This window comes from Pinus tabuliformis, chromosome 1_2 (genome assembly GCF_031772625.1).
Source record: "Pinus tabuliformis cultivar Carrire ecotype Pingquan chromosome 1_2, CPIR1, whole genome shotgun sequence".
NCBI lineage: Eukaryota > Viridiplantae > Streptophyta > Pinopsida > Pinales > Pinaceae > Pinus > Pinus tabuliformis.
The window spans coordinates 168,808,136-169,096,493 of NC_142298.1; the positions used below are offsets into that span (position 1 = coordinate 168,808,136).

General features: G+C 39.2%; 1 protein-coding gene across 7 annotated transcripts; it reads right to left on the bottom strand.

Annotated features, from left to right (window-relative positions):
- Nucleotides 1-64,594: 64,594 nt before the first annotated feature.
- On the bottom strand, nt 64,595-205,812 carry LOC149205025 (protein LATERAL ROOT PRIMORDIUM 1-like). Of its 7 annotated transcripts, none has more exons than XR_016252403.1 (6): nt 204,185-205,812; nt 203,344-203,637; nt 115,114-115,282; nt 113,194-113,339; nt 112,887-112,935; nt 64,595-65,349 (listed from the first exon to the last, which is right to left on the bottom strand). XR_016252403.1 is itself a non-coding variant. In XM_089394866.1 (3 exons), the coding sequence occupies exons 1-3, from the start codon at nt 204,735-204,737 to the stop codon at nt 113,335-113,337; spliced, it is 852 nt and encodes a 283-aa protein (XP_089250992.1). In that variant the 5' UTR covers nt 204,738-205,798; the 3' UTR covers nt 113,075-113,334. The 7 variants fall into 7 exon arrangements, 1 of the variants encoding a protein (XP_089250992.1); XR_016252404.1 differs by having other exon boundaries at nt 112,887-112,951; XR_016252402.1 differs by lacking the exon at nt 112,887-112,935.
- Between the last annotated feature and the right edge of the window lie 82,546 nt (nt 205,813-288,358).

A 288,358-nucleotide genomic window follows, 5' to 3' on the forward strand; every position in this document is an offset into this window, starting at 1 on the left:
TCCTCTTGTAGGATTACTCCTAGTTCATCTCAACCACATTTTACTGATTCCCTTTCATGGCATGAAGTACACTACTTTTATAAGGACAAGAATTATGGATTCTATTGAAGCGAGTTAATATCATTCACGTTATGATATTTAACAGGACAACTCCTTGATGATAGCTTATTTTCAAAAGGGACACAATTATTTATATACTACTTTACTGCATTGTTTTCTGTTGAACATGATATTGATTGATCATCTTAAGTTGGTTCCACCCTTCCTGGTTATAATCTTCTTTGTCTGTAACAAATGAGATTATGGGTATATTTTTCTATTGACATGTTCAACTTCTTCCACCATCTCTACTCTTAAGGAGTACTGAGCCTCCCTCATTTTATCATAAAAATATGTAATAACAACAAAATTTTGTTCACAGATGGAGGATAGGGGGTCTCATTACGAGCCAGCCTACCATGTTCATAAGGTTGTAACAAAGTGACATTCCTATTATGGCCACCACACCAGGGTTATGATCCATTGGATAGCCAAATTATCCTTGGAACAGGAGGTCTCATCACGAGCCGGCCTGATCACTTTTGCTACATCCCAGTGAATGGCAGTGTGATCATCTGGTTACCACGCCAGCACACTGATCTCTTCTGTAGAACAGCACTGTAACTCTCCATTTATAAATTGAGGATCCTGGCTCATATGGGTTAAAAAGCAACCTTGCCGAAGCTATGGACGCCTGCTGGCAGCAGCGGCTCTGCTTATGGTATTGAAGTTATATCTTATCGTCAATTATTATTATAATACCCTTTTCTTATTTTTTTCTTTTTATCAGAGAAGTTACTTCCTTAACTTTTTCCCTGATTTGAACCTTTATGCGTGAGAAATTGTTTTATGATCAATCACATCATTTTCAACTAGAATACCGTCAGCAAAGCATCTTTTTAGCATATTGTTGTCCTTTTTCGTTTTGCATAAACTATCATCAATCCAAAGCGTCCTATCTCTTATTCATAACTATCTTTACACACTTTGCTCTCAATATAACCATAATTTTCACCGTCCTATCATTGATAAATGTACTCTGCTTCATTTACTATTGTATTGTTCATTCCCTTGCCTTGTCATCAACACAACACCTTTCATATGCTTTATGGTCATGGGATCCCTTTTCCAATTGGAGGGGGGAATGTATGCATTATGGGATAGCATGCGATATAATTACTGCACTCTGCCATAACTTGTTGATCTGACAAAATATTAGTCTTGCATGAATAGAAAAGTTTTCTGATTGAAATTTTTGCATGCATCTTAATCTATTTGCTATTCAAAACTAACATTATGGATTCAAGAACATTGTGTGCAACATAGTGCTTTGTTTACAGGAAAACAAGAAGTATGGGGAATTCTATTCACAGCATGACCACACTATTGCAACTAACAAAAGAGGCTCGCGAACGTGAACAATTCTTCAAACATGATGTGCTTACCTGGATTCCACCTTTTGCATCACTTTCAGCACCAACTCAGCTTCAACAACTGCCAATCCATATATGTCATTTCACATTTTTCTTTTTGGAGGTAAAACTCGAGGTCAAATAGCATAATTTTCTAATTTATTACGAATTTAGGAGAATTTAATGAAAATCCATTTTGAGCATTATTCATTCCACATCTTTACCACTTCCCCTTTTTCAGCAGCATATCATTTTCGAGTGTGGGGGAGTGTTCCTTCATTTCTTTCTTATGACCACGTCATTCATATTCTTTATCATCCATTGCTATTCTTATTCATTCTCAACACCTCCCTTATTCCATGTTGTTTTACACCAAGCATAGAATTCAACAGATAGTAGCAACCACCTCTATTTGTTTTCTAGCATCGCATGAGGGCATGCTATTTTTTCAAAGAGGGGGAGGAATTGCTACGCATGATGGATGTTTTCTATTTTTTTTCTCATTTAAGGCATACAATTTCAGTGTAGAAATTGATTTCCATAATATTTTTAAAACTATGAACTCAATTCTTGTGATCTCTAGGAAACACAAACATACTATTAAAATACACATACCTAGATAATTTCAAGATAAATTGGTTCATAAAATTTCGGAAATCATGCACTCTCACCTACAGCCATTTTGTTTATATCTCATGATCCGTGCATCAAAACAATCCGATTTTTGGATCATAGAGGCATTCATATATTGTAAATTTACTTAATCTGGTTTGTAGTTTTTGAGAAAATGGTTAATGAAGTTTGTTGTTATCTATATCATATTTTGCTGCAACTTCATACATATAAGTTGAATGTCAATGTAAAGATTGTTATGCCTTCATCAAGATTGCTAAAATTGAATATTCATTAATTAAAGAAGCATTCATTTGTTCTCAAATTTTTATTGCTTGGTTAACACATGGGTTTTGTCTTGGGGTTGCATGAGGACATGCAATATATTCAGTTTTTTGTTGCATGAGGACATGCAATATATTGAGTGTGGGGGTATGTTGGGCCATTAATATGTCATTATTATTATCACTTGTGAATGCTTATTCCACCCATTTCTACCATTCTTCATCACGTCATTTGTCATAATTTATCATATAATTCTATTTTACAATGATTTATGCTCTTATGAATGAATATTATTTATTCTCCTTTATTTCTAATAAATTGATGATTATGCGTGATTTTATCAATGATAGTTTTAATAAATCAGTTGTAACATTATTCACCATTTTTAGCCTCCAAGATAATTTCCAGATTGAAGACTTGATCATTAAAAGTGTCAACTCAGAAATTCGTTGGAATAAGAAGTGACGGTTTTGCGGTTGAGATTCTGAGCAAATGAAGCAGAATCTGGAAAATCTGGAACATGGGTTTTGTTCAGAACGGACCCAATTAACTTTAACATAGAACGGTTTGCCCAAATTCAGCTTGCACTGAGAGAAACGCAGGGTTCTTTGAGCACGATTTTCCCAGATTCGTTGTGTGGTCGTTTTCCAAATCTCAGCTGCAAAGCCAAATTCGTCTTATTCTTGTTGAAAGCTGGATGGAAATATATCTTCTTGTTTATCAATTGGTTGGAAAAAATCTAATTTTGTAATAGAAATCATGTTGTACTTATCTTGATTGTAACTGCTCTCTGATCTCTCTTTATTTAAATCACAATAGAGATCAGAGAGGGGTGTGATTTCAGAGGGATTCAAATGATGAAATTGAGGATGAATTAGAGATTCAAAATTGAGGATGGCAGAGAGAATGGATAATGGCTGAGAGATTGAGAGATTTCTTGTTGTAATCCACTGTAACTCTGCTTTGATATTTTAATATAAATCAAGTTGTCATTTCATCTTTGATCCTGAAGTAACCCAGCAGCATCCGCTGGCGGCTAAGAGCCCAGCCTCCGGTGGAGTACGCTGCTGCTGTATTATATATTTATGCTTCATGTGTGGTTTGATTTCTTTCTTTTACTCTGTTCAGTAATCTGATGCACTTTATTGTTTTACATATCAGCGCTATTAGATATACTTGATTGGATACTATCGTTATCTGCAACAAGAATGCTATGTTATCATTTTAACTTTGTATCGCATTGTTGTTCCTTTTGATAATTGATATAACATTGCTGTTCCTTACAGATTGTCATTCGATTACAGATTAACTGCGCTGTATGTTCCTAAATCGGTACAACTGTATGATGTATTCTTAAATTGTGACTATTGTTTATTCGGGATTGTTGTTCCGTTACAATTGCTGTTACTTTATAACTGTGATTCATGCATATTGTATCGAAGCTCGGATTACTGTCCCTTTTAATGATAAGTGTGTTGCGTGCTTGATTTGGATTGTTGTACATTCATATTTAGTTGCTGTTCCATTTCTGAATTGTTGTTTCATTTCAATTGTTGGTCTATTTCAAGATTGCTGATTTGTTGTTTCATTTACTTGCCATTTCTTAAGGACAGACTCAGGTTGTAGTGAGTGTCAGCTTCTGCTATTTGGCTCCCAGACCTCTGATCTACTCCCATCAGTTATGAAAGGGATAGGTTATTGCCACCAAACCCTTGGCTGATGTGCTGTTCTATTTCATTGTTATTTCCTTTACTTGCCATTTCATTTACATTCATCAAGGACGATCTCAGGCTGTAGTGAGCCCCAGCATCTGCTACCTAGCTCCCAGACCTCAGATTTGTTCTCATCAGTTATGGAAAGAATGGGTTATTGCTACCGAACCTTCGACTGATGCAATGCTTGGCGTGATTTAGCCTTTTGAAGTAGTTAAGTTGTAGACATGCACCCATTTACTTTGTTGTTCATTTATATTGATTAATTGCACTAGTTTGCTTTTAAAGAGTTTTCCTAGTTTACTTTCAATGGCAGCTTTAGTTCAAGTTCGATTTCCTTTTGATTGCTTTAAAGCAGGACTGTCAACTGTAGAGAACATTGGTTATCGCTTCCTCGTTCCCAGATTGATTGTCTTGTTCCGGTTTGATTTCAATTGCATCAATCTCTAGAGGAATGAGTTATTGCTACTGTATCCTCAATTGATGTTTGCTGAGTGAATAGTTGGATTTCAGAGCATTTGAGTTTATGTTATTTTTAGATTTCTTCTTCAAGCATTCATTTACTTTTGTAGCTTTTAAGCACTATACTACAAAACATTACTCTTGAGTAAATAGCCGCCTCAGACTGAGTACACTCTTGAAATAAAAAGTCATCCCTGGGTTGATAATTAATGTGAAGGTAATTAGGAGTTTAAAAGACACCTTTTTATCGCTCCACAGTCACCAATACTACTGGCTGCTCATGTTTTCACCACATGATGTAATTATGTATTCATTGTGAATACCAAGATGTGTAATTCCAAGAGTCATATATGGACAAAAGAGCCACATGGAGAATTCAAAAATACATGTAATTCCAAAACTCACAAAGAAGTACAAAGGTCATCTAGAAGTCCAAGAGTTGTATAGAATTTTAAAGGTCATCAAGAGTTTAAAAGTCATATGAGAAACTCAAGAGTCATGGGGATATGAAAAGGAACACCTCTAGTTATATAAGAGCCTCATTTCTCAAGCAAGGGACTTTTCACCTTGGCTTCTCCCTTAAGGAATTAGAGAGATAAAGATAGTTATTTTGGAGAGAAAGTAGTGTCTCTAATGCTCCATTGTTGGAGCTAGCGGTTTTCAGTGTACTCATGTATCTTGGAACTTTTGCTTAATACTTGAAGCCATTTAGCGAGCACATTTTCATGCATAGATCATGGATGTTTCAAGAATATTCTTCAAATGTTTGTGGTTTATGTTGCCACGTATATGTACTAAATAAATTGAACTATTTTGGTGGCTTTGGTGCTTAACTTGTTGGAAATGTGTTGCAATTGTCATAACAATTGTTGCATCTATGTGAACTATTTTGCTTGATGACTAATGATTCTTCCATATTATGTGTGTGGGTCTTTACTATACTAGTACTATTACTTTTCTTTTAGAGGCTCATGTTTGTTCTTTGTAGTGAAAGAACTTTGATACATTTACAATTGAACATTTCACAAGGCATGCTCACTTTTTCATTCAAAAGCATGTGCATGCTACTCTCTTATGCTAATTATTTAAGCCAAGGAAAATCTTTAAGTAAATGGCAGTCGGGCCATATTTTGGATGGGACTCCTATACCAAATAGTGTGAGGTCTAAATGGGACTTCACATTGAGGAGATCCACTATATGGTGGCAGGATCCAGCATCGTCATCACCTTCATATATGACTACTCCAGGAAGACTTGGATCTATCTTTTGAAGACTAAGGATGTGCTCTTTAGTCATTCTCAAAAGTTCAAGGCTCTAGTGGAAACCGTGATACGGAAGAAGATCAAGGTACTCGCATGGATAACGAGGGAGAGTACACAGATAGTGAATTCACAAGATTTTGTGTGAAGGAGGGAATGATGAGGGAGTGGACAACTCCATACAATCCACAATGAAATGGAGTAGCAGAGCAGAAAAACAAGTCTATAGTTGGGGCCACCAAATCTATGTTATATGATTAGGATATGCTTGGGTTTCTTTGGGCAGAGGCATGTAGCACAACAATATATATACAGAACAGGATTCCTCACAGGCCGTTGGGGAAGATAACGCCAGAGGAGGTCTTCTTAGGAAAGAAACTATAGGTCAATCACTTCAGAGTCTTTCACATAATAGTTTATTGTCATGTACCAGATGAAAAAAACAATAAGCTAGATCAGACTACAAAGAAGGGGTTCTTCATTGGGTATAACTAGACCTCAAAGGCATAAAGGATCTATATTCCTAGCACCAAGAAGATTATCATGCGACAAGAAGTGAATTTCATGGAGGATAGAGCCTTTAGGAGGTCTTATGAGATGCTAGCAAGTGATCAGAGTGAGCCAGCGTAAGCTCCATTAGTCGAGTAGCAAGGACAATCACAGGGTTCTAGTACAATTACTAATAACAACACCAAATTAGATGTAAAGAATCCAACTAGTTCGTAGCAAATGGAGCAACAGAAGCAAGAGAAGGAGTTGGTCGAACGACCAATCACTAGCGGTCGCACCAACAAAGAAGTTCATCACATGTTAAGGGATGCGTAGGAGTTCATGGGGATTATAGGACAAGCAGGAGAGAATGCAGACATCCAAACAGGTACCAGGAATTGGTGGCATAGGTTGTTGAACCTTCCAAATATCATGAGGTTGCAAAATATCAAGTGGGGTGGGATGCCATGGTGGAAGAGTATAGCTCCATCATGACGAATGATGTTTGAGAAGCAGTGTTGAGACTTGTGGAGAGGTCAATTGTGGGCTCCCAGTGGACCTATAAGATCAAATACACTACAGACAGGAGAAGTACAAGGCTAAGATCATGGAAAAGGGGTATGCATAGAAGGCAGGCATAGACTATAAGGATACCTTCGCCCTGGTTTCCAGGTATACTTCCATCCAATCAGTTATATCTCTAGCAACGCAAATGAGAAGGCAGATTCACTAGATGGGTGTTAAGACAACATTCTTGAACAAGGTGATAAAGTAGGAGGTATACGTCAAACAGCCAAAGGACTTCGAGACACATGAGAGGGGCACACATGTGTGCAGACTAAAGAGAGCGCTATATGGGCTCCAAAATGCTCGTAGGGCATGGTATGGTCAGATTAACAGCTACTTATAACAGATGGTATTTCTCAAGAGTGATGCAAATCCAAACCTTTACTATCTTATGATAGAGGGTGAGCCACTCATCCCCGTGTTGTATGTGGATGACCTCTTTTTGACAAGGTCACCGGGGTTCATAAGGGACTACAAGAGGAACCTGGTAGGAGAGTTTGACATGAAGGATATGGGATTAATGCATTACTTCCTAGGCCTGGAGGTATAACATAGGGATGAAGATAACTTCCTTGGTCAAGGGAGATATACTACAGATATCTTGAAGAAATTCAAGATGAAGAATTGTAGGCCTATGTCCACATCTATGATTACTAACTACAAAAAAATAGATGCATCAAAGGAAAATTACATGGACCCAACCTTATATAGATAGCTCATTGGTTCACTCGTGTATATGGTCAACACCAGGGCAGACATTTGCTCCTCTCTTCGCAGTCAACACTCTCAATCAGTTTATGGTGGGGCCTAAGAGAGTGCACTAGACAACAGCGAGCCATATATTGAAATACATATACATATTATGTGTTTATACAGATATAGATTGGGCAAGCAGTTCAATGGATCGGAAAATTACATCAGGATGTTTCTTCAGTGTTGGATCAAGGTTTGTGTCTTGGTACGATGGGAAGAAAAATTTTGTAGCACTAAGCTCTATAAACGCAAAGTACACAGCAGCTAGCATGGCTACATGTGAAGTTATTTCACTTTGGAAGTTGCTAGTGAGTTTGTTCAAATAGAGCATGGAAGTGATTAGTATCTATTGCGATAATCAGAGTTGCATCAGGCTCTTCGAGAATTCAGTGTTCCATAATAGGTCGAAACATATAGACATATGATACCACTTCATCAGGGATTGTGTACAACATGGATTGTTCAACCACAACATCTTCCCACAGACCAGCAGGTGGCTAATATATTCACGAAATCTCTAGTGAGAGTTAAGTTCATCTACTTTAAAGAACATATAAGTATAATGGATAACACTCTCCTCGCTAAGAGGAAGTGTTAGTTTTTAATGGATTTGGCAGCAGCAGACAAGAGTTATAGTCTCAAATGATGCTAAGAGGTTGACGAACACGAGATCTCCAAAACCTAGAAAAGTTTTTGCAAGATAATCTTGGGAAACACCTTAATTAAATTAATTTGCCATAATTAAATATTTCATAAGTGTAACTTAGGAAAAATGGTAAATTAAAGTTAATTAATTAAGGTGGCTTGATTTTGCTATAGAGACTTCTATTAATGGATTCAAAGTTATCTAAGCCATTTATCGAGATTAGATCTTGGTCATTGGTTTTCCAACAAGAGGTTATAAGAGAAAGTCGAGGGCTTAGAGATGAGACATCAGTTGTGGGTGAACAGTTCGACTAACCCAATTTGCAGCATTCAGCAAGGGCACAGTTGAAGCTAGGGAAGAGAATCAAAGAGAGGGAGCAGCAGATATTTTGGAGTGGAGATTCTGGAGGAAGGTTTCCTTAGTATTTCCAGTGTCCGGGAGACAGGAAAAAGGAAGTCGTGTTATCCACAGAGGAGGTTGTACAAAGCAGTGCAAGTTGATAGGAGAAGCTAATTTCATTTGCCAAGAACCAGATCAAGGTCCAAAGAGTAGAGTGATTCAGTTCCAAAGGTAGAGGGAGACTAGATGTCTAACCTAGAGGCAAATCCAAAGTTGTACGAATCTCCAGAAACTAGATCTGCACATTTCCATACCAGTAGTGCGAGTAGCTAGGAAGTGCGAGTGGTTGGAGGGAGGACAAGTTGAGATGTTGAGGGAGATATTTTATCTTTAGTGTATTTTGCCAGTTGTGATCAGTATTTGCAGGAGGATTGCTAGTAAAAGGCATCCACTTTATTGTACTCCCAAATTGTTGCATAATAATAATAACGATAAAGCCCTCGTTTGTTGCACTGGTTTTCCCTTCAAGCTTTTTACAGAGTCAATTATCCAAAAAAAATGGTGTCATTTTTTGTGTGCATCTATTTCTCAATTCCATATTTTTTATTTTGTGACGTTTTTTATTTGTAAAGAATGGATGAGTGAATTATTCGTTATTTGTCATTAATAATTAACAAAAGACAAATAAACTGCATTAAATTAGGAGAACAATTTCCAATTGTTGCATTCACAAATTTTCATATCACATGCAAGGGTTCCTTATTATAATTTAGTGGAGTAACAAGTGCTCAAGAACCGAGTGATGGCCATAATGAGTAAGGTAGAGCGCATGCTAGGCCTTTCCCCACATGCTAATGTGTATGTCCCCGATCATCCTCTGTATTTTGATATTCTTTCATTAGTTTTTTTGTGGCCATGATATACTCTTTCTATTTCTTTTAGTTGCATCAACCTCCCAAGGCAAAGTTTACGAACTGTACCCAGGTATGTGGATGCATGGGTGACAAATCCCAATGAATCAATGGTCAGTTGAACCCAAATAATGGAGGTCAAATATGGCTTGTAATGCATGATGGAAAGTGTTAAGTATGACATAGGGATATATGGAACTATACTATCTTAAACAGTGATTCCCAAATAGAGCCCCTCTTACACCCATTGGGCAATTAGGTGAGGTCCCACTAGACTAGGATCAAAGATTAACCCCCCGTTTAAAGTGAGAGAGAAAGATCATAGTCAAAGCCCATTCTTCTTCTGGATCACCCCATAATCCATATCAAATGCCCAAATACAAACAAGCATAAACATCTTATTGCAAAACAATTAAAGTACCTTGTGAGTGGAAACCCACCTTCATCCATTTCCTCATGTTAGATGGGTGACAAGCGTATTGTTAATGCAAGTGGCAGAGATATAATGGTGTTTCATCAGCTAGTGGTGTTTGTGAGGGGCTTTTGGCTATGTGGTTGGTCAGCTCGTTGTCAAGAATAGGAGAAATGTTTTCTCGTATAGGGTTACCCATTTCGTTGGGTAAAATTTGGCTCCAACTTAGGGACATGAGCTCACCATAGAGCACATGATCCATATGCTTGAATGGGGATTTCATGATAACTCTAGCAATCCCTAGACTTGCAAACCTATAACCTACACATTGCAATCAACTTGTTTGGGTGCACGTACATTGGATGTAGGGTACCACCCATGTTTTATATGAAGATAAAACATCCATACAAAAATAAAATTTATTCTAAATTAAATCTATTCTAGCATGAAACATAATATGAATGATCTTAGAATGTTCAACCAATATGCAATGCAATTAACTACTATGCAATATTAAGATATGTCAGTGTCCATCAAAGAAAGTAAGGCAACTCTCTTTCACTGAAGAAGGAAAAAGTTCACCATCAAGCTTAGCAATGCAAAGGTATCCCACACCAACTTTCCCATGGATTCTAATAGGAATAAGGTCTTTATCAACCAAAACGAGATTTCTTACTTGGTATTCCCTTTTTGGTTTTTGGACCCATTGTTTCTTAGGAATCATTGGCTCTGGATTTGACTTCTTGATGTGGTAGACCTCTTGGGAAGCAGGAGGCTTAGTTGATTGTGAATGTCCACAAGGGTGCCTTTAATTCATAACTTTTAGGGCTTTGGTTATGTCCTCATGGACATTAGGAGCTAGCTCATGGAAAATTTTAGGGGCTAATATTCGCAGGCAGGCTAATTTTCCATGATTTTTCAAAGAAAAAGATTCGTTAATTCCCATTTTTTATAAAAACGTTTCACCCAAATTTTACAATATAAAATTATTTTACCTTAAAAATCACAAACATTATATATAAAGTATCTATAAAATCATTATAAATTTGAATAATTTTACAAATACATCAATAAATGTTTTCTAGTTTGCATATTAGGGACTACTAAGATTCACCAATGTTTTTAAACTTCAAGATAATTTTCCATCCTTAAAATTTTCCCTAGGATGGATAAGAGAACAATTCTATGCCTCCAACATGATCAGGAAACTAAGGATCCCTATAGAGGAAAAATGGGGTCCCATCAAATTCAAGAATGGTGGCATATAATAGATCCATTTGCACTTGTCCACCTACTGAAGCACACCGTTTCTATGATAACAACAAACCCTAGGAATATGGCACATCAATGACCATAATATCCATCAATATTGAAATGTCTTTGTTAGTTTCCAGGCATGTCTTCCCTTATTTAATGATACCACATACAAAAATAGCCTTGGAATATAAACCACATATTCTTATATGGCCTAGTGATGATGATTTCTAATTGATGCATGGATTTCAATGACATAATGTTAGCAGACGCACCTGAATCAAGCATGCAATTGTGAAGGATGAAATTATTAATCACTAAGGACAATAAGAACGACACATGACATCCATTTGTCCTATCATGGTACATGTTTGTCATTAATCAATGGTTGTCATTGATGTCAACCCAAGCAACACAAGGGGCTATCCCGATCTTGCATGGGCATTTTGACTTCACAACTTACTATATTCTAAGTCAAGGATCTTCTAAATGGATTATATTCGTTGAGAAGTTTTCATTGATATATGGCACGCCACGTAATTCTTCACGGTTTGAGAGATATTCATGTTTGAAGTTAGTAACCCCACTTAGTGGGCTAAAACCCTATGGGGTTGTGGCATGGCACTCGTAATTGGTTGTGGTCATTGAATAGTCAATAATTAATAATAATAAAAAATTGCTCCTAAATTCCCTCCAACGTTCACTTGTTGAGGACCCTCTCAACTCAAGACATTCATATAAATAGTGACCCTCATATCCTCCTCTAGTAGGGATTTTGTGGCTTCAAATAGGACATCATGGCATTTGTGCTATAAAACTTTTTTTGCGAAGCTTCAAAAGTTGAAATTACAACTCATTTGAGCTGAAATCTTTATGAACCGCGTGACCAAATTTCAGATCTTCATTCGTTATATTTTCAGGGATATGATATGAGAAAATTAGGGTTTTTGCAGGCTCCTGAATTCCATGTCAAACAAGTGACATTGGGAAAATCAGCATAACATTCTCTCTGAGCATTGGATTCAAATTTCATAAATAGTGACAGAAAGAGGATGGATTGTAGTTTTTTGAGTATCATTTTCAAGGTCGAAGGTCGCAACAGTGACATGTGGCACTTCGTACAAATTCTCTCTACTGAACCAGTTTATAACTAGGTCATCGTGGGAGATTGGGCATAACGCTTTCTTGTAGAATCCAATCTTCACCAGACCTATGGGGTTGCAAAAAGGGCGCTGGGGCGTCTTTCCAATGGGAGCTGGACAAGAATGCTTTTCTAGAATTCTAGGAGGTTGTTGCTTTCATTTCAATTAGGGCTGAAGATTGAAGAATTTATTAGAAAATATTTTGGTGGTTTTTGATCAAGAGGGGGTTTTCCACCTAAAATTTTTGTGCCTACTGTGTTCTTTTAATTACTCTTATTACTGCATAAACATTATTAATAATTGAAGATTAACTAATTCTCTGAAAATATTTAAAAGTGCTAATTGCTAAGGATTATTGATTCACCCCCCCTTCTCCCTCAATATTTCCAACACGTCAATGACCACAATATCCATCAATATACAGGGATATCTTCACATCTTTAATGATACCACATACAAAAAAATAGCCTTGGAATACAAACCACATATTATTATATGGCCTAGTGATGATGATTTCTAATTGATGCATGGCTTTCAATGACATAATGTTAACAGACGCACCTGAATCAAGCATGCAATTGTGAAGGATGAAATTATTAATCACTAAGGACAATAAGAAGGGCTCATGACCTCCCTTTGTCCTATCAAGGAACATGTTTTAGAAGATAACAGGAAGGTCATAAGGTTCATATTCAAAACCAAAAGCCTTACTAATTTGCTTCCTTTGGGTAAGAAACTTAGCCATATCTATAAGGTGGACTTGCACATTAAACTTGGCCAAAACATTACCCATATGAACATCCAATGCACTATCATTACCTTTGGGTTTTGACTTATGCTTACCTTCAAGCTGCACCTGGGGATTATCCTTCCCTTGAGATGGATTCCCATCAAAAGAGCTTGCTTGGGCTTGGTCATTATTCCTTCTAGAATATTAAATACCTTTAAATCTTCCACCATTTTCAACAACTAACATAGGTTCAACTTGATTATTATTAGTGACATTTTTTATTTAGCTAGGATCTAGGTGGAAATAGGTATCCCCAAGCAAGAAGTTAAAAGGAGCACTATCATTAACTATATTCAAGTGCTCAGGGTTTTCCTTCGTTTCCTAATTATAAGGACTATCTTCCTGGGAGGGAGGTTCTCCAAAAAGTTGGCACCAAGGGGACCCCCCTTGTCGACCCAAGTTGGTTGGGGCAAGGATCTTGGGAACACTTTGTTGAGTGGCGTGGTCATGCTCAATAGTCTTTCTATTTAAGGACTTGTCTTCATTGAATTGATTGTTTGGAGGAAAATTAGGCCTAGACCCCCTCACCCTCTCTATCATGGAAATTCTATTCATCAGAGTCTTTAGACCTTGAATGATTTCATTAGTGAACTTACCAAAAATTTTAGCAAAGGCTTGCATAACTAGGCCAACCTGAGAGTTAGTTTTCATCTTAGAATCAATATTCACCCTAGGATAATTGAATAGATCAATTCTAACAACATTCAAATTGTGTTCAATCTCAATAGTGATCTTCCTAGCCTCTACCAAGTTATTGGGGTTCTTATCTTTAACCACCCTCCAACATTTACCCGCTTTTACAAGCTCTCCATGGTAGACATGAGTAGAGTGCTACTATGACATGACCTGACCTCCAAGTTCCAATTATGGAAGTGGGGCCTACAATCTGAAAACACATCGATACCTCTTAGGAGCACTAGATCACCCAGAAGTCAATCCACAACATATGATGATCAGATCTTGAGTTGGATTTGTTTTTCCACAAGCCTAACACCCCAAATACACCCACAACATAGCATGCATGCGGTTATGGCACTCCAACCACACCCGTAAGCTTGTATCCATGCGGTTATGGGGCTTCGACCACACCCATAAGCCTATCTCCATGCAGTTATGACCCAAATCTTATAGTTTTGGGCATGCAGTTCGAAGATATGTGCCACATTTTCAGACCAACCTCCAAAACACTGCCTATAACTTTCCAGAATCATTATTAAGATGATAACAATGCCAAACAATCAAACTTGAACAGGATCTTGACCTAGACATGCCTAGTACACAATAGACATTTCGTCAAACATATATTAAACTTGTATGCTACAGGGGATGAATACATATATGATCATAAACCTTTGAACTTCATCTGATAATCACTAAGAAGGCCTAATGCCCTCTCAAGTAGTTGCAATGACACTTGGTAGCCCATGAATTCATCAACAATTCAAATACTTATCAAATCATAGACAAGAGCCATATCTAGATCATATCATAGAACCATACTTATAACTAGCATATAACCAGAATATCAACCATGAAATATCTACCATAAAATCATCATAATAACAAGTAAATCTGCTCATTAATTACATTAGAAGAATAGCTGATATTAACTTATGAAAAATCCAACCAAGTCAAGGACTTCCACATACCATTCAACCATAGATTGGGTTGAACCGAATCTTTCTTTCAGTCAATCACCCCCATGCCATATTCCAAGCATGAATGTGGGATCTCATGGGATAAAAAAAGACATAATAAACCAAGGACTCCAGAGGTCAGGCCACCACCATCCTCAAGTTACAGTGATCTCACCTAAATCGATCATGAGATCACAAAACCAAACCAAGATTTGATGCCTCAGAATTTTTTCACCATACCTTGAGGAATTTGCATGTCTACACCCATATACCAAGGGCTTCTTGGAGAAAACCATCTACACCTCAAACCCTTGGGATTTTCCTGAGACCACCTCACCCGATTCCAAAACCTTCTGGCAATCCAAAGCTCTACCAAGAATGAACCTTATCACACCATGGCTATCAAGTAAATGGCAAGGAAACGCTGAAACCACTATCACTCTAGGAAAAACCCATGTCAATGATAGCAAATGAACCAAATAAACAAATGCATGTACCATGCATTCACATCCCAACAAGGAAATCACACATGCAACCTGTTATCTGCAAGATATTCCTGTTGAAGTTGTTGATTCAACCTTCTCCTTTATTTCCTTCGCTTTTCTTTGTTTGTCATTTTCCTTCCTTTGCTCATTTGTCCAAGTGCTTGTTATCTTTCCTTTGTTACACATGCTCCAAAGATAGGCAAAAGCTGTGAATTGATTCTTTGATGCCTTTTTATTATTAATGTATCTTTTTTCTTCATTTTTCCTCTAATATACCTTGCATGCAAATTTGTCTCTTCGCCTCCATTTTCTCATATTTTCCTTATTTCTCGTAATTAAATGTCAAGTATTGCATCTTTACCTTTTCCAATGCATTTGCCAATTTCCCTAGTCATTATTAAACCACAAGTGATGTACACTACAGTGTTTACCCAACATTTAGCTTGGAATACATGCCCAGTGACCTTGATCTTATTTTTATTCACATGAAAAATCCATCAGGGGCTATTACAACACCTCCCCCACCCCCCCCCTTGGGGGAACACCATCCTCGGTGTTCTATGACACCTATGACTAGCAAACCGCTAAAAGCAAAACATATTGCCTATGGAGCTTTATAACATAGCTTGATTCAATATTTACAATGACAACTGTTGAAACAAAACAAGATACAGGTTATGGAGCTTTATATACCCAACTCGATGTAGTATTTTCAATCATATACACATACATATACTTATACACATTTTCTTCAACCAACAAATAAACATATTGTCCATGGAGCTTTATAAACACAGCTTGACACAACACTTACAATAATATACACATATACACATACACACATTTGTTTTAACAAGCAAATAAATGGAAATGATGTTTGCATTTCCAACAAGGGAATCTAGGGGCTCACACCTCCACCCTCAAATTAATACCAGGATTCACCTCCTTCCTAGGAAGTCCAGAATCCACTGCCAAAATCAAAGTTTGCTTCCAATGTCTAGTGTTTCAATCCTTGCGCTACTTGTTCTCCCAGTGAACAGTCACCAGCTCATTGCTTTAAGGTACACTCCCAGTGTGCTTCTAATTCCATCTGGCAAAGTTAATGACCAAAACAAATTTATTCCCCGACCTTCCCTTCTCAGCTTCTCAGTCCCTCTGGCAATCCGGTCACCCACTGCTGTGCAGTTACTCACCTTCCAAGTTCTCTAGCATCCCCTTCTCTGCTACATAGTGCCTTGGGTGATCCATCTCTTGGCAAGGTTTCCTCGCATCAAAAGGTCCAACGACCAAGGCATATATTTGCCTTGAAACCATCATACCGGTCATAGCATGCTCATGGAAATCAATGGAGATTATTGGGTACCAGTGCCCCATAATGGCCCTTCTCCTAAATGTTTTACCAGCACACTATTGCATGTTCCAATTCATTTTATTGTTGCTACTAATTCTTTGGCATCCAATTCCAACAACCAAACCTAAGCATTTCCATGCTTTCCTATACCAAGCACATAATTTCCTTTAGGCTCAAAATAAATTAGAATAATTCAAATCATACCTCATTCGTGGCCCGAAAATAAGGTACACTTGCAATTTTGTTTACTTCTTACACTAGTAAGTCAACTTAGATCTTTGATCAAATCCTCATGTATAAACATACCACATTCGGTTAGAGCAAAACTAAACCATTATAAATCAAAATCATATATCATGTGCATAATTAAAAACAGAAATAAAATATCGATACTTATCTTTCAAATGGTTCTTTTCTTTTGCCTTTGTTCTTTGTCCTTTTCGTACACACACTGAATTGGTTTCCAAACCCGGAAAGCACCAAGTGCTTCTCTTCTATTTGATCACATATACACACTAGATGGGTTTCCAAACCCAACAAGCAACTAGTGTCTTCTCTTCCAAATGAACAAGGGAATTTGGGGACTATATTGTTGCCTCCATGTATATCAGCAAGAAGGGCATCCAGAGATTAAATCACCTATACCCTCAATATCATCAACAAAGGCATCCAAAGACTAAACCACCTCTACCCTCAATATTAGCAACAAGGGCATCCAGAGACTAAATTTCCTCTACCCTTAATACAACAACTCAATATTGATCTCTTTCCAAAGCTATCCATTGTTCCAGGAACTAGTAACTCAACCCATAGCCACCAGGGAACCCAAGTTGTTAAAGGCTCCAAAGAATTTGTACTAACCGACGAGCTCCAGAGACTAGTAACTCAACCCACAACCTTCAGGGACTAGTAACTCAACCCATAGCCTCCAGGGAACACAAGTTGTTCCAGGGCTCCAAAGAATTTGTTCCAACCCACAGTCATAGGGAACCCCAGAACTAATCCCATTCACAAAACATACACGTACACAGAGTACAAAACGACACATACACCTACACTCGGTGTTCAACACCACACATACACCTACACCTAGTGTATAATCACAACACATACGTACATATTATAATACAATGAATACACATGTAACTATACAATGACTACACAATACACATGACACAACACCACATGTACACAACACAACACGTATGACATGTACACAACGCTGCATGTACAACATGTACACAACAATAGTATTGCACCTCCAAAGACCACACCGTCTCTACTAGGCAAATTTGCCTCTAGTTCTTTCCCATGCCTTGTTGCATGCATCCACAATCCAAATCCAAGATCTGTGGCTCTTTCCACTATCCATGTTTGTCCCAACATGTCATAGATCACACTACCTTCATTACGTTGATGTATCCTTTAGTATTGTCTGTCATAGCATAAACATAGGCATAGTTATAAACAAACAATATCAAATCATATTCACATGATAGTAACCTCATAGGTCTTCCAGGGATACCCTGCCCACTTGATTCCTTATAGAACGAGGAACCTTTTCATCCCATTCACCTGCACAAAACCATCATTCTTCCACAAGAATGATCCCTAATGACCATGTTAGATAATGGCATTCATATATTCACACATATATATATAGACATTAGCATAATCATGATCACAACACAATTACCAATGTTCATAAGGTCAAGGTTAAGAGAACTCCCTTTATCTGTGCAACGAATGTGCAACATTCAGAACAACAGTGCCCAACATAGCCAAGGCATCTGACACCTCAAATCCATTCATCTTACCTTTCATGGTTACCAATCTTATAACTGTCTTGCCATTGTCCATTTACCCCAATCGACCCAACCAGTACAACTGGTTGTCATATTCTTGCCTTCAGCTGCCCTTATACATGCACTTGGCATCATCTGGGTCTTACATTACCTGTTGGGTTTCATTCAACTCTCCTTGAGCTCCATTAACTTTCATCTTCCTCCAACCAATTCCCAAGACCCTAAAAACATAAAAGGAAAGAACAAGAATCAAACAAGACGAAAACCATGAAAATCCAATAACAATACAACACCACAAACAAAGTGGCATGGCCATGCACCAAACACATTCAAAACCGAAAATCAACCGCAAACAAATCATAAAACACCGAAAGCACAAAACTTTCAACAGACACCATCACTCAACCCCCACAATTCCCAGTGCTTCCAAGGGAAAGTTCAACCCGACCCTACTTCAAGATTTCATGGCAATCCCTTTTGCCATTCAATTCTCTACATCATATTGTCATAAACACATAATTGACAGTGCATTAATAAATATAACAATATACCAGTTACCTTACCTTGTACCCAACACATTCTCCTGCAATTGAACACCTATACATATCATCTCTGAAGGGATTCCAATTCCCTTGACGAATCCAGTCATAACTAAAAACTTGTTATTATGCTTGCACCTTGTTATCACTTAGAACTACAAACATATGTATATAATCTTTTGTCCAAGTTCACTGTCAAAAAGTTGGTGTCAAATGGTTTTTGTCCTATGTTTCTTACTTAGGGTTGAAGTTTTAAAGGGATTTGATGTAAATCGTTCTCTAATCCTATTGGTCATCCTCCATCATGAGTGCAAAAGCCATGTCTTGTCTTGTCCATGTCACCGATCCTTTCCGTAATTTCGCAGCGCAGTCTCATTGGTTAATTTTGCAGCGTAATCATTGTTTAGCCATTTTGCAGCGCGTCAGCATCAAGCCGTTTCGCAGTGCATTATGCCAATTTATAACTAACTGCGCTACGAAATCGCGGATTCGTGCGTTTTGCAGCGTATATTCCTAAAAGGGTCAAGTCTGTTGATGAGTCACCACTTCCGTCCATTCATGTCAGTGGGCGTACCTCCCAAACACTCATTAACCATCACTCCACCAATAGATTTGTAGGCATGCACATAAATATTATTCAAATGGGTTTTACCGTGCAAGGATTTTTTATGATGATCGTAGATGATGCATAAGTGACCAGCCTGTGTGATGAGATATTTGAATTGCAAGCGAGCCCGAGTTTTTTCAAGTGAGCCTGATTGCAAGCGAGCCCGCGTTAAAAAGAATTGAATTACCATTTGAGTTGAAGCTGTTGGCCATTCTCTGTGTGAAAATTTCAAAAGCGAAATGGAGAGGAAAGAACATAGGTCTAGAAAATGTCAGAGAACAGAGCCTGAAGGTTTGGACCTTGCATTCAGAGATGAAGGCGTGAAGAAAGCCTTCAAGGATGCTAGCTGTTGGAATTTCTGTAAGAAGCTGCAGGGTGGCCATGCTCAGGTAACAAAGGATTTTGCCTTAAACTTTACGGGTTTGAATTCTAAAATAGCTATGTTAGAAGTTCAAGTGTCTCCGGAGGCAATTGCTACTGTAACTGAGATTCCAAGAGGGGGGCAAGAATGGTTTAAGAACTTTAAATTTGATATGAACCCCTGCAAAGAGTTTTTAAAAGAGGCATATGTGAATGAAGACCTAACAAAAGCTGTGCCTAGAAACTATGTTAAGGAGCACTATGCCCTTCTTCTCACCTGTATTCAAAAGTACTTAACCTGTGAGGGAAGATATAACAAGGTCTACTCCTATCACTTTAAGTTGTTGTTGCATTTTACGGGTAAAGCATCTATAGATATTCCATTTTACTTGTTTCGCAGTCTCAGCAAAATGTGTGACAAAGTGCAATTAAGAAAGGATGACTGTGAAACATCGTTATTTCACCATGGTTTGGTTAAATTGTTAGTGCTGGATGGTCTTCAGAAAATTGGTAGAGACTGGAACTCTTTCATCTTCATGGCTGGTTTCCAGAGTAAAACAGGTCTTACTCCACAGCCGGTTAGAGAAAAAGAAGAATCAGTTGAGGAACCCACGATAGCTGAGCTTCGAAAGGAGGCAAAAGATAAAAAGATGGCCAAGTCACAGTTGAGAAAATCAGTGAAGCCCTTGATTATTAAAGAGCAACCTCAGCCATCATCAAAAGAAGAAGCTAAGCATAAGAAAGATGCACCTGGACCAAGTGGATCTGAAACAGTGTCAAGAGTTAGGACAAGGAGTCAAATAAGCAAAGAAAAAGGCAAAGCATTAGCTGTTGAGGAAAGCCCGATATCTAAGGCCAGCTTGAGTGATTTTCTTGAGGCCATTGAGTTTGAGCAGGTTGAACCGGTGCATATTGAACCAATGCACATTGATTTGACTCAATCATCACCAGAAAGCACTAAAAAATCTAAAGCTTCAAAAAGACTGAGGTTTGATGAACCAGGTGATGAATTTATCTTCAAACCACGAAGACCTGTTACAAGGAAACAAGTAAGGGAAGCTGAGAAACTGCATAGAGCAGAGGAAGTTGAAAAATTGCCCAGAACAGAGGTAGTTGAAGAATTGTCCAGAACAGAGGAGGCAGAGCAAATCAAGCAAAAAGACAAGAATAGAACAGTCATTATTTCCCAAGGAGGTAATATTATAGCCATAAAGAACCAGTTGGAGGCAGCAAAAAATGAAATTGCCAAGGTGAAGAATGCCACTAGGGAGTTTGCAGTCAGGTATGCAAATTATCGAAGAGCTGTGTTGAAAGGAAGTAAAAACCTAGTAGGTCAGGTGGATTCAGTAGCTGATGTTTATACATGGACAGTTCCAGCTCTCAAACAAGCCAAATTCATCAGAAAAATAAACATGCATCTAAGAGCTGAAAACAAAGCCTTGAGGAGGGAGGTTGCAGACTTAAAAGCACAGCTAGGTCAATTAGCTGCTCATTGATGGTGAGAAAGGTCTTGTTCTAAGTTTTGTCAAATTTTGTTTAGTTTCATTATTTTGAGGACATATAGATCTCTGCCACATGTAAAGGAGGTTTAAAGAATTAAAGGTCCAAGCAGCAAATACCTCAGGGCAAATACACATTGTTTTAGCAAATTCAGCAGTTTCGTAGCGCGCTACGAAACTGCTGTAGGTGTTGTTTTTTAATGAAGACAAACAGTTTGATGGGAGGATCAGAAAATTTTCAAAGGAAACATCTAAGGGACATTTAGGAGACCACATGAAGCTAGCATAGCCATTCAAATGATGACAGGTGTACCTTTTTTGTAAAGTGAAGTGTTTTGTCTCAAGTTAAAGTTTTTATTATAAAGGCACTTTATTACCGGTCATTAGGGTTTGGAAGGAGTTGCATACGAGGAGTTTTGGCTTGCACACCTGTTCATCAACGAAGCCTCCAACACATTTGGAAATATGGTGATGCTCATCATTTTTGGGATATTAAAGAGCTGGAGACATGCTGCTACATTTTCGAAGAGGTAGTGGAAGACTGGAACCGGAAAAACAGGGGTTTTATCCTAATATTATTGAACCATCAACGCATTCAGCATCCAAAGCTAGCCTGGAACATTGAATCCTCTTCTCAGCTATCTCGGCCAAACTGAAAGGAGACAGGTGTCAAAGAACAAAGAAGAATCATTCTACGAGGAGGATAGAATTAGAATTATAGTTTAATTAGGACTCTTTAAAATTCCAGTTTAGCACTTATTGTATTTAATGAGTCAGTTAAATAGTAGATAGGGGTAATTAGTAGCAGTCATCGAGCTCCCCTCATGCTGGAGGAGGAAGTTCAAAGTAGTTAAAGATATGTTTCTATATATAGATGAAACTTTGATGTAATGGAGGTTGGATATTTGAGAAAACAGAGCTTATTTTGGCTTGTGTACAAACTTATTTTCAGTAATACAAGTGACTGCTTTTCTTCTCAGGATTCATACAGTGTTTCAAATGCTCAAGATATATGTGGTTTTGTTTTATCCTTTATGTTTTACAGCTGTATAGATACACAATCACTCAGAATTCACTTTGCTGCTCTGATTTCCTGTGTGTATTTGTAAGCTGAGGTTTTTATGAGAGGTATTTTGAGTGTTTAAACATTACATGCCCTGACTTCTATGAATAAGTAGTATTATAGTTTGCTGAAGTGATGATTAACTCCATGAGCCCAATGGAAGTCTTTGTAATGTCTGTCCAGCCAACATATGTGTTAAATTTACTTTGCAAGAGTTAGCCATCTCATTAATAGTTAAAATCAATAACCCTTTTGAGAGAGCCCTCTCAGGCTAAGGAGGCTAAGCCTTAGTCAAAAGTCTGGTTTGAAATAGTTACACAGAGTCTTACTGATTAGCAGCCTTCAGTGCTTGATTTTGTGATAACACACCTGATCAATTATCTACTATTCAACTTACTCGACCCCAAAGTGCTTCTATGCACTTTACTTTCTCTATTGCTTCGTCCCGAAGCATGAGCTTATTTCGCTGCAAGATGCATTGAAGCTTTGCATGGAACTCTACTCGTGGTTCCACCTCCACCTCAATGATGGATACCTAGTGACCTGTCTGGTTGTTATCCACTGTTGCATAGATCTGAGGAATGCTCTGACCTACATCCCCAATTGTCTAGATCTCTTGTGCAGTGTATATTTGAGGCCTACCACACATCCATTCCACACTTTAATACAAAGAGAAATCCTTCCTATGATGATCTCCATCACAGGTTCAACACCACTATTGTTTTACATCTTCTGACATCAAACCATCAGACCATAGATTAGGCTGAACCAAATCTTTCTTCCAACCAATCACCCCCGTGACATATTCCAAGCATGAATGTGGGATCTCACGAGATAAACCAAGACATAATCAACTAGGGACTCCAAAGGCTAAATTGCCTCCACCCTCAAGCTATCGTGATCTCACCTAAACCAGTCCTGAGATCACAAAACCAAACCAAGCTTGGATGCCTCAAGATTTCTTCACCATACCTTGAGGAATTTGTCTATCTCCATCCACCTGTCGAGGGATTCTCGGAGAAACCCATATTCAACCCCAACCCTTTGGATTTTCTTGAGACCACCTCACCCGATTCTAAAATATTCTGGCAATTCAAAGCTCAACCAAGAATGAACCCCATCACACCATGGTTATCCAGGAAATGGCAAGGAAATGATCAGATCACTGTCACTCCAGGAAAAACCCATGCCAGTGACAACAAATGAACCAAATAAACAAATGCATGTACCATGCATTCACATCCCAGCAAAGAGATAACACATGCAACTTGTTACCTGCAAGATCTTCCTACTGAAGTTGTTGATCCAACCTACTCCTTGTTCTCCTTTGCTTTTCTTTTCTTGTCTTTTTTCTTCCTTTACTTGCTTGTCCAAGTGTTTGTTCTCTTTCCTTTGCTACACTTGCTCCAAATATGGGAAATGGTTATGAACTGATTCTCTAATATCTCTTTATTATTGATATCTCATTTTTCTTCATTTTCCTCTAATTTTCTTTGCATGCAAATTTGTGCCTCTTCACCTTCCTTTTTCTCCTATTTTCCTTATTTCTCATAATTAAATGTCAATTATTTCCACTTTCGCTTTTCCAATGTCTGTCAATTTCCATAGCCATTATTAAACCACAAGTGATGCCCACTATAGTGGTTATTTATATGGAAAATCAACCAGGGATTGTCACATTATCTCTAAGGGCATAGGAAAATGTCCATGGAGCGGCCTAATGTATCTATCAAGAATGGCATCCTCATAGGGTTTAAATCCACCAGGGATCTCTCTAAGGAAGTTATCAAGTCTTTGAGTAAATTCCTTCACAATTTCCTTCTCATCCTTGGTCACTGCAAGGAATATCAAAAGGAGGATACCTCCATCCATTGTTGAGGCCCATCTCTTCTTAAATGTTTCATGAAAGATACCAATTAGGAATGTTTCCTTGTGGCAAGCTAAGGTACCAATCTCTAGAATTCCATCTAATGAGAGGGAAAACAAAATTATAATGACATCGTCTTGCATTATAATCCTAACACTAATTGCCTAATAGAAATCATGTATATGTGTTTTAATAGTGATTGCATCAGTCCCATTGAATCTAGATATCCACTCAGGATACCTATCAAGTAAAGGATGAGGAGTGTCAATATGGCCACTCAAATCCAAGGGCCTAAAGGTAGCAATAATCTAGGGTCTACCATTGTTATGGTAGAGGTAGAATTATTGTCGAAAATATTCCAAACAACAAGATTCTCAGGATTAACTAAGTGATATTTAGCCTTGGGAGTCTTCTTTGTAGTCCTTATCTTTGTTGGAGTTATGGTTATGTTGGAAGAACTCTTAGGGGATGAGGTAGGGTTCGTTTGAGCAATCACCATAAGAGAATCTATACTATTGATTGAGATATTCTCTTCAAAGGGGTGAAGCTAAAATCTTCATATTAGGAGAGGTTGACTGAATTCCTCCTTGGCAACAATGCCAAAAATGTTGTCTCAAAATCTAGTAGATATTGTGGAGGGGTACCCTAAAAGGCAAGCACTAAACCAAGTGAAAACAATGAGGTAATGGCCCACTGTCACCACAACTAACATCCCCTACTCTTGATCCAGGTCTGGGTGCGACAAAGGACCCTTCCAAGACCTTTTACTTTCATGATCTATTAAATTGCAATTTTTTTTAAAAGAACATATATGAACACATCTGCATGCTGTAAAGAAGAGGAACATGACAAAAATCAACACATGAAAACATAAGCAGTTGATAACGGAGTTCGTCCAGGAGGGACTATGTCTCCAGGCCCGGTGTCATGATGGTGTAGGACACTACATTAAGTGTTGTCAATAGTGATGATGTACATAAGAGGTGATGTAGCTATTATACAAGGAAAATTCCCTCACGCAGGAGTGCTTCCAAGAGATGTTCCGCTACAAGAACTCTCAGTCAAAAGGATTCCTATCAATATGACACAAACTCATGCATGATGATCATGAGCATCTTGCCAACATGGCATAAAAAGGATCTCAATGAAAACATGCATGACGACAACATGAGTATCCCATCAATATACAACAAAGGGATCTCAAAACACAACATGATGAATCATGACAAAAAGTACATCACAGAGACGATTCCACCTCACATCAAGTAGGAATCATGAAAACGAGTAAGAAACAAGATCCCACATCAAGCATCAATAGGGATTTGTGTAGCACAATGCATAGCAAAATAAGTACATGAACACACTGCATATACCTCACATCCAGGGGCCATCTGAAGAAGCGGATGTCAAATTGCTGCAGTTGTTCGTGCCATCAATCTCACAGCATCAATCACATCGAAATGGCTTCTTGCACATAAATGCTGACACTTGCATTCCACTTAGAAAAGTGGTTGAAAAATAGAATGAGCAAATGGAAAATATGAACGCACCATCAGATTTGTGGCGTCGAATAGTGCAAGATCAACTGTCAAATTTCTGGATTCTGAGAAAATGAAAATCTGGGGCTCAATGAATCTTTTAGATTCCCCCTAGATTCCTCAAAGATTCTGCTCCATGGGTGGACTGGAAATCTTCAACTCAAAAGGCGAATCCAACCTCGCCATTGCGATCTCTGCAGAAAATCATGAAAAACGACTGTAAACTTGACTATGTTCCGACAAAATTAATTTTTACCTCCCGGGAGAATCTTTGAGCATCAAAGAATATTTTGCCTCCTCTATCTCAAAATTCGTGCCTGCTCCTGGTTCCTCCATCTCTCCCATGCACTAAGAAAACTGGGTTTATGTACATTTCTTTGGGCGAATATTCCAATGTAATCAGTTTGGCATGTTGGTAAAGATGGAAAATGGTTGAGGAGGGGTCGGGGGATCAAAACTCGCCCCTCCCTATTTTTATTAAATTATTGTTTTATTGTTTGAACTGACACAATTTTCGGGGTCGGGCCTGCATTGGGCAGCCCGCCCCATGCCTCCCGCACTTAAAAAGGCACATTAATTATTTTATTGGCGCATTGTATGGTTTAACTCACGACATTTAATGGAGTATCGTTGGTATGGTACGTGATTTGTTCATGGCACTGCTCGGTGGGGGCCGGCCCACGTGGGCCAGGCGGGTTTAATCCCCGCGAGCCTCCTCATTAATGTATCGCATATATGTTAGTTTGTTTAAGGGTGTGGGGTGGTGGGGGTGGTGGCCCACCACCTCCCGTTATTTTATTTTTTTTAAATATAATAAGGCCACTTTGAAAAATTAAGATTTTAGGCCGAAGAAGCAAATTAATCGGGCCACAAATTCGCCCGAAATCTAGCCCAGTTTGGATGGAATCTGGTGGCCGGGTTCTGTTCAAATTGTGGCCTCCTTAAGCCTGTCCAATCAGTAAAAAGTCAACCAAACTTTGACTGCTTCTAACTCTTGCATACGGACTTGGTTTGGTGAACCGTTCACACTGTCGTGATCAGGATGACGAGATCTACGCTCTGGCCATAGTTCGAAATCATTCTGATTGATTTGATTTTCGAGCTTCCATCAGCCTTGTTTGCCATGTGTGTGCCTCTGGAGCCACTTGGGTCAATCCTCCCCACTGAAGAGATTTTGGTCCTCCAAAAGCATGAAAAATAATCTACAACTTCTTTATACCTTGTCTACATCACAAGCGTCCTGAAAGGCCTCGCTTCCATCTCCTTCACCTTTGTTCTTCAGAGCCTTAAATGATGAGCCGACACCTGCTACTTCTGCAACCTATAGTACATTGTTTTCACAAATTACATGCTTGACTCTCATGACCAACTAATGACCCAAGCGTCCCACACTTGCCAGGAGTTTATAACACATACTCAGTGGTCAAGTTTACAACAATATGGACGCAATACCCCATGTACGAAAACAAGGCCAACATATCATTATTGCTTCAACAAGTGATGGAAAACACATCATCACTGCAACACATGATTTACAATAATAAGGCCAAACACTATTTTTTGCTCTGACAAGTGATGGAAACACGACATTACTTTCATAGTTTATCATGCAACACAAAACAAGACCAGACATCATTGTTGCTTAACAAGTGATGGAAAACACATCATCACTTTTACATTTTAAAATGCAACAAATGATTTACAAAAGTACGACCATGAAACGCTAACATATTTAGCAACCATTTTTCACTTATCAAGGTGAACGGCTCATCACCCTGTGATGGTTTTTCTTGTAGAACAATTGTTTCATTTGGTTCATGCATCGACACTTTGTCTTTAAGGCACTGCTCTAGATGGATCCTCCAACAGGTGGCTCTTTGATGGCCACTTCTATCGCAATGACTGCAATCAGTTTTCTTCCTCCAGATCTGCTTAACATGTTTATTTACCTGCTGTTGAGAGGGTATTTCATGCCTTATCCTTTTTTGTGTTGCGATTCTTTTCCAACATTTAGAAAATGTATGGTTATGTAATCCACAAAAGGTACATGTTTTTCGATGCCATGTTTTACGTTCATCGTTAACAACATGATTATAATCAAAATGAACATTCGAATGTCGAGAGTGGTTATACCTTCCCTTGCTATCTCTGGTGTCATTATCACGATGAGATCTCGCCTCAACTCTTTCCCTGCAATGGAAACTGCCATGGGATGATGGGGATGTGTCCCCATCATTCTCTTTCCTCGAAAATTTCGACAATGTCTTAGACGAATCTGACACCTTCGAGCATTCTCCTTAGGTGAATCTCAAGCCTGCAAATTGAGGTCTTTGCACAACCTCCAACGGTTGAGTTATGCATTGGTTATTAATACCAAGTTTTTCTTCCTTCTCGTGCCTCGTCCTGGTAAGGAGCCTCATGTTTGTCCCTGTAATTGGGATCTCCAAATCTCCAACAAAAATCATACTATATGACAATGAAACTGAAAGGAAATCAACATCTTTTACCTCCTCTGTCGATTTGGAAAGAACTGTTGATGGCTTCTCATCATCTGTTGTTGGTGATTCACTAGCTGTCTCAGCGCATTCCCCAACTTCCTTTCTGACATACCCAAGTCCTGCTTGACAGGGTAATTCTTCTACTTTGATGGGGTTGATAATGCCTTGGCCATTAACGCCCAAGCCTTTTCCTTCATACCCCATTTTCTTCAACAGTTTGGAGCCAATTCCTGTTGTGTTATTTTCAAAAACAGCAAAATCATCATCAAGACAAATACATGAATTTGGGGAATTACATTTTACCTCACATGGGTCACGTTGTAGCTTTTCCAAGGCCTCGTCCTTAGCTTATAGCTGTCATAGCAAACTATGTTTCTCCTCTTTCTCTTCATGTAGATGCATCTTCAATTCAACGTTCTCTATTTGAAGGTTGTGGTTGTTGTGCTTCAGTTCTTCCAGGGCCTCTTCCGTGGCTTGCAATTGAAGCTACAATCGCTCCTTTTCCTCTATCCCTTTCTGTAGAGTTTCATACATTATTTCCACTCGTTTGGAAATTTTGAGCATGGTCTCGTACATCGCTTTTTCATCCTCTATCGCTGCACGTTCCATTGTTCATGTTGCAATTCACATCAATGCAAAGACCGTTCTAATACCACCTGATCCAGGTCCAGGTGTGACAAAGGACCCTTCCAAGACCTTTTACTTTCGTGATGCATTAAATTGAATTTTTTTTAAAAGAACATAAATGAATACATCTGCATGCTGTAAAGAAGAGGAACATGACAAGAATCAGCACATGAAAACATAAGCCGTTGATAACGAAGTTCGTCCAATAGGGACTACGTCTCCCGGCCCCGGTGTCAAGATGGGGTAGGCCACTGCATTAAGTGTTGTCAATAGTGATGATGTACATAAGAGGTGATGTCGCTATTATACAAGGAAAACACCCTCACGCGGGAGTGGCTCGAAGAGATATTCCACTACAGGAACTCTCAGTCAAAAGGATTCCTATCAGTATGACACAAACTCATGCATGATGATCATGAGCATCCTGCCAACACGGCATAAAAGGGATCTCAATGCAAACATGCATGGCGTCAACATGAGTATCCCATCAACATACAACAAAGGGATCTCAAAACACAACATGACGAATCATGACAACAAGTACATCACACAGATGATTCCACCTGACATCAAGCAGGGATCATGAAAACAAGTAAGAAACAAGATCTCACATCAAGCATCAACAGGGATTTGTGTAGCACAATGCATAGCAAAAGAAGTACATGAACACACTGCATATACCTCACATACAGGGGCCATCTGAAGAAGCGGATGTCAAACTGCTCAAGTTTTTTTGTGCCATCAATCTCACAACATCAATCACATGGAAATGACTACTCGCACATAAATGTTGACACTTGCATTCCACTTAGAAAAGTGGCTGAAAAGTAGAATGAGCAAATGGAAAATCTAAACGCACCATCAGATTTGTGGTGGCGAATAGTGCAAGATCGACCGTCGAATTTCTGGATTCTGAGAAAATGAAAGTCTGGGGCTCAAGGAATCTTTTAGATTCCCCCTAGATTCCTCAAAGATTCTACTCCATGGGTGGACTAGAAATATGCAACTCAAAAGGCAAAACCGACCTCGCCATTGCAATCCCTGCGGAAAACCATGAAAAACGACTGTAAACTTGACTATGTTCCGACAAAAATAATTTTCACCTCCCCAGAGAGTCTTTGGGCATCAAAGAATATTCTGCCTCCTTTGTCTCAAAATCCGTGCCCGCTCCTAGTTCCTCCACCTCTCCCATGCACTGAGAAAACTGGGTTTATATACATTTCTTCGGGAGGATATTCCAATGTAATCAATTTGGCATGTTGGTAAAAATGGAAAATGGTTGAGGAGGGGTCGGGGGATCAAATGTTGCCCCTCCCTATTTTTATTAAATTATTGTTTTACTGTTTGCACTGACACAATTTTCGGGGTCGAGCCCGCATTGGGCGGCCCACCCCATGCCTCCCGCACTTAAAAAGGCACATTAATTATTTTGTTGGCGCGTTGTATGGTTTAATTCACGACATTTAATGGAGTACTGTTGGTATGGTACATGGTTTGTTCATGGGGCTGACCCATGTGGGTCGGGCGGCTTCAATCCCCGCCGGCCTCCTCTTTACGTATGGCATATACGTTAGTTTGTTTAACGGTGTGGGGTGGTGGCCCACCACCTCCCGTTATTTTATTTTTTTTAATTTTTTTTTAATATAATAAGGCCACTTTGAAAAATTTGGATTTTAGGCCGAAGGAGACAAATTAACCGGGCCACAAATTCGCCTAGAATCTGGCCCAAGTTGGCTGAAATCTAGTGGCCAGGTTCTATCCAAATTGTGGCCTCCTTAAGCCTGCCCAGTCAACAAAAAGTCAACCGAACTTTGATTGCTTCTAACTCTCGCTCACGGACTCGGTTTGACGAACCGTTCACACTGCCGCGATTAGGACGACAAGATCTACGCTTTGGTCCTGGTTCAAAAACATTCTAATTACTTTGATTTTCGAGCTTCCATCAACCCTCTTTGTCCTGTGTGTGTCTCTGGAGCCACCTGGATCACTATATGGATTTTTACCAATGGGAAGAGTCCCAGTATAAGGTCACCTACAAGAGAGATTCTAGGCTTAGACGTTTAAGGTGACACAAAAGGCTTCGAAAGGATGGCTCAACTTAAGTACATGGTTCAAACAATGATGAAGAGGTAATTCACATCCCTTAGAGAGGCCAATTTAGGGCATGCTAGACCTAGGGCTTGATTGATAGCATGAAAAATGGAATATACGAAGTCAAGGTACCAAGGAAATGTTTTTCTAAAAATGAGTATTAGAAATCCAATGGAATATGAAACCTTCAAGAAGCCCTCATGTTGAAGCTTAACCAAACTAGGGTTTCTCCTAGGGAAAAATAACTAGTTCAAGAGAGATCAAGGTGAGATATAAATGGATTAGCCACCAAAGAGGTTGATTTCGAGGCAACCAAGTAATGATCTTAATGTTGAATCCTCCACCACCAAAAATTCCTCTCCTATAAAAATTCGCGCCAAGCCCTAGATGACTCCACTTATCCTTGAGAGGGCTGAAAATAGAGAGATAAGGAGATTGAAATTGAATTTATATATGAAATAAGGCTTGATCACAAAATTCCTTGGTTTGATGAGTCTATGGAAGTTAAATATTAGCTAAATCTTGCAGAATAAGGACGTTTTGATACCCTAACACCAAAACCCTAGCTATTAGCTTTGTGATCAATCAAAGATACCTGGGATTACTATTCACATGAACCATACATGAAAAATGCATACAATTAGGATATCTAGATTATATATAATTAATCTTATATAATCAATGGTGCAATAGAAAAACCCTAGATAACCATTAAATTCCACACAATAGACATTGAAAAAAAAATCTATAACAAACCTCACTTATAAGATGAAATGCATGTATGCTCCAATATTGATCCAAGATAACTACTCCAAAGACAAGAACGTAGCTCCAATATGCAAAGTAATTCATAGATCACATCTCTGCAAATATATAAGAGGCCAAAATTTTCCTAAGAAGAGTTAAAATAGTCCCTATGATGATGATCCAAATGAAATGATCCTCTCCTCTATTCATATGAGGAGGACAAGCACTAATATTAGCCTAAAAGCCCCTAAAAACAAGTTTGATTACCAAGCATGCTTAGGTACAAGCCAACCCACTATATCTCATCATAATGGTCAAACAATCCCACATGTGTGAGCCGCTAGGCTTCTAGGATTGACATAGGGCATAAAATAACCTCCAAATGCCATGTTCAAGTGCTACGATGTGCCAAATGTGATGTTGAAGCATGTTGAAATCATGATTTTACGGCTGGCCATAGAGTCCACCTCCAAAATCCAGTTGGCGCACTACAAAGTGGTCTCTATGGGTCACCAAATATGAAAAGTGTTCATCTCTACTCCAGCGTTGAGGGATTTCTAGGTGCTCCTAGCCCTCTCATGTCTCTGAAGGTGAGACCATCCCCATCTAAGCCATGATTCAACGACCATCCATCAATTGGCACTAAGGTCAGCCTGGGGGCATGTTGGGTTCAGGTGTGTCATCCTTAAGAATCATCAATTCCAGCGTAAAGTTGCACATCGTCCTAGGTGTAAGGGGTACTCTAGACATGTGTGATATGTTGGTGCTGCTAGGAGGCCCAAGAGTCTCAATGGTTCACTTAATAAGGCCAATATGTCTCTCTAATCGCTTGGGAACCTATAGGTAAGGTGCCCAAGACATGGGTTGTTGAACCACCTAAAAATCACAACGCAAATTCTAGTGAAAGCAACCAATCATTATTAACAAAAATCATTATTGCATTTAAGCGAACTAAGATTGAGTGTCATGGGATATTTAATACTTCATACAAAGATTCCCTTCCAAATCAGGGCCTTCAACTCATAATGGTGTTTTCTACCTAGGTAGGAATGCATAAAGGACAACCCTATTAGCTATTTCCAACCCCCAATTGGAAGTGACATTTCCTCAGTCCACCCTTCAATTGATAGGTGTTTGTGAATAATAATGATGATCACGAAAGGGATAAGCCTTCATGGACAAGTGTCATGGTAATAGGGACAAGTTGATGGGGGATCCACACTTTGAGTGTAGAGATGTGACGAAGGAGCAACTGTGGATGAATGAGTTACCAACTTGGCCTTTGTTTTTACACGCCTCTTATGTGCCTTTTAATTTTTCTTGATTTTTCATTGTATTACTATTCATAGCTCAAGGGTTAGAGCTTATTTTGAATGATATAACAGTTGTATTACCCCTTAATGATGAGTTAGTTTATCACTCATTGGGGTTGGGTCATGCAATGGTTCCTTCTTATGATGTCATAGAGAAACATGTGCTCATGAACTAGGTGATGGCCATAATGAGTGAGGTAGAGCTCATGTTAGGATTTTTCCCACATGTTATTGTGTATGGCCCTGACCATCCTTTGCATATTCCTTTAGTCTTGTTGTGGACATGATATAGCTTCATCAACCACCAAGGGAAAAATTTGCAGGCCCTCCCCACGTATGTAGATGCATGGGTGTCAAATCCCAATCATGGAAAATGTTAAGTATGACATAAGGATAGATGGAACTATGTTATCTCAATGAGGGCTTCCTAAGTAGAATCCATCCTATAACCATTGGGCCATTAAGGGAGGTCCCACTAAACTAGGATCAAAGATTAACCCCCCATTTAAGGTGACAGAATAAGATCATAGTCAAAGCAATGCTATCAGAACCAGACAGGTCATCGAACCAAAAATCCGAACCAAAAAACCAGTCAACCAAAAACACATAAAATATTCAAATTTTAAAGAAAACCACATATATCATTTGCATCTCTATGAATCCAAACCTTTTATACATAAATAAGCAAAAGTTCTTATTTATAAAGCATGTAAGGGTACAAATAACCAAAATAACATCGAGTCAATCCATATTTGAACCAAAAATACATCAAAAAACAAGACCTAGATGCCTTCTAGCATCCAAAAAAATTCATTCCACAACAAATAACTACATATCATCAAAACTTTTGCCTATATTGGGATATTTGTCAACAATATCACCCTCTAAGTATTAAAATAAGATATAAAAAATGCTTAGAATGTCAATTCAATATTTGGTTTGAGTGATGAGTACATTTTTAGTAGAATCATGATAGAGGAGTTCAACAAGCAATGCCACTAACATCAAGGTACATAGAGGGATTGGTGCTCTTGATTAAATGCTAGTTTGATACCCTCATGCATGACAAAATCCAATGGAAACATAATAGGAAATTATTATATAAATAATGGGAACCCTTTAAATTTTTAAAACATAGAAAACTAAAACATTTTAGTGTTTTAAAACTACAAATTTGAACTTATTTGAAAAAAAAATCCAAATTTCATTAGCATGAACAGCTAGAATAAGCCTGCCTTAAACAAATCCCGACGTTTTCACATTTTGCAAATACTAATGAGTAACTCCCCGTGATATCATTTTGAGATTTGCGATGTGATAAAGTATAGCCCCCGAGAAAAAAACATGCTTAAACTTTAAAAGGCTTAGGTATTGTAAAAAAACCACTTTATATCGGAGCTTGCCTACATCGCAAAACTTAGAACGAGCGCGATATATAAAAGCCCCAAGGACCACTTCGATTGCGACATGTGATCAACCATCTAGACCCGATATATAAATTAACGCAACCTATAAATATGTCCCATCTGGATGAATCGCAATCTAGCAAAAGGCACACTGCTCCCTTCACTTTCGATCATCTGATTGCGATAAAGCTCTTTGTTAAAAAGCGTGACTTTAATAAAATCATGTGAATGAATAACTCAAAGGAAAAGCACGCTTATTAAATCATCAGTCGGGCCCGCTCCACTGCCACATCATTCCCCGCGATTTCACAATCACAAAAGGCCTTTGGTTATATCCATTCCCCTCTACTCCAAAACCTTTGATTGTGATATTGCAATCATCGCACCGCAGACTTCCGATACCCAAAAGGTTGATATAATGATATCACTATTGCATATCGACAAAACACATGGAAACAGGTTTTAGATTACCATTTGAAAGGTTTTTTATGATACGATCTATTAATGAGATAATAAATTATCACTCGAAGCCATGATTTCAGTTATTAAAGACTTCTAATGGTATTTATGATTTAAAGCCCCAAGGTGATTTGATGGCCTATATATACATATTCAAAATTTGCTCGCATTTAAACTCTATTTGCCATCATTTCAGACATTGTATGTTCAAATTCTCCCGCATTTCAAATCTATTGCTCTTGATTCCTCTGTGTTTCCGATTGTAGGTTAAACCCGAGAAGAAGCATTGTAACAGGACAACCAAATCAAAGAAAGGAAAGAAAGCCATGGAAAGGTCACAATCCGCACCTTTTGCTTCCGATGTAGCAGAAATGCCCCTGCTTTTCTCAAACACTACATACACGATAGATAGTGGAACATCCTCATAGGAATCCATGTACCAATTACTTGAAAGTGAAGGACCTAAGGTAATTCAGAGAGTGGTAACAGTGGAGGCTGCTTCAGCTTCTGAAGCATCCAACTATGAAGCCACCAACTCTTTTCTTCACAACATTGCTGCTCGACCCAAGATCCTTCCTTATACCGATAGGGTAAAATGGATAATTGAGAATATAAATATCACCGAGAGGACATTCTTAACTTCAAGAAAAACAGTCATCGAGTCTTTTATAGTTGAATATTTGAAGAAAATGTACCGTATACCCCACCCACAGAAGGTGTATGACAAAGCTTTCCTCAAACATTTTGCAAGCGAGAATGAGGTAGAATCAGATCCAATTAAACGATGGAGATCCTACCCAAAAAAACACAAGCATGAAAAACAGGTATGTACTCTATATCTTCTCTCACCGCTCCCTATTCTTATATTGCACCTATGATGTGTAGGCTATTCGGGCACCCTAATACAACTAAATTCTCAGTCGAATGTGTTCCTCTTATTGAGGCAACAGTCGATTCTTATATAATGGATTGGGGTACTATCCTTTCAAATAATATTGTCTCCCAAATCTGAGAATTTAGGCAACATCGATATGTTACTACCAGAGTATTTCCACCATTCTTTATGAGTGCATATACCATGGATCCAGTCTATTTTACTTCAGATTTTCCAACAATGGGATGGAAATGGACCATTCAAAACCCCACACCTATCCATATATATCATAAAATCTTGTGGGAAGCTAGTTTCCACACCCATTTCTATTAAATTTCCTAAGGAGTCATGCTGCCAATACACCAAGCCACTTTTGACAAAAGAGCCCCAAGACTGTCTGAAGAGACCAAAACTGATTTCATACCAATAGGCAAGTTGTTTGGTGAAAAGCTAATTACCTATGTTAGAGTCTATGAAGTCTAGCACCTCCTCATGTTCTCCCATTATATGTCCCTGATAAACTATTGACTAGGCAAATTGCCTATCAAACAATAAGGGATGGATTGACAAAGACCCTAAAGGAAGCTAAGAAATCTCTTTGGCCTTCATTCCCTATCCAATATGGTGTGTATGCTCTACACGATTTCAAGCATGATTCACTTGAAATTGATAATATTACATGTTTAAATCTTTCTACTATGTCTAGCAGACAATTTGATCATAACAAAGTTGCATAGAATTTCGTTGTCCAACTAAAAATCAAGCAATTCAGTCATGAAGATGATGACTATGATGACCTATTTGAATCTATCGAGGTATTTTCACAAGTACAACATCTAGCTACGTTGAAACTGAATCCAGGAAGGGTAACACAATTCAAAGAATACATGAAAATAAGACTGCAAAACATCCCTTTGGATCTATTGAAGATTCCTCAACTGATTGCCCAAGAAGCGCAGGATTTGATAAAGGTTAAGAGAATAATTCAGAACAGAATTTGGAACATGACTTAGAGCAGGTTTCTAAGGATGTTGATGTGGAAGATAAATCCACATAAATACATACTAATAAAACACCCTTCAATAATGAGTTGGATGAAGCCTGGAAACAGTTTGATCAGTAGCTTAAAGGACAGGAAGGGGCAAAGAATATTGAGATGGAGAAAACATTCAGCACACCCTAGAACACTGGACAGAGCTCATTTACTAACAAGGCTTTTGATAAAGTTGTCACTACCGAAGAAATTGAAATCAACCTGGGATTCCCTTCATCCAAAATTATCGTTAAAGTTGAAGAAATCCCTCCTCTTGGCGTCTTTTACAGTCCTAAACATCGAGCTATGGTTAAAAGACAGAGGAAAAGGAGAAGAACAAAGCCATCATCAGCAGTCATTCCTAGTGATATACTAATGGACATAGTATGGAAGGATACACAAACTGATCCTTCAGAAAATTTGATAAAGTTGTCATAGTTTGCAAGTGCCTATGCATCTGCTACAATTGATAAAGCAGTAAAAGTTCGACAACTAGTCAGGGAAAAGGAAGAGAGAATTCAATAGTTGGAGCAGCAGTTGGCAGAGGAAAGACAAAGTATTGATCAACAAGTGAAGACACAATTGTCTCAACTCCAGCAGAGCTTTGATCAATTAAAGCTCCAACATCAAGCAAAGACCAGTACTAAGGATGCTCAAATCTGACAGCTCCAGTTTTCACTTGATCAGCTGAAGGACAATCCTAAAGTGGAGGACTTTATAAAGGAAGCATTGGAGCTAAACACTCTGTTATCAAAGCAACAAGCAATGTTCTGTCAAAAGTTATCTATCATCAATCCACTATGTGTTAAAAGTGATTCACTGATGAATCAATCATTCGATCTGAGGGTGACTTTCAATGACATTGATGATAAAATCTCAAGATTTATAACATGGCAAGATACACCAGAAGGCAGAGCAGCAGACCTTCCCATAATAGAGGAATCTCACAAGGAAATCCTCTTTACTGATTGGGACATTCAGTTGAAACAAACAAAAAGAGCAGTCTCTAGGGCAACCGATGTTTCCAATAACATCATTGAAACTATGAATGATAACCTGCATAATGCAAACTTGATTCAATAATACCCACCTAGTAATCTTCCTGATATCAATGTACTGGAAAGGCAATGGCAAGAAACTTCAAAAGCAAAGGAAGAAGCAATTAAAAAGTTGACGAAACTTGAAAGGGAGATGTATTGGAAATATCTTGTGAAGCCACATAGTCAGTGGTTAATGCTCTGTTGCCTTGTTGACTCATCCACTCATATGCTTCCTACGCTTTCAGATGCAATGTACACTAGACAACTACGCATGAGGACAGGTCAACCCCCTAAAGTTAAGCCAATGATGGATATTTACGAGCTCAAGCAGCAAATGAAAGAATAGACACAATTGCATTCATGAGCTCGCCATTTCAACAACTTATATTTCTATATTATTGTCTCTTATTTTAAGGAGAGTTGTTTCAACCTCCTTAGCACTATTATCTATTGTCTATTTTTATATTTTATTTTTTCTATATAAACCCTTTCATGTATACAAAGAAAGGGTCCCCAATTTTTTTAAGGAAAGGCTTTGGAAATTTATCTTAGTAGAACCACCAGATCAGGGTCCTAAAGTTTTGTAGAGAAGGGTTTGGAAGCTTGCACTTTTGTACTTTTGAAACCATCTTAATGATAAAGAGTGGACCAGAACTATTTCTTTCATGAGCGTAGTAATATACATCGAGTACTTGTATCATTGTATTTCTGCTTTGTTTATGAATTGATAGTCATTCCTATTTATAAATTTTATTATATGTATCTTTTCTAACGCAGTTCTGTATTAATTCACTTCTGAACATGCTAGAATTGTCATCTTTAATACACATATAAGCGATTTTTGAACATTATTTCACTGCCATATGAGTTTCATCAATTATTTTGATTAATTATTTAATCAAAATAATTATCTTAAAAGTTTTTCATTTCTGTAAGTGTTTGATTAATCTTTATTATCATGCACTAAGAAAAAATATTTTAGAGCACGATAACACAAGTAACCCCGGTTAATAGATAGATTAATATACATGTATTTCAGTTTATAAACCACTTCATCTATCACTTAGTTTTTGGTTATAAACACTCTATCCATTCTATCACATTTTTATTGGGAAACTTGTCCCATTATATCCAGTCAGAGCCACTATTCCAAACAGAAAAGGGACGGTATTAAAGTCCCTCGCCGAGTGGTTTTCCCCCATGTTTTTGCAATGATTTTCGAGGCATCAACACCCCTCAATCTTGAAATCCTGAAAAAACATTAAGTCTACTGGATTTTTAGTGAGATCTAAAAATCTAGTTTCTCCATATGAAATCCAATGATGTTGGAACCACTTTTTAATTTGGCACCTCAATGACAAATTCCAACCATAGTACTTGATTCCTATTTTCGAGAGGACCAATTTTGAAGTGCTCAATTTGGACAAGGGAAAATGTATTTTTGAATGGAAGCCCACAATGTCACATTTGATCAGGTTGGCCCTAGCAAGAAAAAGGACACCCTTGGAAGCCTATAAATACAAGTGGCCTCAAGCTCATTTGGACAACACCAAGAATTTTCTTCTTCTCTTCATTGATTGGTTTGCACAGGTTTGAGGTTGAGTTGAGAAATTTGGTTTGTATAGGTAAAGAGATTGCATGGTCTGAAGCTCGCACATGTTCCAAGGTTTTGGGTCACAACGTAGGGGAGTGACAAGCAAATTGTAATATTCCTAATTAGCCATGGCTAATTAGAATATTCGATTTTGCTCAATTTTGCCTTCTATAGTTATTTGTAAATAAAAAGGTGAGGAAAAGGGGACATAGCTCACTTTTAGATAAAATTCACTTCCTAGTAGCATAACATTGTGACTTAAAGGGGAGTCAGGGGGGGCCAAAGGACCACGCAGAGATGGGGCCGATGCAGACACTTGGAGGGACTACGCAGATGGAAAGGGAACACGTGGCAAGAGGGGATTACGTTGGAGGAGGTGAGCCTTGGGATTGGGAGAGGCCAATGCTATAAAGGAGAGACGAGCCCCATCATTTTGTCATTCGATTATGAGCATTTGAGCTAGTCACTTCGACTTGGAGCACGCTGGCTGTTTAGCCTATCTGTAGCACTGTTTAGTGCACTGAGTGTCTCTGTTCGGAGATCTCACCCTTAGCCCCGGGGGACTTTGAGTGCTTGCTAGGGCAAGGTATTTTCATCAGTCTTTTTGTAGTAGTTTTGATCTTTGGCATTGAGGTGGAGCTGAGCATTGAAAACTGTGCAGTCTTGAGAGAGAGGGACGCAATTCTTCTCAGAGCAGTTCCGGATTGAGGATTTGTGGAGTTGAGCTGGGATATTGAGCAAGGCATCAGCTCTTGCATATTGGAGTGTATTGGTTGCGTTTCAGGCAGTATTTTGGAGGATTCTACTCGGTGGCAGCGCAGGGCCTTGAGGGATTGCGTGATTCCCCAAGGGGGCGATTTTTGGGGGTCGGCTAATTCAGAAAATCTTTCTGGGTTTTTCTGGGTTTTTCTGGGTTTTCTGAGTAGGGGCGGATTCCAGAGTTTCAGCATCTTCTGAGGAGGGGAACAACCCCAAATTCACATTTGATTTCTAGCGGTAGCAGCGGCACGACAATTTTCCAGCAACATCCACGCAGAGGCCATTCCTTGTTATTCTGCGTGTATTCTTCACTCACCTGGTGCAAGTCGAGGTGCCATCCTTCTGATCACCTCCTGTACTCATTCCATTACTCAGTATAATAAAATGGCTTAACATTTCTCTCTGCATTTCTCGAGTATCTGCTTTTCATGCTTATATTATTATATGTTACACCACTGTTATTTTTATCACTTTGAGTTTCCCGATTATTATATTATTTGTGTGTATTTGGTTGGAGTTTACTGGGATTTTGGGAAAAATCTCAGAAACGGGATATTACAGTGGTATCAGAGCATAGATCTGGCTCAGCCTGTGAAGCTAGCAATCTATGACACTGGGGGAAAAGCCCTACATCTGTTACAGAGGTAGGAGATACAGAGACGTTGGGCGTAGGTTAGGGAACACCTATGGAGAGGGAGACTGTGTTCCAATAGTGGACGTAGGACAGGAGGAGCCTGTGGTGGACGCAGGATAGGAGGAGCCTGTGGTGGACGCAGAGCAGGAGGATCCGATGGCAGATGATGATGGGAAGAAATTTGCGGACATGCTCCTCAAATCAGTGCAGGATCTGTCGAGGCAGATCGAGGTGATGGGGCAGAGATTCACGGCAGTGGAGGCTAGACAGTGTGAGAGCCCATGAGTTTTCCAGGTTAGAGAGGGATCTGGTGCATCTCACCATTTGCCAGAGCAGGGTGCCACTCAGTGTGATACTACTCAGCAAGTGGCCTCACATGCCCCTATATGCTCTACCATGCCCACTTTCCTAGGAGCAGATACGGGGGCCGAAGCACAGCAGGAGGCAGAGCCCGGTCATATGGGCGATTATTTTGCGGAGTACCAGGCCTCTGGGCAGGAGTTCAGGGATGCTCTCTCATTCAGAGACTTTGTTCAGCTCCAACAGGATAGTAGACCCCACAACCATCACAGAGGATATCGGCATTATCATGATGGAGACACCCACTACACTACTACTAGATTTCACTTGCCTACATGTGATGGCTAATTAAACAGTTCAGCAAGGTCTTGGGTGGAGAAGCTGGACATCTATTTCCAGCTTAACCATATGTTGGAGACAGAGGCCATCAAGGTGGCGACATTACATTTGGATGGTGAGGCCCAGGATTGGTGGTTCCATGGGATGGTTACACTCAGGCATTCCACAGTGACGACGTATGCCGAGTTCACCAGGGGATTGATGGAGAGGCTTGACCGGAGGAATACGGAACAGCACTTTGTTGAGCTGACGAGGCTCAAATAGGCAGGGAGCCCAGAGACCTACATTGCGGACTTTTTGAGGGTTTCATTGATGGTGCCAAATCTATCCACGGCACGGAGGATCTACATGTATGTTGAGGGGTTAGCAGAGCCACTTCGAGGTCTAGTCAAATCCGCTAGACCAACCACCCTTCAGGATGCTATTATCAGGACCCGGGACTTGCAGGATGTCTTACCCAACACCTGGACACCTTACCCCCAGCGACAGGCTTTTCAGCCTAAGGGGAAGGATGTGAGGATTCCGCCTCCGAAGGGGAATCCAGGACGAGTACAGATTGATGATGTTGCCAAGAGAGAGTTGAAGAAGAAGTGGTTGTGCTTCACCTGTCAAGAGCCATGGGCACCAGGACATAGATGTGCTACTGGCAAAGCACATTTTATTGAGGTCTTCTCCGAGAGCAGCGGGGAAGAGGATGAGGAGGATGATGTGGAGGTAGGAGATAGTCATGCCATGCAGGGTCCCTTGCCGCCTCCACCACCAGCAGCAAGTGGTGCAGCTTTTGCACCTACCGGAGGAGCCCTTGCAGCATTGCGAGGAGTTCCCAAGTATTTGACGCTGCGCGTACGGGGGACAGTATGTGGCTAGCGAGTATCAGTTTTGGTTAACAGTGGGGCCACCCACAACTTCATCGATGCACAGATGGTTGAGCAGAGAGGTATACCGATAGAGAGCTTCAATGGATTTTCAGTTTTGGTCCCAAGAGATCAGACCATGGTGTGTGCTCGTTATGTTCCAGAGTTATCAGTGACAATGGGCACCTACACACTGACTGGCCACTTCTTCGTGGTCAATATTCCGGACACCAACATAGTACTGGGTGTTCAGTGGCTCATCACTCTAGGGAAGGTCACTACAGATTGGAAGGCGCTAGAGATGGAGTGGAATGATGAGAAGACAGGGAGGCATGAGAAGATATGAGGGCAGCACAGATACCCGCCTCAGACTATTTCAGCTCATCGGATGGAGGCAGTCTTCCAGAAGGGAGACGTAGAGTGGGCAGTGGAGCTACATGCATCAGAGGCAGGGACTACAGGGCAGACGGTGCACCCAGAGATACAGGCCATCCTTGACCAGTATGCCATAGTGTTTGGGGAGATTCCATCAAGACAGCCACCGGACCGGGGGTTTGAGCACACCATTGAGCTTGATTACTACACCCTATAGGCATCCCAAGGCCTATCGGGATGAGATTGAGTGGGCCATTCAGGAGTTGCTGGCTCTTGGGCACATTCGGCCAAGCACGAGTCCTTTTGCTTCTTCTGTGGTGTTGGTGAAGAAGAAGGACAGTACATTCAGGATGTGCATTGACTACAGGGCCCTGAACAAGAAGACCCTAAAGAACAGATACCCCATACCAGGATCGATGAGTTGATGGACAAGTTGAGAGGAGCACGGTTCTTCTCAAAGATTGATTTGAGATCTGGGTACCATCAGATTCGCGTGAGGGAGCAGGACATTCCCAAGACCACCTTTAGGTGTCACTATGGACACTTTGAGTTTTTGGTGATGCCCTTCCAGCTAACCAACTCCCCAGCTACATTTCAGTCTTGCATGAATCACATCTTCCGCAGTCACTTAAGGAAGTTTTTGTTGGTGTTCTTTGATGATATCCTCATTTACAGCAGGACTTGGGAGGAGCATCTCCAGCACATTGAGACAGTATTACGCATCTTGGAGGAGAAGCAATTCTATGCCAAGCTCTCCAAATGTCAGTTTAGGTTGACAGAGATGTTATAGTTGGGACACATTATAGGAGTGGATGGAGTGAGGGTCCATGAGGAGAAGATCAGGGTCATTAGAGATTGGATGGAGCCGAGAAACGTGACGGAACTTCAAGGATTCATTGGCATTTGTACTTACTACCGGAAGTTCGTGAAGGGTTTCTCACAGCTTACTGCACCCTTGACAGATTTGATGAGGAAGGGGGCATTCAGTTGGTCAGATACAGCGCAACAAGCCTTCGACAGGCTCAAGGAGGTTATGAGCAGCTGCCTAGTGCTTGTGTTGCCAGATTTTACGCAACCATTTGTTTTGGAATGTGATGCGCCGGGAGAGGGGATCAACGCAGTGTTGATGCAGGGAGGTCACCCTATAGTCTTTGAGAGCCGGAAGCTCCTTCCGCACGAGAGGTTGTATTCTATATACGACAAGGAGATGCTGGCCATCATGCATGCATTGGCTAAGTACCAACAATATTTGGTGGGTAACAGGTTTAGGGTGAGGACTGATCACAACAGGCTTAAGTTCTTTTTGGAGCAGAAGCAGCTACAGGAGAGGCAGCAGAGGTGGATCAGCAAGATCCAAGCATATGAATTTGACATTGAGTATGTCAAGGGTAAGAACAACGTGGTAGCAGATGCCCTTTCACGTAGGCCAGCCATGTTGTCTCTTATGAGCTTGGACGCAGACTGGAGGGCTCGACTCTTAGTAGAGTACTCCAAGGACAGATTTGCATGTGAGGTTCTAGATGGACAGGTGGCGGATGACAGGTACAGGGTGGTTGATGAGATCATCTACTACAGGGACCAGATCTTCTTGACTGAGGGGTCTCAGCTCAAGAAGAAGATACTTCAGGCGTCACATGATTCACCATTGGCAGGTCATCAGGGGTTTACCAAAACCTACAAGGCCATGTTATAGACATTTTTGTGCCTTACAGCATGAAGCATGAAATGTCGATAATCCGAGGGATCCAAAGTCCCTAAACATGTTGTTCCTACCCCTAGAGGAACAAGGTCAACAAACCACAGCACTGAAAATCAGTTCTCCACCTGAAAACACTCAAAAACAAGCTAATTCTGGATCATGTCAACTGCTCCACTGAGCATCTGCGCTGAATGTCAACTGCTCCACTCTGTACCTGCGCTGAATGTCAAAAGCAATGAAGGCTACCTGCGCTGGGCGAGATTGGCCAAGTGGCACAGTCATTCTGCAAGGTGTCAAATGCCCAGGAAGCTTCCAAAATGACACTTGGATCAGGGAATTCGCCTTGTGATGAGTAAGAGGATCTAGATCTCCAAGTGGAAGCAAGAAACTCCAAGTGGACTCAAGAACTGAAGTATAACTGAAGTGGGAGAGGACACTAGTCAGCTTCATGCCAAGCTCAAGCTGACTCATCCTTTCTCCAAATCTCCTATATATAGAGCTCTCTCATGAGGTCTAAGGAGGCTGGAATTTTGTGAATGTAAGGAAGTGTTGTTGGTTTGTGCATAGAACTATTGGGTGATTGCTTTGAAGGAGGTGAAGAGGAGATTTCTTTCTGCTGGGAGGTGTTGCTGGATTGGGCCTCTTATGGTTGTAACACTCTCAGAACTTTACTTCTTCCATTAATAAAGCATTTGAGGTTCTTCTATATGCATGTGTCTCTGTGGCGTATTGATGCTTGTATATTTGATTTATTCTAATCCTTGAATCAGTTATGGATGTATGCTTCTTGTAGTTTCCCTTTCTTGTGCTTTTGCAGGATCTCTGTGTAGCTGGGCCAGTGAAAGAGCAAGGAGTTGGGAGCAAGCAGCAAAGAGGGAAGATTGGATCAACCATTAGCGGAAAATAACGGTTAGTGGATCTCTTTCTCCTCTCTCTTACATCTCATAAAGAAGTAATCTTGAATAGCTTTGCATTCGGTTGTTGTTGAGGTACTATCACCCTTAGAGTGGGATAGGGTCATTCCGTATTGGATACTTTTCCCAACAACAAATTGGCGACTTCGCTGGGGATCGTATCTTGTTGGTTGTTTGTGTTTTTGCTATTCATTTCATAAACACAGGGAGTACCGAATCGAACTGCATTTGAATCTCTCAAATGCAAAGTAGAGGGCAGCTACTCTAGCTCAGTTTCTGGGCATGTTTATGATTTGAAGAGCTGATCCACAAGGACTCTAATAAGCTCTTAGTGATAGCTTTTCATCCTCCTTGTCATCCCTTAGTGTGTCCTTGACTGATAGCTTCTGATTTGAGCAAAAACTGTGAATTTTTTAGCAATCTGTGACCCGGAAACCAAGAGAAACAAAAGTTTCGTTCTTCAGTGCAGGCTGTACAAAGGCTGTCTACATTTCAGCGCAGTTCCCGAAGGGGCTACCTGCGCTGAAGGTCAAACAGACAGTGTCCCACCTGCGCTGGACCAGTCTTGCCTTGTGCTACTGGGGTTTCCTGTTGTTTCTTGCCCTGTTTTCACTCTTGTTTTTGCTGCCTGTTACCAATCAATGTGCCTATCTGAAACCAACTTTCCTTGTCACTATTCCGCCTCGGTTGTATAAAGAAACTGTGTTTGTTCTTTCTGTATTTCTTGTATCATTTACAGTTTCCCATAACGAAAGTGAACCAGTCTTGCTGTGGCCTCTTAGATCTAGACCTGTGATAAAGTGTCGTTTTGATCTTAAGAGTTAGTTTGTTTGCTGTTCATAGCTGATTGAGCTTTTGCTTTCGTCATATGGTTTGAATTTATACATTTCTAGTGTCGAAACAAGTAAATCTTAAGGTGTCTTTCGATTTTGGACAAGCTTGTTTGTTTTCACTTGAAATTGAATTCAAAGTTATACAACAGCTTTCTTTTTGTGTCGCACAAACATTAAGAAAGAGAAAAGAAATACCTGCATTGTGCATGTGCATTATGACAGCTTGTATGATGATTTAGGAAAAAGTGCATTAGTGTGTGCTCTATGATCTGTGTGAAAAGGTGTTATCTTTCTTTTCCCTCAGTAGTTAAGATTTTCAAAGTTGAAAGATTGAAAAGCTTGCTTATCATCTTAGACTGCATTTAGGAGTGTTACTATACATCTCGTGGTGATCCATAAAGGCAAACTGCTAAACAAGATCAACATTAAAATGAATTGAATTTACATAACAACGCATTGAAACATAACGCAAACACATAGAGGTCTAAGCTAGAGACGTGTTCCGGCGTCGTTAAACGTGATATCTTAGCGTTGAGTGGTTGGGTGATTCCTCCACGGTGAAGCGATAAGTATCAATACGGACTTGTGCTCCCACGTACCGTCGCGTATATATTGGGAGACCCCTATAGGAACAAAGCCTTTATCCAATAGGAAACCGTGTCAGCCGCCCTACTGATCGCAATGCAGTGAACACAGCATTCACGAAGATCGACCACTCGTACCGTAAAACGTATTCTGTGGTTTTGCGAAAAGTTTGGCACACCCTCTGCCTAGAACTCCAGAGCAGTTTCTTTTGGCCTTTTTCAAACTCTATAACTGAAAAAGTCCATCCGAGCATTTGTCACTTCGGGCTCGTTAAAACATCGAAGGAGACTAGAGTCATCTTTAGCTTTTTCTCGACTCTTAAAAAGTGAAAAAGCAAGTTGTGTCTAAAGCGTCGTTATAAAATTCATTTTAAACGGAACATAATCACCTCCTATTCCTACGTTGATCTTTAGGTTGAGAACATGGAACGCCCCAACCAAGGAACTCCACATGATGGAAATCCTAGTCCTTTCTCCTCTTGGGGAGAAGTTGGTGCGCCCCACATGGCCACATTGTCGCTTCCAGGACTGACAATTGGCCTGCCTATTTGGCTATTCTCAACCAATGTAGTTCAGAACACCATGGTTCCTAAACAGTCGAGTCAACAGTTAGATCAGTCTAGAGCTGCCCACCAGCCTTCAATTTCCTATAACTCTTCCTCCAATCCTTCATCTTCGCAAGGTAGAGCCGGCAAAAGCCAAGCTCCCATGGAGAAGAAGGAGAAGAAGAAGAAGGAGCCTAAGGCGACTGGGGGCAAGCAAAAGACATCTAACAAAAATCCACACACAGCACAGACCGGGCCTAAATCGCCATGTGTCATATGTAGAGGAGACCACTTCCATAGAGATTGTCCCTATATTCCCCGGATACTAAGGGACTGGTCCCCTCGGTTGCACAATTCGGGAGCATCAACCTCTGAGAGCCATGTTGATTGCTTACCGTCAACCAGCGAAAGTGAAGGTTCAAGACAAAGAGGGGGATCAAGATCCCCCTGCAGACTGTGTGAAGGCAATCATGCCATCCACCGTTGTCCCTTCTTAGACGAAGCGAAGAGAGTTTTGGAAGATCGCCCGGTTTCACCGTTGAGACTTCCTCCTGGATACAAAAAACTCGTGCCAAGTCCTTCGTTGGTTGAAAATACAGCTGGCCCGCTCAAGTGGTCAGCTGAAGCGTCAGTCATTGAAAATGAACCTACTGAATCCAGACCAGACGAAAGTCTAAAGGTCGATACGGCAGTTGACCCGGTTCCGCCTTCAGAGGTTTCATCTTCAAATGACACCGTCACTGAAGATTCATCTTCAAATGACACCCTCACTGAAGAGAGTAAGGATGACACCATCCAGATTCTTTTCATCAACACCGACTCTGATGAGCATCAGGGCAATGCGCCCATTCCTTTATCGCAGGAAGGAACATCGTCAGGGTCATATCCGGCCGTGTATTCGGTCCCACCGCCAAGCAACCTGGTTGTGTCCTTTGATTGGAACCAACTAGGCAGACCCCGGTTACCAGCCAGTGTACCATTCAGAATCATAGTCCAAATTTACAGAATGGTAATGGCTGGAACTATCATTGATGAAGGGGCATCTGTGAGTATCCTTTCCTCTATTGCTTGGAAAGCACTGGGTTCCCCAGAGCTTTTGACTGAGATAAGAAATCTCTCGGGTTTTGATAAAGGAACCAGTCGACCATTAGGGATCCTCCCCAATGTACCTGTTACGTTGAAAGGAAAGACCGTTCAGATGAACGTGATGGTCGTTCAAGGACCCTTGGATTATAACCTACTCCTTGGACGAGACTATATATATTGCATGGGAGCTATAGTCTCCTCACTCTTTAGAGTAATGTGTTTTCCACACGAAGGAAGAATGGTCAAGCTCGTAGACCAACTTTCATTTTCGGGATCACGCATCGCAAATAGTCACATACCAACCCTCAATGGTCTATTCACTCAAGAAATGTCTCCACCCCCAGTCCTCCTTCCCAATGAGTGCGAGTGATTCGGAAAGATGGGACTGGAACCTAGGGGGCATGCATCCTGGTCTGCTTTGGGCAGAGGAAACCTTGGGTATAAGGTAGAATTTCCGCGAAAGAATATGACTAGTCCGTACCCCGTCCGTGGAAGGAAGAGGGGTTGTTCTAGAACAAGATTCTTTTGTCAAGGTTACTTGTTTGACAAAGAGTCATTCATCCTTGTCTATTTCGGTAGACATTGCCAAAGAAAGAGATTGATTTGCGGCAGCAAATAGAACCGTCTTTGGGTAACCAGAAAGAGGCAAGCCTCCCTCAATAACATTAATGTTTTATCTTTGAGTAGTGTTCTTCTCTTGTCGCAAGTAGCTGTTTCTCTTGCAATCTTGCAAAAGAGCTGTCAAAAGTTAGGCTGACGGGAAGACAAGTACCGCATAAGACCTGTTAAAAATAACGAGAAGACAAGTATCGTTAACATTAGACTAGCAAGACGACAAGTAGCTGTGAACACCCAAAGAAAAGCAGAGATGGAGGAGAGGAGGGGCAGCCTTGAAATTGTATTTTATACCTGGGGGCATGCAAACCTTTTGGAGTGCAAGCTAGGAGCGGTTATTTATCTGTTTTTGGGATTAGCCGTTTCTGAACTTGCATAAAGAAAGGATGAGAAGGAGCATAGCTTATGTGAGGTGCAAGCTCTATAAAAATTGGAATCTTGCAGGAGACATTTCTTATCTTATGACTGGTATATCGAGCAGTTTTACCGCGGAATCTATGCTCGTTAAAAAATAGAAAAGCGAGATTCGAGCAGTTTTACCGCGGAATTTATGCTCGTTAAAAAATAGAAAAGCGAGATCCGAGCAGTTTTAGCGTCATAGTTCATGCTCGTTAAAAAATAAACATAAGCTTTTGAGCAAGTTTAAGCTCGTTAAAAAATGAACTTCCCGGTAAATAACCATTAAGAATGTACCCTGATCAACCGTAAAAAGACCTTGGTCGTGTTTTGCTGCAGCCATCACCTCCACCGTTCATTTGGCCGATCGTTTACCTCCATATGATTGTTTACCCATTTTGAGGAACAGCTGCGAAGAGTGATTTCATTTAGCCATCCTTGTGACACTGCCGTGATTGGAATATTCCAACCTGTACCTGGAATCTGCTTCTATCCCTGTTTATCACTCGTTCCTCAAAAGACGAGTCTTCTTTGAGCTCTTTTCATCTGACTCGTAAAATATGAAAAGTTTGCCGAGTTTTGGCCTTCCAGCTCGTTAAAAGGACCGGAAGAGCTATCCCTCCTCTAGATTTTAATCTTTTTGGACCTGAGGGATTATTACACAAAAAGGTCGAGCGCTCGTTTTATTCGGCTCGTTAAAATTATCGAAAATTCATCCCTTCTGTAGTGTTTTATACTTTTTCGGACTTAAGGGATTAGATGACGAAAAAGGAATTTTGGAGTTAACTTTCTGTACCTTTTTCAGACTCTCTAAAATTGAAAAGGACCGAGTTTTCCTTGTCGTTAGACTCGTTAAAATGATTAAATAGCGACAAACTTGTCTTTAGACGAGAACGAGTTTCCCTATCGCTAGGCTCGTTAAAACATAACGATGGGCTTGCCCGAAGGGCAGGTTATAGAACAAGCATATGTTATCCTCCTCAAGCTTGACAAAAATAAAGAGGTACTGGTCAGAAATGACTGGGGAAAAATTGGGAGAACCTCAAAGCTTTAATGGTAGCAAGTCGCTCTTGAACATGACACTTTGTCCTCCGTATCACATCGGGTTGGGTTGTTTCATTCACCGGTCTCATCACCATGGTCCTCGCCAAACCATCCGCATTTGGGGTAATGCTACCGATCCATCACATCAGTGTCGTTATATGTTCAAGAGATGTTGTTCAGAAAGAGTCAACCGTGTCCCATCCACTGCCATACATTATCCTTCATCCACCCATGATCGCCACCCTGAATCATATTTCACAGATTGTTTTCACCTCCACTAAAATCATTAGCTCCGTTCCGTGTCATTGATGTGGGATTCATTAAGGCCCTCCTTTGACGGATCGCTTCTTGTCGACTTCAGCTCATTATCCAAGAAGTTCATCTAGGAACAACCCCCTCAGTACTTTGAAGCTTGCATGCCTCAATGGCAAGTTTCTCACTTCCGGCGACAGGTATACATCAATGACCTTCGACCAGAAGATTTTGCGTGGTGTTCGACGCCAAGTCCTTTATTCACACCACGTGAATTGTACTGCAGTACCTTGAGGGTCATTGTCATTATTGGTGATTCCTCTCGCGCTTGTTAACGGTTTACATTATTGACCGGTAATCAAGCGATGTCTTTCCATGTTCGACTTCAGCGCAATTCTCACATGGATCGACTTGTACTTAGAGTGAAGGTCGAACGAGTTTGAAGACCCCGGATCTAGTTTCATCCATCCGGGCTGCGACATATATTCAGGAAATATAAAGACATTTGTTATGTACATCATTGCAGCAGATGATCATCCTACTCAAAGGATGATAATTTCAGCTGAGAATTATCAGTCTACCATCAGACGATCGTCTGTTCTATGTACTAAAATGAATTTATAAAGCTGAGCATGGGAATGCCCGCCTCAGCTAGATCATGAAAGTAGAATGAAAAATAATGTATTGTATTGTATTTTATTACAGGGCACCTCTCAGCGATTGAATGAACTTCGGATCCTCCTGATAAAGCATTTCACCCGATAAACGACCTCATACTTTAGGGGGCAACTGTTATAGACATTTTTGTGCCTTACAGCATGAAGCATGAAATGTCGATAATCTGAGGGATCCAAAGTCCCTAAACATGTTGTTCCTACCCCTAGAGGAACAAGGTCAGCAAACCACAGCACTGAAAATCAGTTCTCCACCTGAAAACACTCAAAAACAAGCTAATTCTGGATCATGTCAACTGCTCCACTGAGCATCTGCGCTGAATGTCAACTGCTCCACTCTGTACCTGCGTTGAATGTCAAAAGCAATGAAGGCTACCTGCGCTGGGCGAGATTGGCCAAGTGGCACAGTCATTCTGCAAGGTGTCAAATGCCCAGGAAGCTTCCAAAATGACACTTGGATCAGGGAATTCGCCTTGTGATGAGTAAGAGGATCTAGATCTCCAAGTGGAAGCAAGAAACTCCAAGTGGACTCAAGAACTAAAGTATAACTGAAGTGGGAGAGGACACTAGTCAGCTTCATGCCAAGCTCAAGCTGACTCATCCTTTCTCCAAATCTCCTATATATAGAGCTCTCTCATGAGGTCTAAGGAGGCTGGAATTTTGTGAATGTAAGGAAGTGTTGTTGGTTTGTGCATAGAACTATTGGGTGATTGCTTTGAAGGAGGTGAAGAGGAGATTTCTTTCTGCTGGGAGGTGTTGCTGGATTGGGCCTCTTATGGTTGTAACACTCTCAGAACTTTACTTCTTCCATTAATAAAGCATTTGAGGTTCTTCTATATGCATGTGTCTCTGTGGCGTATTGATGCTTGTATATTTGATTTATTCTAATCCTTGAATCAGTTATGGATGTATGCTTCTTGTAGTTTCCCTTTCTTGTGCTTTTGCAGGATCTCTGTGTAGCTGGGCCAGTGAAAGAGCAAGGAGTTGGGAGCAAGCAGCAAAGAGGGAAGATTGGATCAACCATTAGCGGAAGATAACGGTTAGTGGATCTCTTTCTCCTCTCTCTTACATCTCATAAAGAAGTAATCTTGAATAGCTTTGCATTCGGTTGTTGCTGAGGTACTATCACCCTTAGAGTGGGATAGGGTCATTCCGTATTGGATACTTTTCCCAACAACAGGCCATTAGAGAGAGGTTCTCATGGAAGGGCCTCAAGGAGGACATACTCTAGCATGTCCAAGAGTGCGATGTTTGCCAGAGGAACAAGGGGGAGATGAAACATTCAACAGGACTATTACAGCCTCTTCCCATTCCGGAGGGGAAATGGGAGTGTATTTTGATGGACTTCATCACAGGGTTGCCCATGATACAAGGCAAGGATTACATCTTTGTCGTCGTTGATCGACTAACAAAGTACTCACACTTTTTCACCATATCCGCACACTACACAGCAGTGTAGGTGGCCGAGCTGTTCTTCAGAGAGATTTTCAACTTACATGGTCTTCCCAAAACCATCACTAGTGACAGGGACAGTCGTTTCATGGGCGGATTTTGGCAAGAGCTTTTCCGGTTGGTGGGGACGGAGTTGACACCGAGTACTAGTTATCACCCACAGACAGACGGGCAAACAGAGATAGTTAACAAGTGGCTGGAGGGCTACTTGCGTAACTATGTCAGTGGACAGCAGCGAGCATGGCTGAAGTAGTTGCATCTGGGGGAGTACTGCTACAACACTACACATCACATGTCCATCGGTATGTCACCATTATATGCTTTGTATGGATATCATCCTTTATCTTTTGCTGACGTGATGTTTGGTGCTAGCAAGGCTCCGAGAGCCAAGATTTGGATCCAAGAGAGTCAGGATATTCTCCAAGCTCTCAAGGATAACATGGCTACAGCACAGAACCAGCAGAAGTTGTATGCTGACAGGGGTCGGGTGGAGAGACAGTTTGAGGTAGGGGACTTGGTCTACCTACGATTACAGCCATACTGACAGTCATCACTGAAGCAGAAGGGGGCTGAGAAGCTCAAGCCCCGCTTTTATGGGCCATACAGGGTGATACACAGGATTGGACAGGTAGCATATGAGTTGGAGCTGCCCCAAGGCAGCAAGATTCATAACGTTTTCCACGTATCATGCCTGAAGAAGGCATTGGGACAACATGTGACAGTGACAGATGAGCTACCACCCACAGATGATGAGGGGCATTGGTGTTGCGGCCAGAGGCTATTATTGATACCAGGGAGAGGCAGTTACAGAGCAGGACGGTCCGGGTATTCTTGGTGAGGTGGAAGAAATTACCGGATGAGGATGCCACTTCAAAGAGTGAGAAAATTTTGCAGCATCCATCACTTTAGTTGCTTGAGGACAAGCAACATTTTTCCGGGGGAGACTATAGTATTCCTAATTAGCCATGGATAATTAGAATATTCAAATTTGCTCAATTTTGCCTTCTATAGTTATTTGTAAATAAAAAGGTGAGGAAAAGGGGACATAACTCACTTTTAGAATAAAAGTCACTTCCTAGTAGCACAACGTTGTGACTTAAAGGGGAGCCAAGGGGGGGCCAAAGGACCATGCAGAGATGGGGCCCATGCAGACACTTGGAGGGACTGCGTAGATGGAAAGGGAACACATGGCAAGAGGGGATTACATTGGAGGAGGTGAGCCTTGGGATTCGGAGAGGCCAATGCTATAAAGGAGAGAGGAGCCCCCTCATTTTGTCATTCAATTATGAGCATTTGAGCTAGTCACTTCGACTTGGAGCACGCTGGCTGTTTAGCCTGTCTGCAGCACTGTTTAGTGCACTGAGTGTCTCCGTTCGGAGATCTCACCCTTAGCCCCGGGGGACTTCGAGTGCCTACTCGGGCAAGGTATTTTCAGCAGTATTTTTGCAGTAGTTTTGATCTTTGGCATTGAGGTGGAGCTGAGCATTGGAAGACTGCACAATCTTGAGAGAGAGGGACGCAGTTCTTCTCAGAGCAGTTCCGGATTGAGGATTTGTGGAGGAGTTGAGCAGGGATATTGAGCAAGGGCTCAACTCTTGCATATTGGAGTGGTTTGGCAGAGTTTCAAGCAATATTTTGGAGGATTCTACTCGGTGGCAGCGCATGGCCTTGAGGGATTGCGTGAATCCCCGAGGGGGCGATTTTCAGGGGTCGGCCATTTCAGAAAAGCTTTCTGGGTTTTCTGGGTTTTCTAAGTAGGGGCGAATTCTAGAGTTTCAGCATTTTCTAAGGAGGGGAACAGCCCCAAATTCACTTTTGATTTCCAGCAGTAGCAGCAACATGACATTTTTCCAACAACATCCACGTAGAGGCCATTCCTTGTTATTCTAAGTGTATTTCTTCACTTGCCTGGTGCAAGTCGAGGTGCCATCCTTCTGATCACCTCCTGTACTCATTCAATTACTCAGTGTAATAAAATGTCTTAGCATTTCTCTCTGCATTTCTCGGGTATCTGCTTATATTTCATGCTTATATTATTATATGTTACACCACTGTTATTTTTATCCCTTTGAGTTTCCCGGTTATTATATTATTTGTGCGTATTTGGTTGGAGTTTACTAGGGTTTTGGGGAAAATCTTTGAAACGGGATATTACACAAATTTTGGCTATAACTACAAGCTTGCAGGCTCAACAGTGCGAGTGGAAACTTTCAATTGCATGCACACCTCTTCTTCTGTGTGATTGGGCTTTAAGGCTAAATTTTGACATTTGACCACAGAAAAGAAAAGTTGTCTCTGATTTGGATTGATGATGGGAACATATTTCTAAATGTTGTTGGGTTAATTTTGTTGGATGATTTTCTATTGACTTCATTGTACTCTCTGGTGAACATTTTATGACAATCTAATAAAAGAAGAATTTCAAAGGGTTTTCCTCGTAGTGGGATTTTCCCTGGTCTTTAACCAAATCTGATGTCTCTTATTGATTTGTAGATTGTCTCCTTTGTCATTGCATTTATTGTTCTATCTTCAATTACTATTGATTAGAAATATTGCAAAAATATTAATTATTGATGAAAGATTGCTAATTGAATTGGGCTAAAAGTAATTGAAACATCATAGAGCAAGTGTGAAATTTAACATGGTATCAGAGCTAAGGTGAAGGACAAGCCCAAAAGGAGACAAGCCTTGAAGCAATCATCTTTGGAAAGTTGAAGAAGCCTATCTAATCAAATCAAGATGTCTTCATCTTTCTTCGACCATGATAAATTCGTTGATTCATCTAACTTTGTTGCATGGTAGATAACGTTGGAGATCATTGCTAATAACAATGATGTTTTGGAATACATTCATGAAAATTACCCAAGCCTCCAGAGAATGCTTACGTTGCTTCCAAGAACAAGTACACGAAAGGTGAGTTAAAAGCAAAGCAAATTATAGTTGATGGTTTACAAGATAGTTTACTTGCATATGTTGGAAATTTAAGGAAGTCTATGTACATGTATGATAAGATATTGGCATGTATGAAGTCAACAATTTGAATGAAATCATCTCCTTGAAAGATCAACTCAAAGACATGAAGATGAACAAACGAGAGTTTATGCAATCCTACTTTATGAGGATATCTCATCTTAGAGATCAATTGCAAAGAGTTGGGGAAATTGTGTCTGACAGGGAATTGGTGATTGTAACTCTTAAAGGTCTCCCTCCCATTTGGGAAACCTTCATTACTACCATAAGCAACAACAACACCTTCCCATCATTTGATTAGATTGTTGGAAATTTCACTCAAGAAGAATCAAGGATGATATCAAGAGGAAGGATTCAAAAATATGAAGAGGGAGAGCATGTTGCATTCATCACTCAAAACAAGAAGAAGAAAGAAAAATGATGTCCATCAAATTCAAGAAAGCCTCCTCCTCGGAATACAAAGAGAAGGAATGATAAGGCATCATCTTACATTGAATGTTACAATTGTCGCAAGAAAGGTCATTATGCTCGAGATTGCCCTGAGAAGAACAATAGTCCATGCTACAACACTAGAAGCAATAGTAACATGTTTGATGGTTGAAGAAGAAGAGATGACCGAAGGAATGATCGCAATGGAAGAGATAAAAGAAGAAGAAGAGATGTTCCAAGTGATCATGAAGAAGATCATCATCCTCAAAAGAAGTCAAGATACTCCAGTATTAAAGTAATGTTGCCAATCAATTTGAACATATTCTTATTTATGCACTCACGAGTTCTTTTCCTCGAGATTTGTGGGATAGTTGGTTGGTTGATAGTGGGGTCACTCATCATTTCTCTGGGTTTAAGGAAGTTCTCTCTAATTTGGTAAAGATGGAGTCAAATTTGAATATTATTTTTGGAGACAACTCCACTCATCCCATTATAGGCTTTGGGTCCATCAAATTTCATTTGGATTCAAGGGAATCTGTTTTGCTCCATGATGTGATGTATGTGCTAGGATTGAAGTTTGGTATCAATATCTACTTTGGAAGACAAAGGGATGAGAGTTGCCTTCATCAAGAGAAAGGTTCTTACTTGGCCTGTTGGATCTCTTATAGGAGATGTATTTACATTGTGATCCAGATTTGAAGGACTCTATAGAGTCACTAGAATACCTCCTCTAGCATTGATCCATGATACTAATCATCAAAGTGATCTATGGCACCAAAGCTTGGACCATTTACATTATGATGCTCTTCTAAAATTGAAGAAATTGGTCTCTAGTATTCCCAATGTTCAATCCCAACATGATGGAGTATGTCCAGGATGTGCCAGTGCAAAGAAGACAAGGGAACCATTCCCCTCTGGTGAGAATAAGATGAATGACATCTTCCAAATCATTCATTATGATATATGTGGTATGATGCCCGTACATTCTATTGGTGGCCATATCTATTACATCACCTTCATTGATGACTTCTGAAGAAAGACATGGATATATTATTTCAAGCACAAGGACAAAGCCTTCGAAATGTTCAAGGAGTTCAAAGCTCTGGTCGAAAATTAAACAGGGAAGAAAATCAAGATATTCAGATTTGACAATGGTGGAGAGTACATTTCGAATTAGTTCATCATTTTTTGCAAGAAGGAAGGTATCAAGAAAGAGACGATTGTGCCCTATACTCCCAAAAAAATGAAGTAGTTGAAAGAAAGAGCAGGGCTATTATCGAAGCGGCTCGTGCCATGCTCCATGATCAAAAGTTGACAAACTTCCTATGGGTAGAAGCAATGAATGTTATTGTATATGTTCAAAATAGGGTGCCTCATCAAACATTAGACTAGAAGACCCCCAAAGAAGTGTTCATGGGTGCAAAGCCTGATGTTGGCCATCTCCATATCTTTGGTTGCCCCATATATTTCCATGTGTCGAAGGACAAAAGAAACAAGCTGGAAGCCAAGGGAAGAAACGATACATTTGTTGGGTATTCTAAGAAATCTAAAGCATTTAGAATATATATTTTTGTTCAAAGGAAGGTTAAAAGTAGCAGGTATGTAACGTTTGATGAAGTTGTTGCCCTTAGGATAGAAAGAGACCTTCCTCCACCTCCTCCTCCTTAAAAGAAGAATGATGATATGGATATTTTAGATGGTCCTTTCGTACCTAAATTTGAGACAGATTGTTGATGATCCCGTGGAGCCCATGGACCCCTTAGATCCTCCTCCATGTGATCCTCCTGCCAGGAAGAGGCCACTTTGGCTTCGTGACACATTACAGGATGACGAGAAATGCATCCCCATTCGAAGATCATTTAAAAAAGAAAGCGGCCATGCAGGTACCAAGGATATGTCGCAGCCATGAGCACTATGATTCAAGCCAAACCTACCACCTTTGAAGAAGTTGTAAAAGAGCAAGTTTGGAAGGATGTTATGGTCAAAGAATATGAATCGATTATGAAGAATGATGTATGGGTTGTTGTGTCAATACCAAAGGAGAAATTTGTGGTGACTTCAAAGTGACTATTTAAGATCAAACATGGAGTTGATTGTAGCATTGAGAAATATAAAGCAAGGTTCGTGGACCAAGGATTCTCCCAAAATGAGGGAGAACATTACGACGATATACTTTCACATGTGGCTCGATATACAACCATTTGTTCGATAGTTGCTCTTGCCACAAGTCAAGGATGGAGCCTTCATCAGATGAACGTGAAGACATCATTCCTCCATGGCATGTTACAAGAAGAAGTGTATGTTAAGCGACGAAAGGGATTTGAAGTAGAGGATCAAAAGACACATGTTTGCAAGTTGAAGAAGGTATTGTATGGTTTGAAGCATGTCCTGAGAGCTTGGTACGTCCACATAGACAGTTATCTGGTGAAGTTAGGATTCACAAGAAGCAATGTTGATCCCAACCTCTACTTCAAGGTAGTCTAAGGTATGCCATTGATTTTGGTTTTATATGTTGATGATCTATTCCTGACAGATATTGAGCCCCTAATGATCGAGTGTAAGAGGGAGAGATGAAGGACCTTGAACTCATGCACCACTTTCTAAGCCTTGAGGTATGGCAAAGGCACTGTGATATTTTCCTTTCACAAGGAAAACAATTCGTGAAGTTGTTGGAGAAATTTGGAATGAAATAATGAAAGTACCTACCCACAGTGATGGAAATGAATTTCGAGAAGTTATGTGGAGAAGTTGCAGGAACCGATTTGGCTAATCATAGGACTATAAATAGTTAATTAGGGCTCTGATGTTCTTAGTGAACACCCATCCTGACATATGCTTTGTAGTGAACACATTGAGTCAATTCATGACCGCTCCTCTCCATGGACATTGGATTGCTGCCTAACACATTTTGAGATATTTGCATGGGACGATCACCCTCGGTCTGAGATATTCTATTAGAGATGTTCAACTTCATGGATATACCGATGTTGACTAGGCAAGAACTGTTGTCAACAAGAAGAGTACGTCTAGATTTTGTTTTAGTCTTGGATCTGCCATGATATATTGGATGAGCAGGAAGCAAAAGTTCGTAGCGTTGAGTACCATCGAAGAAGATTACATTATCGCTAGCATTGTTAGCTGCAAAGCAGTTTGGTTGAGGAATCTCTTTGGAGAGTTATTTGAGCAGAGCTTAGACACTACAGTGATATATTGTGACAACAAGAGTGGAGTCCGTCTGGCATAGAATCTCGTATTTCATAATAAGTCTAAGCACATGGATATTCAATATCATTACATTCGAGACATAATGAAGAGAGGAGCCGTTAGACTCCACCATATATCAATAGATGAACAAATTGCAGATATTATCACCAAGGCTTTGTCGAAAGGGAATTTCTTGGTCTTTAGAGAGCAGCTTGGACTGATGGATGTGAATCCGTTCTTCCCCCCTATCTAGCCTCCTAGGGTGAGGAATTGATATGGAGGGCTCTTGTGGTTGAGGGATCTTTGGATAATAGGGTCCTAAATGTTGCTCTGCTATTTGTCACCCATAGGGTCAGAGATGTTAGCTCCCCTATCTCGGTCTCTTGGGGTTGAGGGATCTCTGGACAATAGGGTTGTAAATGTTGCTCCCTTATCTGTCACCCATAGGGTTGGAGATGTTAGCTCCCCTATCTTGGTCTATGCAGAGTACACCTCAATTGTTATCATACCCACAAGCTGGGCTTGTTGGGAATATTGTTCCCTGTCTGGCCAATGCGTTGAGAGAGTGCTTGGAGGTGTATAACAAAAGATGATTATGATCAGGTGTTCTACCACATGACTCTTGAAGGTCATTGTTGGGAAGATCAGTGGGAAATAGGATGGGTTGAGATGTTCTCCCGTATAACTCTTATTTCTTGATATGGGGTAGAAGATGTTTTTCTCGTCCATGACATTTCAGGTTGAGATGTGCTCCCTGATGTAGTTTCAGGTTGAGATGTGCTTCCTTATATTGTTTCAGATTGAGATGTACTCTTCGACGTTATAGAGGGTGGTAGCTAATGCTCCCTAATGATTCTTCTTCTTTATATTCGAGAATGCTTCAACAGATAGACTTGAGTAGAGATGGGACATGATATGATGACAAGATACACATGATTATTACATGATGCGGTTAGAATTTCTCCTTAGCTGAGGGAGCGTTAATTTGGCAGCTCAATGACACTTTCCAACCATGGGACTAGATTCCTCTTTTCAAGAGGACTAATTTTGAAGCGCTCAATTTGGACAAGGGAAAGTGTATTTTTGAATGGAAGCCCACAATGTCACATTTGATTAGTTCGACCCTAACAAGAAAATGGACACCCTTGGAAGGCTATAAATACAAGTGACCTCAAGTTCATTTGGAAATCACCAAGCATCTTCTTTTTCTCTTCTTCATTGATTGGTTCGCATATGCTTGAAGTTCGGTAGAGAAATTTGGTCCGTACAAGTCCGAGATAATCGGGTTCGAAGCTCACACGTGTTCTATGGTTTTGGATCACAACTGGAAGCTTGTCACACAGATTTTGGCTATAACTGCACGCTTGCAAGCTCAACAGTGCGGTGCAAACTCTCAACTGCACACAGACCTCTTCTTCCTTGTGGTTGGGCCCTAAGGCTAAATTTTGACATTTGACCGCAATTGACCACAAACAAAAAAGTTGTCTCTTATTTGGATTGATGTTGGGAACATATTTCTGAATGTTATTGGGTTAATTTTGCTAGATGATTTTGTATTGAGCTCATTGTACTCTCTTTTGAAAATTTTATGACAACCTAATAAAAGAAGAATTTCAAAGGGTTTTCCTCGTAATGGGTTTTTCCCTGGCCTTTAACCAAATTCAGTGTCTCTTGTTGATGTGTAGATTGTTTCCTTTTTCATTGCATTTATTGTTCTATCTTCAATTACTGTTGAATGAAAATATTGCAATTATTAATTATTGATGAAAGATTATTAATTAAATTGAGCTAAAAGTAATTGAAACAACATAGAGAAAGTGTGAAATTTAACACCTCTCAAACATCCTGAGTCATTTCTTGGTAATGTTAAAAATTTAAGTAAATGGATGAAAATAAAAAATAAAGCAAAATGTCACTTTTACTTTAAGAATTTAATATTACCATGAATTGCATACCAATAGTAGGGCCATAAGCTTGAATATTAGGCACCTATTGTGGGCTATTGCCCAGCCAAGACAAAAATTGAAAGATTAAAAAGGAAAAACAAGTCCCACTTGCTATGTTCTATGCAAGTTTATTGGACTAGGACTAAACCAACCGGTTTGGTGAAAATGGTCAGTTTTGTACCAAGTCAATTGGTTCTATCACAAAATCGGTAGGTTCAAAACGGTACAAATCACCTGTTTGAACAAGTTTTGGGCTTAAAATGGTCAAATTGGCTGATTCAAACCAGTTCAATTTGATCCTGATAACACTAGGTCAAAGTCTATCCTTCTTCCAGATCACCGCATAATCCATATCAAATGCCCAATTACAAACAAGCATAAGCACCCCATTGCAAAATGATTAATGTACCTTTTGGGGGGAATCCCACCTTTGTCCATGTTCTCATGTCGGATGGGTGAGAAGCATATGGCTGATGTAAGTGACAGAGATATAATGATGTATCATCAACGAGTGGTGGTTGTTATGGGCTGCTAGTTATGTGGCTGGCCAGCTAGTTGTCAAGAATAGGAGAAAAGTTTTCTGCTATAGGTTTTACCCATTTAGGTGGGTAATAGGCACCAACAAATTTGAAGCCAATCTAAGATCCTTAAGAAATAACACATTTATTAGGTCGTTCATTATTCACCACTACTGCCAAAGGAAAGTTGTTGGGTTTGCGTTTAAGTAGACTATATTCTAGAAAATTTACAAGAATAAGATGGCACAGGTGTCACCTAAGGGAGCACCCTCGCTGTTTCACTTCTTTAGGCTTGTCTTTCAAAGCTTCACCAAACATGTCCCTATGCCTATAAGCAACACAATCTCTTGGATGGGGTTCATATGCTGTTACATTACTATCCCAATTGATTAGCTCGAGTAGTGTTGTGAATTATAAGAAGGAGAATGTGGGGTCAAGTCCCCAAGTTGTCTGCCTTTGTGAGTATTGTGAGACTCATTCAATATTCCTACTGGGTTAGTTCAGAAAAAAATGTGACCAGCCAATTTACCCTATGTACCATCCTTGGAATGAGGGGAAGTGTCCAATGGGTTTCCCCAAAATATGCATTTCATTGGTAGAGAAAAGCCTCTGACATTACTAAATATCCTGAATTAAACTGTCATAGACTCAATGGTAATAAGCTCAAAACTTAAAACCTCAATAATCAAAGTAAAGTACAAAAACCAATTTCAAAGTTGTTGAGCAACCACTCAATTTATTATCTATAACCAACTATAACAGGAATCGATCCAAATGTGAAACAATACACATTTAGAACTTCCCTAACAGTAGGAAAATCTCATTTACCAACCATCTATGGGAAATCATGGATAAATTTGTAGCAAATCTCCTATAGGAAATGTTGTGGACCAACTCCTAAATAAAATCAGAATATTTACCTGAGGTTAAAGAAACTTTTTGAAAATCTCTTTTGTGGCCGTCAGCCAATACAAATAATATGAGTTTCCAACTTGTGCAAAACGCTTCCTTGAACCGGTACTTAATCTGGTACACGGATCAAATTGAATTGCAGTTTCATTCATTTCAAACCTCTTGTTAGACTGTCGAGGAGTGAAAGACAAAAGGTCAGTCTTGGTGTGGGGAATATACAATAAACCGGCTCTTTAATATATAATACTAGCTCCATTTTTTTTAAATCTTTGTGTGCCGTGTTAGTTAAAACTGTTCAACTAAACTTTGTTTATACAACAGTTTACTCATGCTTCGTTCTAAGAACGAGAAAAGGCATCTCAAGACAACATGCATCACACAATTATTTATAGCAGATAGCACAGGTTTCACTAGAACTTGCAAAGCATTTCCCAGTCGACACTACAACAATAAGTGTCAGGCACAATAAGTAGCCATTGAACACATGAAGTTTTAAAAGAAGAGATAAAGGATGCAGCATATCCTGTCCTTTCTAATGACTAAAGGAAAAAGTAATGTCAAAGAACCCCGTCCATCAAATCTGCAACTATTTTACAGAGGTCTTCTGCTTTCAACAAATTGCCATGCTCTGGTCCTGTAAGCCTTACATAAACTGATTATAGATGAATCATGTTAAATGGTAAATTATGCCAAATAAGGTCATTCAAGTTACAAAACAGCGCTTCTAAGTTTGAAACCCATGAAATTTTTTCCGCAATGACACCCTAAAAAAGGGATTTGGGTACTATCAATATATGAATCTAACAATCTTGCTAAGAGTTGCTGCAGCCTCAAGGTAGCTTCTTATCAAAGCACTGCCATGAACAAAATATGTTATCCATGTTAGGAGATACAAGTTCAACCAGAGAGACAAACTAAATGCCACCAGTATCAAAAGTAACAGGGCATTTCCTTATCAAATGATAAACTTAGAAAGATGATTCTATTTCCATAATCATCCTGAAGTGTAATGTTGACATATTTCTTTGATGAGCAGCTGTTACACTGCATAAATCGTTCAGTCTTTAAAGTCATACAGTAATGTCCACCACCTATAACTTCCTAAATGAGAGATACGATTGCCGCAGAAATAACAGAAGAGTCAAAAAGTACAGCTCACTAATGTTAGAGATATAATATGCAGCAAGGAGGGCTATCAAAAGAATACCAGACAAGGACAAAATCTGGGAAGGAATATGATCAGCATAGGCACCAGATTAAAATCGGACTATTAGAATTTATGCCAGGAAAGTAACGCAAATACATGGGGTTATTTACATTTTTGGACATGTAGATCTATGGCCAGGTCACCTGGAACAGGATAAAAAAACGTAACTATCAGTGAGAAAGTTACCTTGTTTCCTGTATTTTCTACATCTAGGTCTCTGTGTTCTATCATCTGGTTTATATTCTCTATATAATATTCAGAATGAATGACTTCATCAAATTACACTAATACTTGTGCGCATAAGAGGCATGTTAATCATCTTTTTCTCTTCTCTCTCTTTCTACTTTTTATTCGAAAAAAGAAAAACATTTTTCAAGAGACCAATCAGAAAATCTAGAGTTGATTTTAATCAGCAGATAGACACAAACAATCCAATAAAAATTGCCATAAATGATCAATAAAAGACTGGAAAACATTTAAGGAGACAGTCGAATCAATATCAAATGATTCCTACTTGTGCCAATGGAAATGGGAATGTGTTTGAATGGGTATTACCTTTTATATCTTAAAAGAAAGTTTATACAAAAGTCAATCCTGGTCTACAAAAGGCAATGCTAACTACTCTGTTAACAGTAGCCTTACCAGACACAGTGAGATAACTCATCTATCACGCATAAAACCAGTGGGTTTTCCCTACAATTGACTTTTATATAACATAGCTTGGCTCTAGTTAGAATTTGGAACCACTGAGGCTAGGGAAGCATGACCATCCAGAGCTCTACCAATTGGATTTTCCGATGAAAACTGGCTTTAGAAGGTTGCAGATCTGTGGTACAGCATTTCAACATAGAACATGTTTTGCCTCGTATAAAATGTTTTTGAACCTAGAAATAGCCTGAAGCATTCCACGCCAAACTCTTTGTAACTTAGGGGCTCTATGGACCTGTATTCCAGCATTTATTATGCAGAAAATTTTCCGTTCACGGTTTGAACTGCTGCAGCAGAACATAGTGAGAAGTCTTAACTTACAGATACAGCCTAAATCAATTTGGAAAACTTCGAATGCATTAGAGATTTATTACATTCTTGTTTTCCTGAAACCGAGGCATCATAGCCATTGGCAACCACTGGAAGGGTCGGCGGCAATGCATCCCATATGCTCCCTATGCTCCCTGGGCTTCGATACTACACTGGAAACGTCCCTTGCCATTGTAGCTGCAGAAGTGGATTTCACAGGGGAAAATCCCTATAGAGATAGGGCATCCCAGCAACTCCAAGATGCCCTGATGGCTGCATCTTCATAGAAACACACATAAAAAAACTTCTTAAATATAGCAATCAAAAGATCTATTAACTGTTATGTTGTTGCCTCTTTTTGAATTTAAATAGTTCCATGAAAAGATTTAATAAAAGAGAGTTCTGATTCTTTTAGTCAAAATTGTGCAACATTCTTGCTAATAAGCACCTTTCACAGCTTTACTCTGTTGGTCCACCGGACTCGGTAGATGATTCTCTGATAAGATTTACTGTTCCAACTTACATTGATAATCACCATCATGAATTTTTCATATAAAGGTATAAACTCATGAAAAGGATGTCGTAAATTAGTTTAAAGCTTTACAATGTTGTATGACAGGTTTCCACCCCTGCAGTTTTATACAATTGTTTTACTGATTTGATCCTATGATGTAAAAAGAACACTTGAAAATGTATACTTGCTATTGAAATGACTCAACGCTCACAAAATTATTTAAATAAGATAATTAAATTACAGAACCAACCTAACATTTGATATAAGTATAAAACAAACATCTCCAAAACTTTGTGGAAGTGATATTCTATGACAACTGCCATATTTTTTGTGCCTGGAAATTGTTGTCACTTAACGAAGATTAAATTTTGTTCATTAAAGATTACAAGGGTTTTGCTTTCTTTTTATGAAATCTTTTCAGCTATTAAATATTGGAACTATGTAATATCTTCACAAAGAATGGGAAAACACATAACTAAACTAAAGCAATTGGATGTCGTCTCAGTTGTTCAAGAGAATAATAACAACAAATAATTCTAATACCAAAATTAATGTGGTTATTTAATCAAGCACTCAAAAGCTGGGGTAAAAACTGTAACATATGGCATTACTTTCATTGGATCATTTTACATATTTAATAGCTGACTTGCTGAGACAGGATACCCTAATCCTAAGACTCCAAATCCCTTCCAACATCCCTAAAAAAGGGAGTCTCTCGCACATCTCTGAAAATTTGGAATACATCCCCACTCCCAGCATCATCAAAATTTGGTGGAACATCTATTGTCAGTAAGTCAAATCCATGATGTGCTACTTCATCCATGGTCTAGACTCCTAAGGTAGTGATTAAATTTGACTATGGCAACACTCATCAAAGAAGGACAAATTCAAAGTTTCAACTCAACATAGGAACGAGCTAGTGTTGTAGCAAACTTCCCTCCAACTGCCAGAATCAGGCAATACAGAAAGGCAATGTTCCTATAAATTCAAAACTCTGATCAAATTTTTTATGATTTGGGTTGATTCAGAATCCAGCAAAACTCCAAAGGGAATCACTCCACTATGCACAGATCTTGGATTATAGTACCACTTTGCTCATGTGTGCAAGTTCTGCTACATTCCTATCCATTTGTGACTAGAAAGGTGGATTTGCTGCACGTTTAGCTGATTCTGGCATAGAAAGGGTAAGAAAAGTTGCACAAGATATGTTCTCTCAATGACATTAGTGTTTAAATTCATTGAGTGAAAGTCCAAATAAATAAAAATTTAAATATATCCAACGAATATTTATTTTGTATAATCATGAGAACCAGACCGCCTAAGTTTTTCTCAGCTTGTCAACAATGGGTACGACTTGGAATTTCTTAGAACAATAAGTGTACTCAACTTGAATACATGACAGCAATGCAATTGGTTAATAGTTGTTATTAAGTTCAACCTAGAGTGCAATTTGATTTGTCGGATCTGTACTAAGAAATTTCCAGATGAGAGATGAAGGTTTTCAATTGATAATCCTTAGCCATCTCCTGCTCATATCTGGCAGTCTCAAATATGTAGAGATCTTTTGCATTCGGGCATAACTTCTATAGCCAAATCCCCTAGCCCTTCTACATTTCTTGAACTAATCGAAGAAATGTAGATCATAGTCTTAAATACATGGCTGCAACTTAATCCTTTCGATGTGCCTAAGAATTGATTCCTCCATTTTTTCAAGGAAAACAAACTTATTCTAGGTTTATACATCTTTAACTTTACTTAATGAAATAACAACAAAACAAAAAGTTCTTTTGTTGCACCAATGGCTAGTCCTGTGTTGACTGCTACTTAAGTTGGGACAGGTTGAGAGAACAGAAGCACATGTACAAATGCATTTGATAAAATTGTAGCTGATAAAATTGTAGCTGATTAGTAAGTTCAGTGTATATTCAAATTGATCCGAAATTAGTGCTTCAACTTAAAACTACTAATTCAGATAAATTTTAACAATTTTTCATTTTCCCGCATTTGCATAAGAACCACTTCATCAATTCCCCTTAAAAAGGGCTTATTTGTAATATCCCTTTTCTAATCCTTGAGCTTTATAAATATAATTAAAGGATCATAATGATGGATGGCCAACATGGATATCATGCCAAAGCTATTTGATGTAAATATACTGTTAAAATTAATAATAAATTACAAAACCTAAAGAAGTGGACAACCCTATACGGATCCCAATGTTTGAAAGGATAGCTTGCTTGAGCAAGACTACAACACCGATTGGGAAGTTTCCTATCTTTCATGAAATTAACAGTTTTGACCCTTGATGCTCAAGCTACCCTACTTGATTACCAAGCAATTATAAGAGAGATGTCGGAGGTACCAAATTGCCCCAAGCATGGGTTGTGTACCATGCAGCAGGGCCTCGTTGATTACATAACTTGAGGAGATACCCCAGACCTCTCAAATGTAACGCAACGCTAATGAGCGTGTCAGGTAGATTGTAGCCATTAGAGACAAGAGAAGTGTGTGTAGCCAATTGGAGGTCGAGCATTGGGGAGACGATGATTGACTGTGGACTTGAATCATGGTGAATGTATAGTGTTCCATAGAGTGGTAGCAATTTGTGAACCACCATGCACAGACGACCTATAAACCTATGTTTGAAAGTTGGACCACAAAGTCCATGCTTGAATTGTGTTAGCTAAGGAAACCAGTGAGGAGACCCTCATAATGTCGGTTAGACTGAGAGGAACTCGATTATTTAGTTATTTTCATGCATATGAAGCACTAAAGAAAAGGAAAATTGCCAAGGGACCTGTTACCACAAAATCTAGCAGGCCTTGGAGAGGGAAGCCCTACAAGACAAGGAGCTAAACTAAATGTTAACAATGGGACAATAGCCCATTGCCACCACAGGCAAGGTCCTATTAAAATTGGCAACTAGGGCCAAATTCCACTTTGGACAGCTCATTTGATGGAGATGATGATAGCATTGAATTCTTCTTTTTGAAAGGACCAAAATCGACCTAAAGATCATCAAATTTGGACAAGGGAAAGTGCATTTTTGAATTATAAGCCCACATGCGCATATTTGATCACGCTGACCCTAAAGCAAATTGGACACCCTTGGAAGGCTATAAATACAAGTGACCTCAACCTCTTCTGGACATCATCATGAGACATTCTTCTATTCTCTTTCTTGTTTTTTTTGGATTGCACAAGTTTGAGATAGATCTGCGGAGGAATGGGTTTGCACGAAGGTGAAATTGCAGGGTTTGAAGCTTGCATCACTAATTTAGGGTTTTTGGGCCTCAGGGAGATCTCAGTGGAAATTGCTCACACAACATGTCCTCCATGCGACTGAAAGTTAGGGTTTGGTTTTTCAATTATCCAAAGTTTTTGCTCATTGACCGCAGTGTTTGAAAGTTGACCTTAGACAGTGACAATTCATTACAGGGTTCAGAATCAAAGTTTTGAGTATGAGCATGATTGGGTTCATCTCATGGATATTGTTTAGTTGATTTTTGTTTTGATAGTTGTATGGATAAAGATATGGATTATTGTACTCCCTTTTCTTAAATCATTCAATGACAATCGAATAAGAAGAAGAATTTGACAGGATTTTCCTGTAGTGATCCTAAATAGGAAATACAAGTGATATAAAACAAAAATCTGTGCAGCAATTTATAAAAACGAAATACTCATTAGACATTCATAGAAAAGCTGCAAATATAGAACTGTTGAACCATTTTATTAATTTTCTAAAGGCCAAATACAATGGATGACAAGATAGTGCACCTGGGCTTGTCTCAATGGACAAGCATGACCAAACCCAAGTGAGAAAATGGTTTAACTGAAGGCTTTCCAGCTGCTGCACCAATCTGCACTGCACTGCCCCAGAAAACCGCCTTCCTCCTAAAGTTCTAATGGCTTGAAGGTGCATTTTTACTGCCCGGAAAATTATGTGCTTTTAACCCCCAACTCCTTGGCCTAAACACAGAAAAACCCACGAAGGATTTTGGTTGGTTTAGACTTCTGAAATTCGACCCCCTTGGAGCCCAAGTTTAACTGCAACCGCAAAACTCGGCCTGCTGGAAACTTCTTGTATTCTGGAAATGCCCCCAAAGTGCTGAGCTGACCCTTTATCAAATCCTTGACTTCCCGGATGAGCTCTTAGCCTAAGACACCTACTCCTAATCTCCACGAAAAACTGTTGAGTGGCCTCTGCGCAGTCCCCTAACCCAGCAAATCGCACTGCTGGAGTGTTGGCTCTATTGGCTGTAAAACACAGCAAGAATGTTTGCCTATTGTTGCTTCCTCAACTCTCTAACTCCCTCGGCAAACATCTAATCTCTGTTGGCTTCTATCTCCCTCTATGTATTCTCTGGCTGCCCAGAAATATGCACTCCCAACTCTGCGCTGGATGGTGATGCTATCTCACTGCCCCGGAACTTTTGAAATCCTTGTGGAACTGACTCTCTAGAGCAGGCACGTATGGTCCCCCGAAGTAGAGGCTAAATCTCCCGCTTGAGAGATTCATGGCTAAACTGCTAGTTGACTCGACGAAACAGCAAAGTGAACAGTCAAGTGATTTTGTTTGCAAGATGTAAGAATGAATCCAAAATGAGAGTTGCTCCCTCCTTATAACTCCTTGGGCCTCCCTTGCCTCATGTGGGCCCCCCCATCCACCCATTCAACTTTCACTCCAAGCTATTCGAATTCCCATGTGGGTGGCCCCCACATTCCACTAGCAACCAAATTAAGTTGAATTGCCTCCTAAGTCCCTAAGTCGAAATTGGTGGGTCCTCTTCCTTAGCCAAAAATGTGCAAAATTGTGTAGCAACACCCTATTACAAATGTGTTTGTCAAAGGACATTACATTTCCCCATAGTGGGTTTTGCTCTTGTCTTCGACCAATCTTGGTGTCTCTATGTGTGAATGCTTTTCTTCTATTGTTCCTTTATGTTTCATTGCATTGATGATGATGATATTGTTCTTTCTACATAGTTGCATATGTTGTTGAATAATGATGTAAATATGAATAATGTTATGATGTTATGGGGTGAATTTAATGTGTTAATGAAGAAATGCAATCATCAAAGAAAAGAACAATATAGCCCTAAGAAAAAGTAACAAGTCCCCTTTTCTTTATGGACTTTCACTGATGGGAGGAGTCCCGATAGGGTATAATCACCTATGAAAGGTATTCTAATGATTTAGGGTGTAAGGTAATAGGCTAGATCCTCTCAAGAAAGACTCAAAGTTATGATATGATACTTCAAAAGGCATTTCACTTTCTCTGCGAGAGCTAGGAATAAGAGACACGAGATCTAGTGTTTCATGAATTCTTTGGGTTTGAGGCACTCTTGAGATCAAGGCATTGATGAGAAAAGGCTTCTTATCATATACTTCAACGAGTAATAAACACATACAACCTTCAAAGGCATCCCCAAGTTGAGGAAGAATAGCTAGGGTTTCCTTATTAGGGCAACATCTAGGGCAAGAGATTTTATGGGCAAAATATAAGTGGATGCCCACCAAACTTGGAGGTCAAGTAGCCAAGACCCTAGGGTTGATGTTTAGGCTCTTAGATTCCCACGACATCTCTCCCAAGGCAATTTGCTCTAAGCCTTACTTAGACATCCTACCTTAAGAGAACCAAAATTTAAGAGAGGAAAGTCAAGAGGTAAGGTTGACCATCAAGGACTTGGATTAGTACCTTTTCCTTTGGGTATATCGAGTCTAGAAGGCTCAAGATGAGCTAAATTGTTGCTAAGGAGGCAAAAAATTGATTCCCTAGGTATCAATTTCTAGCATTTACCCACTTCAAAGGAAAATGGAGTTTTATGGAGAGTTTAAGGAAATCCTCCACTAGGAGCATTCATTACATGTCATACAATGAATAATATATGCAATACTCAACTAGATAGCCTTTCAAGAATTAATTTTCAACAATTAGGGCACAATTTAGCATATTCTAAAAGCAACAATTCCATACATTAGACAATTTCAAAGAAAATTTCATCAACATTAAGCACTTACAACACAACATGTAGTATATCCATCCATTATCCAAAGAAATATCTCCAAAGGTGAGTTGAATTAGCTTCCAAACATCGAAATGCATCCAAAATATCTCTAATAACCAAGAAGGAACAAGTATGGAATTCTCACAAGAGGTCAAATTGTCAAAGTGATGATGATGAGAGAGTCAAATGAGCTTCGTTGATTTATACATGTCATATGATCTCTAATTTAGCCTAAAATCCCCTCTAATTGTAAAATAATAGGCTTGAAACTAAGTGAGGTTACAAGCCAACCTCCTAGCCAATGAAAAACACAAGAATAAGCCCACAAAGGAGGTCGAGATGTTGACGCCATGCCTACATAGGCCCTTTTAGACAAGCGTTGTGCTCCTCCAATGCCAAGTCGAGTGTAGAGGGCTCCATAAATCACATTATAAGGGTTGACCCCTCAATCTCCATGCAAATCATCCTGTGGGCCCTAGTTTTGTGTTTGGGGCACAAAATGGGTTTCATGGGTCTCCTGGTGATAGAATAGGCAAGTTTTGCTCCAACTTTGAGGGCTTAGAGTATGGTCTTAGCTCTCCCATGTCTCAAGGGGTGAGACAAACCTCATTTGGGCCTCAGATCAGCTGCCACGACAAGTACATACTAATAAGTTAGTTGGGGGCATGCCGGCCCAAGTGCATCATCTCATGAATAATGTGGGGCAAAGTGCAGATTGTTGAGGTACTATAGGTGCCCATGGAATGGAATGATGCTCTGCAAGTGATGAGAGTCCCGTGGCTCTCAATGCTTCACATGTAGGGTGTCATATGCACCTCTAGTGGACTTAGGCCCCAATTAAGTTGCCCAGGTCATCATTGAAACCACCTGCCAATCACACACAATGTCTATCATTGCATCTTCACCATTAGGTACAATTAATCATTAATGCATCTAAGTGAACGAAGCTTGTTAATCAAGGGGCAATTGAGACTTCATACAGGGCTTCTCTTCCAAATTTCGGGCTTTGATCATGTAATAATGTTACCTCCCTAGGTAGGAGTGGCTAATATACAACCCTATTAGGCGTTTGCAAATCCTAAGGGGAAATACATGTCCCTGGTACATCCTTAAATCTATAGGTGGCATATGAATAATGATGGAATGGATGGGGGTAAGGGTCGCTCAGAGCCAAATGCCATGGGCCAAGGGGTAGCAATAATGAGGAAGTCCACATATTGGGTATACAAATGTGAGGAGGGAGCAATCGTGGTTGCATGAGTTATACCAGCCTTTGTTTTTCCACCCCTCTTTATTTGTCTTCTTCTTTTTCTTATTTTTTACTTGTATTATTTGCTCAAATCTCTAGGAAATGTGAACATGATGTGAATGATGTATAACAGTTATTACCCTATTAAAGGTGGGGCATTTCATCGCCCACCAGGGGTTGGGACGTGCATGGGTTTCCTTAATGATGTGATGGGGCAATCAATGACCCTAGGACATGGGTAAAGTTCATGCTTGGCTTTTTCCCATGTGTTATTATTAATGTCCCGACCATCTTCTGCATTTTATGATTTCCTTTTCCTTTTGTTTCCTACTTGTGGGCATGATATGCTTTTAACTTTCTTTTCGTTGCATCAACCTTTGGGGAAACGTTTGCAAGCCCGACCCAGATATGTGGACACGGGGAGGGGATGTGCCAATTCCCTATGGACCCAGAGAAGGGAAATGGTGGAATAGGGCTTGTAATGTGTGGAGGGTAGTGAAAAATATGGAACATGAAAAAGGGACTACGCTACCAAAATTGGGGTTTTCTAGGTAGTGCACTTCCTAAAGTAATAGGCCAATAGGGGAGATCACATGGGACTAGGATTGAAGATTAGCCCCACATTTAAGGTGAGGAAACAAAACCATGGTCAAAACCCTTCCTTCTTCCAAGTCACCCAATAATCCATGCCAAAATGCCCAAATGAAAAACAACCATAAGTACCTGATTTCACCATGAAAAACATACCTTTTTCATAAGAGTGCTCATCTTCTAACGTGTGCTCTTGACAAATGGGTGAGGAAGCGTATGACTGATGCAGGTGGAGGAGATAAAGTAACACATTGCATCGACTTCAAAGTGGTTATCTAGGGTTGTTGGCCACCGACTGGAAGAAGATGAATAGGAGAAAAACTCTCCCAGGGGTACCCACTTTTGGTTGTTAACATCTAGCGCCAACTGGGACATGAGCTCACTGTAGAGTGCATGATCCATGTATTCAAATGGGGAGAGATCATGAGAACTCCAACAATCTCTTGGAACAAAAACCTATATCCTACACATCGCCAAACAACTATTGGAAGTATGTGCATTGGGCGTACTTTTATTGCCCATGTTTTTCATCAAATAATAAACCCATATAGAAAAGTAAATGTATTCTAAGATGCAAGACTAATATACCATGCAACATACACTAACATGAGAACATAATATGATGATAGTACATGTTAGTGTCCTATGTCTAGGGATCTTGGTCATGTTAGTATTGCTATGTATCTAAGGTCAAAAATTGTAAATATTAGTCATAATCACTTGACTATTATTGTTCCAAGAGGTCTAGGTCTAGATTGGGTATCATGTAAAGTTTTTCATTTTGATTAAGAGTCCAATGTCTAAAGTCATGTTTTTCCTTACAAAGGGAAATCATGGAAAGTCTTTGGTCGTTTGGAAAAAGCTACAAAAATCATGTTTTACAAACCCTTTATTATTGTGAGTTGGTTGGTCCCATTCTAAGTCATAGTTAGTAGGTCTCCTAAGTCTAGAAATAATGTCTTCATCAAAGAAATCATGTAATGATCTTGACACAAATTTGGAGGCTCTTTGATGTCAATTTGGATGTCATTTCAAAAGGACAAACTACTGATCTCAGCAGGGAATAATGATCAAGAGGACAGTCCCTTCTTTTCCCGATGCGCTGCGTTTTCAGAAAAGCATTGCGCTTTCATGATGTTCTTTCCAAATCACGATCAACACGTTCACTCTCGCTCCAGGCCATTCAAGGTGATCATTTGAACCTGCCTCTTTATCCCTTAGCGCTCAGCTCTTCATTATCTGCATCGAAAAGCTCGGGTGGTTCGTTTCTTTCATTGCAAAAGGGAGGCAAGGGCACTGCAAGTCCACACAGTGCTCAATTTCTCGCATGTCGACGGTCAAAATTCCCTCACAGGTGCAAATTTGGTTTTATCTTTGTCCTTCAGTCATGAAAGAACTCTGAAATTGCATTTAGAAGCTAGCGTAAATTGTTTAGAGCTTGCAAATAAGATAAAATTGTCGTCGTTGCTCTTCTGGAGTTCATTGCATTTTTCTTCCTCTATGCTACGTTTTTATCCCAAGACGTTGTGATTCCACACAATGGGTCTTTTCCCTCTTTTCTCGTTGCCAATTTCCTTTTTCGCTGTGAGAGCCTTTGCATGCAAATTGTTGCCTTGGTCTAAAGATTGTAACAAAGTTTTTCCCTTAAAATTTATGCCCAAAGGTTTTGTAGAGGTCAAATTTCTTTAGCACTGCATTTTTGGCTTGTGCACTGTGACTGTCCCTAGTTTAATTTCTTGCCAACAGTTACAAAGTTTTGAGGTCTTTAGGGTTTTCCTGAGAAGTTTGCAGTTGTGAGTCTTGGTGTAATTGTTGTGTTGTATCTTAAGACATTGTCACAAGATTTGAATACCTTGGTATCTAATTCTTCACTTTTTTCATGTGAGTCCTTGTCTTCATCAGAAACTTGATTAGGGGATTCTCACTATCTTACCATGTTGGTGGAGGCAAGGGTGTTTGGAAAATTTAGTTGGACAACACATTTTCCTTCATCAATTTTCTGAGGAAAGGACTTACCTTTGTTAAATTAATTCCTTGGATAATAGTCATCCCTCCTCTCCTTTTCAACAACTGCTACCTTATTCATGGCATCTTTTTTACTAGCAGACATGTCATTGACTTTCTTTGCTAAGGTCGTGATCACCTCCTTTATATTTGAATCACGTGTATTCTTTGTAGCTTTGAGCTTAGCCCTTGGCTAATTCAATAGATCAATATGAGTTGAATAGATGTTGTGCTCTAATTGTGATAATGCTCTTTGCATCTTCCAAAGTGGCGGGTTCCTTATCTCTTATCACATATGTGAAATGCCCATGGATACCTTGGATAAACCTTCCAACACAATGTCATTAGATGGTTTCAATCTGTCAAAGATTTCCACAAAATTTGTGGCAAACCTTTAGACATAATTTTTCATACTTCCATTCTCCATCTTATCGGTTTGGAGAAATTTGCCTAGAGCCATACCTCCATCAAGATGGCTGGCCCATATTTTCTTGAAGACATATTTAAATTGATCAAAGCTAGTGATGCTTCCTTGAGGTAAGTGAGCATACCACTCCCTAACATTTGTTTCAAATGTTAAAGAAAATAACATCATGACAACATCTTCTTCATCTTCATCAATATTCTTGGGGAAAATTGACCACATGCAATTATCCACATGCTTTTCAACACTAATGACAACTCTTCCATCAAACTTAGGAAACCACTCATGATGTTTATGAGGAAATTGGTGAGGGGCACCAGGGAATGCATCAAAGTTTAATGGTTTGAATGAAGCAGGATGCCATTTCTTAGCCCTATGGTTATTATTATTGGCATTCTTATTATTGTTGTTGCTAGGGCCAACATTGGCATTAGTGTTTGTGTTGTTATCCATATCAACAAATATGTTTTGTCTAATAGGGGATGAAGTACGCTCTCCTCCCTTGGTAGTAGTTGTAGTTCTTGAAGCTATGTTGCCTTCAAAAGATTCGTATTCAAGCAATGTAGGTGTCGCTAGAAGGGTATCTATTTTGTTGTTAGAGAAACCTCCTCTTCAAATGATTTGATAAACAGAAGGTAGACACGATTCCTCCCCAGCAACAACACCAAAAATATTACCACAAAATATAGCAAGATTTAGAGAGGGAGACCCTACAAGACAAAGAGTTAGACTAAGTGTTAACAATGGGACAACGGCCCATTGTAACCATAGCCAAGGTCCCCTACCCTTTACGAACTATCAACGATGGGAGGAGTCTCGGTCGGGTATAATCATCTATGAAAGGTATTCTAAGGGTTTAGAGAGTAAGGTGATAAGCTAGATCCTCTCAAGAAAGACTCAAAGTTATGATTTGATGCTTCAAAAGGCAATTCACATTCTCTAAGAAACCTAGGAAAAAGAGGCACAAGATCTAGGGTTTCGTGAATTCTTGTGGTTTGAGGCACTCCCAAGATTAAGGCAACGATGAGAAAAGGCTTCTTATGATATGCTTCAACAAGTACTAAGCACATACAACCTTGAAAGAAGTCCCCAGGTTGAGGAAGAATAACTAGGGTTTCCCTCTTAGGGCAACACCTACGGCAAGAGATTTTATGCACAAAATCTATATCGATGCACAATGTTACCCACCAAAAGTGGGTGACCCCATAGGAGAATTTTTCTTCTATATTTCTCTTTAGTTGGCAGCCAATAGCCCATGACAACCACTAGTGTAGCCGATATATTGTGCCATTTGATCTCAACTCCGTGAGTCAGTCGTATGTGCCATGGTGGGTGACCCCATAGGAGAATTTTTCTCCTATATTTGTCTTCAGTTGGCAGCAACAACCACTAGTGTAGCCGATATATTATGCCATTTGATCTCAGCTCCCCAAGTCAATAGTATGTCCCCTTGCCCATCTGTCAAAAGAAATATGTTTGAAGGTGGGCAATCCAATCCTAAAGGTATGTTTTTCATTGTGCAATTGGGTGCTTATGCTTGTTGTTCCTTAGGCAATTTGGGCACATATTATTTGGTGAAGCATTCTCCCCTCCATTCCCACATTATTATTCACTAACACCTATAAATTGAAGGGTGAACCAAGGAACGGTTATCTCCCCTTAAGGGCTGCAAGCACCTAATAGGGTTGACCTTTAATGACCCCTACCTAGGGAGAAACCACCTTTGCAAGATCTTGGTTGTGATTTTGGAAAGGGATCCTTGTTATAAGTATTAGATTGCCCTTAACATTCAATTTTGGTACACTTACATGCATTATTTATCTTAGTGCCTAATGACTGGTTGCTTTCACTAGAATCCATGTTGTTCTCTTCACGTGGTTCAACAACCTAGGCTTTGTGCACCCACTCCATAGGTACCCAAGCCATTCAAAGAAGTACATTGGCAAAAACAAGTGCAACATTGAGAGTTGGAGCCTCTTAGCAACACTAGTAGATGACATGTATCGCAAAACACCTCCAGGATCCAGGAAGTTGGTTGACTTTGATATGGTTTTAAGGATTCATCAGAATGACACAGTTGGACTCAGCATGTCCCCAAGCTGGCCTTCACACAACTTGATGGGTAGGAGTTGATTCATAGCCCAGATGAGGATGATCTCACATTGAGAGCCTAGTGAGGGCTTGTTTCACAAGAAGAAGCCCTAATGCTGGAAATAAGGAGGCCTTATTTGATAGATGGATACCCATGAAGACCACTTGATGGCACCCTAGATGGATCTTCGAACCCCATAGGAGATATTGAGGTGAAATTGAGGGCCAACCCTCACATCTTGGACCCCGCAGGCATCTATACCTTCTTAGACACTTCATGATCCTTGGACATGGCATTCAAGCATTCATGATGGACGACATCATCTTTTTGGAGGCTACAGCTCACACATGTGGGAAAACTAGCCTTAATTTCATGTTAGTTAAGGGGTTGCGTTGTAACCCAAGGACTTTTAGTGATCAAACTTGCTTTTAAGGGCTTTATAGAGATAATTAGGTGACCTAATACTCATATAAGTAGAAGATAGGCTCACTTCATTTATTCATCATCACTTGTGACATTTTAGGCTCTCTTAGAGAACCTAACCTAGCTAATTTGTGATATTAATCTTGTGGAGATGTGATCTATGGTGGTGTGATATTCCCACTTAGCAACATTACTAAGGGAAATATCAATTTTTGGCCAGTTTTGAATTAATCCACATTAACCCTTAGGAAGTGTGGGTTTAGAGGCCCCACATGTATTTTTGATCAAATGCGAGCCCAAACATTAGAGGATGGAGGAGAAAATCGAGCCACTAGTGGTACATGGGGGCCACTCATAGTAAATTGTGGTCCACATGGGCAACACACTCTTAATGGAGCAAAGTTGGTGGGGGGAAGTCGAGTTGGGCCCACATGGGCATCTTGGAGGCTCTTTGATAAATAGAGCAAGAGGCACTCATTTTGGTCATTCATTCATCTATCATTTCAGAATTTGTCTCTTGACATAGCAGTGAGCCAAGTCTGCATGTGTTGTTCAGCACATGGGGGTTTCCATGCGGAGATCCCAGCCCTTTCTTCGGTGGACTTCGAATCCTAGCCCAAGGAGGGAGTTTTACTTAGTCCCAAATCATAGCAGCAGCAATAAGGTCATACTACAGCAGAGGGGAAGATGCAACAGCACAGGGACTGCGCTGTGTTGGGTAGAGTCACTCTGAGAGGTTGAGGAGTGAGTGGATTTTGAGGTGGAAACTTGGAGAGAAGGCCTAGGGATCCTTCTAACAGGGATTGCAGGCTTTTTGGGAGCATTTAGCAGCAGATTCTACAGGTGGGTCGATTTTCCCAGCAGAACCACTCAAGCCAAAGATGGTCGAAATTTTGGTGTCAAGTTTTGGCCAAACCCTTCATGGGTTATTCTGGGTTTTTTTAGGAAAGGTCGGGATTAATTTCCCGTAATTTTATGAGCAGTGGGGAGGGCCCTAGCAGCAGATCCTTTCAGGCAACATCACATTTCTGGGGCATCTACAACGCAGTACTTGGGAAGCATAGCAGGAGTTTGGAGGACGGTGTTTCACTGTCATTTTGGGGCTTTGCAAGCTTGCCTAGAGCAAGCCCAGATGCACTCATTCCAACACCTTATTGTACACCTCTTTCCATTAATAAAAAGAGTATACAATGCACTTTTTGGTACCAAATTTGTGGTTTGATTTCTTATTATTATCTCATGGTGTTTTTGTCTGTTTTTCTTTGCATATTTACTGTTAATTTTCCCTTAGGGATATTACAAGTGCATTTTTGTTAATGGAGCTATTTCTTGGTTTAGGAGATGTCATTTTGGAGCAATAAAGGACTTATAAATGCAATCTATTTTGTATGTGTTCCTTGTATTTGATAAAGATTTGTTATTTGGGGTTATTGTATGGAATGGTTGATGATCTAGGGTTTCTATGTGCAAATTTATGGTTGGAAATTATTTTATGGACCCTTGATGATAGTATCGCATGCATTACCCACTTATAGAGTGTGAATGACAATCCCATAGGTCAATATTTAAACCAGCTCTCCCCATTGACTTTGCTCTCTCACTAAAGTGATAGCTAGGGTTTGAAACCTAGGGTTTCTTATTCCCTTACTCTTTTGTCAAGATTTAGTAATCTTTAGCCATCCCCTCGACTCCATCACCCAAGGTCAAGGTAGTTGGCCTTTTGTTGCATGGTTGATCATTTGGAAATCAATTTAAATTTCATATTTTCCCTTCCTTAACCTCTTTTTTGGACTCTTAACGAAAGTCGCTAGCTAGGGCTACAGGAACTTGCTCAACTAGGTTTGAAGGAATTGCTTGGTAGAGGAATTCAACACGTGTAGGTGAGGTATTTGCCTCAAAATCAACTAATTCATGTGGCTAATTTATCTATTTTAGGGCAATGTTAAGTTTCCTAGCTAAATTTTGCCCTAGAAAAGCCCTAGTTTTCCCTAGGCTTCGACCTGGGCCTCATTCAAAGCTTCTTGGTCCATAAATTGAAGGTATACATTCGTTGGAAGCCTTTTCTTGGCCTTGTGACCTTAAGCAACCTTATTTACCTTGTTATTTCTCAAGTTGTAGTTCATGTTGTGCCCTAATTAGGCCTAATGGTGGATGCACATTGCTTTATTGTGCTAGCTAAGCCCTATCCTTAAGAAGGTATCCCTCCTAGAGCCTATCTTGTCGCCTTATTCCTTACATTTGACATATTCTCTTAGGTGACCTAGCATAGAGAAGCCTCCCTAGTGGTGAATGTCCACAAAAGAGCAAGAGGTAGTGGTTGTAGTGACAGTGGGCCACATCTCATATTGTTGTCCCTTGATCTAGCTCTTGTCTTGTGAGTCACCCTCACGATACCTGTTAGATTTTGGGGCAACATGTGACATGAATCATTTCACCATAGCAACATCATAAGCGAATGGGCATAAAAAAATGCTAACTCATCTAATTATCGTGTTCTCCATCACAAATCCAACACACAAGAACTATGTAGATCACCTCCTCCTAGTCAAACTGACATCATACATCTAACATATCTTACTTCATTAAGTTATATCATCCAAAAAATCGCACAAAGGCAACATGAATCATTTCACCATAGAAACATCATAAGAGAAAGGGCATAATCCAATCATCATGTTCTCCATCACACATACAACACATGAGAACTATGTAGATCACCTCCTCCTAGTCACACCAACATCATACATCTAGCAAATCTTACGTCATTAAGTTATACCAACTAAAACAACCCCACAAAAACAACATGAATAATTCCACCATAGCGACATTATAAGAGAGGGGGTATAACGAAGTGTTAACCCATCCAATCATTGTGTTCCCCATAACACATCCAACACATGAGGACCTATGTTGCAGGAAACGTGGGGCAGAAGGGCGTTTCCGTAGGGAAACGGGTACGAAATGCTGAAACACGTTTGGTACGGCCCTGAAACGCGTTTCAGGCTGTACTGCCACGTTTCACAAAACTGAAACGTGGCCAGTACGGCCTGAAACGCGTTTCGGGGCCGTACGAACCACGTTTCAGCATTTACTTGTTTTTTATTTATTTTTATTTATTTTATTTATTTTCTAATCTATTCTTACGTTAGCCTAGTGACTTCTAGTTGCTTCCAGATGCCTGTCTAAAGTTATAAAAGTGAACTTTTGCCCTATTGTTGATATGCAATTCATGGTAATGTTAAATTCTTTAAGTAAAAGTGATATTCTCCTTTATTTTTCATTTTCATCCTTTTACTTAAATTTTTAACATTACCATGAAATGACTCAGGATGTTTGAGAGTGGTTTCACCCTCATTGGATTTCATATGCAAAAAGTAGAATTTTAGATCTCACTCAAAATACAGCAGACTTATCTGTTTTTCAGGATTTCAGGATTGGGGGGATTGCAATGTTTCCATTGGATTTTATCATGTAGTAGGGTATGGAACTTGTATTTAATCAAGAGAACCAAGCCCTCTATGCAGGGGAGACTCCCAATAATCAAGAGAATGTAGGGTACTAAGGTATGAAATTTGTATTTAATCAAGAGCATTAAGGTCGTTCGACTATGTAGGAGGAGACTCCCAATCAAGCACGAGACAAGAAATTAGAAATTTCTCGTGGCTGATTTTGGATATTTCTATTTTCATTGTGTGATTATTCATGAGTAAATGTGATGTAAATTTAGATACTTATAGTTTATGCATTGACAATTGACAGTTTTATCATAATGTAATAAATTAGAATGTATCATATATGCTTTATGATTGCACATATTTCTTAAATGTCCTAATATATAAATATAAATATATAAATAAATAAATATATTATATATATATATATATATATATATATTCGCGTTTCCCTGTTTCCAAAATTTGGGGAGGTCGCGTTTCGTATCGCTTCCCGTTTCGGAAACTCGTACCCGTTTCCCCGTTTCGTGCAACCTTGATGAGGACCATGTAGATTGCCACCTCCTAGTCACACGAACATCATACATCAACACACCAAGTCACTACAACATATCAACCACATCGTGAAACATCTACCTCCTAACACCATCATCCATATTCAAGATAAGCATACATACCAAACCACGCCACAATGAGATAGTGCGACAAAGGAGTAATCAACAAGCCAAGCACATGTGACAAAACCACCAAGCAGCAAGCACAATCACCCAACCATGGAGAACTAGAACATATATATCACTAACAATATTATCTTCAGAGTAAGTTGTTCTAACTCAAGAATTCTTCATTATGGGTTTTCTTTGTCTATGATATGTAATTATTTGTGAATTGCGTTCAATGTGTTTATGACATAAATTTATAATCAATAATGCCCTACCATACAAAAACAATCTTCCAAGTTATGCCATGTCCAAAATGTTTTTTGCTTTCTTGGAACACCTTTAAAGTTTTTCATATCATTGATACAAACATCTTTGGCAACAATCTTATTTTTCCCATCTTTGATTAATCATTGTCTCTTGTCAAAAAAAAATATTTTCTTATACAATGTCGTTGGTAAAAGGAAAATTTGCCTTTAGACCAAGTACATAAAGAACATTTGTCACATTTTCAAAAATCTTCATTCCTCATAATTAGGCGTCTATTTGCTCCAGGATCGAGACAACAAACACTGCAAGATACAAATTGTGTCTATCTATAAATATATTATCAATTGTAGTTTCACTACTCTATCCAAAATTGCTTCTATGTCTACCAACTCTATGTATAGTTCTATTTCTCTCCACCTAATATTTTCTTTAGAAAGAATTCCTTCTCTATATGATATTTCTTTCTATAATAGATCTATGTTGCATTGAGATATTGTAACAACTGAAAATGTCACCCTCAAGGCCTATAATAGCTCAAAGTGACAACCCTTTGGGTCTATTAGGGAAACACCTTAAAATGAAGGTTAGAGTGCAAAAGAAACTCCATGTAAACCCTACTAAAAACATTGTTTTGCATCTTCAACGCCCCTACAAAGTTGATTTTTCCACAGCACTCAAGAATTAAGTTTGAGTCTAAGATCATGATCACAAACACACTCAAATGGCACAACACTTCTACTTTGCACAGTGGAAAATACATAGCAGTGAATCAACTAGTACGCAAGACAAATTTTCGCCCAAAACTTGTTATATTACGAATCTTTAATACAACAATCTTAGGGCTCCCATACTAGGCATCATGGCCCTTACACACAGCCCTGATACAAGGACACAACTAGGTCTTGGTATCAACAACTATGATGACCAATCTACCATGAAAAAAGTACTCTTGACCTACTTGTTGATGGTACGCATCCACATTCCTTTCAGTCCACGTACCTTGAACACATCTAGCAAGTGCTTTCCCTTCCCTTTTATTGATCACACAACTTAGGCTCCCTCAAAAAGTGTGTTTCTCCAGCTCAATAAACTACCAATATCAACCCTCCTGTTGCTCCAAGAGTGACTGAAGTTTGGCCCAAACAAAACTACCCACTAGCTATTCTCCTGCTCCTCCAAGGGTATCAACTCTTAGGGACTTCACCACTGCCCACTTCTTGCCTCTCTGTTGCTCCAAAGATGATAAGACTTAGGGCTTGGAGGTTTCCCTCTTATGTCTAATTCAACCCATGGTCAATCACATAACTAGGGCTCAAGACATCAACCCTCTTATCATCAATCCGCCACCCGTCAGGTCAACGAACTAGAACCTAACCAACTTGCCCTCTTAACAGTGGCAAGCTTGCCCTTGTCCATTATACCAAGGCACTCCAAGCAACCACTAACAGGCCTCCAACTCACTTTTTATAGGATTTTATACCACTGTCCAAACATGACCTACCATCGCTTAGCAAAACATCAACATGGAAAGACAAACATATCTTTGTTAGACAACTTCTTTTTTCCCTCAAATAATCCACAGCCTGTGCACAAAACTCTGAGACTTTCGGCCTTGACTAGGGCTTCCTATAACATATACAGGACTGTCCCAAACTCGGCCTACCAGCACTCCAAAGCCTTCGTTATTCCATCACTGTAGTCCCTGCACTTCTGTGCCATACTCGATCCTTCTTCTCACTGTTGTTCCAGGGTAATGCGACCATAGACCAATGCTAGATTAGGGCTCGACCCTCATACCATGCTCATTAATGTTTGCAGCCTGGTCACAGAGAAATCGCACCACAAAATGTGCACAGAATCTACCCTCTAACTCACCCAGCGCTGTCCTAACTCGACCTTCCTTCACTTGAACTTGCTCCTATAGTGATGCGACTACCTCATATGTCCTTCTCCTTTGATTTATTGCTCTTGGATGGATGTGATCAAATAAGACTTGCCTCAACCTTATTTATATGTTCTCTTGGTGCAACGACTAGCCCTCGAAAGGCCACCTTTCAAGGCTAGCCGACTTAGACAAAATGTCATTAGCCTAACTCATATAAATAAAAAGTTGTTTTTCCTAATTTGATCAAAGCCTCCATAGTTGTCTTAGGTCCCCTCAGCTCCTTTAAGGGTGCTCCACTTGCAACAATTAACAAACAATCAAAATCACACTTGGTTTCACGCCCACAACTTTGGGTGCAAAACCGATTGCTTGGGTACGCTTGCCCACAAAGCCCATGTGGGTCCACCTACTCCCAAACCTTGTACCCTAGGGTGTGGGAGTACCTTCCAAGCTACACAAATCAACATAAAACACCAGCATGCAGAGTTGCAATGCTCTAGTTGCACAACAAAAGAGAGTTTAAGTGGCTAGGGTTAGCAAAGCAAATGGATAAGGACGAAAAAGGTCAAAAATAATAAATTCTAGAAAACAAGGATGAAAGGACGATATCAAGCATGGTCAGCAAAGTGTCTAGAACATCTTATCACTCCAAGGATTTCTATACAATCAATGCTCTCCATGGAAGAAATAGAGAGAAGTGAATGTAACAACATGCTATCAAATTGAGAACATGATTTTTCTTTGCAATAAGCTACAGAGCACTCTAAGCATAATAATGTGTTGTAATGAGAGGAGGAGCTAGGTGCAGGGACTGCAAACAGGGAACAAAAGTGTAATTGTTATGGTATAATGAAAATATCTTGCTTTTCCCCAGCAACATGATTTTTCTTTTATTGTTAATATTTGTTTGTGGGTGATTATGTACTAATGCTAAAATAAGTTTGCAAGGATATAGAATTGGTGGCTTTCAGTTGTTTGTGCAAGTCACAGGTGAAGGGAACTAAGAAGCTAAGATCTTGAGGAGTTTCATCATCGCTAGTGCAAAACATCCACCTTCCATGATAAGGTGCACCTCAATCTCACTCTTTGTTTACTTTTGTTTTGCATATTATTATCATATACTTTTTGGGTTAAGTGGCTATTGCACACACCTTTTGTCATAGGTCTTGGGAGGGACTATGGGTTAAGAGTACTTATTCACTACTAAGGAAATTCAGTCTAAATATGTGTTCCCCCTAAAAAAATCAAAATACGATTCCTCATTGTTTTGATCTTTCGAAGACTTGTGGGCCTCTAGAAAATGTCCCTAGTCTTGTAGACGTGTTGGTTGTACCAAAGATGTTCCAGTTAAATTTCAAGGACATTTCAAGCAGATTTTGAAGACATTCCAACTAGATTTTAAGGGTCTTCCAAGAAGATTTCAATGATGCTCAAAACATGTATCATAAGTTTAACACTGGACATTAATGATTGCACAATATGATAATTTGTCCCAAAAACAACATTACAGTGAGAAAAGCCTAGATGTCAACAAACCAAGAAATGCAACATCTCAAGGGGTCATCCTTGTGGTTATTTCTCTCTATTATTTTTTGGATATGGTAGCAAAGAACAGATGTTCTAGTCTCATATTGTGTCTAAGACGCTAAGGAACACAAGATCTCCAAAACCCAGAAAAGGTTTTGTAAGAAAAGGCTTGGAGACGCCTTAATTAACTTAATTAGCCATAATTAAAATATTTCCCAAGTCTAACTTAAGAAAAGTGGTTAAATAAAGGGAATTAATTAATTAAGTTCAATTTTTCTCTAGAGACTTCTATTGATGAAGTCAAGGTAATCTTAGCCATCAATTGAGATGTAATTATCGCCATTGAGACTACAATGAGAGATTATAAGAGCAGATCGAAGGGATTGGAGAAGACAGTTTATGAGTTGAGCAGTTCAACTACCCAATTGCAGGTATTCAGCAAGGACAAAGTTGAAGATGAGGAAATCATCCAAGCAAGGGTTTCAACAAATATTTGAGAGCATGAGTCCAGAGGAATTTTCCTCAACATTTTCCAATGTCCAAGAGGCATGAAATAGGAGGTTGAATTCATTTGCAGAGGAGGTCAAATACAACAGTGTGAGTAATCCAAATTTCCTAGTGCGAGTTGTTGGAGAGTTCATCTACTACATTGGTTTTCACTTCAAGGTTTTTCCCGGGAAAACTGTCCAAAAACAACAGAGTTATATTTTGTGTGTGTTGCCCTTATCTAAGCATTTTTATTGTGAAGAATGCAATAGTGAATTTATCGATATTTATCGAATAATAATTCAGAAGACAAATAAATTGCTAACAAATTAGAAGATAGATCTCTATTTTATTGCATTCAAGGAATTTTCGAATGGTATCAGAGCAACAAAGATTGGATCAGAGGCTCTAGAAGCCAAGGAAGTGAGATTTTTGCAATTCATAGGGAGATATAAAGCACAAAACTCCAGATCTGCGTAGGCGTAGCTAGGCAGTGCAAATTGCAAGAGAGACAGCAGATCAATTTCCAATCTAGGTCAGAAGAAAAGTTTTATTTGTCTCAAAACAGTAGCAGCAGGAAGTGAGGTTCCTGGAAAGACTTTTTAGTGAGCAGATAAGAGATTTGAAGAGCAGATCTAAGACAAATATTTGCAGCATAAGGGTTTTGTAGTAGCAGATTTGCGCAAGGAAAAGACGAAAAAAGCACATGAGGGTTATATTTCTCCAGAATTCTCATATTCAAAGAAAGGTCGCTTTATCTGCAGAAAGAAGGCCAAAGCAAGAAAATAGAATAACCTGTTTACCCAGTTAGTAGGTCTAAAGCAGTAATTTCATTTCTAGTTGACAAACCTATTTGTTGGAGGAAGTGCAAATAGCTTCAGAAGACAAAAGGTGGCAGTATAGTTGTTGAAACAAATTCTGAAAGAATTTCACAATTGTCAGTGTGATTTGCACGATCTAGTGTGGGGTGCAGGATCTAGTACAAGTTAAATACCGAGTGTAAGTTTGCAGAAGAAGGACGAGTCAGTTTTCCAAAGGAAACATAGCGTTTCTAGAGTGATTTTCCGATTGGGGAAGTGAGGTAAACTTCTCCAGTTTTTGAGTTTCGCAGTTTCTAGAGAATATGGCCGCAACAAGACTCAAAGATCAGGATAGGTTGGATGGAGACTCCAATTTTGGCATCTAGAAGGCCAGAATGTTATTCCTTTTGGAAGAGCATTGCTTGAAATAGTTTGCGACAACAATTATAGCTATACCAGCAAATCATATCTTGTTACATGGTTACAGGAAGGACATGGCCAAGAGGATAGTCCTAGGCAGAGTTTGGGACCATATTGTTCCACATATCGCAGAAAAGGCGATAGGGAAGGACATGTGGGATGCTATCATGAAGTTGTACCAGGATCCATCTTAGAATTGGAAAATGATTCTCAAGGAGAAGCTAAGGATAGTCAAGATGCAAAAGGGCGAAACAGTACCTCCTATCCCACTAGGATTCATGCTATCAGAGATGAACTTGCAATTGGTGGAAAGAAACCATCAGATAGTGAGTTGGTGCACACTACACTCAACAGGTTTACCAAGGAGTGGCGTAAATTTGTCTGAGTGATTTTTGGGCAAGACACACTTCCTAATTGGGAGCGCCTATGGGGTGACTTCAATCAGGAGGAGTTGAGGCTTAGTATCATAGATGGTACTACCAGCACAAATGGCAAGAACTGGAGGTAGAGAAGGAAGAAGAAAATACCTCTCTTACAAGCAAAGGAAAAGTGAAGAAAAGTCCCATCCCAGGACAAAACTCTAAAGAAGAGAAAAAAAGAAGGATCTATCGAAAGTCAAGTGCTTCGGTTGTGCTAAGTTTGGTCACTACGTCACCCAATATCCAAACAGAACGAAGAACAAGAAGGGGAAGCAGACAACAACTTTGGCAGAGATTGATGGCTTTCCCTCTAGATTAGAGGATGAGTTTGTTATGTTTGCAATGCAACATTACCTCAAATGGAGGAAGAGTATGATACTCGTGTATGTCAATCGGGCAGGGTCCAAGCGAGAAGCAATAGGAGATCTAGATCTAGCCAAGGAGCACTTGATCAGTAGATCAGATCCAATTGTTGTGTTTCTCATATGGATCATTACGTATGCTATGGGAACCCAAGAGTTAATAGTAGCAGGAGGAACAATCGTGATACGTGTTGGAAAAAGTAACGATGTTCGGTCTTCAATAATGTACTTGAGTCATTATGTAATGTACTTGTCAAAAGAATAAAGAAAAGAATTTTTATTATTATTGTTGTGACTTATTAAAGCATGGGTTTCATGCTTGGGTCACCATGTTTTAGGTCAAAGTCCCCATTGAGGACTTCTAGGATTTATTCTGAGCCTATAGAGTTATTTTACATTTAAAGAGACCCTTCTTGGGCTTTTGAATAATGTAAAAAGGTTAAATATTGAGTCAAATATGAATTATGTAACCTCCACACCATGCTGGCCTAAGAGAAGATCAAGTCAGCCTAAGGACCCATTCAACCCCACAAGAAGCCTATAAAAAGAAGCACATCAAATTCATTTATAGCATCATTTCTCATCAAGTTCGAATTCTCTATACTGGGCAGAAGTGTGAAAATCTTGTTGTTGAGAAGAAGTGCGAAGTGGGTACTTGGGAAAGTCTGTTGTTGAGAAGTCTAAGTAAATGCGAGTTTGGGTGAGTTTAAGGAGTCAAGGAAAGTCGAAATTTTGGTAGTGGCCTCTCTCTGTTTTGTGCTCTCGATTGGGAGATTGAAGTCTTCCAAGTTGGACTGCTACCGGACGCTATTAGCTGCTAAAAGTTGCTTCATAGTCGAAGTTGCTGGGAAGAGGTCAATCTTCTGGAGGCTGACTTGGTGTGGAGGGAAGGTTTGGTCTTGGCCTAGGGTGAAGAGTCTCAAAGAATACTATTGAAAGAAAGAATTACTTTGACTAGGTTTTCCCCTCGAAGGGAGTTTTGCCTTGGCATGTTCCTACATCTTGTGTTCATTTTTTTTATGTGTCGCTGCTTTTGTTAATTGCTTGATGAACTAAATAAAGAAGATATAAAGAATCGTAATAGTAAGAAACATCACAAGTAATTATCAAGATCAAGAAAAAATTTACTGCCTTTCTGATTTTCCAACATGGTATCAGAGTTTTGGTGTAAAAAGAAGAAAAAGGCAGATCCATTCATAGGCACTATCTCAGGGAAAGAATCTATTATATTCAAGGAAGATGTGTAACTCTATCAAGGGCAAGAACAAGCTTGAAGGAACATCTAACTTCAAATCCTGGAAGAAGAGGATTCACCTAATCCTCGAGAAGAAGAAGGTGCCAGACTTGATACAACGAAATGTAAAGAAGCCTACAGAAGAAGGCATTGATGTCGAAAAAGAAAAGTTCAGGGATTTATATTTGATGGCTATGACTCTGATGGTAGAAGGAATAAAAGACAACCGTATCCCATTCATAGCCAACATCAATCATGCTCAAGAAATGTATGAAGCCTTGTCGAAGTTGTTCACTATTACATTGGTCAAGTAGCAAGTTTAAAGAATGAGCCGAGGAATACGAAAATGACTAAAGAAGATACTACGCCAACCTTCTTTGTAAAGGTAGCTAGACTTAGGGATGATCTTTCGCCCATCGATGAGATTGTTCGGACAAAGAATTGGTGATCATTGCTATATTAGGATTGCCACCCTCTTGGGGTGCATTTGCTTCAGGTCTCAACAGTTGGAAGGTAGCTCCCACCTGCGAAGAATTTTGGACCGCATGTAGTCAAGAAGAATTAAGGATCTCAATGGTTACCAATCCTGAAGGAGTATCAAACGCTTATGTTTCTCATCAGAAAGGAAAGAGATCGAAGGGACCAAGGAAGAAAGTTGACATGTCTAAGATAGAGTGATATCAATGTCATAAGAAAGGTCACTACAAGAGTGACTGTCCCGAGAATCCAAGGAATAAGAAGAGAGGAAGAGATCAAGCCAACTTTGCTGAAGAAAGAGACTCAAAGAAACTCAACCCTGAAGAATCTAACATTAGGGACTTACACTATTAAGTCATTTGCTTTACATAGCTTGTTTTATATGTTTTAGAATTGAGAGGTTTTTAACATATCTGTGGAAAAGACATTTTTTGTATTGCTTTAAGTTTGTAGGTTTCCCTCAAGCTTTGGAGGGAACTCCCAACAATTCTCAAAGATAAGTATCTCATGTCTTTTCAGTTTTGGGTTCATGTACTCATTTAGTTTTGATTATATTAAATACTAATCACCTTTCTCCCTCTATTTCCTTGACTAGGGAAAATATCCGAAACGAGGATCTCTCAAGACAAGGTTAGTCAAGAAACAAAGGTATGCTTTGATTACTTTGATTGAAAGGATTATTCATTTGATGATCTATTACTAACTCTGTTTCTACTAGCTATATTAAACCTTAGTGATTCTTGTTTGGGTGATTCATCTCTTGATAAATCTACCCACCCCACTCATATTTTTGATTGACTATATAGAACCCTAGACAAGTTCTAGAAAACCCTAACCGAAACGGTATGCTAATGTGAGTGTCTGAAACCCTAAACTGCTTAGGGATTTTGTGAAATGCTAGTTGAAGTCTTATTGATGAAGTCATGTTTGGCATTTTGGTGTGATCGGGAAACCCTAACTTGTTAGGATTGAGTGATAAGGTCTAAAATCTTGGAACCTTTGAAGTTTTGGTAATATAGGGTTTGTTGTGTTCTGCATTGGAACCCTAGATCATTAGGGTTTGGTGGAATGTGTGTTCTACATTGGAACCCTAGCTTATTAGGTTTTGGTGGAATGTGTGAGCAAGTCCCTTATATTGTCTTAGAATTTATTTACTTGATATGTGTGTAACCCTTCTAATCGAAATGATGGTGTGTCGAACTCTTATTTGATATTGTTGTGAACTTGGGTTTGACTAACACATGATATGAAATATATTTGCATCATGATGAAATCTAGGCATATATAGATATGTCCTTTTGGTTATGAATTCCTAGATGTGTTGACCTAGTCATTGATGGTCATGAATTTTAGAATTTAATGGAAGTCCTTATCTGAGATTCTAGGATGATGATATCTGAAAATCTAGGGTCTTATAACTAAACCCTAGTGAAGTTAGAATTGTCTAGTATGTATGTGTGATATAACAATCCGAAATCTATTAGATGATTGTTGAAATTGAAAATTCTAGGGTTTGGCAGTTAAATCCTAGTAGTGACATTGTCTAGTGTGAGATGTAACAATCTGAGATCTATGTATGTAATGATTTTTGAGATTGTGAAAATGAAATTCTAAGGTTTTGGAATTAAACCTTAGTCAAAGTAAAATCTTTGGAATATGGTGATTTGAGATTGGCATAAAGTTTGGTGAATTCTAGGGTGTTGGAGTTGAACCTTAGCTGAAATAGAAATCTCTAATGAATGTTAACTATATGATAACTTGAGATGTGTGAGAGGTTTGTTAAAATTTGAATTTTTGGTTGAGACTGATGATTGCTCATAAATCTAGAGTTTGCAACTAACCTTAGTAGTAGCGAGTCATGTTAGTAATTGATTGATGGTTGATTGAAAAATCCAGGGTTTTGGAACTAACCCTAGTGAAAGCTGGTAAAGTTAATGACTAAGTTGTGATTGACTTTGATTGATTTGTTTTGTATGAAAGCTAGGAGTTGTGTGGATCCCTAGTGAGAAGTTTGACATATGTATTTTGAAAGAAAGAAAGATGATTTGTAGATCTATATTTGTTTTAAATTGTTTCTAGGGTTTGATATATGTTGTAGTAAGGTATGTCATACCTTTGGAAGACACATGGAAACCCTAGATGGAATGAATGATCTTATGAAGGAGTCTAGGGTGTATAAAGTCCCTAGCAAGATGTTGAAGAGTATACGTCTCTTGTTTCTAATTAAGTTTGGGTATCTGATATATATATGAAATGCTTCTGTGATTCTGATATGGCTAACATCATGCTTCTATAGTTTTGGTTGTACTTGCTATTGAAGTTGTGCAGGTACACAATCTTCAACTTGGTGAAGATGTTCATTGATGTGATAAGCATGATGGGGATGACAATAACTCTGATGAAATGGTTCAAATCCACGAAAGATTCTCCAATGTCGAAAAGGAAGAAGTTGATCTACTGGAGGAAGCATCAATAGAAGAGATCTCCCTAAGATTAAGAGGGAATCCAGATAAAGAGGTTCTTCCTAGTTGAGAGGGAGGGTGTTAATTGAAGAATGAATTTCGAAGGATATGTTGTTCCATGAGTAGGAAGGAAAACATATGATTGAGGAATCTTTTGTCAAAGATTCGGTTGATAATCCTACTATGGAAAGTTGAGAAGCAACATCAAGTTGTCTGTAAGACCCTGGAGGTTTGTATTTGATTATGTACATGTGAAAGTATATTATTGATTGGGGTTGTGTTTGTACAGGTGAATCTCTCGAATGAAAGCATGTTGGTTACCAATCAATTTGATTGGGAGAGATTGGTTATTCTTGATCTGCTGGATCAAGGGGTGTTGAGGCTTTGTGAGCGAAGCATTGCCTCGGAGGACATCTGACGGGCACATTGTGTTGATGTCTAGAGTTTGGAAAGGTGATGTTAATCAAAGAGCTCTGTTTTGGATATACACCTGGAATTTTGGGTTGATGGTTAGCAAGTAAGCCTGATGGTACCTAGAGGGGCTGAAAGCTTGAGTCCATCTTAGTCCCACCTGGATAAATTGCCCTAGCCAGGAATCTAGTCCTTGATATTGCAGTGCCTAAACTATTGAGTCACTGTTTGGATAGATTGCCTTGGTCAGGAATCTTGTCCATGGCATTACGGTGCCTAAAGTTCTTCATGGTTCATATATTTTGAGATCTTCCATTGTCTATGTACATTATGAATACCTCCCTAGTTAAGAGAGAGTGTTGGAAAAAGTAACTATGTTCGGTCTTCAATAATGTACTTGAGTCATTATGTAATGTACTTGTCAAAAGAATAAAGAAAAGAATTTTTATTATTATTGTTGTGACTTATTAAAGCATGGGTTTCATGCTTTGGTCACCATGTTTTAGGTCAAAGTCCCCGTTGAGGACTTCTAGGATTTATTCCGAGTATATAGAGATATTGTACATTTAAAGAGACCCTTCTTGGGATTTTGAATCATGTAAAAAGGTTAAGTATTGAGTCAAATATGAATTATGGGACCTCCACATCATGTCGACCTAAGGACCCATTTGACCTTGTTACCACTCAAACCAACAGGGGACCTAAAGGGGTTCCTAAGAGGACAACTACTAGGTTAAGGGAAACTATGGAGGCTTAGCCCACTGTCACCATAGCTAAGTCTCTCTGCTCTTTATGGACTTTCACAGATGGGAGGAGTGCATGTAGTGTAGGGATTCACTTGTCAAGTATATGTCAATGGATAGGTGAGAAGTGACCCTGAAAACCCTTTCCCAAGGATGCAGTGAAGAATGGAGCTTGCGTGCTCTTTAAGCAAGGGACTTGGTCCACCAAGGATAAGGTGTGAGGATTGGAGGGTTGAGGGAGAAAGGATAGGCTTATGAACAAGTTCCTCAATCCCTATAATCCTTGGGAATCTTGGATTCCCAAATGGTCCTTGACAAATAGTCTTTATTGAGAGGTGGGACCACACGGGGCCAAGTGGACCTAGCCCAGGTTCGGGGATAGAATGTAGCAACCAATGATGTTCCTATTCTGGACAAGGTGAGGGGAAAGGACCAAATAAGAATACTTTCTTCAAAAGGTTGAATTGATCCTATTGAAGTCTAGCCTTGGGGATGCCTAGGCACAATTCGATCCTAGAGCTAAGGCTTGAGATTCCCGGAGATTCCATTGTTAGAATTGCCTCAAATTTGGAGGAGAGGGAGGGGACCCACCAGCATAGTAGCCTATAAGACATCGAAATTTTTCCTTGGGTCAATTCCCGGGAAATTGATGCCCTAGGTGACCTAATGGGGATAGACTTGGGCAAAAGGGGAAAATGGTTAAAAGAGGGTCGAAATGATCACCCTTTTTGAGGGATCAATGCCTAGCTCACTTGGGGATCTGGATTCAAGGATAATGATGAGTAAGAACCTGGTTTATTGATCAAGAAGGCCCAAAAAGTCAACTTCGTCCAATCTTGAGAGAAAGAAAAGAAAAGTGACCTTCAAGCATTTATACTTCAAAGCAAATGATGCAAGCTTCTCGAGATAAATAAATCTCTAGGACATTTCATTCATATAACATTAGCCCATACATTAAATTAGCTAAAACATGCTCAATTCCACATTTTGATAATGCAGTAACTAGCCCTAATTTTATCAGTATGCAGCAAAAATAATAATAGCATCAAAATTTACTTACAACGTTATAGAGTATATCCAACCAGCATTTTTTCTCAATAAAGCTCCAAGACAAAAGAAATAGCCCAAATCCATACATCAAAATTCATCCATCTCCAAAAATATCCACCAAGGAAAATGTGTGAAAATTCTCTATGATTAGAGAGATCCCAAGTCAAGAGATGATACGAATGAATGTATCTAACATCAATATATAGCCTCCTAGTGAGTTCGAATTAGCCTAAGGGCCCCTAAAGATAAAATAATGTGCAAATAATAACTGCTAATGGTGACAAGCCCACCATACTAGCTCATAATGTAAAAACAAGCCTCACAAGGAGCCAAATAATGATGTATGCATGTCGTAGGGCCCTCTAAAGGCTCAATAACATCCTAAAGTGCCATATTGAGGAATATATTCCTCGGAATATGATGGACAAGGGGTTGGCCCCTTGTTCTCCAAGTAGTAGACCTCTGGTGTTCTCAGTGGGTCTACGGGCACATCAATGACCCCATGGGTCTCCATATGGATCGGAGATGCCTGTACATCCTCTACAATGGTCCAAGTGGTGGAACGAATGTTTCCATGACATCGTACGAGTGCTAGGGCATCTGCCAGGAGTGTGGGGCTCCTGTGGGGTCCTACTAGGCATAATGTACCAATCATGTCACCATCTTCCAAAAGTGGATCGCTAGTAGTCTCTGAACATCCATGAAGTTCTGTGGAGCGTTGTCTGTTGTTGTGGAGGTCCATGGCTCTCTATGCACACCCTACATGTACCAATGTGGACCTTTGGGGGTCAGGATTCCATATGGGGTAGCCAAACCTAAATGGAAACCACTTGCAATCTTGCATAAGATCCAATGCGTCCCCTAGGCTTCCAATACAACCAGTCATTAGAATAATTGGGTAAAAAAGCTTACAGACCATGGATAACAAAGTGGGCACTTCATAATGGCATGCCCTTCCATATTGGGCTTTGGCATGTGCTAGTGTCTCCAAGCTCCAAAGGGGGTTAGCTAGGTACCTTATTTGGTGGTTTCAACCCTTAGAGGGGATAGTATGTCCAAGGTACACCCTTCTAATGGGGGTGGCAAGTGACAAATAAGTGAGATGGAATAGGGAATGATAGTGGTAGCCCTGGGTCACATAATGGGGCAGAGGGGTAGCTAAATAAGGGGAAGCCCATACCTGGGTATATAATGTATAGGAGGGAGCAATCGTGGTACATGAGGTGCCCCGGCCTTGATTTTTCCACCCTTCTTTATATGCCTTTTGCCTTTTATGAATTTTCTATAATTAACTGCTCGGGGCTCAAAGGACAAAAGCATGAAGTGTATAATATAGTAGTGATTACCCCTTTTGAGGTAGGGCGGTTCATTGCCCTCCAAATGTTCAGACAATCGTGGGTCCCTGAATGATAAAGGAGGCTCATCTAGTGCCTATGAAACTAGGGTGATGGCCAATGATTGGGGTAGAGCTCATGTAATGGCTTTTGCCCACATGCTAATTATTTTTGTCCCGACCATATTTTGCATTTTGTGGTACAATTTCCTGTTAAATGTGGCCATTTATGCTTTTCATTTTTTCTTTTAATTGCTTCAACCTCTGGGGCATCATTCTAGGCCTGACCCAAGGTGGGGGCAAGGCGATAGGGAGGCTAGCCCTATGTGGACCCAGAATGGGAATGTGGACCCAGGTGGGAGAAAATATGAATGGGGGTATAGTGAGTGGATAGGGAGTAATATGTCCAGATAAAGGAGTGGGACCATGCATCCAAAGTTGGGTTTTCCCAAGTAGTACCACCCTAGAACCAAATGGTCAATAAAGGAGATCCCACAGGACTAAGATCCAAGGGTAACAACCAAAAGAGATCAAGGGGACATGAGCACAAACTAAGCCCACTCTTTCCGCCAAATATCCCCATCAATCCATACCCAGAAGTACCCATGATAAGTAAACCCAATAGTCAATTACCAAATGACAAGACATACCTTTAGATTCAGGAGGCCCACCTTCAAACGTACAATCAATACAGGTTGGTGAGGGACCACATGGCTAGCTCAAGTAGCAGAGAAATGGCACAACGAGCTAGTAGGAGGCATCAAGGGGCGGTTGGCTGCTGAATGAGGCTCATCATGAAGAAAAATTCTCCTAGGATATCACCCACAAAGTGGTGGGTAACATACCCCACAAGAAGGCTATAAAAGGAAGCACATCGAATTCATTTGTAGCGTCACTTCTCATCAAGTTCAAATTCTCTCTACTGGCAAAGTGTGAAAATCTTGTTGTTGGGAAGAAGTGCGAAATAGGTAGCTGGGAAAGTATGTTGCCAAGAAGCCAAAGTAAATGCGAGTTTGGGTGAGTCTAAGGAGTCAAGGAAAATCAAAATTTTGGGAAGAGTCAATCTTCGGAGGTTGACTTGGTTTGGAGGGAAGGTTTGGTCTTGGTCTAGGGTGAAGAGTCTCAAAGAATACTATTCAAAGGAAGAATTACTTTGACTGGGTTTTCCCCTCGAAGGGGATTTTTCCCTGGCATGTGCCTACATCTTGTATTCTTTGTTTTTACGTGTTGTTGCTTTTGGTAATTGCTTGATGAACTAAAGAAAGGAGATATAATGAATCGTAATAATAAGAAACATCACAAGTAATTATCAAGATCAAGAAATGATTTACTGCCTTTTTTATTTTCCAACAATACGGGAGGTACACAAGTTCAGTGGCAACAAGACGTAGTCAAATACTGGAGAGATAGGTACAGAGCCAAAACCAGGCACAACTAGATACTCGAGAGATAGTTGAAAAGCCAGAACCAGGTGTAGTCACATACTCGAGAGACAGTTAAGAAACTAGTTGCAGTGATATAGGCACTGTGAATTGGCCAGTTGCAGAGAGCAAGGTGTTGTTCTAGCCAACGAGATTTCCCAGTTATTTATAGTGGGAGATCGAGACTCAGAGAGAGTCTAGCTTCAAAGGTAGATGCCTTATGGAAGTTAGGATCTTTAGGTTCTGAGGAGATTAATACACAGAGATGTAGTGGTTTCAGTAGTGCAGGGGCATTAGCAATACGAGATTAGAGTATGCACAGTAGCATGGTTAACAATGGTAGCCAATGTATTTCCTTCATAGTGATTTCCAATGACAGGGAGTTAGTTTAGCTTGAAGATGTGAATAAAGGAGGTATCATAGATGTGAGACACCAGCAACATGGATCAGTTCAGCTACAACATGTTCCAATAGCCCAGGAGGTGGTTGATATACTCACGAAGGCCCTAGGGAGGGATAAGTTCATCTACTTCAGAGAAAACATGGGTATAGTGGAGAACACCTTCATCGCTAAAAAGGAGTGTTAGCTTTTGGATATGATAGCAGCAGATAGGTGGTCTAGTCTTAGATTGTGTCTAAGAGGCCAAGGAACACGACATCCCAAAACCCAGAAAAGGTTTCACGAGAAAAGACTTGGAGACGCCTTAATTAACTTAATTAGGCATAATTAAAATATTTCCTAAGTCTAACTTAGGAAAAGTGGTTGATTAAAGGGAATCAATTAAGGAATTTCCATTTTGCTCTAGTGGCTTCTATTGATGAAGTCAAGATTATCTTAGACATTGGTTGCGATGTAATCGTGGTCATTGAGACTCCAACTAGAGATTATCAGAGCATATCAACAAGATTGGAGAAGACACAATTTATGAGTTTAAGAGTTTGACTACCCAATTGCAGGTATTCAGCAAAGGTGTAGTTAAAGCTAGGGAAAGCATCAGAGCAAGGGTTTAAGCAGAGATTTGGGAGCAAGAGTCTAGAGGCATTTTCCTCAACATTTTCCAGTGTTCAGGAGACATGAAAGAGGAGGTTGAATACAGTAGTGTGAGTTAGCCAAGTTTCCCAGTGCAATTTATTAGAGAACCACGTTTCAATTACCAACTGTCAAATCAGGGTCTCGGAGGCAAAGCGAGTGGGTTTCATAGGCAAAGGAAGGCTATACGACTTGCGTGGAGGTGAGTCCAAGGTTGTACGCTTTCTCCACAGCCAGAACTACGGATTCCAACAGGAAGTGCGAATTCCAAGAGGAGGTGCGAGAGGCTAGGAGAGGCCATATAAATTGTAGAGGGAGACAAGGGTGTGTTCTAGATTATTTTGCTAGTAGAATATTTTCGGAGCATTACCAGTAGATTTTACACATTGTACCCTTGAATTGTTGAAGAATAATAATAATACCTTCATCTCTTGTATTGGATTTCCCTTTGGGGTTTTTCCAAGGACAATTGTCCAAAAACAACGATGTTATATTTTATGTGTGGATCTATTTCCGCAGTGTTTTTGTTGTGAAGAATGCAATAGTGAATTTATCAATATTTGCCAAATAATAATTCAGAAGAAAAATAAAATTCTAACAGTTAGAAGATAAATCTTGAGTTTATTGAATTCAAAGAATTTCTCACTCTCGTTCTCGTCATTTTTTTGGTCATCTTAGCTTTGACATATTGTACATAGGTGTGTAGGAGTTATTCAAGTCTAATTCTCCCACCATCCCAATCTCAATATTTGTGAAAACAATCAAATAATAGTGACTTAGATTGGATACTATATGTTTAAATAGATTACTATTCAATTACAAAATGCATGTAGGTATATCCTGAAGTGTTTGTAGCGGTTTTCATCTCAGCCATAAAAATTTACAAAATTTGTTGAGAAGGGGTCCCTTTTAACATAATCATCATAAACAACAATACAAGAAAGAAAAGTTGTTACAGACCAATGTTCGTTTCATAGACCCTTCATGGACCTTATTGCAAACTAAAAATTGTTACACTTAAATTTCCTAAAGCTAAACTGCAGTTTTCTCATGTTCAAGTGCCAAAAATAAATAACTACTCACCTACCTATGTATTTGACAACATCCAAAAATATTAAACCTAAAGCACCACGAAGGATCAAATTTCTTGAAATGTATTTTATTTAATTATTTATATGAAGGAATTATTACATGAAATAGAATTAAATGATTAAAAAAATTAACATAAAATTTGATAAGTCTAGGTGCTTGATAGCTTTGGGTTTAAGACAAGTATATAATTTGGGTCTAGTTTGTTGAGTAAAAACCATAGTTTTGTTGTCTTTTGTTGATGTAGCTAATTATGTCCCTAGGTGGAGATGTAAATACATAGTTGACCATACGTTATTGCCATCAATGCTTGTATAAATCATCACCAAATAGCTAAATTATATTCAATGGTTGAGTGAGTGGTTGAGTAATTTGAGCCTTATGCCTAGTTTGCTAAGTAGTTGTCATAGCTTTGTTGTCTTTTGTTGATGTATGGAATTATGTTCCCAGGTGGAGAATAAATACATAGTTGAACGGTGACACGGAGTGCCTTAATAGTACACCCATTCACTAAAAGTTCAAAGCACCGTGGATAGTTGGCCATAAGTTATTGCCATCAATGCATGTATGAAATCATCGCCAAATAGTTAGTCTATATCTTGTAAGTGAGTAGTTGAGTGATTTGAGCTCTATGCAAAACTCCTCAGGTCGTATTAACTAGCTGACTGTGTTCTCTATTGAGTATCTTGGTGGCTCGTGTCCTTCGTAATCAACACCACAAGGTTTGATTAGGTACCATTGATTAATCTAGAGAAATGACACGAAGTGTCCCAACAAGGCTTCCCTAGGGAAAAAAAGAAAATATCACTAGACATGTTATCAGTGTAATACGTAAAAATGTTCTAGAGTTTGGTATTTCTCAACTGTTATAAATTATTGTTTTGTCGAAGAACTGTAGCATCTTTTATATGTAGTGAGCAATAATTATCGTCGCCAGTAGTCCCTTACTACGATCTTTAATATTTAGTCAACATTTAATATCCAACATAGATCAAAATATCAAGTTGTTGTTGTTGCAGGTATGTTGTTTATACTCCGGCTATCCCTGTGTCTTATTCGTCAACAATAAAATTATGTTATTCTGTAGAATCCCACCACCGATCCATGCCCAAAAGTGTCCATGATAAGTAAGCAAAATCACTCAACTACACCAATGAAAATCCATACCTTTGGGGTCAGGAAACCCACCTTCAAACATACGATCATAACAGATGCGTGAGGGACCACCTGGTTCGCTCAGGTGGCAAAGACAATGGCACATCGATCTATCTGGTAGCTACAAGGGGTTGTTGGCTGCCAACTAAGGACCATAGAGGAGAAAAAAAAAATTCCTATGCATACAACCCATAGGCAGTGGGTAATAAGGACTACAACTTGCAACAACAGACATGAGTCTACTCGTTTTCCAAAAAAACATTGTTTAGGGACTCAAAACGGCTCCAGAAGTTTAGGACCCTAAAAGCTACCAAAAATAGTAAACATTGCTACAATTAAGGAACTGAAAGAAACAGTGGTGGGCATCCTAGTGGAATAGGCATGTGGCCACCAATTCCACCTAGACCACAGAGGGAGTCTAGCTTCAAAGGGAGATGCCCTATGGAAGTTTGGATCTTTAAGTTCTTAGGATATCACTACACATAGTTGCAGTGGTCGTAGCAACGCACGGGCATCAACAATATGAGATCAGAGTATTCACAGTAGCATGGTTAACAGTGGCAATTGATGTATTTCCTTCACAGTGATTTCCAGTGACAGGGAGTCAATTCAGCTTGAAGATGTGACAGATGTGAGACACTAGCAATGTGGATCAGTTCAGCTACAACATGTTCCCACAGACCAGCAGGTGGTTGATATACCTACGAAGGCCCTAGGGGGGGCTAAGTTTGTCTACTTCAAAGAACAAATGGCTATAGTGGAGAACACCTTCATCACTAAAAAGGAGTGTTAGTTTTTGGATATGGTAGCAGTAGACAAGTGTTCTAGTCTCAAATTGTGTCTAAGAGGCCAAGGAACATGAGATCTCCAAAACCAGAAAAGGTTTCGCAAGAAAATACTTGGAGATGCCTTAATTAACTTAATTAGCCATAATTAAAATATTTCCCAAGTCCAACATAGGAAAAGTGGATAATTAAAGGGAATTAATTAAGGAAGTTCAATTTTGCTCTAGAATCTTCTATTGGTGAAGTCAAGATTATCTTAGCCATTGGTTGAGATGTAATCGTGGTCGTTGAGACTCAAACTAGAGATTATAAGAGCATATTGATGGGATTCGACAAGACAAAATTTATGAGTTGAGCAATTCGACTACCTAGTTGCAGGTATTCAGCAAAGGCGCAATTGAAGCTAGGGAAAGCATTAGAGCAAGGGTTTTAACAGAGATTTGAGAGCAAGAGTCCAAAGAAATTTTCCTCAATATTTTCCGGTGTCCAAGAGACAAGAAAGAGGAGCTTGAATCCATCTTCAGAGGATGCTGAATACAACAATGCAAGTTAGCTAGGTTTCCCAGTTCAAGTTGTCAGAGAGCCACGTTTCAATTGCCAGTTGCCGAATCAAGGTCCCGGAGGCAAAGCCAGTGGGTTTCAGAGACAAAGGGACGCTAGACAACTTGCTTGGAGGTGATACGATTTCTCCATAGCCAGGTCTTTCCAGCATGAAGTGCGAATTCCAAGAGGTGGTGGGAGAGGCTAGGAGAGGTCAAATCAGTTGCAGAGGGAGACAAGGGTGTGTTGCAAATTATTTTGCCAGTAGAAGATTGTCGAAGTCTTTCCCGAATGGCAAGCAAATCATTGTACCCATGAATTGTTGAAGAATAATAATAAAATCCTCATCTGTTGCATTGGTTTTCCCTTTGGAGTTTTTCCAAGGATAATTTTCCAAAAACAACAGTGTTATATTTTGTGTCTATGCATCTATTTCTGCAGGGATTTTATTGTGAAGAATGAAATAGTGTATTTTTCATTATTTGTCGACTAATAATTTAGAAGACAAATAAAATGCTAATAGTTAGAAGATGAATCTCTAGTTTATTGCATTCAAGGAATTTTCACACTCTCTTTCTCGTCATTCTTTTTGTCATCTTAGCTTTTATATATTGTACATAGGTGTGAAGGAGTTATTCAAGTCCAATTCTCCCAATCCCAATATCAATATTTGTGAAAACAATCAGATAGTAGTGACTTATATTGGGTACTATATGTTTAAATAGATTACTATTCAATTACAAAACGCATGTAAGTATATCATGAAATGTTTTGTAGTGGTTTTCATTTCGGCCATAAAAATTTAGAGAATTTATTGAGAAGGGGTCCCTTCTAACATAATCATCATAAACAACAATACAAGAAAGAAAAGTTGTTAGAAACCAATGTTCATTTCATAGACCCTTTATGGACCTTATTGCAAACTGAAAATAGTTACACTTTAATTTCCTAAAGCTAAACTACAGTTTTCTCAAGTTCAAGTGCCAAAAATAAATAAGTACTTACATACCTATGTATTTGACAACATCCAGTAAAAATAAACCTAAAGCACCAAGAGAGATCAAATTTCTTGAAATGTATTTTATCTAATTATTTAATATGAAGGAATTAATACACGAAATAGAATTAAATGATTAAAAAAATTTACATAAAAAATTTGATAACTGTAGGTGCTTGATAGATCTGGGTTTAAGACTAGTATATATTCTGGGCCTAGTTTGTTGAGTAACCGTCATCAGTTTTGTTGTCTTTTTTTATGTATGTAATTATTTCCCTAGGTGAAGGTATAAATAAATAGTTGGCCATAAGTTATTGCCATCAATGCTTGTATAAATCATTTCCAAATAACTAAACTATATCCAGTAGTTGAGTGAGTGGTTGAGTGATTTGAGCTTCATAGTTTTGTTGGTTTTTTGTACGGGGAATTATGTTCCTAGGTGGAGGATAAATACATAGCAGAAGGGTGACAAGGAATGCCTTAACATAAGTGAGTAGTTGAGGATAAATACATAGCAGAAGGGTGACAAGGAATGCCTTAACATAAGTGAGTAGTTGAGTGATTTGAGCTTTATGCAAAACTCCTCACATCGTTTTAACCAGCGGACTGCGTTCTCTATTGAGTATCTTGGTGGCTCGTGGCCTCCTAATCAGCACCACAAGGTTTGATTAGGAACCATTGAGTAATCTAGAGAAATGACGGGGAGTATCCCAACAAGGCTTCCCTGAGGAAAAGCTTGACATGTTATCAGTGTAATACGTAAAAATGTTCTAGCTTTTGGCGTTTCTCGCCTGTTAGAAATTATTGTTTTGTCGAACTGTAGCGTCTTTTGTATGTAGTGCTAGTGAGCAATAATTATCGTCGCCATTATTCCCCCTCTACGGTCTTTAATCTTTAGTCAACATTTAATATCCAACATAGATCAAAATATCATGTTGTCATTGTTGAAGGTATGTCGTTTATACTCCCGCTATCGCGGTGTCTTATTCGTCCGCAATAAAATTATGTTATTTCGTTGCTCCATTGTCTGGAATCTCGACTCCGCCATACTACCACAAACAATATTATACTATTTAGTTCCTGGAAGATTGGTAGTTGATGATATTTTTTGCACGACTAATAAAAGTATGTTATGTGGTCGCTCCATTGTCTGGAATCTGGATGCCGTCGAAACTACCATAAACAATATTATATCATTTAGCTACTGGAAGTTTGTCAATCTACCAGAACCAATGTTATATTATTTGGCGACTCGAAGTTTGTCAAAGTACCAGAAACAATAATATATCATTTAGCTTTTGGAAGTCTGTCCAATTACCAGAAACAATATTATATTATTTAGCTACTGGAAGTTTGTATGTTTATGATATTGTGATGCATTGAATGATATCCCTTACGTTGAATAATCTCAGGATATAATTTGGATATTCTTTTGATTTTTAATTCACTTCAACTCTTCCCAAAAAAAATACTTTAAAATTGCTCTTTTTATTATCTGTAATGCAGAACTCGATGACACCATACCTGTCTTGAGCACGACTTATCGTCTGCTACGACTCTTAGAAATATTCATAGACAATGTGTGGAGATAAAATAATATATAATAATTTTATTAATGGTCAGATGGACAAGAAAAGGCAAAATAAAATACAATAATTTTTTTAATCTCCTAGGCCCCAAAATAGTCCAAGAGCACTATGAAGTGCCACAACAATGTTAGAGATATTCAAAAGGAGCAGTTTTCTTTTTGGGAGGTGGTGCAGGGACGGGTACAGAATATAGTAATAAAAGTTTTGGTTAAATTGCAGTTATTTTATAATTTAAATCTGTGATCCCAATGAATTTTTAGAAAACTAGAAAAAAAGGTTTTGGAGAGGGAGGAGACAGAATATAGTAATAAAATTTTTGGTGAGGGAGGAGACGGAATATAGTAATAAAATAACCATTATTTTTGTTGTTAAATGGATTCAGTATTTTGGGAAAAAATTATTTCTTGTAACTCAAAATTTGTAGTTCTAAAAAACAGTTAATCAAAATAGCATTCAAAGACAACCCGGAAATATATATGAAGATAAAATGACATACAATTTGAGTGACCAAAAAAGGCCAATAGAAGTGAAAGTACCACAACAAGAATGAGGGAATAGTTGAGGTAATTCCAAAGTGCTCAGTTTGCTTTTAAATCCAAATATAATAAAAACAGAAGCAGTCACTGGGAGAAAGGACAGAAACTAAGTAAACCCTAGTACAAAGAATGATATCGCATTTTACTCAAAATAGTTGTAGATTTGAAACAGAAAACATCTTTTATGTTGGTATCCGTAGAGTCATTAATCATTCAAACATACAAAGCAAGAAATGCATAAAACTGACCAACTGAATTACACATCATTAATACACAAGTGACTTTAAGTGGTAAAACCTTGACAGTGTCTCTAGCGGCAAAGGATTGAAAACTTTATTAATCAAAGATGATTCTCTATGATACAAGTCTCTAGGGCAAACTCAATTAATATGGGCTTACTTCATTACATAACTCCTTCTAGTTATACAACTGACTGAGAAATAATAAACCATATGTACCCATAATTACATTATTTACATTACTTTGTTTTCACATACATTTTAACCTCCATAATTGTAACTGACCCAATGCAAAAACTTGACAATGTCTTATTGAGAATACCCGGGACTGATGGGCACTAATTGGAAAATCTGGAAGGAGCCTCGTAATAACCAGCTGGAGCTACAGCAGAGGCTGAATAGAAAAATCTAATGGCAGACATCTCAAGTCAAGTCTGCTTGAGCAAGAATGGGAATCATCCCTGCACTAGAATCAACTGGCGAGGGTACATCTTTGTAGCCACTTGTAAGTGGGCCACCTTCTAAGGGAGCAGGAGAATGAACAGTCTCACTGAAGTAATTTCCTATGCATCTCTAACAGGGGTATTTGCACCTTGTTTAGCATCTCCACTTATAGGAAGGAAAAAACTAGTGATCAGTCCCGTGGGACTAGACATGGATATAGTCCTTAAAATATGTCCTCTATAATCGGCACCCAACTATATAGACCCCGATACCTTTGCTCTCGTAAAGGAGAAGTTTATAAGTGTTCTTAATGAGTCTCAGTATCGACAATGATATGCCCCTCAGATCTCGTAAAATATGAGGTTCTCCCTCTCAACCTAGCCTGTCACGCCCCTACACCTGCGGTAGTCTTCCAACCGCTTATAGCGAGGTGCGGCACTACCAACCGTTTTCTTTTCACCAATACTTACGATTGTAGACTACGCCTTAACATTCCATACTTAGTTTTATTTTCGTTACCAAGTATTATTAATGTGCCTTTATACCAATGAACACCCATACACATTCATTATCAACAACATTAACAAGAAAAATGCACAACAGTATAAAGGGAGGGGCAACTCCCTGCAATATGAGTCTGCCCGAATCAATATATTATACAATCTTCACTTTAACAATGTACAAACTAAGTCCTTGGGAAACCCCAAATTTATACTTAGCCAAATTTTCACAACTTCGGCAAACTCGGTTGCCTAGCTCATCAGCACCTCCGCACGGTCGCCGCACGACTCTCCAACCCGTCGTTCACCTCGTCGCACGTCTTCGCCGGTTCGCTCTTCGTTTGGTCGCAAATGCCCAAACCGTGTATTCCTGCCCACACATAGTCCTGCTTGCCAACTCTTGACAAATGCCCAAATCGTGTGAACAGCACGTAGTACCGCCTGCCCAACTCTACGACCTCCGGTTCCAACCTCCGTCTCACCTTCGTGCACACTTGCACGGTGGGCGGGCGCTCACCCGAGTCGCCAAGACACCCACGCCAAGTCGTCACACAATCCGGGTGCCACACGTTCACCGTGCACGCCTCACCCAACCACCGGGCGCTCCTACCCGCACCTTCACCCAATACCAAGTGCGACGCTTCCTTCTGTGCGACTAGCCCAAGAATGGGCGCATATGAAACTGCGCCTTCTCCTCTTGTATTGCGCACTAGAACAACGCACTTCTCTTCTTTGTGCGAAGATGATGAGTGGTTGTTCGCTTGCCAAAATGCTCTCAACGTACAGCAATATATACCAAGGCGTGGGGGCTAAGTCTGGCACCCAGCCGACTTGCCCAACGCCTTTGCACACCCCTTACTATATCGCAGAATGCCCAAAACGTATGTCGGCTTGCTAATCGTTGTAGGTCGGCCTTTATACCAATCGCTCCACGCTCTGTGCGTATAAACCAACGCCCTCTCCTCCATATTGTCACATTATTGTCGCAATACACTCAAGAGGACGTCGCACCACTTGTTGCACAAGTGTCGCCAACCGCACTTCGCACCGTCGCAGGTCGCGCTCGTCGTGTGCGCGTGCCTGTTTGCCCGACGCTCAACCGTCGCACAACTCGAGGACCTTACATTCTCTTCCACCTGAAATCATTGTCGTCCTCGACAACATACCATCCTGGTAGCCATCCACCAAGATCATCAATATCCATGATGTCAACTCCTCCACATACTGCAAATACCTCTACAACATATGTAGAGCCACCGTCTCCACCATGTCTTGCCTCGGCAACCATCTGTCACCAAGATCACTATACCAAGGTATACACCTCATCGGTATGTCATCCATCAGAGATCATCTCAATCCATAATCATCGATCACCCTGTCACAATCTCCACATGCTGCTCCCCATCGTGGAAGGTTGGCCCCTCCATCCAAGCTACATGCCCACTGCAACATCTCGTGTCAACCTCCTCATGTGTCATCATGTGAACTGCTGCCATGATACTCCAACACAATGCTAACACATCTCTGTACACTGTCGACCCCCATGTCTGAACTAGTTGGGTAGCTAATCCAACTGTCACGTCCAAACAATGAGAATGCACATCCTCATGCCATCATCAGTTGTTTCTCAAAACATCCTGCCACATCCTCAACTCGATCAAGAATCCATCTCCATACAAGTGTAAGTCATGCTCAGGTCCATGAAGTAGCCTTCATCTCATCTGTAACATGCTATCCATGATGTTTGGTGTCAATGTGCTACATGAAATCAGCCACATCGATCCCAACATCATCCATATGTGTGCCTCCTCCATATGAAGAGACCATCTCATCGAACTCCAACTCTCGATATGCCATATCCAAGTCCATGAAGCTACCTCCATCACATCTGCAATGTGTCAACCCTCAAGTCTCCATAGAAACAAGTATACACCTGCCTCATCTATCCATGTGCTGCCCATGATCATAGATCAATCAGCTCCCATGTGTCAAAAGTAGTTGAGTCTTGGCTCAACCCATGCCCCAAGTGTTTCCACCAAGGCATTATCATCATCGCAACTCCATTACTCCAAAGTGTCTCATATCGATCCTCCCCATCAAGTCACTCTTTCAAGCCATTCCCATACATGTACTTGAAAGTATGCACCCCATCCTGCATCAAAGTCTCTGACCTCAGCTCCTCAATGCATCAGATCCTCCAAGTCCACCATATATGAAGTCCCCAAAAGTCACAAAAATCTCATGTCATCATGAGCTCCACAAACCATCCCCAACCAACACCTCAGCAAGCATACAAGTCTTGGCCCAAAGGTCTCTGCAAGATGCCTCAGCTCTCCATGTAGTAGGAATGCTCCATAGTCTGCTCACAACTCCATCCAAGTCCATGGCCTTGTTGTACAAGAGTGCACAACCTCTCCATCAGCTCATAAGTAATAAGTCTCCATGTCACACTAGCAAATCCATCTGCACAACATCCCTGCTTTGGCACTCCTCATTGGATGCCCATAAGTGACACCTCTATAAGTGCTCCCACATAATGTCCCTGCATAAGACTGCCATGCTCCATGTCTCCAACCTGATGTCCATGACTAAGTTGCCCATGTAGTCCAACCAAGTAGATCCATCACAACAATCGGTCATCCTCATCCAAGTCTGCAATCTTCGGTCTAGTGAACTCGGTCACCTAAGCATATCATAATTACATGAGTCTCTCCATCATAGCTCACCCACTGAAGGTTCCACCAAAATCATTTCTTGGTCTCGGCCATGAGAAGTCCACCCAAGCAACTCAAGTATGTGCCCTCCAATCTGTCCATGAGTCATGCCGGGCACTTAGCCAAAGTGACTAAAACATGACCCACTCCTCCACAACGATCATCATGTTCCTCCCTTGTCACAGGCCTTTGTACCTTCTACCATAAGGTCACAAACAACCCTAACAATTTCTGCAACAATCAACAATCCTTGCTTCTCCATACAAGGTCTCATCATAGACATCCATGGTAAGATGCTCCCTTGCATTGGCAAACTGGCCTTGCCCTTCCCTGCATATGGTCCATCTACCAAATGCTCAAATGAAACACAAGTATCAACAGTACTTACATCATCATCATGATCATGAGGCTCCTCCACGTGAGTATCCCCATCCATCCATGTCTGCAAACTGCACGATCCTGGTCCAACTTGATCAATCTCAAGTCCATCCTCCATCGTGGTCATGTCTGCAACATCCCAATCATCATGGCTTCCTCTTCCTTGATAGCACAATTTGCAACCTCATCTTGCTCCATTGTCCAACCAAGTTGAAAAAATTCGTCTTCAACATTCTTTTCCAAGACTTCAAGCTTATCTCGAATCCGGGGATTCTCTTCTTTCAACCTCTTCAACCTGTATAAGGTAAGCAAGAGCTTCCCTTCGCATTCTTCCAAACCTGCCATGCCTTGTCGTTCAGCTTGGCCCAAGCACTAAGCTTCACCCCTGCTAAACCTGTCTCACCAGCTTCACCAAGTTCCTTGCAACCATGAACCAGCCCTTGTTCCACTTGCATGTGAAACTCGCTTCCTTCACCTGCAAGTACCTGCTTCCACTGTCATCAACTGTCAAGTTTCCAAGTGTACCCACACCTGCACTTCGTCACGAGCAACCCTGCTCTGATACCAACTTCACTTTGGTGAAGTTGTGTAGCAGCTTCAACCTTCAATACCCGAATCAGCTGCTCTAATACCACCTATCACGCCCCTACACTTGCGGTAGTCTTCCAACCGCTTATAGCAAGGTGCGGCACTACCAACCGTTTTCTTTTCACCAATACTTACGATTGTAGACTACGCCTTAACATTCCATACTTAGTTTTATTTTCGTTACCAAGTATTATTAATGTGCCTTTATACCAATGAACACCCATACACATTCATTATCAACAACATTAACCAAGAGAAATGCACAACAGTATAAAGGGAGGGACAACTCCCCGCAATATGAGTCTGCCCGAATCAATATATTATACAATCTTCACTTTAACAATGTACAAACTAAGTCCTTGGGAAACCCCAAATTTATACTTAGCCAAATTTTCACAACTTCGGCAAACTCGGTTGCCCAACTCGTCGGCACCTCCGCACGGTCGCCGCACGACTCTCCAACCCGTCGTTCACCTCATCGCACGTCTTCGCCGGTTCACTCTTCGTTTGGTCGCAAACGCCCAAACCGTGTATTCCTGCCCACACGCAGTCCCGCTTGCCAACTCTTGACAAATGCCCAAATCGTGTGAACAACATGTAGTACCGCCTACCCAACTCTGCAACCTCCGGTTCCAACCTCCGTCTCACCTTCGTGCACACTTGCACGGTGGGCGGGCGCTCACCCGAGTCGCCAAGACACCCACGCCAAGTCGTTGCACAATCCGGGTGAAACAGGTTCACCGTGCACGCCTCACCCAACCACCGGGCGCTCCTACCCGCACCTTCACCCAATACCAAGTGCGACGCTTCCTTCCGTGCGACTGGCCCAAGAATGGGCGCATATGAAACTGCGCCTTCTCCTCTTGTATTGCGCACTAGAACTGCGCACTTCTCTTCTTTGTGCGAAGATGATGAGTGGTTGTTTGCTTGCCAAAATGCTCTCAACATACAGCAATATATACCAAGGCGTGGGGGCTAAGTCTGGCACCCAGCCGACTTGCCCAACGCCTTTGCACACCCCTTACTATATCGCAGAATGCCCAAAACGTATGTCGGCTTGCTAATCATTGTAGGTCGACCTTCATACCAATTGCTCCACGCTCCGTGCGTATAAACCAACGCCCTCTCCTCCATATTGTCACATTATTGTCGCAATACACTCAAGAGGACGTCGCACCACTTGTTGCACAAGTGTCGCCAACCGCACTTCGCACCGTCACAGATCGCGCTCGTCATGCGCGTGCGCCCGTTCGCCCGACGCTCAACCGTCGCACAACTCAGGGACCTTACTAGCCAATGATATGCCCCTCTGATCTCATAAAGATGAGGTTATCCTTGCATGGCACAATTGACAAATCCTACCCTGGATAAGTTTCAATCCGTAATTAGTTGGGACATGCCATCAACGAGCAGAGTAGGATCTCGAGGTCATAAGACTATTTCTTTTTATTTTTATTTTTTATCACGGCCTGAATCTATAACTCTTTGGAGTAATTGTGGAGGAGACCTATAAGATTTCAAATAAAGTAAAAAAAATAACATTTTATTGTGCTAACCACCACCCAGTCCCACAGCTAAACTTTTCTAATTATTTTATTAACTATATCTTTTAGAGTAAGGAACTGGCTTAAAAACCATAAAACCCCTAAATGCAGTAAAGTGCTCCAAAACGATGTCGATGGATTGAAGTGAAGAGGCCTGTTAGACCCAGCACGGGGATGCCCATGGGGGTAATCATTCACTTCATTAAATGCAGCGAATACATGCAGTTTGGAGAAACCTTAAGCTTCATTTTTTTTAGGTAAAAGCCATGCGTGGTGCAAGGGACAGATCTCAAGGGACCTCATTCCAGCAGCAAAAAATTGATAATTAAAATTTAAAAAGATCTATATATTATATCTGGGGATTTGATTATTAAAATTTAAGAAGACTTACCTATTATAGTTTTTTATATTATAACTTATTATATTTCAGAAAAAAATATAAATTTTTAATCGGTAAATTTACTCAAGCTGTAATTGTTGTTGGTTTATAATTGTTTTATTACACTATTGTCTTAAACGTTTAACTTTGGTAAGCCTACTCAAACTACACTTGTAATTATTTTATTACAAATCCTAAACACATTTAATTTTGTCTCAACAATAGTTTAATACATTACTAACTTTTATATCTTATGGATATTTGTCACCTCTAACTTAAGTATTACTTTGATTTCTCTAACAAAAGATTAGGTATATTTGTAAGGCTCTAAACTTACAGCCAGTGATTAGAACAAGCTCCAATTGTGCTTTTATGTCCTATTCAAAATATTAAGAAAAAATCAGCAAATGGCGTACAAACTAGAGCTGCCAAACAACTCATATATAATATTCTTCATATATTGTGTATGAAGCTAATATTAAGAAATGCATATATTTACTAAACGTTAAGAAATACATATATTTACGAAAAACATATATTCACCAAATATTAGGAAAAGTTTGAGAAGACCTTTTACACCATACCTTTCCACACTAAGATACAGCCAAATGGGGGATTTGTGATATATTCCTCCTGAAATGAAGTATAACTTGTGAAGCAAAATAACATATGATAAATTCGAGTCAGTTGTATAATTCTATTTGAAACAAGAAATATAATTTTCATAGCAACCCAAATATACGAATAGAAACCCACACCACAACGCAACAAATGACATATGTAATATCAAAGTAACGATTTGAGTATTATCATCAATATTATTTTGAACTCGGAAATAAATGTATTACAGTTGCCAAAGGCATGGAAAAGGGTATCCATTCAATGGCTTACCCATGTTGACAGTCAAATCTCTATTTGGGTTACCCTCAACCATGATTGCCCAGCAATTGTCCAGAATGATAACAGTACAATGCACGTGAGCTTCTTCAGAAACCTTTTTAAGCTGCTATCCCACAAATGTATCCCAAAGGTTCATCCTGTAATTAAATTTAACAAAATACAAGGTATGAACCCGTTACAATATGCTCAGTGTCAACCCTTACAATTGCATGTAATGCCATTACCGTAGCTTTATAATATCAATTAATAATTTACTGGTGTGAAAAGCACAAACCTAATCTCCAAAAAAAATCATAGAAGAATTATAATTAACGCACAATGCCATTTTTACATATTGCGATTCTTGTTCCATGGTAAGGATACTAGCATAAGTCAGCATCTATTGTGGACCTCGAGAAACCCAAAATAGTGTATAAGTAATTATTGACATACAAACAGCTAACATCTTACTACGTATAATTAACACGAACCTCTTCAATGACTTGCAGGCAATTGACATGCCTATATTGATCGTTTAAGTAGTTTATAAATGGAATTATCAGAGTCATTACACTAGTCATCCCTCAACCTAAATGCTCTAAGATTATCAACTTCAACTCAAAACAAAAAATTGTCAGTTAGAACCACAACAACAAATAGGTTTTAAGAATTTCTCTGAGGCTAGAATACCTTGCTACTATAATCATGGAGCCCAGAGGAAAAACTCTGTTTAAAATATCTAGGGCTGAAATCGATCTAACAAGGTATATAAGGCCAACATTTACATGTAACGAATAGAATTCATATCATTTCTAACAATTCAGATTAGCAAAACTCTATGGTGTCAATGTCTCATAGACATGTTACAACATTACTCTATCTTGACTGCCAACCCCAGATAAGAATTGTATCCACAACATTTCAGTTACTTGTAAACACCGAGCTCTAAATCCTATCATAAAGACTGAATCCAACCATTAGCATTTAGCAAAAGTTTGATGAACATGCCAATTGTACCCTAGAAGAAGACACAATCTTATGATGGAAAGAAATAGAAACCAGTCTGAAATCATAAAACCTACATGTTAAACACATGGGAAGTAAGGTCTGTTTGATAGGCTCTTTTTCTTTTTCTCAATAAAACACACATCCAGAGAACCTCTTTGGGCACTTCCTTTCATTTCAACGATAGTACCTGGGGTAAACTGGCCGGTTGCGGTTTTGGCAACCTTACTCACTGGGGACATCAAGAGAAGCCCAACAATATTCACCGAGGAAACCAGCTCAGGACTTGACCCTGTGACCTCCTGCTTGTACGTCACAGCACCCACTCACTAGAGCTAACCAACAAGGTTATCGAGCTTGATCTGTTTCATAGGCTCCATAAACATTATCCCTGCCAATGCATAGTCACACTTATTATTGATTTTTAGTTTTTGACAACAGCAGCATAGGCACCATTAGTTTCCTTTCCTGTAGGCTGCAGACTATGACAGTAGTTCCCTAAGTTCCCAATGGCTGTAACAGTGAATCTATAGCCACATAATATGTAAACTATAATTATCTAAGTCCAATGATATTTGGCAAAGAAAGCTAAGTTGATTTTTCCATTCTCTAACAAAAGTATCTGGCTAAGAAAGCCAAGCAGTTCAATTTTTGAAAACTAACAAGTATGCCAGCTTATATGCAATTAGGGTTTCAGCAAACTCTAAACTACATATCTCATGGCCTATATCTTTATTTCCTTTCCTCTGCATATCTGCTTCCCCCTCTTGCTTGAAAGATCAAGAACATGGACACAACAAGTAACTATAAAAACTTGTGTAAAATGAGGAACAATGAAAACATTAATTCCACAAAGTGAAAACTGTTGGTAACAGGTAGATGGTGTTCATGCGTGCAAGAGAGTATTGACTGAAGCAGGACCCATACCTCAAATGATGATGCCAGCAAACAACCACCCACCATATTCAGAGTTACACAAACTTCCAGGCTTTGAGCTTTCATACCCTCAAGCACGTGATTTCCAAAGGTGACAATTGACATTGTGTGGTTCAATTCACCCCTTGTAATCCCACGTATTCTCCCCTATGAACATCACCTAATGCAATGAGTGCTAAGTACACCATTCAAACTTACTAGAAATTGGTCATTAGTAAATGGCATTCAGAGGATATCAATCATAGATGAATGAATTTGAATATGCAATTAACCACCCACAGAATGATATGTGGCATTCAAAAGCCCTCTTCATTCTTAAATAAAAATGGTATAGACCTCTTGTATAGCTCGTAAGGCACATTACTAGTTTAGGTCTTTCAAATGGGATGCAAGTTAAGTGGGCTTGACTATCGAGAAAAACCCCATGGTTAAGTAACCTTGATCCAAAGGAGTCTGAGACTGGGTGACCTTACCAAGAAGCTCTAGTTTTTGGGTGCAAGTACCAGACATAACAATTGGCATTCACTTGTTTAAATCTAACTTCTTCATCCTTATGGGCATCATCAAATGAAATAAGTGCAGTGGGCTATTCAAACTCTTGAGAAATTGATCTGTAAATGGTCGTAGATATTTTATTGGTCAGATTGTCATAACAAATCTGATAAAACTATATTTAAAAATCTGAAATCTACACTATTAGGGTTTTATTTCTCTTTAGATATCTAGATCTATAGATTACCATTAATTGAGTATGCATCAATGTTGCTTGGGAGCGGGGAGCGGGAGCGAAAACAAGAACGGGAGCGATCATTTTCAGAAGCTCCCGGTTTGGGAGCGAATCCGGGAGCGATTTTTTAAAAATATATATATTTTTTAATTTTTGATACATATATGTCAACAAAAACATGTAGAATGATGAATTAGACATAAAAAACATAAAAAAAACATAGATTGATCATTGAACCATATCACATCAATCATCTAGAAATTATAATCGTCATCAACCATGTCCACAAGTTAGTAAAATACATATTACAACTGCAACATATTGAGTCATGAATCATGATTCATCAAATTCAATCTTAAAGTTTCAACTTCAAGCTTTCAAAATTGAAAATTCAATAACATTTATCATCATTGATCACCAAAGTCGTACTTGTAAGCTAAGTTTAACCATTACAAGAAGTAATATCTAAGATATTTCTAAGTCCTAACTTCTAACTGTTAACATGATATGAAATGTTATAAATTTATAAAATGAAACATGAATAATGAAATGAAATGAAACAACTTTAGTCTTTCACGAAGCATCATATTCATAATTCACAATCATTACCAATGAGTTATAATTGCCAAGGCCCAACTTCAAACTTCAAATTTTCATTGTCACAGTGATATATTGTTTACAAAAAATATCATTATGATATGAAAGAGTCAAGAGTCAAGGACTCAAAACTCAATAGTTATGAAAACTAAAGTCTAATAGAAATTAAAAAAGACAAGTAAACTGTAAATCTACATGTGGCCCTTGCCACGAGAGTCTCCAGGAGTATAAGCAGGTTGTGGTGGTCTTCTAGGAGTCTCCCGCACAGACCGACGACCAGAACTAGAACCTTCACGTGAGGGTGTAGATGGAGGTGGCGACAGCAAAGGAACAAGACTCGGAACTCTAGCAGTGCTACTGGATGGTGGAGGTGGAGGTGGAGGTGGAGGTGGCATGGCTGCTGCAGCTGCTTCATCTTCATCCCTTACAAGTTCCTCTTCCAGTTCTTCAATATGTACAATGCCATCCTCCAAATTGTCATCCTCTGGGTGATTGTCCCAAATTTTATATGTAGGATCCTCATAAGCCCGATCACAGTAATGACTCAACAACCTCAAGTTGTAGTACACATAAACCAAGCTTCCTGCTCAGTTTTCATTGAGTCTGTTTCTTTTCACATTATGTATGTAGCTGTAGGTGCTCCAACACCTCTCTGCAGAAGAAGTATTTACAACCTGTGAAAGAACCTTTTTTGCCAATTTTGGCAAAAGTCCATGCCCGCCATATGTTTCCCACCATGTGAGAGTATCAAATCTATCTCTGTCGTCCATTGCATGGAAGTTACCATACAAACCAGTGCCACTGAAGTATCTGCCTATTTCAAAGCACATAGCTGCACATTCCTCCCTGTCAGGTACCAACTTTTATAATGCTTCCAAATATCCTCTAGTTACCTCTGGATCTAAATGGGGTTTGGTCCTAACCCCACCCCCTGCTGCAGGTTGGCCCAACCAAGATGTAGAGTAGTATTTTGGCGTAAGGATATACGCCAAGCAATGTAGTGGAAGATTAAGTCTATTCCACCGTTCACACACACAATCGTGAATCAGTTTGTACAAGTTGGGATCTCTGTTATGAACAATATCTTTTATTTCCCCCAACATGGTATCCATCTGCTCATACACCTCGCCAATCACTGGTTTGTCTGTATCTGCAAACCAAATCATGTGATAAATGGGCTTGGTGAAATCCAATACTTGCCTCACACTTGTCCAAAACTGACCATCAAGAGCGGCCTCCTCCACCATTTCAAAACCTCCCATGTCAGCTGCATTTGTAGCCCTTTCCTTTAATACCTGCCAATGTGGACTTGATACCATGCTAGCCAATGCCTCTCTTACCTTCAAAAGGCGCCTGAAGGTGAGGTAATAGCTACCAAATCTGGTCTTCGCAATCTTCAACAACTCCAATCTCGAGTGACTGCGGAAAAGGCCATGGGTATTGCTATGATTTGTAATAAATTTTATCATTTGTTTGCCTTTCTTGTACAAATCACCAATCCATTGGTATTGTTCATCTTTGTTCTTGACAATATCATGCAACAGAAGGTTCAATGTGTGAACCAAACATCCAGACCAAAATATGTTGGGGTATTTATCCTCAATAATTGCTCCCGCTGCCTTACAATTAGGAGCATTATCAGTGATGACTTGGATGACATTGTATGGCCCAATACGCTCAATTGTTTCAAGTAATGCTTCTGCAATGTTGATGGCGGTCTTGAACTTGTCTGAGTAATCATGTGCAGTTAGAAAGATGGGACCACTAACAGAAACAGCAAGAACACTTATCAATGACTTGCCTTTTACATTTTTCCATCCATCAGATACAATGGACACCCCATGGTCAGTCCAAGAACTTGTCATTCTATTCAAAGAATGTGATATTTTTGCTTTTTCATGACCAAGGCCAACAGTTCTTGCCTTGTCATACCCAAGGCTCTTGTATCCTTTAGGGGCATCATTTCTGGCAGAAACCATTTCGTGCCAATAAGGTGAGCGAAGAACATTGAATGGTATCCCACATGCATAAAGAAACCTGTAAACCTTTGAATCCACATCATTCCTACACCCCTCATCAAGGAAATCTGATATGGTTCTACGCCTTAAAGATGATGACCCTGTGCCTCCATATCCACTGCCTTGGGAGGATGCTGAAGGGTTCTTTGTGATTGTGAGCTTGCTTCAAAGAAACGCCTTGATTTTTTTTATTTGTATTGGGCTTCCTCCTCTTCCCTTATGTATTTGGCTCTATCCGTTGCTGACACCGCTGTACAAGTTTTGATTCCTATTTGTTTGTCTCCATCCCATGGCCTTTTTCCGCAGAGGTGTCTTCTAGCACGGGTGTATGAACCTGTGTAATCAGTGTTGCAATGGGGGCAATGAAATTTAGTGGTTCCACCCCCTCTCCCTGTTTCAGCCATGTTAACATATTTCCACAATGGGTTTTGGTCTTGTTTAGTTTTTTGAGGGTCATGTTCACCCTCCTCCAGCTCCTCCTTACCGGGGTTTTCACCAATTTGACTTTCTCCAGCTTCTTCATCCCCCTCTTCAGTTTGGCCCCTCCATTTCCTACTCTCTAGCACCATAATAACCATAAAAGGGACCAGGAAGAGGAAAATGCCAAGAAATATAGCCAGGTCCATGGTGTTTGATGTTTGTAGGGTTTTGATTCTTGAATCTGCAAATTAATTTAATTTATTGGGATTAATTAATTTAATTTGAATTCATGATTTTTAAACTCAATACACTAAATTAAATTAACTAAATTACTATTTAACTAAATTAAACTAACTAAACTAACTAAATTACTAAGTTACTTACCTCTGCAGGCTTGCTCCTCGCTCCTCGGCACTTGCTCCTCGCTTCTCCTTGCTCCTTTGCTCTTGCTCTCCAACAAACTCAACTCAATGAAGTGATAATGAAATTTTTTTAGGCCCATTGGGCTTTTAAAACATTTTTTTTTAATTTAATTTTTTTTTAAGTCCGCGCATTTTTTTTTCGCTGGATCGCTCTCGGCGCCGCTCGAAATGCTCCTGAAGCGATTTTTTAATGCCCAGGAGCGATCGCTCCGAGCTTAAAAAATCGCTCCGGGAGCGACAGAGCGACCGCTCCCTACAGCGCTCGCGAAAATGGCAGGGAGCGCAAATTTTTTTCAGGAACGCGCCCCGAGCCGCTTCCGCCAGGAGCGCGATTTGAGAGCAGGTTCGGGGGGGGGCGCTCCCCCGCAACTATGGTATGCATGCAAATTAAAGTTATGCATAAAATAGAGAAAAGTGAAATAAAAACTCACAAACCACGATTTGGCACAAGCTAAGTTGCACGATAGGGGGAAATGGGTAACGGTACGAAACGTGACCCCCCTCCCCCCCAAAACAAAATTTCGAAACGAGGAAGTTATATATATAAGAAATGTTATGTGCAATCATAAATCATACACGATACATTATTACAATATGATTACATTGTCCAATGTCATTGCATAGCATATAAGTCTATCAATTATACATGATGATGAAAAATACTAACATCACATTTATTCATGAATGATCATGTAATGAAAGTAGTAATATCCAAAAACAGCCTTGATAAAAGAGGCTTATTATAAATATATATCCAAAATCAGCCTTTGTATATGAGATTGAAAGGACAATGCTACATCAACAGTATCAAATTGTGGACAATGAAGACATATAGAAATAAAACATGAGCTCAATCTAGTAAACAATAAAGACTAATAGTCTTCAATATTCATCTTCATCATTATAATCCTTGTCAAAAATAGAAGAAGAAGCATGCTCAACAATGAATGGTGGAGCGGAAGAAGATGATGGGCCAATTTCACTTCTAGGCTCTCAGTCTTCAATATTTAGGACAACAAGAGAGAGCACCAAATCAGGCGATTTTGGATCCACATGCCATTCTTTAGAAAGACCACTGCTATATTTTGGACACCTACGAGATGCAAGGCGAAAGTTGGAGTGCACATAAACAAGATCCTCTGCCTTCTGTGAACCCAACCTGTCGCGCTTCACAGAATGAATAAAGCCATAGGTGCTCCAATTCCTTTTTGTTGATGAAGAGCTTGCCACATGTGAAAGAACACAAATGGAAAGGTTTTGCAAATGTGCACCATTTGCGCCATGACAAATCCACCACCTAATTGGACTCATGGTGCTTCTCTCCTCTAAAGCTGGTCTATATGAGTAATCATTTAATCCTGCAGCAAAACTAGAAAATTCTTCCTTCACCTTCCTATGTAGATGAGCTGGAAACATTCTCATAGGGGCTTATTTCACCCCATTAGCCACCTCTATCCTTATGGGATGCTTTCTTATTCCCATTGCTTTGAGCAATAAGCTCTTCATCATAAAATCTCGAGTTCAGGGCATGTGTTAAAGTGTGCAATGGAGTGTTGAAATTGTTCCACCTATCAACAATGATTTTATTGACTAAACCAATGAAATAAGCATCAACAAATAAAAGTTGTGGAGACTCTTGTGAAATGATTTCCATAGTTTTCTTAACCATGGTATCCATGCCATCATATATCTCTCCTAAGAAAGGTTGGTTTGTGTCAGGGTTTCGAAGAAGCTCAAATGCAAGGGTTGTGAACTTTAGCAACAAATCTATCTTGCTCCACCACTCCTCATCAAGGCACAATCTACGCACCATATATCCCCGCTTTGAATGTTTGTCTCCACTTAGCCCAAAGTTGACTCACCACCATAAAAACTAATGGTTGCTTAACCTCAACAAGGTGACACAACATTAGGAAGTTTGAGGCATACCTTGTCTTAGCAACTTTCAACAACTCCAATTTGGAGTACTCTCGAAATATTGCTTAAGATTGATGGTGGTGGTGGTGGTTGGTGAAATCTCTTTTGCTTGTTGTTAAAATCTCCTTTGTTCATTATTGAAATTGCCCTAGCTAAAACCACTGCTCTCTTCCTCTTTTATCCTTTCTAAAATCACCCATTTCAAAGTGAAACGACTTGCTCAATTCATGTGATGAGGGAATGAGGTGAGAGTATTTTTATAACTTGTGAGAGACATCTAGAAACATTCACAAATTAATTTAATCACCAAATAAAAATTTAAAAGAAAAAATTGTCTTCTTTTGCCGGAAACGCGGTTGTACGGGCTTGAAATGCATTTCAGGCTATACAGATCGTGTTTCAGCCTCGTTAAATGTGCTTGTATAGCTTGAAACACATTTTAGCGTTCTATTTCCATTTTCAGGCCAAAACGCCCTCCTAGCCAACATTTCCTGCAACATAGGAGACAAGATATGACTTACGAAACCCTTTTGAGAGAAAACCCAACTCGAAGGTGAGGTCACTTTGCTCTCTTTGTCTAAATAGAAAAGGGTTGCGAATACAAAGAAGTATGGCTTGTGGCCCTTGGGCTACTAGAGTGCACAAATCCTCTCTATGTGCTCTATCCCCTATGCCTCTTAGTTATTTTTTCTCATTTATGAAACAAATGCACTAGAAAAAATGGAACTTCTTTTTCTCCTCGTGGCTCAGTTATAACACAACTTGATAGCCTACTAGTGATTAGGTTTGACTACCTCAATTTTTATCCAAAGTTACAATATGGAATTTTCTAGAGTCTTCTTCATCATAATCACGTGACTAGCCCCTTTTCCATGAATAATCGGGGCTGACGTGGCATCCTCTCGAATTATGGTGGTGAAAATAGGAAAGTCAACTTATGAGTGGCATACCTTTTGCATACGGACTTCGATTGACACAATTCTTGCACCGTTGGAAAGTTCTCTATTTGTAGAATATGCAAAAAAGGTGTTGGGCCAAAGCGGCAAAGTTTTACCCCCAAAAAACATTGTTTGATGTCTCAAAATGCTCCTAGAAGGTTTCAGACCCCAATTTGCCAAACTAGTTCCCCCAAGTAAAAATGGTCTTGTGAGCTAATTCCTTCACTTTTTCTACTCTAAAAGCATCGTGACGGATGACAAACAATATAATGATCCAATTCGGATCAAATATTCATCATTAATAAATGACACTCATGATATCAATGATAGAAAAATAATTCTAAATATGCAATTAAGCCCGAAAAATAGTGTAACATAATGTTAGATTACAAAATCCTTCATCATTCTTAAATTAAAAAACTATGGAGCTTTCATTAAATAGTGCATAAAGCACAATAATTGATAAGGTTTTGCAAATGAAATAGGTAGCAAGCTAAGTAGATTTGACTATGGAGAAAATATTAGTGGGTTAACTACACGATTTAGAAGATTCTTTGGATGGGTGATTTTCGCAAGAAATCATGGTTACCAAGTGCAAGTCAGAAAGGTGACAATTGACATTGTGTGTGATCTAGATTATGTAGAGAATGAAAGAAAAAAAAGAAATGGAAACACACGAAGTTATTGGAGAGAGAATAGTAATATAGTAAAACCAAACTTTTATTTATCAGTGAAAATGAAAAATATTGTAATCCATTGTTAAGTGTGCTTGATCCATAGGACTATTAGGATCGGTGACCTTTTCAAGAAGTCCTAGTTACCAAGTACAAGTCTTAAAGGTGACAATTGACATTGTGTGTGAGATGCATTATGTAGAGAATGAATGAAGGAAAAAATATAAATGGAAATAGATAGAGATATTGCATAGAGAACAATAATATTGTAAAACCCAACTTATATTAATGAATGAAATGGAAAAATGTTATAAGATGTAAATCTATACAAACTATAGCTAGAATGGTGGCAACTTATCTATAAAGGTAGATATGTCAGTCGCGTGCAATTGCAATTAGACATTACAAGAGGGCCAAACTATCTTTTCGACATAAAGTATCATCCCCTAAGATGAAAAATATTTAAAGATCCAAAATGGTAACCATAAGCAATGATGTGGCAGAAGGAATGCAGGTCTCAAAGAAGCTATTTGATACATCAACTTTCCAAGGACATAATTTTTACTTGCAAACTCCATTTAGGTAATTTCTTGGATCATTACAAACGTTAATCTATGTATTACAAGGTTGTGATGTAACACAATCAAAGCCTACTTAAACTACAAAAAACACAAGAGAAATTCACCAAAAAAGCACCAAAACCTCGAGACCTCAAAAATTGTAGTAAAACTGCCAAGATAACCACGGAAAATAGAATAGGTGGGTTGCCACTAGTATCCACCTAGATCAATCATAACCCCCTTAGTAAGAAAGGGTCTCGATTGCCTCAAGTCCCTACATAAAATTTGGAAACTTCTTTTGAACTTAACTCCTAGTGAACCACTTGCCTTGGTGAAGGAGTTGCATTGCATTAATGACTCCACAAAGTTGGATGTTCTATTATACAGTTCCCCTCATCTTGGTCCATGATCCATAGGATTTCACTTGTTCAATGTAGTTAACATTGAGTTCCATTAGAGGGTAAGTGTTGAACAACCTCTAAGGTGTCAACAAGAGGTGGAAAATGTGATTGAAGAAACTCCATATTAAAAAAAAAAAAGTGCAAGTCAAGGAAAGTGGGGATACTTGATTCAAAAACATTATCACCCACAAATTTGGTGATGGTGTAAGGCCTATACTAAAGTGAACAAAGCTCCAAATGGGATGTTGTGCCTATTGTTTGATAGGTGACAATGAAATCAGGCTTGCCATCATACAGTTGGTGCCACTCAAAGGTCTAATATCCACGAGTTGAGTACAAGCACCAAGGTCAATGCTACAACTAGAGGTCAATTTTGGCATCCCACAACTTGATTTGTGTTTCCCTTCTTATACTGGAGGTTCAAGTGTTAATGTTGCAAGTACCTTGATCACTTCCACTGAATGTGACCCTTTTGGATGGGCTCTTTAATCCAATGTTTGACTTATTCTTTCTCTTGAAGATAGTGCTTGTATATTGATCCATTAGGTAAAGGAGTACCAAGTATCAAATCAATTGAACAATTTAACTAAAAATATAGAGTCACCCATGTAGGGGAGGTGAAGATATCTCTATATTCTTCCATTGTATTGTCCACCAGCTTATGTTGTGTAGAGAGACACCAAGCAAAGGTTGTGGCGGTTGCAATGATCTTTCATTCACATTTTTATCAAATCATGAAGAGGACAAATCTCTCAATATGAGAAACTACATCCATACACCATTTCACTAAGATCAAGGAAACCACAATAGTTGGAACAACCATTAGTGATGCCCACAATGGCAGCTAAAAACCAACAAGAAGAGATTGAAGTGAGCAATGATCCAGATAAAAATATGGAAGAAGAATCCACTAGGAAGTAGAGTAATGGCCAAGAAGCAGTAAAAGAGAAAGAAGGTTGCATATTTGAAGCATGGGCATCATCAATCATCGCCATTGATGATGGCCATGCTTCAATCCGATCTACCATTCTTGTGTAATTCATGTTAAATTCTTCAATTTTTTTTATAATCTTCAAGTGATTTTCTAATATAATCTTCAATTTTTCTATTATAATCTTCACATATTCTGCTAAAATACACAATTTTTTCAAATATTTTTGCAAACAATTTCTCATGTTGGTTTGGAAACACTTTTTTTCTCCAAATAAACCCTTTAGGCTAGCAGGAAAACCAACTCTAATACCAGTGTAATATTCTTTTTAATTTATTTAAAATTAATAGGGCATTTGCTTCAAAAATTTGTGGCATGCATTTCAATTCCAAAAAAAAACGTTCAATTTGCACAATTTCATACCATAGAAGTTACCAGCAAATAAATTAAATTTGCAATATAAAACCCATAAATTAAATAAAATGTTGTTGCTCCGACAATTTTTTATTAATGGATTTTCAGGAGAAAATTACATATATTTCTAGAGATGGAACCTGGTAAATGACCCCTGAGAATGTTAGTCCTCAAAATTCTGGTAATTCGGCCCTTCTTCTGCATGCAAACTCAACCCAAAAAAATATAACAATTCGGCCCTCCTTAAGCACAACAACTTGGTCCTTTCACTGGATGGATGAAGTGACTCCTTGTTGGACCAATTCAACTCCTTGTGAGATCAATGATTAGCTAGGGTGGCTTCACAACCACCAAAACTAATAGCCACTAGCTAGGGTGTGTATTTCAACACTGAAAGCGGGAACATTGAGGGTTTCTCCCTCATACCTTAAGCTGCAAGAGCTCTTGGAATAGTTATCAAGAATATCAATACTCATTCATGCCCCCACTAAACTCTCATCTTCCTTTTTATAATTTTTCCCAATCCAAATACCATGGGTCACTTTTTTTTAATAATAAAATGACTTTATGAGTTTTATTTCTTAATTAAATCAAAGTCACTTAATAGTCCCCCTTTTAAATTAATTATTCACTATCACGTTTAAGATGATATTACATAATTAAATTAACTATTTTCGGTTTCTTGTTCTTAGAAAGGGGACATTACATACTCTAATATCACTAATCTGGAATATGTACAAAGAAAAATTGAAGGAGTCATGAGTATGAATGATGAGTATGGATTATTGTATTTCATTATTTACTTCAATTATGTATGGATCAATGTATTTATGCTTTAATTATTGAATATGAATTTTGCTTTTAGCCTAAGACATTATACAAGTTGCCAAATTTAGGTATGGGAGGATCCTCAGATGTCCTTATTAGGTGCTTCTAGACCCAATTGGAGCAATAGTTCCTAGTTGACCCCTCAATCAACACATTTAAGTGACAAGTCATATGGCATGGGTTTTACTTCATGAGATGTGTCATAGTTTTATAGTGGTCTTATATTAGGTTATGCAAGGCCTTCATCCATAAATGCCTATGTTAAGGGAGCACTTGCATCTACTTGAGTTATGCTTTCCTCAACACTATTTTTTCAACATTTAGCAGCCTCTTTCTTTGCTTGATTTGGCTTTCTTAGAAAGCTCTCGTTAATTTCATTTAAGATCCCTTTTAGGATGAGGCAATTTATTGCTCATCGAGGCTGGGATGCTTCCATAAGTCCCTTTTACTTCGATAGGTGTGATAAACATGGGACTAGGGTGATGACCTCACATCAAGGGGTAGAGCTCAAGTTAAATTAGCTTTTAACATTCATCCATTGCCATTATTTTGCATTTAAATATTTGAACACGTGCTTTTATCTTTAATTATTTTTTTCATCTACATCACCTATATGCAATTTCCAAGCCCCTCTTCTCATAAGATGAGGCAAATAGAAAACGGGCTCAAGCGACTAACAACAACCAAACAAAAGAAGGGACAAGATATTAAGAAAACATGGCAAGTGTTAGATATGGGGATATGAAGAAACTAACTTTGTTCAAGCCCCCTATTCATGCCCCTCCTAGACAGTGAAAGAAAAACCCCAAATGATATATTTGACTATACTTGAGTAGGAAAACAAATAACGCCCAAGGTGAAATAAGGAAAAGTACAACTTTCAAGCATATTGATCCATTACCTGATTTCAACATGTGATTCTTATTTGGATGCCCTACAACATTAAATGTAAGCACTTCACATGAATAATGGCTAACATACCTCATGGTCATTGACCTCCCTTCATCTAGTGAGCAACCCCATCAAGAGGATCAATGGAGCATTGTGTGGGTGAGAGGCATCTTAGAGGCTACTATCTGAAGATCATAAGAGGTCACTGGCTAGATATCTATATCTTAGGAGAAAAAAATTCTTCGATGGCTACCCCTACACATACATATGTAATAGGCCTCAAAGAGGCTAGTTGATAGTCATCTTCATGGGGGCACAACGTTTTCATACAAAACATGTATAGGAACTTTCATAGACCCTTACAAAACTTCATCCATGTTCAATGAGTTTGGTATTTCATGCAATCGTGGCTTACACAAACTATCAAAAAGACAAAGCAAATGCTTCAAAAACACGTCAAAAGTTTGGGCACAAAAAACTTTTGTAACACTGTCAAGAGGTGGAACCATGTTGAGTCAATTGAACTAGTTGGCCACCAATATCCACCTAGATCAACATGATTCCTTTCACTAGTTTCAATCCCACTTCTTCACATATATGAACTTCACCTACTGAAATAAGTGCTAAGTGTACCATTCAAAGTCATGAGAAACTGGTCATTAGTAAATGACACTCATGGGATGTTGGTCATAGATAAAGGACTTTGAGTATGCAAGTAATCCCAAAAAAAATATTGTATAATGTAAAATTGGGAAGCTCCCTCATTCTTAAATAAAAAGAGTATGGAGCTCTAATTTGATAATTCATAAGACACAATACATGCTAGGGTTTTGCAAAAGGTGTATCAAGCTAAGTGGACTTGACTAAAATGAAAGAATCCACTATTAAGTGCACTTGATCCATATAAATCTGAGATAGTTAACCTTTGCAAAAAATCCTTATCACCAAATAAGTATGGGAGGCAACAACCAACATTATGTAAATCATTTATTTGTTTCAATCCTCTTATGCCACCCTTGAGAGCATCATCTAATCAAATGAGTGTTAAGTGGACTATTCAAATTCACGATAAATAGGTTATTAGTAAATGGCACTCATGGTATGTTGATTCTATATTAATGACTTGGAAAACATATGCAATCTCAAAAAGTATATATCTCATGATGTTGGATTGTGAAATCCCCTCTCATTCCTAAATAGAAAGAGTATGGGTATCTAATTGAACAATTAACAAGGAAATATACTTGCTAAGATTTTGTAAATGGGGTAGAAAGCTAAGTTAGCTTGACTATGGAGAAAAAAATCCATGATTAAGCATGTTTGAGCCAAAGAGTCTTGGGATAGATGACTCTCCCAAAAATCCATGGTTACCAATACCATGTCCAAGTCCCAAGGGGTGACAATTAATGTTTTGTGATTCATTTCAATGGTTTCAATCTACTTCACCCCTATGAACATAAACTAATGCAATAAGTGCTAGGTAAACAGTCAGACCAATGAAATTTGAATCATAGGGGGCTCGCAAGTGCCCACGAGTATCTAAGTTCAGTACCTGGTTCATATTCAGCCTAAGAATCAAGACTCAACTAGAATTCTAGTTCCAGTCTTGGTTTCATTTCAGAAAATGTGATTTATATTCTAATTTTACTTTCCAGTTCTTATTGATGTTAACTTCCATTCAGTAATTATCTTGACATTTGAATCTGTTGATGCTCATTTCCATTCAGCAATTGTCTTAACCGTTTGCAATTCATTTACTGTAGGAGTTCAGCACCATTCACTATTTGCTTTCTAAGATGTTTCAGCTTTGCATTACAATTCAAGTTATCTTCAGCAAGGACATCTCCATTCCATTGTCTTAGTCATTAGTTTAAGGATCTAGCCTTACTAGTGACAACAGTTAGTGCTAGAGCTCATTTCTAAGTCACAGTCATATTCCTTCTATCGGAATTAGAGCAACAAGAAAGTGCCCATTAGAGCAGTCTAAACCAACAGGCCTTTCATCACAACAAGATTTTATTCTTGCAATGGAACCCTGAATTGATAAATTAACTGAACCTTCCCACATATATCCAGTCTCCCACGAGTTATTAGTTGAAATGACCTACCCATGAAATACAGCAACCTCTAACAGATGTAGGAACTGCAAGAATCTATTGAGCAGCAAATGAACTCTGAGAGCAAGAACTAAGTGTGTTGACAATTGCAATGGATCCATTTTCCATGGGAGAATCAATGAGATTTTTCAACATATGTCCAAGGGAAGCAGATTCCATGTGATGAGGAGAGTACTGGTGTCCAATAGACTAAGCAAGTTTGTGTTAGCACTATAGTTCACTTTTTACTCACTGCAAGAGAGGATTACAACATAAGTTGTTAATAATAGATATACACCCCAAAAATGGGAATTAAGGGCCATTTGGCTACTTAGGAAACCATGCCATAGTGTCTCCCAAGCAATTGTCAAAAGGCCACATATCTATTGCAGTCTTAACTTAGAGTTATTGGCGGCATGCTAGTTGTTGCCGAGGTTGAGAAATCATGTGTGATTGCGTGGCATGGTGTGGATATGGCATTTCAACACAAACCCTTGATCGTTTGGTACAGGTCGAATTTGCATGTAGTTGGTGCAACATTTGCTTTGTACAAGGCTTTATTCTTTAATGCAATGCAATAGATCTTGTCATAGGCACAATAGTACTTGACCCCCTTGTGTTAAGATTAGCATAATTTTATCATACAGTATTGAATTCTCCTACCTTTTTTACTGTGAGACTAAATTAAATGCGCATCTATTGGAAGTGGTTGCATGCTAAATTTGTAACCAACTAGGATCAATTCGTATTGAAAGGTGACAAATTGATTAAACTATATTAAAGATATAAATAGATTGTAGCAGTAAAACAGCCATATCTCCTTCATCTGAACTTGTAATTGAGCACTGTTTGTTGTGTTCGAAAAGCTCAGCACACCAATGAATCGGTGCCATTAATTGTCCATTATAGATTAAACATTGATCAATGCTGGTATTAGTTAGCAGATTACTACCCCATATACTCCATAAAAAGTCATGTAAAGGAGAGGAAAAATAAGACCATTGTCAAGAGGGAGAGGAACGTTCTTAACAGCAAAAAATTCTGAACAATATATGAGTTTGCTAAGCCCCAGATCTTTCAGACATTACATTTCTATTGTTATATTATTGTTTGTTGGCTATGTTGATATTTGTAATGGCATTCTTTGTTTCCTATTTAAATAAAAGAGAACTAGTTTTAAGAAGGATGTTATCTTATATCAAAAGGAGGTTGTCTCACCAAAAATGTTTCTTATTTATTCACTATGTATTGTTCTCAAGACATGGAATTACTTATTATTTTGTATTTTATGATATTTGGGAAATTTGGTTCATAACATTATGTACAAATTGGCTTTGTTGAACAGGTTCACTCTCCTGAAATAGGGAAAAAAACAAGTTCCAGTAATTCAACCATGAGTCCAAATTGAATGGGATTAGTGAAAGCCTAAGTTTATCAGAAAACGTTCTCTAATAATCTTATCAACAGAGATTAGAATTGGAGAAGTTGTAACAATTGTAAGTTCAACTAGCAAAGCGGTCCACAAAATCAGAATTGTTGGGAGACCCCAATTTTTTTTCTTTTATTTTTGCAGCATTGAATTATTTAGGCTAGAGACATGTACTGATGTCTTTAAACAAATGGATCTGTCCTCCAAACTTCAACAAGTAGAACTACTATTGGTAAGAATACACACAAAGAATGTAGGGGGGGTCATATTGGGATGCCCTTATACACTTTTGTTGGTACCCAAATAGTACTACATTAGGTAAGATCTGTGTATGTCTTTGATATTCAACAAACCCAAGGGTATATTCAAAGCCCTAGAAGCATACCTAAGATCATACATAGACTTTCGACCATCTATATCCATACACTGAGTAAATAACTTAGGGGGATCACTCTGACGTACTTGGGAATTGGGTAGTATGTCTAAGGGTTTAGCCCGTCCTCAATTAGAGTTGGGAAACACCAATCAAGTACTATTGTTGGAAACCCAATAATAATATACTAGAGAGCTATGAAGCCTAACATTCTGTTACCCATAAGACCCTGCAAAAGCTAAGCCCATCATGTCAAGACACAATAAGCCAAATTCCATTCCTGAGAAGGATTTTGAAGGCTCATCCTTTACAAAAGATGAGAATGAAAAGGTGGCATTTAAGAATTCCAAGTTGATAGAGAGAACAAAGAATATAGATTCTACAATAGTAAAGAATGTTAGCATTCTGAATAAGGTCGCTAAGCAAGATTTCAAACTTTCGAAGATGATGTCAGGGATTATCTCAATTCTCATCTCAAAGAAATGAGGGAGGAGCTTTTGAAGAAGATAAGATGCTTCCTTACCCTAAATTTGTCTCCTCCGAAAGAGCATATGGAGAACAAGATGGTCGAGTCCCAATCACATTTGGAAAATATTTTAAAATACTTGGAAAACAAGAGGATTGAGTCCTGGACACCCAATCATTCATCACTCCAAGATCCACATCATCATGGGTCATGTTACCCACCAAAAGTGGGTAACCACATAGGGGAAATTTGTTCTCCTACCATCTCTTCAGTCGGCAGTAGGTAGCCCCTGACAGCCACTAGGAGTCGATGATGATGTGTCATTCACTTGCGTCAATCATATGTTTCCCCACCCATTTGGCAAAAGCACACATTGGAAGATGGTTTTATGATCAAAAGGTATTTTATTCATTTTGAAATTGGGTGCTTATGCTTGTTTGTGTTTTTGGCATTTAGGATGGATTATGGGGTAACCTGGAAGGGAGAGGCTTTGACCATCATTTTGTTCCCTCACCTTAATGGGGAGTTAATCTTTATCCTAGTCTAGTGGGACCTCCCCAAATGACCCAATGGGTATAGGAAGGGCACTACTTGGGAAACCCCAATTGAGATAGCATAGTCCCATCTCTCCCTATTCCATACTTAGCACTTTCCATCTTACATTACAAGCCCCATATTGCACCTCCCTTCTTCGGGTTCAACTAACCATTGGTTCTCTGGGATTGGCGCAATACATCCTCATTCTTGGGTAGGGCCCGAAACTTGGCCCTGGGAGGTTGATGCAACTAAAAGAAAAGGAAAAAGGAAATAATGACCTCAGTGAAAACAAAGATCAAAATCTAAAATATGGTCGGGACATACATGTTAGCACACGGGCAAAATCTTGGCATGAGCTCTACCTCACTCATTATGGCCATCACCTGATTCCTGAGCACATGTTGCTTGTCTTATTATAAGAAGGAACCCTTGCATGTTCCAACCCCTGGTGGGCAATGAGTTGCCTCACCCTTAAGGGGCTAATCATTGCTATACATTATATAAAGCAAGCTCTAACACTTGAGCTATGAGCAGTAATACGAAAAAAATAAAGAAAAAGTAAAAGGCAGACAAGAGGGGTGGAAAAACAAAGCCCGAGTTGGTAATTCATGCATCCATGATCGTTCCCTTCCCACATCTATACACTCATGATGAAGAGCCCCATCATTGTTGGTCCCTTTCACCATGGCAATTAGCCATGAAGTCTTCTCCCCTCAGTTCCATCATTATTCACATGGCACCTATCGATTGAAGGGTGGACCAAGGACATGTCATTCCGCCAAGGCGCTGAAAACACCTAATAGGGTGGTCTATTAGCCACTCCTTCCTAGGGAGCTAACATTATAATGGGTTCAAAGCCTTAATTTTGGAAAGGATGCCTTGTTTGAAGTGTCAAAATTCTCGTTACTTGCAAGATTGGTTCACTTAGATGCAATAATGATCAAATGTACTTGATGATGTAGATGTTAGCATTGGATATTGTTTGTAATTGTCAGGTGGCTTCATCATCGCTTGGCCAACTTAACTAGGGCCCAAATTCTTCAAAGAAGCATACTAGCACCCACAAGTGAGGCTGAGATCCATGGCTCTCCGAGCAGTGGTAGAGCATCACACATAGTCATGAGCACCTCCTGTACCCACAATGTCCTATCACTTTTCCTTGCATTGATGACTTTATGGGATGATACACCTAAACTAGGCATGCCCCCAGTCAGCTTAGCACTTCACGAGGGTTGAAAGTTGGATTCAGGACCCAAAGGAGGATGGTCTATACCTTGAGACATGGGAGGGCTAGCACCACCTTGAGAGTCTTCAATGTTGAAGCAGAGACAAACATTTTCGCTACCTAGAGACCCATGAGACCACTTTTGTGCCCCAGAACCCAAAATTGGGGTCCAAGGAGGGAGATTGTCAAAGATCTAAGGGCCAACCCCTAGAGGATGATTTCAGAGGGCTTCTACCTAAGTTGCACGAAACGGGGAAACGGAAACGAGTTTCCAAAACGGGAAGCAATACGAAACGCGACCTCCCCAAATTTTGGAAACGGGGAAACGCGAATACATATATATATATATTAAAAATATTTAAAAATTATTAATATATATATGTGCAATCATAAAGCATTAATGATACATTTACATTATATGATTATAATTTATTACATTTAAACATTAAGATTAAATTTACATCACATTTACTCATGAGTCATGAATAATCACATAATGAAAATAAAAATATAGGAACTGGAAAATCCAAAATCAGCCTTTATTTATATTAGTATATGAGGCTGCAAGTACAATAAAGACTATAAGGCTGCAAGAACTATAGAGACAAGTCACAAAAGACTAATCCTCATCATAACAATCCTCATCAAAAATAGAAGCAGCAGAATGCTCAACAGTGGATGGTGGTGCTGAAGAAGATGATGCACCAATTCCACTTCCAGAATCGTCCTCAATATTCAGGGCAGCAAGAGAGAGATCCAAATCAGGATTTTCTGCATCCACATCCCATTCTTTAGAAGGACCACTGTTGTATTCTGGACCCCTACGAGATGCAAGGCGAAGGTTGGAGTGCACATAAACAAGATCCTCTGCTTTCTGTGAGCCCAACCTATTGCGCTTCACAGAATGAATAAAACCATAAGTGCTCCAATTCCTTTCTGCTGATGAAGAGCTTGCCACTTGTGAAAGAATACGAATGGCAAGGCTTTGCAAATGTACACCATTTGCTCCATGACAAATCCGCCACCTAACTGGATTCATGGTGCTTCTCTCCTCCAAAGCTGATATATCTGCATAATCATCTATTCCTGCAGCAAAACTGGCAAATTCCTCCTTTACCTCCCTATGTAGATGAGAAGGAAACATTCTCATAAGTGCTTTTTTCACCCCAGTAGCCACCTCTCTATCCTTATGGGGTGCCTTCCTCTTCCCATTGCTTTTAGCAATAAGCTCCTCATCATAAAATTTGGGGTTCAAAGCATGTGCAATGGTGTATTGAAATTGTTCCACCTGTCAACAATGATTTTCTTGATCAAACCAGCAAAATGATCATCAACAAACAAAAGTTGTGGAGACTCCTGCGAAATGATTTCCATAGTTTTCTCAACCATGGAATCCATGCCATCATATACCTCTCCCAAGAAAGGTTGGTCAGTGTCAGCACTCCGGAGAAGCTCAAATGCAGGGGTTGTGAACTTTAGCAAGAAATCTACCTTGCTCCACCAATCCTCATCAAGGCACAATCTACGCACCATAGATCCCCGCCCTGAATCTGCTTGTCTCCACTCAATCCAAAGTTGACTCACCACCATAGAAACTAATGCATGCTTAACCTCAACAAGGCGGCGCAACATCACGAAGTTTGAGGCATATCTTGTCTCAGCAACTTTTAACAACTCCAATTTGGAGTACTCTCGAAATATGGCCTGAGACTGGTGGTGGTTGGTGATGAATTTGATAATCTCCCTTGCTTCCCCTATGACTTCCTTTATCTAGGAAACTTTGTTATTGATCTCCTCTAAGATCCGATTCAGATTATGGACAATGCATGGTGTCCAAAAGATGTGGTCATACCTCCCCTCAATAATTAAACCTGCAGCTTTGCAAACTGGTGCATTAACCGTGATAACTTGCACCACCCTGTTAGGCCCTATTTGTTCAATAGCTTTTATAATAACATCAGCAATGAACTGTGCATCTTTCACCTCTCCTGAGCAGTCTTCTGCCTTGATAAACATTGCTCCTTTGGGGGAAGTGGCAATGATATTTATCAATGGTCTGCGCCTCATATCTGTCCAACCATCTGAGACTATGGTAACCCCAGAGCTACTCCAGGAAGAACGAATTGGAGCTAAAATGTCCTCCACAAGTTCCTTCTCATTTTTGAGAAGCTGGGTTCTGACTTTCTCATAGTTGGGCCCCTTGTACCCTTGAGGAGCTTTGTTAACTGCCCTTATCATATCTTGCCAGTAAGGAGAGCGAACAACATTGAATGGGATACCACATGCATAAATACACCTAGCCACTCTGGAATCAGCTTCTTCTCTTGCTTGCACATTCACCAATCTAGCAATTCTGCTATCCTGAACTGAATGGGATGCCCCTGGGCCTCTGGTATTTTTGGGTGCTGGTTGTTCATGTTCTTGTGTGTGACCAGCTCTCCTCTTTCTTGCTTCAGCTACAATCCTTGGCTCAATGTTAGATGGAGCTTGAGTAAGGTCATCATGCCTTCTCTTAGTACCATCCCCCTCATCTTGCTCTCTTTGATATGCCCTCCTTACCAACGGATCTGATGTTTTTGTGCAACCTGAAATCCCTTGTCCTCCTCCATGCAATAGATGCGCCTTCACTCTTGGGTAGGAGCCCTTGTACGTATTATTGCAAAGATTGCATCGCCATTCCCATGAGCCACCACCTCCACATCTTTGAAGCTTCGTCACATGCCTCCAAAGAGGATAATATTCAGCCCTTGGGTTGGCCCTAGGGCTTGAAGTTGCAGCTGCACTTTGGCTGGAAGCCATTGCTGCAAAAATAAATTAAAAAAACAAATCTGTAAATAATAAAAACGTTTTTCATATTTTTGGTTGTATAAACCCTAGAAAAATTAAAGAAATAGTAAGAAAAAAACTAAGAAATGAATGTGGCTTACCCAAATTAATTTTCTGTGGCTGAATCTACCCTAAAATGCCAGAAAAGAGGAGAAATATGGCTGTAGCTGAGCCAAATCTGCTACAAAAATAAATTTAAAAAACAAATCTATCAATAAAAAACGTTTTTCATATTTTTGGTTGCCTAAACCCTAGAAAAATTGAAGAAATAGTAAGAAAAAACTAAAAAAATGAATGTGGCTTACCCAAATTAATTATCTGTGGCTGAGACTACCCCGAAATGCCAGAAAAGAGAAGAGAAATATGGTTGTAGCTGAGCCAAATCTGCTGCTACTGAAATCTCCTGCTGAAATCTCTTTCTCTTGCTGCTGAAATCTCTTTCTCCTGCTGCTGAAATCTACTTTGCTCACTGCTCAAAACACCCTAGCTGAAACAACTGCCAGTCTCCAAGAGAAACGACTTGCTGAATAGTGTGATGAGAGAATGAGACAAACTGCTCTTTTATAACTTTAGAATAGGTTTCTAGAACATCCTGGAAACCCTAAAAAAAATTAAAAACAAATAAAAAAAATTAAAAATTAAAAAACAACTGTTTTTTTGGGGAAACGTGGCCCGTACGGCCTGGAAACGCGTTTCCGGCCGTACGGCCACGTTTCCGTTTCGGGAAACGTGGCCGTACGGCCGGAAACGCGTTTCCAGGCCGTACGGTACGGGGAAACGCGTTTTGTTTCGTTCCCCCTGGGGAAACGACCCCTAGGGCCACGTTTCCTGCAACTTAGGCTTCTACACACTACATAGCAACCTTGACCCTCAATGTTTGCCTAGAAGAGGCTTATGCTAGCATGACATTTGCATAGTCCCCATTTTGGCTCAAACGTGTGGGTTGAATTGAGTTTGTTTCACTGGCTACTAGGTTAGCTTGTGACCTAGAGTGTTACTTGCCCATTATTTTTTTTTAAGGGGATAATAGATTAAATTAGAACTCAACCTCCTCATATAAATAGAGGATACCTTCATTTGTATCTCATCATCACATCACATTTGGAATTCAGCCTTCTTCTGCGTTTCGACCTCTTAAACTTGTGGAGAAAATTGAATATTTGATGAATTTAGACATTTTGAGCTAAATCGTTATACTTTGGAGCTATTATTTGGATGAATGGAATGGAATATTTGCATGTTATCTTATAAGTGTATCTAAAAGTTGAATATCTATCTTTTCATTTCTCACGCATGGAATGTTGTTGATTTTAGTCATTGCAATTGTGCCCTCATTTGTTGAAGATATATTGAATGCTAATCTATTTGATCCATTGCATGCATTACTCATACATAACATGTGAATAAATGTCCTTAGTGGTGAACTCTTGGTAGCTCTCACATGAAAATTTCATCTTCCATTGCATAAGTAATTGTTGGAATTTTGTTGCAAGGGCAATCAAAATTTCAGCCTCCTTAGAGACTATTTGGCCAATTTGAAGCATCATAGACTCCATAATCCTAAGGGATAAGGGACTGGTCCATTTGGTTGGTGATGAAACCCAATTTTAATTCATAATTTCTCTTTCTCTAAATTCATCCCCTTTAAGGCCAAGTCAGCTAACTATGGCTTGGTGTGAATCCCTAGGTAAGGCGAATTTGTGGGATTCGAGAGCCTAAAGATCAAGGGGATACCATTTGCCACAAAATATGTCCTTTTTGTTGGGCATCCACTTCAATCTTGTCCATAATTTTTCTTGTCCTAAGGGGGAACCCTAGTCTAGTTTTGCTTCAACTTAGGGGCTTCCTTAAAGGTTTCATGAGCCTTGCACTTGTTAGTATACATTGTTGGAAACATTATCTCCAAGCCTTGACCTTTGGTCACACCAACACTCGACTCATCAATCAAACCCTAGGTTTTGTGCCTCATCAAATAGCCCTCTCTCAAGAAAGCAAATTGCCTCTTATTGGAGCCTTTAACCTAACTTGTGCCTTTCTTGTAGAAATCCTTATTGTGTCACCTTGTACTTTAAGCTTAGAATATCCATTAGGTGGTCTTCTCATATACCAGGACTCCTCCCATTAGTGAAAATCTATAAAGAGCTATATATTTGATCTAACTCGATTAAAAGCTTTAGGGACCGAGGCGGCGGGAGACGAAGAGCGAAGGCGAAAAGTCAAAAAATAGGGTTTCAGAGTTGCTGCAGAGACAGCAACCCATGGAGGGGCGCAGAGGAGGGAGCTCCACTCCCTCCTTCAAGCAAGTCGTGAACAGCAGGGGAAAAAACCCATGGAAAATGATAGAGGACCTTCAATGGGAGGGAATAAGAACAGTGAAGAGGAACAAAATGGACAGGAATCCAAGGAGAAAAGTATTATTAAAGAGAATGAGGAAGAAGACAAGGAACAGGAAACAAAAAACAAAGCACACATGGGCCCATGTAAGCCCAAAGCTGTTGTAACTCCCAGAGTCAAGTTAAATGAGCCTACTCTACAGGAGCACAGGGAATATATGCAAACCTATGCAATCATTTGCAAATTCATGGGTTTATGGCCCGCTGAAAAAGCCTTACAAATGTGGATAAGATACCACTGGAAACCAAAAGGAAGCATTGACCTACACCTAGTTCAAAGGGTTTCTTTACCGTGGTTTTTGCGAATATCGAAGATAAGGATAGAGATTTTGAAGGTGGGCCATACTTCTTTGCTGCTGCAGGTCTCTATATGCGACCTTGGATCATGAATTTTGTCCCAGAACGTGAGACCTTTACTTCAGTCCCGGTTTGGGTAAGGCTCTATTCTCTTCCGCTTGATTATTGGCAAACAGAATCATTAATAGCCATAGGAAATAAGCTAGGACGGTTTGTTAAAGCTTCTGAAGCCACTAGGAGGGGAAAGTATACTTCCTTTGCTCGGATCTGTGTGGAGATGGATCTCTCTGGAGCTCTTCCAGATGAGATAATCTTGGAAGTTCATGATGAAGAATGGGTCCAAACCATAGACTACGAACATATTTCGTTCAGATGCCGCAAATGTCATGAACATGGACACCTGTTCAGGGATTGCCCTCTCACTAAAATAGAGAATAAGAGTAAAGCTAATGCTATGAAAGACTCCGAAGGCTTTCACAAAATGGCAAACAAAGGAAAAGGAAACAAGAAGGGAATAAAAGCACAGAAATCTGAAGGACAACAAACCAGCCAAAACAGGTTCCGAGTCTTGGAAGTGGAAGAAGAAGATAACACAGCAAACCAGACGAAAGGGGAAGAATTAATGGAAGAAAAGAAAGTAGAGGACAAGGAACAAACACCAGATAAGATTCTGCAGACAGAAACGATGGTGAGCGATGCAGAAACAGAAATGGATCATGAGATGACCCAAAGTGAGATGGAAACAGAGGACCAAGAACTTCAGGCAATTCTTGAGAAAGAGAATCTTGACTTGGAAGATTTCTTGATTCAAGGAACTAAAGAAGGGATAGACTCTTTAACTCTAGAGGAGTTCATTAAAGTCCAACAACTATATATATGGAAAACCCAAAACAAAGGACCGGAGAGGCAAAGGAGCAAGGAAAAGCAGAGCAATGAGGGGGTAAAAACAGCAAAACCCATACCTGGATTAGCACCCAGAAACCCAGGAAAAAAAAGAGGCAGGAAAAATCAAAACGAGTTATTAATGGAATGTGGAAAGCTAATGATAGACTCAGGTAAGATGAAAGATCTAACCAGCTACTCCTTCACCAATCTTTAATAATGAAGTTTACTTCTTGGAATATCAGAGGTCTTGGTAGTAAAAGGAAACAGAGACTGATTAGTAACAGAATGAAACAAATAGCTCCGGATGTGATCTTCATCCAGGAAACCAAATGTTCCATTCATAAATTAAAAGAGATTCATAGCAAGTGGCTCAATAGTTATGAGTTTCTGGAAGTCAAAGCAGAGAATACAGCAGGAGGTATTCTCACCCTTTGGAATCCTAAGAAAATAGAAATTTTAGATGCTGAAGCATCTCGAGATTATCTTTCTGTAGTCATCCAGCCTGTCAAAGATAAGGAAACCTACCTAATCACCAATGTGTATGGACCCCAAAGATTGGAAGGAAAACTAAAATTTCTTGATTCTCTGGAGGAACTAAGGGACAGACATGCAGGTATGCCATGGATACTGGGAGGGGATTTTAACATGATTAAATCGCTTTCAGAGAAAAAAGGTGGAACTAGAATTCAAAGTCAAGACTCTCTGAAGTTTCAGTCTTTCACAGACATTATGAAGTTAGTGGACATTACAACCAGTAATGGAATTTTTACTTGGAACAACAAAAGAGGAGGAGAGTCTCAGGTGGCTTCAAAATTGGATAGATTCATGATATCTGAGGATCTTATGCTCAATAATAAGGAAATTTCAGCAAGAATCCTACCCTTTGGAGGATCTGACCACTGGTCGATTCATCTGGAGGTGCAGAGTATTGGTACTCCAAGAAATAGACCTTTTCGCTTTGAAAACATCTGGCTTTCTCATCCAGATTTCAACAGTAATATTGCCAAATGGTGGGCAGAAGATTTGAATATCCAAGGCACCAATATGTTCCTTCTTCAAAAAAGACTAAAACACATTAAGCTTAAGCTCAAGGAATGGAACAAGAATGAACATGGCAACATTTTTGTAGCCAAAAAAGCAGTAGAAGGAAAAATGCAGGAACTCAACCAAGCCCTTATCACAGATGGCTTTGATGAAATCAGGAATGATCAGGTCACCAAATACCATCAAGAATGGGAGGAATTGTGCAAACAAGAGGAAATATTTTGGAGGCAAAAATCGAGGGTTCAATGGCTCAAAGAGGGAGAAAGAAATACTAGCTTCTTCCATAGATCCACAATGGCGAACAGAGTTCATAACAGAATTTCAGTGATCAAGGATGAGAGAGGCATTCTTCACAACTCTCATGCTGAAATAGAAAAAGCTCTGGTCAAGCACTTTCAAGGCATTGCCAAAGAAACTTGTTATAACAGAGAGAATTCCATCAGAAACTTCACAAGACACATTCCTAGGCTGGTGTCCAGTGAGGACAATTTCAACCTCAACAAGCCAGTAACTGAGGAGGAAGTCAGCGAGGTGCTCAAAGAAATGCAAAATGGTAAAGCACCGGGCCCAGACGGTTTCAATGTTGATTTCTTCAAAGCCTGCTGGAGCATTGTTAAAAAGGATATTTTAAATGTGGTAGAAGATTCCAGGATGAATAAAACTATTCTGAAAGCTCTGAACACTTCTTTCATTGCTCTTATCCCCAAGCAGGAGGCTACTCAGACTCCGGACAAGTTTAGACCAATAGCTTTATGTAATGTGGTCTACAAGATAATATCAAACGTGGTGGCCAATAGACTCAAACCTCTCCTTCCATCCCTGGTCTCTATGGAACAAGCTGGTTATGTGGAAGGAAGGCAAATTCTCAACAATATCATTCAAGCTCACGAGGTGGTTCATTCTTTGACTATCAACCAAAAGTCTGGTATGATCATGCAATTGGACATTGCTAAAGCCTATGATAAACTAAGTTGGGACTATATTAGGAAAATACTTATTGCCTTTGGGTTTGATCACAACTGGGTAAGATGGATTTTGGCCCTGGTTAATTCCTCAAGTTTCTCTATTTTGGTCAATGGCTCTCCCTCTGAAACATTTCTTCCCTCTAGAGGCCTCAAACAGGGGGACTCACTCTCTCCTTTTCTCTGCATCCTTATGATGGAAGGGCTGGGTCGATCTATCAATCATGCCAAAGAAGTTGGTAAGATCAAAGGTCTCCAACTCTCTGATAGGGGCCAGGCTTGGACGCATCAACAGTTTGTAGATGACACGATGCTGCAAGGAATCCCTACAGTCAAAGAAGCTCATGCATTCAAACAAATTCTAAATGAATTTGCCAAGGCTTCAGGTATGGAATTTAATCTCACCAAATCCAAGATCTTTTTCTTCAATACTAATATTGCCATTCAAAAGAACATTGCTAAAATTCTGGGCTTTCAAAGAGATTCTCTTCCCTCAAAATATTTGGGGATACCTCTAACTACTAAGCCGCTACAAAAAAGCATCTGGGAGCTGATTATCAACAAACTACAAGACAAAATCAGAAAATGGACGGTTAGATCCTTAAACCTGGCTGGCAGACTAGTGCTCACAAAGGCTGTTCTACAATCAATCCCAGTTTTTATGCTTTCTGTTCTCCCAACTCCTAAAGGAGTTTTGCAGCTTATCAGAAACATTCAAAGAAACTTTCTTTGGGGAAAGGGGGAAGTAAAGAAAAAATGGGCCTTGGTAGCCTGGGAAAAAATCTGCAAACCCAGAAATTATGGAGGACTAGGATTGGATGATCCTGAAATTTTAAGCAAAGCTCTAGGGGCTAAATTATGGTGGCGTTGGCTAAAAGAACCAAAGGCTCAGTGGGCTACAATTTGGAAAGAAAAATATGCCAGTTCATGGCCTAGTGAGGATCATATAAGAATGGATGGTAATATCAAGGGATCACACATATGGAACAAGGCCTGGGACAATAGAAGTCTAGTTCAAGAGAATGGCTTCTGGGAAATTAGAGAGGGAAACTTAGCTCTGTTTTGGGAGGATAGATGGCAACAGGAACCCATTCTTTTGAAAGAAGAACTAAAGGAACTGAAGGCAGAGACAGATGCTAAAGGATTAATCAAAGTTAAGGATTTTTGGGATTGGACCAACAATGCAGGAAAGTGGAGACAATGGAGGAAATTTGATCTTAGAAATGACAACCCTTTAAAAGACAAAGCTGATGTAATAATGCAAGAGTTAGATAGAAGGAAAATTCTTGTTTCAGAAGGGAATGACCAGCTAAGATGGGGCAACAACAATGAGGGCACCTTTAATCTTAAGGATGCAAAAAAAATTCTCCTTGGTTTGGCTTCCCAGGCTCCGGATAAAGCATGGCAAAGACTTTGGAGACAACAAGGTTGGATGAAAATTAAACTCTTCACATGGCTGGTGCAACACAGGAAGATTTTGACTTGGGACAATATTAGGAAAAGAGGTGTTCTGGGGCACTCCAACTGCCAGCTATGTGAAATGCAAGAGGAAACAATGGAGCATATTCTCAACAACTGCTCCTTTTCCTCCAAGCTGTGGGATTCTTTTGCCTCCATATTCCAACAGTCGGACAGAGACCTTGGAAGCATCATCAACACCCTAAGCAAATGGAGAAGCAATTTCACGAATAATGAAGTTCTTAGCATTGCCTGGGCTCTAACACCAGGCTTCATCATCTGGAACACATGGAAAGAAAGGAATAACAGGATATTTAAGGAAAAATAAATCGCCCCTGTACCTTCATGATCAGATCCTAAAACAACTACAAGAGACTGTGAGCTCCATTGTCCAAAATCTTCCTGTGAATCCTCCCTCGGCTTCTGAGTGGAGGATTCTCTGCCAGCTTGGATTACAAAGTTTGACTCCTCAAAGCCTGGGAGGGAAGAATCTCTTTAAAGACTTAGAGCTTGATTTTTGGCAACCTCCCCCCAAGGGATTTTTGAAGTTCAACATTGATGGAGCCTCAAAGGGCAACCTGGGTACAGCGGGTCATGGCGGAGTTTTAAGGGATGAAAAAGGGAATATCTTGTTTATTTTCCATGGCCATCTTGGAAAAGCCACCAACAATATGGCAGAAATTCTGGCTATGGAACATTGTTTAGAATTTTTGCTTCTAGATAATCGACACAATGTGATTGTTGAAGCGGATTCTGAGTTAATCATTAACTCAGTCAAGAAGATCAGCTGGGGTACTGCACTGGAAAAGGTCTCAAAGAACTGGAGGCTCAATCAGATCTTTCAAAGGATCCACAACCACCTTCTAGGCCTCCGTACCATAACTTTTAAACATGTTCGAAGGACGGCCAACAAGCTGGCAGACCTCCTGGCCAATCAAGGAGTGAATTGCGCAGAGGAAAAGTTTGCAACAAAATGGCAAGAGCTAACTCAACCAATTCTTAAGGCGAAATGCCATGATCAAGCCGAAGAAGATTGGTTGATGTTCAGAAGCAGGACCATGGAAGGTAACACTGACAACCCAGAAGCGGTATGAGCAGAGGAGTGGACTCTTTTAGTTTTACAGTGTATAGAAAGCTTTGGCGGTTTATTGGTCGAAGAAGCAAGCTCATTCAAAGCCTCTGTGGCTGCAAAGTGGGTGGCTTTCCTCTAAGGGTTTCAGACAGGCCAGTCAAGGCCTCTTCTCACAATATCTCTGGCAAACTGGTTTGTCGTGTGGACGGGAGCAGGGCACTCTTGATGCCCCTGACTTACGTTTTCTTTCGCCTCCGAAAGGTTTTCAGTTTCCCGAGCGGTTTTCGCAAGCCCCGCGAGTGGGAAGCGGTTTCAACTTTTTCGCAGCGATCACATTCAACAATTGACACGTGGCAGAGGAACCGTTTGAAAAACTGTCGTGATCACACGTTAAATGGCGGCATACAGGGTTTAGCGATATTCTTTTCCATCGTTGGATCTGTTGAATGAGATCTACGGTCGATTTTTAACGGGCTTGTTTGTGGGGCCAGGGTGTTTAGGACGGACCGTCGGTTTAAATTATAGTTTAGTTTTATAGAGTTCTATTACGAACAAATGTTCGGTTAGCTTTTAATTGCGCATTTTGGGTTGCTCTTTTTCCGAGAATGAAGTCCTTTGGTATTGGATGTTTTTTCCGCACCATTGGATGGCATCACCATGGTTTGGTGCCCACTCCGTTCGTGGGTGTGTGTAACATATGTAAATCAGTTTTGAATTAATGCCATAGAAGGATCGTCTCTTGCACCAGCAAAAAAAAGAAAATCTATAAATAGCAAGGGGTTTTGATTGTGGTGACAGTGAGTCACTACCCCATTGTTGTCTCTTGGTCTAGTTTTAGCCTTATAGGGTGCCCCTCCCCAAGGCTTGCTAGATTTTGCGACAAGTCCAACTCAAATGAAGACGCTACTTTATTTCCAAGACTAATATAATGAAGTTTTATGGTAATGATACCACAACATGGATATTCTAGATGGAGCAATTCCTTCATATACACCAAGTGGCACCTTTACAAAAGATAACTATTGCATCCTTGTAGTTAGACCTTCATCAATTTGTGTGGTATCAATTGCTTTGTGATTGTGAAAAGACTTTGTTGTCTCTTGGTCCACTTTTATAAATTAATTGATAGCACAATATGGGATGTTAAGAGCAATATCTTCTTTATCCAATCAATAAATCTCAAGGAAAAAAGGTTCAATTATAGGGCACATTTTAGCAATTCCTAAAGTCGAGTCTTAAAGTGAAGAACTTTCAAAAGAATAATTTGTTGGATATAATAATGGGCACTTTCAAGGAGAGAATTAAAGATGAGGGGTGCTTTTTGGAGGCAAAATCCTTGGAGAATGCTCTCAATGTAGTAAGGAAAGCTAAACTAGAAACATGGCTACTAGAAGGGTTTCCACTAAAACATATAGAGAGCAGAATGCTCCCTATCCTAACCTCATTCAACGTACAATGTTGACACTTCATCAAAATATTGAATTAGAAGAGACTACTGCAACCATATCTTGTCATGCTTTGGCCAGTAACAACACTCCTTACGTTCGCAAGATAGAAGGACATTTAAAAAAAAAAAAAAAAAAAAAATCTTGATTGATTCTAGCATTAGTAAGTACCCATAACTTCATTAACTACAAAAATTAGAAAAACTTTTTGATTCCTTTGTATATCTAACACCAAACTTTCAAGTAATGATTACAAATGGAGTTAACCTTAATTGTTCAAGTGTCATAGTATTAAGCTAACTATAGGGGATTATTTTTTGGATAGTAAAATGATTGCAATACAAATGGGTGGTGCTAATGTGGTCTTATGGGTGCAAGGGACATAATCATTAGGAATAGTGACTTTTAGCTTCCAGGGACTTTTCATGAGATTTTCCTTGGAAAGTGATCCGCAAGTTGTCGTGGATATTCCATTGGACAGTTTGTCACAACAGGTTTGATAAATCATAATGCTATATTTAAAATCTGAAATTATACACTATTACAATTTTATTAGATTTCTAGATCTGTATATTTACTATTAATAGTCCATGCATGCAAATGAAAAATTATACAAAAAATAGAGAACGGAAAAATAAAATCTCACACACACATTTGACACAAGATATGCTCTAGGAAACCCTTTCGGGAGAAAAAGCAAGTTGGAATGTCAGGTCGCTCCACTCTCTTTCTCTGAATGGAAATATGCATGCGAGTACAAAGAAGTATGGTCTATGGCCCGTGGGCTGCTACAATGCACAAATCCTCTCTATGTGCTCTATCTCGTATCCCTCTCAGCTATTTCTACTCAGATATGGAACAAATGCACTCGAAAGAATGGAACCCCTTTTCCTCCTAGTCGCTCCGTTATAACATAGCCCAATAGCCTACTAGTGGTTAGGTTTGACTACCTCAACTCTTAACTAGAGTTACAATATTGACTCTTCTAGAGTCGTCTACATCATAATCACGTGGATAGCCCCTTTTCCATGAATATTGGGGGATGACGTGGCATCCTCTTGAATTATAGTGTTGAAACCAGGAAGGTCAACTTCTGAGTGGCATAAATTCGCATATAGACATTGATTGACACGATTCTTGCATCGTTGGGAAGGTCTTTGCGTGTGAAATATCATGAAAAGGTGTTGTGTCAAAGTGGCAAAATTTTACCCCTAAAAAACATCATTTGATGCCTCTAAACGCTCTCGAAAGGTTTCAGACCCTATTTTTCCAACCTGGGTCCCACTAGTAAAAGCAGTCTCGTGAGTTGATTCCTCCACTTTTTCCACTATGAAAGCATCGAGATGGGTGAAAAAAGATATAATGATCCAATCTGGATCACACCTCCCCATTTTGGGAGGCTTTTAATGCCCAAAAGTTTCTATTGAATGAGGTGAGGAAATTTTTCCTCCATATTCTCTCTGGTGTACCATTTAGCTTTACCCAGAAGTTGTCTTTCAACCTAATCTACCAAAGGTCATGTCGGCCTTGCCTTGTAGTTCTAGACCTTTTCTGTAAAATTGTATCTTTTGTCAACTCTACCTGAGCATCTGGTGCCAAATCCTCCACAGAAGGTAGGACTTGTTTCTCTTCCTAATCTATCATGGAAGGCTCATAGAGTTTCAAATTATCTCCATTCGCAGTTGAGAAAATACGCATATATGGTGGTAAACTAAGTTGATAGGCATTATCACCCACCTTTTCCAGTATTTCGAAGGGACCATACCTCAGAGCCTTGATTTTCTTACTAGGCCTCTGTAGCCTCTCCTTTTCAATTGTAGCCATATTCTGTTTCCCACCTTGAACGATTTCTCTGTTCTATGTTGATCATGCCTGGCCTTATATTTCTCCTGTGACTTCTGCAATTTCTCTTGTACTTGTATATGGATATGCTTGATCTTTTCTACAAACTTTTCAGCCCTCAAGGCATCTCATGTAAGATCTTCCCTCACTCCTCGTTGTTGCCCATATGGAATATCTAAAGATAAAGGTGGCAAATATCCAAAACAAGTTTCAAATGGAGACATTCCTATAGAAGTGTGGATTGTTCTATTGTAAGAATGTTGTATATACACCATATTTTCATGCGAGGTCTTTGGATGCTTCTAGTCGTATCTCCTCAAAAGTTGCACCAAAGTCCTGTTGACTATTTTTATCATTCCATTTGTCTGTGGATGGAATTTTGTAGATCTCTTCAACTCTGTGTTCATCTTCTCGCACAATGTAGTCCATAATGCCATGAGAAATCTTGTATCCCCTTCTAAAACAATGCTCCTTGATATCCCAACATGCACCCAGACTTGTCCAAAGCACGAGTTTGTTGCTTCTTGCCCACTGATGGTCATTTTACAAGGCGTCAGAATACACGTCTGGTTGAACCTGTGAACTATCACGAACAGTCAGTCATATCCCTTCCTAGTTGTTGGTAAACCTCCCACAAAGTCCATGGAAATTCTTTCCCAAGGATGAGTGGGTACAGGTAAGGGACGATATAGACCTTATTTCATGTTGCTAGGCTTGCTCGTAGAACAAAGCATGCATCCTCTTATGAACCTACCTACCTGCTCTTGCATCTTGGGCCAATACACATACCTCTGTAAGTTGGCCATGGTCTTCCTTACACCAAAGTCCCCTGCAACCTTGGAGATACGAGCCTTTCTAATCAGTTGAAATTGCTCACCTTTAGCAACACACAACTTATCCAACTTGTAGAGTAACCCATTCTAGAGATGGTAGTCAATGGTGTTGTTGTCATCGTGCACATGACTCTAACTCTACAACTGCTAAAACACCTCTTTGAAGTCCTCATCCTCTGAATATGCCTCTCTTTATGCATCATGGGTGAATGGCTCCATGTGCATAAGAGTTCCCAAAGTTGTGATCATTGATGTGGGTGGCCTTGAAAGCATGTTGGCTAACTTGTTTGTGCTTCCCTTCTTGTACTTGATCACCAAATGAAACTATTATAGAAACCCCATCCACTTGTAATGCCTCATTTATTGTAGCTTATTCTAGGCCTGCAAGTACTATAATGGTTGGTGATATGTGTTGATTATTGTCTCTTTTCCCATTAGATAGTGCTTCCGCTTCTTCACAATTTACACCAAAGCATAGAGCTCCTTATCGTAGGTATGGTGGTAAAGAACTAACCCATGAAATTCTTCAAAATGGTAGCATACAAACCTTCCTCCCTACATCAAGATTGCTCCCATAACATACCCACTTGCATCTGTCTCCACTTCAAAGGGTCGTTGCAAGTTTGGTAATGTCAGAACTGGTGCTTGACTAATTTTCTTCTTTAGCTACTCGAAAGCCATCTGTTGACCCTTTCCCCACTGGAAACTCTTGCCATTTGTTGTTATGTGTGGAGCGGTGTTGCTACCGCTGAAAATAAGGCTATGAATTTTCTCAAGTATTACACCAAATATTGTTGTGCAAACTCACACTTCTTGAGATTTGTTAGGAGTTGGTGCTTCTTCAATGTCTCCAGCACCTGTGTCAAATGTGAGATGTGCTCTTCCCATGTAGCATTGTATACCAGTTTATCACTCAAATAGATAATAACAAATGAATCTATAAAAGGGTGCAGTACATCATTCATTAATATCATAAACATAGCTGGTGCATTACATAAGTCAAATGGCATGACTAACCACTCATACAAACCTTGTCTGGTTTTGAAGGCAGTCTTGCATGTATCTTCTTCTTTGACTTGAACCTAGTTATATCCAGACTTTAAGTCAAGCTTGGTGAAGGATTTTGCTTGCTACAACTAATCTAGTAGATCATCTATCCTGGAAAGGGGCTATTTGTTCGTGAGCATGATTTTGTTCAATGCCATGTAATCTATACACATCCGCCAAGCCTCATCCTTCTTTGGCACAATGATGATGGGTGACCCACATGGTGATGTACACGGTCGAATGACACCCTATTCCAGTAGCTGTTGCAAGTATTTCTTCACCTCGCTTGCTTCTATAACAGACTACCTGTACAACCCAATGTTTAGCAATGGGGAGTTTGACAATAGATGGATCTCATGCTCCACTTCCCCCTTAGGCGGTAACCCTTTAGGCTCTCGGAACACATCCTTGTATGCCTATAGCAACTCTTCCACTTGTTTTTTTTGTTTCTTAGTACACCCTCCACAGATGCCTTGCCTCTTACTAAGTCTTCTGTAGACTGATTTTCTATTAAAAACAATAAAACATACTTCTTGCTGGAACTAATCAATTTTTTGGCTTGGTTGGCACTTCCTAGTGAAATTTCAACTTGCCTTTGTGAGCATTGATGATGAACGATTTTTCGTCCTTGACGAGCCAACATTGATTAGCTCTCTGTGTGAATATGCATCTCACATGTACATGTAGGGACTCCCAAACACGACTCAACATACATCAAGGGGAACCACATCTAGTTCTACTTCATCAATAAAATCAACACTGAAGGCAAATCTAATTTTGAAATGTTTTGTTACATTCATCTCTACATCCTTATTTACCCATCCCAATGGATATGGGCTTGGATGATCATGAACTTCCAATGCAAACTTCTTGACCATCTTTGTTGCAATGAAAATCGCATGTGATCCCGAGTCAAACAGAGCATCAATCTTTGTCTTCTTGACCTGTATCTTTACATGGAAGAGTTTGGTAATTTCTTTCTCAACTTGTTGCTAAATTCTACTCATATTCACCTGCTTCTGTCATCCACATCCGAGTTGCTTTCAATTTAGTTGTGTTAGTTTTTGGTAGCATCGAAAGTGCTCTAGCCTTGAAAATTGGTAGAGAGGCTAAGGCACATGAGTTCTAAAGAACCCAGTAACCGTTTGGTGAAATTCCACCCAGATTGAATTTTGTTAAAATAATTGATATTTTTAATGGGGTTCCTAAGTCTAAACTTAGGAAAATTAAAATATTATTGGGTATTAATCAAAATATGGGTGAGAATGATCTAGAAGGCGGACCAAGTCAAGTTTTAATCTTAGTCATTCATTAGAGACTTAATCTCGGTCATTGAAGTCTCAACGAGAAAAGTATAAGAAGGAGGTTTGGGGTTCATTTAGAAATACACAGACAGATTAAGGAAATCGATTTTCTGGGGTGAGAGGCTCTCAGGAGGAAAAATCGATTGGGGAGATCTTGCAGCAAAGGGGCAATGAGAATCCGGGAGAAGGAATTTCTAGAGAATACAAGGCAAAGAGAGGACAGAAAGATGTCCAAAGGAGGGTTGTTGCTGGCCTATGTAGTGCTAATGTAGAGGCAATGCAGTCAGTGAGGGGAAGTCGAGTTTCTGTTGAGGGAATTCGAAGTTTAGCTGTCAAAAGCTAGGGCGTGAGACTAGAGGCAAGGAAGTCGATTTCTCAGCCAGCAAAGGATCCAGAGCAGAGAGGCAGTGTAATACCCAAGAGGAGTGATGCAGTTTGACGTAGAGGCCATCAGAAGGTGACGCAGAGCCTCCAGAGCTGAAGGATCAGTCATTGATTCTCTAGTGACAGGGTGAGATCATTTCACCATTCTTTTGTCTAATATTTTCTCTGTAAAGGATTGCTAGTTGAGAATCCTAGATTTGTATTTAGAATTTTTTTCTGCATAATATAAAACCCTCAAAGTTGTTGCACCAGTTTTCCCACATTGGGTTTTTCCAGGGACTATTTTGTCTAAAAATAATTGTGTCCTATGTATCTTGTTATTTGCTCAATTTTATGTTTCATGTATTCAAATATTAAATAAGTGTAGGCTGCAGAAGTAATTTGCTTCAGTATTCAGAGAATAACTTGATGAATGCCTATTAAAATCAAGTAGGTGAAGTAGATTCAGATTTGCTGCTGTAGGGGTTCCTTGAGGATTAGGAATTTTCACAAGTTGCTCGAATTAGTGGCCATGAGATTCTTCTTCTTATTATCTTTCTTTTTGTTCTTCAAGTTTAGCTCTGGATCCAACTTCCAGCTCTCTTCCTCTATATGGTCATCACTATTGCAATGGCTGCTCAAATCTTTTTATTTTTCACCATTTTTTCTTGTTCTTCCCCTCCTTAGAAGCATCATGTTGCTCCTTCGGCTTCGATCCACTTGAATATGCTCTCTTTAAGCCCATGATCTCCAGGGATTGTGCCTGTACACAAGGCTCATCTACTGATTTGGTCTTGAGCAGCATCACTTGCTCCTGTAGATGGCAGTGTAGACCCCCCAAATATTGAGGACTAGATCCAGGTTCTTTCAGGAGATACCTAGCATTATGCTCATCTTTCTGAACTCTGTGGTGTACTCTTGCATGTTTTTCCCCAGTTTTTGCCTGAAGTAGTGCCATTGGATCCATTGGTCCTCTAGTACCCAATAGGGTAAACTACTACTTAATGATGGTTTTGAAGTCCTCCAACTTAGTCACTAGAGGCTCTCCTTCCAACCTTAGGGTCTCTGTGTGGCTCTCCCACCAACTCAAGGAATGGCCCTCTAATTTCAGTCATGCAAATGAGATATTTTATTCTTCCTCAATTTGGTGGGACGCTGAAATAAACTTCTAGTTATTGCAATCAGTGATTCAGCTTTAGAGCATCGATCTCCTCGTGGTACAGCTTGATATCGGCATTTGCTTCCATTTGAAACATGGGTTGTCACTGATTCACGACACTCGAATTGGGTTGATCTTTGTCAGGTTCTTTCTTCGGTTGGTTCTTTGTTTCTTCCTGATCTCTCAATCCCCCTTCTGATTTTTCTCTGCATTTGAAACCCCATCTTCTCTAAATATGCCAAGCTTATTGCTTAGGGCCGCCATGAGAGATTTACATTGCAATTTATATCAGTGATATGTTATTCCAACTGTGAAAACCTCTCCTCTACAGGATCATGAGGGTTATTCACAGATTCATCAGTCATGATTAGGTTTTTCGACTTCTCACCCAACTGATCTAGATCCCCTACAAATCTCCACAAAATACCCAAAGAGACTTGCTCTGATACCAATATGATCCATAAACTGTTGTGGATATTCCACTAGACAATTTGTCACAACAAATCTAATAGTATTATATTTGAAATTTGAAATTCTAAATTATTATAGTTTTATTAGATTTCTAGATATGTAAATTTACTACTAATAGTGCATGCATGCGAATGAAAATTTATGCAGAAAATAGATAATGACAAAACAAAATCTCACACACACACTTGACACAAGATATGCTCTAGGAAACCCTTTCGAGAGAAAAACCCAGCTGGAAGGTGAGGTCGCTTTGCTCTTTTTCTTTGAATGGAAAGATGGATGTGAGTAAAAAGAAGTATGGCATGTGGCCCGTTGGTTGCTTCAGTGCACAAATCCTCTCTATGTGCTCTATCTCCTTTCCCTCTCAGTTATTTCTCAACAATGGAACAAATGCACTCGAAAGAATGGAAGCCCTTTTTCCTCCTCGTGGTCTGGTTATAACACAACCCGATAGCCTAGTAGTGGTTAGGTTTGACTACCTCAACTCTTAACTAGAGTTACGATATTGATTCTTCTAGAGTCTTCTACATCATAATCATGTGGCTAGCCCATTTTCCATATTGGGGGGTGATGTGGCATCCTCTCAAATTACGGTGATGAAAACAAGAAGGTCAACTTTTGAGTGGCACAACTTTCGCATACGGACTCTGATTGACGTAATTCTTGCACCGTTGGAAATTTATTTGTGTGTAAAATAGAATAAAAAAATGCAGCGCTAAAGTGGAAAAGTTTTACCCCCAAAAAACGTTGTTTGATGCCTCAAAATGCTCCCAAAAGGTTTGAGACCTTATTTTGCCAAACTGGGTCCCGCGAATAAAAACGGTCTTATGAGTTGATTTCTCCACTTCTTCCACTCTTAAAGCATTGAGGTCGATGAAAAACAATATAATGATCCAATCAGGATCAAAAGGCAAGGAAACTAAACTCAAGAGGTAGTTAAGGGAAATCATCTACGTGATTAACTCTAATAGCAAGACAAAATTGTGAAAAAGGGGACATCATGGTGTAATTACAAATTTTGCTTACTAGCTATTGAAACATCTAAACCATTTCCTCCCTTGGATCTCCAATGACTTGTCAACAATCATTCCTAGGTACTTGCAAAGATGACCAAAGTTCTTCCATGTGCTCAACAACATGATCACACTATTCACTTTCAAATGGAAACCTTCTTGATAATGTCAAAGATTACAAATACACCAATGCCCAAATGATCCGGATTTAAACAAGAATGCAACAAATTAGAGAGATAACCATAAACACAGAGATGCAGCGGAAATAATACTTCATTTCATTAATGTAAAATACTGAAATATGCTTACAAACAGGAATGGAAATAAACCAGCTCGGGCGATGGTAGCTTACCTCTGAGAAGAGATGTGGCGGCTACATGCCTCTGAACTATCTTACAATGAGGCTCAAGGGTCTTTTTATTATTGAACAATAAGAGCAAACCCTAAAGAACCAAAACCCTAACCCGAGGAGATGTAACACCAAGAGTTTATGGGCCCTGTTGGGGTGAGTTGGACAGCCAACTTCCTGGGGTCGCGACTCAGTCATATTATCTCCATTTGGCATGCATGATAGCCCATTGGAAAGATCTCTCCGAGGACTACGATGGAAAAGATGATTTTAAATTAGCAGTGGTTGGGGGTAGATTTCCAAAAAAAGGTCGTTTGGGGCCTCAAAACGGCTCCAGAAGTTTAGGACCCGAAAAACTGCTAAAAATAGTAAACTGTGCTACAATTAAGGAAACTGAAAAACCGAAAGAAGCAATGGTGGGGGTCCAAGTGGAATTGGCGGGTGGCCACCAATATCCACTTGGATCACCAAAAGAATGAGATTGAATGTATGGTTCAAGAAATGTTTGGTTAGCTTCACTCGACCTAGTCAAAAAGAGTTATTTTCACTGGTGGTGATTGTTATCCCTTATTTTAATTGGGGTACCTATAGTTGTTCTTCTTTTTAGGTGGCACCATTGCAAGTCTAGGGAATGCAAGTTAAGGCCTTCTAGGTCATGTGATGTTACCTTTTGTGGTGTCTTAGGCTTGTTGTTTTCAGTCATGCCCAACCCTCTTACACTTCATTCTTAGGTCCTTTTGTCCTATATAGGATTATAGGGCTTAGGATGGACCTACTTGGACACTAGGGGTGATCACACATTGAACACCTAGTCTGGTCCAAATCTTGAACACACCTATGTCCTATCCACATGGCCATTTGTCATAGAATTTGTATGCATTCACTGGCTATGGTGTATCATGCATTTTTCAATTCTAAACATGACAATCTCACAATTCTCAACGTTTCATGTTTCCCAAGGCAATTCATACATCCCAATGCACAAGGTTCTGGAGGTCAAAAGTGAACAAAGGTTGAAATTGCTCAACATAAGGTGTATTTGACATGCCACATGGTAATTTTGTCAAAATTTTAAGGCAACAAGGAGATATTCCCAATCATAGGTGGTCGTCCCCTCTATTGTGGCACATGTGGGATTATTTTGGCATATTAATAGGACGACCCACATGTGTGAGCTCTATTAGGCCATTTGCAAGGTCAAATCTAGTCGATGGAGCTAATTAAATTATGGAAAAGATCAATTGCCTAAAATAGGTAAAGTTACCAAGCAAAAAGGCAAAATCAAGCAAAGTTTGAACTAAGTAAAGGAAATGTTCATCATTTCCTAGTAGTTGGAGGTCATAAAGTCCATTCCAAGCAAATGTTTAGCAACGAAAGCAATTCGTTGGGCCTCCTAAGTTTACTTCAATTCAATTAAGCCATCTTTCAAGGGAAAGTTTCTCACTCAAGACAAATCACCCTCCTATGTTTGACATCACTTTGATTTTGGGGGGTTTTATGACCCATTTTGGGACTTGGAAAGTCATTCCCATGCTTCATGGAAGTGCTTTGACATGTGGTATGGGCATGGGTCTTCGTTTGAGACACATTTTGAAGGTTAATAAGATTATTTGAGGTTTCATTGGAGCTATTTTTAGGCTACTACTCCCTATGGAAGATTTTATGACCTCTTTTATCAGTGTTTCAAGCAATGTAAAACTAATTAAAAATGAATTAGTCTATGGATTATGGATGACAAGTCAAATCATTATTTTTGGGAGAACATTTCAAACTGGCCATTGGAACTAGTCCCTCATCCTATTTGGCGTTGTGAATTGTGAGATCATCATGCCACAATAAGAACCTTTTTTTGGTGCAAGCAACTTGTTTTGTGAATTGGTTTTTCTATTCCTCTTCCTTTTAGCCATATAAAATATTGTGCTTCATAAGATAATTGTAGTCCTTTCCCAGATTACACAATGTTAGTGGATCAATCCATTAAGGCGCTACATAGTCACATGGGAAAGGAAGGTTAGGGCACTATCCCTCAATTTCTCTTTGTCAGGTTACGGTTATCAAAGTATGATTGTTGGACTAGCCCTTAGTGGACATTTCTCCTTCAAGGACAATAACTCTCCTAATTTCATAGTTGATCCACTGGCCAAAGGCATTCCAAGAGGGAATTGTTCCTAGTTGAATTTTGGAAACAGTACATCATCATAGATTAGAGTGAGGCAACTAGTCTCTTCAACTCCAAACTCACATCCTAGTCCAAAATATGACACTGATTTAGAAATGGTTTTATCGCTATCTGGCACCAAAAGAAGTAATTTGCAAGGCTAAGGTAAGCCTCACCTCACCTCCACCTGTTTTAAAAATACAAAAGTTTTTCAAATTTCCATTTTATAAAATATAAAAACAAAAAATTCAGAAAATATAAAAATACCAAAAAAACATTTCACTAGCTTGATCTTAATATCCATTTTTGGCTAGTTTTATCTCTTGGGTTATTCTTGAATCTTATCCATTTGTCCCAAGAAAGGTATAGCTTGCTTGTCTTGTGTAGTAGAGCTTATCTAAAGCAAATTCAAGTGGTTATCGAAGGGTTTTACAAGTTTGCAATACTATTTACAGTAGCAGATTCAATGGTAAGTTAAACCCTTCTTCAAGGGTTTGAACCTAAAAGGTACATACTTGAAAACCTTTGTCATATTTTGAATTACAAGCAATAGATATCATCATTTTAAGTGGGTAATCAATTTTCAGCTTCCTGGAAATTAACTTTCTGCATAAATAAAAATCTAGGTTTTGACCCCTCAAATAACATTTTTCGGACTGTCATATCTTTTAATTTACTCGTGCATTTTAAGTGTTGGATTGTTCATATTGTTGCTTATTCATTGATCTAACACTTCTTCTCTTTAATCCCAACTTAATAGATCACTTATACAATCGTGGATGGCCCCAAAAGGGGGTTTAAGCTTGCTGATGTTTGTGCTTTTCTGCTGTTTTGCAGGTCTGAAATAGCTGAACAGCAAACTAATTACCCATTTTCAGCGACATACCAAGGTCTACAATAAGGTATTTCATCTCAAGCTTGGTAAAGAATCTCAACACTCAATTATTGTGTTACTCCAGGCTTATTTCTCATAATTAGAGGGTCATTTCGCGTTGGTATATGTATTCTAGAGTCAAATTTTCATCTTCAGATTCCGCAATATCTTTAAAAATTAGATTTCACTTCATCACCCAGGATTCAGGAGGTAATATTAGTCACTGGTCTACTAACCTTTCTTGGAAGGTATTTAGTGTCAGGAAGCCTACCTTCGCTTAGTAAGAGCTGACCTAAAGAGTGGGGACTCCTACTGAGATGGCAGTGGAAACTTGTCCAATGTGGTGCCACTTAGCATCTTGTAAGGACCTTAGTGAGACCGTAGATGTACTAGTTTGGGAAGTAATAGTGATGGTTTACAAAAAGGATTATTCATGGCCTATGTGTCCAGATTATGAAGATCTCAACAAGATAACCATCAAAAAGAAGTTTCGTATTCCTATCATTAATGAATTGTTAGATAAATTATAAGAGGAATTTTCTCTACTAAGTTGGATCTCCATTCAAGATATCATCAAATTAGAATGAGTGAAGAATACATCCCCAAAATAGCATTTAGAACACATGAAAATCATTATGAATTTTTAGTGATGTCGTTTGGCCTTTCCAATCACCTTCCACATTTGAAAGCTTCATAGATTTTATTTTCAATCTAGGCTTCCACAAAAAAATTATGTCAATGTTTTCTTATGATATACTAATCTATAATAGATCTTGGGAAGAGCATGTGAATATTTGGGTCATATTGTGTCTTGTGTGGGCATCAAAGTGGATCTTAACAAAATTAAAGCTATGATGGAATTGCCAAGTCCCAAAACCTTGAAGAAGCGTAAAGGATTCTTTACAATGATGAGCTATTTCCACAAATTTGTCAAGAAATAAGGTCAAACAATAACAACTCTAACAACAATATTGAAAAAGGATTCATTTTATTTGACTCGAGAAGCAACCCGAGCTTTTCATAAATTTAAGGAGGCTATGTGTAGAAACCGTGTCCTAGCCATGTTTGACTTCACAAATACCTTCTATTGTGAAGTGTGATGCCTCAAGGCATGGCATTGGTGTAGTTTTAATGCATGAAGAAATACTGCTTGCCTATGAAAGCCACCAACTCAAAGGGAAGAATTTTTCTTAATTGGAAAAGACTGTATGTTTACAAAAGATATATACATGAAGTGAAAACAAAAGGCAGAAGGGTATATACTATATACAACCTTCCTTAAAGCTACGAGAACAACAATATTATCATAATAGGCAGCAAAGTCTAACAATTCAACGTCCTTGATCAACAAAAACCCTATTACTAATAGCTACATATGTTTTCTCTTCACATAAAACGAAAGACGAACAAAGAGCTAATATTGTTCTCAAAAACTCATTTGCATCGAAGTTTTGAAAGCACAAACAAGGTTGAAATTATTAAGCAGTGCCAAATACAACAAAGAGATGAGCTTGACATAGATCTAGAGTCAAATGAACAAAATTGCATGCCAATTTAATCTCCCCTAAATAACAACAAACAAATCAATCTGCATATGCTTCCAACAAGATCTAGCCAAAGGACAATCCCAAAATAAATGCTTCACCATTCACCCCCTGAGATAGGAAGGTGTTGAAGCCTTGAAAATCGTTGCTTACAACATGGGGGAAAACCACCCGGTCCAGACCTTGGTTGGCAGCTCCTTTTCCGTTTGGTGTAGTGGCTCCGACTGGGGATAATGGGACTAGTTTCCCAATAGAAATTATGATAGTGCTGATGGGGTGATATATGGTAGTTCGAAGGAATGTTTAAGCAAAGTAATCTATTCTAAACTAATAATCACATGCATATATCCTAGTTTTAAACACTATCTAACTATGACTATACCCGGGAATAAAAGTAAAGTATGTGATCTACAATAATGTCCTAGAGCAATTGGTAATAAAGATCATTCAACTGCAGTAAGAAGTGAAATCATTTTAACAATGATTATTTTGGATAAATAGTTAGCCAAAACGATTGTGAAAGATATATCGCATAAGAAATTGTTCATGTATTCAGCACAAAGTTTAGGCCATCACCATACAAAAGTGCAATAATGGTAACCAAGATTCAAACTTTCATACATAAGCAATTTGAAGAAAAGCTATTGCTTGATACATAAATAAAACAAAATCACAAGATAAAAGTACCATTTGTAATAAGTTCTGCTCATGTGTTTCAGCAATATCAACCTACTTCCAATCAATCCAACACCATCTAAGAGTACAAAAGTGCAACTTCAGTAGAACATGCCAGACAAAATGAAAATAAATCTTGTTCCATTCATTTCACCAGAACCTCCTCAAAGGTACAAAAGTGCATGTTTTGAAGATTGTTTCTGATAAAAATTTTGGACCCCTCTCTAAATGCATGAGAGGGGTTTAAATACTAAACTATAGGTCCTAAAAATAGATTATTACAAAAAATAGTTGAGGAGGTTTAAACGACCTTCCTCAGATTATGCTAAATGAAACTCAAAATAGAAATAAAATATGGTGACTAACTCCTTTGTGTTTGATCCTTAAGATCGCAGATATCCATCATTGGTTTGAGCTGTGTCGGTTGGCCGATCACAGATTTCAACTGCCCAGTGAATACGGCATTGGTCAGTGTTGGCACCATTTTCTGTGTGGAAGTGGTTAGGCATCGCAAGGTCATCCACTGGCTGTAAGGTTTGACTAGATATTGCCAGTATGCTTCCCAGTTTAGCCTGGTCATTTGCCTAATTGCTTCCTCCCTTTCCTTTGCCACCTATCTCCATTGTTGCTCGAGTTGTTTGACATTTGGAAGAAAACCTGGTATAGTTTCTGCGACCAAGTTGGCGCTATGTAGATTCTCATTGATATTTTCAATAACGTTGTTTGTTGTTGTTGCTGCGACTGTTGTTGCCCTTTCTGCTTGTTTGAGCCGAGAATCCCAGTCTGCAAATAGAATTTCTTTATGTGATTCTTCTAGTTTTGGCAAATCAGCCTTCCTCCCGTCCTCTGAGTCCTGCCAGGTGATAAAGTCGGAAATCCTTTTCAAGATTTCATCATATTCAAGCCTCATGTCAATGACTTGGCTTGTCAGCTTGTCACTAATCTCGCAATAAGGACTTAACTGCGAGATTCTCTGGCATAGAAGTTCTTTTTGGTGCATTAGCTGGGAGTTAAGGCTGAGTGCTTCTATTATGAACTGATCAATTTGTGGATTGTCCTTATACTTATCTGTTATGGCTTGTATCCGCGCATCCTTTTCAGCTAGGCTAGCCTGATGTTTTATTTGCATCTGCTCGAATTCTTGCTGGAGCTTGGCTATTTGCAACTCTGCTTGTTGGTTAGATTTTTCCTGCTCTAACTGTTGTTCCAACAGCAGAATTTTATTTTCCTTTTCTCTAAGCAGTGTTTGGACCTCTGTTGCTTTGTCAATAGTTGTTGTGGCATAGGCTCCAGCAAATTGCGACAATCTAGTAAGGTTCTCAGATGGGTCGATGGGTGAATCTTTCCAGACAATATCCATTGGTTCATTGTCGGGAGTGGTAACAGCTGCAGCATCCAACTTTCTTTTCTTCCTTTGCCTTTTGACGACAGCTTTGTGGGTCGGGCTATAGAACACATCTAAGGGAGGAATTTCCTCAATTCTCAAAACAATTTCAGAGGTGGGAGTGGCAGGAATGAGCTCTACTTCTTGAGTACTTACAATTTTCTCTACTGTAACTTCTTGAGTTGCTCTGTGTTGTGGAGTCTGTACCTCAGGTGTTTGTTCTTCTGTATGGAGCTTTTTATTAAAATGCTCCCATTCTTTCTCTAAATCAATAACCGGGGATTTTGTTGACTGGGTGGAGGTAGAGTGAATTTCAGCCTATTTCTTAGCTGAGGTTTGCTCAGTTGCTTTCTCTGTAGACCCAGCTGTGTCCTTTTCTGACTCCTTACTTTTACTGCCCCCATTCTGGGACTATTGTTCTGAGTGCTCTGACTCATGAGTAGACTTCGCCTGAGACTCTGCTTCAGAGTCCTCTTTAGAATTTTCTCTGGAGCTCTGCTCTAAGCTTACACTGGGAGTTGGCTCCCTTATTGGTTCAATCTGTAATTGGTCCAATGGGACCTTTAATAATCTTCTTTCTCTGTATTCATGAAAGGCTTCAAGATCACCTGGGGCAAAAAGTAGTGAGGCCATATGCTTCACATCTGAGAATGTCTCTTTCTGTAGGAAGACGTCATCAAATGCATCTTCCTCATGGGTGAAGACCTTCACTTTCACCATGGTAGTGAAATCTTTGGCAGTGTCGTGTGGGTCATACTGCCTTCCTGGGAATGTAGGTAGTTTTAGAGATTTCATGATCTCTGCTTCTTTGCATGCGTGTCCAAAATCGTGTAGTGCAAATGCACCACACTGCAACGGAAATGTAGGCCAAATGGCCTTTTTCTGCTCCTTTAATCCTTTTCTCAGCCCACCTTCACTTGCCGTTTGGTAGGCTATCTCCCTAGCCATTAATTTGTTGGGGACATAGTATGGGAGGACATGTGGTGAAGCAATGCTCCCAAATACTCTGATATATGTGAATGTTTCCTCCCCAAACCATTTGGCCACAGGAAGGATATCTACTTCGGCTTCTCTAGAAAACCTAGGGGCATTTTGGTTGAAAACTTGTTTATGGATAGGCAACATGACTCCATGACAAATTTTGTAAAAATGGGGGTGAAACTGAGACTCCCACATATTCTTATGATATATATGAATGGGAAGTGGGTCCTTCACAGTCCATTTCCATCCCATGATAGGAAATTTGGAGCCAAAACAGATTGCATCCATTACATAGGCACTCATAAAAAATGGAGGGTAAACCCTCGAAGAGATACTCCTCTTCCTCCTATACTCCATTATAGCCTTTGCTAAATTATCAGACAAAATTTGGGCCCAATTCATTATGGTTGTGTTTACGGCTGCATCTATTAATGGCAACCATTCTGGGGAAAATTTAGTACTATCAGGCTTGCCGAACATCCTACATAACATGGCTACTGCAAAACTATGAGGGGGAGCTATAGATGTTGTAGAATACATACCCATTTTGTCCTTTTTGATCTTGCCTTCGTTTTGCGTCCAAGTTCACGTGACGTCTGTTGGGTCTTCATTCTCCTTAGCAAATTTCTCGAGGAACTGTTTGTTGTAGAACATTTGTGGCTCTGGCAGGTTGTACATAAGCTGCAGGTTGTCTGGCGAAAAAGATCCCATAACCTCCTACCTGTTATTCTTAAATTCTCTATCTGAGATGTCCACCTGATCAATTATCCACTTGACCATATCTATATATGGGATTATCTTTGGTCTCGCGGCTATGTGGTGCAGAAATGAGCATGCCATCTCAAAGATGGAGGCGTCTGAGGAGGCATGACCATCGGTTGTGGCCTTTGTTTCCAGAGGTCTTGGTTGCTCTTCTTCTAATAAATCATACATGGTTTCCCACGTAGAGGTTCCTCCCTCTCTGTTGCATGTAGTATCAGAGAATAAAGGAGTCATTTCTGATTTCTCAGACGCGACTGCCTTACCCTTCTTTGCCATTGTTCCCAAAGACTCTTTCTGTGGATTTTTCCTGAAAATGGAGAAAAACAACAACTATCGGATATACAGAGATAAGAATGAACGCAAGAAGGAATAATACAGATAACTCATGAAAAGGTGACAAGAAAGGAGTTTTATTGAATGCAGGTGAGAAGATATCGTATCATGTTGAACTGCTTTTCACACATAAATGCCATTAACCCTTACTAAATGCCCACTAATGGTTCCTTATCCCTAGCTTTATTGCCCATTAATGTTCGCATCGTAAGTCGAGAAGAAACTTTTTAGGGTGGAGAGCCTTTAAACTGCGAAAATGTCAATTTTGCGATTGCGATGCAATATCGCAAATCACATTATCGCATTGTGTTTGTGTGCTTTCTTTAACGTTTCTTTAGTTTCTGCGGGATGCGAAATGCGGGCCGCTTATTATCGTTTCCAAAGCATAGCTTATTTATCAGGTTTTTCTATGTAAAGCCTTTTTTATTAAGCAACGGACTTGAGTACTTGTTTATAACGTATCTCGAGATTAGGTCCAAGTCTCAATCGCATTTCGCAATCTCGCATAATGATAAGTTTTTGGGCTTCTCTTAAGTGTTCACAATGCGATACGATAAGGGAGATCTTATCATCGCAATTTCGCATTTCGCATGGTTTAGGATAACTTGTTAAGGTGCACCCCTTATAGGTGGCAATATGCGATGCGGGTCTTAGTTTTAATAAGAAATGCCTTAGGACTTAGCTTATATGAGAAACCTAATAGTTTCGAGGTTTTACGCAGTATTCTCTTTTGATTTCTTTTTCAAAAAGTGTTTGTTTGATATCTTGCTTTATTCCAAAAATTAACAAGGAAAATGCCTAATGCTAAACTTATTTTTGGAAGGATTTTTTAAGGGTCCCCATTTATTAAAGTAATATTGACTACTACTTCTAACAAATGGGGGGTTTGTTGAATAGCACAACAAAAGGGAAAAGCCCATCTAAGAGGCTACTATTAGCTAGGCGGGCCTTGGAAGGAAGGCCCTGATAGAACACTAGCCAAGCAAACACTCAAACCTTGGTTAGGACACCAACACTAACCACACACTATTCAATATCTAGAACTAGCAGCTCTCAACATCAAATGATAGTTTTACGAGGCAATGTGAGACAAGGAAATAACTTACTCAAACCCAATTATGACAACCAAACATTGAACATACTGCATGCAACTAAACAATGGCTCTCTAACCTAATAAGAAGACACTTCAAAGTAAAAATAGATTGTGATAGTCTTAATTACTCCCTGGAACAACAATTATCTTCACAAGAGCAACAAAATTGAGTTACTACAATTTTAGGTTATGAATTTGAAATTATCTATGAAAAATAAAATAAAATGTGGTGGTAGATGCACTCTAAAGCAAAGAAGAAAATATTGACTTAATTTGTGTTATGTCCATTCTACAAGTTGATTGGGTGGAAGAAGAAAGGATAGAATGACAAAAGGAGTAGAAGGCATGAAAGCTTATTCAATAATTACAAAATGAGTATATTGCATCAAATAAATTTGTGTCGAAGAATTATTCACTTTTGTATAAGGATTGCGTATATTTATGTTAAAATTATCAACTCAAACAAAAGATCCTTTTGAAATTGCACACGTCTCCTATATAGGTACGCTCAATATTTTTGAAAACTTACCACACGATCAAGAAATATTTTTCCAAGGCCCTAAATCTGATGTTAAAAAATGTGTGGTTGAATGTTTAGTTCACCAACAAAATAAAGAAGAGACAATAAAGTGTTAAGTCTTCTAGAACCATTAGTCATACCAAGTAAGCATTGGTAAGAGACCTCAATGGATTTTATCATTGCCCTGCCAAAATTTGAAGGAAATAATGTCATCATGATGATGGGTGGATCAACTCACAAAGTATGCCATTTTTTTCTATCTTCTTCAACCTTTTAAAGGAAGTACAATAGCTTTAAAATCCATGTGAACAATTCAAAAGCTACATAAGAATCCCAATATCAATGTAAGTCACTAAGATTCAATTTTCATTTGTACTATTTTCACTGATTTGTTTCCTTATTTTGGTAACTCAATTGGCTCATGACTCCTCTAACCATCTTCAATCTAACGAACAACTTGAGGTTGTGAATAAATGTCTAGAAGGTTATCTTCATTTCTTTCCATCTAATAAACATACACAATGGGTCAAGTGGTTACACCCTTGGCAAAGAGGCGGTACAACACTTCCTTTTGTAATTCATATGAAATGTCTTCATTTGAAGGAAAGAATGTCTTCTAATAAATGTCAATTTTTTTCAAGTTCGCCAAATTTCAAAAGATCTATTTTTACCATAATCAATAAGATTTTCTTCAATTTGACCTTCTATTTCTTGATCTTTCCTTTTGGGGTTTTGTCTCCTGAATAAAACTCAAAATTTCCCTCAAAATCATTTTAGTATTAAAATAACATTGCCACTCTTTGGTTTGGTATCATTGGAAACTTTATCAACTAATTTCTAGAATTTCAAGTCGAACTCTCTAAAAAATTATTTTCCTTCTTCTTGATCTCATGGAGTTAAATTAATTGCAGGCTATCATCTTTCTTTATCCCATTATTCCAAAATAACTTCCTAAAATCATCCCAAATTTGAACACTAGCATCATTAAGATCCCTAAACCAATTCTTGCATCTTCTTCTAAACAACGCAAAAAAGTTCCATTGCAACATCCTTATGAATATCCAGAAAAGCATGTTCACCCATTACATCTTCAAATTTTATAATATGCTCTTTAGCTATTATAACATTATTACCAACATATTTTGAGAGCTATTGATGATATTTGTTTGGCATGTTATGAGGGACTCCTTGGAACCTATGATATCCAAGGCATTATGCAAATGGTCCTATTTGCCAAGAAATAATCCTCATGTCTTGACACCTGAATTTAGCATTGTTTTGTTCACTCTCTTGTGATAAATCTTATCTAGTTCAGAAAATCGAGGAAGGGACCTTTGAGATGGATTCCTTGTGGAGTACCTCCTAGATGTACTTACCTCTTTTGGAGTCATTGAAAGAGTTTTCAAGATCACTGTTTGAATCTTGATTCATCAATTACCATGAACCATAATCCTTGTAGATGTAGAAAATATATTTAATCCCTGCCAATGACACCAAAATGTTACCACCCAAACCCTCACTTTTGTGATAAAAGTCCTAAAGCACAAGTAAAGGCACTAAAGAATGGCTATCAATTGTCACCATGGTAACTTCTTCCCACACTTTTGGCCTACTCTATCTACCACAATCAGTTCATTCCTAAGAAACCCTAAGAGTGCCAAAAGATAGCCATAAGAAATGACAGCTAAGCTTAGGAAGGAAAACATGAATTCTAATATGCACTTTTATTTTCAGATTTACTTACACCAAAGGAAGATATTGATTTTATAGAATTTTTAATCTTTTAGTGGCGATTGATAGTGAGATTAGTGCCTAAGATGATTTTGGGCATACGAAATCTATAAGGCTGTAGTAATGAGTTTTATTATCATGCAACTATGTTATAGGAAATGCCAAAAATGGTGGCGTACTAGTACCGAGGATGGCCCGAAACACGGAAACAGGCTTGAAACGGGGCCGAAACGCTGCCGACCATAACATACAGTGTTTCGCGATTTTGAAATGTTGTACGATATGTCCGTCGGCGTTTCAGCTGCTACAGGGCGAGTTTCAATGACCGAAAAGGAAAAATTATTTTTTTTTGGCCTTTTTTGGCCATCTCAAAGAGTGGAAAAAGGGTGTGGGCCCGTCTAACACCAAAACACACTAATAAACCAATTTTTGTGTGGTTGTTAGCTAAATTTAAGAAAAGAATTTACAAATGGAATTATTTAGAAGATGAAAAGAATAGATATCTCTAGAAACCCTATGAGCCTCTTCTTTTCTTTAAAAAGGCACTTCATTCACTCATTTCTCACACATTGTTTTGCAAGAAGAGCTTCCTATAGCAGCAGCAAGGAGTTTATTTGTGTTTTGGAGCGTGGGCAACAAGAGGAAGGGTGTGGGCAGCAAGAGGAAGAGCATGGGCAGCAGCTAGTTGTGTGAGTTTTTCATTTCCTAATTTTGCAGCATTCATGGCTTGTCAAAGTTGTGTTTCAAATGCCCCTAATATTGGGTGAGTATTCCAGTTTGTATTATTGTAATTTTGCAGCATTCATGGCTTCTCAAAGTTGTGTTTCAAGTGCCCCTAAATCCACTCAAGCAACCAGCGGTAAGAATATTATCCTCTATGGAAGTATGTTACCAAAGTGAAACAGATGGGTGTCGGTGGTACATGGGAATGGAAGTGCAATTTATGCAAAAATGAAAAGACCTTCAAAGGCTCTTACACAAGAGTGAAGGCTCACATTTTGCATGATGAGATAAAGGGTATTGATGTGTGCGCTCATACCAAAAATGCAGAGGTGAAGGCTAAATTCAAGAAAGAGAGCGATGACGCTGTGAACTCCAGTATTGTAGCAATGATGATGCAACTCCTTGGACTCCTTTCTTTACTTTTATCAACCCAGCAGTTCGTAACAAACTTTGAAGCAACGGTGTTATATGCACAAGTACTAGCTCTTATTGCAGGCTATCACTTGATCAGCTGGCACAAGTTCGCTAGGAGCTTAAGCCAACTTCTATGAGTTCTTAGAAGAAGCTTTTAACTGTGATAGGTGAAAGCTAACTCAAAAGAGGCTAATCTACTTGCATAAAGAAGCTAAAAGCTAAAAGGAAATGCAAACCCTAACAAACCCTAGTTTTACCGACTAACCCTACTGGTGCAAGAAAAGAGATGAAAGCTGCTGAAATGGATACCATTGACTCCTAGAAAGGTAAAATGCATGTGACTAAGCTACTTCTGAAGGAAAATATGGAAAAAGCATCTTTTTGTATTTTTGAGTAATCTTGCAGAATTATTATGCATGTGCTTTAACTGTTTTTTACTGTGCAAAGGTTGATTGGCGAAAGGAAAGGGAGTGGGCGCTTGTAGGAGGTTGGGAAGGTGAGAAGAGGGCCTAAGGGGTCCCTAGCACCCTTCCAGAGAGTTTCACAGCGATCAAATCTTGAAAAACTGCTCACATGAACTTCTACAGGAAGTCTGCAGGGGTTCTACAGGATGTTCTATAGGAAGTTCTATAGGAACAGCCGAAAGTGATTTTTTTGAAGATTGATGGAGGAAAAACAGTGGGGAAGTGGGAATGAAGGATGGATAAGGTTGTTAAGAGGTGTGGGACCTGGTAAATGAAGCAAAGGAGTGATGAAGATGGTTGGATTTGTTCAAGGATGTAGAAAGCAATGTTGCACAAAAATATAGAAATTAGGGTTAGTTGGGAAAGTGTGGCGAAAGAAGGGAAGAAATCTTGAGTGAGGGGTTGGAATAGGTTGCATGATGGAGAAAGGGTAGGTAGGGATGTATTACAGGTGTTCTGCACATTACTTTCCAAAAACTGATCCAAACAAAGACAAAAAATAGAGATCTATCTACATTGACCTAATCTACTCTTAGAAACCAAAATATGATGAACAACAGTGTATAAACAGGAAATCATGCAAGATAGCTATGGAAACTAAGCAAGAATAGATCTAAACATGCAAGCACAACTGGTATCAACTTTTCCAACTCAAAATCTAACACTAGCAATTGCATTGAAAGGCAAAAACAATGTTTTTGTGGTAGCAAGTATGCCTTGGTCTCAGCTCATGGTCCCAAGGAGGGAGAGATGAGATCAAGGATTGCTTGATGGCCTTTTTGCAGATCTTTTCTGTTACCAAATTGTCAAATCAACCTGAAGCATGAAAATTTATTTTAATCATCAAAAACAACCTAAGTAACAAAGCAAGATTTTAACCTAAATAACAGAAATTATTCTATGAATGCAGCAAAGACACATAGAAGTACACAAAGGAGGTACTGCATTTAGGTTGGGCCCAACCCCAAGAGCTATAGCCTCCTAAGAAAGATTAGAGCTGGTGCAAAGTTGGATTCATCTTTATTGATCAAAAATAATAGTTACATCCCAAAAACTGTCTACAAGAAAAAGCTCGAAAATGCACTGATACAGAGTTGCACTAAAGTGCGAAAATAAACTAACAAAATGACTAACCTACTGACTAAAATCTAACTAACAAAACTGAGGCCCTAAGCCTTTTATTTATACAAATTGAGGACCCCAACAGTCCTCCTAAAATTTAGGAACTCAGTTGCCAAAACTTGCAGTTAACAACAACTTTACTAGCCCTGCTCGGCTGCCCTTGTGATCATCGATGTGGTGGCCCTTGAACTCCGAGCTGCTGGTGGAGAATTCGAGATCAGGGCTCATAAATGAAGGGGACACCCTCCTGCAAATCCTCTCCCTTGTTCTTCCACGAATTTGGCTACCAAACGCTCATTAAACCTTTGATTTTGTCTCAAAATTGACCAAAAATCTGCATAAAGCACACATTAGACTTTTTGGCATAATGACTAACCCAATTCACTCTATTAGCATAAATATAATAAAAAAATGCAATAAACTAATGAGAATGGTGGATTAAGTCAAATTAGGAGGATAAATGAGCCCATATAATTACCCATTTCTGGGGCTCATCAGATACTCAAAGGTTGAAAGATCAAAAAGCAAAGTCGGCATGGGCACTACCAATCCTCGCATGTCTGATGGATTTGAGCCAAGGAAGAAGCAATAAAGAGGAGGGCACTAGAAGTAGAAGCAGAGTTATCAAAGGCATCAAATCCAATTCAAGGCAACAGATTGTTGAAAATGCTTGATAGTCAAGGGAGAGAAGAAGCTGACTCAAGAGTGGCAAGGGCCATCTTTGCTTGTGGCATCCCCTTTAATATGGTTCGATCCCCATATTGGCAAGATTTGGTGAGAGTGATTAACAAAGCTCCTCAAGGTTACAAGGGCCCAAACTATGAAAAATTCAGAACCGTTTTGGTGAAGAAATAAAGGCAACTTCTTGATGATGTTCTGAAACCAATTCATAACTTGTAATGTTCCAAACTAGGAAAAATAGTGCTATGCCAAGCAAACAATAAAAACAACACCATAAAATTGAAACATTTAGTCCACACCCATAAAAAGTCCAGGAATAGCCAACAGCAGAGCAATTTTATTATAATCTAGGAGGAAAGTACAATACTGTGGAACTGGTGCCCCTAGGATTGCCTCAATGGCAAGCGTGATCAATCACAGGTGATAATATGTCAAGTCCAGATGGCACAAATAACTGTTGCAATGATGCTCTGCGCTGCCCTTGTGAAACTATGCTGTCTGATGCAAAGACGTTGCTGGAAACCCCACCTCCACTGCTCAGAAAATTATAGCAAATTAACCCCGCCTCTCCACCAAATACCCAGAATAACCCATGAAAGAATTGGCAAATGTTGACCTCGTAATTTTGGCCCAAATTCCCCTCAGCTCCTTTAGCTGTTGGCTGAGTTGGGACCCATGTTTGACCCCTTATATCTGCCCATAACATTCTATAAAATTAGGAGGGTGGTCCTTGCCCAAAGCCCAGAAAAACCCAGAAAGGGTTTCCCTTGGTTTTGACCTTCGAAAATTGACCCTTCACAGCTAGGCCCTCCTCCAATTTTGAATTTTGTTGCTGTGACTGATCGTGTCAATATCTTCTCTCCCAACTCCAACAATCTTCTACAAATGGCCCTCCAATTGATTTCCCAACCTCCCAACTCCAAACTTCCCCGGATGGTGCTGCCTCAAAGAGTTTCAATCTAATCACTACGCAGTCATGGAGGAGATGATGCAGTCCTGCGTGTGATGAAATGAGAGCTGCGTGTAGGATGACCCTCTTGTCTGTAGTTGCCCTCTATACTCCTGAAAATGATGAAGGATGTTCCTGTCTCCCCAACTTCTCGGAGTGCCTCATGCTATGACTGCGCAATCCCTGCATTGTTGTTATTCCCCCTGCTGCTGGTACTCGACTTACAGTTGTTGTAACTCGTCTCCTTGCTGCTACTACGAACTGAGATAAAGAAGAACTCCCTTCTAGGGTTGGCATTCAAACTCCACCGAAGCAAGGGTTGAGATCTTCACTCGAAGACACTCATGTGCTAAACAACACAGTAACCTGGCTAAGCAGCTCGAGCAACTAAGATTGAGTTCACTATGTCAAAAGATACCAAATGAGGCTGAGCCTCCTCTATTTATAATTTGTGGGTCTCTTTTCCCATGTGGGCCCCCTCCAACTAGCAATTCGACTTTCCCTCCTTAGTCATTCAAACTTCCCTCTAAGGTGGTGCATATTTCCCCATGTGGGTGGTCCACACGCTATGCCAACAAAACATTTCAGCCCCTTTTTCCTTCCTAAGTCTTTTCCAAAAATTACATTGGTCGCATGGCCTCCAAAATTGTCGAAATTGTAGAATAAATAAACCTGTAACAATTTAATTTCAGAAGGGGCATTATTGTCCTCCCCTCCCAAATGTTGCTTCTCCCCAACCAACTTCAGCACCAGATGCTCACGTATGTCTTCACCCTCCCAGGTGGCATCCTCATTTGGCAAGTTCCAAACCGGTTTTAATTTTGCCTATTTGGTCTTTGGGGTCCAATCCCCTCTCTTAAACCCTATTTAACCCACTCAACCCCTCTCATTCTCTCACAGCCATCTCATGCATTTGAGTGAGAATTTGAGTGAGAGTTTGTGAGGAGTTGTTGAGTTTGCTTTTGGAGCAGCAGTGAGGAGTCTTGGGCAAGCATTTTAGCTAGAGTGAGGAGCTTCTTGGGCAGCCATTTCGAGCAGCATTGAGGAGTTGGTTTCTTGGAGCAAGCTTGAGGAGGCAGTTTGTGCTTGGAGGTATTTTTTTCACTTGCAAAAATCTGTTTTTGCTTATTAAATTTTATGTGCAAATCTAGAAATCCTAAAGAGTGTTTTTGTATGAAAGAAATGAACATTGAATCAATGTTTTTTTTTTCTTTTCATTTTCAGATTGTTTGTTTTCATTTCCAAGTCAAAAAATGGCACCTAGAGTGAAAGATGTTGCTTGGGCAAATGCATTGCAAATTTTTCCATAGGAAAATTAAGGAAGGTCCTGGGGGCATTAATAGGCTGAAACAACACTTGGCGGGGATTAGAGGCCAAATTACTCCATGTACCTCACCAGAAATTGGGGAGATTAGGAAGGATTTGTTAGCCAGCTTTGAGAAGTTTAAAGAAGATAAGGCTAGGCAAAAAGAGTTAGAGACTGAAATTAGGAGGAAGAGGAATATACAAAAAATGCTGGCTACCAACCCCCATTTTCATTTTGAGGGTTCTTCCTCTATCCCTTGTACTGATGCATCCAACCCCTTCCAATATGTCCCTCCCTCTTTTGAGTCTATTCAAGAAAGGGGAACGAGCAAAATGAAAAAGGGTGATATGAATATCAAAACTTATTTCACTCCCTCCTCCCCATCAGATGCACATGGTCCTCAACCTAGTAGAAGTCATTTGCAGTCCACTTTAGATGACCACTGGAAGAAAGAATTGAGGGAGACTGCTTGTGATTACATAGCTAGATGGTGGTATGATGCTGATATCCCCTTCAATGTTTCCCGTTCACTATATTGTTAGCCTATGTTTGATGCCATACATGCTGCTCGAAAAGGCTTCAAAGGCCCTACTATGCATGAGCTAAGGGGATATCATTTGCGAAAGAAATTACCTCCATTACTGAGTATTTGAAAGATTTCAAGGATTCATGGACAAGAACATGATGTACCATCATGTCAAATGGATGGACTAATCAAAGAAATCATACCATCACAAACTTTTTGATCTTCTGCACATAGGGAACCATGTTTCTAAAATTAGTTGATGCATCTGATAAGGTAAAAGATGAACAATTGTTGTTTCAGCTATTGGATGAGGTTGTTGAGGAGGTGGGGGTGGCTAATGTTGTTCAAGTCATCACATATAATGCCTCTAACTATGTTCTTGCTGGTAAACCGTTAGAGGAAAAGCACAAAACCATCTTTTGGACCCCATGTGTTGCACATTGCATAGACCTCATGCTTGAGATATTGGCAAATTAGATTGGGTCAAAAACACTTTAGATCATGCCAAAAGCATAACAAAATTTATCTACAATCATTCATGGATTTTGAGCCTGATGAGGAAACACACAGGGGCCAAGGATATTATTAGGCTTGCCATCACTAGATTTGCTACTCATTTTTTGACATTGCAATCTATGCTTTCACAACATAGAAACTTGCAAAAGACTTTTTCCAGTGAAGAATGGAATCAAAGCCAATGGTCTCACAAACTGGAAGGCAAAGAATTGAAAAAGAAAGTTAATGAAGAAATATTTTGGAGAAAGGCAGCAGAGATTGTGAAGCTTGCTGAGCCATTGGTTAAGGTGTTGCGATTGGTGGATGGGGAAAGATTGGCTATGGGCTTCATTTATGAGGCTATGGATCAAGCAAAGGAGCAAATAAAGAAGGCATACAAGGATAAAGTGGCCAAGTATGGGCCCATTTGGGCAATCATTAATGAAAGATGGAACAATCAACTCCATCGCCCTATACATGCAGCTAGATATTTTTGAACCCACGGTATCATTATAAAGTTAAGGCAACAGGAGCTTTAAAGGGGGAGGTTAGAGATGAATTGATTGACTTCATTGATCGCATGATCCCATTGGAGTGTGATCAGTTGGAGATACACCAACAGGCCACAACCTTCAGCAGTGCCTCAGGTACTTTTGGGAAGAACCTAGCAAAGATTGCAAGGGAAGTAGATGATCTAGGTAAACAAAGATTTCAATTTTCAAATTCTTAATACTTATTTCATTAAATCGTTTATAATTTGAAAGTTGGATATAATTTGTAATTTTGTTGAGCTAACTCATTACACTCCTATGTTTTTTGCAGCACAATGGTGGGAGGCTTTTGGTAGCCATTATCCCGAATTGCAGAGGTTTGCAATTCATATTTTGAGTCAAACTTGCAGTGCTACTAGGTGTGAGCGCAATTGGTCCGTCTTTAAGAGGATTCACACAAAGAAGAGAAACCGTTTGGATAAAAAACGGTTAATGATCTAGCATATGTCCAATACAACCTCCGGCTTAGACGCAACCAATTGCTGAACAAAAGACTTGATTCAAATCCCATTGTGTTGGACGACATTGATCCAACATCAGATTGGGTAGTGGAGAGTCATCCAGCAGAGTTTGATTATGATGAGGATCTTGATTTGGATTTACAGGTGGAGGCAGCACTTGAGCATAATGTTCAGTTGAATGCAGATCTTGATCCACTTAAACCAGCCTCAGGGCCAGCCCCAAGTCCTCCAGTTGCAGGCACTTCTTCTGTGGAGCCATGACAGAAGCGCATATCTCGTCTATCTTAGCTTGCAGCTGCTGCACAGCCTGCTAGTGCTACCACTTCTACAGTTGTAGTTGGAGATGATGATGAGGAGGAGCCATGGGGCCCCTTGTCTGACTTTAATGATGATCTAGAGATTAACCCACGTGATCTCGGCTCCTCCAGCAGTAGCCAGTAGTACTATACCACTAGTCACAGTTTACTTTTGTTGTAGAGGCCATTTCTAGCCTCCTTGGTTATGTGTTTTTGTTTTGATCTCTATATCATGATCATGTATGTATTGGACAGTGCACTGGGTGCCATTTTGATATAATGGATATATTCATGAGCCTACTTTGATCATATGTTGTCTTCTATCTATATTCTAATGATGTGTGTTTGGAAACACGAATGAAAATCTTTAAAATTATTTTTTTATAAAAAAAATAAATATTTAATGTATTTTTTACAACGATCGAGTCATTGAAATCAAGCCGAGTCGATACCGAGTCGGAGTTGGATTCGAAGTTGACCCTCGGCCGATTCGGTGTCGCAGTCGGAGTTTTAAAACATTGCCTCCAATGCACCAAAAATCACTTGTCCTCCAGCAATGCCTGAACAAACACCTCCTCTATATGTTGATTACCCGTATCACCATTAGTAATACCGGGGTCCCAAACGTACCATTAAGTGATCCTAGGTCCCTGCATTGTCCTAACATGGAATAATCCCTCAATACCAGGATCCCAATCCATCCTATCCCACCTGAAGCTCCCCTCGCTTCACTCACTATCATGTCCGGTATAGATACCAGAATTTCCCCACACCATCAGTAACTCTCTAAAGCCCAAAGGAAGACCTAGGTGACCTCCCCCTGTTGCAATCGGCTGACCCCTAATGGTCCTTGAGTTATCTAGTACTGTGATGTCTGGGTCCCATGCTAGCCATAGAAGGGTGCCACCATGTTGTCACTGCACCAGTCTGGCTCTAGCTAACTGCGCATCATGCGTACACTGTATCCTCTTCTCCTGGAACTTGATTGTGGAATACTGATAGAGGCGAGACATACCCTGCCTCGACATCTCTAGGATGCCAAAGTCTACCCATCTAAATCTAACTCTGAACCGGTGTAGCCACAAAGAAGGCCTGCTTTGCCATCCAAGGAAGGCCACTGTGTACCCCCATGTGCCAATCCCAGAGTGAACTAGACCACTCTCTGCCATGACTCCGACCATCACAAGATAGAGTGATCTATCAATCAACTACATCCCTGCATCCCGTATTTGGACCTGCTGCAACATAGCTATGACAACTACAAGAATACATCTATGCCTCATCTCTAGTCCCTGCATGTGATCAATATATCAGCTCCATATATCGTGGGCTAATCTGATGCATGCTAATCTGCCCTGTGCCTGCCACTGTGTAGTACCAATGATCGCTGGAAGCCATGTGTGCCAAATAGCTACCCCCTGAATGCAACCAAAAGATGGGTATCTGATACTCGTAATCGACTCAAGGTATGTGGATCCCTCCTGTCCCTGCCAACCATCTCCCCTGGGTCTGCCATGCGCCCTCTAAATAATGTGCCAATATAAGGTCTGGATCCCGGACACGTTTTGGGAAACTACCTCAGTCGTACCCGGTATCCTCTGCTCATGCTTGGTCCCGACATGCCCTGAAAAAAGAGTGACACATGTCTCCCTCGTGACTAGCTCCCTAGACGTAGGCTCGATGATGAACGATATGCTACCCCTGAAGATGATCACCTCATCCCCCAACCTATGGTTGTCAATTCAGCACCAACCCAATGCCACTGCTGAAAAGTCTCCTCCTTAGTGCGTTGAGTGTCACCCAAATATCTCGGGTGAGCTCCTCATCCCTCGCTACTCATGCCTAAAGTGTAGAAAGTCAACAGCAAAATCGACTGCACCCGTAAGGGATGTAGAAGAGGGTCAGGCGTGTGAGTCCCCGCGGATACCATCAAGTATCGCTCATCTATGTCCCCATCGATCCTGGGTGAACTATGCCAAAGTTATGCCCGACGTTTCCGTTCAAGGGTCTCCCTAGAGCTAACACTCCCAGACCTCGTTGTGCAGCACTATACACCCCTGCATACCACCGATCATCCCAGTACTCTTGGACATGCCACTATACACCGCGGCCTACCCCTATACACTGTTGGATACCCTCGGCTACGGCTATGCCATCCTGTATTGGCTTGTGTCCCTCATGTGTCACTGTACTTGTCACTCCCTGCATGTACTCAATTCGATGTGAGGCACTCCCACTCCATAGTGCAATCCAACATACTACGACACACCCCCATGCGTCTCCATGCCCATCTGCAGAAAACTACTCCACGTTAGATGCTCCTACCCATCCCTGAATGAGATGGCCTAAAGTTGTGTCCATATGTGTCGGCCCGCATCTAACCCGTATCATCACCTCCACTGTTGCATCACCATGCTCTCCAATGAGGGGACCTCCCCTCCAAGTCCTCCCTAAGGGACCCAAGAAGTGAATCTCCCTAGGTGTCAGCAGCGATGCCACCACTACTTTGCTCCTCCATGTCCCACACAAATGCGAAGAATCCCCAACTCCATACAAGGCACTGTTTGGTGGCCTGCCAATGCCACCTCCTCCGACAAACTCCTGCCAAAGTATGTTGATCACCCAGTGATCCTGTGTACAAATGCCATACCAAGACAACCAAAAGAGTCTGTCCATAAACTCGTTGGCCACTGGTGTTGACCGAGACTACCCTAGCGAATGTGCACACTCAACTGCGAGGTCAATTATACCATCCAGGATGTAGTCAACCGACATAACAGGGAAATGATAGGTAGTCCCACTAGGAACCCAATGCCAGTCTGCGCTATTGGTATCCCCAGTGCATGGAAGCTCCCGTTGAACTACACCCAGGTCCACCACCCTCTCCATAACCCACTCCACAAGGTACACTCAGAATCTCTCGCCATTCAACCCCAAGAGAGGGAATAAATGCACAAACTCCTACACATAGAACAACCCCAGCATGCGCGTGGTGCACCCTGTGTAACTCAGGTCGTCTCATCTCGCTATCCTGGTCAATACAGGAAATATGACTAGGTAGCTCTGTCTCTCTCTGTCCAATGGGCCAAGGTAACCTAACAGTGCTTCCAACCCCGTGTATGTATGCCCGAAGAGGGCTGCTCTCAAGCCCCAACGTGCACTCTAGTTGCACCAATAGGGAATCCAACCACTCATCAACATGAGTCAATTTGGTTGTGGACTCGGCACAAACCGCTCTCATGCCCTCCAGCTCCTCGTTCTGCTGCAAAATAGCCTCACGCATTAACGAGATCTTTCTTTGTAATGCTAGAAAGTCGGCTTGAAACTAGCAGAACTATTGTGGGCATCTATCACCTATACACTCAGTCACAACTCTAGATACCTCAGCAACGGTTGACATCTCGTCCATGGGTGGCACCCCCTCAATAGATGGCTCTATGTGTGTAGGCTCTATCCTCTCCACCAAGGTGTCAATTGGGGCTATTAAAGAGGTCTCTAATAAAGGTGACTCTTGCGCCACACTGGGTATATCTATGTGCTCCTCACCATCTTGTGGGCTCTCAGCATCATGCTCAACCTCCTCCTCAGGCTTTTGATATCTAAAACCAGGTCTCCACCAGCAAAAGCGCCCCCTGCTCTCACCCTCTAATCGTCTTTGTCTTGCTTGCTCCTTTTCAGGAGATCTAGTACCCTAATCTGGTCGCCTTTCCCCACATGATGTAGATGGTTGCACCCCCACAACCTACTCACCTCTAACGTCTCTGTTGTAAGGGTGAGGATGGGTTTGGTCTGTCACCCTCCTCAACTGGCCCAACTTCTCATCGTCTCAATGAATTCTACCCCATAATTTTTGCATACTGGATTTCCCTTGAGCCATGGGTTTGTCTCTGATTTCAATCGTCACTGTGCACTCATACCCAAATTTCCCATGATCTTCTGGCTAATTTCCCACAGTTGGGCCAAGATCATGCTCTGATACCACTATAATGTTCTATGCAAAGAAAACAATAAAAACAACATAAAATTGAAACATTTAGTGCAGACCCATAAAAAGTCTAGGAATAACCAACAATTGAGCCATTTATTATAATCTGGGAGAAAAGTACAATAATGTGGAAGTGGTTCAATGGCAAGTGTGATTAAGTCTAGGTGGTAATAACTAATATGTCAAGCCCAAATGGCAAAAATAACTGTTGCAATGATGCCATGCGCTGCCCTTATGAAACTGTGTTGTCTGCTACAAAGATGTTGCTGGAAACCCCACCTCCGATGCTCATAAAATTACGGGAAATTAACCTCGGCCTCTCCACCAAATACCCAGAATAATCCACAAAGGTATTGGCCAAATGTTGACCTCGGAATTTTGGCCCAAATTCACCTTAGCTCCTCTAGCTGCTTGCTAAGTTGGGACACCTGTTTTACCACTTAGATCTGCCCAAAAAATTCTATAAAATTAGGAGTGTGATCTTTGCCCAAAACTCAAAAAAACCCAGAAAGGGCTTCCCTTAGTTTCAACCTTCCAAAATTGACCCTTCACAGCTTGGCCCTCCTCCAATTTCGAATTATGTTGCTGTGACTGATCCTGTCAATCTCTGCTCTCCCAACTCCAACAATCATCCTCAAATGGCCTTCCAAATGATCTCCCAGCCTCCCAGCTCCAAACTTCCTCGGATGGCGCTGCCCCAAAGAGTCTCACTCCAATGACTGCGCAGTCATGGAGGAGATGACGTAGTCCTATGTGTGATGAAATGAGAGTTGTGTGTAGGATGGCCCTCTTGTCTGTAGCTACCCTCTATACTCCTGAAAATGATGAAGGATGCTCCTGTCTCCCCAGCTTCCCGGAATGCCTCACGCTATGACTGCACAATCCCTACACTATTGTTACTCTCCCTACTGTCGGTACTTGAATTACAATTGTTGTAACTCATCTCCCTGCTATTGCTACGAACTGAGATGAAGAAGAACTCCCTTCTAGGGCTGGCACTCGAACTCCACCGAAGCAAGGGTTGAGATCTCCGCTCGGAGACACTCATGTGCTAAACATCACAGTGACCCAGCTAAGCAGCTCGAGCAACTAAGATTGAGTTCACTATGTCAAAAGATACCAAATGAGGTTGAGCCTTCTCTATTTATAATTTGCGGGCCTCTTTTCCCATGTGGGCCCCCTCCAACTAGCAATTCGACTTTCCCTCCTTAGTCATTCAAACTTCCCTCTAAGGTGGTGTGTATTTCCTCATGTGGGTGGCCCCCATGTTATGCCAACAAAACATTTCAGCCCCTTTTTCCTTCCTAAGTCTTTTCCAAAAATCACATGGGTCCCATGGCCTCCAAAATTGTCGAAATTGTAGAATAAATAAACATGTAACAATTTAATTTCGGAAGGGACATTACATGACTCATGGGGTAGTATAGGGCTTTGCATTATCTCAGATGGCTGGACCGATACGAGACACATGCCTTTGATTAATGTCATTGCATCATCACCAAAAGGAGCCATGTTCATCAAAGCAGAAGATTGTTCGGGTGAGACAAAGGTTAGTAATTTAACGGCTGATATTTTAATTTTTGCTATTGAATAAGTAGGGCCAAAAAATGTGGTGCAAGTTATCACAAATAATGCACTTGTTTGCAAATTTGCAAGCTTGATTGTTGAGAGTAGATACAATCACATATTTTGGACTCCTTTCATTATCCACAATTTGAATCTGATTTTAGAAGAGACTGAGGCAAAAACAAAATGGATTAAGGAGGTCATGGGGTAGGCTAAGGAGATATAAAATTCATCACCAACCACCACCAATCTCAAGCAATATATCGAGAATACTCCAAATTGGAGTTGTTGAAAGTTGTTGAGACAAGGTATGCCTCAAACTTCATCATGTTGTGTCGCCTTGCTGAAGTTAGACATGCATTAATGGTATGGTGGTGGGTCCAACTTGGGCTAAGTGGAGACACGCAGATTCAGAGAAGGGAAGTAAAGTGAGGAGGGTGTTGGTTGATGAAGATTGGTGGGGCAATATTGATTTCTTGCTCAAGTTCACATCACCTGCATTTGATCTTCTCTGAGATGTAGACACAGAGAAACCTTTCCTAGGAGAGGTTTATGATGGCATGGATACCATGGTTGGAAAAACCGTGGAAATTATTACACAGGAGGCTCCCACTCTTCCTTTTGTGGATTTTGATTTTGCTGAACACGTGAGGTCCATTATCATTACCAGGTGGAATAGCTTAAACACTCCATTGCACACTTTGGCACATGCTATAAATCCAAAATTTTATGATGAAGAATTCATTGTTGAAAGCAATGGGAAGAGGAAGGCTCCACATAAGGACAAGGAGGTGGCCAATGGAGTCAAGAAAGTCTTTCAGAGGATATTTCCAGCGTCCTTACAAACTAATGTAAGGCAATAATTTGTTTGTTTTGTTGTTGGATTAGAGGATTTTGCAGACATATCAGCTTTGGATGAGAGGAGGAGCATGGACTCGGTTAAGTGTTGGACTTGTCATGGGGCAAGTTGTGTTCATTTGAAAAGTCTTGCCACTCATATTCTATCAAAAGTGGCAAGCTCTTCATCAGCAGAACGAAATTGGAGCACCTACAGTTTCATTCATAGTGTGAAGCGCAACATTTTGGGATCACAAAAGGCAGAGGACCTTGTATATGTGCATTAAAACCTACGGCTTGTGTCTCGTAGGGGTGAAGAATATACAAGTGGACCTCATAAAGATTGGGATGTGGATGCAGAATGTCCAGATTTAGAGCTCTCTCTTTCTGCTCTTGATATTTGTGCCAATGGTGATGCAAGTGCAACTGGAAGTACTAGTAGAGTTGCCTCTTCTGCTGAACAAGCATCTTGTTCTATCTTTGCTGATGAGGATGATGAGTTTTATTAGTAATGATATGTTAATGTAGCCATGATTGTCTTTAGTTCATGCTTTATTTCAATTTTAGCACATATAGCCTCACATATAAAGGTTGATTTTGGAGTCTTGGATGTAAAGCCTCATCTATAAAGGCTAATTTTGGATATTTGCATCATGTAATCGTCTGTTGGAGTTAATATAAAATTGGATTTCCTTCTAAAATGTTGTTTATATGTCTCATTTGTTCTTTTCTTGCAAAATAATGTGTATATATATATATATATATATATACATATGACATTTCGGTCGCGTTTCCATTTTGCGGGGATCACGTTTCAAGTCATCCCCATTTCAGAAACTTCTATACGTTTCAGCATTTCATGCAACTTAGTCATGCAACAAGGAGATACTAAGGCTGGAATAAGCAAGACACACACCTTTTCTTGTTGTCCATAAGTGCAGAAATTTAATTTTGAGTCCCTAACGAAGGAAAATTCTCAAATATGCATGAGGGTGTGTAAATAACTAGATGATAAAAATTTCCACCAAGCTAATTAGGAAATGAGATATTCATTGATATTTTCAGCAGCAAACATAAAGAAATCAGAAGTGAAATAAGCCACAAATAAACTCTTCTAGACAAGGAACAATGTTACCAGGATTCAACCCTTCATAACGTATTTGATGAAATCAATTTCTAACATTCATTTTCAGCAAATTACATGTACATACACATGCCATAAGGTCGATATATTCTTCAATAAACTCAAGCAATAGTCTTTAGTGTTTCCATGAACTTTCAACAACCATTACAAGGGGAGAAGCTTCTCTTATATAGTGTCTAAGCTCAAAACCTCCTCAAAATAAAATAATAATATCCATGTGTGGCATCTAGATCTCTCCCGGGAAAACATTAACTAATACTATCCCAATGTTACTTGGGAGCGGGAGCGGGAGCGGGGAGCGGGAGCGAAAACGGGAGCGGGAGCGACCATTTTCAGAAGCTCCCGGTTTGGGAGCAAATCCGGGAGCGATTTTTAAATAATATATATATATTTTATATTTTTTAATTTTTGATACATATATGTCAACAAAAACATGTAGAATGATGAAATAGACATAAAAAACATAAAAAAACATAAATTGATCATTGAACCATATCACATCAATCATCTAGAAATTATAATCGTCATCAACCATGTCCACAAGTTAGTAAAATACATATTACAACTGCAACATATTGAGTCTTATAAATCATGATTCATCAAATTCAATATTAAAGTTTCAACTTCAAGCTTTCAGAATTGAAAATTCAATAACATTTATCATCATTGATCACCAAAGTTGTACTTGTAAGCTAAGTTTAACCATTACAAGAAGTAATATCGAAGATATTTCTAAGTCCTAACTTCTAACTGTTAACATGATATGAAATGTTAAAAATTTATAAAATGAAACATGAATAATGAGATGAAATGAAACAACTTTAGTCTTTCACAAAGCATCATATTCATAATTCACAATCATTACCAATGAGTTATAATTGCCAAGGCCCAACTTCAAACTTCAAATTTTCATTGTCACAGTGATATAATGTTTACAAAAAATATCATAATGATATGAAAGAGTCAAGAGTCAAGAGTCAAGGACTCAAAACTCAACATTTATGAAAACTAAAGTCTAATAGAAACTAAAAAAGACAAGTAAACTGTAAATCTACATGTGGCCCTTGCCACGAGAGTCTCCAGGAGTATAAGCAGGTCGTGGTGGTCTTCTAGGAGTCTCCCGCACAGACCGACGACCAGAACTAGAACCTCCACGCGAGGGTGTAGATGGAGGTGGCGACAGCAAAGGAACAAGACTCGGACCTCGAGCACTGCTACTGGATGGTGGAGGTGGAGGTGGAGGTGGCATGGCTGCTGCTTCATTTTCATCCCTTACAAGTTCCTCTTCTAGTTCTTCAATATGTACAATGCCATCCTCCAAATTGTCATCCTCTAGGTGATTGTCCCAAATTTTATATGTGGGATCCTCATTAGCCCGATCACAGTAATGACTCAACAACCTCAAGTTGTAGTGCACATAAACCAAGCTTTCTGCTCGGTTTTCATTGAGTCTGTTTCTTTTCACATTATGTATATAACTGTAGGTGCTCCAACACCTCTCTGCAGAAGAAGAATTTACAACCTGTGAAAGAACTTTTTTTGCCAATTTTGGCAAAATTCCGTGGTCGCCATATGTTTCCCACCATGTGAGAGAATCAAATTTATCTTTGTCGTCCATTGCATGGAAGTTACCATACAAACCAGTGCCACTGAAGTATCTGCCTATTTCAAGGCGCACAGCTGCACATTCCTCCCTGTCAGGTACCAACTTTTCTAATGCTTCCAGATATCCTTTAGTTACCTCTTGATCTAAATGGGGTTTGGTCCTAACCCCACCCCTGCTGGAGGTTGGCCCAACCAAGATGTAGAGTAGTATTTTGGCGTAAGGATATACGCCAAGCAATGTAGTGGAAGGTTAAGCCTATTCCACCGTTCACACACACAATCATGAATCAGTTTGTACAAGTTGGGATCTCTATTCTGAACAATGTCTTTTATTTCCCCCAACATGGTATCCATTTGCTCATACACCTCGCCAATCACTGGTTTGTCTGTATCTGCAAACCGAATCATGTGATAAATTGGCTTGGTGAAATCCAATACCTGCCTCACACTTGTCCAAAACTGCCCATCAAGAGCGGCCTCCTCCACCATTTCAAAACCTGCCATGTCAGCTACATTTGTAGCCCTTTCCTTTAACACCTGCCAATGTGGACTTGATACCATGCTAGCTAATGCCTCTCTTACCTTCAAAAGGCGCCTGAAGGTGAGGTAATAGCTACCAAATCTAGTCCTCGCAATCTTCAGCAACTCCAATCTCGAGTGACTGCAAAAAAGGCCATGGGTATTGCTATGATTTGTAATAAATTTTATCATTTGTTTTCCTTTCTTGTACAAATTACCAATCCATTGGTATTGTTCATTTTTGTTTTTGACAATATGATGCAACAGAAGGTTCAATGTGTGAACCAAACATCCAGACCAAAATATGTTCGGGTATTTATCCTCAATAATTGCTCCCGCTGCCTTACAATTAAGAGCATTATCAGTGATGACTTGGATGACATTGTATGGGCCAATACGCTCAATTGTTTCAAGTAATGCTTCTGCAATGTTGATGGCGGTCTTGAACTTGTCTGAGTAATCATGTGCAGCTAGAAAGATGGGACCACTAACAGACACAGCAAGAACACTTATCAATGGCTTGCCTTTTACATTTGTCCATCCATCAGATACAATGGACACCCCATTGTCAGTCCAAGAACTTGTCATTTTATTCAAAGAATGTGATATTTTTGCTTTTTCATGATCAAGGCCAACAGTTCTTGCCTTGTCATACCCAGGGCTCTTGTATCCTTTAGGGGCATCATTTATGGCAGAAACCATTTCGTGCCAATAAGGTGAGCGTAGAACATTGAATGGTATCCCACATGCATAGAGAAACCTGTAAACTTTTGAATCCACATCATTCCTACACCCCTCATCAAGGAAATCTGATATGGTTCTACGCCTTAAAGATGATGACCCTGTGCCTCCATGTCCATATCCACTGCCTTGGGAGGATGCTGAAGGAGTTCTTTGTGATTGTGAGCTTGGTTCAAAGAAACCCCTTGATCTTTTTGTTCTGTATTGGGCTTCCTCCTCTTCCCTTATGTATTTGGCTCTATCTGCTATTGACACCGTTGCACAAGTTTTGATTCCTATTTGTTTCTCTCCATCCCATGGCCTTTTCCCGCAGAGGTGTCTTCTAGCACGGGTGTATGAACCTGTGTAATCAGTGTTGCAATGGGGGCAATGAAATTTAGTGGTTCCACCCCCTCTCCCTGTTTCAGCCCTGTGAACATATTTCCACAATGGAGTTTGGTCTTGTTTAGTTTTTTGAGGGTCATGTTCACCCTCCTCCACCTCCTCCTCACTGGGGTTTTCACCCATTTGACTTTCTCCGGCTTCTTCATCCCCCTCTTCAGTTTGGGGCCCCCTCCGTTTCCTACTCTCCAGCACCATAATAACCATAAAGGGACCAGGAAGAGGAAAATGCCAATAAATATCGCCAGGTCCATGGTGTTTGATGTTTGTAGGGTTTTGATTGTTGAATCTACAAATTAATTTAATTTATTGGGATTAATTAATTTAATTTATTAATTTAATTTAAATACATGATCTTTAAACAATTAAACTCAAACAACTAAATTAAATTAACTAAATTAACTACCTAACCAGCTAAACTAACTAGATTACTAAGTTACTTACCTCTGCAGGCTTGCTCCTCGCTCCTTGGCACTTGCTCCTCGCTCCTCAGCACTTGCTCTTCGCTCCTTTGCTCTTGCTCCAGCTCCAAACTCAAGCTCAATGAAGTTATAATGAATTTTTTTTGGCCCATTGGGCTTATAAAACTAAAAAAAAATTCTAAATTTTTTTATTTTTTCGGGTCCGGCGGATTTTTTTTCCGCCGAACCGCTCCCGGCCCGGCTCGAATCGCTCCGGAGCGATTTTTAATGTCCGGGAGCGATCAGGGAGCGATCGCTCCCCGATCGCTCCGGGCTAAAAATCGCTCCGGGAGTGCCGGACGATCGCTTGTGTCGCTTAACATAAGGGAGCGTGCTCCCGAAAATCGCTCCCGTCCGGTAGCGATTTTGGGAGCGCGCTCCCGAGCCGCTCCCGCCCGGAGCGCGCTTCAGGAGCGGTTCGAGGGGGGGGACGCTCCCCCGCAACATGGTACTATCCTATAATTAATCTCATGTGAACAACTCAACAATTAATAAACAAAATGTAGGTGAGAAGTGGGATGCCATGGGTCTGAATCTCCATCAAAATGCATCCTCTAGCTAGAACTTCTCCTCCAACTATAGTTTGACCATGTCAAGATGACCCAAGACTCCACCTAGAAGCTCTCCAAGAGGAGCACTCCACTAGATAATCCTCAAAACATGTCCAAAAATGTTTCAACCCATGGATTGTCCCACTAGAAAATAAAGTCAAACCCCCTAAATGGTAACTACATGCCATAAATAGTCCCAAAAGTTAGGACATCTTCTCAAATAGCTCAACAAACTCGATCTCCAAGGTGTCAAACCATCAAAGAATGTGACAAAGTCCGTGATTCACATGTAGGGAGATAAAAACAATGTGCAAGCATAGATTTACATGCAAGGTCCTATTGATCCACAAAGCAAGGGGGTTTAAAGGGGGTGGTCTCACCAAATTAGCAATATGTAGTCGTTATACCTTCACAACATAAGTGCCATAGAAAGAAAATGAAGGTAATGATGTCTATAAGGAAGGGGTCAACCAAGTCAATAACATATCCCAAGTCCTAAAAGGGCCACATGACCTAGGGCACGCATCCGCCAATGCATAATATCATGAGATATGCATCAATGTAGTTGTTGAGAGGGCTAAATCCATCTAGAAGTAAGTGTGTATGAGGATCTCTCTCTTACAACAAAGAGCCCCCAATGCTATGATGCTATCCCAATGCCAATTAAGCCCACAAGTGTTAAGGCATTCCTCCAATAAAAACAAGGCCCATCTCATAACATCAACATCTAGCCATTAGAATGGGTAGGTCAACATAGAAATTTGTGCCAAGGTGGAGTGTTCTCTCGAAATAATGAGTCAATACACTAGACATGCCATCATAATCCTAAAATTGCCTATGTAAAATAGTGCATTGAACAACCAAGGTGGAGACCTCATGAAAATCAATAAAATAGTCAACAAGAAGTTGGTCCACCATTGAAATGTTCACAAAGAAGGAAGCACACAACTAAGAGATCCAATAAACATGATAATCAACCACTAATAGGAAAAACACATATCCTCTAGGCAAGGCTCAAACAACATCAATCACATGATAATACCATCTCTTAGTTAGGCATTAGGGGCAATCAAACAAATAAGATGAATGAGCAATCAAATGACTTCCATTAGAATGCCTCAGTGCCCACCAAGGTGGTCAAAAAATAAACTGCCACAAGGGAAGCAACTTTTTGTAAGTGTGCACCAATAATACACCTGTAGTCAATCAAATACTCCATCATCATCAATCCATAAATCTCTAATATGTGTGATGAAAATCACAAGTCTTCCATGGTGTGAAGAAAATCATAAGTATGATATTGAAATAAATGACGCTCCAATGCAACCTACATGGATGGGTTTTTCAAGCTAAAAAAATATCCTTACACAATATGACAAGTAACAAGGCACATCACCTCGACTAATATCCTATTGGGTGTGGGACAACAATTCCCCTAAAACTATCACCTAGATAGAAGGTGGACAAGATGATACCATGAAAGACAAGAAATTGATGGGCATATGAAGAAGTCAATGGATAAAGTGCTCAAAGAATTTGAAAAGCGGGAAGACAACTCATGTGTCCCCGTCAGAAGGAAAAGGAAACACAATAAGGGAGGGTAAAAGAAAAGAATATGAGATATCAAATCAAGACAATGCAAGACAAGGGAACTTGCTAATTGGAAACCAATAGGGACATCCTCTAATAATAAATGTAGAAAAAAAAGAAAGGGAATAAGAAAAGGAGTTGGAATGAGAGAAAGACACAAGGAAAAGGAACATGTAACAAAGTGGAGAAAAAAAAAGAGAAGGGAAGAGAAAAGAAGTGCAAAAGACAGAAAGAGAAGGAAAAGGAAAAGGATGGAAGCAAGGATTGAGAACTACAACATGAGTGGGCCTTATGGTTAAAAACATGAGTTTCCTCCTTGGAAATCACAAGTTTGAATGCAAAGGGAGTTGGGGTATGTACACTTATATAAACTAAGTAATGAAACCATTGCATGGAGGGGTAACTTTCCCCACTTGTTCATTATAGGGCTAGACTGTTCTATGTTGTAGATAATTGCATTTTTTAACTTTTTCAACAATTTTCACATTTCATTCACACCATCTGAGCATAAGCAATTATATAGAGATAACATTAACGTAAACAATGAAACAGAACAGTAAGGAACATAAGAAAAAAATCATATAGAATGGAGGCACCAGGATTTAGGTCAGAGACTAGGCCAAAACCCCACATGGGGGAAAACCCAAAAATCAATTCTTCTTCTTATATTAGATATTCATCAAATGTTCGACTGAGATAAAAGTACAACAATAATGAGGCACAAATCTTTCAATATCAAACACATCAGGCCTCCTAGGGCCAACCCTAGATCATATAGGATCCTCATAAGATGGCAGCAAACAAGTCTATCAAGGAGTCATACTTAAGACCTCTGATAGGGCATGCCATATACTACTATCATAAGGACAGTAAAATGTCTATGTCATAACATTATCATATATCATTGTCAAGAGAACACAACCATACAGTCATAAGATCACTATCATGAGTATAAATACCACACCCATTCATCATTGTCATGAGCACAAATAACACTTCCATTCATCACTATCATGAGCACAAATAACATTGCCATTCATCATTGTCATGAGCATATATAAAATTGCCATTCATCATTGTCATGAATACATATAATTGTCCCCATCTACTCAAAGAAAGGTTGAATCAACATATTAAACACAGAGAGTAGGCCTCACTAGCATCGGACCTTAGCAAAATTTCCACCATGAAATGTACAGAGCTAGAGCTCTTCCTAGCATCCCACTCAACAATGGAACTCATTGTACTTTAGTGCTACAAATCGACCCTACAACATTTAGCATATCATCAACATAGAAGGTCAGGCATATCTTTCCAAGGACGCTTCTTCTGCCCTGAGACACACATGGATCTAGGCACAATTTCCTAAGGATTCAACCCTCCTTTTAGGGCTTCTATCACACTTAAGAAGAGCCCTAATTAGGCCCTCAAAAATACTTCAAAAACCAGGCGTAAGACCACTTTCCTCTATCCACACTTGAGATAATCTTGTCCCCTGACACAGGTTCGGACTTGTCACAGTTCCAAGCTCTTCTGCCACAAGTTCGAGCTCCTATCCTTATGTCACAATCCGACATATGCCACAGTTTGAAAATATATGCCACAGTCTGAGATACTTTTCCATAGGTTTGAGATATTAAGCCTTAGGTTAGGTCCAAGATACTAAGCCTCAGGTCTAAGATACCAAGCCTCAAGCCCAAGATACTTTACCACAGGTCCAATCTTTTAGGAGGTCAATGAATAGATCTAGAATAGAAGCCAAAGAGGAGCCGAATAGTCCTACACAAAACAAAGGTATAGCCCAAGATCCAACCATAGAAAAATAAAGCAAGAATCACGTCCATTCTTCAATAGAACTGCTTCTATAAACTTTGGCTGCCTCAGATAAAGATGCCACAAATGTCTGAATTGAATTGAAAGTGGTGGAGGATAGGTGCCTATTTATAGTTGTTTCCACATATGAAGAATCGCGTCCTTTGGGGCAGCTTGACTTGCAAATTAGAGGGAAAACATAAATTCAAATTTGCTAATAAATGTCTTGATTTTGAAACTGGCATAGTTACTTGCCCAATTAACTTATGTTGCATTAAATAATAGTGAGAAGAGTGCCAACGAATAGTAATTTCCCTTTTAACAAATTCAAATTATTTTTGGGGAAAGATGGTTTCTCCTTGGGGTAGTTGGGCTTCTCTTTGGGGAAATTGGATTTCTCTTGGGGAAATTCATCTCGAAGCTGCCCCAAATTTCAACATCACTAACAATAGGGTTTCATACATCAATTTGGCATCCAGCTAGGTCGTGCCCTTAAAAATAGATTATTGTTGTTATTATTATTATTATAGCAGAAAGAAAAGTTTGTAGAGGCATCAATGACAAAGTCCAATAAGTTCCCCAAAGAGACCACATAGGAATTACAAATATAGGGCTCTAGAATTAGAAAAATTAAAAGAGAAAAAACTATATATATGTTGATCACAATTCAAATGAGGGCATATATGCCATCTTCATTGAAGAACAAATATGATATCCTCATCAAAGGACAAAGACTATGGGCCCATTCCAAATATCTACTTATGATGGAAGCCTAAATAAGGAAAATCACTTGTTCACCCTGAACACGATAACATGATCATTGGAGCAATAAACTAGGCAATAATTGAGAGTGGTTCTAGTTCAAGGGATCTTTCTGTGGAAATTCTTTTTAATGATCAAGAAAAGTAAATGCTAGTATCCATTCAACTTTTGATATGATGTCATGTTTAGATTTAACAAGACATGGGATTATATTCTTGTTCTAATGTGAATCCTTCTGTATTGATGACTATTAAAGGATTAGAGCGATTTAACTTATCAAGTTTCGAAAGAATATAAGATTAAATGGTTCATAACACAGATGAATCCAAGCATTTGAGCAAATACATGGAGCACCAGAGTATGTACAAAGAATCGATTAATGCAACAATTGATATTCAAGATGAGATAGATGTCCCCATGATACACACGAGATATAAGAAGGAAAAGTGGGTGCATAATATTTTAAAAATGGATAACATACTAAAAAACTTTGTAGAAGCTAGCAAGGATGGAGACTAAACCAACAAAAAGCAAAGGTGTAGAAGAGAAGATGAACCAAGGAAAGATGGGTTAGAATTTCTCCTACATAAGTTCAAAAAAGTATCATTTATATAGGGATTACAATATTACAAGTCAATCAATCCAATAATGAAAACAAATTTGTCAAAACTAATGACCAGTTAATAGTACTAAATGAGAAAAATGTCCCTAATGTGTAGGCTAAGTAGGAACAATGCACATGAGAGTGTCAGAATGTCTTTCAAGTGGAATGATAAAATAATAGCACAGTGACGATGCAAAGAGGGAGAAAGCATGCAAATGCTAATTTTGCAGGAAGTGGGGCCATATTTCATAAAATTTCATTTACAATATCCTAGGAAATCCAACACGTGTGCGTTGTCAATCAAGGGGCCATGAAAGACATAAGTGTCACAAGCTAAAAAAATATTTATGAAGGAATGCATGACGATTATTGTTAGTAAAAGGCCAAAATAAAAAAGAATTCTTTGTATACAGTAGAACAAAACCCCCAAGGTGCGAAGAACCAAAATCAGAGGCAAGAAGCTACAAAGCGACAATGATGAGGTTGACAACAAGAAGCAAAGAGAAGTCCTCAAGGAGACAATGCTTAAAGCAATAAAGAACAAGCAAGGAGAGGCTAGGAAAAGAATAGAAAGACATAGCAACATTGTAGATGCAATCAAGGAGTTTGTCAACTAATGGTAGCAATCTTATAAACCAAGAATAAAAGGATGTACATTAACGATGTCTATACTAGAGACGTTGAAGAGAAAGAATCAAGGGACCTAAATGAAAAACGAAAAACTAGTGGAACTATATAGGCATATCCATAAAGACAAAAAAACTTAAGCAGAGCTTTAGTAATGAGTATACATGATCACAAGAAGAGTGAAACCCATATTTGACAAAATAGTAAATCAAGACATTTACAAGCAAGGAACTACGAGAAAGAGGGTTGCATAAGTTGAGAGAAAATGTAGTTTCCTATTGAATGATATGAAAGAGACACTTAATATATAGCCCAAACATCAAACAAAATATGAACTCAAAAAATTAATGAGTGAAATAGCAATAGTGAGCAAAATCAAGCAAGGAAACTATAATATAATTTAATATGCAAATAAATACAACATGTATATACTTTATACTAAAGAAAAAATAAGTCAACTCACATATGGGGTATATGGGGTTTGCATTTTAGTACTCACATACACCTACCCACTTAGAGATCTCACGATGTGACCTACAATGAGTAAAGTTGTGATAGTGTGTAAGTGTTTTGTTATAGTTAGTGTTTAAGATAGTATATGGTTCTAGTTAATTGTTGATGCTAAGATTCCTTGACATTTAGTGTTAAGGAAGCAAAAACAAGTAGGTTCACATAAACTAAATGTCAAGGAAGCAAAAACAAGTAGGTTCACATAAACTAAATATTTCTTCAATAGCCATATTGTTGAACTCGTATAAGTTTATTTTACTTGAGGAAGCACATAGACAACGAGAATGTGAAAAAGTAATGCATGAGGAATATAATATACTGAAAAGGAAAAAACTGTACTTTGAAGCTTGTAAAATTGCTTGAAGGAAAAAAAGTGATAAAGGTCTCAAATAGGTTGACGAGATTTAAGTACAAGACAAATGATTCTATTGCTAAATAGAAGGAAAGGATAGCCCGTAAAGGCATTACACAAAAAAAGGGTTTGACTTTAATGAAAGTTTTGTACTTCTAATATTCACTAGATGCATGTCTTGAGTGCCTTCATGTACAGTGGTTTGAAAAAGAAAGAACATATGCAATATCCCCAAGGCCTTTTATTTAAAGGAAATGAATATCTTGAATGAAAGTTGACAAATGCACTATATGATCTCCAATAGGCTCCCATTTAGTATGCAATCATTGATGATCACTTTGATGCCAACAACTTTAGAATAAGTTCATTAGATACTAAGTTATACACAAAATCAAGGGTATGGAAGTTAGTGGTTGTGATCCTATATCTTCATGACCTCATTATTACAAGGAATAATACAAGGTCTTTTGAGAAACTATATGTTGATGACCTCATTATTACAAGGAATAATGCAAGAATGTTTGAGGAGTTAAAAAATGAGCAGCGCCAAAATTTTATTGTTGAAGTGTGAAGATATGGAAGAAAAAGGATTTGACATATATTTGCAGCAAACTAAATATGCATAGGAGATATTAGAGAGATTTCACAGGTTGATTACAAATCTGTAGTAATTCCCATTGAAATAGGCATGATGTTTTTACTTTATGAAGACTCAAAGTCAAGGGATGCCACATTGTATAGAAGACATGTAAGGCATCATCTACCTTACCACTACTAGGTTGGATTTAAGCTATGTTGTTGGCATTGTATCAAAGGTTACAACATTCCCTGGAGCTATCCATCACAAGACAACAAAAAGGTTCTCGAGGTAAATACATAATATAACTCTAAATTGATTGGTTACTCAGATTTATACTGGGTAGGCTACATAGATGAAAACATATCGACCAAAGGTCCAAAACACCCATTTAGCATTGGTACCAAGGGTAGTTTCATTGGGTAGAAAAGAGAAACCGATGATTGCAATGATAGTGGCAAAAGTGGTGTACGAAGCAATACTTAGTGCATGTTATGAATTAGTATGGCTACTTAGTGCATGCTATGAATCACTATGGGTCGAAAGGATTCTTGGTGATTTAAAGCTACGAAAATTAAGACCACGACTCTTTTGAGATAATCATAGTATTATCCAACTCACAAGGAATCTTGTGTTTCACGCGAAAACCAATCGCATTGAAGTCCACCATCACTAAATCAAAGAACAAGCGAAAGAACAAGTGTAGACCACAAAGATTGAAGTGCAGCTAGGGAAAATTAGACCACACCTTTTTTAAGACAGTGCCATACAATTCACAAAGGAAGGATTCTTGATGGTTTAAAGTTGGGAAAGTAAGACCCCACCTCTTTGGAGACAATCATAAAATTATCCAACTCACAACGAATCTTGTGTTTCATACAAAAGCCAATCACATTGAGGTTCATCGCCACTAAATCAAAGAGCAAGAGTAGAAAAGGAATATTGAATTGATATATTGTAAGACTCAAGAACAAAAAGATTTATTGAGAGGTTTGGCGGACGCTTGGCGTAAAAGAAACAACATGGTAATTAGGAGTATTAATTTTTTGCCATTTTGTGTATGGGTTATAAAATTCAACCGTGTTGCAAGTACTTGAAAGTTGAAACACGAGACGGGTCAACTAGACTTGCAACTAAAAAGAGCCAAGTTACTTGTTGAGTCAAAACTTGGTTAAACTTGCGTTGAGTCTATGGGTTTTCGAAAACTCGTGAAGTTCGATCCAAAAAAATCAGCCAAGATTTCTTTACGTGAACTTTTAAGTACCTTGCACATTTTTGGGTCAAGCCCAAGTTTTTTCGTAAGGGGTAGGTGTACTTGTGATTTTTTCAAGTCATTTCTAAATCCAAGACGTGTTAATTTCATCATTGCCATGACAACGTCACTACGCCTCATTTCCACATTATTTCTACTTATAATGCAGATTTGGCATTCATTTCTCTTACAAGGAGGCCACTTCTCTTTTCTCTTAATTGTTGCATATTGCTTTCATTTTAGTGCACCCTGAAGGGATATAAATTATAATGCAACTTGCCATCAAATGTTTCTACTTGATCTCTTCATATATTTTGTAGCATAAGACTCCCAAAAGAAAATTTATTAATTACCAAGTACCTCTTCATCATAACTAGAATCTTATTTTGAAAAAAAAGATTGGTTTTAGGAATACATTTTAGATAACAAGAAAGCTATTCGTTATTTCTAGATTCCATTAGGACACATAAACACACAAGTTTTATTTTGAAGAAATATTTTGTTGTGCATCGTGTCGAAGCCAACAACAACACAAATAAGTGTATTAAAAACCAACCACATGTTTGAAATAGAACAAATCCATACCCTGAAAGATGCCAAAATACAGTTATTATTTAAAAATCAACTCGATCTGCCAAAATACAGTTATTATTTAAAAATCAACTCGATCATTTTCTAGAAGGGGAATGACATTTATATTTATATTTATATTTATATTTATATATTTATATATATATATATATATATTTATTTATTTATTTATTTATTTAAGAAGAATAAGTAATATATATATATATATATATATATATATATATATATATATATATATTCAATCAATATGAGAAAGTAATGCTAAAATACAGTTATTTAAAAATCAACTGGATCAGTATGTAGGGAAGCCAACAAACATGTGCATATGAAAAATAAAAGGAGGTTGTATGGATGTGACTGAGTTCTCTCTAGAAAAGAAAATGACTATATTTTAGTATAATATATATATATATATATATATATATATATTACTTCCTTATATTGAATATATATATATATATATATATATAAAATGAGCAAGTAATATAGAGGGATATATATAGAGAGAGAAGGACTATTTTAATAATTTATTTTTAAGTGGTGTGAAGGCGAGGATATATATACATATATATGTGGGGAATGTCAAAAGGAGCAAGTAATATATGTAGAGATAGGGTGTCAAAGTGAGAAAATAATATATGATATACGTAGGGAGGGCAATACATGTAGTAATATATATAATTACTTGATCATCTTGACATCCCTTCCGTACATATATTGCTTGCTTATTTTGACACCTACTCCATGTATATATTATTTTTTCATTATTACATCCCCTCTCCCCACACAGATATATTTTACACAGAAATATTTTTATATTCTATATCAAGAATATGCATATTCTAGTTTTTAAAGGACTATTCATTATCAACAATAAGTCTCGAAATAATTATATTAAAGTTCATCATGTCACTTGTTGGAATTGAACTTGAGTGAGGAGAATAACAATCATTCCTCCAAAGATAAACCCAATTGACTACATATATAGAGAGAGAAAGAGAGATATTACTGGCTTACTTTCACACCCCCTCCCTCTATAACCCATGCATGTGAAAAATAATTACCAAAACATATTCATTCTTAAATCAACTTGATCAATATATGCATTAATAATGGTAGAAAAAATACACGCTAGGGAGTAACCAAACATGCACACATGTAAACAAGAAAAGGGAGGGTGTATGAAGGTGAACAAGTCATATATATATCTTATCGGTTCACCTTCACACCTTCTTTCTATATATATAGAGAGAGAATCAACAGCTTAAGTGGTTGAGTGCTTGGAGTTTCAAGTAAAGGGTGAGGAGGGAGTTCATTATGTATAGAAAAAGTAGAACATCCCTTAAAGATATCTCCTCAAAATAGGATTGACTTTTTTAATATTTTTGTTGTATGGAAATAAGATCAAATTGTTAGATTTGTTAGGATTATCTCATGTATGTAATGACCCTAGGAGAGATATATAGGTGGTTAAAGGGTCAAATGTCCATGTAAATAGCCAATTAACCTAGTAGTGAATCTATATGGAAAGCAGAGAAAACTATTTAAAAAATAGGTTAATAGAATCCTTATTACATACATTGGTCAAATATTATACTTGGAATATTTTTGGGTTATTTGGATTTTTCCTAATAGTTATAGTGAAACTCATAATAATAATACTTTTGGGCACTATGTTTCATGTGAAACTTTTAGAAACTATGTTCCATGTGAATTTTGAGTACAATGTGTGTAAGTTTGTTTACTATGTCTTATTGTATAATATTCATTACAAGCGATGTTAGAGAGGATGGCTCCAAGTTGAACAACTTAAAAGAGTAAGTTTTCATATTAGAGTTGTTATTTGTGTTAGGGACCTCTAAATTAAATAAGACTTCAAATATTGGAAAGAAGACATCTTTGATTGTATTTAAAAAAATGAAGTATCAAGGGTTATTAAATATAAGAATTACAATCTTTAATAATTAAAATTTATGCTAATTCTAAAAAAAATGTTAACTAAAACAAAAATACTTGGACATCATGAGATTGAATTGAGTGACACAAGCCGCCCTTGAAGAAGCCAACATAGAGCATTATAGGTCAAAAATGCTGAGTTGTTTGGAAGAAACTCATTTGCATGTATAATACTGTTTTCACACTAAAAACATCATGATTTGATAATTTATCCATAACTTTAACTTGGAAATTCAAATTGAAAAAGACTAATTAATTTTAGAAACGTAGGTTTTATGATATTATATGTTAAAATTGTAAATTTTGGGAAGATATAATATGTACAAGGTTGGCTTGAAAACTTAAGATGATAAGTCACTTAATATTGTTATAGCTTTTACTAGAATGTCCAAAAAAATAGGACTCCAAACTAATTTGAAAGACAAAAGAGAGAAGAACATATAAATGAAACACTTGGGATAAATTTTGTGAAGTTTGTGGAGTTGGAAGTCAATTGACTCAAAGCTCTTGGTTGAGAACCGATGAGAATGTAATTCTTTAAAGGAGATAGAAAAGGTATTGATCATTAAAAAAATTGTTTGAATATTGCGAATAAAAATTGGGCAATTTCTTTGATTGCAAGTGGTTAATTTTGTGGTGAAGCTTTGGATTCATGGAATAATGTGATAGAGACAAAAATTCTCTATATTTGGGAAGAGTTGGAATTTTTTTTCCCTCGTAAAAGATAAACATACCAAATCAAAAGAATGTGATATGCCGGAAATAAAAGATGAGATGAAGGGAGTGAAAGAAGAATTTCAAAAAAAAATGTTAAAGTATCTAAACTACAAAATGACAAACATGAACTAAATAAAAGATAATGAAGAAGAATGAGGAGTTTCCTAAGTTGCAGTCCTTAATAAAACATTTATTAATGAGACTAAGAAATAAAAGGAAACATGAACCAAAAAAAGGACAAGGATGACCAAAAGAAGTATTTCCTAAGAAATACGAAGAAATCGAAAGATTGAACAATTATTATCAAAACATTCCTAAAAATGTTCAAATGGTTGAATCAAAGATCATTAATAAAGAGCTTACCATAAGAGTTAAAGAAAAAAATCTGTAAGAAAGTTGTAAAATCCGTCAAAACATAAATGTGAAACCAAAAATATGAGCTAAAATTGAAAAAGGACAAAAGGAAACTAATGCACAACATCATCCTTGAGATTTAGATGAGGAAGGAAGAAATGTAACAAGGTCATTGAAAAATAAAAGTAAATTTTCATGATATCCTCCTTGAGGTGGCACATTCCAAAATAGAAGGAAAAGAAGAACTAATGGACAACATTATCTTTAAGCTTTTGACAATGAAGGAAGAAATGTAACAAGAAGGTCATTGAAAGATAGCGGAGGAAATTTTCATGATATTATCCTTGAGGTGATATAATACAAACTAGAAGATTGAAAGAAAACATGCAACGATTTTCCTCCAAAATAAACATGAATGGATGAGAACAACAAGATAATAAACTAGAAGGAAAGATTGAAGAAGAGTTGTAAGATAAAGAAAAGGCTATAATAGTTTAAACCATGCTAACATTCCCATTATCAATAAATTATTCAAGAAATACATGGAGTTGTACATTGACATATCCAATAAATTATTCAAGAAATATATGGAGTTGTACATTGACATATCCATGGGGACAAATGGAAAGATCAACAACATTCATGGAATGAGACTTTCATAAATTATTATGCGACCATATATTATCAAAGACTAACAACGATAGTAAATTGGATAAACAATAAAATAATGCTCGGAATCAAATAAAAATAAACTACACAACATCAAATTATCAAGAATTAAACCGAATGAGAATCAATTATGGATGGATGGATTATCATCAAGGGAAACAAGACAGAAAACATTTGAGGACATCCTAGAACCAGAAGTTTCTAGGACAAAACTTTTGGAAGGGGTTGCCATGTAATGTATGTGATCGCCCTACTTGGGGTATATAAGGGGTCGGATAAATTTTAGGCACTAAATTTCACCCGTGGTGTAATTTTTCATTTTCTTTCAAAAAAATATTTGACATTTCCATTTTCTTTAAAAGGATTCACCCAAATTCTATAAGATAAAAGTGTTTTATTCTAAAATCACACAGAAATTCTAGAAACTATATAAAAATTTTCGAAAATTTGAATATTTTTACAAAAATGTCCTAAAAGATTTTATGGTTGGTTGATGCGAACAAAAGTTCATTATCACAAAAATATTCAAAATATCTAGAATATGAGAATATCCATCATAGGATAAATAATATTTATATATAAATGTCTGAGTACAAAAGTGATATCATTAAATACAATGACGGTCCCAAATATATAGCTAGGTGGAAGTGCCCTTTCATAAGGAGTCATTCCTTTTGGGACATGCCCTTTCATAATTAATTATACTTATTAATCATTATTATTTATATTATTTTATACATAGTTATGTTCATAATATTGCCTTCCCTTTAGAAATGTTTATCCTCAAAGCATATCGATGAAAAGGCTTGATATCTTTTTCTTTATCTTGAAATGTCTTCAAGTCTTTCTCAATTATAGGAACTATCATATTCGATGATACAAGACAATATGAACTTCTAATTGTGGTACTAACTTGTCACACTGTGAAATGACCTAACCATCACAAATTAATCTTATATGGAATCTTGCGCTTATAGGCATTCAAAAATGAATTTTTAGCATGAGACTTAATTTCGTTGACATCACTACTTTTCTGAACATAAGTCAATGGTTTTTGTCCTAAGTGACATTGATAAGTTAACTAATTGAGATGTTTACTCTTATGATTTGGATGTCGATAAGGAGTTATTGTGACTTGATTTCACTTATCATGTTCATGATGCTTTCTTGATTTACTTAAGGTATATGAATCCTTTCATGCAATTATGTTGCTTGCTTGATCACTGGATCTCACTTGGAATTTCCATCAATTGAATTGCAACATACAAATATGTCTTCACTTCAATTAAATTGGGATCTTTCTAAATTGTGATATCAACAAGATCCATGTTTTTTCCCTTTTCTTCAAATTGGATGCTACTTATGAAGCATTAATGCTTCTTTTGTGATAATCTCTTTGCCTTTTAATTCATTGACTTTATTTTTTCAATTTTTAACTCATTTTTTTCATTTTTTATGATTTAATTTCTTCCAACAACTTTTGATTTAAATCCTTTAAGCTAGAATTTTCTTCATCTTGTTTATATATATCTTCATTGAGTTTCTTCTTGAGATCTTCCTTTTCTTTTTTCTAATTTTTGCTTCAACGCCTTGGACTTCTTGACTTGTGCAAGTAATTTCTAACTATGATCTTCTAAGCAAGAAATTTCTTTGTTTTTATTCGTGATAACTTTATTAAATTCTTTTTGTATTTTTTATATTGAATTTTCATTTTCTTGAAGCATCACTTTCAAGATATATTTAGAGTCTTTTGATGAAGGTATATCGATTTAGACTTCACTATATTGTCTTGGAATGCCATCATCTTCTCTTATACGGAAACGTCAAAAAAGAATTCTTCATGTTTAATATGAAGGTGCTCAATTCTTTAAATCAAGGTAAACCAAGACTTATATTAGTCTCTTCTTTAAACATAGTTAGGACATTTAATTGAGATAACATTCATAATCATCAATCATTACTTTCAAGTTCTTAATTTTATATTTTGCTTTGAAATAAGAGACATCTTCATTCTTAACGATATTTGGTTCTGGAATTAACAATTGATTTGTCAAATTAATGTTCATGTAATTTTCTTCACAATTCTCGTTGAGAACTATATCAATCTCTTTTCCTTGAATATTCCCCTTTAATGTACATAATCCATAACATAAGCTCATGCTACCTTTATAAGAGAATAATTTTTTTCGTAATTTTCAAATTTCTCCTCTTTTTACTTTTGAGTTGAACTTGGGGTTATTTTTTAATGCCTAATTTATTTATTCTATTTTAAATGATATGACCAAAAAATCATTATCATACAAATATTTAGAATATCTAGAATATGAGAATATCCATCATAGGATAAACGATATTTATATATAAATGTTTAAGTACAAAAGTGGCATCATTGAATACGATGAGGGTCACATATATATAGCTAGGCAAGAATTCCTTTTTGTAAGAAGTCATGTCCTCTGGGAGAAGCCCTTTCATAAGTAGTTTCACTTATTAATCGTTATTTATCATTATTGTTTATATTATTTTATACATGGTTATGTTGACAACATTGGTTTTCTAAAGATCAACAATATTCATGGAATGCAGCATTGAGGAACTATTATGCGACAAGATTTATCAAAGTCCAAAAATTACAACAAATTGGATAAACAATAAAACAATGTCTGGAATCAAAGGAAAAGAAGCTATGCAACATCAAATTATCAAGAATTAATTATGGATGGATGGATTATCAACGATGGAAACAAGATAGAAGACATTTGAGGAAATCCCATTACTTGGTTTCATCATATATAAAACCCTTAACCACAAGCTTTTAGGATAAAACTTTTGGAAGGATAACCCTAATGGGGGTATATAAAGGACACAATCAATTTTAGGTTCTAAATTTTGCCCATGGGCTAATTTTACATGTTTTTTCTTATAAAATATTTACCAATTTTTCATTTTTTCTAAAATGATTCATTCAAATTCTTTCATAAAATAAAAGTGCTTTCACCAAATAAAAGTGCTTTACTCCAAAAATCACCAACTTTTTCTAGAAATTATATAAAATATTGAATATTTTTATAAAAATATCACTAAACATTTTATGGTGGACATCATAATAATTAGTAAGATTTGTCAACATCTTTACACTTTAAGTATAGATCCTTAAAATTTCCCTGATAATGAGATAAAGGTAAAAAGTAATATATATATATATATATATATATATGTGATGATAATGATCATCTTAAAATGAGCCAAAATGCCTAAATATAAAGTTTTGTGATGATAATGATCTCTCCAATGTGCTAAGAATTTTAGTTAAAAAAAAAATTGTGTTCACTCATTAAAACCTCCCATGTAAATAGATGGTTACTAAGGGATCTTAGACATAGACATAGACAGTGAGTGAGAAATAAAATTTTATTTAAGACATCATTAGAATCATCATTACACTTATTATAATTATTCTACTTGAATTATTTAGGTTATGGAAGTGTCATAATATCCAAAGTTTATGTGTTAATATAGATACATAGACATAGACATAGACAGTGAGTGAGAAATAAAATTAACATATTTAAGACATCATTAGAATCATCATTACACTAGAAATTATAATTATTCTACTTGAATTATTTAGGTTATTTGGAAGTGTCATAATATCCAAAGTTTGAATGTGTTAATATTTAGATATTAACGTGTTAGTATGTAACTCATAATATTTAAATATTAATGTATTAATATGTAACTACTCATCATAATAATTTTGGGAGATGTCTACTCAAATGTTATATATATGTTTGATGGTTTAATAATAATTTGGATATGTCTATTCAAATGTTTGGTATATATATATATTTGATTGTTTAATAGGTTGGGAGAGACACTGGGCAAGGTGGCATCATTACTGAAACATAATATAATCATTCGAAACATAATATAATCATTCATAATATAATTATATAAGTCAATAAAAAAACTTTTTTAATATATAAATATCACTTTATGCATGTATAAATAAGAGCAACAACCATCTTAATGTGTTGGTATAATAATGAATATCTAATAATATTTTGAATTATTTTAAAATATTTTAATATAACTCTATATACCTGCATGTTATTAAGAACCACCCACAACCACAATAATAATATTAATATGACAGTAATAATATTAATATGTTCTGCATATGTCCATTAAATATTAACTAATATGTAATATAATCATATTATTAAATGCATTAACATAATCATATTATCAAGTACCACCCACACCACAATAATAATATTAATTGTTAGTTATGTCTATTAAATATTAATATTGTAATATAATCCTATATTAAATATTAACATAACATATTATCAAGTGCATTAATAAAATCTGCTTCATAGACTTAAGCCACACATATCAATATTGCTTAATAGACTTATACCACACATATTAATATTACTTATTTATGGTATCAAAACACTTCTATTCGTTAATCTTAAACTTTCCAAAATCATATTATTAAGCACATTAATAAAATGTGCTTAATAGACTTAAGCCACACATATTAATATTTTTTTATGGTGCTTTTATTTATGGCATGAAAACACTTGTTATTTCATTAATCTTAAAACCCCTAGTGAAGCCTGCCAAGATTCTGTAATTTTTTAATATTTTCTAAATGAAAAACTTATCCTCCCGCATCTTAAAAACGGAAAGTCCTTCCTCCTCGAGCACTCCGCGGGTTACTGTAAAAGTGATAATTCTACTTTAAAAAGAAAACTTATGCTGCCCCCATCTTAAAGTTTGAAAAGTTATCTTACAAGGCCTGTGATGCTTCCAGAACTTGAATTCAATGCAGAAATCACATAACAATAGTAATGGCGGCCAATACCACTAAAGATTCTTGTGTGTATATTTGTAAGCTCTACGGATTGAAATGACTACGTTTTTCATTATCTTATAGAGAGACGATGCCTTTGACCACTGACAAAAATGATGGAAGGCCATAGATGCATCCAAGTAACAATGTCCATGCATAACATTGTGTTGAAGTGAAAACTAAAAATCTAACATACTGCGTGATCAATACTATGGCAACTCAAAAAATGCAGTCAAGATTTGTCTCAACATTTCTAGTCCTTCAAATGCACCTATCTCCAAATCACCATCACATCAAACATACCACATGAGAATTTTGAAAGCCAACAGAAAGATCCATGCATACTTTGAAAACAGTCTCTAGAAATAAAACTACTTTCTTTACTTGCAAATGACTGAGATTCTCCCCCATTAGCTTCAAATAGACTTCTGTACTAATGCAGAACATGCTGTCTCTCTCTTGATAATAGACTATATGTAACATAAATTTTTGAGGCCATAGGAACCTGGATTTATATATTTCGTACCTCCAATAAAAGCGCTGCTTGAAGCCCCATACATTTGCGCAGGATCAACCATAGCTGAGGTGGAAGCCATGCTCCTCCCACCCAACTGATGATCAGCTAAACTTGAAGAAGGCCCAATGCTGGTGTCCAAACCTTGGTCATATAGAACTCCCTTGAAAATGTGACCACCAATCTTGACAGTAGCTTGGTAAGCATATTCGTCCTCTCCATCCTCTATAGCTGTCACCTTCACACACTTGAACACGGTCTGTCCCCTAACTTCTGCTGGTAGGGTTTCTTTAACCGATAGAACTGCTAGACAAAACGAGTTTACATCTGGTCAGAAGTCAGATTTCAAATATGGTTCTCTATTGGGAAACTCGAACTAATGATCATATAGTAATAACCATTGCCTGATTTGACATGCATATGATTTATATAATATATTTTTCCTGTACAGTGCCTGTCAGTTCACAGCGGCAATCAATGCAAAAATTTAATTTTCTTTCTTCGTCCTGATACTGCGGACCAGATTTTTCGGTGGATGTTTGTTCAGAATTTTCTCGTTTATTTCAAGGTACGGTTTTTAGAGTAGGTTTGCTCTGACTGCATATTTCTCGAACATGGGGTAGGTAACTGTGTTGAAACGTGGATGTTACAGGTGTTGCAGGCTGCATGTTCCAGGATGAAAATCAAAGTGGGGTTTGTTCAGACTGCATGTTTTCAATTTGAACCAAACTTGTTCTTGTTAGTTGGCTTGGTCAGACTGCATCCTTTCCATCCTGGGCCAATCTTAGGTTACATTACAATTTACATCGTTAAGGTTCAAAATAATGTGAAAAAAAAATAAGGGCATACATACCTTGGGCAGCTACAGAATGCGCAGGAGGTGGTGCTGCATCAGGAATTATCGAAGCTGGACGTTGTCTTTTGGTGGGAATGTTTCTTCTAGAGCCTTCTTCTTGTTGCTGCTGTTGTTGCTGCCTCTCTCTTCTTCTAGCAGCAGGTACCCAAGTGCTTTTGACATGAGTGGGACAATCAAAACCCCGGCTTTTACAGCAAGTCCTGCAACGCATATGAAAGCAATCCTTCTTAGCCTGGTTGCCACAGTCCTGGCATGTGTTACTGGGCAACCCTAAAACTAAATTCCCCTTCTTCTTCTCGTCCTGATCCTCTTTACTCTCACTCGATTTTTCCATAATCATGACCTTGTCCTCGAACATCATCTGCTGCTGCTGATGCTGCTTCCATGCTTCTTCGCTAGTTGCTTGTGGTGCACTCAACAATGAACTCACCCCTCGCTGGCTGTAGATGTTGGCCAAATCTATAGACACATTCCCACCTGCACCAACACCAATACCTAGACCACCACCACCACCCACTACTCCAAGTCCCACCATCCCTCCCATCGCCATCCCCACATCACTAGAACTAACGATTCCATGACTAGGGTACCCATAGCTCCCACCATCGAATCCCTGGAAGGGCACCAAGTTCAGGTTTCGACTTTTCCTCGCTGCAACAGATGAGGAGGAGGTCGAGCAGATATATTCTCTTTGGATTTCTTGATCTTCTCCTCCTCCTCCTCCTGCTGTCCTCCTGCTGCTGCCAGATGCTCCTCCTCCTCCTCCGCTGCCACCCACAGCGGTCGCCACAGTTGCCACTGAAAACTTGCCTTTTTTTGTAAATCACTCACTCCTCTCTATCTCGCCTTTACCCCTCCTCCACTTGTCACAAACATCCACAAACCAAAAAACAAACTTCGCTAATTATCACATATATAAAATATATCTATACTAAATATATATATATACATACACCATTCACTTCGGCCTCCACTGGTGTAGTGGGCATTTACTTCCCTAGCTAATTATGTCAGCCACCATATCCATTCACTGTTCCTCCTCCTCCTGCTGCTGCAGCAGAAAGATGCCTGAGTATTTGTCTTACACTAATCTTCTTTCTCCAAGATTGACCAGAAGAATAGTTATTATAGCATCACAGCAGCAGCAACAGCTATGTTTATTATGTCATTTTACACCATTCAAGTATGAAGTTGCAGCAATAATAGAGACGTGTTGCAGCCAATAATTATACGTGGGATTTGGTCGGTGCTGCCAAAAGTGCACTGCAGCTTACTTGTAACAAAACAACAATTCCTGCCACTTTTCTTGGATCAATCATTACACATTGCATCAAGCAGCATCTCAAACTCTCCATAGAAATTTTACAGACTCAAAATGGAAGGATGGACCATCACTGAACCAATAACACATTTGTCAATCGTCAGTCCAATGCAATAGACTACACGCTGCAGGAAACTGCAAAAACTGGGAATGGATGCAAATATGCAGCAAGGAACAAGACAATGGAGCAAAAATGACTGAGTTGAGATGTTTGAAAGGCAAAAACATGAATTTTCATAAAGTGGGTCGATGGGGAATCGGGGATGAAACCTGATAGGGGAGTGTATAAGTCCGAGGAAATTATTGAGGTTGACAATGTCTTTTCTTTCCTTTCAATTCCTACCAAACCTCTCACGACTTCCTACAATTCCGGTGGGTTTAAAGATCTTTTTGAATCTAACGGCCTTCATGCTCCACCTCGATTTTCAAATCACGTTTCCCACCGTTTACTTGGACGAAGCTACAGCTCGCTTTAATCCAAATCCCTGAAAATCTTAAACTAAATCGTAAAAGCTGTCCTCAACTATATTTCCCTTGTCACTTTTGGTATTGTTTTTAGGATCTGAAGTTGACATCTTTGTCTTACGACGACAATTCCACTTACTTTCCTGACCATTTTTCTTGAATCCGACGGCGTTGAATAAATGTTAAAAAAGGATTTTCATGGGATGCAGATAGATGAACCCCAAAAGTGACCTGAGGAAATAAGGGCGAAGGTAGGTTTAACTCGGCGACCTGTGAATTCGGCATCTCACATGCTAATATTCAATGGCTATGCGTGGTCTTTCTTTTCAGTTTTTTAATGCCTCCATTTCTTCGTCTTTACATCACATAATTTGAATGTCTTGTGGGGGCCATCCCCTCTTTAATATTTCTATAATGGATTCACCAGGCGTGCTTTTTCCTTCCCAAAGCAATGATATGAGTGATTTCCATAATTTAGGAGAATGCCAATTTTAGTACGTTTGATTGCAATGACATGACACCTTCTTTGTTTCTTACAATACCGGTGTCTTTGACTCTTTTCCATTTTAAAATATTATTAAGTATATCTTTTTCCATCACAAATTTCACATTACTCTAAGATATACAATTAAATTCATATACTTACACTATTTTAATTGCAGCAATGCTTCTACTTTATGCATAAGATGGAAAATATATTATCAGAATAAGAGTCCATTATTAACATTAAATTATTTTAAATTATGAAGATTATATTATCTTAAATAATGTCTAAGGTCTAGATTCAATGAGTATTGTATAATTATAATAATAGTATTTAACTATTAAACATTTTTTTACAATATATAAATTAAGTCCAATTTAAATCTAATTTAATAATGGAGAAAATAAAAACACAAAGTCATAATAAATTTTTAATGTTAAATAATAAATAAATTTTTATACTCAAATAATAATAATTCTTTTAATATATTTTATGTGAAATTCAAACTTAAGATATTTAAAAAACTTTGTTTACTTATGATGTTTTTTATATTTAAATAATAATTATTATTATTTTAACTTAATATATTTAAAAAAAATTGTTTACTTATGATGTTTTTTTTCATAGTTAAATAATAACAATTATTTTAATATAAATTTTCATAAATAATATTATTGAAATTCAAGTTTTAAATATATTTTAAATATTTTCTTTATACATTTATATAATGCTTTATATGCTTATTTTCTATTGTAAAAGTATTAAAAACTTAAATAATAAATAGTACAATAACATGACATGACTTTACTTAAATGATGTTAACTATAAAGTTAACTATAAATTTATTAATTGATATTAAAACTTGAAATATATTTAACAAGTTTTTTCCCACCAACTCACATGCTATAAAAAGTACTAAAAGAAAATTAAACAAAATAATCTTATATAAATAATATTAAATATATTTCTTTTATAAACATTCAAACTGTAATGTGGAAACTCACATGCTTCTCTAACATCAAAAGTACTTCAAAATAAATGAAATGGTTGCCAAAGCATTAACTATATTACCTTTTTAGAAATAAAATTATATATATATATATATATATATATATATTATTCTCTAATTTTGATTTTTATGTGAATAAAATTTAATATTAAATATTAAATAGATATTTAAATTATAAAAATAACAATAATATCTATTTTTAAGGTCACAGCCAAGCTAGACACCAAATTGGTGTATGAGACCTCCTTGTTTGTGGGACAAGGGACCCACCTCGGGGCAACGATTTGACTGCTAAAATAAATAATGATTATTTACTTTGAAATTTAGATAGACAATTTTTAAAATATCATGGAAATTGAAGATTTAAAACATTTTTTTTTCAAAATGTAGGAATCTTTTAGCATTTTTATTTTAAAACTTTTCCATTAAAAAAAATATATTAGAAAAAAATCAAATATACTTTAACTTTATATGCTTTTACTACTATCAAATAAACTTTAACTTTATAAATCAAATCAAATAATCAAAAGTATATGTGTTTATTTTTAACTTTCCTCTCTATACAAATGAAATGAAATGTACATACTCTATAAGGTACACATATTCTTAGTCATTAGGTCCACGCACAAGCACACATAATATTGATTGCATTAACATGATACGTTAAAAATAATATTAGAAAAAAATGATATATTGTCTCAAAATAAATATATCATTCATACTTGAGAATAAAATGATTTGTTCAAATTTTATTAATTTTTGTTAGAATTTGTTTAAAATCTATTTTCTTCAATTTTTAAAGTAGTTCATGAAAGTATTGAGTGTAGAACCATAGAATGTTTTCCCTTGTCATTACTAACATTTTTATGGAAAGTTTTAAGAATTAAGATTTTCACTATTTTTACTTGAAACTAAAATGTAGTAAATATCACATGGATGACACCTCATCATGGTTGAAATACCTTAGATATTTCCTGACCTATATTAATGGCCTCTCCAAAGACACTTAATTTATCATGGAAATTCATTAAATTACCATTGCCTTTATTTTTTGATGTTCTTGTAACCATTGAATCTAATGGTTCCTGTTCCATTTCCACCTAAACTTATAGAAAAAAACCTACACCAATAGATATTTATGTGCTAATTCTCATCATCATCCAACGAAAGCCAATTGTTTCTAATACTTTAGTTTTTAGATCATATGGCATCCCCAACCAAAAATGTCTCAATCAAAAAAAAATTCACCTATGAGTTCTTTGCTATAATGGATATCATTCCTTTCATAATAGCAAAGGTCCTAAACTCTCAAACTAGAGCCTCTCAAGCCTTCCCCTGATTCATTCAATGTACTCCTAATAAAATTTCTTAAATCCTCACAAATACACACATACACATGATATTTAAACCTCATAAAACCTTTTAAGAACACATTTAAATTAGTTAAATACAAAATCAATCTTTAAAGCACCAAAACATGTATGAGACCATGTGTTACTCTAGGGAAACATACATTGGTCAAATGGATCAATCAATCTAAGCTCATACACATAACTTATACTAATCATAATCATGTTTCTAAAAGTGTTTATATATTCTAACAAAACCAAAATTTTAACTAAATCGCAATATTTATACGCACCTTGTAAAAGAACCATTGATATTAAAAAAAGTCTAATGGTTTAATAAAAAACGATAACCCCAAACTCAACTGATTCCAACCACTTATTGTCACCTTCACCTGTAACCAATTACCCAGTTGATCTTCACTATGGTTTTCTCTTCTATGTTGTGTCTAATTTATATCTTATTTATTCTTGCGGTTTTTTCCCTTCTAATATTCCTCTATATTTACTTTGTTTTCTTATTTTTCCTTTTTATTTATTTTGTTTGTAACTTGTACTTTCTCTTAACTTTATTTTGTTAGTAACTTGTACTTTCTCTTAATTTTATCTCTTTCTCTTCCCATATTCACAATGTCTCTCCCCTTTTATATTTATTGATGATCATTTTCTCATTTTTATTTTATTATGTTTTTATTTAATCAATATGTCCTTTCTTTTCCACTATTTTACATTCATTTAAACTCTTTTAATAATTATATTTTTATTATTTTTTAATTTAATCATTTTATAATTTTTTATTTTTTTAACATTTCCTTAACTTATTATTCACTATTTCACTTTCATTTATTCCTTCCTTCATTGAAAAAAAAAGGAGGGAAAAAAAACAAAACAAACTAAAATACACTATAAAATCATAAATTATAACACAACTTTAATTAAAAAAATCAATATAACAAATTCAATAATCTATGAAAAAATTATTATAACAAAACATGTATATAATAGAGAGCACATCATTTAAAAAAAAAAAAACTACTTTTATTTTACACAAATCGGTATCACTTTTATATATATGTATGGCACAAAATTATGTCAAACTTAAACATTAAGATAAAATTGCATTAAATACAATTATTGATATTTTTAAGAAATAAATATTTTTTATTTTTTATTTTATTTTATATCATAATATAAACTTATTTATTTATAATGATAAAAAAATATTATTTATTTAAAATTATTAAAATTAATATTATAGATAAAAATATAATTAACTAAATGTTAAAATTAAAGTTATATTACAATTTTTTTTTATGGAAATTGTTCATAATTCATTTTATAGATAGGGAAATTCTTCCTAAATATGGATTAAGAGACTCTTTTTTATCCAACCAAATAGGTAAAAAAAAGTATTTGTTTTTAGATGTTAATATTGATATAGTTGTAATTCTCAAAGTAGATGTTGACTTCTAGTATAATGTTTTGAGCATAGGTTATTCTACTTCATCTTCTAATAGTGGTGGTGGTGGTGCAAGCTTTTGACTCTCATTAATCACACAGGATCACCAAGATATAAGGCCTAATTAGTGCTCACATCTTTGGAGGTGAATCCATGTGCATATAAAATGATAATCAATAAAGTTGTAATCTAACATGTGCAATGAAGATAGAAAATGAAAATATGTATAATGTCATTGAAAATTAATGAAAACCTGAAGACTAGGAGCAAAGAAACAAAGTTCTAGAAATGAAACACAACACGAAGCATTGGAAAACCACTAATGAGAATAGTCCACAATAGTTTCCCAAAATCAAAAACTTATTGAGAAATAATATAATTCAGTGCCTTCAAAATTTTCTTTGTCACTTAACAAAGATGGAAAACATAGTCCACAACTAAAATTATGCTTGATTGTAGATTCAATATACTGAGAAATAACTTTTTGCCACAATGAAGTTCCATGTTTCAAGGCCAAAGTTAGTAATATGAAACATAATAAGCTAGTGCAATTGCAAAAGATAATAGTCTACGTGATACAACCTCATAAGCTTACATGATGTGTAAGACATGCCCATAAAGAGAAAAAACTATTATTACCTCAATGCCTTGACTTTTATTCATTATAGCTAACACATGCCTCACTTCTCTAAGAATATAGCTTACAATGAAGAAATGAAAACCTTTTACTTAATGAGCAAGGTTCTATTTCTAACCCAATCCTATGGCTCATGACCTTCTAATTCTCTAACCCTACATCTACCTATGAATAAAACTCAATACTACACTTATTTTTGTGCTGACATGAAGTGAATTTGACCTTTAGGACTTAAAAACGGAGACTCAAATGCCTTATTCATCATTTTCCAACACTTTTACCTTGGCAAGAAAAGCTGCATTGCTTCATCCAACTTGCAACTTCACTACTTCAGATTATATTTGTATTTCCATTTGTTTGCACTTTTATTGAACTTAAACGCAAGAGTAAACTTGATGATGGTTCCTTCTTCTTACTAGGCACAATTTTGAAAGTTTATTGAATGGGAAAAAGTTTCAATCATCAATGAACCTTTGGCAACAAACACTCTTCCTTAATTCTTCTTCCCTTTTTTCGATCATTGAAAACCCTCCATTAAAGATGATGAAACATTATCAAGATTTAGAATAAACTATGAACAATAATCAAACTATTAAAGGGAAAATATAGGAGAGTATTTTTATGCTATTGAAATGGAGAAAAAAAAAAGGATAGAAGCATTCATGTAAGTTTCTAAAAGTTTATATGCAAAATTTGAAGAATTGAATTTCATTCAAAAAATATGCATTAAAAATGTCTAAAATGGACTCTGAGAAGTGGAGACATCGTTGATTGAAAATCAACATTTTTTAAGTTTTTTCTAAGAAGGTTGTGAATTTCATAGGTTGGATATATTTTGATAGAGTACACAAACTTCAATCGAACCAATGTTAGTAGATCTAAAGAAGTTATGGCATTTTATAGTTGGGTTTAATATAGCCAATATGAGAAATATAGCAAGAGTTGTGATCATTTTGTATTTTTAGCTTCAAATTCTACCCTGCATAAGTTATTTTCTGGTGATTTTAGAGCTTTAATTTGGGTTAGAAAACTCATAAATTGAAAAATAAAAAATTAAGAGATGTGTTCCAACATCTTTAAATAACACGTTGATATATCGTTTAACAAGTAAAACCACGGTATAGAAGAATACACATATGAAATAGAAGTGGAAACACTTTGTTAGACAACTTTGCAACCCCCATTGGTACTCATTCAACTAGTACCCTTGGGTATACATGAAGTCACCTAGGTATACCTTAAACCAACTTTAGATATATATTCATCATTCATCTTGTTGTTATAATACACTAAGAAAAACACTTAGAGAGATCACTCTCTAGTGTGTTGTTAGAAAGTGTAGCAAGAAAAGCTCAATTTGACTTTAGCTTTAATCAAATTGAGTAAATTGAAGTTCCACATCAATTGGACAACTTGGAGGTAGTTAACTAGTGCGACATGGCTCTTGTCACTCAGTTAGATCAACAAATTCGAGTTAGTGGGCTTGGAGTTCAGTCATGCATGTGTTGATTGCTAAATTTTAGCAATCTAGTTAAGTTATTTTTAGTCAAACTCAATGATCATCTAGTTAACTGATCAATCAACCCAAAATAGCTAGTGCATGCAGAGAATTCGAGTTCCCCAACTGTGGTGGATATTCCAAGGTAGTGTAACATCAGCTATAGACTGGTCTTGAGTGTACAGTTGTTGCATGCATGTAGTTGATCAATCCTTGGGAGTTGCTCAAGGAAATAAGGACCTTTCCTATTGTTTAGGAGCTCAAATTTGCTCAGGATTGTGCAAGGAAATAAGAGGTTGGAGGAGGCATAATGTGGCTAAGTGTTAGCCAGAGGTCGTCATTCAGTAGGGAGAACAATTCTACCTTTGCAAGTGGTGCTCAGGGTTGGAGCATGCAATTGTAATAGTTTCTCTATTCAACTTATTAATGCAAAGAGTCTTGAGGGGTTTTTCCCAGTTGGGTTCCCTTAGAAATCATTGTGTACTTGTGGTTTTGCTTGTTGCATGTTTATGCATGTTGTTCTAAATTATGATTTTCATTTTGCAGATTAGTAGAGTGTAATTTGTGTCTCAGGAATTTCAAATTTGCTGCTTCATGTGGCAGTTTTTCTTTAGATTTGGGAGAATGTCTTTCAATGGACTGAGATTGGAGTGTGCATTGGAGGGAAGTTCAAATTTCTAAGCTTGGAACAAATTTAAGATCACCACAACTGCCCGAGTAGCATTCTAGCCAAAATCTTGACAAGTGGGAAGTCAATGAAGTCCTTATGTATAGTGATCATTGAAGAACTAATGAGTTGTTAGGAGGCAGAGTTATGGAGCCCTAGTTCAGGGCAAATTCATAACACCCTATGTGTAGACTTCTTAATGGAGCTAGAAGGTTGCTAATGGGTAGATCAGTGAGCCAATATTTAATGACACAAAAAGGAGTTGTGATCCATGATATTGGTAGATTGAGGAGCAGAGAGATTTCTCATAAGAAGATCGAGACTCAGAGGGAGTCTAGTTTCAGAGGGAGTAACCCTATGGAAGCTAGTAATTCAAGATTTGGGGAGATCATACTCATTATTGCAGTAGTTGCAGTAACAGTGTGGAAGCAACAACTGAACAATAGTAGTAGTAGTATGAGTAGATCGTGTTTCACCATGAATGCAGCTATACCTCCAAGATTGAGGTGGGGCGATATCGAGCCTTAACCCCAGAGATTGCAAATAATTTGGCATGATACATAGGATAGAATTTGTAGTATATTTTCCTCATGGATTATTACCTTGCTACAAGGGCCCATAATGTTCATTAGCAGAAGGATCAATGTTATTTAGCGTAGTCAGATGTTGAGGAGCACAAAGGAGTGTTGATATTAGTGTAGGAGGCACAGTTCAAATTCAACATCAATGCAGTATTCCCAGTAGGTAGTTGTAGAGACACAATTGATTCAGTGTTTTTGGATGTTTATCAGTGGCAGTAGCAGCAACAATAGTGAGAGGTAGTGCTACAATACACTTCACAAGTGTTGGATAGGGGTGGTGCAAAATACCTTTTTTGCTAAGAGCGGGTGTTAGAAAGTGTAGCAAGAAAGGCTCAATTTAACTTTAGCCTTAGCCAAATTGAATAAATTGAATTTCCATGTCAGTAGGAAAACTTGGAGGCATTTAACTAGTTTGTCATGGATCTTATCACTCAGTTAGATCAACAAATTTGAGTTAGTGGCCTTGGAGTTCAGTCATGCATGTGTTGATTGCTAACTTTTAGCAATCTAGTTCAATTATTTCCAGTCAAACTCATTGATCATCCAGTTAGCTAATAAATCAACCCAAAATAGCTAGTGCATGCAGAGAATTTGAGTTCCCCAACTGTGGTGGAGATTCCAAGGAAGTGTAACATCAGTTGTAGACTAGTATTGAGTGTACAAGTGTTGAATGTAGGCAGTTGTTCAATCCTTGGGAATTTTACAAGGAAATAGGGACCTTTCCTATTGTCTATGAGCTCAAATTTGCTCAAGGTTACGCAAGGGAATATGAGGTTGGAGGAGGCATAATGTGGCTAAGTGTTAGCTAGAGGTCTTCATTCAGTAGGGAGAACAATTTTACCTTTGCAGGTGGTTCTTAGAGCTGGAGCATGCAAATGTAATAGTTTCCTATTCAACTGATTAATGATAAGAGTATTGAGGGGTTTTTCCTAGTTGGTTTTCCCTATAAATCATTGTATACTTGTGGTTTTTCTTGTTGCATGTTTATGCATGTCGTTCTAAATTATGATTTTCATTTCGCAGATTAGTAGAGTAGAAATTGTGTCTCCTGATTTCAGTTTGAACTCTTAAGCAATTGCAATTTCTAGCAAATTTCCACATGTGTGAGTAGTAAAATAGTATGGCTAAGGACATGGTTGAGCCTCCTTAGTTAGTGCCCTAAGATATTGGGTAGAGTACTACTATTAGACCCATCAATTATATTAGATATACCTAACGGTCCTTTATCCTTAGGAATTGGTCACCTTTTTATGTGAATCTCACATAAGGCGGAGACCTATAAACCACCCCATACCATATCGCTAGAAAATATGGTTAGCACCCACTTTAATACCAAAAAATTAGAGCAATTGGAGGTTCAATACACAAGTCTTAATGAAAAAATTCAAGATATTTGGCATTTTGTAAGTGATTGGGAGTAGTAGTTGGGGAGTTCGACAAAAAGTTTGACTAAGAAGTTGGCACCTATGCTAGCTCAAGGCATGCTAAAAGAAGAAGACTAGTCTACATCATATATTTAACCACACCAAGAAGAAACCTCAACTCAAGAATGTCCAATCAAAACCCTCTTTGGTCCTGAACAATAATAAACTAATGGATTGTAACATATGACTCCATTCTCAAAATGTGGACCTAAACACATTTGATGGTTCCTACCCATCAAGATGGTCACCTAGATGGATTAACATTGCTTCACCCACGAGGGAATTATTGATGACATGATGAAACATAGGGTGGGAGTCCTATATTTAGATCTAGAAAGATGGCAATGGTGTGAATCACATAAAATTCCTATCCATGCTACATCACATGAAGCCAATTTGTTAAAATTGTCCATGCACATTTCAAGGGAGCTACTTTGTAATGCCCCTTTTTGACCTAGGTAGTTACTTATACTAAGGCTCTAATTATCTTTTCATGACATATTATATGTGAACACTATGTAATGTATTACACTTAAAATTATGGAGAGATGAACTTGTCTATATAAAAACACTAAATTGATCATGGTTATGTTGTTAATAGACTTCACATAATTTAGTTCCAGCATGCAGATGCTAATTGAAAGATGTTGTTACATGGATACTATATGTATCGCTCTCTCTCTCTCTCTCTCTCTCTCTCTCTCTCTCTCTCTCTCTCTCTCTCGCTCTCTCGCTCTCTCTCTAATAGTTATATGCATTGTTGTGATCATGAGGAAAATATAGGTTTACAAGTAAGAAGATTGCTTAACTGGATAATTTGATGATAAATCACCTAGAAGCAGTGTACTAATATGGTTTATGATAGGGTGTTGACCCTAATTCTATGAGGGGAGGAGGAATATCCCACCGTGTATCCTTTGAAACCTGGAGTCATGGCAGAATAATAATAAGTCATGCTCCCATAGATGTGTGATGACGAATGATGGTTATCTATTTGGGAAGTTTGGTCAATGCATTAATTATGAGTTATATCTAGAGTTAGTTCAATATATTTGACAATCTAGGTTAGTCCAACAAAGGAGGGATAAGAAATGGAGGGTGGAAGTAAGTTAGTGAGGTATGGTGCTAGGAGTAGTTGAGACTGTATTGGGTGTTATCATGTAACCATAGTTCCTGACTTATTCCATGTTCCTTGTATTAAATGTTTAACTCTGCAATAATCTAGGTAAATGTTTCATTGATGTTTTATTGTTGTGATTAATGAAATTCTACTATTATGGCTAGTGTATGCAGTCGATTACTTCAGTCTGAGATTTTTTGCATTGTTGATTAGGTGTGAGCATACAAGAAACTTGCATTATTTGTGATGGTTCATGTTGCTAGTACAAACATGAGCCATGTATGTGCCAAGTATGCATGCACACCTTGCATGTGTACACTAGTATTATTATGATGTATTAAGATAATATTTAGACTTTGTTGTCTTGGATGAATTATGCCTTGATTTATTAAATTAATAAGTTTAAGTTTGTTATGATCTAAATATTTAGATTAGGTGAATTGATTGCTTAATTTAATATATTAATCCCATGGTAAGTTTAATATTATAATAATAATTGATTTGAATGTTGTGATGAAAATCAACGTCAAAGTTAATACAATATTTAATAATATTAAATCAAAATAGAATAACATTAAATGTTACATTAAAAAATCAAATTAACATTTCATGTTGTACTAAATAAAATTAGAATAGTAATAATTATTTTATTTAAATAGAATCACATCAATATTAAATTATTTACAAAATCGGATTAAATTGGATTTTGTTGGAGGAAGTGACTGATGGGTTGGGGAATTTATGTGGGAAAAGGTGATGGAAGAGGGGGATAAGGAGGGAACGCATATAGGAGAAAGGGGTTGGCATTTTTTTGGATTATGGGAAGGAATGGAACCAGGGTGAAACTGAGATATTTTGGAAAATAATGATTGAATTGGTATTGATCAGACCCTGGGAGTTGGTATCCATCTTGGACATACATATTATTGGTTATAATTTTGGTACTGATCCAAATCTTTTACTTCATGGATGCGTACAAAATTGCATTTAAAAGAGCATGTAACAAAGTAACATAAGCACATGAAAGAAGTGGAAATCAAAGAAACAATAAGATCAAAGGCACAAAGCAATTTAATGATGGAGTTCACCCAATGTGGGCTACGTCTTCGGGCCCTTCTCAATGTGGGGAGGCCCCTTTCATTAAATGGCAGCAGAAATAATTTACAATTAGTTACATAAATGACCTGTATACCTCCATTTTCCATAATGGTATGAAAATGCAAAGCTCAGTTGTAGAAATGGACATCACAATTGAATTCGTGGTGCGAAATCATGTCAAACAACTATAAACTTGACCCCTTTCTGACATCGTCAAAATTTGGACCCTCAGGAATCTCGAATATTCCTTCCTGGAGATGGGGAAAAAATCCATTGCTCAGATGAAAATTATGACTACACCACTGCGCTCCTTGCAAAATTATGAGAAAAATGACTATAAAGTCGGCATAATTCTGCCTTTGTCAAAAATTAGTCTCCAAGGGAATATAAAGATTCCTCAAGCATCAAAGAATTTTTTTGCAAGATTCTGTCTCAAAAAACATGTCAGGAATGGTTCCGACTTGGCCACTGTGTCAAGGTTCTACCCTCTCAGCCCTCGTGCTCTACCTCTAGTCCGTCGGTCCACGGGCAAATGGATAATTTCGATTTAATATATTTTTTGTGGGTGGAGAATACAAGGTAAGGGTTGTTGGCCCATTGGTAAAACACAGTGTCAGTTGTCGCGAGGTTGGGGGTCAAATCCCCACCCGTCTAAACATGGTGTATTGATCTACCGCTTTATTTTTATTTGGCATTTGTTTAACCATTGGGCGAAATGTTTTTCAGTGGGGTCGCTCATGGGCGAACCGACAAGCTTGGTCGAGCGGGTTCAAATCCCACCAGCCCTGGATTATTGGTGGTTAATGGTTTGAATTGGTCGTTGGTCAAATAATACGATTATATATATGGTGTGAAGCCATGGGAGGGGTTGGCGGGGATGGTGGCCTGCCACCCCATATATATATATATATATATATATATATATATATATATATATATATAAAAAAAACCAAACAGGTTTTTAGGGTCATTGGAAAAATTAAAGAGGCAACAAATTCGCCCATTCCAGCAAGCGGATTCTGTGTGCTGGTAAATGCCAATTTGTTGCCTTGTTAATGGCTGCGACTAGGCCTAGTTTGACCAAAAATTTGACTGGCCATAACTTTCCCATAAGAACTCGGATTAAGGTGTTGTTCATGCCATTAGAAATTTTGTGTTGAGATCTTAGATCTGACCATGGTTCCGCTTCAATCCCGCAACTTTTAGTCTTGATATTTCAAAGCCACTTCTGAATTCTGAGTCTGGAGTCACCTAGATCATTTATCCACACTAAGGAACTTTTGGTCCTCCAAAAGCATGAACACATCCTGTAATCTGCATGTGTCCTTGTCAAGTCACACTTTCAACATCTGCATTCCATGCAAATTTGTGGTACATTCTTTGTAATTACATACAAAACAAAACATGAATAAAACAACCTCATACTCGCTAAGAGTTTATAGCACACACTCTTTGGTCAAGTTTACATAGAAAATAATATCTCGACTATCAACAAAAAGGCCAAAACATCATTGTTTCTTTAATAAGTGATGGAAAACACATCATCACTTTTACAATTATACAACAACACATTATTTACAAAATGTGGCCATGACAAGTTACTATATCTAGTAAAACCATCTATTACTCAACAAAGTGAATGGGTCATCTCCCTGTGGCAGATTTGCTTGTTGAACATATTCACCAGCTGGTTTCTTCATAGGTGCTTTCTAGGCATGGAATATTTGACTCGTGACTCTCTGGTTTCCATACTCGTTGCAATAAATATAATGATTCTTCCTCCTCCAAATTATGGATCGTTGTGGAATGCTTATTCCTGGTGTGCCTCTGATAAGTTCCCATGGAATCCTCACTATCACTGGAATGTGATGAGGTTCTCCCATTATCCGTCATTGGTTGGTCACTGGTTGTCTTGGAGCATTCTCCAACCTCTATTTTGACATACCCAAGTCTTGCATAGCGAGGCAGTTCCTCTGCTTTGATGGGATTTACAATGCCTTGGCCATTAATGTCGAGGCCCTTTCCTTGATACCCCATTTTCTTCAACAATTTTGATCCAATTCCTGTAGTATGTTTCTCAAAAGCAGTGAAATATAAAGAACATGAAATTGAAGAATCACATTCTATGTCAGGCTTGTTATATTGCAATTTTCCTTAGGCCTCCTCCTTGGCTTGTAGCTGATGTTGCAATCTTTGTTTCTCCTTCTCTACTTCTTGTAGGAGTCTCCTTAGTTCAACATTCTATTCCTGAAATCTTTGGTTGATTTCATTGAGTTCTCGGAGCCATGCCGCATTCGGTGCCTTTTTCATTTTTGGCACAACCCCTACTAAAATATTTGTCTCATTGCCCGAATCAGAACCCAAGTCAATGGGTCCATCTTCTGTAATCACAAGAGTTGCAATCTTCATTTCATCACCTGAGTTCGATCGCAGGTCAATTGTTCCAACACCTGCAAATCTCACAGTTGTGATATTCTCATCATTATCTAATTCAAATTCTTGGTCTTGTTGCAGAGTTGCAACTGTCTTCTGCTTCCCTTTTCTGTCATTCCTTTTTGGCCTCAATTCTAGATGCAATTTCCAGCAATGCTCCTCATCATGCCCCTCTTTTTCACAATGAGTATAAGAGGGCCTTGCTTCCTTTCTCCTATTTGTTTTTGTCCTCTTTGGGTGGTCTTCTTGCTCATGCTTCCCCCTGCTTTAAATATGAAAAACCTTCACAAGAGCTTCATCAAGAGTTTTAGATTCAAATAATAACAATGAATGACACAAATAACTATGAAAAGAACCAATGTATTTCATCAACCTCTCAGGAGTGCCTATTGGATCATTCAATGGTAATGCTTGTTTCCTAAACTCTTTTGTAAAATTCTAAATAGTTTGACCTTTACTTTGTTTCAAATGTTTCCATTCCATCATGGATTTTTTATTTGTAGCCCAATGGGTAAAACTGTCCTCTTATAGTGGAGACAAACTCAGACCAAGATGAAAGAAGTTTATGACTATTCTTACCACCTTTCTGTAGTTTTCCTTCCCACTAGACGAGAGAAGTGTCACTCAATCGAAGGGATGCTAGCTGGATCTTGGATTCATCCTCTCTTATTCGTTGTATGTGACAATACACTTCAACCTGTCTGATCCAGTTATCTAGCTTTTCTGCATTAGATTCTCCACTAAACATAGACAAATCAAAATTGACATCCAAATTAAAAAAAAAAAAAAAAAAAGGCTTTTTAGATGCATTCCTATGATGTTTGTTAAAATGACGAGAAGAGGAAGAAGAAGAACTTTCATTGGAGGACAAAGAGGTAGGAGGCTCCTCTCCTCCACCTTCATGGTTTACCGAGGCATGATCATCTGGTTCTCTCTTCTCATGCTTGATTGTCTTCTCATAGTCTGCAAACAACTTGTCAACTTTCTCTATCATGGTGAAGAAGATCTTGCAATAATTTCTTTGTTCCTCCATTCGAGCTTCCTCATCTACCATGTTTTGTCTTCGTGTTACACGTCTCGCTTCGGGATCAAAGGATTTGATTTTTCCTTCTCCTCTTTGAAGCTTGTTCCTTGTTAGCATTCACTAATGCAAATCACATCAAAAATACCCGCTCTAATACCAAACTTGATCTAGATCTTTTACTTCACAGATGCATAAAAAATTGCATTTAAAATAGCATGTAACCAAGTAACATAAACACATGAAAGAAGCGGAAATCAATGCAACCATGAGATCAAAGGCATAAGACAATTGGATGACGAATTTCACCCAATGTGGGATACGTCTCCAGGCCCTGCTTAATGTGGGGAGGCCTCTTTCATTAAATGGAAATATAAATAATTTACAATCGGTTACATAAATGACCTTTATACCTCCATTTTCTGTAATGGTCTAAAAATGCAAATCTCAACTGCAGAAACGGATGTCACCATTGAATTCATGGCACAAAATCATGTCAAACAAATATAATGTTGACCCCTTTCTTACACCATCAAACTCTGGACCCTTGGGAATCTCAAAGATTCCCCCAAAGATTCTTTCCTAGAGATGGGCAAAAAATTTGCTACTCAAATGAAAATTCTGAGTACACCAATCGTGGTTCTGCCTTGGCCACTGTTTCAAGGTTCTGCCCTCTCAGCCCTCGTGCTCTACCTTTGGTCCATTGGTCCCCAAGTGAATGACTAATTTTGATTTAATATAAATTTTGTGGGTGGAGAATACAAGGTAAGGGTCGTTGGCCCATTGGTAAAACACAATGTCAATTGTCGCGGGGTTAGGGGTCAGATCCCCGCCTGTCCAAACATGGTGTATTGTTTTGGCACTTTATTTTTATTTTGTGTTTGTTTAACCATTGGGTGGAGTGTTTTGCAGTGGGGCCACCCGTGAGTGGGTTGACCATCTTGGACGAGTGGGTTCAAATCCCGTCGGCTCTGGATTATCGATAGTTAATGGTTTGAATTGGTCGTTGGCCAAATAATACAATTATATATATGGTGTGAAGCCATGGGAGGGGTTGGTGGGGGTGGTGGCCCATATATATAACCATTCATTAGTAAAATTAAAGAGGCAACAAATTCTCCCGTTTCAGTGGCCTAAATTCGTGCACCAGTAAATGCCAAATTGTTGCCTCATTAGTGGTTGCTTCTAGGCTTAGTTTGACCAAAACTTTGACTAGACATAACTTTCACATATGAACTCGGATTGATGTGTCATTCACGCCGTTGGAAAACTTGCGTCGAGATATTTGATTTGACCCTGGTTATACTTCAATCTAGAAATTTTGATTTTTAAGTTTTTTCAAAGCCACTTCTGAATTTTGAGCGTTTCTGGAGCCACCTAGATTAGGTACTTTGAGCATGGAGGGCTAAGAAATATTTGGAGGTTCCCTAGAACTATGGAGTCAGAGACATTGTTCCTAGTTGGATGGGAGGAGATTTCAGTTGTGTTGTAAGTGAGGAGCAGTAAGGGAGGAGTGAATACGAGAGGCAACTACAATCAGTATCAAGGAACAAAATCGATTAGTGACCAAAATATTCTTCTTGTTATTTATTTACATGCATTACAATGATAATCATAAGAAAATGTGAAAATTGGATTTAAAGAAAATATTTTATATCTATTAGTTGTAAATGCAATAAAATTTTCATTTCATTTACCATAAGATAAATTGTTTTTTTACATAGAAGTTAGTGGAATGCATATGTAACAAGGCATCACACATGGTATCAAAGCCACCAATTTCAAAATTTTGGGCTAAAACCAAATTTCGCTTATGCACCAATCCTAAAACAACCCAGGAATTTTCCCTAATCCTTAAGAAGAAGGGGACCTACAGCTTAGAATCTAAGTTCCATGTTGCATCGCGAATTTAAATTTGCTAGAACTAAAACACTTATACACACCACCCTAAAACTTCTATCATTTATTCAACACTCTTAGACCAAGTTTGTCATGCAGTCTCACATCAATAACAATTTTTTTCTCCATTTAATTTCCTTGTTTTTACATTCCAAACTTTAGCAGATATTAAAAGTGGTGGAAGACCACTGAAATAACAATTGTCAACATTAGACTTGCCTAGTCCCAATGTAATTATTTTCTCTTCAACCAAAATGAGTCAAGTTCCAGTTAAGTCCAACAACTTTGATCATTATCAAGGGCTTTGCATCTAGATATTGTACCCCTTTTACATATCCTATAAATATGTTTCTTTGAAAATTTGAAGTCATAACACTAAACACAACATTTTAGATCATTAATTTATAAGGTATTAAATTTGAGGCCAACCATGTCAATTTTGTAAAAGGGCATAAATTTAAAACATTTCATAAATGAGGATTTATAATCATTGTTAGAAGACTTAAAGTTAATATTAATTTTCACATATTTTTGAATGGATTATTATAGCATAAAAGAAAGTCTAAAATGGGTTAAAAGAATAGCATAGGATTAGTTATTTAGGGTTAAAACAACAACAAATTTGTCTCTTTAAGGGCTCCCTCCTTACATACTGCACAACGATGATCCATTTATAATAGAAACTAGCTGAAGAAATGTAGAGAGGTTATTATTGAGAATTGCATTTAGTAGTAGAGCACTACCATGAATCTTGGGTGATACTAGAATAGTAGAGTTATACTTCAACCAAAAATAAACCCAAAATGCAAAGCTACATAATATGGAACTAAACAAAGCAATGAAATGTTGTAAGAAAATTGACCTTAGATCATTCCAAATGCAATTCTTAACAAGACTATATCAAACATTAAATCAACTCCATTTCAGTCCATAAATCCAATAAAAATCCATACCAAAAGAATGACTTGAAAATGCATATGTCAACTATGGAAACCCACTTGCTAACGAGGAAACTACAATGACAAGAACATTATCCAATGGGTAGGGACTGTGCTAGTAGAGAGATTATTTTTCTATAATTCTTAGCAGCTTCCTAACTAATAACAAACTCAAATACCTCCTCTTAACCAACTATTTATTGGCAGTATCTAATGTTTCCTAATGACCAATTAATGCTTTTTTTGTCAAAAGAAACAAAAACCACAATAATAACATGTTGACATACAATCATACACAAAAAATATGAAGTGATGTTGTCCTAAATCCCAATAGTTTTTGTAAGCCACTCATTGCCAAAAAGATCAAGCCCTCTATATATATACATATCACAATTATGATATATATATATATATATATATCACAATTTAAACATTATATATATAATGGAAAAGCTAAATTTAAGAATAGCCAAAGTAAATTCTAAGTAAAACTATTTCATTTTCATATTAGTTTTTCCATAGAGGAGATGTCTGAAACTCACCTTTAAAGGTCATGAATTGATTACGCCTGTTGACACAAATAACTTAGTCATGATAAACATTAAACATTTTATATATAATGGAAAATACAAATTTAAGAATAGCCAAAGTAAATTCTAAGCAAAACTATTTCATTTTCATATTAGTTTGTCCATAGAGGAGATGTCCAAAACTCACCTTTAAATGTCATGAATTGATACCGCCTTTTGACACAAATAACTTAGTCATGCTAAACATTAACTATTTAACCTGAGTTGTCTACATAGTTTGAACACCCTCATAAATCTTGGCCATTTTTTATTATCCATTACCTTCCTAACCCTCTAAACCATTTAATTGAACCTATTAACTCTCCTTCATCATCAAAATTTGCAAGGACACATCAAGCAACATTTCTCCCTTTGGGAGCTAGAGAAGATTCTCCTAATCATGCACTCCAACATTTGTTGATTGTCAAGATCTAAATAGAATAAATAGCAGTGAAGAGAATACAAATAGCAAAAGTGCACTTCTCAAGAGGAGCCATTAACAAAACTCTTCAAGATATACTTTCCACAAAACCCGCAAGAAGGATGGGCAATGGGATATGATCAACATGACTAATATTATCTTCTGTGTTCTTTTCCTATATGGGTATCCTCATCCCCTTTTGAGTTTGCACTTGTTTTTTCATGGGAATTGGATGTGATTTCGTCTAAGTCTTATACTTATTCTTATTATGATTATTCTGCTTGGTAGCAACATAATAAAGGCCTTGAGTCTCGAGTGTTCCCTATCTTAAGAGCTTAAATTAGTCCTAGTTGACATTGATATCAATTCTAAATGGATAAGAATGAAATTGAATATGAATGAAGAATAGAGGGAATGGTAGTTTTCATCATATTATTATGCAATTCCAAACCTTTTGAGAATTGATTTTACTCCAAACAAACAAAAGACATTATTTGATCATCCCTTCCTTAGTAGAAAATTTCACATGTGAAAAATGGTTAATCCATCACCCCACATAGACGATCAAACATCAACCACTTCTCCAACATCTTGAAAAATGTTTGGAACATATTTTCCTTGTTAATAGAACATAATAGTTTTCCTTTAAAAAAAAAAATCTTTATTCCAGGAGTTATAAGAGTCCTTGACATGCTCGATGTAAATTCATGATCCATCTGATATTTTGAAGTTGCCAAGTTTTCCTTGTAGTTGAAGTTTTTCCTTCCATATCCTCCATTCCTAATCACTATCTTCTTCTTGTTTATAACCCTTAAAACCTTGAAGTTTATTTTTATTTTCATCATCACTCTCCTTTGAGCTTTCCTCTAATACTCTCTTTCTTCACAACTTTAGTAGGTTTTGTCCATTCACAAACATATCAATTATGTTGTCCCTCCACTTCAAATTTTTGTATCATATAAAGGTGTATACTACATTTGGATATATGAATAGAGGCCTTTAAACTCTAAGAACTTTGAATGTGTAACGCATGTTAATTTGTTGATATTCAAAAACCTTTTGCTTAATGAATTCCTGTCAAACAATAGATCTTATTTAATTAGCTCCAACAAGCAGATTGTATTGGAAAGGCTCTTCATTTCTTTTTGGTGGGCCTCTAAAAGATCTAATTGATCCTTTTTATATTTGTTCCATGATTCATAGATAAGAGAACTAATAAGTTCTCTTTGGCCTATCGAGAGAGACGGTTTATCAGGATTGCACTTCAAGGCAATACTTTAAGAACTAGTTGTGAGGCCTTCAACCATGGCCTCGTAATCTTCAATCCCTGTAACCAAATTTATATTGAATAAAATAAATAAAGAAATAAATATCCTTAAAGAAAACACATATATTTTATCAATTCCATGCATGTAGTTTTTTCTTTTTTCTCTTTTCAACAACATAGAAATAATGACACAAACATCTTATAGGCACAAATTAAATAAGAGTGTAGCTCAAATCATGAAAATGAACTTAGAATAGGCTAGGAAAGTACTCTCAACCTTGAACTGGGTTGAGATTTGAATATGAAGTACATAGTTGTCCTCCTCCTGAAATGCTCTTGAATTGCCTAATTAAATTTTCCACCTAGCCAACTAGGAACAACATATCAGACTTCCTAGCCTCAAGGAACATCCATAGGTTCCCTAGCCTTCCATGGCCAAGCCCAAAATCGCAGCCTGCAACGTTTTTCTGAAACACCAGGTGCCCAACACTAACTTCAACCTCCATAGAGTGTAACAACTCCTCAGTTTCAAAATTCTCCTGAGATCCAAACTTATTTCTCCTCCGAAAGACTCCAAAACAAAAACCCAAGATGAAAAAGAGATTCCTACCATTATTTGCCCCACTTCATTTATCCCTTAACATTCTCCAAAATATCTCCCCTCATTAATGGCTCACCTATGAAGTCATAAAACCTCCCCAACCAAAACCTTTGTCCCCTTAAACCTAAGGAAAACTTTAAGGATGAAAATTTATTTTAAAGTTTAGAAACCTTGGTGAATCTTATTGGTCCCTATCATGCAAGTTATAAAATGTTTGGCTGTATTTTTGTAAAATTATTCAAATTTCTAATGATTTTATATAGTCTCTATAAAATTTTGGTGATATATGTTAGCTTATTGGGGCCTGACCCAGGTTCAGAAGTGATTTAGCCAAACAAATCCTGAAACTACCGACCCTTACGGCAACAGTCCGCAGTGCACAGACTGAGGTCTCACCCGAGGTAGTATGGGAGGGTGCTGGAACCAGGTTTCTGCACCCTAGGGATGTCTTGATGAAGTCTGGTAAGTTCGCAAATCGATCATGCGTGCTTGCACTGCTTCACACAACCATCTGACCTTCGCATAGCTCTGTAAAGAGCGCGAAGAGGTGCTGCCTGTTAGTGTCAGTCTTTCCAGCCTTCCTCTAGTGATCAGATATGCTCTTACAAAGTGGTCTCAGAGCGTCAAGGTCAAATTTTGTCATTTCAAAGAGTTTTCAAGCAAAATTTGGTCACTAGGCATTAGGTCTAGGGTTTGCTTTCACTCTTTTCAAAGTTGCCCAAATGCCAATCTATGTCACTATTCAGCTGAGTCTATCATCATTCATAGGGTTTTCATTATCATGTCAATGTCGAATGAGTCATTTTACACCTTGTTCATGCTTCAGTTGCACCTAGGCAAGGTCATTTCCCTCTCCTAGGGTTTTGAAAGCTAATTTCTCTTGAATGGTCAAATCATTAGCAAAACTTGTATCCAGATGTTCATACACCTTCCCCTATCCTTCATGTACCTTATCAAACACTTTCCATCACTTAGATCCCCCAAATTCCTCATTTTCGCACAAACCCTAGTTTCTAGCTACAACTTGGCAATTTTCTAGGTTGGGCCTGTGTTTTGCCCTTTTGGACCCCTTCCCCTCACTCAATCTCTGAGATTCCACTTTCCCCTGCTTCCTAACATCCCTCCCCACTCCCAAAAATTTCCACAAGAATTTAGAAGCCCCCTATCCCCTTCATTTCGCTTCATTTCCACAAAATCCCTTGTTCCACACATTGGGATAAGTTTCACTCAAAAGATGTTTCAGAGAAATCAAATATGAATTTGGGAAAACTGAGAGAGGTTTTTGTCCAAAACATGCCAAAGAAGAAAAGCCTCCTTCACTTTTTACACAGGTGTCATGGTTTTAGAGAAATGTCAAAAATACAATCGCCATATCCAAGGAGGTTGAGCAAAGCACTAAAACGACGGAAAAGGCTTGATCCACTCCAAATTTTGGCCAAAGCCTCTTTGAATGAGCATGGTACTTTATTGGGGACTCCCAGCCCAAATTTCAAGAAATTTGGAGAAAATTTTGTCAATTGTGAATTTTTTGTGCCAAACACAGGTTTTCTTCACCAATAGGTCGCGCGCCGCGCGCGACCTATTCGATGGGCAACTCCATTTCGGGAAAACTCAGCATTTTTGGATTTTTCATGAAAAGAAACACCTGCTCAGCAATTACCAAGAGATTTCATCAAGTTTTGAGCCTCCAGAAGGTCAAAAAACAAGCAAAAAATGACTTTCTGCCACCTTTTTGACACACTGGAAGCAGTCTTGAGAGATTGCAATTTTGGAGGGGCAAATGGCCACCAAATTCAGAAATTCCACTTGGGTTGGAAATTAGACATCTAGAAATTTCCAACAAGCCCACTTTTGCTTCATTTGGATACCTGGAAGTGCTTCAAAAGCAGCTCCAAAGGCGCGCGACCTATTGGGAAAGTTTGCCAATTTTTCATCTACAGCTCAGGAATTCACCCAGCTTTGACCAGTTTTGAATTGTGATGGGATTTTTCACCCTCTTTGATGTAATTAATGTATTTTCATGTTGACATGACACTTATTTACCTATTCTAGAAGATTCATTCATGAAATAGCAAACATTTAATGATCGAATTGGTTTCCTAGCTTATAGAGGCAAGTTGTTTTGACTGCCTAGATTTTAGTGCTCAGTTTAGAATTGGTTGAAACAGCTCCTAGAAGGATGAGCTTGACCCCTAGAGGCAAGGAAAGGTGTTAGCTTGCCTATATTATGTATTTTCTTAGTCATTTTCAGAGGTTGGAGGGTTGGACTCTTGAGGGAGAAAGCTTCTATTGTATTACTCATTGTATCTCTGCAATTTTGGCAAAGGAAGAAAGACCAGGGTTTTGCAATCCTTTTTGGGATTCCTGTGGTTACATGTATTGATGGTGTGTTTCTCTTTGTACTTGTAAGTTTGTTATGTGATTCATCTTCTTACTTTTCCTTCTGCAAATTAGGCAAATGAAGTGTTAAAGTAGAATTCATGATTGCCATGCTCTGCTTTTAAGTTTGCTTAATATTTATGTTTTCATCTGTCTAAAGAGAACCCTTGAAGGTTTCTTGCTCTCTTTAGCTCCTCACCGATCATTCCTATCCATTCACTTAATTCAAAGGCATCAGTACAGTCTCCTACCTTGCCCCAAAAAACCCCCTGCAAAAACTGTGTCCAATCCCCGCACCCAAAATTGCCTTTCCCCAACTTTCCACCAAAACCCTAAAAATCCCAAATCAAACCTTTTATCAGTTTACTAGCCTAAAATCAGTGTTTCCTCATTGGTTATCTCGCCCGTTGAAGATCCCTACCGAGACAGACCAGAGAGAGCCCTCTCCTGCCCCGTAGGGCTAGCTACGAGGCTAAGTGGTTTGATGTTGCCTTGGAGTTTACCTTTCTCAGCCTGAGGTGAAATTTCAAGCGCTAACATATTGGCGACCATACTGGGGAGAACAAATTGTTTGCTGATTGATGTGTTTATTTCATAAGTCTTAGACAGAGTCTGAAGATACGCCAGGTAGCCTTCGAAAACGCTTTTGCTTTGCATAAGCGCAAGTAGATAAACACTGTTTCAGTCGACCTCCGTGAGCTTGTGAATGTAACACTTCATTTGCATTTCACCCCAGTATACTTGCAAACTCTGAACTTTTGGTTGATTAGTTGAGAGTTTTCACAGGCTGAAATCATTCACTGGCGACTCCTTCACTGAAAACTCCAGAGATCAATGCTTCATGGTGACTTCACTGCAGAGAGATCAATAGCTGTGAGATTTTCAAGATGGACCGAATCACAAGAAGATATGCTCCCTTGAGCCGAGATCACATCCCTGGTTTTCCAAATAAAATGCCAAAGGTAGATTGGTCAAGGAATTTGCCTACATTTAAAGATGATGGTAAGAAGGATGCTGCTTTACATCTAGTTAGATTTCATATGCATATTCGCAAGTTGAAGGTGGATTTTCCTGAAGATTGCTTGATGAAGATATTCCTGGCCACTCTGGAAGGTGAAGCCCAATCATGGTATGAAAGTTTGCCGCCTGCTTGTATTTACTGTTTAAAGGATTTTCATGCTATGTTCATTGAACGATATAAGGACTCTTATCCATCATTAAATTTAGTTCAAGACTGTTGCAAGCATGCTTATAGTTTTATTGAAAGCCTTGAGACATATTATGAAGATGATAATTTTATGGACGTTGAGATTATGGAGGCTCTGTATGAGAATCCATTTCAGCAGCACACAGAAATCTTAGAGGATACTTGTCAAGATCAGCAGGCTGAAGATTTCCATATGGTTGAAAATGAGGAAAGAGCAAATGTTGTTTCAGATCTGTCCATAGAAGAAGACAGCATGCAGGTAACGCAGGAAAGTAATGTTCCAATCTCAGAAAGTGATGATGATAAATCAGATCGGGAGATAAATGTTGATGAGGCAAAACATGTTGTTCCGGATCTCATAAAAGAGAGTTGTATTGTCGCGGCTGCCTCAAATGAAGAAAATGGAGTAGCAGACCTAAATGCTCTCATCTCACCAGCACTAGATCTTCATGAGGAGGTAGTTCATTGCCTCTGTGAAAAACAAGACAAGATCTTCGTTCAAGTAAGTCAAAAGGTTTCTCTGGATGAATCTATGATAGCTGATAGAAATGTTAGTGTTGGGTTTCACGAAACATCTGAAATTTATTTTCTCATGATTGATGACTGTAATGATAATCCGGCTGGCATATCATTTGAAGATGACCTACCATATTGTCAGACTACAGAAGATCAGAGCATACAGGATTACCTTTCAGATTCTTCATATGTTTCATGTGCTGAAATGTTTTTCCAAGAAGAGATCTGCTCATCCATTTGTTCGGAGTTTTTTGAAGCTTATGAGCATACTTTTACTGAAGCACATGATGAAGGCAGATCAGAATTTGAAACAAAGGATACCTTGTTCTTTCAGCAGGAGGTGGCAATGTCAAGTCTTCATGTTTTGCAGGATCCAATGGCAGATTTGTTACAGTGAGCAGTGAAAGTGATTATTGCAGTATTCAGTGATGAAGGAGATCATGGTCAGCTATGTTTTTGGATGCTCAGTTATAGGTTTGTACTGTTGACCAGAAGATCTGATAAGAAGAATCAATCAAGAAGGCATCTTCTTGACTGGTTGCATTGGCATTTTGATATAGTTTGATGGTATATTGTCTTGTAAGAAACATAGGTGGTTGTCATCATGATTTCAAATCTTGATGGACTGCTGCCCTTCAATAAGCTTTGTAAATTCTTGTTTTAGTTAAGTCAGTCATGAGTCATTTGTGAGTCAGTTTTTAGTCATGTAGGTTTCATAATTGAGTCGGTTTGAATCAAGTTTCAGTCAATAAATGAGTCAAAGTCTTGTATTGTTTGTCAAATAATGACTCCATCGCCCAATGATTGAAAGCACTGGTCTGCTCTCCCAGAGGTCTGCGGTTCTTGGCACCTCCAAGGAGCTACCATCCCCATTGGAGCCAATGTTAGTGTCAGTCTTTCCAGCCTTCCTCCAGTGATCAAATATGCTCTTACAAAGTGGTCTCAGAGCATCAAGGTCAAATGTTGTCATTTCAAAGAGTTTTCAAGCAAAATTTGGTCACTAGGCATTAGGTCTAGGGTTTGCTTTCACTCTTTTCAAAGTTGCCCAAATGCCAATCTATGTCACTATTCAGCTGAGTCTATCATCATTCATAGGGTTTTCATTATCATGTCAGTGTCGAATGAGTCATTTTACACCTTGTTCATGCTTCAGTTACACCTAGGCAAGGTCATTTCCCTCTCCTAGGGTTTTGAAAGCTAATTTCTCTTGAATGGTCAAATCATTAGCAAAACTTGTATCCAGATGTTCATACACCTTCCCCTATCCTTCATGTACCTTATCAAACACTTTCCATCACTGAGATCCCCCAAATTCCTCATTTTCGCACAAACCCTAGTTTCTAGCTACAACCTGGCAATTTTCTAGGTTGGGCCTGTGTTTTGCCCTTTTGGACCCCTTCCCCTCACTCAATCTCTGAGATTCCACTTTCCCCTACTTCCTAACATCCCTCTCCACTCCCAAAAATTTCCACAAGAATTTAGAAGCCCCCTATACCCCTTCATTTCGCTTCATTTCCACAAAATCCCTTGTTCCACACATCGGGATAAGTTTCACTCAAAAGCTGTTTCAGAGAAATCAAAGATGAATTTGGGAAAACGGAGAGAGGTTTTTGTCCACAACATGCCAAAGAAAAAAAACCTCCTTCACTTTTTACACAGGTGTCATGGTTTTAGAGAAATGTCAAAAATACAATCGCCAGATCCAAGGAGGTTGAGCAAAGCACTAAAACGACAGAAAAGGCCTGATCCACTCCAAATTTTGGCCAAAGCCTCTTTGAATGAGCATGGTACTTTATTGGGGACTCCCAGCCCAAATTTCAAGAAATTTGGAGAAAATTTTGTCAATTGTGAATTTTTTGTGCCAAACACAGGTTTTCTTCACCAACGGCGCGCGACCTATTCGATGGGCAACTCCATTTCAGGAAAACTCAGCATTTTTGGATTTTTCATGCAAAGATACACCTGCTCAGCAATTACCAAGAGATTTCATCAAGTTTTGAGCCTCCAGAAGGTCAAAAAACAAGCAAAAAATGACTTTCTGCCACCTTTTTGACACACAGGAAGCAGTCTTGGGAGATTGCAATTTTGGAGGGGCAAATGGCCACCAAATTCAGAAATTCCACTTGGGTTGGAAAGTATACATCTAGACCTTTCCAAAAGGCCCACTTTTGCTTCATTTGGACACCTGGAATTGCTTCAAAAGCAGCTCCAAAGGTGCGCGACCTGTTCAGGATTAGGGCGCGACCTGTTGGGAAAGTTTGCCAATTTTTCATCTACAGCTCAGGAATTCGCCCAGCTTTGACCAGTTTTGACTTGTGATGGGATTTTTCACCCTCTTTGATGTAATTAATGTATTTTCATGTTGACATGACACTTATTTACCTATTCTAGAAGATTCATTCATGAAATAGCAAACATTTAATGATCGAATTGGTTTCCTAGCTTATAGAGGCAAGTTGTTTTGACTGCCTAGATTTTAGTGCTCAGTTTAGAATTGGTTGAAACAGATCCTAGAAGGATGAGCTCGACCCCTAGAGGCAAGGAAAGGTGTTAGCTTGCCTATATTATGTATTTTCTTAGTCATTTTCAGAGGTTGGAGGGTTGGACTCTTGAGGGAGAAAGCTTCTATTGTATTACTCATTGTATCTCTGCAATTTTGGCAAAGGAAGAAAGACCAGGGTTTTGCAGTCCTTTTTGGGATTCCTGTGGTTACATGTATTGATGGTGTGTTTCTCTTTGTACTTGTAAGTTTGTTATGTGATTCATCTTCTTACTTTTCCTTCTGCAAATTAGGCAAATGAAGTGTTAAAGTAGAATTCATGATTGCCATGCTCTGCTTTTAAGTTTGCTTAATATTTATGTTTTCATCTGTCTAAAGAGAACCCTTGAAGGTTTCTTGCTCTCTTTAGCTCCTCACCGATCATTCCTATCCATTCACTTAATTCAAAGGCATCAGTACAGTCTCCTACCTTGCCCCAAAAAACCCCCTACAAAAACTGTGTCCAATCCCCGCACCCAAAATTGCCTTTCCCCAACTTTCCACCAAAACCCTAAAAATCCCAAATCAAACCTTTTATTAGTTTACTAGTCTAAAATCAGTGTTTCCTCATTGGTTATCTCGCCCGTTGAAGATCCCTACCGAGATAGACCGGAGAGAGCCCTCTCCTGCCCCGTAGGGCTAGCTACGAGGCTAAGTGGTTTGATGTTTCCTTGGAGTTTACCTTTCTCAGCCTGAGGTGAAATTTCAAGCGCTAACACTGCCTAGATCCCTATTCTTGACTGTGCTTTTATTATAGATCTAAACTTAATTGAGTGGGCCCAATATTCTCCTTAATCATTCAACATTCATAACAAGTGCGCGCAATCATAAAACGGTAAAGAGACACATAAATATAACAGAAGCGTAGACACAGAGTATTCCAAAATCAACTTATCTTTTATTGATCCTCTGTTCAGATACAATTCCAACTCCGCCCTGCGCACTCAGCTACAGGGGTCCGCACACACAGCTGCAGAGCCTCTTCCTACTACTACAACCCAAGACTCAGACTTACAGACTTAGAGCGAATTCCTCAATCAAAAAAACCTATTTCTTCTCCAAGCTGAACTAAAAACTTCCTTTTACACTTAGAGCCTCGCTCTATTTATACATTCCCATGGTCCGCGGACCATGGGTAGGCCGACACATTCTATATTAAATTACATTATTTTAGGGCGGAAAACCCTAGACTCTCGCACTCTGCGCCCGCATTTTGCGGAGTCTTTATATTACATTGACCAAAACGCGGGCTACAAGCCCCAAAAACTGTTGTGGTCGGATACACTGCCCAACAGGCCCCCAACACAATCATCGTGACTCGTCCCGAGTCACTCGGCTGGTGTGGTGATCCTTGCGCGAAGTCCATCCAATTGTGCCTATGTGGTGTGAAGGTCCGCAACTCACCATGCTGCCGTTGTCTGGATTTGCTCCCTTTCTGCTTCAGAATCATCTGCGTTTGACTTGATTCTCTACTGTGATGCTGGCTTCTAGTACCTGTGTTTATAGTCCGACACCTTTGTCCGGCTTGGCGGGTCGCGAAGACTGTGCTTTGGTCGGTTAGTTAGACAGTCGGCCCACCTGTGTAGGGCTTGAGGTGACTGCCATTTACTCTTCCTAGGAAGGGCTCTCCATTAAGTTTGACTAGTTGGACTGCACCTCCGTCTGTGACCTCCTTTACCACATATGGTCCCAGCCAATGCATTCTGAGTTTTCTAGGAAAATTTTCGAACTTGCTGTCATACAGCAACACTAAATCGTTTACCTTGAATGTGTGCAACTTGATATGGCGGTCGTGCCAAGCTTTCTCGCGCTATTTCTGTACCTGCTAATGGAATCCTGCCAGAAACTGTTCTTCCTCGAGCTCCTCCAATTGCGTAAGCCTCTCTTCTAAGGCTTCGCTGTCTGACATGCCTGTCATTGCTGCTATCTGCAAACTGGGTATGATGTATTCCATTGGCATGACTGCTTCTGTACCATAGACTAACCTGAAAGGTGTCTGACCCGTCAATTTCTTGCACATGGTTCTGTATGCCCATAATACGACAACTATGTGCAGGTCCTAGTCGTTTCACTGCATGTTACATACTTTGGTTATTGCAGTCTCCAGAATCTTGTTGAATGCTTCTACTATCCCATTAGCTTGCGGACGGTATGGCGTACTTTGCTGATGATACACCTGAAACTCCTTGATCAGTGCGCTGATAGTTTCATTTAGGAAGTGTGTTCCATGGTCACTCATTAAAATTTTCGGGCATCCAAACCATGTCAACACATTGTCGAACAAAAATTTCGCAGTTGTGGCGGCCGTGCAGTCCTTAACCGTCTGTGCTTCCGCCCATCGGGTCAAGTACTCTGTCACGGTGGTGATGTAGCACACACCCATCTTCCCTTGAGGTTTTATTGGCCCCACAAAGTCGATTGCCCATTTTTCAAATGGCTGCAGCGTCATCTGTGGATTGAGTGGCATCTTATCCCTTCGTGATGGTTTCCCAGTCCTTTGACATCTGTCGCAGGCCCAACAGTATGCTTTCGAATCTTGATGTAGGGTTGGCCACCATAGCCTAGTGCGAAGAATCCTTTGTGCCGTCGCCCGTCCTGCATAGTGTCCTCCTGCAGCCCCCCCATGTGATTTCGCAAGGATCTGTCCTCGTTCAAATTTAGGTACATATCTTTGCAATATCTCATTGTTTCCCATTTTGCAGAGGTGCCCCGCGATGACAGAAAAGTCTACCGCGCATACCACCAATTCCTTCTTCTGTTGGACTGAATATTCCTTTGGCGCAGTCCCTGTGGTCAAAAAATGGATTATATCTTCGAAGTGGCCGTCCGCGATGTGCACTGCAAAAAGTTGTGCATCAGGTAGTCCTTCCAAATTCGTTGGCTCCTCACCTGTCTCTATTCGTGACTAGTGATCTAGTCCTGCATTTAGGCATCCCGACTTTACGATGACCTCAAAGTCATATTCTTGAAACAGTAACAACCATCTGCATATGCGCCCCCCCCCCCAACACAGGCTTGTTCACCAGGTATTTCAACGCAGAATGATCAGTATACATATTGAAGTGCCCGCCAAGTAAATAATGTTAATATTTCTGGAGCGCGTATACCATTTCCAACCCTTCGCACTCGGTGGTAGAGTAGTTCTTTTTGGCTTTGGACAACCTCTGGCTCGCAAACGCGATCGGGTGATCCATGCCTTCCTCGCCTTCCTGTGTGAGTACATATCCCAGCACGATACACGACGCATCAGCATGTACATGAAATTCTACGTCCCATTTTGGGAAGACCAAGATGGGAGCGGATGCCTTTTTCTCCTTGAGAACATCCAAACTGTTCTTACAATCATCATTCCAACAATACCTAGTGTCCTTTTCTAATAGTTGTTCCATTGGCACTGTTATTTGTGCATAGCTCTCGATAAACTTTCTATAGTAACGAGTGTTCCCCAACGTAGCATGTAGTTGTTTGACACTGCGCGGTGCTTCAAGATTGAGAATAACAACAATCTTCACAGGATCCACCATTAGGCCTTGTTTGCAGACCACATGGCCGAGCAGGTTCCCAAAGGGGACGAGGAAGGTGCACTTTTTAAGATTCAGCGCAATCTGGTGTCGTCGACAAGTATCCAACATCAAACGTAAGCTTGCTATATGGTGTTTAACTAACCCAAATACAGTCCAATCGTCTAGATAGACCTCCAAGAACTTGTGGATGTATTCCTTGAACGCGGCCACCACTACGCACGAAAATATTGCCAGCATGTTCTTCAGTCCAAAGGGCATAATGGTGTATTGAAAATAGCCCCATTCGGTTGCGAAGGTTGTCTTGCTCCTATCTTCTGGCGCGATCTTGATCTGATGGTACCCTGAGAAACCATTCGTGAATGAGTAAGCTTCTTGACTACCAACATTCTCCAATATTTCATCTGTAAACAGTGTCGGGAATGGATCGTGAACACAGGCGTCATTAAGCTTTCTGAGGTCCACGCAGATTCTAATTTTGCCCTTCATTTTTTTCTCCTGTACTACCATATGACTCACCCAGTCGGATTCTTCCACTGGTTCAATCATTCCGGCTGCAAGCATTTTGTCTAATTTTTCGCGGACCTTTTCTTTATACTTCAGGTTCAACTGGTAAGGTCACTGTTTAACTAGCTTCACATCTAGTTTTAGAGTGATCTTCATCATCCCTAAGTCGCCAATGATCCCCTTTAAGTCCGTGATTTTGGTTGGGAACAAATCTTGATATTCGCAGAGTAACTCGGCGACCTTATCTACCGCATGATCGTCCCAATAGTCCCCAAGCGTCATGTACTTCGGCTCCGCGTCTATATCAATGTTTACCTACTTTGTTTTAAGCGGCGCAGTGATGTCGTGATCCTCAATTGATGGTCCTCGAACTTCGCGACACCCTTCAGTTTTTGGAATATTAATATTTCGGGGGTTGTCATCATCCTCTTCTACTTGTACGTTATAACATTCTAGGGCACTGCTTAACTGGGTTACCCATGCTGGTTGAACTACTTCCCGTGGTTCCTATGGTATTTTGAAGATGGCGGCTTTTATGGCTTGTAGCTTGTCATCAAAAATGTCCGACCATTGGTCTTCAAATGTGAATGTTAACAAAAATCCCTCGCACAAGACATCCCATTCGCCCGTACCATGTTAGAGTTCCGTCTTGGTATACCAATTCATGGGTATGACATCCAGGGTATGGTAGAATAAGTGTACCCATTCAGGCTGAGGTTCTTCTCCATAGGCCTTGGTCCATTTTGCGAGGTGCGTGTGCGGGTCATTGCATCCATCGTATTTATCTACTATCCGTAGTTTCAGTTTCCCAAATTGTAGTTGCACCATCCTCCTACAGCCACACCAGTTTTCGGAATTTCCTTGATGTGTTCCCCACCAACGTGCATGTGTCGCATGCAGCGCCCACTTCAACGCATCGAACCGCTATTGTTCTGGTACTGCGCTCTCAAACTTGCTCAAGAATTCATCCACCACTATCAATCCATCATATGTTGGTAGATCTCGGGCCTGGGTTGTTACGCAACGTAGTGATCTAGTCATCATGTTGCAATTCAGCGTTGTCACTTCGTTCAACTGATTGTGCCAGCGTTCGTCTTCTTCGTCTGAATCCACGGTGCAGGAACTTGCACGCTCCCATGAGATCCTTCCATCTGTAGTTGGATTCACCCAATCTTGATCTCGTGCAGTTATCTTGTAGATACAATCCAGCTCATCATCGCGCACAGGTTTAGTGTAGCATGCTCCTTCGGCTTCATCTAATGGAACTACTACGCGTAGGGACTTCTTCTCAAATTTCATCTTCCGCTTCTTCAGGTTGATGACCCCATTCATATCAATGGCCCAGTCTATTCCTAGCAACGCGGGATACAGATTGTTGTCATCAACAATCTCTATTACTTCAAAATCCATCTGCGTGCTCGCGCCTTCGATATCAACTATTACCCCTTGCAACCTCCCCATGGGTAAAATCTTCTGTTGGTTCACCATTTGTAATTGAATAGGGGACCACTGCAATGCAGGCCTGCCCATGCATTCCCATGTATTCTTTGGTAACACATTCGCGTTCGAACCCAAGTCTAGGATTACCTGATCCATTTCATACTCTCCAATTTGCACCGTCAATCTCATTTCCCTCTCGGTGCACAATGCATGCTTTCCCAGTTTCCAGACTACTCACAGTTCCCCTGACCTTGCGCACCTAGTTATCAACTCCTGTAGTCCTTTAACTACTTTATTGTCGCACATCAGCTTCATGCATGTCTCTAAAAAGGTAGTAAGCATAGAAGGATCCATTCTTGGCTCTGGTTGACCCTTACTACTTAAAGTAGAGGCCTCCTCGAAGCTCTTCTTAGCTTCCATAAATGTCTCTTGTGCGTGTTCTAAGTCAAATTCAGGTTCTTTTGAAGGAGCCTTGCAAACCCATGTATCTTCCTCGGGCTATTTCCCCTGATCTTCCCTTGTGGTCGCACCATTTCTGAGCATCATGTTCACGTTGGGGTCTTCTTCGCAAAGTTCAGACCTCATCATTTGGATATTCTGGGTCGAGGTAGGTTGTAGTACCCCTTTCTCGCGCATTTGTGCGATCAATGTAGGACAATCTACCATCTCATGATCAAATTGATCGCAATATGAACAAGACATTCTCATTGGATTAGTACAATCGTGAGCATAATGTCCTGGTCCTCCTCAATTGTAATAGATTAACTATCCACAGCCCCTTCCTGGTCCCATCCCTCCTCGTCCTCGACCTCGTCCCTAAAATCCAGCGCGCGCTATCCCCGCGGCTGGATCAAGGCATCGCGTTTCTATCTGCATTCTATATGTTGGGGTCTGCTCCATCATTAACTCATAGCTATGACAAGTACGCTCGTCATGGCCCACCGATCTACAAAAATTACAAAACACCTGCTGCGGAGTCTGTGTATACTTCTGCAACAGATGATAATTGTCTGTTGTGTGTTTTCCTCCTATCTGACAGATTGCGCACCATTGCGCAGGTACCACACCTAGCCCTGCCTGCGCCTCTGGTCTCAACGACATTGGTCCCCCTCCTGCCAAGTAATTCGCGAATACTAGACAGTGTTCTTTGTCCTGGCCTTTGCATTTTATGCACCACACTTCTTCGCGTGCCCCTGGCCATGGCACCCTATCTTGCTTCAAACTCTGGATCTCCAAGCATAGATTCTATAGTTGTGTGTGGATTTGTTGGACTCCTAATCCCGGCTCCTGTATCGGTGTTTCATGCAACCTCATTGCCATTTCCAACGCTTCGACTTGGGTTGAAAGCTTCTGCTATGACAGCGACGTCCTCAGGTGTGGTGTCAAAGATGCCACAAACCACACGCGGTGTTGTGCATCCGTTAGCATCATATTAGCCTCACGGATCATACTCTTTAGCCGCTGATCCATATCCCATGGGGTCTCGCCTGGAAGCATCGCGATCTCTTTAAATCTGATGATTGACTACATCTCTAATTTCGGCCAGCTAAATTCTCTGTTCAACGCATTCTGGATCTCCGCTATTCCTGCATTTGGGTGATCATTCGAGTGCTTGATATACCATGTCAACACACGATCCTGCAGCGCACTCACCAATGTGGCCTTCTTAATGTTGTCATCCGTGACCCCTTGTGCTTCCCACACTACTCTTACCATGAACCAGAACTGATCCGGATCCTCATTCCCTACTCCTCTAAATACGGGTAGCTTAATCGTGCTCGCCATACTGAACTGTTGGTTTGGTGGAGGTGGTGTGGGCGAAGATGGAGGTGAAGGAGGTGAAGCGAGTGGTGGCGTAAGTGGAGATGGTAACTGCGGAATGCGCTGCCTTATCAAACTAACTGCACTCCTCGGAGAAACCTGAGCACGCTCTTCCTCGCTCTATCGCAAAGGTGAAATTAAGGGACTATTTCCTAATCCTTCGATACCTTTGTAGATCTTTCTGCTCTGCGTCGTTCCAAACATTAATGTATTCGCATCACCCATTTTTCACATAACAACATCTTAATCCAGGTATTCAGGGATTTAATGTACCTACCTTGCGGTCCCTTGAGAAAACGTCGTTCTACTTCGCTATAGCTCACGGTCGTGTCTACCACGAACTCAGTGATAAATCCCCCTATTATCTAGTCGAGCCAATGGTCCACAGCTCACGTGATCTTATCTTCTAATGCCTCTAGTCTACGCACTAACTCCGGAGTCCACACTATCGGTTGATCAAGCTTGTACCTTCCCTGGCTATCGGCTAACCTCGCGATCCACTCATATAGTTCAGAAGAGAAGGATGCGAAGAAGATCTCGTGGATTTCCGTATATACGTAGCGATCCAACCACCTCTTCTCGGATATCTGCAGAGTTCTGTTTTCCTGTGTCACAAACTCATGAAGCTTCTTGTCCAGCCACTCTTCAATTTCCTTCTTTGTTGGGTTCCAGTTGCACGACATCAGACATCCCTTAGGCATATCCTGATCTCAGAAACAAAACCATTTGTTAGCTTATTGGGGCCTGACCCAGGTTCAGAAGTGATTTAGCCAAACAAATCTCGAAACTACTGGCCCTTTCGGCAATAGTCCGCGGTGCGCGGACTGAGATCTCACCCGAGGTAGTATGGGAGGGTGTTGGAACTAGGTTTCCGCACCCTAGGGATGTCTTGATGAAGTCTAGGAAGTTCACGAACTGATCCTGCGTGCTTGCGGCTGCTTCATGCAACCATCTAACCTTCGCGTAGCTCTGTAAAGATCGCGAAGAGGTGCTGCCTAGATCCTTATTCTTGACTGTGCTTTTATTATAGATCTAAACTTAATTAAGTGGGCCCAATATTCTCCTTAATCATTCAACATTCATAACAAGTGCGTGCAATCATAAAACCGTAAAGAAATGCATAAATATAACAGAAGCGTAGACACTGAATATTCCAAAATCAACTTATCTTTTATTGATCCTCTGTACATATACAATTCCAACTCCGCCCTGTGCACTCAACTGTAGCGCCTCTTCCTACTACTACAACCCAAGATTCGGACTTACAGACTCAGAGCGAATTCCTCATTCAACAAAACCTATTTCTTCTCCAAGCTGAACTAAAAACTTCCTTTTACACTTAGAGCTCGCTCTATTTATACATTCCCACGGTCCGCGGACCATGGGTAGGTCGACACATTCTATATTAAATTATGTTATTTTAGGGCGGACAACCCTAGACTCTCGCGTTCCATGCCCGCATTTTGCGAGGTCTTTACATTACATTGATCAAAACTCGGGTTACAAGCCCCAAAACCTGCTGTGGGGGGATCCGCTGCCCAACAATATACAAGGTAAGACATTTTAATACTATATAATTTGGTCCAATCATTTTTAGAAGAAATGGAAATTGGCAAATATATTTTTTGTAAAAAAGATGGAAACTTAGCCCTCCTGTGAATATTAGCCCCTAAAATTTTCCATGCTTAAACCTCCACCTAACCCTATTGTTAAGTTATGGTATGTTCTATGCTTATAACAGTCTACTTCATTTCCTTATTATATTCCACAGATTAGCAATCACATGTACATAAAGTAAAGTGCAGATAGAACATTTAACGATCGATAGAAAACAAGCCAAGGTAAGAGACACAAGATGTGGCGGCTAGCCAGGGACAAACCTCACAATGTGTGGGGAACCCTTTGATCAAATCTTCTTTTATCTTCAATAATTCAGCAGAGAGAAATAATACAATAAATCTGATTCATATTAGTAGTAGCAAACCCTAGATTAGTAGTATCAGCATTAGCGGCTTCATCATCAAACTAGGGCAGACGATATCTCACAAACCGACCGTCGGATCGGCTTGATTCCACCACCAAAAGTTGAGGCTTCTAGAGGAGGTTCAGATGAGCCTATAGTGCAGTTCAGATGAGGAGATATTCTAGTCCACGCAGGTCAATCTTTACTTCTACAGTTGCAGCTTCCAGATTCAAACTAGGGCAGTTGATATCTTGCAAACCGTTCGTCGGATTGACTTGCTTCCACCACCAAAAGTTGCAGCTTTCAGAGGAGATCCAGATGGACCTACAGTGTAGTTATAAGGAGGAGATCTGCTGGTCAACGCTAGTCAAACTTTGGATCTGTAGTTACAGATTTAGGATCAACAACTTCTAGCTTCACATGTGTGAGAGAGAGACCCTTTTCTACGCAGTAGAGAAGAGATTCTTTTCTGCGCAGTAGAGAGAGAGAGATGTGATGAGATGAGTGAGTCCAAATGAGGAAAAGTCCTCCTGTATTTATACACAACATTGGTGTTTGAATAGATGCGACTGTTGGGCTTCTGAGCCTACATGAGTTGTAGGTCGGCTTGATAATAATTCCATAATCAAAATAAATTCATATCTCCATGAATACTTATCGGAATCAGATGATCTTTATATCAATCCTACACCTCTCGATGAGAGGAATCTAATAAAAATATTATCAGTCATGAATAAGATGACCCACATGAAGTTTTTCCCTAGTTGCCAATTTTAACACTCCCTCTCAACTAGGGAGAACTTCATCTGCAATCTGTCTATCGGTCGTTACTATTCATCCATCAAATGCACTACCTTGTGTAGCCTGTCCCTTTCCCTGCTCTACTATATTCTGCTTGTTCTGCTTTGTCTTGTTCTACCCTGTACTGATTTGTATTGTTCTGTTATGCTCTGCTTTTGTCCGAATTACGAAGAAGAAGAAATGATCAAGGATGTATCATACTGACTCAAAGTCAGTCTCAGAGTATGTACCACTGGTCCTAGACCAGTCTCAACCAACCCGAAGTCAGCGTCATAGTATGGTACAAATCCACTGGTCCCAGACTAGTATCATCCTCCATTGACTCAAAGTTAGTCTCAGAGTGCGTACCACTGGTCCCAGACCAGTCTCAACTGACCCAAAGTCAGCTTCATAGTAGGTACCACTGGTCCCAGACCAGTATCGCAGTCTCAGAGAGTGTACCACTGGTCCCAGACCAGTCTCAACTGACCCGAAGTCAGCGTCATAGTATGTACCACTCCCACTGGTCCCAGACTAGTACTGCACTGACACAAAGTCAGTCTTAGAGTATGTACCACTGGTCCCAGACCAGTCTCAACCGACCCAAAGTCAGCGTCATAGTATGGTACAACTCCTACCATTGGTCCCAAACCAGTATCATTGATCCCAGATCAATGGAGGTCATCCTAGTGTAGGGAGTACAGTAGATACAACGATGCATCCATCGGTACTACTATGGTCCCTAACTTCGTTTCCTTGCTCATTGATCAGATGAGAGGTACTTCCCATGAGTCCCAGACTGCATGGGTAGGATGCCTAGACAGGAGAACTAATCAATCCTGTCCTCACAGGAGAACACATCAATCCTGCTACAATCGCCATGGAGAACACATCAATCCAGGCCTCACAGGAGAGCACATCAATCCTGCTACAATCGCCACGGAGAACACATCAATCCAGGCCTCACAGGAGAACACATCAATCCTGCTACACTCGCCATGGAGAACACATCAATCCAGGCCTCACGGGAGAACACATCAATCTTGCTACGATGGAGAGCAAAACATCTTATTCCACAAGAGAGCGAGTCATCTTATCCCACAAGAGAGAAAATCATCTTGTTCCAGTGCGCACCACCAGGGGAGGGTAAGTCACCCTGTGGTCGTATGTTGCTCCAGTAAGAACCATAAGCCCTCAGAGCTCCTAGAGCTCAATGTATGCAACATGCAAGACCCTTGTACAAGGGTTTCTTGATGACTCCAAGTCATTTGGGAAAATCACAGATTAGATCTTTCCTCGGGGCTTTGACAAGTTGTATGGACCTGTACATCATCTTAATGTGATGAAGCCTCCTTGCTCATCGACTTACCATGTCCCAGATGATATCTATCATATGGAGAAATCAATGAATACGTGATTCCTCAATAATCGAATCCCACCTCTGGTTGTCACATAGGATCACAGTGGTATCCAATGTAAATCCAAACAGCTCACTGAAGAGCTTTCGCAACCAGACTGCCTCACAGGAGGCCATGCTAGCAGCAATATACTCTACTTCGGCGGTGCTCAAAGCCACCGACTTCTGCTTCCTGCTCATCCAGGATATCGAAGTAGATCCCAAGGTGAAACAACACCCGGAAGTGCTCTTACAGTCCACCACACTACCTGGCCAATCAACATCAGTATATCCAAGTAGTCTCACATCTCCGGCAGTGTGTCTTAACCCATTAGTAATAGTGCCACGAAGATATCTCAACAGATTCTTGGCACCAATCCAATGTATGTGGTGGGGTTCAACCATATGTTGACTCAACGTGTTGACTGTGAAGCATATATCTGGACGGGAGTTCACTAAGAACATTAATGCTCCGACAAGTTGCCGATACTCGGTAGCATTTCGTAAAACAGGTCCAGCAGCACTACCGCTTAACTTCTTGAAGTCAAGCTCCATCGGGGTAGTTACAGGCTTGTAGTCCACCATACCAAATCTTTCCAATATCTTCACCACATATTTCCCTTGAGATAGGAAAGTTTCCCCTGGCTTCTGCCACGCTTCAAGTTCTAGGAAATAGTGCATCAGTCCTAGGTCCTTCATTTCAAATTTAGAAGCCAACTCCCTCTTACATTTGAGAATGAGAGGGCCTGCACCTGTTAGAAAGAGGTCATCCACATACAACACCAGTATGAGTGGTTTATCATCTTCAACCTTAAAGTAAAGGTTAGGATCGACTTCACTCCTAGTGAATCCCAGCTTCATCAAGTAGTTGTCGATCCTCCCATACCATGCTCCGGGTGCTTGCTTCAGCACATAGAGAGCCTTCTTCAACCTGCATACATGAGATTTTCAATCATAAATTTCAAATCCTTTGGGTTGCTCCACATAGACCTCTTCTTTGATCAAATCGTGCAAGAACGCGGTCTTGACATCCATCTGATGTAGGTTCCATCCTTGTGAAGCGACAAGGGCTATGATCAAGCAGATGGTCATATATCTAGCAACAGGTGCAAATATCTCACCATAGTCTATACCTTCCTTCTGGGAGAAATCATGAGCAACAAAACGAGCTTTAAACTTTTCTATACTTCCATCTACTCATGCTTTATCTTGTAAAGCCATTTGGAAGTAACAATTGTCTTGTCCTGGGGTCTAGGAACTACTTCCTAGACATCATTCTTCATGATAGACTCATATTCTTCAGTCATAGCATCCTTCCATACTTGATGCTTGACGGCATCTGAGAATGATGAAGGCTCATTTTGTATGATCGTGCTCATGATGGTCAGGTATCCCTGATACCTATTAGGTTTGTTACTTTCACGAAAGGTTCCTCGGGGTGCAACATGTCCTTCAACATCATCAAGTAGCCCCCTAAGACATGAAGGCCGCTTCCTAGAAGCTGAAGGCTCGTGTGGAGGAGGATCAATCGGATCCATGGGTTCTTCTACATTAGGCATTGATTCATCATCCTTTTCTTTCGATTTCTTGGTGTCAGCTTCTTGAGAGATCCTCAAAGTCAGAGGATTGTTCACCTTGCTGAGAGCCATATCTTCATCAAAGGTGACATCATGACTAATTACGACTTCCCTTTGACTGGCTACATAGATTCTATAGCCTTTAGTATTTTCACCATAGCCCACGAAAATTCCCTTCTTTCCAGATGCACCCAATTTATTTCTTTTCTCTTTCAGCACATGAAAATATACAGGGCTTCCAAAAATTCTAAAATGAGAAACATCAGGTTTCTTACCGGTGAACTTTTCTTCAGGAGTCTTGGAACCCAATGCTTGATGAGGGCATCGATTTTGTACATATACAGAAGTGTTTGCAGATTCAGCCCATAGAAACTTTGGAAGTCTTTGATCATGTAGCATGGCCCGAACAGCTTCCATAATTGTGCATTTCTTCCTTTCTGCCACACCATTCTGTTCAAGAGTATATGGTGTAGTAGTCTCCCTCTTGATGCCAACCTCTTTACAAAAATCATGGAACTCATTAGATTCATATTCAGTCCCATTATTAGTTCTTAAGATCTTGATCTTCTTTTCGGTTTGGTTCTCGATTAGGGATTTGAAGTGTCAAAACCAAGAGAACACTTCATCCTTCTTTTTCAAGAACTATATCCAGGTCTTTCGAGAATAGTCATCTGTAAAAGTGAGATAATATGAATATCCTCCCAAGGAGTTCATAGGCATCATACCAGATATGTCTAAGTGAACTAGTTGTAATATATCGGAGGTCTTGCTTTGACTTGAAGGGAATGGTCCCCTTTTGAGCTTTCCTTCGGCACATCCCGGACATACACCTTCTTTCTCTACTTGGAATTCGGGCATCCCTATTACCATCTGTCTTACATTGGGTAGAGCTTTGTAATGAAGGTGGGCAAACCTCCAATGCCAAAGTTTGGACTGAAGAGTTGTGTCACAAGACATGACACCTAGCGGACTTCCACCGACCTGATATAAAGAATCAACTCGAAACCCAAGAGTAAAGGCATCTTTAACATTATTTTTGCATATACGTACCTTGCCATCGCTAAAGGTTACCTTGTAGCCTTTGTCTTCCATTGCCGAGATGGACACCAAGTTCTTTCTGAGATCAGGTACATATAATACATCTTGTAAGTGAATCGTATTACCTTAATTCAATTTGAGAGAAACATTGCCTACACCTTTCACGGGGTATTTCATGTCATCTCCAAGGACAATTTCCAGGTTAGTTTCTTTCTCTACCAGATTATGGAGTACTTCTTTGTAACCAGTGAATTGTCTTGAGGCACCACTATCAATAAGCCAAATTCCCATTGAGTCCAAAGGAGCGGAGGTAGATAGAGCAACTGGTAGATAATATTCAGCCTGCTTATTGTCAACAGTGTTAGATTCATACCTGGAATTTCTAGCCTTCTTGAATGGATGCCCTCTTCCTTGATTTCCAGCATTCCTTTTACCTTTGATGTTGAATTTTCCATTCCTTTGATTACCATGAGAGGGATTTTGATCATCGTCACAGTGAGAGTCCTTTCTATCAGGACATTCCCTTGCATAGTGACCTGCTTTATTGCAAATATAACATCTTCCTTTTCTTCCACCCTTAGGTCCAGTCTTTCTTTAGGCAAGGGCATTTCTTGCTCTTCTACCCTTGTTTCTTCTTGAATGCATCTAGCCGTTGATTCCTCGAAACCAGGAATTACATTATTGTTCAGAAGAGTAGTCCTGAACATGTACCATTCGGATGGTAATCCTCCAAGAGTTGTGAGTGTCATTTCTTTGTCAGTAATAGTCTCCCTAATAGATAAGAGATCGTTCTTGATCTCAGTGATTCTTAAGAAGTATGCTTGCATACTCTCATCTTTACCCTTCTTGATTTCCCTCAGCTTATTTCTAAGAAACAAAACTTGGTTTGCATCATTAACTTTAAATAAACTCACCAATCTATCGTATATTTCCTTGGAGGTGTCTAGATCAGAGATGTAGGCCACCAAGCGCTTGTCGATAGAGTCCCGGATGATCTTCTTCGCTTTAATTTCTCTGTTCTTCCATTTGTTCCTAGCAGCAGGAGGTGCATTTCATGGAGGCTCAACAATATTGCCTCTCACATGATCCAACACTCCTTGATTCTCAAGGGTTAGATCGATAGACATCTTCCATCCGTGATAGTCAGCTTTCTCATGGAGCTTGTCTTCGGCAGGAAAGAGTGTTGAGGACCCCATCGTTCTTTTAGGATAGCCTTGCCAATCTTCTCTTCGGTGATTGCTCTTGCTCTTGCTCGGGCTTTGTCTTCACCTCAACTCCGATACCATGTTAAGTTATGGTATGTTCTATGCTTATAACAGTTTACTTCTTTTCCTTATTATATTCCACAAATTAGCAATCACATGTACATAAAGTAAAGTGCAGATAGAACATTAAATGATCGACAGAAAACAAGCCAAGACAAGAGACACAAGATGTGGCGGCTAGCCAGGGACAAACCCCACAATGTGTGGGGAAACCCTTTGATGAAATCTTCTTTTATCTTCAATAATTCAGCAGAGAGAAATAGTACAATAAATCTGATTCATATCAGCAGTAGCAAATCCTAGATTAGCAGCATCAGCATTAGCGGCTTCATCATCAAACTACGACAGACAATATCTCACAAACCGACCGTCGGATCGGATTGATTCCACCACCAAAAGTTGTGGCTTCCAGAGGAGGTTCAGCTGAACCTACAGCACAGTCCAAATGAGGAGATATTCTAGTCCACGTAGGTCAATCTTTACTTCTGCAGTTGCAACTTCAGTTTCGACAGCTTTCAGCTTCAAACTAGGGCAGTCGATATCTTGTAAACTGTCCATCGGATTGACTTGATTACACCACCAGAAGTTGCGGCTTTCAGAGGAGATCCAAATGGACCTATAGTGCAGTTCTAAGGAGGAGATCTGATGGTCAACGCTGGTCAAACTTTGGATCTGCAGTTACAGCTTCAGGTTCAACAGCTTCCGGCTTCACATGTGTGAGAGAGAGACCCTTTTCTGCGCAGTAGAGAAGAGACTCTTTTCTGTGCAGTAGAGAGAGAGATGTGATGAGATGAGTGAGTCAAAATGAGGAAAATTCCTCCTGTATTTATATGCAACATTGGTGTTTGAATAGATGCGACTGTTGGGCTTCTGAGCCTACATGAGTTGTAGGTCGGCTTGATAATAATTCCATAATCAAAATAAATTCATATCTCCATGAATACTTATCGGAATCAGATGATCTTTATATCAATCCTACACCTCTCGACGAGAGGAATCTAATAAAAATATTATCAGCCATGAATAAAATGACCCACATGAAGTTTTTCCCTAGTTGCTAATTTTAACACCTATTAATGTCCAGGTCTTGGGTCCTCCCACCTTACAGGATAAGACAACACAAGAACTCCCCAAATACGATAATTGATACACAATAAAATAACCAAGAAATCTTAGTGATCTAGTCAAAAAAAAAATCAATGAATCATGTGAGGGACCATTTTAATTTAATATTAATGCTCAAACCTCCACCTAACCCTATTAATGTCCAGGTCTTGGGTCCTCCCACCTTACAGGATAAGACAACACAAGAACTCCCCAAATACGATAATTGATACACAATAAAATAACCAAGCAATCTTAGTGATCTAGTAAAAAACAAAATCAATGAATCATGTGAGGGACCATTTTAATTTAATATTATATTAATCATGATGTTTTTCCCCGTTGGAAAAATCTGGGCAGATCAACCCCGAAGGTAATCTTTTAAAGCCCATCGTCCAGACTAGCAGGGCCTAACCCCAAGGGCGTCAAGGAGAATTGACCCTGTGACCTCCCGATCAGCGAGGTACTTAACAACGGGGACTCGACCAGTTGAGCTAACCCTTGGGGATCTATTAATCATGATGTTATACTTTAAAATATACAACAAACTTAATCATTAATCAAGCTTATTAAGGACTAATCATAAAGTAACAATTAAGATTCATATAGCATAGTGGAACATAGAATACTAATGCATATGTGCAAGCTGTGGGTATGTAGCTAACATAATAGGATTGGGGAGTGTGAGTTATACCAATATACACAACAAATTGAGATGCAAGAATACCTTTTTCTTGCACTACCTCCCATAGACCATCTACTCAATTTATAGCACCAAGTTTTCTTGCTCTTAAACCCACAAAACACTACTTAGTCTTAGACAACTACAATGTACTACAAATATTCAGTGAAGAGTAACTTCAATGACTACTCAATTGTGACATGGATACCAAATGTCATACCTTTAAAAAACCTTGAGGAACGTCACACTCATTTGCAGGGAAGAAGAAATCGACAGGGAAAAAGAATGTGGTAAGGAGCGGGCATTATTTTTGTGATAGTATGTCAATGAAAGGAGGGGAAGGGACATGGGCCTCATGCAAAGTTGCACCCCACTTTGTCGAAATTTGTGGCTTTCAGTAGTGTTATTTATTTTATTTTAATTTTATTAATTTGAAAAAAATATTTTTACAATGTTTGTTTTGTATTTATATACATTAGGTTGTTTTGTTACATATTTTTATATATTAGAATTATTTATTTATATTAACTAATATAAAAGAAAAAGAGTTAATGCAAGGAGCAATATTAATAAATTACAAGTTATGGTTAATTAAAAGTCGAGGTGGGGGGATTATTAATTCACCTTATATCATCAATTACCTAATTAATTAATGATTTGATGATAATCAATATTTATATATTATAAAAATAGTATAATAGTTAAGATGGCTATAAGGTTAAGTTGTCAATTAATGAGTGACTAATTATTTAGTTAACAATATACTACTACTAGGGATGTAACTTGGGAAATTTGCATATGCATCACAATGCTAGCCTAGTTAGCATTCACATAGAGTTAGTAGGTTACATGAACCTCACACACACATATGGTATCAATAACACTTTTTTACAAGCATGTTTAAAAAGGCATTTATAAAGGAAAAAACTTACACCTACCTCTATGTATATGTGCACGCGTGAATAAGAGTAGAGAATATCTTAAATGATACTAAACATTTTTATGTGATTTAAATTTGACAATTCAAAATGGTAAGGACATAAGGAGATAGGGGTTAAGGATTGTCATCAAAAGGATGACCAACACCAAAACCACCACCACAATCATTCGATCTAGCCCTCATCTTGCACTCCCTGGAAGCAATAAATAAAACTTTAAAGGGGTGCCAATTAGTTAGGTAGAGTTGAAGCCCACTCCATATGGGGTGGGTAACCTTGAACGGTCAAGGAACTTAGAACAAGGACCTACACCCAAGTACATAACCTGAGTGATTTAGAAGATCAAACTTTCAAATTTTGTTGGGGGGCATGCAAGTGAACATGCAGAGGCATGGTTAGAAGGAACAACAAGGTGATTTGCACTAAACGAATATGCATCCCATTATAAGGTTTAGACAACGATTTTTCAATTCAGGGATAATGCCTTGAACTAGTGGGGTAACATGGAAAGGCAGTTAGACCTCACTCCATACATTATTTCCTAGGAGTTGTTTGAGGAAATTTTGAGGAAAAAGTATCTGATAGTGTACTATGAGGAACAAAAAATAGGAGTTTCCCATGCACAAGTACAAGGGAATTATAGAGTGGAGTATGAGATAAGATTTATGGATCTAGTCAAATATGTATCATACATGGATACTTATTAGTGGCAGGAGGACCAATTTATGCATGTATTAAATCCTAAGATTGAGGCAATGTTACAAATGAGGAAATCGTCTTTAGTTACTGAGGTAGTTGAAAGTGAACATTACATAGAAGAGCACGTGGATCTTAAAATGGGGAACAAGGGTTGTATTTCCACATCAACCAAGATTTGTGTGGAAGGTCCCTTGGATCTTCTCAAAGGGAGGAATTTCTATGCCACCACCATATAGAAACAAGGTTTCACCTAGAACAATAACAAATGGATTTCAATGGCTTCCAATCCAACTCCACCAGTATCTTCAAGGACTCGTGTCATTTTAAGACAGCCATGTGGAGTTGTTAGTAGGGGAGAGGTTCTACCTGAAGGAGATCATTTTAGAGAGATCCACAGAACTCTATGCATAATATACTTTGTATTACTTATTGGGGGTGTGGGAAACCTCATTACCAGTGTGATTTCCCTTAGTCATAACCTAGTGCCACACATAGAGAAGGAAAGGCCCTAAAGGGAAGATCGGGTATTGAACATCAAATTTAAACATCAATTGATAACCATTAAATTGAACATTAATCATTGTGGTGAAGACTTTATATATGTTAAATCATGTAAAATTTAAAACTTTATTTGATTTTGGTCCAACAGATAATTTCATTTCACAACATGGATTAAAAAATGTGGATTGGCAGCCTATGAGCATGATAAATTGAAATAAGTTGAGATGGATTCGAGGGTGAAACAAGTGGTAGGACTTAGTGTTAACCAAGGCTTTACAAACTTTAGGGTGTGTGAAATTAAGTTAAAGGTGTATGTCACTGCATTGGGAGCATACGATGTACTCATGGGAATGGATTGTCTAAAATCCCATCGAGCTTTCATAGACTATTTCCAAAAACGGATTATTTGTTTATATGATAAATGGAGGTCAATTGAGATCTATGATATCAAGAGGGAAGTGTCCCTATGTTTTATCTTCACAATTGTTAGAAATTTTAACCAGAGAGATATAAATAATTGCAAGATTTACTAAGATGAACAATAAACCATTAACACATAAAAAACAACAAAACCCATGCAAGCATAAACACCAATTTTTACCTTGGGAAAAACCCAACTCTGGGGAAAAACCAAACCTAACAGAATTCCATTTATCTCCTTAGCCAAAACCCTGTCCAATCCATCCAAGTGAGTCTTTACTGCTTACCTCCCATGACACATTACAATAGAGTCTTATTGACCTTTTAAAGGCTCCAACACATGCATTACATGGGAAAATTACCATGGACAACATGGGCCCAAAACCACTATTATTGGCCTAATGAATTTTGACTCTTTCCTGAGTGAAGTTTTCCTAACAATACCCCCTTAAACCTTGACATGGGGTTTCCATGACTAACTATATCCAAACCGACCAAGTGAGTTAGCCTCGCTCACTCTAGCCCTTACCGCCCTCAAATTTTATATCAAGGGTATTTTTTAACCTGACATGCCCCCTATGACCTAGGTATAACACTAGACTCTACTGTCAATTTTCAAGAGGTGTGCATGCCTTACCAGGTTTTATAATAGTATGTCCAATTGCATGGAATAAAATTTGACTCCATCATAAAATTTGTATTATTATTGTTGTTGATATCCTCTTGCCTTGACACACTTTGAACCTCGTGCTCTCTTGGACCTCCCATAATCTGTTGTCTGATATCCATATCCACTTGCTTCTTATTCATGTACCATGGCTCATAAACATGAATGAAAAATTCATCATGCACATAGCTTGAGGGTTTTTCCATCTTCACATATAAATAATTTTGCAATAAATGGATTTTCTTCCATGTATTCTTGGCTCTGTTTAAGGTACCACTTATCGCCTTGCTCAACATCCACTTTGATGCCTTTCCTAGTGGAAAAATTGATTTTCTACCCTATTCATTAGCATAACAACAACACATGCCTACTTCTCAAGATGCTGAAATCACACACCACTCCAAACATCTCATTATTCAAACCCACCTTGCAAAGAAATAGCTTGAGGGATGCCCTGCCATGATCTCTCACAACTTTTGTTGAGGACTAAAACACACTCTTCAATTACTTGATGTTGGTTGTTTCATCCTCAACATCAAACAAGTGTCTCACTATTGGCTTAGTGGGTCCTGACCCAAGTTCAGAGTTAGTTGTGCCAAACAAATCCCGACACTACTAGACCTTTCGGCGTTAATCCGCAGAGCGCGGACTGAAGTCTCACCCGAAGTAGTATGGGGGGATGATGGAACCAAGTTTCCACACCCAGAGATGAGCGTGATATCATTTTATTCCCTAAAGCTACCTTCTTGCAGATCGATAGGCCTTTATGGCTTATCGATATAGCTTCCTTTAATCATCCTCTAAACCTTTGAGAAGGTTTACGATGGTCTCTCGCGGACCTTGAACATACTAATTAGCTACTTACGTGCATCAAAGATTACACTTATCCCGACAATTATCCATATCGGCCTAAGTGTTCAATAACTTCAACATACAATAAGATATTTTTTGCGAAGACAGTTAACAACAATTGTGTTCATATAAAAATATAAATCGTGTAAAGTCACGAATCAACACATCATTATTTCATAAACCCATTATAACATAAGGCACATTCATATAAACAGAAGTAAACAGATAAACACGAATATTTCTGCAACAATCTTCTTTATTAATATTTAGTTTAGCTTACAGACTTAAGACTTCCTCGCTCACTCAACTGCAGACCCTACTCTAGGCCTCTAAGCACACAGCTGGAGAGCCTTTCTTCCTACTCTTCCTTGCTAACTCTTTAGACTTCTTCCATAGACCAAACTTCATTTCTTCCTTAGACATCCTAATACACACCTATTTATACAATCCCATGGTTCGCGGACCATGGGTAGATTTTCAAAAGCCGACTCAACTTACATAGAAGAAGGGAAAAACCCTTTATGATTCTTGAATTATCTACGTGCTCCGCGACCACAAATTGCAAAGAATTTACATCTTTATACAATAAAACCTTGGTTTTTGCCCCAAAACTTGGGCTTTTTCCCGAAAATTGATCCTAGGGGATCCCATCCCAATAGGCCCCCAACACAAAGATCGTGACTTGCCCTAGAGTCACTCTGCTGGCGTGAAGATCTTACTGCGAAGGTTCCCCAGCTCCACTCATGCCACTGCTACCTCAGCCACGCTCTACGTGGTTGCTTGCTTGATCTATTACACCAGCTGCTCTCTGGTTGGTCTTGCACTGTCCTACTGGATTTTCTGTTGTGTACTTTGCAAGTTTTCCAATTTCTCCTTAATGTTGGCAGAGACGATGTAGGCCTCATCCAACCAAGGCCCCAATCTTGCCTTGAGTTCTGCCTCTTTATTCTACGCTGCTACCACCTGTGTAAGCATCTGCTTCACCTCCTGCAACTTAGAAAGGTGTTTTGGGGTAGAAACGGTGCGCGTTGTTGCCCTTACTTCATCATACTTTGTCTGGATCTCACGCACTTCTGTATTCAAGAGCTATAGGGTGGGATCCTCCTTCATGGTCGTGACTACCTCCATAGCCTGCTCAAAAGGCATGGTGCAGTCTACCACCACGGCATCCACCATCGCGACTCGATTCTTCACAACGGCTTCACATTGTTCCCTTACCTTTGGAAGAGTTGAAGGTTGTGACTTCAACTCCAACTCTGTTATCTTCAGGTTCAGATCGAACTGAACTCTGGCCACTTCCGTCTTGGCGTTGTGCACACCTGCAGCCAGCTTTCTGATCTTCACCTCCAATGACGCTTCCACTGGTATATGTAGTTCAGGGACTGTTCAGCCGGCTTCTGCCATCGCGGCTGCAAGCTGGGCGTGTTTCATCTAATTTTTCTTTTGTGCCTCCAACGCCTTTGACTTCTCAACGAACATCTATTTGTTGTTCACTCTATACTCGCTGATGAGGCTGAGCACGTGCTTAGCCACAAACAACTGTCATGCACCAGGGTTAGCAACTACTTGATCACAATTAAGTTGATGTTGGAGTGGTGGTAGTGGGGCACCCATAACAGGTTCAGCAACCCCGATTGATTCACTCCGCGAATCCACTCCACAAGCTCCAGCGCGGTGACACCTGATTCTTTGTAGAACACCCTCTTCATGTAGTTTTCTATTTCCAAGTGGGGGAACCTCTCATGGTCCGCCAAATCCCAATCTTCCAGCTTGAGATGGGGAATCCGCGCCAAGCGCGGACCTTCAAAAGTGATGTTCTCCGGTAGCAAGGGTGTATTGAGGAGGAATTTTCCTGCATCTGGGTCCTTAGGGACCTTCACTTTTCCCTTGCACAGAGGGATATAATCTAGCAACTTGGATATTGGATCCACCCCCTCAGTGTCTATGTCCTCCGTGCCCTCTTCAGCCTCCAAATCCACCACTTTCCCCTTCTCTTTTGTGCTCGGTTTGTCTTTCTTCTGGGCCTGGGTAGCTGCATGCTTCCTCAGTGACTCACGCACTAGCATGGGCTTCTTCTACTTGTCCTTCTTGGGTTTGGGGACTTCCCGCACCAACGTAGGCTTCAGCCTAGGTGACCTCAGTGTCGTAAGCACTGCAGTTGGAGTCTCCATGCTCATCACCTCTGGAGCAGCTCCCTCAAAGGTGAAAACTCCTCCAGTACTAGCTGTTTCTGCTGGTATAGACATCGTGCTGAGGATAAACCGGTGGGTTTCCTCGGGTAACTTATCAAATACAGAATTAGCGATCAAATTAGTGTAAACCTGAGGATTCATAAGCAACTAACAGCTGAGCACTGAAATTCTAAGGATGAAAAGTGTATTTTTCTAGATGACCACATGTCATTTATAGGCGAATTCAAATTCAAATTTGACCATTCCCCCCAAAATTCATTCATAAATACTGAATTGGCGGCAGATTTCCAAAGATTTCACTCTTAAATTCAGCCTTAAATGCCTTAAATGTTGCCCCCCACTCCTCTTAACCGTCTTCTAGCTGTCAAATCATGAACAATGGTCTCTCCCCCTATAGCGTAGCTCCCTTCGTGCTTCTTATGGTACTATGACAGCATTCGTTTTCACGCAGACCCCCTGTCGCGTAGCTCTATCAACTGGGTAGTGTAGTTTATAGTCCCGTGCCTCCTTGCAACTGCATGGAGCACTAAGACTGTGCTGCTGTCATGTAGTCATTGGGCTGGATCCCTAGTTTATGGTTTCAATCGGCTTCCATTTACCCTTCCCGAAAATGGGTCTCCATTCAACTTCGCGAGCTGAACTACTCCACCATTTGTAATCTCTTTGATAACATATGGCCCTAGCCAGTGCATCTGAAATTTTCCTGGAAAGTTATCAAACTTATTGTCATATAATAAAACCGAATCATTTACCTTGAAGGTGCGTAGTTTGATGTGTTGACTGTGCCAAGCTTTTTCATGTCCCTTTTGAACCTATTGATGGAATCCACCCAAAAACCTATCTTCCTCGAATTCTATTAGTTGTGCAAGCCTTTCTTCTAAGGCTCTGTGGTTCACCATTCCTGTGAAATCCGCTATGTGTAGACTAGGCACAATGTATTCCATAGGAATTATATCTTCTACACCATAGACCAAACGAAAAGGTGTCTAACTAGTAAGATTTTTACAAGTAGTTTTGTAGGCCCATAACACCGCTGGTATGCGCACGTCCCAATCATTCCATTGTGCGTTGCAAACCTTCGTCAACGCATTCTCTAATATCTTATTAAAAGACTCAATTGTTCCATTGGCCTAAGGATGGTATGGCGTACTCTTCTGATGGTAAACCTAGAACTCCTCTGTCAGCACGTTGATCATTTCATTGAGAAAATGTGTACTGTGATCACTCATAAATACCTTGAGGCAAGCAAACCTGGACAACACATATTCAAACAAGAATTTCATTGTGCCTCCACCCATATGGTCAAATATTCGGTCGTGATGATGATATACCGTGCACCTGTTTTCTTGCCTGGAGACTGAATTGGTCCTAGAAAATCAATTTCCCACTTCTCAAATGACTACAACGAGACCTGTGGATTCAAAGGTAGCTCATCCCTTCACGATGGCCTTCCCATCCTCTGACATGCTTCGTATGCCCTACAATATGCTTTAGAATCCTTATGCAGCGTCGGCCACCACAACCCGGTGTGAAAAATCTTTTACGTTGTTGCTTTTCCTACATATTGCTCTCCTGCATCTCCTCCATGAGCTTCAGCGAGGATACTGTTTCTTTCAAAGTCGAGCACATAGCGTCGAATTATTTCGTCTGATCCCATTTTATATAAATGGCCTGCCATTACAGAAAATTCTATTGCATGCACCACCAATTATTTCTTCTGTTGGATGGTGTATCCCTCTAGAGTTGTCCCTGTGGTCAAAAAGTGGATAATGTCCGCAAAGTGATTATCCACTACATGCACCACGAAGAGCTGCGCGTCAGGCAACCCTTCCTCCAAATTGGTAGGCTCCTCTCTTGTTTCAATGCGCGATAGATGGTCTGGCCCTGCATTCAACCTTCCTGGCTTCACAATCACCTCAAAATCATACTCCTGAAACAAAAACAACCATTTTCATATTCCCCCCCAACACAGGCTTATTGACTAAATATTTCAATGCAGAATGGTCTGTGTACATCTTAAAATGTCTGCCTAGCAGGTAATGTCTGAACTTCTGGAGCGCATACACCATAGCCAAGCCTTCGCACTCTATTGTCAAATAATTATTTTTAGCCTTAGACAACTTCATGCTCGCAAACGCTATAGGGTGATCCAGTTCTCCCTCACTAGCCCATGTCAGCACTGCTCCTAGCGCAATACATGAGGCATCTACATGCACATGGAACTCCTTCTTCCAATCTGGGAAGACTAGGATCGACGCGGTGACCATTTTCTCCTTCAGTACATCCAGGCTGCGCTGACATTCTTCATCCCAACAGAATGTAGCATCCTTCTTTAGTAGCTTTTCCATAGGCACGGTAATCTGAGCATAACCTTTGATGAACTTTCTATAATACCCAGTGTGGCCTAGTGTTGGATGCAACTATTTAACACTTCTTGGCGCCTCCAAATTAATTATTACCATGATCTTAGTAGGGTCCACCATGAGTCCTTGTCTGCATACCACATGACCCAACAAGATCCCAAAAGGGACACACAACAAGAATTTCTTCAGGTTTAGCACAATTTGATACCTTCGGCATGTATCCAACATTAAGCGCAGACTGTCTACATGGGACTTGACTAGCCCAAACATTGTCTATTCATCGAAATAGACCTCCAAGAACTTGTGAATGAAATCCTTAAACACTGCGATGACCATGCGAGAGAAGATCGCCAGTGCATTCTTAAGTTTGGAAGGCATCACTGTATACTGGAAACATCCCCATTCTGTCACGAAGGTGCTCTTACTCTTGTCTTCTAGTGTGATCTTTATCTAATGGTATCTAGAGAACCCATTAGTGAATGAATAGGCCTCCTTCTCGTCAACATTATCCAGTTCTTCATTTGTGAACGAAGTTGGAAAAGGATCATGAATGCAAGCATCGTTGAGCTTCTTGAGATCTACGAAAATCCTTATTTCATCCTTCTGCTTCTTTTCCTGGATGACCATTGGACTCACCCAATCAGATTCCTCCACTGGTTCAATAATACTCGCTACAAGCATCTTGTCCAACTCCAAGCGGACCTTTTCCTTGTATTTGGGATTAAGGCGATATGGCCTCTGCTTAACAGGCTTCGCGTCCGGTTTCAAAGTTATTTTCATCACTCCCAAATCGCCTATGATGCCTTTTAAGTCCGAAAATTTTGTGGGAAATAAATCCTGATATTCGTGGAGAAACTCAATGACTTTATTGACTATAGCATCATCCCAGTAATCCCCAATCTTCGCAAACTTTGGTTCTGCTTCTGTACCAATGTTTACCTGCTTAGTTTTCAGTGGCGCGATGATGTTGGGGTTCTCTATCTGCGGTCCCTCTACTTTGCAGTGGCCTTCTACTTCAGGGATGTTAATATTCCTTGGATCCTCATCCTCTCCTTCAACAGTCATATTATATATTTCCAGAGAATGGCACAGTTGGGTGCTCCAATCCGGTTGAATCAATTCCAAGGGATCCTGCGGAATTCTAAAGATTGCTGCTTTAATATCCTGCAGCACTTCATCAATACTTTCGAATCTGTCTTCAAAGCTGAACGCTCTTAAGATATCCCATTCTGCGGTGCCATGGTAGAGCTCTATTTCCAAATACCAGTTCATAGGGATGATGTCCAAAGTGTGACAGAAAATATGCACTCACTCTAGCTGCAGCTCCGTTCCATAAACCTTAGTCCACTTTTCCAAATGATCGCACAGATCATTTCTCCCGTCATACTTCTCAGTCAACTGTACCTTTGGGTGACCAAATCGCATCCTCATCATCTTCTTATAGTAGCGCCATTTGTCAAAACTGTCTTTATGCGTATGCCACCACCGTGTAGGTGTAGCGTGCAGCACCAAATCCAACGCTTGGAAGCGATGCTTCTCAGGCACTTCCCTTTCAAATGCATCCAGAAATTTATCTACATTAGTTAGACCATCATAATAAGGTAAAGTTCTTACCTCATATGATACACATCGTAGCGATTTAGTCATCATATTACATCACAGTGTAGATACTTTGTGTAACCTATTTTGCCAGTGCTCCAATTCCTCGTCTGAATTTGATGTACAAGAGCTTTCGCGGTACCATGCAATTCTTCCATCAGCTATCGGATTAACCCAATCTTGGTCTCGTACTGTTATCTAATAGATCTGTTCCAAATCATCATCGCTTTCCTCATAGTCGCGGACCGGTTCAGTATAGCACGGTCCTTCTACAAGGTCCAATCGTACTACCACATGGAGCGTTTTCCTTTCAAACGACATTGTCCACTTCTTCAAATTGATGACCCCATTCATGTAGATAGCGCAATCAATTCCAAGGAGCACAAGATATGGATTGATGTCATCAACAATCTCTATTACTTCAAAGTTAGCCAACGCTCTCCCACCTTCTATATCTACATTTACTCCATGCAATCTCCCCATAGGGATAATCTTCTATTGATTTTCCATTCTTAATTGAATCGAAGACCACTGGAACGTAGGCCTCTGCATTTTTTACCAAGTCTCTTTAGGCAAAAAATTCGCATATGATCCCAGATCCAGAATAACTTGATCCTTCTCGTATTCTCCTATTTGTGCAGTGAGCCTCATTTCACATCTTTTTCTCATCTTATGTCTGCCAATTTTTCTGACCGCACGGTGCCCATTAGAAGCATTATTCCTACCAACACATTTGTTTATCAACTCCTGTAATCCTTTCACAGCCCCGTTGTCGTGCAACAATTTCATGCAAGTCTCCAAGAAAGTAATAAGCATGGAGGGGTCAACTTCTTTAGATAGCCTATCTTGACTTCCTCAGGTAGAGGCTTCAGTGAAGCTTTTCTTTGCTTCCATGAACGTTTCCTTTATGCGCTCCAGAACAAACCCAACTTCTTTTTCTGGAGCCTTGCGGACCCATCCACCTTCTTCAGGCTATTTTCCCTTATCGTCATGAGTCGTCACACCACTTTGTAGCACGATATTGACATTAGGATCCTCTTCGCGAGGCTCTGCCCTCATCATCTACAGGTTCTGGTGTTACACAAAAATATCGTCACCATGATTATTTGCAGTCAGTATGGGTCTATCATCACTTGTACTGTCCTCCTAAGCAAGTCTCAGACCTCATCTCTTCAAATCAAGCTTTGGAAATGAGAGAAAGACATTAAAAATCAATGTAACTCTGGTTCCGCACTTTCTCTCATGGTCACCTGCAGTCCCGCACCTTCTGTGTACAAAAGCTGTGGACCTGCCTGCTCTGTCCCTAACGGTGTAGGTGCGGACCCCTGTGAAAGTCAAAAGGCGTAAGTTTTATCTTAAAAAACTCACTTTGGGTTAATTATAGAGGTTTCTAGAATCCACTGAGGCGTTTAAAATTATAGAACAAGGCTTAGCATGGCAAGTGGGGAACGGAGAAAATTTGCGGATTGGCAAGGATCCATGGGTAGGGTGCAATGACCTGTTTGCTTTATCTCCTGGTCTGATTGCACACCTTGACGCAAAAGGAATCAAAAGTTTAAATCAGATAGCAAGCATGGAGTTATCGTCCATCTGGGGACAGGCTTGGAAATCAGAAGAGGACTTGGACATCGATCCCATTTGGAGAGCTGAGTGGCGGGGTTTCATCCAGGAACTAAATCGATCAAATGTCAGACTAAAGGACAAACCAGATTCACTGGTTTGGGCACATGCTGAGACTGGTTTTTACTCCCCAAAGGCCGGCTATAACTTCCTGATGAAGAGAAAGGGATGGGACCCCCCGGTTTGGTGGGCGAAGCCTCTGTTTAAATTGAAATGCCCCAAAAAAGCCAGAATCTTTCTCTGGTGCGCCTTAAAAAACAAGATTCCTACTTGGGAAATTTTACAAGCTCGCTTCAAGCAGGGGCAGAGTAGATGCCCATTATGTCTGGTTGCATCTGAATCCATTCCTCACCTATTTTTGGACTGTTCTTTCACTAGACAAGTCTGGGAGGAAACAAAAAAACTTTTGAACATTACCGCGAGATGGGAAGGGGAAGATCTATCTGCTGCTTGGGAATTCTGGTGGTCCCACTATCCTGAGAAAAACCTGAGGAACCTTCCTCCTATTCTCTGTTGGGGTATTTGGATTGCCCGGAATGGATGCATTTTTAAAGAAAAAGCCACCCCAGCGGATGTCATTGCAATTCAAGCCTTAGCTATTTTTGCCAGCATTCCTGAACCGGAAAGTCCTTCATCATCGAACCAGCGAAAGGAATTCATCATTAGAGAAGGCATCCCCTAGGCTTTCTTTGACGGGGCAGCTCAAAACAACTCCACTGGAGCCGGAATTATTATCCATCTAAGTCCCTCACATACATTAAAAGCCTCAGTGGGTCTTGGGATGGGCACAAATAATTTCGCTGAATTATCAGCCCTAAAACTTCTCCTTTGCTGGCTCATTCATAGAAATGTCCTCACAGTTCAGATTTTTGGAGACTTTGCAAATGTTGTAAACTGGGTCAATGGGAAATTTAGATGCAGAAATTATATGTTGATGCCACTGTTAGAAGAAATTCAAAATCTTAAACTTCATTTTAATGTTTTCTCCATCGATCATATTTACAGGGATAAAAATGAAGAGGCAGACAGGTATTCTAAAGCAGGTTTACAGCAGATTCTGGGTTCGTGGAGGATAACAGAGCAGTTTCAGGATCAGATCCGTGTGTCAGATCTTCCCCCATACACATAATATATCTCTCTTTTTGTCTGAATATGCTTGCAAATGCTCCTGAAGCAGGAGAGACAGTTAATTGTTTTTTGATATTATGCATTGGGCTGTTTTCCTTACAAAAAAGGAGACCTAGATACTTTGAGACAATTTGGACTATTTATTTTTTGATATGGCTGTACAGGCCGCGTTCAGGAGAACTTTTAGTCTCTTGTCAAAAGACATGGTTTGAAGGCACCACGGAGGAGATTTGAATATCTCTATGGCTCAAGCAAATTTTTGCTGAATGTTCACTCATTCGATTGTAACTTTTTTATTTTACTAATAGAAAAGTTCGGCTTTTTTCTTCGGAAAAAAAAATAGAGGTTTCTAGAAGGAATTTTGATGTGGATTGTTCGTTCTGAGGTGGTTCATGCATCCCAAAAGAGAAGGAGCTAATCCCTTGATGAGAGGAGCTATCCCTTTGAAGGAGGACCTAGTAACCTCCCTCCATTGCACTATAAATACATGCATTGGGCTGGTTGCTGGGGAGGTTAGAAGCTGAACATTTTTGAGGGTAAATGCTGGTGAAATCAAGACTTCCTAGTTGAGCTTAAGAGGAGAGATCACACATCTTTTTGGCTTCATTGGGGAGTGAGTGAAACTTGTCAAAGTAGAGGAGACTTCTTGCTAGACCCTGGGAGGAGCTTGTACAGCGTCAAGGCAAAGGTTGTAAAGTTCTTCTTCTTTTGAATTAATACAATCAAACTCATTTTTCTCAACAACTATCTTATGTTATTTGTTTCATGGACTCCTTGACTTTCATGTTAAATATGTTTTAATGCAATTAGCTTTTCAGGTGCTATTTAATTTGTTTGCCTTGTTTGTGTTTGCAAATTCGCGAAGAGGAGCTCATTTGGATCGAAGGAGCGAGGGCATCCACAAGCTAGCGTTGGACCTAAGGTAGGCCCTAAAAACACTTGTTTGCTATTGTTTATAAAAGCATATTTAGAGAAAGATAGTGTCTGGTTGGTTTTCTTGTCATTAGGTCTTCTTTAGATTCTAGGAAGGTCTATCTTGTCCGCAAGATCGACTTATTCCGTGTGACAAAATGGCGACTCCGCTGGGGAATTGATTGTTTTCCTTGTTTTTACTTTGACCTGAGAAACTCTATTTTTGTTTCTGTTTTTGGCTTGTTGTGTGTAAAATTGGGTAGAGTTTGTAGATCCAGGGTTATTTTTCGTTTTTCATAGCTTTGGGAGAGGACCGCACCCTAGCCGTTTGACACAGTGCGTACTTACCCGCAGCTTGGCTTTTAGCACAGAGCGGGACCGCACCTGTGCCAACTGTGGGCCTGCGGACCCTGTCAAAATTTTGAAAACCCTAAAATTTCCTTTGTCAGTCAGCTTAGTTTGTCTTTAGAAATTGTTATCCACTGCCCAGACCTGCATATAACTTGTTAGAAGCTTTCCTTGGATTGATTTCGTTAGTGTTAGGGTTTTAGGTGAAATTCCTAGGAGTTTTGCTTGTTGGGTTTGTTTTTCATTTTGGTTGTGTAGTGGCTCTGAGCTTAGAGGCTGTAGGGACTTCAGATCACCTTAGTGTCTACTAGCTTTCTTATGAGTCTGACCATTAATGAAATCTCCCCTTGTTTGAGGAATCCGCTTTGAGTTCTCTTTACAAAACTTCGAAAAGCTTGTGTTTGGGAGTTTGGATTTTCATTTTCAAAAAGAAAATGAAATTGGTTGTTCTTGACTGATTTGTGATTCTGCATAAATTAGTCCTTAGCTTGCATCTAGCTGAGTAAAACATCCTTAAAAAAGACTTTTAGTAGGCTTTGACTTCAAATAGGTTTTTATAATTTGTAGCTCTCAAAGTTAGTCATTTGCATAGTTTTGAGTGTTTTATTTACAAAATATAAAAAAATCTCTTTTGAAAAAAAGTTTGTTTTTTGTAGTGTTTGAATGCTTTGAAACGAAAAAGGGAAATTTTTGTGAAATAACTAGTTGTCTCGTTTTGAGTGCTTTGGAAAGGAAAAGCTCTTCTTTTAATTTGTTTAATTGAGAAAGATTTGTGTTTATAAAGTATTTGCATTCTCAAACTCTTTCTTAGTTTAGAAGTTCATCGAAGAGAAAAAGATTGTTTAGATCATCTTAGGTGCATTTTTAGTGATTTTGAGTCGAGTCTTCATACCACGAGTTTCATCTCCGCACCTTTGGACTTAAACAAAAACCACTAAAATTAACGCTTAAAGTAAAATTCACCTAGTAACATTTTTATTTCTAGGGCTCTGATACACCAACTTAGCTTAGGCTAGTGTCTTGGAGTAGGAGAGTAATTAACTCTCCAAGACAATAAAAACAAACAAGTAGCTGTATCTTGTGGTAGGGAAGAAATCCAATTGTTGCATTTATTCTCTGGGAAAGCTCCTCTTAAAGGAGAAGCAAGAGATCGTGTCCGAACCAGTGTGGGAATCAATCCTTCCTCATTGGGAACGACGCCAGATATTCACGTATTAAAAACGGTAAACCTCGGATTAACCATTGTCGAGGAGCCTGGGGTCACTTGTTGGTAAACCTTGGATCATGTCAAGGAGCCTTCAAGGGGATTGAGCTTGCTACTCTGCCCTTGCGTGCGTATCGGATCGTAGACTGTTCCCCCAGGTGTATTTGTCTCAGTTGGTAACCTTAGTGGCCATATTCTTTAGGACTCTTCCTGAGGTGACAGTGGTGGGAAGATCCCACTGTACCTGGAGCAGACGTCGGCTAGACTTACTTGGATTTTCTGGGGGGTTCACTTCACTCGAGATGGTTAAGTGGAGGAACTTGTGCCAGTCTATTCATTAAGCAGGTTGCCGGGGTAACTGTTCCAACCGCCATTTCTGTACTGAACTCTGCGACGTTGGATTTCATCACCAACTAGTGTTTTCGGTCTGGAAGGTTACTGTTTGTGTGTGTTTGATCTCCTAGATTCTTTAGGCGTGTGATTCAAATTTGTTTGGTTCTTTAGAGACTTTAGGTGCTTTTCTTTGAGATTTTACTTTGTTTGCGTGTGAAGTAGTTAAAAGTCTTTAACTGTGGCTGAATTACCAAGATAGTCCCGTAGACTTCGGGGCCAGTCTCCTGAGATTATAAACGTGGCTGAGTTACTAAGGAAGTCCCGTAGACTTCGGGGCCAACCTCCTGAGGAAGTACCGAGCCAACTTGAAGGCTTAAAAGTCCTCGTAACTCCTAGAGACAGTAGAGTTGGGTCACCGGAAGAAGGAGAATCTTCTTTGATTGTACATCCTGATTTTCAAACACCAGTAGCAGAATATAATCCACAGTCAGTGTCTGTCTCTGAAATCGCTGGTAGATTTTCATCTACTAGTGATATAGGTGAAGAACCCGAAATATCCGAGCTTGAAAGTGAATTTGCTGCTACTCCGACATCGGGGTTTGTTTCTCCAACTTTTAGTGGTCCTGGTTCACCTAGGGTAGAAAGAGTAATCACTCAAGATCTTCCTTCTGGACTTATTTCTATTGAAGAACTTGCTCCGGAAGAAGAAGAAGTAGGCATCCCTATCCCTGAAAATCAACCTGTCATTGAACTAAGGGAGCGTGAATCAATTTTTTACAGTCCACCTAGGAGTAGTTCTTGGTATCTTTCTTTGACCAATTATTTGGAAAACTCAGGGTTAAGTTTTTCACCACCTCGTGCTCCTTATCACTCAACACCTAGAGGTTTTTATACTCCCGTAAATATGTCAGGACAGTCGTCCATGTTTACTCAATCGCCCGAATCTTTTTTGTACGGCGGTCCATCTATTCCCTCTGGGTATCAGTCTCTTTCTGGTACTTTTCTGGGAGCATCTCCTTAACCCATTGAGCAAGGGTTATTAACTGGAAGCAATGGTAATAAACCGTTGAGCGTAGAAGACATTCTTATGATGTCAGGTTCTATTCCCAATCCTCAACCTCAAGGTGGCCAGTTACCGCCTGGGGGGCAGCCTCAATTAACGCCTGGGGGGCAACCTCAAGGTACACAATTTGCATCTGGGGGGCAACCTCAAGGGCAGTACATACCTATGGGATAGTACGTTCCTCAAGGTCAACCCTAGACTCAATATGTACCCCAAGGTCAACCCCAGTATCAATTTATACCTCAAGGTCAACCCCAGTATCAGTATGTGCCTCAAGGGTATCAACCCCAAGGTCAATACTCGAACCAAGGTTTCCAACCACCCCAAGGTCAAACGTTTGTTCAAGGAACGGGAAATGTACCTTTCAATTATCAATCCTACCCTCAACCCGGTTATGGTCCTCAATATTCTCAACCTGTTATGGGTCAGTACCCCGGAATGAATATAGTGTGGGATCCATTGCAAACGCAACAGGTGTTGCAGCCAAGTGTACAGTTGTCATCTCAAGCTGGACAACCCTTAGTTTCTGGTACACCCCAGCAACCAGTCCAGTCTAACATTCAAACTTCTGTACCATCGGTAGTTTCTCAGCCTGGGCCTAGTACACCTCGTACTCCGCCTCAAACGACTGCTACAACTGCCGCAACATCTGTTCAATCTACCCCACCTACTTCTGGAGTATCGACAGCTCCGGTTTCTACTGTTCTTGTATCTACTCCTCAGATATCTTTACCACCGTCTGGATCTACGATTCAAACTTCGGTTCAGATGCCTGTAGGACAACCTGGTTTAAGTATGGTTGTCACAAGTCAACCACAATTCACCTATCAACCGTACCAGGGACAGTACCAATTCGGTCTTGTTGTCCAGCAGCCAGTTTATCAGTATCAACCGTATCCTGGGTACACTTATCAACAACCTCAACAACCCCAGTACGGTCCGGTTAATCCTGGTTTTCCGGGAGGATACAATATCCCGAACGCGATTCCTATTCCTAGTTATCCTGGATATCCTCCTCCTGGGGCTGGTCTCATGACCCAAAGTTTTAGGGATCCTAATCGGCAGTTATTGTTTATAGCAACTTTGGACTTACCTGACTTGTCGCGCCTAACGAATGATCCCATTAATTATCTTCCGTTTTGGCCGCCAATGCCGAATAAGTTGCCCAGTGACATTCCCAAGTTCGAAGGTAAATCAGGAGAGGACCCGTCGAACCATGTGATGACTTACCACCTCTGGTGTGCGTCTAACTCCATCACAGATGATTCAATCCGTCTTAGACTTTTCCAGCGCACTCTAATTGGTCTCGCAGCCAAGTGGTACATTGAGTTACCGCGAGGCACTTTTTATAATTTTAGTCAGTTAGCTACCTCGTTTTTAACTCATTTTCAGTTGCCAGTCCGATATGACAATGACACGGAATTGTTAACTTCGCTAAAACAATCGACATCCACGTACATTTCAGATCATATTCATGAGTGGAGACGTCGACGTCGTTTGGTGAAGGTATTTATTCCGGATCAGATCTTGGCTGAGTGGTTTGTAAAATCTTTGTTGCCAAAAATCACTGAAGATGTTGCTAAAGCCGGAGTTGTTACTGAGGAGCAAGTCATTGCTCAAGCACAGTACCTTGACTTGGTCTACACTCAGTCGGGTACGTTACACGAAAAAATCCCCGATCTTCCCAAGCAAAATCAAATCACTGCAGCTCCTTCGGGATCTCATGCCGCTGATGGTATGATTGGCACGGTTAACACTAAAAGTAAGAAGAAGTCTTCCAAGAATTCTTCTCCCATTATAACCTTGCCTGATTCCCCAACAGGAGATTCTTCTGTAGAGATTTCCGCCGATATTCACGTTGTAGAGTCATCTACAGCCAAATCAAAATCCGGTGGGAAGAAGAAAGGAAAGAAGAAGAATAAAACAGACAAAAGTTCAAAGGAGAAACCTGAAAAGGTGGAATCCAATGACGAAAAACGCAAACCTCGTTATCCTTGTCTCATTTGTGACGATGAACATTTTACAAGAGACTTCCCTCATCGTGCAGATGTTGCGAAGATTGTTAGGGGTTCCAAAACTCCTGCTGTTTTGAAGGATCCTTTTCCGGCTCAAGACAGTAAGATGATAGATTCATCCTCGAATGCCAATGAAGAACCCATATTGATGATGTCCCATGTTAGGATTGTGACTTGATCGCAAGATTATGGTAGTGAGAGTCCTGTTGATGGTAAAGAAGCAGAATCTTCTCATTCTAATCCATCAACCTCAGCTCCCGGTTCCGATCCACTATAGATCGAGAAACATAATCCAGACTTGGTAATCAAACCGCCCGCCAAGGGTATACTTCGAAAGTCAGCTTTCAATCCACATGCGAGAGCGGCTCAGAATTATAACGTTGTTGAGGATTTAGCTGTTTCACCCTCAGCAATGTCGGCTTTGGAAGTGCTGCAATCATGCCCAACACAACGTAAATTACTTTTGTCGGCTATAGGAGCTGTTGATGTTCAGGACCTGAATCTAATAATTTTCGATCTAGAAAATAGTACACCGCGTTTGCCTCATCAAATGGCTTTCCAGATTCTAGTGATAGTAAAAAACAGGCCTATTCATCGGACTGTAATTGATGAGGGAGCCTCAATGTGTATTATGTCGATACAGTGTTGGAGATCACTTGGTTCTCCTTCACTAAATCAATCCCTGACGATTCTAAAGGCCTTTGATGGCCGTGGGTTTCATCCTTTTGGCATTCTACAGGATTTGCCTATAGGGGTTGAAGGAAAAACCGTTAGTCTAGATGTGGAAGTGGTTGATGCCCCTCTAGACTACAACCTTCTCTTGGGTCTAAGTTGGTCTTACGCTATGACAGTGGTCATTTCATCGGTCTTTCGAGTAATAAAGTTTCCACATAATGGAAAGATCGTAACAATAGACCAGCTGGCTTACTTTTCATCCGACCCAGCCTCTTCAGAGAGTATTCAGCATGTTGGTAAAACGACTATCCCATATAAGGATGTTGGAGTAGGATTAGTTAAAGATGCCGGTTTACTGGGAACTTTTCCTTTTCCTCCAATCAACGCATCATCTTCATTTGCAACCATTCATATGATTACGTCAGACACCATTGTTTATGATGATCCTTGGATCATTCCTTCTGAATCTGAGATAGACTCATTTGGTAATTCCATGCCTTTGAGTCCATATGAAATTGCCTATGAAGCCGTGCAGTCTTTTGCCAACCCATGTTCAACCGAAAATGACTTAATGAATGTGGTCCGTGAGGAATCACTTTTCACATCAACCTCGGATTTAACTACGTTTTCTGAACTTGTTCACTCTGATGAGCAAATTCGTGAAATCCTATGTGTAGATGATTTACCATGGGAAGATCTCCATCACAGATCTTCGTTTTTACCTGAGGATGATCATTTTGAAAATGATTTCTCATCAATTTTTACAACTGAATATGTCAAGGAACCTCAGAATCCAATGAAACATCCCGATTCAGAGTTAAATTTGGGAAACATCTCTCGAACTATTCCTATTGACATTTCGGTTAAGCCCGGAATTGTTGAGAATATTCATATAGGTGCCTCGTGTACAGATGACGAAATTCAATTATATAAGGCCCTATTTCAAGAATTCCGCGACGTGTTTGCCTGGTCCTATGAGGAAATGCTAGGAATTGTTCCCGCGATTGTTGTTCATGAGATCAAGACTTACCCGGAAGCTAAACCCGTCCGGCAACGTTTGTGTCAGATTCACCCACGAAAAGCTGCTGCAATTAAAGCAGAAGTTGAAAAACTGTTGAAAGCAGGTTTCATTTATCCGATCTCGTTAACGGATTGGGTATCGAATATTGTTCCGGTTAACAAAAAACAGGGAACAATAAGAATATGCATCGATTATAGGGACATTAATCGAGCCTGTCGAAAGGACAATTACCCAACTCCCTATATCGATCAAATCATTGATGATTGTGCCGGCAGCGATATATTCTCCTTTATGGACGGTTTTTCCGGATACAATCAAATCAACATTCTACCTGCCGATCAACCAAAAACGGCTTTCATTTGTCCATGGGGGACATTTGCTTATTGCAAATTACCTTTTGGGCTTAAGAATGCCGGAGCAACTTTTGAAAGGGCGATGTCTTATGCGTTTCATGACATCAAGCACATTGTGCAACCCTATCTCGATGACTTTCCTGCTCATTCCTTACATCGAGCTGATCACCTCGTCCATTTACGAGCAATCTTTATGAGGTGTAGGCATTATCGGATTCGGTTGAACCCACACAAATGTGTCTTCTGTATAGAAACAGGTCGATTGCTGGGATTTGTAGTTTCGAAAGCTGGCATTCGCATTGATCCCTCGAAGGTCGAAGCTATCGTCAAATTGCCTCCTCCTTCGAGTCTTCGCCAACTCCAAAGTTTGCAGGGGAAAGCAAACTTTTTACGACGATTCATTCCTAACTACGCCGAGGTTACAAAGGGTTTTACCCGGTTGTTGAAGCAAAACACTCAATTCTATTGGGATGAGATAGCTCAGAAATCTTTTGATGCACTCAAACACGCGTTGACCCATGCACCGTTGTTGCATCCTCCCAACTACAACCAGGATTACTTCTTGTATCTCGTTGCTTCTCATTCCACCATTGGAATGGTCTTAGTTCAGGAAGATGAATCAGGAACTGAACATGTGATATATTACCTTAGTCGAACGTTAAATCCAACTGAGCTAAAATACTCACATGTGGAGAAATTGGCATTGGCAGCCGTCCAAGCTGTCCAACGTTTTCGTCACTACATTCTACTACGTAAAACTACAGTCATTTCGGATTGCAACCCTATGATCTACATTTTGACCAAGAAATTGCTAGGGGGCAAGTACTCTAAATTGATCGTTATCCTGCAAGAGTTCGACTTGGAATTTGAGAAATCTAAGTCTAAGAAATCTTTAGTTTTTGCGGAGTTAATGTGTGACTTCCCGCGTGCTGACACGGAAACTGTGGCGGAGGAGCCCATTGCGGACGAATCCTTGTTTCTAATCAGCACTTTAGATCCATGGTATGGGGATATCATCATTTATCTCCAGACCCAATCCTTTCGGCCAGAAATTTCAAGGTCAGAACGTCGGAAAATTCGATTCCAGTCCCAAAAATTCAGAATTATTGGAGATACTCTTTATCGCCGTGGGGCAGACTCTGTTTTTCGATGTTGCTTAACTCACGAGGAAGCTGAAAGGGTTCTAAATGACTGTCACTCTGGAGCGTGTGGTGGTCATATGTGTGGGTTTGCCACAGCCCAAAAGATATTGCGCGTTGGCTACTTCTGGCCGTCTTTATTTAAAGATTGTATTACAGCGGTCCGAAAATGCCACAACTGCCAGATTTTTTATCGTAAGATGCGCGCTCCACCTGCTCCTCTCCACCCTATAATTGCCGTTGGTCCTTTTGCCAAATGGGGTATCGATTTTAATACATGTAACCCTCACTCGGCCGGGGGGCATGCGTATATCATCCTTGCAGTAGATTATTTTACTAAGTGGGCCGAGGCGATGCCTACATTCGAGGCAGACGGCAAGACAACTGCAATTTTCGTGTTCAATCATATAATTGCTAGGTTTGGTGTCCTGCAAGCGATAATCACTGATCATGGGCATCATTTTCGAAACGTTATGATGACTGAACTTACAGGCCAGCTTGGTTTACGTCACGATAGTTCAACCCCTTATTATCCACAAGCGAATGGTCTGGTTGAGTCCATCAACAAAGTTTTAGTTATCATGATCCGACGAATCATTGGGATTCATCAGTTGAATTGGCACAACATGCTATTTTCAGCGCTTTGGGCATACAGAACTTCAGTAAAAACATCAACAGGGTTCACTCCTTTCCAACTAGTCTATGGTTTGAAAGCCGTGTTACACATTGAATGCGAAATCCCGTCACTGCAAATGGCCATCGAGTTACTTCCAGCCACTTCCGAAGAGGAAAAGTGTTTGTTATACTTAGCTCAATTAGATGAGAATCGACGTGATGCTGCATTGGCGATCGAGACTCACGCAAAACGAATGAAAGCTCAGTATGATCGAAATGTGACCCCTCGAAATTTTTCGGAAGGCGATCTAGTCTTAGTGTATGATCAAGCTAATGATAAATTAGGCGCTGGAAAATTCGTTCCTATGTGGCATGGTCCCTATGTTGTCAAGCGAAAGCTAGCCAAAGGGGCTTATGAATTGGTAGACTTTGATGGGGACTCTTTGGGTAAACCCAGAAATGGCCTTTACTTGAAGAGGTATTATGCTTAAAAGAATGGGTATGGAGATTTTTAGTTAGGATAGTTTTTCTTTCTAGCTGGTGTGTTTTAGTTTAAACAGTGTGCTTAGCTTAGAGAGTGTTTTTTCGTCATTATTCATGCTTATCTTGGTTTTACTCTTGATATTGCAGATGTCGATGCCTCTCCAAACATACATTGGTTTCACTGATGGTGCTTGTCGTAATACACGGAACATCTCTTCTGCAGCTTGGGTTATCTATTTTCCCTCTGACGAGTTAGTATCTATGCATGGGGTAAGCCTCGGTCAAACAACGAAGAACATTGCCGAGTATAGTGCAGTGATTGAGTTATTGTCTGAATCTATTTCATTTGGGATTCGGGGTTTGATAGTGAGGTTAGATTCTGAACTCGTTGTATTACAGCTTAATAGAGTGTATGCCATTAGAAATTCAGTGTTATTAAGATTATTTTTGAGAGTGCGTCTCTTGGAACGTGAGTTTGATTATATTGAATATCAACATATTCCAAGGTCTTTAAATACATTAGCAGATGCAATTGCTTCTCGAATGTTAAATAGACATTTGCAATAATCATACATGTAAATTTAAAATCATTCCATAACATGATTAACAAGATAAGTCGGTAATAGTGATATATATATATATAGGAGTGTGTCAAAAAATACATCATCTTCGATCATAGGTTGAAAAACACCTTATGATCGGCAAAAATGATAAGTACAAAAAACAAAATGTCACATGTGCCCACAATAGGCGATCATCCTATCACTGGTGATGATCTCTATAAGAAACCACTGCACAGGCCACCTTGCAAAGGAACCTCCTAAAAGGTCCCGGGACTCCAATCACATAGCGCTGAAGTCGACGAGGAATGTCGTCTATAGTGGTCTCAGGAATATCTCCTGCCAAACGCTCAAGATGACCCTCCAACTCGGCCAAAACCTCTGCTGATTCGTCCTGTGGGGCTGGCACAGGTGCAACTGGTTGCCTCCTCTCGAAAGGCCGGAGAGCGGCTGGTCGCTGTGGACACACATCTGCATTTTAAAATTTTTACTATCAGTTTTGAGACGATGGAAAAATAAAATAAAAAATTAAAATAGGAAAATGTTGAAAATGATTTTACCCGACTCGTCCCACTACTCTCCTGGTGGAAGAACCATGTCTGGGTCACCACGAAAATCTATCCCAGCGTAAGGGAAATCCTGAATGGAAAAGTCCTGGTTTTCCAACCATTGGAAATACTCAGGTTTGAAGCGAGCAACCTCTGTCCTCTCGTCCGGGTGACGGGCCATGACTGCGACCCATCGCATCAGTTTGGGCTCTCGAGGAAGCCCAACTCCAACAGTAAGGTGCTGTGGGATCAACATAGGAACCCTCTCTAGGCCAAAACTCATGACCAAAGCCCCATAACCAAAGGTCTTTAGTCGTCTGTTCTTGGCCCTGGTCAGTTGGCCTTTCACATTGGCCAACACGGCATTGCACCAGTTGAAGATGGTGCCTCGAAAGCAATCAACTGCCATACGCATCTGGGATCTGGTGGCAATATGTAATGCGGCAGCTTCGCAAAGTCTGGTGACAGTAAACGCAATCACCATGAGTTCAGGACGGGATATGGTCTTTATGTCTATCCCTTTGTCTCTAGCCTGGCTGTTGCAGTACTCTAGTTGGAGGCTATCGACAGACTGGCCACCTAGCCTAGTCCCGTGCAGAGTCAAGTCTTCGCCTCTCTTAGGCAAACCAGTCAAGAAATAAATGTCCGCCGGCTCAATTTCGAGCTGGTGGCCGCCAATGAAGAAGCACTGGTCCTATATGCTCCATCTGTCAACGAGCCACTGTAAGAAATCCACCTGAGCCCTCATGCCAGGAATGGCCCATAATTTGTACAGTCCGCACGCCCTCAAAGCATCAAGTGAAGGCTGATGATTCCATGCGGCAGCATCCACGTCCTCATGCTCTCGTTCACGCCAATCTAGCATGATGTACTCTCCGCATCAAGTATAAAGATTAATTAAATTGCTAGAAAATATTTTGATTGGTCCATTTTTGAGAATTTTTGGGTTCAAAACCCTTGCGACGGGGTACTCACCCTCCGGGTTAGACACAGTGCGTGGGACCGCACTTTGTCTACACGGAAGGTGCGGACCTCGAGCTTTTTCCCAATGGAGAAAAAGTCGGGGTCCGCAGGCCCGCAATGGTAAACCTACGGGCCCCTGCGTGCGGGTTTTGCGCCTAAAAACCCTCCCAAAAATGAAATGAAGGACTAAAACAAAAAACTAAACGGTTGAAAATGAAGAGTAGGGTGATGTGGATTACCTGGAGAAGATGGCGCTCGATTCCGACGGTTGGATTTTCCGCAATCTTCACGGGAAGTTTTGTAAGCAAAAGCACTATTTTCTCACCCAAACTCAAACAGTAAAAATGAATTGACAAAGGCCCTTTTTATAAGTTTTTTGAGTAAATAAATCACAAATTTGTTTATGTTTCACTTTGAAAAGGTATTTTGCGACGTTTTTATCCATTTCAAACAGGTATGAGTAATGTTTGTGTTTTTGTGTAGAATAAAGGATTATTCAGGCGAAATCTATCATTTTCGACAAAAAAACATGTAGAGTCATCTTTAAGCCCTTTTTTGACTCCTAAAACATGAAAAGATTGCCGAGTGTTTCTTTTAAACTCGTTAAAACGGAATTAAAAGACGGTCCACTTACAGCTCTTTTCCGACCATAAAAACATGAAAAGATTGCCGGATTTTTGTCGTTTCAAATTCGATATTGGTTATAAAACGACGTGTCATTGATCGCTTTTTTACTTTTTCGGGTCAAAGGCACTAATGACGAAAAGTACTCCTTGGTCGTAAAAGATCAAGCGGTTCTCTCAAGTATTATTTTATACTTTTTCGGGCTTGGGAGACACAAATTTATGAAAAAGGTCAACCCTGGAGTCTTCTTAAGTTTTTTCAGACTCTCTAAAATTGAAAAACGCTGAGTTTCTCCTATACTGGACTTGTTAAAATTTCATAGTAAAGGACCTGTTCAATTACAAACAGGAACGAACCACTCCTTCTTAGGGTTCGAATTTAAACTAAGTTGGACTCATCCGAAGGATGAGCTTATAATCAAGCAAATGTTATCCTCCTCAAGCTTGTCAAAAATAAAGAGGTACTTGCCAGAAATGGTGGGGGAAAAGAGAGAAAGTGAGCCTGTTTGTCATACTTTGTAACCACTCTTGAACACGACACTTTTATTCACCTGGGTTGGGAAATCCTTTGCCTAACAGTTGATCAAACCACATTGAAAGTCTTCAGCCGGTTTCTGGGTATTAACTTTGGGTCAATTGTCACCAAACCATCTGTCGTGTCGTTATGTGTTCAAGAGGTCACTGCCAATAAGCCATTCATCTGCAAAATATCTGTCATCCATCTTGACCATCCCTGAGTTAGTTCTTGCAACTAAATTTCTTCAACTTGATCTATGATTTCGTGTTGTGGGCTTGCCTACGACGGATCGCTTTCTATCGACATCAGCTCATTATCTAGAAAGATGATCTAGGAATCGTCAGTACCTTGAGATCTGCATGCATCAATGGCAGGTTTCTCGCCTTTGACGACAATTTACATCATTGACTTTCGATCAAAGGATTCCGTGACATGCTCGACATCAACACATTTATTCGCATCTCATGGATTGTACTGGGTACTTTGAGAGCCATTGACATCACTGGTGGTTTCTCTCACACTTGTTAACAGTTTACATCATTGACTGGTAATCAAGTGGTTTCTACCATGTTCAACATCAACACATTCATTCGCATGGATAGAATCGTACTGTTTCGGGAAATAGAAATGAAGACCCTGTATCTAGTTTCCACAATCCAGGCTGTGAGGAATTTTGTATTCATTATATAATGGAATATTCATAAACAGATGGCTGCGCCCATACTGTGTCCACATGAGTCTATACTTGTGATGTTTTACAAGATCATTCCTGTATCAGAGCAGTAGTTAGTTTTTCTAGTCAGTTTTGATCTGAGCATGGGAATGCCTACCTCAGCGATGATATGATCTCATATATATTTTGCATTGAATGTTTTTACAGGTTCCAACCAGGTTCTCCACAAGATGATCCTCGAAATGATAAAGTACTTCACTCTTCCTAAATGATAAGAAATCCTCATCTACTACAGACTTCGCACTTTAGGGGGAAATCTGTTACACAAAAATATCGTCACCATGATTATTTGCAGTTAGTACGGGTCTATCATCACTTGTACTGTCCTCCTAAGCAAGTCTCAGACCTCAGCTCTTCAAATCAAGCTTTGGAAATGAGAGAAAGACATTAAAAATCAATGTAACTCTGGTTCTGCACTTTCTCTCATGGTCACCTGCGGTCCCGCACCTTCTGTGTACAAAAGCTGCTGACCTGCCCGCTCTGTCCCTAAAGGTGTAGGTGCAGACCCCTGTGAAAGTCAAAAGGCGCAACTTTTATCTTAAAAAACTCACTTTGGGTTAATTCTAGATGTTTCTAGAAGGAATTTTGACGTGGATTGTTCGCTCTGAGGTGGTTCATGCATCCCAAAAGAGAAGGAGCTAATCCCTTGATGAGAGGAGCTATCCCTTTGAAGGAGGGCTTTATCCCTTTGAAGGAGGGCTTTATCCCTTTGAAGGAGGACCTAGTAACCTCCCTCCATTGCACTATAAATATAGGCATTGGGCTGGTTGCTGGGGAGGTTAGAAGCTGAACATTTTTGAGGGTAAATGCTGGTGAAATCAAGACTTCCTAGTTGAGCTTAAGAGGAGAGATCACACATCTTTTGGCTTCATTGGGGAGTGAGTGAAACTTGTCAAAGTAGAGGAGACTTCTTGCTGGACCCTGGGAGGAGCTTGTACAGCGTCAAGGCAAAGGTTGTAAAGTTCTTCTTCTTTTGAATTAATACAATCAAACTCATTTTTCTCAACAAGTATCTTATGTTATTTGTTTCATGGACTCCTTGACTTTCATGTTAAATATGTTTTAATGCAATTGGCTTTTCAGGTGCTATTTAATTTGTTTGCCTTGTTTGTGTTTGCAGATTCGCGAAAGGAGCTCATTTGGATCGAAGGAGCGAGGGCATCCACAAGCTAGCGTTGGACCTAAGGTAGGCCCTAAAAACACTTGTTTGCTATTGTTTATAAAAGCATATTTAGAGAAAGATAGTGTCTGGTTGGTTTGCTTGTCATTAGGTCTTCTTTAGATTCTAGGAAGGTCTATCTTGTCCGCAAGATCGACTTATTCCGTGTGACATCTGGGTAGGTTGTTGAGGTTGCGCCTTCTTCTCCTGCATTTTAGCTATCAATACAGGGTATTCTTCTATTGCGTGGTCAAACTGAGTACAATACCGGCATGACGGGCGTGTCTGGCTCATACACTCCCACACGTAGTGTCTTGCACTTCACAATTATAGTAAATAACTTGCCCTCGACCTCTACTAGGTCCTCCTCCTCCTCAACCTCATCCGCATCCCTGATATCCTCTGCACGCTCCCTCGATGCCTTGATCTAGAGGCCGAGTTTCCATTTGCATTCGATATGTGGGTGCTCTTTCATCATCAATTCATAGGTACGACAGTTATGTTCATCGTGGCCCATTGATTTACAGAAATTGCATAATAGTTGTTGTGGTGTTTGCACAAACTTTTGCAACAAGTGGCAATTGTTTGTTACATGTTTTCTTGCTACTTGACAGATAGCGCACCACATCGCAGGCCTTGTACTTTGTCCAGCTTGAGTTTCCTGCCTCAGGGGAATTATCCCTCATCCTGTCATATAATTTTATAAAACAGGGCAGTGATCCTTAGCATGCCCCTGGCTTTTACACTTGAGGCACCAAACTTCTTCATGCACTTCGGCCGAGTCGCTTTTTCCTTCTTCAAGCTTTGAAACTCCAAGCAAAGGTTCTTTAACTCTGCATGAATCTGTTGAACTCCCAATGTCGCGTCCTAGATAGGTGACTCATGTAATCTCATTGTGATCTCCAGTGCTTCCTCCTGAGTGCCTATCTTTTGTTGTGACAAAGTAATCCTCAAGTGAGGCAGGAGCGTGGCTATAAACCAATGGCGTACTAACTGTCTGTGAAATTCATATTGGCTTCGTGGATTCCACACTTTAGTCTTTGATCCAGCTCCCAAGGTGTCCCGCCGATTCTCATCATGATTTCCTTGAAACCCACTACCGATTGCGTTTTAGACTTAGGCCCACCGAATTCCTTACTCAAAGCAGTCTGAGTGTCCGCCAATGATGCCAACGGATTATCAGTGCAATACTTAATGTACCATGTGAACACGTGATCTTGTAGAGCAGTAACCAAGTGCGCTTTCTAAATATGATCATCTGTAATATTTTGCGTTGTCCACACAGTCTTCGCAATGAACCAAAACTGGTCCGGGTCTTCATTTCCCAAGCCCTTGAAAACGTGCAACTTCATCGTATTCGACATGTTGAATGGTGGCGGAGGTGGTGGCAGTGTGGGCGAAGGTGTATGCTATGGAGATGAAGGTGGTGGTGGTGTGGGCAGATGAGGTATTCGCAGAAAACCCTGTCTTATCAACTGTACAATGCTTCATGGTGAGGCCTATACTATTCCCTCATCATTGCTCAAAGGAGGTTCTATCAACGAGATATATTCGGGATCTGTTCTCTCCGAATTTCTAAAGAATCGTCCACTTCGCGTAGATCCAAACATCAAGGCATTAGCATAACTCGCATTTCACACAAGAGCATTTTAATCCAAGTATTCAAAGATCTTAAATAATTACCTTGCGGTCCCTTGAAAAAGTGTCGCTCCGCTTCGCTAGAACTGACTGAGGTATTGACCACCAATTCTTTCATGAATCCTGCTATGACTTGATCAAGCCAGTGATCGACAGCGCGTGTGAGCTTATCTTCAGAAGCTTCCAACCTCCATACTAGCTCCGGGGTCCACACAATTGGACCATTAAGCCTCCACCTTCCTTGGTTGTCTGCCAATTTAGCGATCCACTCGTATAGTTTGATCGGAAGGTGCCGAAGAAGATATCGCGTATTTCTTTGTACAAATATCTGTCCAACCATTGTTCCTTCGTCAGGCGCAAATTTTTATTTTCTTGCCCCACGAATTCATGGATCTCTCTATCCAACCACTCCTCAATTTCTTTCTTGGTCAGATTCCAGTGATGTGACATCACACATCTCTTTATGTAGATCCTAGTACCGACAACGAAACCATTTGTTGGCTTAGTGGGTCCTGACCTAGGTTCAAAGTTAGTTCCGCCAAACAAATCCCTACACTACTGGACCTTTTGGCATCAATCCATGGAGCACGGATTGAAGTCACACCCGAAGCAATATGGGGGGATGTTGGAACCAAGTTTTCGCACCAAGAGATCAGTGTGATGTCGTTTTATGCCCTAAAGCTAACTTCATGTAGATCAATAAGCCTTTATGGCTTATAAATATAACTTCCTTTAATCAACCTCTAAACCTCCGCAAAGGTTTATGACGGTCTCTCACAGACCTTGAACATACTAATCAACTACTTACACGCATCAAAGATTACACTTATCCCGACAATTATCTAGATCAACCTAAGTGTTCGATAACATCAACATACAATAAGATAATCTTTGTGAAGATAGTTATCAACAATTGCATTCATATAACAATATAAATCATGGAAAGTTGCGCATCAACACATCATTATTCAATTTAGCTTACAGATTCAAGACTTCCCTGCACACTCAGCTGTAGGGGTCCATGCACTCAGTTGCAGACTCTACTCTAGGCCTCTGCGCACACAATTGCAGAGCCTTTCTTCCTAGTCTTCCTCGCTAAATCTTTATACTTCTCCCATAGACCAAACTTCATTTCTTCCTTAGACATCCTAAGACACACCTATTTATACAATCCCATGGTCCACGGACCATGGGTATATTTTCACAACTCAACTTACATAGAAGAAGGGAAAAACCCTTTATGACTCTTTAATTATCTACGCGCTCCGTGACCACAACTTACGGAGACTTTACATCTTTATACAACAAAACCTGGGATTTTGCCCCAAAACTTGGGCTTTTTCCCCAAAATTGACCCTAGGGGATCCCATCCCAACACTCACCCAAGTGCTTTCTCTCTTAAGAACATGCCACAAGTCCTCGACTCACTTCTGTAGGGCCTTGGCTATCACTACCAACAGTCTTTGTAACCACTTTTGGGCCCTCACCGGCAATGCCCCGTCATGGTTTAAACATTTCTTGAGTTGCTTTTTGGTGTTATTCTTGAGTGACTCCTAAACCATCACTACCCAGTTTTACATTGATTGTGTTATCAATAATGACCTTAGCTGCAACACAAGCTCCTGACCTCCTCACTACATGAAATGAATAATACACACATTGCAATATGCATTACTTTCATTGATCTCAGAGCCAAGAGTAGGTGGTTGAAGACAACCTCATTTTTTTATTGGCTATGTAGACAATGAAATCACTTGATTCCATGGTCGAATACCTGTGGTCGTTGCTATGATGCATTCCAACCTAGATGGCACCTACAACAATAAGGATTTTGAGATCCCTCGCTAGGCCATCATTCAAGCTTTTAGCCATAAATATTTGCACATGCTCATCTTCCTCAGTGATCTAGCTTTAGATCTACAATCTATACCAATAGATCTTACCTCTTTCAACATCAGAAAATACAACTTGACTACCTACGTGCTGCCACAAATTGAGAAGCATGCTAGATCTGTAAAAACAAGAGAAAATCAACCACGCACTACAAACACAACTCACAAACTTAGTGCTTCCTTCCACACTTCATATTAGCGATGTTTCTTTACTGATATGTGATTGGATCTCTCCATCCACGAGGTCAAATAAATCATTGGAAACAAAATCACCCCTCTGAAGCCAAAACACATCCACCTTCGACTCTAATACCAAACGTTAGAAAATTTAATTGGAGAGATATAAATAATTACAGAATCTTATTGAGAGGAATAATAAACCATTAACACATAAACAAAAAAACACATGCAAACATAAACACTAATGTTTACCTTGGGAAAACCCCAACTCTTGGGAAAAACCTACCCTAACGAAATTCCATTAGTCTCCTTTGCCAAAACCCTGGCTAAGTTGGCCAAGTGAGTCTTCACTGCTTACCTCCCTTGGCACATTACAATAGGTTCTTCCCAACCTTTTAAAGGCTCCACACATGCAATCCATGGGAAATTTACCATGGGACCAAAACCACTACTATTGACCCTATCAAATTTGACTCTTTTTGTGAGTCAAGTTTACCTAACAACAATGAATGTTAAACATTGTCTCAGGCAAGGGTGTAAATTGTACATGGTTGAGGCAACGAGTGACAATAAGGGGCCCTCTTTGTATCAACACTTAATTTTGTCAGAATTCAAGGATGTTTTTCGCAAAGAGTTACCAGAGTCACCCCTTGAAAGAGAGTTTGATTTCATAATCGAGCTAAAACTTAGTGCAAAGTGAATATCCAAGACACCATATGGGATGATATCTCCAAAACCCTATGAGTTGCTGATGTAGTTGAAGGAACTATTAGAGTTGGGACATATTAGGCCCAATATTTCACCTTAGGTTGTGCCAACGATTTTTGTCAAGAAAAAGGATGATTCCTTGAGATTGTACATAAATTTTAGGGATTTGGATCGAGTCGTGGTGAAGAATAGGTACCCAATACCTCAAACAATTTTAGGGATTTGAATTGAGCTATGGTGAATAATAGGTACCCAATATCTTAGATAGATGATATATTTGATTAGATGAAGGGAGCAATGATTTTCTCAAAAAATGATCTATAATTAGGATATCTTGAGTTAAGGATTAAGGAGGGTGAAATTCCTAAGACCACCTTCCAAACTCAATTTGGGCACTACAAGTTCACAATGGTGCCATTTGGTTTAATAAATGCACTAACAATATTCAGGATCCTCATGGATGGTGTTTTTCAAAAGTATTTGGACCACTTTGTATTGGGATTTCTAGACAACATTCTGATATATTCCAAGAATGAAAGGAAATATGAGGAGCACTTTCAAACTAAGTTGACATGTTTAAGGGAAAACAATTTATATTGCAACCTATTAAACTGATTTTTCTTTCATAAGTAGATTCACTATCCTAGCCACATTATTTCAGGAGAAGGGATTTTGATGGAATCCAAAAAAGGTTAAGACAAAAATGGATTAACCAACACCAAAAATGATCATTGCTAAGAAATGGAAACAAGAAATTCCAGTTTAATTTGTCCTTGAATTAAACTGTGAATTAAATTTGAATTATGTTCTCTCATAACAACTTAAATAGTTAAATTAAGTTTATTTAACTTACTTAACTTAGGAAATTCGAGTTGGAAGTATTTTGGAAGTCATGTATATGTTCTCCCTACTTTTTAGGAGTCCAGTGCGAGTTAATTGTGAGCTTAAAATAGAAGACTCAATTCAGTTAAACTAGTTCTCAAGCTGATTGAGAGAACCAATAGTGAGTTAACACCTAGTGGTGACACTAATGAAATCCACCAATGCTACTCTATTTAACTAAATATTTACTCATCAGAACCTCATGCATGTCGATTTTGAGAAAGACCCGGTTGAGACTAGAGTGTAGGGACAATGTACTATTTGTTTTAGATTTTTCTGCATTATACTGATAGTGCATGCATTCAGGAACTGATCCTCAAGGGATTGCGCTAATTTTAGAGGCTTTATTTCCCTTTAAATATAAGCTATCCTTCATAGGAATTACACATTGGAATAGAGACTTGGAGAGCTTGTGAATTGACTAAGCTTTGGCCTTGAGCTTTCTTATGAGTTGGAGATTGAATTTTCTGAGTGTTGGGATTGTTCGAAAGAGAAAAAGCATTGTAATTTCATCTTGATTTTCTAGATAAATACAAAACATACAATGGGGTTTTGAGTTGTGGCTTTCCCTGGATATTTATTGTGTTATGTGCCTTTGATTCTTTCCTCTATTGATTATTGTTTGCTCAATGTTTATGGGCTTTTGATTTAAAGAGTATAAGTAGATTCTTGTCTCTTGCTTTATGAAATTGCATTAGCTTGTGAATCTACAGGATTCTCTACATGGTATTAGAGCAAGATTTTTTTTGGGCTGAAATTTTGTAGGGAATATCTGAAAATTTATGTGCAAAATTTTCAGAAACAAATTGCAGATCTGGATTCCTTGGGAAAAGATACCCAAATTCAAAAAACAAATCAACCGAATTGGAGTTCAGATGAGGGAGATATCATTGATTTAAAATTAGCTCTCTATAGGAGATTTCGAAGTTTTGAGTTTTTGGGTTACAGGTGAAAGTCAAATTTACAATACATAGTTCAGGATCGGCAAATGGTGTTCCATGGGTTGAGGCTTGAGTATGCCTTGGAAGGCAACTCAAATTTCATTGTCTGGAGGGAAATGATGGAGGCTGTGGTAGAGGACAATGGCTTGAAGGAATTTGTTGAACAAGTAATTCCTAAGCCAACAACTACTGATGCATAGAACTTGGCCGAGTGGGATAAGTGTGTGGCGAAGGCAAGGCGAATAATCCTTGATGGATTTCGAGATCATATTTTCTTGAGTCTCCAGGGAAAGGAAACCCCGTATTCTGTTTGGAAAACATTGATGGACTTGTATTAGAATAGCAGTGATCAAAGGAAGTTGGACTGAAGGATAAACTTCGTAAAATAAAGATGGAGAAAGGCGAGACGATTCCAAAGTACTTGACCAAGTTCACTCAATGTCGAGGTGAACTTGGAAGTGTTGGAATCACGGTTTTTGAGGAGGATATCGTGAGTCTTTATCTTCTTGGACTCCCAAAGAGTTGGCATAGTTATCAGGACTCTGTCAATGGTCGGGAGAAGCTACCAGGTTGGGAACGACTATGGTCGGTTTTGATGCAGGATGAGATCAAGAGGAACACGAGGGATGGCTGTTCATCAAAGACTGATGATGAAGAGAATTGTGCATTGGCGATTAAGGCGAGGAAGGGGAAAGGTAAAATTTCTTGTTCCAAATTAGATTCTTATCATGGAGATAAGAAGAAGGACATGAAGAAAGTTAAATGCTTTCATTGTCACAAGATGGGTCACTTTGCTACAAATTGTCCATTGAATAAGTACAAGGATAAGTCCTCAGGAGGAGAGGCGGGTGAGGCTTTGGCCTCCCAATTCGAATTGGAATTTCCCCTCATTGCATTCATGGTGTCTTCAGTGATGGGAAGTGTCTGGTACTTAGACAACAAAGCTTCTTTCCACATGGCTGCCATCAAAGAGTTATTCAGTGAACTGAAGGAGAAAGATCTCAATATGCATATCGAGATGGGTGATGCCGGCAAGTATAGTGTTATTGGTGTGGGCACTATTACTTTTTAGAGAGAGCATGTGACTCCACTCACCTTGAATAATGTTATGAATGTACCCGGACTGACAAAGAACTTGGTATCCATTGCCATGCTTGACGATAGAGGCTATGATGTGATCTTTTCAAAAGGAAAGGAGTTCCTTCGACACATAGCCATGGTTCAAGTAAAGAAGATATGGGTTCGTGTTCAAAATCTCTATAAGATAGAGGTAGAGGATTATGCTGCTTTGAGTTCAAAAGTAGAAAAGATGTTAAGTCGAGATGTCGACGAGTTGTGGCACAGGAAATTGGGCCACTTGCATCATGGGGCTTTGAAGATATTGTAGCAAATCTTTACCGGTATTCCCAAAGGTATGCTTGAGCAAGTTGATACATGCAAGGGTTGTACTTTGGGAAAATACACCAAGTCTTCCTTTGGAGAGAGAGACATGCGAGTAGAGTCTATTATGGAGAGAGACCATTCAGATGTGTGTGGACCATTCTCGACAACATCCATGGTGAAACACATGTAGTATGTTATATTTGTTGATGACTATTCTCATAAATGCTGGGTATTTTTTATGCAGAAAAAGGATAAAACTTTCACAAAGTTTTGTGAGCTATAAGCATTGGTAGAGAAAGAGTCTGGCAAGAAGGTTAAAGCTCTACAGAGTGATAACGGTGGTGAGTATGTCTCCAATGAGTTTAAGAACTTTTGTGCAGCGGAAGGGATTAAATGAGAGTTTACGACACCCCATAACCCTCAATTGAATGGCGTTGCCAAGAGGAAGTACAAGAGCATAGTAGGGGCAACAAGGGTGATGTTGCATGATCAAGGCCTACCACTACACTTGTGGGCTGAGGCATGCAACACAATAGTTTATGTTTAGAACCGTAGCCCACATCGAATACTTGAGATGAAGACACCAGAGGATGCTTATTCCGGTAAGAGGCCAGATATTGGTCACTTCAAGATTTTTGGATCATCGATTTATTGCCATGTGACCAAAGATGCACAAAAGAAGCTTGAGCCAACAACAGAGTTGGGGATATTTTTGGGGTACACTGATACACCCCACAACTATCAGGTGTACATGATGACCATTCGGATGATAGTGGTTTGCAGGGATATCAGGTTCGATGAGGAGAAGGCCATGTGAGTATCCCTTGAGAGGGAGATTGAGCTACATGCAGATGAGGAGATTTTACCTCCTAAGGTTGAGGGGCCTCAAATTGATGTGAATTAGCCACATGCAGAGGTTCAGAGAGTGGAGACATCCACTTAGGGAGAGTCTTCCAGAGAGGGAAGAAAGCACACTAAAGAGGTCGACATATTGTTGGATGATGCATGGGAGAATGTGGGATCACCCTCTTCTCGGCACATACAGAGGAGGTCACCAGAGAGGTACACTAGATACATGGCACTTATGGGTCCATGTGTTGTGACAAAGCCATCTTCCTTTCAGGAAGCAGTGCAGCAACTGTTTGGGTTGATGCGATGGTGGAGGAGTATGACTCCATAGTTCGAAATAGTGTTTGAGATGTGGTCCCAAAACCGGAGGACAAGTCAGTTGTGAGCTATTGTTGGCTTTACAAGATAAAGAAAGCTACATATGATAGTGTGGAGAAGCATAAGGCCATATTTGCGGCCTGTGGCTTTTCACAGGTAGAGGGGATTGACTATGACGATACATTTTCTCCTGTTGCAAGGTATTCGTCAATCAGATCTTTTTTGGTACTGTCAGCAAATATGGGTTGGAAGATCCATCAGATGGATGTGAATATTGCCTTCCTCAATGGCTTGATTGAGGAAGAGGTGTACATAGAGCAGCTCGAAGATTTTGAAACCTTGGACCATGAGTTGCATGTGTGCCGACTCAAGAGAGCGTTGTATGGGCTGAAGAAAGCACCTCGTGCTCGGTACACCATGATAGATAGCTACTTCACTAGGTTGGGCTTCACGAAGAGTGAAGCAGATGTGAACTTGTATCACATAGTCATGGAAGTAAGTTGTTGATCATTGTACTTTATGTAGATGATCTTATATTGACATGTGATGATAAGCTCATCAAATCTTGCAAGGAGGAAATTGCAAGAGAGTTTGAGATGAAGGACATGGGGCTCATGCATTACTTTCTTGGCATGGAGGTATGAAAGAGAGATGGGGAGTTGTTTGTATCTCAGGGCAAGTATGCCAATGAGATACTCAGGAGATTCTGCATGGATAGAAGTAAACCCATGGAGACTCCTCTAGCTGGTAATTGGAGGAAGGAGGATGCTACTTTAGGGGAAGTAGTGGAAGCTATTGTTTACAGGTAGCTTGTGGGTTCACTCATGTACTTGGTGAGCACACGACTGAACATGTGCTATGCAGTTAACTAGCTTAGTCAAGCGATGGTTAGGCCTACCAAGTTGTATTGGAGGGAGGCAAAGCATGTATTAAGATACCTTAGAGACACTACTAAGTTTGGGTTATGGTATAGATAGACAGAGGGAGTGAAGCTTCAAGGCTTCACTAATGCAGATTGGGCAGGGAGTCCATTCGATAGGAAGAGCACATCAAGAGGGATCTTTAGTATTGGGTCAATGAAAGTTTCTTGGTACAACAGGAAATAGAGATCGGTTGCACTCAGTTCGATAGAGGTAGAGTACAT

Coding starts and splice junctions, on each gene's coding strand:
- LOC149205025 (XM_089394866.1), bottom strand. CDS start 204,737: ATGGCGATGGGAGGGATGGTGGGACTTGGAGTAGTGGGTGGTGGTGGT. Junction 203,638..204,184: donor GCATTCTGTAGCTGCCCAAG/GTATGTATGCCC, acceptor CGTTTTGTCTAG/CAGTTCTATCGGTTAAAGAA.